Here is a 261,035-nt window from a genome sequence, read left to right as displayed (position 1 = left end):
GAAAAGCTTGTCAGAGTGCCAGGACAAAGAGATGGTGAGAGTTACCGCCTGTGGGAATTCAGAAGATGCTGTCCCAGGAAAACTATTTTGCTATCTTTAATAGAAATTAAAATAAGAATCCTGAGTTCGCATAGCAACTGTATATTTTCTTGATAAGATATATTCATGGCATCATTTCTCCACCAGGGTTGAGTATTTGACTCAGTTTTGGGAGGAAATCTTATCTGAACATCACACAGATCAAAGGTCTCTGGATATCGCACAGTGTGATGATTCAATATAACTCGGCAATTTACTTTGTCAAATTCTGACGATTAACTAATTTTGACGTTAGCAAACTATCTAGTTCAGCATATAGCAAAAATACATATAAACATATATATAACCCTAACTGAAGTAGTCTGAAGATATTAAAACACATTTTAACATATTTTTCAGACTACAATTTTTGTTTGAAGTCAGAAACCAAATTCTCCATCTGACTAATGCAGTATTACGACCACGAAATCTAAGATATTCCTAGACATATTACTTTCTCCGCATGTGTTAGTGTCTTTTATTTACCCAGCATCATGGGAATACGTAGCATATGTTCTAATTTTCTACACAGAAGTTGCCAAAAACTTAGAGTTAAATATATAAAATTGATTTCAGCTGATTTGTCTCTATCACCAGGGCCCTGGGTGTACCTGAATCACCCTTTCCAGCCTCACCTGAGTGCCCCCACCCCTCCCTCTGCTCCCCCAGCCCGTCGGCCCGTTTGAGCTTGCCCAGATGCCGGAGCCCGTAGCTTGAGCTCTGCTGCGGGCAGGCCTGCGTTCAGCCCGGGCTGTTGCTGCTCCTCAGGTGCTTGCTGGACTTTCTGGTGCTACTCATTCTCTCTGCCCTGCTTGGCTGCCGCAGGACTGTACCTTGGCTGGTAAGGTCTGTGTCCCTTCTCGGGTTGTTATTGCCCCGACCCCTCGGGAGTAGCCCCGCTTCTGCTGCTATGTTTTAGGTGCATCTAAAGTAAAAATCTAAACAAGCTACTGCAGCCTTTGCTTATTGGTACTGTGACAGCCTTCCACGAATACGGTACCTCACAAACGCAGCGTTATTCCTTATGAAATATTCAGAATGGCTTTACGCTTACCAGCCAAATATACTGTACAAGGGTTTTCGGGCTTTATTCCGTGTCAAAAGCAGCCATCGTTCATGAATTTTGTGAAGCGAGCTGTTCACTGCTGCTCTGCAACTAGAACTGGACTAGAGCAGAAAGTGACTATGCAACGGAGGCTACAAGCTCAGTGACAGACTGCCAGAACTCTTCAGGTGATGCAAATGATTATTTTTTTTTTCTCAGATAGGCAAAATACACACTTCTTCATAGTTTTACTCTCATGTCTGTCAGTTTTGTATGACATGCATTAAGATGTTTTTTATACAGTCTAATCTGCATAAGTATTTGGGTTTGGAGCGTTATTGCAGTTTTGAAGTGAATTTCCAGGCTGTCCATTTACCACATATTGATTTGGTTTAGTCTGCCGGAAGGTTTGTCACAGTTGGGCACCAAATGCCCATCACTTTCTAAAAAGTTCCGAAACAACGGCTGGTCCTTGGGCCAGCTTTGAACTATGTGTGAGCTGCTACAGGGCAACCAGCCGAAAATGACTTTTAGCTAAAACCCTTGAGCTGCATACGTGGTATTCTCAGCACTGTCTACTGATTTTATTTTATTGAACTAAAATAGTTACTAACACAGCCTTAGCATTGGTCATAGTCCGCAGTGATAAGCTTATTGACAGCACAGTCCTACTTAAGCTCCTTCAAAGTTGTCAGAGGCACGACACCGTTTCTGATTTTTGCCTAACTAGAAAACTTATGCTCATAATTGCTCAAGAGAAGATAAATTGAGCTAAGTTGATTTAACTTTCACTCTGTCCCATGTTCTAATCTAAAGCACGCAGGAATAAATTGCCAGATGCTAGGGCATTTTTCTTATTGCAGAATAAGAGTGGAAAAGGTCAGGGAACATGACTGCCACAATTCCTTGATGATAATAATAGTTTAAAAAATTGTAGCCTTAAAAGTTGTATATGGATTTTGGGGAAAGATCTTCTCCGTTTTTGACGTTGTGAAACTTTCTGTGCAAGTCCCAGAACCCTCTTTTGAATCTCTTAACTTCTTCAGCCAAGTCATGCAAGCTAAGCAGAAAGACTTCTATTACACACCAGCTAGTTTCATTTTTCTCTTCGGTTTTTAACACTTTGGGAAACGTGCACTTTAATTTCTTTTTAGAACTTCCCTTAAAAAAGCCTACTCAATATGAGGATTACTGAAGTGTTACCTGAGGATATGTGCAGAGCGGAACTAGAATAGATCTGACTGCTGCCCACCTTGGAGTGTCACGGTCTGCATGGTGCAAGGAAGGATCTCGCAGGCAATAGTTCGGGACATGAGCTTGTCTTACTGCAGGGCTTGGCTTTCAAGGGGGAATTTCGTACTGTACAGACAAAAGTGCTGGCTCTGGGGGCTCTTTCGCAGAATGTAAGTAGAGTTTGCATTTCTGATTTTTATTATCCACATGTTTCGGTTGCGCCCAAGAACTTTGGCTAATCGCATTGTATTGTTGATTATAAAAGCCAGGAAAAACAAACAAGACAATGCATTAGAGTGCTTCACAGAAACTGTGCTTTAGACTTCTGAAACAGAAAAATCAATTGGATATAGAAGAAAGAAATATTTTGGTGGAGATACAGATGGAAGTGTTTTGTGTAGAACGTAGTCTGTCCCATTTCTGGCGGCCGGTCACAAGTGGTGTCCCTCAGGGCTCGGTGTTGGGACTGTTTCTGTTTAACATCTTTATCGATGACCTTGATAAGGACATAGAGTGTGTCATCAGCAAGTTTGCAGATGACACGAAGCTATGTGGGAGTGTTGCTCTACATGAGGATAGGGAGGCTCTACAGAGAGTCTTGGCTAGATTGGACCGATGGGCCAACACTAATGGAATGAGCTTCAACAGGGCCAAGTGCTGGGTCCTGCACTTGGGCCACAACAACCCCATGGACGTACAGGCTTGGGGAAGTAGTGGCTGGAGAGGACAGAAAAGGAGACCTGGGGGTTCTAATCGACAAGCGGTTGAATATGAGCCAGCAGTGTGCCCAGGTGGCCAAGAAAGCCAATGGCATCCTGGCTTGTATTAGAAATGGTGTGACCAGCAGAAGGAGGGAGGTGATTGTCCCCCTGTACTCAGCACTGGTGAGGCCACACCTTGAGTATTGTGTCCAGTTCTGGGCACCTCAATAGGAGAGAGACATCGAGGTGCTGGAGCGAGTACAGAGGAGGGCAACGAAGCTGGTGAAGGGCCTGGAGAATAAATCTTATGAGGAGCGATTGAAGGAGTTGGGACTGTTTAGTTTGAGGAAGAGGAGGCTGAGGGGAGACTTCATCGCTCTCTACAGCTACTTGAAAGGACACTGTAGAGAGGTTGGTGCTGGTCTCTTCTCCCAGGTAATTAGCGATAGAACAAGAGGAAATGGGTTCAAGCTGCAGCAGGGGAGGTTTAGGCTGGACATTAGGAAAAAATTCTTCACAGAAAGAGTGGTCAGACACTGGAATAGGCTGCCCAGGGAGGTGGTGGAGTCACCATCCCTGGATGTGTTTCAGACTCGTTTAGATGTGGTGTTAAGGGATATGGTGTAAGGGAGAACTTTGCAGAGTGGGGTTGATGGTTGGACTCGATGATCCCAAGGGTCTTTTCCAACCTAAATGATTCCATGATTCTATGATTTCATGGTTTTCAGTTGTATAGAACTTGTAGATACTCAGACATTAGAAAAATCATACAAATTAGATCAGCAAATTATGTATGCTGTAGAGCACAACTCCATCACGTTTGCCAGCATGCGTTATCTATCTTCCAGGTGCAGAAGAGATTCTATGCCTACAATGAATGTTCTAGCTGTGGCAGCTCACAGTTGTGACTAAGCCACGTGGAAGTTCAGGAGGACACAATAGTGCCAGGGTGGCTTTTCTGGAGATCTGAGCAACGCTCGTGAATTACAAACTCATCACAGCACCACATCAGCTCTCATCAGTGTTGCAAATGGCCTCTCAAAAGCTTGCAGGTTTGGTGGGCGCTGGTCTGTAAGCTTTTTGAGGGGCTTTCCAGTTGCTTAAGACAGTCGACAGAACCAGCGTTCCTATTTCTACTTTTCTTCCCACTTTTAATGTTAGGTGTCTCAATCTGCAAGTACAAAAAAAGCTACGCTGTTATTCTGCTCTGGCAAGGCTTGCTTGTGAGCCAACATTACCCCTACAAACCAAGGCAGGTGAGAGGAGCTACTTGATTGTAGCACCACTGGAAAAGGTTTGCCACTGTAGGCAGCACTGTGAAGAACAACGGCGTTGCTGTGGTGTTGCTTCTTCACTCCTACTCTGATATTTCCTTTTTACTGTCTGCGAAGGTGAGACCTAATCGGGCTTACACCAGAGGCTCCGCCTGGAGCAGAGGCAGAGATGAGGCTGCGTTGTGGTGTCTGGGAGCTGCTGAGCAGGATTTCCCTGAACATCTGAGTGCAACTGCCAACCTGGTACGTGTGAGAACAGGAGGGCACCATAAACAGAGTTGGGAGAGGGAGAGTGGAGCCTTTCACAAGTCATCCACAGACTAAGTGATGGTAGCGTAGGCAGGGCTGCTTGTGCTCCTACTTGGAGGATAGGCTGGGTGTTGAATTCCAGTGCATGCATGGTTTTCATTAAGCTTTGTGTAACTTTTCACAGCTGATTTTTTGTGAAAGCACCATGAGTTACTTATTAAGTAGTTTAAATTCGTGGACTGTGTATTCAGGATATGGGATTTTTACTTGTGCTTTAATGTTATGACTTAAAAAAAAAAAAACAATTTGGAAACTATGCTTTTATAGAGTGTTCGTTATCAAGTGATGCAGTGTATAACTTTGTGGGTTATTTTGTGACTGTATCATGGATTACCTCACAGTAGAGCTCAAAGCTGGGAGCTATGCTGTCATCACATAGGACTTATTTCAGCCAATGTAGATCTTACTCGTGCTTTTTTAACCTTATAAAACTTCCTAAGCATGGCAAACGTATAAAACTTCTAAACGCCCTTTATAAAGGTGTGAGCAAGCAGGCTATTTAGATTTTTATAGAAAACAAAGAGAGGAAATGAAGTGAAACGAGCGGTACAAAAACTAGTGACTTCAAATCAGTGTTAAGAATGGAAGGCAGAGACTGAAGTTCTTGGTGCATAAAACTCTTTGCTGTGGCCTTTTTTTTTCTAGTCCTAGTTCCGCTTTCTTGGGGGGCAGAGGACTGAAAGCCACCCTGCTTTTCAGCTGGAGGGATCAGAAGTCAGCTGCTAGCTTTTGTTTTCAATAGCCTGTATGTAGAAGGGCTGATTAGACCCTTTAGATGTGATTTGTTGAGATAAACCACCATTCCCAATATGAAGAGGCTTTGAGGATCTTGTAACACCAGGCTTGTAATTCCTTCCCTCTTTGGTTTTGTTTTGGGTTTTGGTTTGTTGGTTTGGTTTTGGGTGGGGGGTTTTTTGTGTTTGGGTTTTTGTTTGGGTTTTTTTGGCGGGGGGCGGGGGGGGAATCTGTGCTTACGATGTTTTCTTGGTTGGTTCCTAACACGGAGATACTGCCACACCCAAGGTTCCTCAGAGCTCAGTATCTGTGCGAAGATGTTTGCCACGACTGGCGGTAGTAGATGGCTCTCTGCAAGGTTTTATGGTGTTCTGCTGTTTTGCGTGTTACCATGGCGGGCTGGCAAGCAGGGCTCGGAGGCTCATGGGGTGAAGCTAATCCATGCTTTTACGCTCTTGCAGAAATCCTGGCAGGACTTGAGGCTGTGAGGAGAGCTGGATGGAGGACAAGGGTTGGGGGGAAGTTAGAAACGGCATTTGAGACTCTGCTGGGAGTCTTAATACTGGTAATGTGTTCAGTGTGATAAAGTAAAAAAAAGTGCTTGTTTCGGAAAGCTGACGGGAGACGAGCAAGACACGTTTTGGTGCTACAGAGCAGAAGACTCCTTCCTGACACTCTACTTGGCTGGACAGGCTTAGCTTACTATTTTAGAGCAAACAACAAAGCAACTCTGCATTGTAGTGCCACAGCAGTAATAGCGCACTTCCCGTACTTAAAATTCAATTTTACATTCCCTGCAGAAATGCACATGGTTTTCAGTGAAATAAATAGAGTTTAGCATGTTTGGTATTAATATTATGGGCTCCTTGCTGTTTGTATGCATTTTTGTGCCAGAAAAATTTTATATGAGAAAAATATGTCTCGAAAGCTTTTGTACAGATGAAACGCGATACTTTTTACTTGGAAAATGCCTCCGAAAGGCCTCATGTGGTGTTCTGTGCTGTATACTAAACTACAATATGATGGAGTGATTCAAACTGACCTTCACAAAATGTTTAGCTCCTTGCTGTATACCCAGGAAACACTTTCTGGTGTAGAAGTTTCATTTGTAAATCCAGGATGCCAAAGGGGAAAGAGAAGTACTTCCAGAGCAGCAGGCTGAAGATGAACCAACATCAACAGATGGGATGGTGCCTGAGCAGAAGGTACTATTTAATCCTGAAGGCTGTAGGGATATTTTTTGTGCGAGACCTTCAGTACATTTACCACTGAGTACGTGAGTGAGTAGGTTTGAGACTAAGGAGTTAGGACAGGGAGCTCAAAAAGATAAGGTGATAGTTTGTGATAGGCTGAATGATGCTTTGGTTGGTTAGGAGCCGATGACTTGAGATATGTGGGGCAGGACTGATTCTAAAGCAGTCACCGCTTTCATGTGCCTGATTAGGGGAGGAAAAACTCACGTCTACCCAATATGCTAGTATCTGATAGGATTTTTTTTTTTTTTTTTTTACAGTGCATCGTGAGTACGTATCATGAAGCTAATGGCACACAGCAATGGCAGGTGTCATGAGTCACAAGGTAAGTGCCAACAGGGCAAGGTCTCAATTGCCGCACTAGATCTTTGGGCGTGCAGAGGAATTGAAACGCTGTGTAGCTCAGAGGCATCAATATGGAAGTTAGAACCAGCTTCTATGCCCTCAGATAACTGCTTTCTAACAGAAGCATATGGGTAATATCTTGCCAGTTTCTGTGAACCAAGATTTGCATCGTATGAATGCAGATCACTTCAATAAGTAGTAACTGAGCTCAGTAAAATTAATTTGTTCCATTCCCCTATGCGGGCACACCCTTTAACAGCAGCAGCAACTCTTGGTTTTTAAAATCAGCAGGTCTCTTTTTTTTTTACAGAGATGTAAAATCTCTGAATTTTACATGATTCTTACATGACGCTTTCAGAGTTTCTCATATGCTCTTCCTCTTGTATTTTTTCCCATGTCAGGAAACTTGGTTTAGCACACTTTCTCCTTTTCTTCTGATAATCTGATGTATCATAATACATCTTGTCTGCTTATTTCTGGAATCCTTCTTACCTGCCCAAATATCTGAATTTTTTTTTTTTTTTGCATTTTCATCTTTTGAAGCAAAACATTGTTATGCTGGTCTTTATTGCAAACCAGCATCATTATTTTTGTTCAAGATATGTCAGACTTTTTTTTTTTTTTTTTTTTTTTTTAATTCCTGTTTTAGAGAGAACATTGCTTTTGGGAGGCTGGCATTTTAGGGTGCTTTTTAGTTTTGAAAAATGTTTTAAATGTCTTTTTTCTATCATCTTTAGGTCTCATATTTCATAGCATGGCAAACTAAAAAAAAAAAAAATTGTTCTCGATTGTTTCCTGTATTCCTCTAACGGTATCTATACATAGTTGTTTGGCAATCTGATAATAGCTTGTGTGGATGTGCTGAGATAGTTTTAAATTAGTCTGCTTGGATACTAGGATAAATTTAGCTATAATAATAGCTAATAATAATAGAGGCCGCACAAACCCACTAGGGGCTCGCAGTGAACACGCAGCAGACGAATCCAGAGTTACTGTGGCTGTGCTGTTAGTATTTCAGCTGGTGTATTGGTTTCCAGTTTGGACAGAACTTTGAGCTGCAGGCAGGCTTGAGGTCGGCAGGCAGACGGATCCTGAGCCAAAGGACTGCCTCAGCAGCAGGCCAAAGCAGGCGGCCTGTAGGATCTATGACGTCACTTCCAAAATGCTGGGATCATAGAGGGTTGCGTCTGAGCACTTTGTCTACTTCAGTGGTCCTACAAGTATAATCCTCAATACAAAATTGCAGTTTGTCTTATAGTTGACAACAATTTAGTTATGCATTTTTAGGTAGAGACAAAATTGGAGAGGTTTGGAAGCAGGAAGGCTTGTTTGCGTCCACGTTAGCCTCACAGAAAATCTGCAGATACAATCACAAATGTGTGCGACTTTCTGGGTCCTTATTTGTAGATAAAAGTTCTGTGTTTAGTTTACCTTGAAGAGTTATCCTCAAGCAGTCTGCGCCTAAATTAAAAAAATCCCCTCTGGGAGGCACTATTGGTTTAAGCACAATACAGAGTAGGTGCAGTTTCGTCTGGGTTTTCCTTTGTGGTACAGGGACAAAAAAGCCTGAGGAGCTGCCAGAATGACTTTCAGCCACAGTTACAGTAAGTGTTACACAAGGTGAAGGATCTTCGATTCTATAGTTCTGGTATCAAGTAAATCTTGTTATAAAATTACAGCCAGAATTTTGACTTTCACTTAAAATAGGATCATACTAGGAATGAAGGCTTACTTAGAAATTTGTTATTTACTTGACTTACCCGTTTCACTGTTTTTCTTATTCCTTCTGCAGCTGCTATTTTTTTTTTGGTGTAAAAGCAGGGGGAAAATCAACTGTCACTATATGTGACACTGTGGATTTCCTGCTGTTACAGACAGGATACATACATTGAACAGACCCATAGTGACAGTGAAAAACGTGATACTTATGGGAAGAATTTTTGTTAATTTAAAGGAAGCTTCCTGGTTGGTGTCCGTTTCCCAAACCCATGATAACTGAACTGCAATTTATTTCTAAATCTGTATGCTATTAAGCTTTTTTCACTACCTCTTGAACAGCAGGATTTCTCTTTGTTATCACCGTTATTAAGCACTGGGATAATTATTATCTCTTCAAAGAGCAGACGTACAGATCTGATATTACGATCATAACAATGCCATCACAAAACAACCCAAGAAAAATTGGCAGTAAGGAAAGAAAATTACCTTAAAACCCCATTTTTTTTACTTTTTTTATCATTGTCTTGCTGCCAGAGCATTTAGTAGGTAAAACTGAACTATGCCTTGGACCCTGGAGTGAGAAATTCCTTCGAAGAAACAAGCCTTGTATTCTTCACAAGAGGGATTAGCAGTTCCTAAATGCCTGACTAATTTCCTACACACAGTCCATGTTGCTATAAAGGAAACTACAGTACTGCTAAGGCTTCACTGTTACGTGCTCCCACTTAACCGCACCAAGACAGAGGTGGTAAGAGAAAGAACGAACTAGACAGAGCGAAAGCTCTGAGCTCGGAGCAGAACAGTTAGGAAGTCAAGTCAATCTGAACCGTTTGCCAGAGCGTGTATCCAGGGATCAGCTATGAAATGTTAAAAAAAAGCCTCACAATCTGGAGGCGCGTCAGTCATCTTCAATGGAGCTATGGATGAATTGGGGGAAGTATCAAGGGTTCAGATGCTGGTAATTTGGGTCAGAGGTGACTCGTGTGCCATTTCCAGCATTAGTACTTGTGCTCTCTGCAACAGCTTCTGCTTTTCTGGCAGCTGCTCTCTGCGCGGCCGTGCTCCACATGCATCACCCAGGATGACAGCTTCGGCTCCAGCAGAGATCTCATCAGAGCCACAAGACCTCTTGATACTTTGAGATAATGAGTATTATTAGCGCCAACACCCCGTTTGGGTGACTGTCAGCCTAAACTACAGCACAAAATTGGCTATGCTCGTTTGTTAATTAATTTTGTTTGTAAAATACTCCTCTGAGGGAGAGGGAATAAATGTTACCATTAAGGACTTAAATAGGCTTTCAGATGAAATACCATAACCAGCTGCAGGTCAGCAACAAACCATTCTTTGTTAAGGTGTTTTCCTTTTACAGAGATACAGACTTAACAAGCTGAATAATCTCATCTTTTTAAGGTAGACTGTTAAGGTGGACTACTGCTATCATCAAAAATATCCTATAGGTCATACTAGCAGAAAGGAATTGTAAGGAATAGATTTCGAACTATTCATTATTCTAGCATAGCGATTTCTCAAAAGCCCTGTGAAAAGGGCTACAATATTCTTCTACTTACAGGTAATATTTTATACTTTGACCTGTTACTAATATTTAAAAGTAATAATCTTAAGGAAAAATAAACCCTTTCTGGCCCACACAAGAATTATCAAGCTGAAATCAAGGCCCATATACACAGAAATCGTAACTGTAATCTTACCTAGGTTATTTAAAAAAAATTAAACAAAATAATTTTAGCAGATTTTTTATTAATATAAGCATTAAAAAAATCAGTATTGTGTGAAATTGCCTCATGATAGATTAAAAAAAAAAAATCTGACATCTCGGTAGAAGCTTGAAATTACAGGGAAAAATTATTCTTTTGCCAAACCATCCTTTGACCTTTAAGCCGTCAGCACACTGTGTTATACTCTTAACTTAGATGACCTTGGAAATTTTGTTACGCAGCAGTATGTAAAAAAATCCTAAAGAGTTTCAGTATTGTATGACCACCTTAGGAAAAAAGACAGCATTTTATAGGTATGTAAAGCTAGCAAGAAAAATCCGCCCAAGGAAGGTATTTAGACACTGGAAAGGAATATACAGGAAACAGCTGCTGATATGGCTGACAGTGGTTCAGAAAAGCCTCAACAAAATGGCCAAATGTATCACTGTAGGTTTTAGCAGAAGAAAAACTAGCTGTCCCAGAAAAATACTTGAATAAAAATTTTTAAATTGGGGTAGATTTGTGTAAAAAATGGTAGGGTAAAAATATCAGAAAATAAGAGAAAAGCAAATAGCTAAGAAATTCAGATTTATTAACATGTGATAGTGGTCACTATTTTAATTGCTTCTACTTAACAGTGTTTTTCCATTTAGCATAATGGTAGCTATCACCCTGTAACTGTACACATAATAGGAACCTTGGAGTTCCTTCTCAAGATTACTTCTAATAGACTATAGAAAATAACCTAGGTATTGCTATTTTATGCCATTAGCTCATTCAGTAGATGTAACAGAAGTGAAGATGACATGAATGTGCCAGTAATTGTGCGCTACTGAAAACAGCCCTAGCGTTTACTGTGATTCACTAAACCTGCTCTGAACGAATGCATTGGAATTTTGAGGTGCCTTTACAAACCTTTATGGTTTATTTTCCAGAGGTGAACAGGCATAGGTCAGCATTCCAATTTTGTGTTCATCTCCAATTAAATTGAAATCACAATTAAAATGGTATCACCGTGAACCGAACCATCTGGACATAATGCAAACAAAGGGGTCTTACCGTTTACGGTGGCCTCTGAAGGAGGCATGAATGGCAGGCTGTTCCCAGTTTTAGATGGCTCCTGACCCACGCTCTTGCAAGAACCTTAATCAGGAATGCTATCTAGTAAGTGTAATTACCATTTTTTATTCAGCATTAGTTATTTTTTCTTGACCTTTATTTTTGTCAATTCGTTAGTTAAAATGTTTTAATTTTAGTCTTTTTAATGTAATGATTTAAAAGAATAATTTGTGTTTTCTTGCTCTACAAGCTTGTTGAAGGATTTTCCCAAAGGTAAAATTGGGATTTCTTAAAAGCTTTTAATTGTTTCACTATATTTCATAGAGGAAAAAAGCTGTTGTCAGATGTAAATAATTTGACAAATGACCGGGGTAAAATCACATGTGAAAATTAATAGATAATCTTGAGGGAGGGAGCTCAGAAGAACAGAGATTTGAACAGAAATTATTCTACTACAGTTATATTCTTAGTGCTGTGTATTTTTCATTCTTCCTGTGGGCGTAAGTGAGTCCATGTCCACAAACTGAATCTCAAACACAGAAGTGTGCTCCATCCAGTTCATTAGTTACTGACCTTGGGAAGATCCTGAACACCATCTCCAGCTGGTGAGGAATGCCTCTCTAATGAGACACGCTAACATCAAAGGTGATGCAGGGCTCTATGTGAAACGGAAGCCAATAACCTCTGCTGAGCTTATGAATATGGGTTTCATGCCAGCATTGCCCAAGCTACCAGGGTCAAGTGACATCAAGACTGCAAAAACATGGATGAAAGTAGGGAGGCAAGAGCAAGAGTCTGTGGCAAAGGATACGGAGGCAATTGCCAGTAACGTGGTGCTGTGTGAAGCAAAGCAAACTTAATGTCATAATGAAACCGAAGCAACTGGAGTTTGAAGAGGTAAGCAAGTCTCTCACAGGCAATACAAAACCTCTTTTGTTTCGTTAAGGTGAATGGCGAGGGTACGCTGTACTGAAGGAAAATGCTAGAGAAGACAATCAGCTCAACATTTCTGTATATTAGGGATCCAAGATGGCATAGTGCTGCTGATACAGTTACACTATCTTGCTTTTCTAGCCACCTATCTGCATATACACAGCTAGCTGTAATTGCTGACAATTAGCAGACGGGGCTGCACTCTGCTCTGCGTCAGAGGAAATGCATAGCGTGCCCTATACTTCATCTTTCCGACCCAGTTTGTAAGAAACACTACTCATACTGGCAGGAACTTGTTTGACAGAAGGCATGTCAGCAAGAGCTTTTGCTCCGTCTCACTCCACTGGCCACAACAGAAGTCAGTACTGAAGCTAATGTCCTAGAAAACTGCTGTTCTTGCTGTAATGTTTAAGGCTTGCTTTTATTAAAAAACAATCTATTTTCTTTGTATGCAGCAAATACCAAATGGAAGTTCAAAGACAACATTAGTAGACAGTCTTGTATACCATATGTATATCATATGTGATAGGATATTGTATATTATATATATCATAAACAGAGGTAAATGTTTTATTGGCTAAGCAGGAAAAGATCTGAATTAATTTAATACTAAGTTCAAATTAATTTCTTTGTAAGGCAGTATTTGTCTGATGTTCTCTTAGGACTCTAAGCCTATGGAAACTTTTAGGAATGGCTACTAAATTTAAAAATCAAAATAGATACTTTGCTGTTTACTTCTGATCACATCAGCTGACTTACCACAGTAACATCCTTCCTGCCAGTCCAACTGATTGAAAAGGAACAAAAAGCTGTAAGGCCTCCCTCTTCAGAAGAATAGCAGTATTAAATATAATACTTTCACCAACTGTTTCACAGTTTAAATCAAGTGTAGTTCTTCAAGCAAATTAAGACTTGTCAAGTGATATAGTAGGAGCTAAAATCTGGCTCTGCTGTTGCAGTTCTACCCCTGTCAATATACTGTATTGACTTCTCAAGTTGAATATGTATTTTAAAAGTATAGTTAAGTACTTAAAGTTAGAACTTATAATCAAGTAATTGCTTGCTTTTAATGACAAAAATTATTATTGGAAGTCACAGCTAGATTTGTGTGAATCTGCTAGCTTGGACTTTTAATTGTAATTCAATTTAAAATGGTGGATTCAATATCCACATGGCTAAAAAGGAATCAGACTGATGTGGATACGTTAGCTAGGCATGGCTAGAAACGGTTCTTGCAGTCAGCATTCTGCCTGACAGGAAATTCTGATGCATTTGCATTGATGCTGATGCAGAGAACTATTCTGCATCGCAGATATCCATACAGGATACTCCTTGTCTGCTGTCACTTATTTCTTCCTACTTGGTATAATTGGACATAAACGGTAAAATGTGTGGGGTCAGTTTAAAAAAAACCAAACAACAAAAACAAAACCACAAACCAACCAACCAAAAAAAAAAAATCCACGAAAACAAGCAAACAAACAATCTTAAATGGACAACTTCTCCCAAGCTTCTGCTGCTTTGTTCTTAATTTTTCACTCAAAATACTCTCATTCTGAGGTTACTTACAGTTCTTGCTCAGAAAGTTCCCTCAAAGTTGATAGGGAATTTTGGTCACATCAGAGCAGATGCAGTAGCAGGGAAGAAATCTTCAAGAATTGCTGTGGAATTTCCACTGCATTATTCATGTTACAGAGGGATTTCCCCTGCTCTCAACTCCTGCTAGTCTACTGTGCTGGTGGGACCTTTGGGAATTCCTAGCCGTACTCAACGATTCAACTGCTCAGTGCCCTTACTCTTCCCTTTATTGCCGCACCTATTCCTGTAGCCTTGGTTTGATAGGGAAACAGGTTTCTGGGAGCAAACACAGGACAAGGAAGATGTCTGTCCTTCTCACTAGCTTGCAGTTTTCACCAGCCACTGTCCTGTCAAGTCAGCCCATATTCAGAAAATTCTAGTTTCGACTGTGCTTTCATAACCCTGCTGTGGATCCCAGGCATCCACACTTGGTTGCTGTTTTGCCCTCTTCTGAAGTTTTATCAGTCCAGGCAAAGGCCTAGCCACCCAGCAGCGCAGATCAGTAGGCAAAAACAGCAGCAAGGGCTTTCTCTGCCACCGCTTTCCTCTGCTTGTGTAGGAGAGGAAGAGAAAACCACCGTCTCCTGCATCAGCTAAAGATGGGCAGATCGTTTATACTCTCCTCCCAAAGCAGTCCCCTCCCTTGGCTCACTGTGGGCAGGGCTGACCAGAAATCTTCTGACAAACTCTGACGAGGTAAATGGGGCCGCACTCAGCTATGCTTTCCTGCTGGCTGCAGACTTAAGGCATCGCTTTCAGTTCTAGTGATTCTTTTCCAATTTTTATTTTGCAACAACGGGCACAGGAAATTATGCTATGAGGAAAAACAAGTTGAAGTGAGATCATGAAGTAATTCTGTAATTTGCAGATCTCGGGTCTAGGCACAGATTGTTTATAACTTCTGTCTCTCCTGTATAGAATCTTTGTGGTACCAAAGGAGATGCTTTACCTGTAGAAGAACAAACGCTACACTTCAAATAACAATGTTAATCTCTAAATCTGGTCTTTCAGTAGTAGCAGGTCTTTCAGTAGTAGTAGGCCACAAACTGTATTAAATCCTGTCAGGTCTGCTCCAGAGAACGGAGATGCGAAAGAACAGGACTGTTCTCTGTGCAGTTTTCAAATTATAAAAAGGAGAGTATTTTAGTTCCAAAATAATCCTGAATATGCATTCCTAGAATAGTTAAAACTACTAAAACTTAAGTTTAGTAATAAAGTTTCCGCATTTTATTGTTTCAAAGTAAAACAAATGTTCAAACTATCTTATCAGTTCTATTATAGCTAAAATACAGTATTTTACTTTCCAAGGAGAAGATAGAGAGATAATTTCAAGCTGAATCATACCATTTAGGAGAGCTGCGTATACGCTAATGAAATCTGAAAGCTAGGAGTGTGACCTTTAGGAGGGTGTACAGTGCTGGTATTATGAGTGGAGGAGGAAAGATGGGTTCTTACCATCTCAGGTGGCCCGCTGGTTTGCTAACTGAGGACGTAGTACTGGTTGAAGTGTGCACCTCACTAGACACCTGCGAATCCAGATGCTCCACCATGGGGGCAAAGGAGGGGAGGGAGGAGGATTTCAGTCAGCTCGTGCTTTGAGCCACAAGGAACCACTTGCTATGAGCCTTTTCTACTTCTGGGTCCGTTGATTCAGTGAGCTGGTTCAGGAGAGCCACAACCGGCCAGGCCTGGCTACAGCAGGAGGTACCAACGATGTCCCTACTGGGTGTAGGTATCCTGCCGGTGCCTACAGGATGAATGCTAAAGGCAACTGCACAATCTCTAGCTTGTCCAATTTCTTCTAGCTATTACTATCTTGTAAATGGCTACCCTTTCAGCAATTTGTTCTGATTGACATCCATGTTAGCTACAAAAACTATATAGTTTCTTCACTGGTCTGGGGGTGGGAGAGGGAACCCAAGCCCAAACTCATATGACTGTTTCTGGATATCTTTTCTGAAATTTTCTCTTGTACTAATATCCAGCTCTAATAAGGAACTGTAAATCATTTGAGATAAAAACAGCTCACAATGTATTTCATAAAGGTATTATGCATCATGTATCTAAAATACAATAGCCTTTCTGCAGGAAGAGTGACCAACAGCAATGCTGTGAATGCATACATGGTGCGGGTGAAAGTAAAAACCATCTAAAAACAGTTAATCAAATCTTTATCTCAATGTTACGAAATCTCAGTATAAAATATTTGTCAGGAACTCATGAGCCAGCTGGTGTTATTAACAAGTGACTACTACATGGGCTATCAACTTCTACTAGACAGTCTCTACTTCCTAGAAATTGCTTTCTGCTACAGTCATTACTGCCTAATTAGAGCCCACAAGAAACAAACTGATGAGCCAGGGAAGTTCCATAGTACTGCATGCACAATTGCATATTATATAGTGTTGCCAGATACAGGGAGCTTAGCGGTTGGTTAGTCAGGCTTTTACAAAAATGCTTTTGTAGTTGTCTTTAAGGGCTGGTAGTTTATTGGCAGTTATTTCACCCATGGATCACCAGATTCTTACTCGTATCCACATCTCCGGATTTTTCCCTTGCTCTTTTTTATTTCTTTTGTTTCACAGGAGGACTGTGAGCTCACTCTAAAGATCTGGTTTGGGAGGGAAAGACTGTTTTTTTGCTGAAAACGTATAATTGTGAGACTCAAACCAAAGTCATTTAGCTATGCAACTTAGTTTAAAAAAAAAAAAATCACTGGAATACAAATTATATACTAATATTTCAAGGTCCATAATTTATTTTTCTAATCTTTTACTTAGATATTGTCTTCAGTTTCACATAGGGGGAAAAGGTCACGACTGGCATTTTTTTCTAATCTCGGGCCATTAGGACAAATACTATATCCAGTATGTGGGTTACAAAACCTAATCTGTTTAGCTGTTACTGTGATGTTTTTCAAAAGGACTTAATTTCAGTCACTTTTACCGTACTGTTTTGTGCATTGTTTTTTTTTCTTTTACTGTGTGTGTAAAAACTAAAGGTACTGCTCCTGCAATGCAATTTATACTACACGTAGAAGAACCTGGATTTAGTTTGAGATTTCGTAAAATGCTGTGTCAATAAACTACATAATCTATTAATCGGATACGGTCCCGTATGTTAATGCAGTATTTGAGATTTAAAACACAAGTGGCTAGAGATAGCTTAAGGACAATAGCTCAGGCGAGCAAATTGCTTGTCATCGTCTGCTGTTCTGTAACCAGGTCGCCCCCCTTCCCGCTACATCTCTCCAGAAAGCTGGATTTTGTGTCACCGTGGGTGTGTCTGGACTTCACCTCCTCAGGAGGAAAACCTCTCGTCCCCTGAAAGGCAGCAGCCTGCGGCTGGGGTGCGGATTCCGCGATTCATCCCCCATTTTTCCCTTCAAGGGCGTCACCGACTCCTCTTCCCCGCCCTTCTTTTTCCCCCTCTCTCTTTCTTCCCCCACCAGGAGATTTTTTTTTTCCCCCTCAGGGGCACCTTTTTGCCAAGGGGGAATACAAGAGCATCCTCCCCGACACCGCACCCCGGGGGCAGACCTGCCTGTGCCAGGCCCCCCGCCCCGCTCCTCCTCCTCCCGGCGCTGCGGGGCCGCGGCCCCCCGCCTGCCTCAGCCGCCCCCCTCACGCGCCGCGGCCGTTGGGGCTCGCGCGCCGCCGTCGCCGCAGCGCCCGTGCGCGCGCCCTGCAGCGGTTCCCCGCTCCGGCCCCGCCCCTTTCTAACTGCGGGGGAGGGGGGAGGAAGGGGCCCGGGCTGGCGGAGGGATCGCCGGCTTCCGCGCGCACTGAGCTGGGGCGGAGGGATCCATACGCTGGAACCGCCCGCCGGCGAGGGAAGGAGGGAGGGGGCGAGTGATGCGGAGCGGCCGGGCTGGCTGATGCGAGGTGGCCGTTATTTGGGAGCGGGGGGTAGGAAGCGGGGCTGGTGCCGCCGCAGCGGCCGGGCGAAGGGCTGAAGCCGAGCGTTAGAGCTGGGGAGGGGGTCGGGGGGGGGAGGGAGCTGAGGGGCGAGCTGAGGGGAGGGGAAGGGCGAGGTTGCGGGGCCAGGCGGCGTGTGCTGGTCCTGTCCCCGTCTCGCCTCGTAGTTCAGTGGAAAAGGGGAAGGGGTGAGAAAAGGGAACTGGTTTAAAATAACCTCTCGTCCCTGGTTCCCCCTCTGTGGGCTGCCCGGGCCGTTGCGGGGGGGGCTGAGGGACTCTTGTATGCAGAAGCAGACGGGGGGGGGGCGGCTCAGCGGTGAGGGGTGGGGGATCTCTGCCCCTGTCTGCCCCCCCTCCTCCGGGTTTGCTTTTGTGGGGAAGGGGCAGGATGAGCTTGCGGAGTTTTACTGGAATTTCTTCCTTGCCGAGGAGCTGCCGCTGCTGAAGCAGATTTTTCCTTCCTTTCTCTCTTTTTTTTTTTTTTTTTTTTTTGTCTGATGCAGAATCCCAGTAGCTAGGCAGCCTCCCTCTTTTCTCTCCTTCCTTCCTTCCACCCCTGCGGTATGTAGGAAGGGAGAGGCATCAATGGAAAGGCTGAAATACGCGTAGATGGACGTTCAAATGCATTTTTTCTTGAGAGAGGAAGATAAATCCCAGTTGCCAGTACACTGACTTTTTTGTTGCTGTTGCATTGCTTGGTAAAAATGGGGTTCACTTACTCCGACTAAATCCTTGGAGCGTTTCAGAGAGTTGCTGCAGTGAAGGACTTCTCATATTTTTTGCATCAGAGGAGCTACATTGATGTTAACCATTTTTTTGTAAAATGGAGAACGAAATATTCACACCCCTTCTGGAGCAGTTCATGTCTAGCCCTCTTGTCACCTGGGTAAGCATTCATTTTTCCTCACACATTATTCATTTATTTGCTCATTGTTTGAAGATAAATGCCTTGCTGCAGAGAATGAGGTGGAGTTAGTGTCACGACGGTGATGATTATGTTTTAGGTTAAGACATTTGGACCGTTAGCTGGAGGAAATGGGACCAACCTGGAAGAATATGTGGCGCTAGTGGACGGCGTGTTTCTGAACGAAGTCATGCTGCAAATGTAAGTGTGTGCAAGTTGTGCCTTGCGTTTATTTTTTGCTGTTGTCTCAGTTCTCTTGAACATTTGGCTTTCTTATGAAAGGTCTTTTTTCCCCCTCCACATTGACCTTGGCAAATTTCTTTCTTTTATACTTGAAGTAGTCATGTGGTCAGTTAAGAGGAGGCTTCGGAGCATAGCAGATACTCTTTACAGTTTAATGTCTGAGTGATGTATTTGCAGGATGTATAGTGTAATACAGGCTGAATCATGATATATAGAACTTACTGGAAAATGGGATGACTGTAAGTAGCTTCCTGGATTTCCACTGAGAAGCATAAGGGTTCATTCTACTGTAAGTCATGCTCATAAACAAAATTTTGAATTAATTTGCTTAGCTAATAAGATTCTAATACATATCTTAATTCATATGGCATACAATTTAAGGATCGTATTCAAGTCACATAATGTTGTTGACTGAGCAAATGGACCGTCCTTTAACTCCTTCCGCTTTATCTTTCACAGTTCCAAATCAGAGTAGGTAGCAGTTGTGCAGCAAAGCTGGTATTTCAGTTGAGACATAGAATTCTTTCTGGCTGTGAACCACAGAAGAAACACTTTTACATGGTTTTATAAATTGTTTATTGAAAACTCTGATTGTTAGAAAAATTTCTTTATAATTACAGTGTCTTTTTGTTAATCATAGTTTTGACTGGAATGTTGCCCACTGCTGTAATGCTAGAGAGTAACACTTTTGTCACTAGGGGAAAAAAATTCTTCATCCCTTTTTTTCCCGATATTCTAAGTCTTCAGGGAGAAATATGTCTTTTGTTTGTATAGGTATGAAAAAGTGTAGGCTTGTGGATGGCTGGATAGACACATCAGTGTGTGAGCAGCTTGTGATGACAGCTGTTCCTTAGGAACAGTGCTCAGTGGTGGGCATCCTTTTACTCTGTTTATAGCTTTTAGTCATATTTAGTACTTCAAAAGTTTTTAATGTTGGCATTTAAGTTGAATTCATATCCTTTTGAAACCAGTATTTTCTTTGTTGCCTACTTCTGTGAATTCCTAGTATTTACTTCTGTAATATTGAGAAACATGGAAAACTTAGTGGAACTGAATTTTTAAAAAAAAAATCTTGAGTGTATTTCTGGCATATTTTAATAAGAGTTTTAAGTGATGCATTCACCAAAGCATACTATTTTTATTTTACAATTTATTTATTTTTCACTTGGATTACATATAAATTAAGTAGCTTGTCAATTATGACCACGCATTTAAAACGTAGAGCTTCTACTTGGTAAAAATATTTGACAGCTGGAAGGCATATTTAGTACTGAACCTGGAACAAGGTGATTTTGAAGAGTATAATCTTGAAATTAAACTTTCTCAGCAAGTTTTTGGAACATTAACCATATAATTTGATATCCGATACATTATGTGGGATACATGTGTGTTGAAATGGAAAGCTGCAGGGAGGGAACATTCTCATGGTTAAGACACTGTGTGTAGAATTTGGCTTTGTCTTTGCATGTGCATCTTTGACCCCATACCGTGATTACTGCAGGAGGAGTGATTTCGAGGAGTTGTGTGTGCATGTATAAAAAATACACGTGGGAGATGTAAATTTAAAATAAAATTGGTAGTCAGAACAATTAAAAACTGCCTTAAACTAGAGGTGCGTGTAGGAGGACTGGTGTACAAATAACGTTCATATTACAAATATGTAACTACACTGGAACGTGTATCTTATTTAAAATAACATTTTTGGGGGACTGAAATGTGTTACGATTGATTATTGCTTAGAACTGACGTTTCCAGAACTGTGTTCTGATTTTGGAGCAGTTTTATTTGTTTTGGGTTTTTTGCCAGGATTGAAAGAGGAAAAAATGTTTCATGTTTTGCGGAGATTCTGTCTCTGATGAAGTCACTGTAGAAATCTGTGTTAATTTCTAGTCCTCTTCACTTTGAATATCCACCTATTAAATCTCTGTCTTCATTTGCAGAAATATTTAAAAGATGCAGCTCCAACTAATCATCAATATTACTTGTTTTCAGTAATTTCCATTTTATTAGTATTTCTCTTTTTTCCTTTCTGTCTTAACTACCATACGAAAAATTTGTATCACATGGCTTCAAAAGCAAAATTTTTTTTATTTTTTTTTTTATTTTTTTTTAAAGCTCTCAATGCCTTACTTCACTTGGGAACTGGAGATCTGTGGTTGGGAGCTAAGGCACTCTGTCACTCTTAGAAGCTATAGACAAATGTTGTTCTTGCAGAAGTCACCAGGAGTGCCATTTGTAGCACCACTAGTTGTTGGTTTGTTGTTTTTTGGTTTGTTTTTTTTTTTTTTTACATGATTTGTGTTATATGGTGCTTGCTTTTTACTCTAGTTCTGAGTTATTTGAGGCTGTTAATGCTTTAGTGTGAGAATACAGCCAGTGTGTCCATGTCAGCCGAGGACTTTGTGATGTGGTGGTATTGTAGGTTAGTTTCTATGCTTGGAAGGCCATTGCAGCATTAGATACTTTAAGGGGCGTTAAAAGCATGAACGAGTGGAGGCTGTTAGAGGTGCTGTGTTCCTGCTTTATGTATACTTTAATACTTACTTTATTGTAGCCAAATGTTGAAAAAACAAATGCCGTGACCATAAAAGTGAGTGTTAATATTGGATTAGGCATGGTTTGTAAACAGACAATCAAAAAAGTGGCTTTGTTACTTAGAGGTGTTTTGTTCAGTTAAAAAAGAGTTAATCCTGCCCTGCATCAGTGACAAGCGAGAGTTTGTTAATACATTTGTTCCTCCTTGTGCTTGTCTAGACCAAATTTATTTTCAACAATTGTCATGATTCAAACAGAGGAAATAGATGTCAGCATTGGAATAGTTGCAGGATAACGGTACCGAGATGGTTGGGTTTTATCAGCATTGAGTTTATTTGTACCTCATACGTGAGAGACGCTAATTCATTGCATTCCTTGTACGTCTTTTGCGTTTGACTTTTTTGATGTTTTAGTACATGTGAAAATTACACAGATTCCATTCAGTGTCAAGTTACATCTCTTCCTTTGCTGGAGGTGCTACAGGCCAATCCAGGCCAATCATCTTCTTTTTTTTTTTTTTTTTAAATTTTATTTTTAATTAAGGAGAGTTCCAGTGTTGTTATACTAGCTTCTAACTTGAGAGAATGTCTCTTATATCCTGTTTAAATTTAGGTCCAGTTCTTCAAAAGTATTCGGTTACCTGCCTTCTGCTGGGATCAGTCAGTATCTGATAGCTCTGGATAGAAAACCATCTGTCTTTCTAAATCTGAGCCTTTATCTTTGTGTTCTTTGATACAAGAAAGGGGTCATGCTTCTTGGAAATAAATCAGAATGCAAGAGATTGCCGCAGTAGTTCTGCTGTGGCAGGGAAGTGGAGGAACATACCAAGAATAGTTCATACCTTTGCTATACCTCTATAACGTAATACTTCTGACATTATGAAGGGCTCATATACTTGAGTAAAATATGTTGTGTATGCTACTAAAATAAATGAAACAGTATAATTCAGCAGATTAGTCACCTGTAGCACGTCTAAATGCAATTACAGTAAAATAATAAATAATACTTAGTTTTCCTAGAGGTATTTTTCCAGAACCTAACTAACAACACGTCATTCATTTTTATTTTTTTTTTTTTGTCTTAGTATTGTACTGTTTGTATACTTTTTGGATCCAGAAAGTTCAAAGTATTCTTATAGAAACACTCATTTTCTGACTGTTTTTATTTTAATTTCTGATAGGTCTTGTTCTGTGGTATTTGTTAATTGAATTCTGATAGGAATGTGTAAGAAATGCTGAAAGTCTTGTAGTACGAACTGTAGTTTCCAAACTGACAGGAGTCTTTACTAGTTCCTTTGAATAAAAATAGACAGCTGCAAGTAATTACAAGATTGGGACTTTCATTACATTTAGGCACCACCATTAATATTTGGTCAAGTAACAAAGACTTGAAACTGTATTTTAGTTTTAATTGCTTTATTTTACTGTGCTTTGTATTTGTGGAAATCGATCTGTTCAAAAGGAACTAGTGGACAAATACTGTATGCAGAATCGGTAATTTATAGAACCAAACTCTGAAGCTGAGTTCATTTATTCCACCATCTGGAGAACCTGCCTCCTTTCATCATGGTGTTGCATTCATAACTTTTGCCTTAATTGAATATATTAATCGATACTATCCATATCAGTTGTTGCATCTAGAAATGCTGAAAACTACTTCAAAGGATGAAGTATTTTATTGTTGTGCTGGATTTTCTCCCTTTTGCTGTTCTCCAACTGTTTTTGCTGATGGGATTCACATGCAGGACTTTCGTGCCAGTAGAATTTTCCAGGTGGACTGGCTGACTGTTTTCTTCCACCGCTCTGGTGGTGTGTGCCTAGAATGTGTAGACTGCTTCATTGACTCCTTTTCTGAGCTCTTAGTTGGTAGTTGTGCGCTTTTTTTCCAAACAGTGGAGCTTGCCAGCCCATACTTCTGGCTTGACTATATCTTTCCCTGAAAACTGGACTCCATCTCTAGTGCTTGAGCCAGCTGCCTGGCTCTGTGAAAGAGTGCAGGAACACACACTCCAATCCAATTTTAACTCTTTCTTGTGAAGAAGACCAAATAGCAAGAGGCAGCTTCAGCCAATTTCTGGCTGGGCAGGGAAATGGAAAAAATTTTGGGGAAAATTAAATCGGTGAGTTTGGCAGTGAAAATACGAGCACGTATTTTAGAAAAAAGGCAAATGTTATGGAGTGTGCACCTTTCTCACTTTCTTGACGTGAATGGGTTTGATTCACACTTTTCAGACATGCTCTCTCAGGCTTCTACAGATGCAAGTTAGATACTACTCTAGTAGTTTCTGAGAGTTGTTGCTCTTAAGAGTGATTCTGCAGTAGTAGGGCATAGATTTTTCATAAGGAAAGCTGAATTTATAACACCCAGTTTTTTGTAAAGAAGCAAATTCTTTAATAAATGGTCTGGCAGAATGTGCACCATGATCAAGATTGCTGGAATAAAAACCTTTTGATTACAAAAAAGGAAAAGGTAGTTCTTATAGTGTAATGATGATTAATTTTAGGCTTGAACATCTGCCTGCCATGGGCCTTGAATTGGGCAAATGAGGTGGACGTAGGCTGATACCTGTATTTCTGAGGTGCTTGGGTTTTTGATAGCTAAAGGGAAAAAAAAGCCTGGCTTGGACATGGAATGTCTAAAATGTTTGATCTTCACTCATGTCTCTGTTTTACTAGGGTTTGTTTGTGCTTTGTACCCTTTTCTACAGTTGATATCCACTTTCCTTCATCCTGTCTACTCTGATTTATTTCCATGCAGTAAACTATTCTGTGGTTCACTCTTGTTTCTTGCAGTATTTTGAAGATAGGAAGTAAATAATCTAATCTTTCTCTGCATATATACATCCACTTCTTTGCCTCCTTCTTCATGTGCTATCTGCAGTATCTTCCTTTGACTGGCTCATTATTTTGGTATCGTACTACTTACCCCACCCTTCGTCTGGGCTAGTAGCTGGGGCCAGGGACTTAAAGGCTGAGTTAGAAAACATTTCTTAATACATACAGAGGTGCTCTACTGAGTCTACCTACCTGTTCCATAGATAGCAATCCTAGTTGAAAGGTCTAAAATCAAAATAACTCGTTTCAGCATTGAAAATATTCTGGCAAGGAAACAACTGATATTCACTACAGCTTTGCAGTTTTATTTTCAGAGTATTTTGCATTTCACTCTGATTCTACATGCTGTTTCAAAGCACTCCGTGAAAATAATGAAATAGACTTACAAATAGCTTTCCTGGCATATATTCTGTGTTTCATTATCAAGAAAGGTAAGTAAGAGTGTACTGACAAACTGTCTCCTTCTATGACATATCTCAGTTAAGAGTGTTTTATATGTAGAGACACGTGTATGTGACACTGAAGACTGCAGAGCGGAGGTGCCTGAGAGAGGTAACGGAGGAGATAGAGCCACAGTGCAGCACTAGTGCATAGAGCTGCCCTTACACAAGGCAGCGTCGGCTTCAGCTGAAGTCAGAGGACTGTGTGGGGATGCCATGAGTGTCACTTTGAGCCAGAGGAAGACATATCCCGGACTTGCACTAGTGGCCATGCTGTGTGCTTCAGTGGTTCAGGGATGGTGGTCATGTAGCTCATCTAGGCATCATTTGCCCTTAGCAGCAACCAACGTTGTGCGGTTGGGTGAGCTTTCCAGTTCCAGTCATGGCTGAATGTAATATTCCCTGTGTTGTAAGGAAAGACAATACACAACTGTTTTGCTCTAATTGTTATACCAGAAAAGTCAGTTTGCCCAGGTAGCTGAGATGCATTGAGCCACCCTACAATGCTGCCATAATTGCTCATAGTATAGAGGCAGTAAATTCCAGAGATTTAGGTTAGCTACAAATATCTTACCTGGGCTGATCAGCTTGTGTCTTTCACTGGCAAAACTTTATACTTTCACTGTATTTCTTCAGATTCTATGGGTAGTTTGGGGATCTCTATACCACAAACCTTTGCAAAGTGTTGCCGTGCTCTCATCTTTCTTTCAAAAACTAATCTAGTTAATTGACAAATTGGTTGCTAAGTCAAGCACATCTTAATCCTGTGCTAAATTTGAGAGGCTTACTTCTAGATTTTCCTCATTTGTTTCTTCTCTTAAGAAGGGGCTTTTTAGCTTTGTGTTCTTTCATATGTTCCTCTTATTTTTGGTTCCTCCTCCTTTTTCTCTAAATACCAATTTGTTGCCTGCCTTGTCTTTTGTATGGTAGCACTTTTCCCTATGTAGTAATTATTTAAGGATCAAGACATTTTTTTGAAATGCTGCTTTGTTCGAGCACATTACTTCAGTGGTCAGAGATTATTTGGTAATAACTGTGTGGCAGTCTCTGTTTCTTTGTTTGCTTTGTTTTAGAGTCTGGTATTTATGTTTATGCCTTAAGATGCTCCAAAGAGAAGTGGCCTCTTAGGCAGTTGTTATTATTGAGCAGTATTTACAAAATGCTCCCCCTTTGTTTCATTGGACTAATTGGTGTTAAGGCATTGAATTGAAGCAGGGCTACTCTTGACCCAAACTCGGATGGTGTGCTTACCCATTGGCTCACTCTGAGGAAAAAAGCAAAAATTATCTTATATTGTATTTTTGGATTGGGAAATAGTAAGGGAAGAATTTGTAAGCGGCTTGCATTTATATTCCTGTCTGTTGAGTGAATCTTTGTATCTGTGTTGCAAATTTAGATATACTTAAAAACTTCCTTCCTTTTCTATAGCGATAGAGATGGAGTCCACTTAGGTTTATTACAGAATTTGATCTTATTTGAAGCTGCGGGGAAATATTTGCTCTAGTTTTGTGTGTGTGGTATCTTTGTTTTTCTTAAATAAGCCCTTGGGCAAAGATGCCTGGTGTAATTTCCTGGTAGCTTGGGATATACTTGCTGTATAGAGTATTGTGTATGCCAGACAAAAATAACATGCAGATACTAGTTGATGTGTGATAGAATGTAGACAAATGTCATACTTACAAAGTGCTGTTTTGCATCTTAGGAAGGATATTAATATTAATGTTTTGAGATGAAAAAAATGCACCTCTTTTACAGGCCCTTATGTGTATGCTTATCTTGTAGCTTTGGGTAGTTAGCAGAGGTAAGGTCCTTCATGTACTGCTCTATTTATATCTAAATCAGTAGGGGGTTGTACATGTACTGATGTGCATAAATTTGCAATACGTTTCAGTTAGTGTGCTGAAGCAATGAAGCTGCTCACGTGGATAAAATTTTTACAAGAAATGAAACTTATTTTCTTTGGCAATCCCCTTATATCCAGGAGCCTTGCATTTGAATTTGTCTCATTCCGTGAAATAATCTGTAGACAGGGCTCAGATCTGTAACTTGGAAGTCTAAAAATTGGTATGGAAAAAGATGAAGATGTATATTTTATTGTTATTAAATTACTTATAGAAGGTTTATTGTACTTCATGAGAAAGGGAAATTCTAGAGTCATAGTGTTCTAACCAAAAGTACTAAATGGAAATCTATGTGGCACTATTTTTACAACGTAAGATCTTTCTAGTCACTGAAACTGCAATGTTCAGGTAACTTTGGTGTCACCTCACTAGGCTGATCTCACATCAGTATTTCCTGCATTTTTTAATACTCAGTGTGCTGAGATGTTTACCTATGGTCAGGCTATTTTGAATCTGAAGTACTAACTAATTATTTTAAAGAATTTATAGACTCATGGAAGTTCAAAGTAAAGAATAAAATGAGTGAGTGTTTTTTCCGAGTCTTCCAAAGGAGAAATTTTTGTGGTGTTATGAGTATCAAATAAAACAAAGTACGTACTGCTGTGGTGTTGGAAGTTGGTTAGGGTAGAAGAGAAATAGTTGTATATACAAACTTAATAATCTCTTAAGAGTTGGTTTTTTTTAAAGCTTAAATAAGACTGCATAAATCTGCATTGATTTTTAAATCTTACTTAAGTTATTTTCACTTATATTAATATTTTAAATATCTTAGAAAGCATGTTAGCTCCACAAATGTCATCTGCTAAGGGCAGTAAGTGTTTATTTGCTCCTCTTCTGTACTGCATGCTGCTTCCTATCTGATAGCTTTTCTGGCCCTATTCTGCTTTTTTTATAACTGTTTCTGATGTTTCTTCCGAATGACTCTGTATGTTTGCAGAATGTTCTTTCCATGGTAGAGTATAAAAACATTTTCTCACTTTAATGTCCTCTGATGTTTGGTATCAAGTCATGCTGCATCTTGTGATCCAGATCTGTGAGTGCTTACTTACATAAAGCTAATCTTACTGTTGTCACAGGATTATTGTGCGTGTAAATGTTTGCAGTGTTTTAATGGTCAGTTACATTGAGGTGTTAATCATGAAGTCAAATAGTTTTCAGTTACTCTGTTAATTAGTATTGGACTGAATACATCTTAAAATTTAAACTCATTTGAGAAGTAAACATCGACTCTGAGAGGGAAAATAACACACAGTGCTTAAAGTAGAAAGCAAAACTTCAGTATTCATTATCCTCAGTACTTTGTTTCTGTGGTATGTCTGTCGTCTTTTCTGCATGTTGTTTGTAGACTGTATGCTCTTGCATCCTGTGCTGCCTTTTTGTTTTAGTTTAACTTGGAAAGCAGTATAGTGCAAGTACTACAGCAGTATAATTCTGCCTTTTCAAACAATATTTGCTACTGGGCCTTTTGCAATTAGAAAAACACCTCAAAACAAACCCAAGCAACCAAACACACAAAAGAAACCCAAACAAGAAGACCCTCGTAAGATATTTAGATTTGTTGAAGTAGTAAAGTATACTTGTCAGACTTCTGGTTCTCGTCTGTGTGCTCAAAAAAAGTTTTGTTTGTGAAGTTGTTTCTTCCAGGAATTCTCAATTATTTAATGCCCAGGAGTGTTTATTTTGTGTGACAGTGTTAAGTGTTCTGTGATGCTCTGAATCCTATAGGTTTTCCTTTCCATCAGTGAAACTTTTCAATTTGGTGGAAACCATCTTACGTTTCGCTAGCTGCAGAGCAGAGGCGGCTCCGTGTTCTCATTCATTGTTGCAGGGAGCTCACCCAAGTTACTCGGTGTGATGAGCAGTGATTCACTGTTTTCAGTCTCTGGTGGAAAGCTGGTTGTTTTTTTTTTTTTTTGACATAGTACCTTTTAGTATGATAGGAAAAGAGTACATCTGATAGTCAAGTTGAACGATAGTAGTAAAGCTGTTTCATACTGTGTGATGATAAAGGCAGCTGTTTCTCTGTAAGTTTGGAAGTTAGAGATTTTTTGGCGCTGTTAATTCAGTGTTGCAAGTTTGTGCTTAGTAAGTGACAGGTGAACTGTTTTATTTCCTCTTGTATTTTCTCCTATGTCTTGCTCACCTGCATGCATCTTCCTTATTACTACTGAGGGAAATGTAAGCTGGCAATATGTGCTCACAGCCCAGAAAGCCAACGCATCTAAAGCAGTGTGGCCAGCAGGGCGAGGGTCAGGATTCTGCGCCTCTGCTCCATGCTGATGAGACCCAATCTGGGGTGCCGTGTCCAGCTCTGCGGCCCTGAGCACAGGAGAGACATGGACCTGTTGGAGTGGGTCCAATGATGCTGCAGGGGCTGGAGCACCTCTCCTATGGAGACAGGGCTGAGAGAGCTGGGCTTGTTCAGCCTGGAGAAGAGAAGGCTCCAGGGAGACCTTATTGTGGCCTTCCAGTATCTAAAGGGCCCTACAGGAAAGATGGGGACGGACTCTTAATCAGGGAGTGGAGCGATAGGGTGAGGGGTAATGACTCCATGCAGAGCTACAGGCTTGGGGAAGAGTGGCTGGAAAGCTGCCTGTCAGAAAAGGACCTGGGGGTGCTGGTCGACAGCCAGCTGAATATGAGCAAGCAGTGTGCCCAGGTGGCCAAGAAGGCCAACAGCATCCTAGCCTGTGTCAGCACTAGTGTGGCCAGCAGGACCAGGGCAGTGATTGTCCCCCTCTACTGGGCACTGGTGAGGCCCCACCTTGAGTGCTGTGTCCAGTTTTGGGCCCCTCACTACAGGAGGGACATTGAGGGGCTGGAGCATGTCCAGAGAAGGGCAACAGAGCTGGTGAGGGGTCTGGAGCACAAGTCCTGTGAGGAGCGGCTGAGGGAGCTGGGGGTGTTCAGCCTGGAGAAAAGGGGGCTGAGGGGAGACCTTCTCGCTCTCTAGAACTCCCTGAAAGGAGGGGATAGCCAGGGCGGGTCGGTCTCTTCTCCCAAGGAACAGGCGATAGGACAAGAGGAAACGGCCTCAAGTTGCGCCAGTGGAGGTTTAGGATGGGTATTAGGAAAAATTTCTATACCAAAAGGGTTATCAAGCATTGGAACAGGCTGCCCAGGGAAGGAGTTGAGTTGCCATCCCTGGAGGTATTTATAAAAGACGGGTAGACGTGGTGCTGAGGGACATGGCTTAGTGGTGGTTTTGTCAGTGTTAGGTTAATGGTTGCACTCAATGACCTTACAGGTCTCTTCCCACCTAGATGATTCTATGATTCTAAAAGAGGGAAGTGCAGGGCAGCCAAGGGATCAGGGCCAGCCAGCACGGGTTTAGGAAAGGGAGGTCCTGCTTAACCAACCTGATCTCTTTCTATGACCATGTGACCCACCTTCTGGATGCGGGTAAGGCTGTGGACGTTGTCTGTCTGGACTTTGGTAAGGCCTTTGACACCGTCCCCCGCAGCATTCTCCTGGAGAAGCTGGCGAATCACGGCATAGACAAGTGTACTCTTTGCTGCGTTAAAAACTGGCTGGATGGCTGTGCCCAGAGAGTTGGGATTAATGGGGTGAAATCCTCTTGGCGGCCGGTCACCAGTGGTGTCCCTCAGGGGTCAGTTTTGGGGCTGGTTTTGTTTAATATCTTTATCAATGATCTAGATGAGGGGATTGGGTGCACCCTCAGTAAGTTTGCAGACAACACCAAACTAGGTGGGAGTGTTGATCTGCTGGAGGGTAGGAAGGCTCTACAGAGGGACCTGGACAGGCTGGATCGATGGGCCAAGGCCAACTGTACGAGGTTTAATAAGGCCAAGTGCCAGGTCCTGCATTTCAGTCACAACAACCCCAAGCAGCGCTACAGGCTTGGGGCAGAGTGGCTGGAAAGCTGCTCAGCAGAAAAGGACCTGGGCGTGCTGGTGGACGGCCAGCTTAACGTGAGCCAGCAGTGTGCCCAGGTGGCCAAGAAGGCCAACAGCATTCTGGCTTGTATCAGGAATAGCGTGGCCAGCAGGAGCAGGGAAGTGATCGTGCCTCTGTACTCGGCACTGGTGAGGCCTCACCTCGAGTGCTGTGTTCAGTTCTGGGCCCCACTGTACAAGAGGGACATTGAGGTGCTGGAGCGTGTCCAGAGGAGAGCTACCAGGCTGGTGAGGGGTCTGGAGACCAGGTCATATGAGGAGAGGCTGAGGGAGCTGGGCATGTTTAGCTTGGAGAAGAGGAGGCTGAGGGGAGACCTCATTGCCCTCTACAACTACCTGAAAGGAGGGTGGAGAGAGGTGTGTGTTGGCCTCTTCTCCCAGGTGAATAATGACAGGACCAGAGGAAACGGTCTGAAGTTGCAGCAGGGGAGGTTTAGATTAGATATTAGGAAGGATTACTTTACTGAAAGAGCGGTCAAGCACTGGAACAGCCTGCCCAGGGAGGTGGTTGAGTCACCATCCCTAGAGGTGTTTAAGAAACGTCTAGATGTGGCACTTCAGGGCATGCTCTAGTGGCAGAGATTGTAGGTTGTTTGGTTGGACTTGATGATCTCAAAGGTCCTTTCCAATCATGAAGATTCTATGATATAGATTAGGTATTAGGAAGAAATTCTTTGCTGTGAGGGTGGTGAGGCACTGACATAGGTTGCCCAGAGAAGCTGTGGCTGCCCCATCCCTGGAGGTGTTCAAGGCCAGGTTGGATGAAGCTTTGAGTAACCTGATCTGGTGGGAGGTGTCCCTGCCCATGGCAGGGGGGTTGGAACTGGATGGTCTTTGAGGTCCTTTCCAACTCTAACTGTTCTGTGATGGTCCAAAACTGATCAAACAGTACAGTGGTGAAGGCCAATAATCCTTTTGTCCCATATGCAGAGGTGCTTCTGATAACTGCATTGCCTCAATGTACTGCTTTATCTGGTGTTGCTTCAAATTTTTAAAGCAAATTTGAGATGATCAGTTATTCTCCAGTGAAGGCCCTGATTTTATTTTAACTTTCACAGTAAAAGGACACTGTATTAAATTTCTTTGTAGAACACATTTTGTATGTGTTTATTATTTTCTTGCTAATGGTAAATAATGGAAATGCTGCTTTATTATTTGAAATGTATCAAAAAATTATATTATCTGTAATTATTGAAATATTTGGCAGGGAGCAAGAGTGAGCTTCAGTATTCCGATTAAAGGGATTTTGCAAAAAATATAACTTCATTAGGCAAGCAACATTTATGTGTAAAAGTGAATACTGTAAGCTAAAACAGGCAGAATAACAGTCAATATTTATTACCCTTTGAGATGTACACTTGTGTAGAATTTTTTCCAAAGTGCTTGTTTCAGCATTTCACTGTACGTAACAAATACATTCAAAGAATGATATATTTAAAATTAGGGTACATTATAATACTAGACTTAATCATTAAGTACCATCAAGGAACAGATGGCAAGAGAGGACACAACTGGTTTGCAGTCTGCATAGATTTAAGCATGAAGCCATTAAGCTATCACATTCCCATTTCTGATAGATTTTGGTCAATGAAAAATTAAAGACACATAATCCCTGATTATATGAGGTCTCAATCTGCAATTCATGACACTGGTAGTATTTCAAAATCACTGAAGTTCTCTCTAATCAGTAGTTTTAAACTAATGCATTATTGGGATAGATGTTCTTGTCTGTTTTTATTGCTATTGAAATTAATGTATCTTGTCGTAAGTAGGTTGCTCTTAAATGTAAAATTGCTTAAGGGTATCTTTTACTGCTCTGCTTCCCATTGACTTCTAGACAGATTTGCCCTATTTTGCTAGGCTATTTGCCACTGAAGCAGTTCAGTACCTCCACCTAATAAAAGGCACAATTCAGACTTCAGAGCATGTCTTGCCTCTGAAAATGTTTATAGTGTAACTAGCACAGTAACCACTAGAATCTTGTTTTTAAAAGGCTGTTTTTTAAAGCTATCTTTTACAAAGGTCTATTTTAGAACAGTTTTATTTTCAAAATTACTTTGTTTGCATCTCGTTGTATTCCCAGCAGCATGTACTAGTTTATTCTCATGGTATTGGACCAAATGTGTTCTAATAAGCAGAATTGTTTAGTATTAATAAAAATGTAATTATTATAAAAATTTTCTTGGCCATAAAAATGAAACAATTCAACATATCGATACAAGTAGTTTATTAAAATCTGTAATAAATTAGTTGCCAAAAAAAAAGTAAGCCAATTTAAAGATGCATGCTCTTGAAAGCAATACACTTTTTGGAGATTTATTTTTAGAATTTTATTTTTCTGTATGAAGAACATTTGCACATTATATTTCAGTAGTTTTTGGTGTTAGTTATTTCAAATGCTTGATAAGAAAATTAGTTTGCCTATTCCTGACTTTGACCAGTCTGACGAAATACGCTTATACGAACAACATATAATGGAAAATGTGTAGCTAACATCGTGTTACGTTATTTCCTCTTTAAGAGGAACGAGTTAGACATCAATAGTTAAACTACCTTTCTGAGAAGATGGACTATAGTGACTAAATAAAGAGTATTTAAAACGGTGTTTTGTGGATTAAGGAGACTACTGAGCTTTAAAGTTGGTGGCTTTGAGAGAATGAGGGCTGGTTATCAGCATTGGGAATGAAGGTGGGTTTATTTTTTAAAATAACGAATCTCTTGCTGAAGGAGTAATAGTGGTAACAGTGTGTGGTGCGAGAAGGGATCTGTCAAACCTTTTCCTGGCTGTTCAGTATACTTTGCAGGTCAAATCTGACAGTTCAAACATAATCTGAAAGCTAGAAATCAGTGACTGAACATTAAGGAACACTGGTAAACACAAAGCCTCAAGGATTCTTCTACCAAGTGGCCTCCAATTTAAATGTTTAAGTTTGAACATGTGAGTCACTCTAATAGGTAGCCTATTAATATTCTGTGTTAATAAAGTATAATCATATAATGACATAATGTAGTTAGAAAGATTTAAATTACTGTAGTACAGAGATAAAGTCCCATTTGCACTGGAAGGTATTGAGAGCAGGATTTAACTCCCAGAAGAGTTACACACAATTTTTTTCCAAGTAAAAGTCATTCTAGTCATCGCTAACGTGTGTTGATTGAGAGCATCAAAGACAATTTACCTCCCTTGTTTGAAGAATAATGACCCAATACAACAGTCTTTACAAAAAAGTGACAAAATCAAAGAAATATAGCTTCCTACTAGCTGTAATGGGTTATTGAGGCTACATGTTTAATTACAGTAAAAATTATTTGTAGAGATTAGTTGCATTAATAATGAAATTTAAGTAACTTAATTTTATCAATCGTAAAGAGCAAGGAGTTAAACTTCTTGTTACTGTAATCTGTTTGAAAGTTCTGCAGAAAAATGGTAAGAGAACTTTGGGTTTTAGGTTTCTGTTGGGCCTGTGGCCATAATCTCTTAATTGTTGATAGCCTGCCCTAGCAGAGGATCATATAACTGGACTGTGAATTTTTTTCAACCGGTAAAGATACAGTTCCAGAGCACATCTGTGGCCCAAGTTTTCCCAGCAAAATTCACAATCTCAGTGAACTGTTTCCTGCAATTCATGCCAAAAAAAGTTCAATGCCTTCTGTTTTAAGATACAGGAATGAATCATTTTGACTCAAAACAGTGTAACTTTTTTTATCAAAAAAGAAGCCTGGAATTCCCAGAAAATGTAAGGAATGTGTGTCAGCCATTGAGTTGGTCTTGACAGATGAAGATATACACCACATTAGAAGTAAATAAATAAATAAATAAATATATGGGGAAGAGGGATACATGGGGTGAATTGGTGGAAATAAAGGAATGCTACTTTACTTTCAACAGTAGTGTAAGGTAACAATTAATAAAATCTTTGTTACATATCAACATTAAATTTGACGCAAGACTAATACCACAGAATTTCTGATTATCTTTGTTAATGCATAATTTGTCAGAGTGGATCCACACAGTGTTGGATTTCTAAGGATTAAGAAGGAGAAGATGGAACGTAAGAATGATTTGCTGTAGTACTGTTGACAAAATGTCTGCTAAAGTCTTCTAAAAGTGCTCAATTAGTATCTGTTAGTGCATCATTTGAGAGATGTGAATTATTTATTTTTGTACTGTGAGGAGAAATGCTGGAATTCAGGAGCAAAGTCCAGGTACCGGTATAATGACACCCTGCAGTTCCTGATCTTGTCCAGATGTTGTGACTTCTGATTTCAAAAGATTATTTTCATGTAATTTAAACAATAAAACAGGAAGCTCACGTGTTGCATCTTTGATGTATGCAGGTCCCAGCAGTAAATATTGTCCTGCAAAACATGAAGATGGCAGTGATGACAAAGGTGTGAAATTAAGAATTCGTGTCCTAAGAAATCTTGGGCTCTAATTGTTCATTCTTTTCCCTCCTCCACATGGGTATCTTGGGTCATGACTGTTTCTGCTGCTGTTCAGGAATTTTTCATTTGCGTTAGTTTCCCCTTTGTTGCATTGGGATAGTAATGATTTGTTTGTCTTTAAAAGTGTCTAAAGATTTATGTTTGCATACCTTTATGAAGGCACAGTGCCACGCAAACATTAAAGGTTTTGTTCTTACAAGATCTGTCTAAAGTGTCTAGTACAGCTTTTGAAATGAGAAAGTGTAAGCCTGAGCTTTTATGACATTTGTGTTTTGAATTCTTGTGGTTGCACACTAATTTTTGTGTTGATACTAAAATAAGAGCTATTACGACATCCAGGAAACTCTAGTGCCCTCTGTTTTGGATGCTCTAAAGGGAGATTTCATCTGAAATGTATGGCAGTAGAAATGCTGGTGAAGATGATGAAAAAGCCTGGAGATAATCCGACAGTCATTAAGATTAAAGATGAAGATTAAGGTCCCAAATCGGCCTTTTGGAGATATGGATGTAGAAATAGGAGCCTTCAGCTGTTCTCTGTATGCCATCAGGTCAGCAGGATTTATCCTGGATTTTCTCCTCTGATTTTAACAAATTTGCATGAATTCAGTTTGGAAAGGAGTTCAGTTCTGCACATCTGCAAAGCATAATAATTTTTAGCCCATTTGGTTCATTTTGCAGCTACAGGTTAACTGAATTAATAAATCCAAGGTGACATCTTAGTCACATAGTTTTGGCTAATGTATTCTAAACTGTACTTGTTTATAGTATTTTTAGAAACATTGTGATGAGCGTTTAGGAATGAGGCAGTTACCAGTGTAAGAACCAGTGTCCTCATTTTCCTACATTTATATTCATATATATGAGAAGGAAGATGCTATGCTTACTGCTTTTCTTTTAAAAATGATTGTGTTGGAGATGCATTTTATATACAATTTGACTTTCCCAGCAGCATGGATTTTTCTGCATTATTTCCATTCATGCTCACAAACCAGGAAGTTCTGGTAGCAATGAAATGAAGAAAAGACATAAATATATATTTTTAAAATTATAACACGCTAAACCCCAAGAAAGCTGTAAAAGGCAAATTGAAGTTTAAGTGACTTGTATTTATATGCACAGCCTTCAGTTTGTGAGCGTCAGTAGCATCTGGCTTTCAGGTTGCAGGTCCCGGGTGTATCTTCCTGCCAAGATAATTGATGCTGACCTGTGACTTGCTCCGTTCATTCTCCTCCTGAGGAGCTCTGTCGCAGTGCACGGCGGTGGATGTGCAGGTCCCCTTCTGCAGGGGCAGATGTACCTGTGTGTCACTGGCAGTACAGGACACCCGAGAAACTGAGGGAAGGCCTGTGACGAGCCTCTGCACGCTGCTTAGAACCCGGGTGATTCACCTGTGGAAAAAGTACCAACGCAGACCTTCCCTGAGGTGTGCCTCTGTAGTGACTGAAACATCATCTGTACCATGCATCGAATAACCACTGCTCTTTTAGATAACACTGTAACACTTGTACTAAAAAATTGAAGAATGAGGTGTTTTGGTTTTTTTTTGGCAATGGCATTTCTTCTTCCTTAGTATTTAGTTGTACTCAGGCCATTTTTGTATTATAGCAAGTTGCTCTCTTTCTGCATTTGATTCTTGAGTATAATCCTTTGCCTGTACCTGTTGTTACTGAATTCTGTTATACTGCTGTCACGCCACTCTTGTGTTTTATCAGGATCATCCTCAAATGCCATAGTGTTCTTTGTAGCTTTTTTTTTTGGTAGGTTTTTTTTTTGTTGTTTTTGTGGTTTTTTTTTTTTTTTTTCATTCCTCCCAATTTTTGCCAATGGCAGTTCTGGTAAGTGTATTCTGTATTCCCTTGTCTAAATCATTAACGACAACATTGAACAAAACCAGACCAGCAGGCACACACCCCCTTGCAGGAACCTCCAGTTTGACAGCAAGAAGTTGGTAGTTTCTTGTTTAAGTGCAGTATTCCAGCCAGCTGTGCATTTATATGACAATGACATCATTAAACAATACAATAATACAATTCAGTATCAAAAGTTGCATTGTGCAGCTGTATCAAGTATCTGTGTAAAAGTTAAGAAACTTCGCATTAGCCATCTCTTACGAATTCTCTCAGACTTTTACAGGGTGTTGTGGGGAGTTGCATTGGTCCTGCATTGTTTTCCTTGAAAAATCACAATGAATGATTGTCATACTGCCTTGTATGTGGTTAATAACTTGGTATGTTATGAGGTATTGAAAAAGGGTGACTCATCTGCATTTCCTCTGATCCTTTCTAGTTTGTGAAGGAAAAAGGGATTGATTTCCTCTCTGAAGCCAAGAAAAATCTGGTAGTATGTGAGAGTACATGACAAAAACTCCGATTAATAATCCCTTTGTTGACAGATTTCAGTTGTCTGTAAATAACTTTAAAATAATTTAGTGTGTGTTAGCATGATATATTTCATATTCTTCATTGTTCTAAAAGTTAAAACTCACATTCTGGTTTTGTCCCTCGTGATATTAAAATAGCATCGTATACTTTTTCAGTGTATAGACATTTGTTAATGTAGCCAGTCTGAATTCCGTTATTCGTAATTGTCTGCATCAGCAAGAATGATTCCCGATGTCTGCAGTGTGTGCTGGAATATTTACATTATAGCTGTGTTCTGCCTTCTGTATCTGTCAGGGATGGGGCTGCTTGTGGAGAAGTGCAGAGCCACAAAAACTTTCCTCTTGTATTCGTTCTCTGGTGGTTGTGATGGGTGCTTCTGATTGTATACTGCATTAATAGCCAAAAAGGGTGCTAATCTGACTAGCTCTATCAGAGACAGATGTTTCAAGTTACTTTTTTCTGCCTTTGGCAGTCACTTCCACAACTCCTTTATTTACTTGCGGAGGGGGGAAAAAAGGCATGGTAACCAAGACAAGAAGTTGTTACGCTAGTACATTAACTATATCATTTGCTGTATAGAGAGCTTTAAAGATTAATGTTCAGTGTGTTTAATTTATTCTTTCTTTTGTTTTGTTTTGCAGTAATCCAAAGTCTGCTAATCAGAGGATAAACAAAAAAGTAAACAACGATGCATCATTAAGGATTCAAAATTTGTCTATTTTGGTGAAACAAATAAAAACTTACTATCAGGTCAGTAATTATTTTGTGTATTATATTTTGCCTAGAATGTTTTTAAGTGTTTTTTTTATAGTTATGCCTTTAAGGGTAACAAAAATAAGATGAATATTTTGAGATACTTGTATTGATGGTCTTGTTTATAAATCTGGTCAAATTTTTTATCCCTATCAAACTTACAGCTACAGTAGTAGTCTGGAAACACTCGTATGTGAATGATGGTCTGCTTATATAATAGGTATTCTGCATGTTTGATTACTTACATAGTACATTAAGCAGCATTGGTTGGTATTTTCTGAATTGAAGCAAGTTTTCTGCCTAAGAGAAATTAATATAATAGGTATTCTGCATGTTCGATTTACTCATATAGTACATTAAGCAGCATTGGTTGGTATTTTCTGAATCGAAGCAAGTTTTCTGCCTATGAGAGAAATTATTACGTGTGCATTTAGTCTGTCAATAGAGTCTTTGTAAGGAAAATGGGATGAAATTGATTGATTTTAGAATTAATTTGATTTTCAGTAGGAAAAAAAACAGTGAGGTGATAACAATTAAATGGGATTTTGTAGTAAATGTGTTGATGGGCTAATTTAGAGCTGTGAAATAGCCGTTGAATTTGTGTGTGTTTTGTGTGGTAAGGAAGAGCTTGTCCTATGCCTTCTAGATGCAGAGCCTGGACAGAGTGGTGTCGAAGTACACATGGACACGCTACAGTAGGACACTGCAGATATCTCCCATGTCCCTAATAGTGTGTCTTCTAGTGTCCTTCCATGCTTCCCTGAACCTTTCTGCCAGGAGAGTCCCGATCTGGGAGAAAATCTCTTGATTTGCCTCTTACAGCAAGTGTGTCATGGCAGAGCCTGTGCTGTTGGATGCTTTTCCTCATGTGTACACACATAGTATACGTTCTCAAAAACTCTACAGTGCAATGAAAATTCCCAGCTGTCACTTACTGCTGTGGTCAACCACCGTACATCTTTCTAGCTAGCGCTTTGTGCGTGGGCGTACTTCACACTGTTCTTTTCTTGGCAGGTACTGTATGTGGGTATAAATGCTGCCTGCTAAGACCGGTATGCTTTTCCGTTTCCTGATGGTAGTCATTTTTGACTGGGCATTAGTGTGTCACAACTGGTGCAACAGAAGGCATAAACACTGACTTTATTTGAATTCAAGTAATTCCCTATGCTTCTCTGGCCATACAGTGTCAGCCTGTTCTAATGCAACAGTGCCAGGCAGAATCATTTGCGTTTTGGTAGTTTACCTTTAGAACCAGAGAATGGTTTGGGTTGGAAGGGACCTTTAAAGGTCATCTAGTCAGACCCCACTGCCATGAGCGGGGACATCTTCAACTAGACCAGGTTTCTCTGAGCCCCATTGAACCTGACCAGGAATGTTCCAGGGATGGGGCATCTACCACCTCTCTGGGCAACCTGTTCCAGTGTTTCACCACCCTCAGCATAAAACATTTCTTCCTTCTATCTAGTCTAAATCTACTGTCTTCTAATTTAAAGCCATCACCCTTTGTGCTATTGCAACAGGCCCTGCTAAAAAGTTTGTCCCCATCTTTCCTGTAGGCCCCCTTTAAGTACTGAAATGCTGCAGTAAGGTCTCCCTGGAGCCTTCTCTTCTCTAGGCTGAAACCCCCCAACTCTCTCAGCCTGTCCTCACCGCAGAGGGGCTCCAGCCCTCTGATCATTTTCGTGGCCTCCTCTGGACCTGCTCCAACAGGCCCATGTCTTTCCTGTGCTGAGGGCTCCAGAGCTGGACACAGTGCCCCAGGTGGGGGTCTCATCATCTTTGTTCTTCTCTAATTACAATTGTGTCTTCTTTTTCCAAGGAAGCTTCTTTACTTCTCTACAGCATCACGAACCTTTAGCTAGGTCCCAAATCAGTCTTTTGAGCCTACGCGTTTCCTGGCAAAGTAAGATTGTGGAATTGTTCTCAGCAGCTGGTCAGAACTGATAGCCCTTTACATTTTGGTGGACTTGAGAGGTTTAATACAGTGAGCTCCCATGACTCCCATGGGTGCTCTGTCAGCGTCATTTGACAGATGATGTGTGAGTCTTTAATAAAATAAATGCTAACAAACTCTAAAAGTTTTGAACACGCGAGGCAGAATTTTGTAAATAGGCTTAGTTTATTTTTGCAGGTTAAACAACAGTTAAAAGAAATAAGTGAATTTTGGGACACATGGGTTCCAGTTTCAGGTTTTTAATAGAAGCAGTAATTTCAAAAGTAAACACAAATTGAGAGCAGTGGCACTGAGCTTACTGATGAAGTTAACACTGTGTGACAGAAAAGGTGGTAGACATCTTTGAAGCAAGGTAGAGGTGTTATAAGAAAAGAGGTAATAGTGTCATTACTCCATAGAGGACACGTTTCTTGGCTACCCCTGCTTGGACTCTGCTTCACAGTAAGAAAAGCTTTATAATAGCATCATGGAATTATTTGAGCTATTACAAAAAAACGCACAATAAAAAAGCCACCAAGCCCCCACTTTTTAAAGCATGTGATTTTCTTTTGTAGTACCTATAAATACTCATTGAATTCCTTATATTTTATCTGTTCTTTATTGATTAAAACCTTCTGTGGTATACTTCATATATTTTTTTTTTTTATTTGAAAATTGTCTGTATCAAGATCTCAGAAGTACAAGAGTCGTAGTTGATTGAAATTCATGATATTTGAGTAGGTCTCTCCTTATAATTTATCTTAGGCATGTACAATGAGAGTATTAATCTAGTCTTTTGAAAATACTTCAGTCTAGTATTAATCAATGCAGATAGAATTTTTCATGTCCTATATTAACTGGTGAGAACTTTCAAGAATAGCTATAGCTAATAGTTTCCACAGGTGTTTTTCAAGTAATACTGTCATTTTTCAAATTTGACATAAAATGAATTGACTTACGTTATGTTTTTAGCTCACAATATGACACCTAGCATGTACCTTTTGGATGTAAAGTAGTGATGGTTCTGGAATACGTTGCTTTTGAGTATGAACATTTTATGTATTAATGAATGAATCTGTCCCTGTGGACAAGCAAAAAGCATGACTCCAGAGCTGCTGATAGGATGGCATCTGCTGTGAATAAACATCTGGGAACAGGAGGAAGACTACTCTGCTTCAGGAGAATTAGGCTCTGTCTAGACTGGGGATTTGACCTGATTACAGCCATTACTGGCTGACAGAAACTATCCATTGATACGATCTATAGAATAGATAGGCCAAGCTGCGGCTCGGGTGTGTGGAACTTACCAAACTAAAACTCTGCCTGATGATGCAAATAGGATTTTGTACCTTTATACTCAGGATTGTCCCAGCATAACTGCGGCAAAAAAACCTGTAATTTTCACAACCACATTTTGGTGAGGCCACTGAGACTATGGACATGAAATAGAGGAAATTGATCTTTTGTAGTATAAATGCAACTTAGAGCCAATAAAATAAACATCTATCAATAAGCTAGTCAGAGAAACATGAACACTTATAATTTAAAGGAGTTTTGCTACGTTCTGAGACACTGAGGATCTAGTTAGCTTAAAATCCATAAGCCAGCTCATTGCCATGAGAGGATTTTACTACGTTGAGATTTTACTGTGTTGGTCTTGCAAACCAATAAAACAAGGCTTTTATGGAAGTAATTCATACTTGAATGTTTTTTTTAATTGGAGTCCAAATAATTTAAGTATTGAACATGTATGTATGAAGACATGAAAAATTTTAAACTACTCATGTAATACTAATCTCTCTTTAGTGGTGGTTAGCATTTGATGTTTGCTTTCATTCAATACATATGATTTAAATAATATTTTAATTGACTTTTGTAGGAGAGTTTGCAGCAGTTGATCATGATGTCCTTGCCAAATGTATTAATAATTGGCAAAAATCCTTTTTCTGGTAAGTTTATTTTTAACTAAGATGAAAATTTGTATTGGTGTAATAATTTGTATTATTTCACTGGAAATAAAATTCATATAGGATTGAGCTTTTCAAAAGAAGACTGTGTATAAATTCTTTTAGCAAATAAGTGGTTTAATGATGATGAGTAACATTTTCTTTGTTCACACCAAAGGTCCACACTTTACAAATATGTGTGCTGTCCAAACCTCAGCACTGGCTTTCATTAGGATTTATACTGAAACGAAGTGCGTTTTCCAACAACCAATGAGCCACTGATATGACAAAGTATAAGTTTCATGTATTCCCAGCTACTATGCTTTCAACTTTCTTTACCTAAGCCACCCCGAGAAAATTGACAGTTCAATCCATCTCACTTGATCCAACTCTAATCCTTGTTTTTCCCTCCCCCAAACTCTCCTGCTTCTCTTGCATCATTACCTGAAAAATATTGCAGTTACCTTCTTGCTTTCTCCCCTGAACTGACGCTGTCTTCTCCATGCTCCCACCTTCTCTGCTTCCAGCTCTGAGAGTTGCAATTTTCAGACCGAGACAATTAGCCTGTATGGACCCAGCTGACTATCCACAGCCACTTGGGAATCTCTGCACCATGCTCTCAATTCCAGAAGCACGGAGCAGACACACCTGGCCTGCATGGAGCCACTATGGATTGGGCAGAATTTATTTACTTGGGTCTAATGTGTCCCATGTGTTCTACCTCTGATGTTCTAGCACCTCAGCAGAGAGGTTAGGAACTGCTCTAACAGGCTCTGTAGCTTCCCCTGGCTGTTTTTATTTATTTAAGATGTCTTCTATGCCATGCTTCCATGTGTGTGAGACAAGATTTTTGTCATGAGCAAGAAGAACCATCTGTGTTACCTCACTCTTCAATTCCAGGGTTCATAATGTTGATATTTTCCATGTCGCATCTGCATATATCCCATTTATGTAGGTATCTTGATTTAATTTTTTTTAATTTACTTTCTGCTTTTGAATATTGCTGCTTTTGCTTCTGAGGTCACAGCCTTTTAAGTTTTTATATGTGTAGATGCTCTAATCTATGATATGCACCAAGAAGATACTGAGAAAAAATATACCTTAGCAATATCGTCTCGTATAGGATGAAATTGTATTAAAAATGCACTACAAAACCTCACAAAGTTAATTTAGTATTGAGTTGTAAACGTGAAAACCTGTGTTTTAATTAATAAGAAAGCTTCTTCCGGTTTTGGGACCTCAGCTCAGTCTATGTAGCTTTTGTGGTTTGGCAACCGGAACCTCTGGTGGTGTACACATTGCTCTCCTGTGGGGACGTTACTGGATTTTTGAGAAAATACAGACTGTATTGTAGCATAGTTGACATATTAAAAATATTTGTTATGTATGGACAATATTCTTGAAGATGTTTCAGATTCCTGCTTCAATTCATCAGGGAGTTTGATCTGAATCAGAAGATAGATCTGTTGCTTTGGGTTCCATCCAGAACCTTTCCCCTGTGAAAGTTAAGACTGCTCTTGCTGTGTCAATTAGAAGAGGACCTCATCCCTACAGGGACTTTTATGCTTTTTCCTTTGTTGGGCAAGCATAGTGAAATTGGTGACCTTTTGAGAGACTTGCTATGTAAATCTGATTGCATCAAGGCAAGCCCCCATAGTAAAAGTTGATTCTCTGATAGCGAGTAGGATTTGTCCACTAAAGCTTAGGCTGTAGCTGTGATTTTTTTCATAAGTGTGTCCCAGTTTATTGCCTTTGCACTACTTCGCACTTAAGGAATGATTAGTAAAGGAGTAGCAGAAGATGACAAATTGCAGAAGGCAAGGGCAGATAAGATTTCAGGATGAGAAACGTGTTTGCCTGTGTCAGAGGCAGTTGGCTAATCAAGGGAAATGCAGATAGAATGCTGGATTTGAGCTTTGGTAAAAAAGAGGTCATCAGAGACTTTATCAAGAAACATTTCAGTTGAGCTAACTGGCAGGAAGCCAGTTTGAGGAGAAAACCGGAGGAGACAAGCTACAGCCTGTGACTGTAAATGTTAAATTACAGAGGAAAAGGAGAAAGGAGATAATGATGAGGTGGATGTTCTTTCACGAGGGAAGGGAGAGGACTGAAACAAGTTCATATTTCTAAGGGAGCAAGCCAGGGGAGGATGGAAGGCTACAGAGGGCATAAAAGTCAGGGATCAGAGTGAGTGCAGGGAAGATCAAAGGATAGGGTAGGGTAGGGTAGCGTAGGGACAAAGTTCATGTAGCAAGTTGGAGGGTGTAGAAAAGAATGATCTATTTCTGTATTTGTGATGGAGAAAAAGGAAGAAAAACAGGCAAGATGGTTGGTAGCAGTGGGAAGCGGAGGTTGTTCAATATTTTGCTGCATTCTCTTAGGGAATGTGAGGCAGAGATTTGGAAACAACATTCAGGTAGGCTTTTGAAAGCTAGTCAAGAGATGCTGAAGCAGTGAGCAAATAAGCGCTCAAAGAGAAGCTCAGGGATTGCTTAAAAAAACCCCCTAATTAATTTATTGGGCTTAAGTGAATGTAGGATGCAAGACACTGGGATGGATTCTTTCTTTTACAGAATTCTGGTTAACCCTTATTGAATAAGACAGGCAGCCAGGTGGAATTCCCCTTCTGTAGCTGAAGTAGTGTGCTTCTGATGAAATATGGTCATTGATGTTTTCTGTTTCTATATTAAAGACTTCACAGCTGAAGTTTTTGGGATACAAGAATGTATCAATGATTAAAGATCTCCCATTTGAGTTCATGTTCTTTTTAACATATCTACTTGACAAACCTCTTTTGAAAAATTTAAACATTACATGTTCATTGGAATTATATGTATCTGCCTCTAAAAGAAGCAGATTGAGTCAATGTTGAAAAAAGGGCTCTCCAGTTAATATAATGTACAGAGAACTCCTGAAGCTATGAGGAAGGTGGAGAAGCTTAGCATCTGCCTTTAATCTCTGCTTCATGGCAGCAGGCTTGACTCTTTACTGAAAGCTAGTCGGAAGTTACTGAGTGTTCTGTGTCCTTTTAGGTATTTTCTTGATTTCTTTTTGCTTTCCTCTTTTGATCAAGATTACCTCATGTGTAACTCTTTGAGAAGGATTTTACATTTGCTTCACTTACAAAATACTGTAGTGGATCAAATCAGAGGACAATTTTTCAAGTGCTTGTAAGTGAATGGTTACGTCTTTCATATGTGGGGGTTCATCCAAAATAGACTTAGTTGCCCAATGTAGAAGACTGCAAACTGCCACTCTGGAAAGAAGGTTCTGGTTGAGCTTTCTTTCAGATGCTGATAATCATCTCATGATCATTGGACCTCATCTGTGATTACCAACGGAGCCCTTTAAAAAAAGGGACTTCAGTAACTTGGGTCAAGTTCAAGAACGACCGTGCATACCTTAGTCCGTGCTAGACATTCACTGCCGTGTTTGCTCTTGGGACTGAGTCAGTCTGTTTGGGATGGTAGTGGTCACACCAGCTGTGGTGCAGAGCGCACTTTTGCAGAATAAAGGTCAGATTTCTAGCCAGACCCAGCATTATTACGTTTGACAGCATAGCTTTTGTCTGGTTAGCTAACAATGGAATAAGCTGTTGGCTGTAATCCAGAGTATATTGCAGAAAGGATGCTATTAGGACCCTTTCATGCCTAGATAGCCCCATGGATGGTGTTTTCTGTTTCAGTAAAGCAAAATGATATATGACCATATAGACTTTAGTTCCAACTAGCCTAAGCTGTTTTGCCATTCCTACAGCATTTGCTTTATGGTTGCTTATATTCTAGATAGAGCATATACTTAGTAGCAGGACGAGGACATTCTGAGTGTAAAAAGTAAGAAACATCCTTACTAATCTGTAAACAGAGTTCTTTAACTTAAGCTTCTTTAGGAGATTAAGATGCTTAAAGCCAGATTTGAAAATACATTTTGATTTTTTAGATGTTTAGATTAGAATATCTAATACAGCTTTATAAAATAGTTTAAAACAACTTGTCCCCTACCTCTTACAGCATAGGGGTGGCACATAATTTAAGCACGTTTGTAAGTATCTTGAGATACCTGAGATTACAGTTGAAAACTTGATTGTAGGTCTCCAAAGCACTTTTGAAAATGTCACCCCTATGTTTTGCTGCACAAAGGGCTGAAATTATGGTTTTTCCATTTGGAACTATTGTGGATGTTAAGCTGTTTGTTAACGATGAAAGTTGGCAGTTAAATGGCAAAAAGGACTAAGCTGAAAGCTGGACAGATGGGGGTTTCTTCATCTTTTTAAGATAGGTTAACATAAATTATATGAAAGTAATGAGAAAACCTGATGTTTTCTGAGGGGTAGGGGAAGAAACTCAAATTACCATTTTACACCTACCATATTTTTGTTCTTGTTTTCTACTTAGAGCCAGGTACTGAAGAAATAAAAAAACTCCTCCTGCTTTTACTTGGTTGTGCGGTTCAGGTAGGTTTGGTATAAGTTTATATCTGTATGAAATTATTTAAGTGTTACCTATCTCTTTTCCTACTATTTTAATACCTGAGGTGGTGTATAATTTTGACCTTCTTTCCTATAGCCGTACGATCACCTTCCTTGAAAATATGGATATTCTTACAGTTAAAATGGCTACAGCTGTACACTTCTTACATTTTATTGAATGAATATAGCAAACTGTGTATGTAGAATTTCTAATAGTTTATTAATTGCACTAGTGTTATTTCACCTGATACTGTAAAGAAAGGAAGAAAATTTTGATAAGTAGCTAATTTGAGAAACCTCTTTCTTCCCCCTTTTCAGTAGCTGTTTTTTCTTTATAATTTTATTAGTGTTGAAAGTTGTTATAATTACTGTAACATGGCATAAACTAAGGGTTTATCAGTCAGCAGAATTATTGGAAAATAATTTAGCAACGTGATCATTATAATTTCAGATTTATCATGTTTATCTCTTAGAAATAAACAGGAAGAATGAAAATACTTGTGAATTTTTTTTTATATATGTACCTGTATAAAACAGATACCTTTATTTTTAGTGTCAGAAAAAAGAAGAATTTATTGAAAGAATCCAAGGTCTGGATTTTGACACAAGAGCAGCTGTTGCAGCCCATATTCAAGAGGTACATTATTATTTTTGTGCTTTTAATTTTTTTGAAGGTAGAATATTGTATTGTAAGAAGAGTAATCGAGCTTTTCAAAAGCAAGTACATGAAATACGTGATTTCTGTAACTATTGTTTTTAGTAAGCAAAAAATGCCTTTCTTTTTTAGCTTGATTCACAGAAAGATTTCACGATCAAGCTCTTTTGGATTACATTGTTAAAACAGTACTAAGGGGCAAATATGTTGCTCCAATAATTTCTTAGAATTACAGGAAATTTACTTTAGTGAAATTTTCGTATACGAACTTATTTATAGCATAGAGTTCAAATCCCATGTATGTGATACGTAATGTATATTATGTCATAGTCAGCTTTGGCTTTTTATTTTGCCAGAAGTACAAGTTATTACTTTCAGGTAGATGAGAAACTATTCCATAACATACAATTTAATCTATTTTAAATAATTTTTTCATACCTTTTCTAGAGAATTTAACCCATAGAGTTTCAGCTTTATTTTTTTAGGCTTCCTTTCTACTCTTATAATTTAAAGAGGGTGTTTTTTTTCTCTTCCATTTCATTCCGTGTAGGTGACTCATAATCAGGAAAATGTGTTTGATCTGCAGTGGATGGATGTCATTGTATTGACACAAGAATATGTTGAACCTCTCCTGAAAAATATGGCGTTACATTTAAAAAGACTTATAGATGAGAGAGATGAACACTCAGAGGTACAGATGTGGTTTGTTGCACAAGAGAAATATAAGAAATATTTTGAAAATTATACAGCTTTTGTAACTATAACCATTTTTATAACTAGTAGTTTAATATATGTTCTGTTAGCATATTTAAGCAAGGATTCCTTACTGCCAGAAAGTTGTTTGAGGTAGTTATGGTGTGCATACTAGTTGTTGAATACTGTGGCAAACTAGAAAAGATAATAGCAGATGATCTTCTTCATGTGACCAGCATCCGAAACAACTTTAAATAACATTCATCTGCTGTTGAAAACAGAAAATCCAAATCTCTATCGGCTGAAGTTTCCAGGAGTCGGTAACCTGTCAGTTTGCAAGCCAGTCACTGAAAGGTGCCTGTTACATTACTGTATCGTATTGTACAGCTTTGAGTGAACTGGAGCAGAAATCGTGCTAGGAGATGAAGTCTTACAAGCTTATCGCGAGGTACAATCGTTGTACTGTGTGCGAATCAAGAAACAGAAATGTATTTAAAAAAAATTGTGAGTTATAAATCATCTTGGTGGTCTCAGATTTGCCCCTCAGTAGAGGGTGGATATGTTCATATTGCAATTATTCCAAATATTCCTTTGACAGTTAGCAACTGTCTTTCCAGTTCACTCCCTTGATGAGAGTAAAACTGAAACTTGACCGTGAGGGGAGCGGATGTGTGGTAATCCTGTTTTGCAATGCAAAGGAAAAGTAACTTTAAAAAACAAGACATCTTCATATTAGGATAACAACTCTATTTATATGATGAAACAGGAATATTGCTATAGGTCTGATGCTTTATGCAGTTGACAAGGATGCTGCTGCTCACTGAAGAACACCAGTTTCTTTAGAGATTTATATTTATGCTCATGTTCAAGGAATTCATGCCATTTCATTATCCATCCGTTTCTAAGCACTGATAATTTTGTGGCAGTGTGCCCAGGTGGCCAAGAGGGCCAACAGCATCCTAGTCTGTGTCAGCACTAGTGTGGCCAGCAGGACCAGGGCAGTGATTGTCCCCCTCTACTGGGCACTGGTGAGGCCCCACCTTGAGTGCTGTGTCCAGTTTTGGGCCCCTCACTACAGGAGGGACATTGAGGGGCTGGAGCATGTCCAGAGAAGGGCAACAGAGCTGGTGAGGGGTCTGGAGCACAAGTCTGGTGAGGAGCGGCTGAGGGAGCTGGGGGTGTTCAGCCTGGAGAAAAGGGGGCTGAGGGGAGACCTTCTCGCTCTCTAGAACTCCCTGAAAGGAGGGGATAGCCAGGGGGGGTCGGTCTCTTCTCCCAAGGAACAGGCGATAGGACAAGAGGAAACGGCCTCAAGTTGCGCCAGTGGAGGTTTAGGATGGGTATTAGGAAAAATTTCTATACCAAAAGGGTTATCAAGCATTGGAACAGGCTGCCCAGGGAAGGAGTTGAGTTGCCATCCCTGGAGGTATTTATAAAAGACGGGTAGACGTGGTGCTGAGGGACATGGCTTAGTGGTGGTTTTGTCAGTGTTAGGTTAATGGTTGCACTCAATGACCTTACAGGTAATTTTCCAGTCTAAACGATCCTATGTTTCTATGACTTGGAAGTCCAAATTTGAGTAGTTTTAAGAATAGCCAAATGGTTCTGTTAAATAGCTGTGACTATTTGCTTTAAGTATAGAGGTGAACGTAGGGCTTCTAACTTCTTTTATGGCAAAACTTTTCCATTATTCTTGCTTCATTTCAGTCTTTGATTTGTTAAGGCAGTGAATGATACTAGTTTCTGACATAAAGGGTGCTCTGAATGCAATTCTGTGCCTTTTTTCCTCTCTCTGTTTTTGTTTATTTTTTTTTATTTTTTAATAATTCCTTAGACTATCATCGAGCTCTCAGAAGAACGCGACTGTCTCCGTTTCCTACCTCATGCATCAGCAGCACAGTCACCGTGTGGGTCTCCGGGCATGAAGCGCACTGAAAGCAGGCAGCACCTGTCGGTGGAGCTGGCAGACGCCAAAGCAAAGATCAGAAGGCTGAGGCAAGAGCTGTGAGTACATGCAGATGGCAGAAGTGCGTTAAGAGTCGCAGGCTTTTAAAATTGTGTTGATTTTGCACAAAGTAGGGCAAAACCTAGACGAATTCTTCATTCTTTCAAACTGTAAATTAGTTTTCAATCCTTTTTTTAGTTATTGCACCCAGGAAACATGTTCTTAGCGTGTAAGCATATTTGTGGACCGCTGTCCAAATACAGCTTTTCATCTGGGTTTGTCTTGATCTGTATTATGAACTATATTGATGTTTTAACCTTAAGCATGCTGAAATCAGTGAACTAGTGCTATGGTAATTTTGTATCTCTTGTGCTCTGAACTTTCTGAAAAAGAAACTATGTTTGAGCGATCAGACCTTGCATTTACTGGCAGGGGTGGTTATTTGTGTTTGAGGAGTAATGTAGTTTGTAAAACGAGTAAATTGTATAGCCTGGGTCAGTTATGGTTTCATACAGTTTCCAACTTGCTACGTTCATCCAGTTAAGGGAGCGCTCTCTGCTCCCCCTGGGGCTGACCCCTTGGCTAAGGGGTATGTTCCCCTCCTTCACCTCACCCAAGTACCATGAAAAACCACTCACATGGTAACAAAGATCTTTCTGTCTTGGTTTTTCATGTTCTAATGAAAATCTTTTTTATTCCTTCTATTTTATGAAGAAAACTGATTCGGTAAGTATCAGTGGGTACTTAGTCTGTCTTCATAGTTTAGGAATAAATCTGGGCAGTAATGAAGAGTTATTTAAAGAGGAAGAATGATAGTAGGCCAGTGGAGAATCTGTTTCTCCCTATAGCAATGTGTAATGCTCTTTTAGCAGAGTGGGGTATGTGCAGTTTAAACTTAAAATGCAAATGTTGGTTCTGAAAAGATTCAATACGTATAGTAACAGCACAAATAAAGGTTTTTCATCTCGTGGAGACGGGTAAAATTAAGTTAAAAGTTGAAGGTAGCATAAAGTCACAATTATCAGCTTGCTGGTCTGCTCTTACCAGAGTCTGTTGATCAGATCATCTCTAGCTGGCTGGATTAAGTATCTGGTTGATTTACTCAGAGGATCCCCTTCCCCCACTACATCTCGGTCTTCATGAAGAGCAGAGGACAAAAAGATACGGCTCTTTTTTTCTGATGTCTGTATTATTATGTGTCTACTGAAATGAGCCCGCCCAGGATATTCTATAAACAGCTGCACCAAGAAAATTAGTGAAAAAATTGCTGTTATTAGTTTGATTGACAGTTAATAGATAGCCTAAACAGTGAACACTGGTATGTTCTGTATAATTTAGTACAATCCTCTCTAGTCGGTAGCTGAAGCATGCAATTAGGGCAACAGTGATGGCTCGGAACGTTTCACATTTTGCACTCCTATTTGAATTCAATTTGTAAATAAATTTCCTTTACACGTAGCAGTATATTTAAAATACTAGAGTTTATAAATGAACTTCTGTCTGTAGCATTTGCTATTAAATGCTGCATTTATTTGGCAAAATTAGATTTGTTCCAGAGTTGAAAATATTCAGCTTCGAATTTATTTATAATCTAGTTTTGGCAATGAACCTTCATATCTGGTTTAGCATGCACTGCAGCTAATATAATTTCGTACAAAAGATCTGTAAAGATTATTTTTCTTTGCAGCACCATATACCAACAGTTGGATGCAAAACAGCAATTTGAGGCTTATAATATAGAAACTCCAGAACTGGAAATTGCACACCTGGTTTTCTGTATGAAGTCCTGTGTGTTTCTATATAGAAAAACAGTATAGGAACATGAATGTTAATAGAAAATATGTCGTATCTAACATAATACAGAATACATTTATATTTCTGTATGATTTCTGAACACCCCTGTAGAGGGAAAGCTTTGATATTTACTGTGGACAGTGGTGTTGCAGGTGAACCCTTGTATACTTGTAGGCTGTTGATGACCTTTTTGAAACTATGTATGGTTGCAAAAAGGTCATTCATTGTGAGACTGGCTCATTTCCTAAAATAACTGTTCTAGTTTTATTTAAAACAAATTAATTTTTGTAAGTATGATTACTTTTAGATCGTATTACAGATTTCAGTCCATTAAATTATCTTATTTCCCCCTTTTTTACTTCTGTTTTGTTTCATACTTGTATTCCAAAATATTAAATTATATAGTAACATGTTTGAATATGCAATATATCTTTCAAGGGTATAACATTTTGGATATGGCAGGCTTTTTCGGCCATGAATACTGTTTGTTCTGAAGCGCAGTTGTATTTCGAACATTAGGTATTCTGTGTCTTTGAGTGAATTAAATATTTCCCCTGCACTTACTCATTGTTTAATGAACTCATTTTTTAACAAACTCATTTTTTGAGCATTGAGAAATAATTGTTAGCTGGATGTTAGGAATGAGTCTTGTAAAAATTGTAGTATTCTATGTCAAATTGTTTTTATTACAAATTTCTGAATAGACTAAAGTAGACACTGTGGTGTTTCCATAAAATTAAAATTCATGATGCGTTTCATAAAATTAAGGTTATTAAGCAGTACCTTGTTTTAATGAGCAAAGGCACTTGAAAACCTTAATTATTCTCTGTAAGAAAAAAAAAATTACAAAAATATGAAAGTGTTTTTAAAATTGGATTTACTTGATCTGTGACAGGATGCATCAATGACCATTGTCTGCTTCTCCTGGAAAATATTTGGACCTTCTCAATGTATATTTTCAAATTATTCTAAGTTTACTTTTGGATGTGAATCTCCTGGTACGCATTCATGTGTATTCTCTGGGGTATTTTTTACCAAAAAAAAATCCCTTATCACAAAAGAATCACTTATTATACCTTATACCCTAATGTTTTCTGTCCCACGTAAGTATGAAATCTTAGTGAACGACAGTTTAAAGGACTATGAAAAATCTGACCAAATTAAAAAGATTAGATATAGACTAAAACCTAAAGAATATCTAAAGCATAATGGCATACCTAAGTTTTACAGTCTGATGTCCATGAAATTCTGGGTTAAATAAGGGAAGTCTCATGAATCTCCATGTTTTGTTCTCAAATGAGATGATAATTACCAAGTTTTGTAGTCATGTTTAATTGTGTTGTGTTTTCTCTTTTAAGTGAGGAGAAGACTGAGCAGTTGCTTGACTGTAAACAAGAACTTGAACAGATGGAAGCTGAACTAAAGAGACTTCAGCAAGAGGTATGGGTTTTGTAAATTTAAAATTTAAAAAAAAGTGGGCAAAAAAAAAAAGCTGCCACCACCAGAATGATTTTTCCCCTGCTTTTTTTTGTATTAGAAAGTATATTTTCATGCATTTTAAAATTTTGCAGTCTGAGCATGATCTTATGTAAGTTATTCCTTTATTTGGTGTAGTATGCTGGAAGAATATTCTGAGTTAAGTTAGTATTTCTTCTCTAATTTTTTCCCCACATTCAAGCAATTTATCCCCAACATATCCTGTGAGTGTATGTGCGCTGAATACTTCTCAAAAACAGTGCACTCAAATTTTGTCTGGTTTTCTTTATGTTTTGAAGTCTGAGGGAAAACATATGATTCATTTACTATTAGGATATGAGTGTATAAAATTATTGGGGGTCATTTGAGAATATTATCTGTAGTAGAAAGGTGCTGTTTTGAAATTTACAAATGTGTAAATACCTCTCCTTGAAAAAGGCCAATGCAGTTTTCTTGGAAATATATCATGTGGACTGAACCTCTAAAATACATGGGTTTTTTCTTTACCTTTCTCAGAATTAACTTATGATATCCTTCTGTGGTTTATTTTGTAACCCCAATTGAAATAATGAAGCAGTTGTGTTATCCTTCAGCATGTACTGTCCAGTATTCTTGCCTTTAATTTCCTTGTTTTCATACTTTCTAGAATATGAATTTACTCTCAGATGCCCGTTCTGCCAGAGTGTATAGAGATGAATTAGATGCTCTCCGTGAGAAGGCAATTCGAGTCGACAAGCTTGAAAGTGAAGTCAGCCGGTATAAAGAGAGGCTGCATGATATTGAATTCTACAAAGCTAGAGTGGAGGTACGTTAAGGAAAAAATTACCGAATAACCATCACTTTTTGTTTGCTGTAGCTTTTTCAAAGTAATTTTGATGACTTAAACATTGGGACGCAAAAACACTGTTACAGCTTCTTGCTCTGGGATGTATGATAGTCAGTCTTTTGTGACAAATCACAGGTTTTTCGGTAAGAGTCCCTGTGTCTAATGGCATGTAGTTCCATTTAAGGTCAGCGGTATTCACCATAGCTCTGAGGTAGCAAGATCAGTAGGAGCCTCTGTTTAGGATATATGCTATGTATTGAGAAACCCAAGGAGGAATTAATTAAAAATATGCTATAAATGTAATAATTCCTTTCTCCTTATGTGGGTCTTCTAATAGAAGACAGTTTTCTAAGTCAAGTGTTGAGAGTGGCTATACACATAAATGAGAATAGGACGATGGCATTCCATGGATAAAATATACCAAGGAAAGATGCACTGATACTGACACAGGCCTGGATGGGAACTTGGGAAACTCGTTCAGTCCTTCTGCTTTAAGGAAGGTATTTTTATATATCCATACCACTCCAAATGAATGCTTGGCATTAATTGGTGCTTTAAGACCCGAGTGATGATGTGTCGGCAGTCTGTCATGGCAGCCTTTTTCTTCTCTGAAGAGCGTGGCATGTCAGGTGTCCTCTCTTCTAGCTCTTTGCGCTCTACAGCCCCACAGCATTCTTTATTACAAGGTGTGGGTTTTTTCGTTTCTCTAGGTTCTGTCTTAATTCATATCTTTCTTAAAGTTGAGTCCCTAAGACGGTTTCACCAGCTCTGAATAGAGTGGAAAGTCTACTTTTCTCTATGCTTTCTAATATAACAGCTTCTAAGCAACATCTCAACACTGATCTGTGGTGACCTACAGATTTTCTTCCCGCAGAACTGCTGCCTAGACATGATAGAATATCCCCAATATTCTAGTTATCATGTCTGAAAAGTGTCATAATACTAACGATCAGTGATATAGGATCCTCTGGAAAGAGACTTCTTTCTTTGAATGTTTAAAACTTGTAACTTTTTAATGAATGTATACTTCATATGTCACAGCATGAAATAGCTACTACTCATAAAAGCTACTGTTGATGAGAGGGGAAAAACTGCAAGGCAAAACCCAAGTCTCTTTAATGTTCAATTGTAGATCCTTCATCCAAAACTTACCAGAAATAAAGCATATCACAGTTCGGTCTGATAATAAATCATGGATTGAAAGGAACATCTACATCAGTCTCCAGTCTTTGACAGTGGCCAATAGTAGGTGTTTAGAGGGGAGTAAAGGAACAGGGCAAGCACTCGGTGGTACTTTCCTGTTGTGCTCTCGCAGCCTCCACCAGTCTCTGCTTAGGAAAATCATACTCAGAGGTGGTACCTTTGAGCTTTTTGGCCTTCCCTTGCACGAATTAGATGACTTCTCAACACATGTAAGCCTTTTCGTCTACACAATCATGTAGCAGTAAGCTCCACAATTCAATTACATGGTGTGCGAAGTACTTCTTTTTGTTTGTGTTGAGCCTGACACCTGTATTTTTTTGTTTGATGTCAGCCTTTTGCTTAGCTGTAGTTCATATATGTGCAATACATCTTTCCAGGTCACATCTCAAATCACAGAGATATTTGTTTTGATTGTAATTTTGAACACCTTATTTATTCTTAATGGTTTAAGCACTATTTAATTTCTCTTAAGTTACGTAAAATTGCTGTAAATTTGTCTTTCAAAAAGTCTGTTACAGCTTCCAAATGAATGTTTTGGCATTAGAGTAATGTTTCTAAAACTAGTTATGATGTGTATCAAAGTTTGTATGAATAAGGAAATACTTTTGTTGTGATTTTTTTTTTTGTTGCTTATTTCTTGCAGGAATTAAAGGAAGACAATCAAGTGTTGCTAGAAACAAAGACAATGTTGGAAGATCAATTAGAGGGGACCCGAGCCCGTTCTGATAAATTACATGAGTTAGAAAAAGAGAATCTACAATTAAAAGCTAAATTACATGATATGGAGATGGTAAGTATAAATGGAGAATGGCAAAGACAACTGATATACATTGAATTTTAGTTCTGTTTTTAACAAAATAAGAACTTACAGTGAAAATGGTGTGGCAGAGGGGGAAGGTAATGTCTTGATTTTGTAAAACTTTCCAGATACGGTTTCCTGCAGTAGCTTTGGTTCTGCCTAGGGAAGGAAAAATTGCAAAGGCAGTACTCTTTTTAAGGCAGTACAGTGTTTAATTGGACAGCTAAAATATGATAAGAAATAGAGACTCATTAATAAGAATGATAAGATCAATTTTTTTTTAATGTGAAGGTAGTCTGTTGTCACTAAATACTTAGATAAAAGAGGTTATTTTAACTAGTTCTTCCCCAAAACCTAAATATTCTAAAATAGAAAGTCATGATTTCCCTGGGTGCTTTGTGTTTTCTTTTAGTTTTCCTTAAGCGGTGACAGATTATTATCTTCTGATTACTTTCATTTGCTGCAAAATATCGAGAGCTGCAGCTGCAACTCATTCCTGTTAAAGTAGCATAGGTAGGGAAAAGGGTTTATAAAGAGCCGGGCAAGACACTCTTGTCACGGACCCAGTCCTGTTACAGCTTTTCGCGTCAAAGTAGTCTTATGATAGTTTAGAGAAGGTAAAATTTTGCTTCTTTGTCCATTTCTTTTTCTGTGTGTGCTACCAAGCTGTGCTTATTGTGCGTACTTTCTTTCCTGATGTTCTGAGAAGTGAACTTTGAAAAAGAATAAGTAGTCATTACCATAGGTTATGATGAGAAGAGGTTCTTCTCTGCATATTTTTCTTTACTGCTTGTTACACTTTTCTAATTTTTCCGTTATTTTGCCTGTTCTTCCCTGTGTCTCACTATGTATTAGCAAATCAGAAAAAGCGCTTGGCATTTCTCTGTGGCATACTAGATACTAAAATATTTTGCGTGTGTTGAGACATATTTTTTTTAAAAGTTACATGTGAAATAATTTTTAAGGAGCGTGATATGGACAGAAAGAAGATTGAGGAACTCATGGAGGAAAATATGACTCTAGAAATGGCTCAGAAACAAAGTATGGATGAATCATTGCATCTTGGCTGGGAACTTGAACAGATAAATAGGACTACTGAACTTTCTGAAGGTAAACATACTAATACTTGCAAACTGATAAAACAGAAAAATTGAAAGCTCAGAGGCTGGGCAGCATTAGGAAATTACAGCTCCTGACTTCTAAAGTACAGTGTCTTTTGTCCTCCGGAGAGATGCACCAGTTTGAGTGTTACATTTGTGTTTGTTTTTGTTGTGTTTGTGTTTTTCACACAGGCCTTGGAGATATATCCTACATTAAAAGTCTCATTCTTGTGATTCTTGTTCACTTAATCAGAGGTGTAAAACCTATAAATACCTTGGACTTACACCGTATTGCCATTCGAACGTCTATATCGTGTAGTCGCAGATCATGAGTCTTCTTGTTTACTGTTCTTAAGAAAGGTTTGTCAAGGCTCCTCAGAGTAATTGTTTGCAGAGACAACTACAGTAAAAACTTTGACTCTTCCAGTATAGCATACTTGGTCATTCACTGCATCCCATACAAAAGATTTGTGGAAATTTCAAGATACGTCCTCAGTTGCAGGAAACAAATCTCTGCTGTGATTGGGAAATGTAGGATGAGTAGGACATCTCTTTTTATGCATCTGCAGTGTTGTCTGTCGAGTAAGGAGGATGGGTCATTAATTCTAACTAGCTCTATTCACCCAGGAGGTATTGGAGGACTGTCAAAGGCTTCTAAATCCTCTTAAGTCTAAAAATGCAAAGTCCAAGAACTCCAGGTACGAATAACCTTTTTTTTTTTTTTTAATGGTGTTTTTCTCTTACAGTGCCACAGAAGTCACTTGGTCATGAAGTAAATGAACTGACATCAAGCAGATTACTGAAGCTGGAAATGGAAAACCAAAGTCTGCTAAAGACAGTGGAAGAACTACAGAGTGCAGTGGGTTCTGTAGAAGGCAGTAGTTCAAGGATTCTGAAAATGGAAAAAGAAAACCAAAGACTTAGCAAAAAGGTAATCATCACTGTATGTTTGCATTGTGTATGAGTTGCCTAATGTTCCTTACCATCTTCTTCCTAAAGGGCAATTTTATGAGTTGCTGTTATTTTGGGTGAAGTATTACTAGGGTCTAAATGGTGTTATGGTGTTTGTAAGTTTACGGTAAAAAAGAAAACCACCTCAGAGAGGTTTTTCTCTTGTTTAGTTATGCTTTTTTATTGATGTAAGAATGTGACCATTTTATTCAGAAAGGTCTTTTATCAGTGAGGGAAAAAAAATCAATGTGTTAATACTGGGGACATAATGAGTAATGAAAGTGTTTTTATGATACTTGAGAACGTTATTTTAATTTTTGTAATTATTCAGCAGGGGAAAGGATGTGTACATAGAGATAGCAGCTAGTCTTCACCTAAGCAGAAAACTTGGTCACGTCCTCCATAACTGAGAGAAGATGGGACGAGGAATTGATGAGCAAGTGAGGAGGAGTTTGCCAGATTTATCTGTGCTGATCTGCAATATTTTACTCCCCAAATCACGTATATCAAATACATATGAGGACTAATTACAGTGGAGTGAAATGTCTAAAGTTTCTGAAATATTTGCTGAAGTAAAAGCTATGTTAGAGAGACCATTCTTAGAGATGAGTGGGTAAGAGATAATTAAAAAAAGTAAATTGAAGAAATCCCTTCTGTATTCCATACTTCCGTACTCTTTTTGATTTCTTAACAACATGGTATTTCTTGCAGCAGCCTGTGTGCTGCTTTGAATTTCTGTACAGTACCAGAAAGGCAGCGAGGAGGGTACAACAGAAAGGAACAGGTATAAGAAGCAAGCAACAGTAGGTCCTTGTGGTTGTCTGATACTGTTCTTACCACTTTGGATGTCTGGCAACATGTCCTTTTTCTCACTTGCCCCTAAAAACGATGTTCTGAACAGTGATCACTTCAGCAAAAAGCGTGAAGTTGAAAAAAGTGAATCTGAAAAATCTGAATCCTGTATACGCAGTCTGCTGCCACCAGGACACGCTTTCTCTTAAACCGCTAGGATGAGTCTTAACAGATACAAGATACAGTGACTACAGGAGCTCCCAGTGCCCACTGGGCAGATGATGGGCAAGTTTGGTTCCCAGAGGGGGGCTGACTGCATCCCTGCCGGGGTGTCGGAGCCAGTTACTCCTCCTCTGCAAAAACCAGCGAAAGTGCCAATATCCCTGTAAAACATGCATTGGCCTGCTAAGCAAGGGTCCAGGAAAATCTGAATGTGAGAGGAAGAGGCAGAGGGAAGCAAAGGACCGCCCAAGCATTGGTATTCTCTTCCACAGAGAAGGATTTAATTCAGGTCCTGGCCTAGTTGATGCCATGCGTTTTGCATATTTCCGATCAACAAATTGCTTCACTGAGGAACAAATTTCATTCTGCTACCTTTTTGTGATTTTTATTTCTCAGTACTATTTAGCACCAACTTAACGTATAGTTCAGATAATTTGCTTCTAAACGTATTCCCCCTGCCAGGGGTCAGAGTTATGTCTGGATTCCTCTAGGACTGGGGAATGTGGACGGAGTTCACATAGTATGTAAACCTTCCAGCAGATGATTGTTTGAAAATACAGTGTGTTGCTTCCAAATAACTAATTATACCTTAGATGTGAGAGAAAAATCACACTCAGTCATTTTCACTCATAAATAGTTTTGCTGTGGGGTGACATTAAGAGAGTTGGACCCATTTGACAAAACAAACTTGTATATTTAGTTCCCAAGGAATCATCATGAGCATCTCTTGAACTAGTTAAATAAGATCAAACAATATTTGACCCTTGTAAGTTAAAAAGGGACTTGGAGGAGCGGTATAAATCTCACTGAAATGGAATTTTAAAAGAAAAAAAGATGCTTGGGAAAATATCCAGAGCCTAATAAAATCTGACCAATTTTTTTTTATGCCACAGTACTTTATGGATGTGATCTGAGCCAGGGAGAAAATTCTGGCAGAAGTAAACTTACTCCTAGAAGAGATGAATTTTTTCAGATAAAGAATAGAAAATTCCATTTTATTCTTTCCTTTAATCTTCTTTATTCATTTCTAGAAGGCAACCTTTAATTCAGCTAAAAGTAATACTATTGTCATTTTCAAGTAAGTTTTAAAAAATTTGTTTCTTTTTCCATAGCTTGAAGAGCTAGAGAATGAAATTAGCCAAGAGAAACAAAGTCTTCAGAACAGTCAAAATTTAAGTAAAGATTTGATGAAAGAAAAAGCACAGCTTGAAAAGATGCTTGAAACTCTTCGAGAAAACTCTGAGCGACAGGTGAGTAGCAGAATCAAAAGTCTTAGTGCTGCATTGTACTGTACTGTTCTCCTTTTGTACTTTTTTGCAGGCATAAAGGGATTGTAAATGTTGCAGATTTGCTAAAAGGACAATTCTGCAGCAAAATAGCTTGTCTAAGACCTGCTGCCAGGGAGAGGCGTGACTCATTTTTAGCTGAGGCTTTACTGTTAGTTTTAGAACTTTTTAGTGTTTTGTAATGTTTCCATGGCTTTCATGGGCTGTGCATTTGCTATAGCTGCTTAGAGGGCGTAGCTCAGCCAAAACAGAAAATAGGGAACTTTTGGAGGTAAGCCAGACACCTCTCAATGGAGGAAAGCAGGTTCCAGACAGCTGGGCAGTATTTGAAGTAATGTCGGAGTATTAATGAGAATTACAGCAGCCTGTCCCTGGAAGGGACCTGACGGAGACCAGAATAGCAGAGCCGCTCTGCTGCTGACTCTCTTCCTCCTGTGTCGCTCACAGTCTTTTGTATCTGCGGTAGCAGCCATCATATCCAGCTCCATAATGTTCCCTTCTACTAGAATGTTTTCTGTCTGTGACTTGTAGGTGGATAGCAGAATTTATTTTTGATTTCCAGAAACTGGCATCTGGGTCTTTATGAAAGATTTGAGCTGTGTTTGGGAGGGTACTGAACGTCACCAGTGTATCGTACCTAATGGGGGCCGACACCTTCTAAAGGGCTCTGCAGAGGACCTGTGGAAGGCAACCACTAGGAAACAAGAATTACGGAAGCTTCTGGAAATCCCATATTTAGTAATCAAGTCCTTCAGAATTAGAACTGTAGTTGTCTTTTATAAATTCCACTGATACTTGTTGGTGAGATTGACTTTTTTTTTTAAGTTTAATTTAAAAGTATGGTATTTTGGAATACAGAATATTGTATTTCAAAAATCCTGAAAATTTTTAAAGTCACAGTTTAATCTGTAAATGAAATTCCAGACTTAAAAAAGAAAGAAAGGAAAAAAAAAAAGCTTGAATTGAAACTTTACTTTCATTTAAAGAGAACATTTGGGATAATTTTAAAGAAAATATGTCAGTTTGTCTAGTTTAAAAGTGTTCATTGTTACAATAATTGATTTATATCTTGTGTTAGAAGTATACTCTAGGGAAAAAAGGAGTAAAACTTTCTGGACTAATTCATAACTCCCAGTTCAACCATCAGGGATATGTATGTTGTTTTAAATGTGTTAGAGTAGGACTCACATTTCAGTGTGACTATTTCTGCTTAAAAATAATATACTTATGCTGCTAACCCGTCACAGCTCCTCTTTCATGTTTTTTACAAATCCTGTGCTGAAACTTACCGGAGTCGACTATACAAGGTTCATTTGATTTAATCAAAAATTATGGAGGCATTGATCATGATTTTCTGTTAAGTTTGGATCGTAGAAGCAGAATTCATGGAAAGTATTTGTGCGTGTTCAGTAACATACCCGATTATGTAAAGAAGTGTTACAGAGTTGTGTTTTTAGGCACTTGTTAATTAGTTTGTCACTAATCGTTTCAGAACATTTTGTTATTGCTGGGAACCGAGCTGTAGATCTTGTAATTAATAGTTACATTCAGACTTAAATATGAAAGAACAGTCTGTAATTTTCCCAGTCTGTTTTCCTTTGGAACTAGCACTTTTGCTTTTCTCCAAAACAGTTTATTGTTGAAACATCCCTTATGCTATGTTATTAGTGTGTTCTCAAATATTGATCTAAACAGTTTTCTGGGTTTTGATGTCTACTGTTACATACCCAAATAATTTAAAATGATTTGGAGTAACTGAAAAAGTCAAGAAATACTAAAAATTAAGATGTAAATGCTGCCTTTATCCTTGAAGCAGATCTGGGAATATGTTACCTAAGAAAATAATTCAGTTCTAATAAGATTTAATTTCCCTGGAAGCTGTTTTGGAACGGCATGTCCAAGGGTTCTTTTTAACTCAAAAATAAATGTAACTTTGTGTTTCTTCCCAAAATGTTACTGACTGTGATCAGGATGCCCTCATATTCCACAGATCACCTCTATTTTTCCCAAGTGAAATAAAGAGACTTTTGCGACCCCACACCTTCCCCTGTCTCCAGTTTGGTTTAGAACTTGACTGCACTTCTGTTCTTTGTGGACACACGTCTCTGGAAATTACAGAGTTTAAGAAAAATAATCTAAATCTGGGTAGACACAAATGAAAATGAAATGAAGCTACGAAATAGAGATTTGTTCCGTTTTGTTTATGCTTCATTAGTTTTATTGTTATATTATCTACTAATACCCAAGAGGAAGATATCTGAAGATTCACTTTGACTTATTTTGTTGTCAAACTTCCACCTGTGTACGTATACAATGTTTGTAATGCTGCAACTAAATACCAGTAGAGGAAGAGAAATTTTTCTGAAACTGAAAATAGAATAGAAATGTGATGTAATCTTATTATGTTAGTAGCTTTCAGTTTATATGTGGAAGTAATTACTTGTTGGCCTGTCGCTCACCAGAGTTTACAATTTTTCCCCCCAAATTAGATTAAACTATTAGAACAAGAAAATGAACATTTGAATCAAACTGTAGCTTCTCTGAGACAACGCTCACAAATCAGTGCTGAAGCGAGAATGAAAGAAATTGAAAAAGAAAATAAAATCCTTCATGAGTCTATTAAAGAGACCAGTAGCAAGTTAAATAAGAGTGAATTTGAAAAAAAGCAAGTCAGGAAAGAACTGGAACACTATAAAGAGAAAGGGGAGAGAGCAGAAGAACTTGAGAATGAGCTGCATCGTCTGGAGAAGGAAAATGAATTATTACAGAAAAAAATTACTAACTTAAAAATTACTTGTGAGAAGATCGAGGCCTTAGAACAAGAAAACTCAGACCTGGAAATGGAAAACAGAAAACTCAAAAAAACTTTGGATAGTCTAAAAAATCTCACTTTTCAATTAGAATCCTTAGAAAAGGAGAATTCACAACTTGATGAAGAAAATTTGGAATTAAGAAGAACAATTGAATCCTTGAAGTGTACAAGCATTAAAGTGGCGCAATTACAACTAGAAAATAAGGAACTGGAGAGTGAAAAGGAGCAACTTAAAAAGAGCCTTGAACTCATGAAAGCCTCGTTTAAGAAAACTGAACGCTTGGAAGTCAGCTACCAAGGCCTAGACACGGAAAACCAGAGGCTACAGAAAGCCCTTGAAAACAGCAATAAGAAGATTCAGCAATTAGAAAGTGAATTACAGGATTTAGAGACTGAAAATCAGACTCTGCAAAAGAATTTAGAGGAGTTAAAAATCTCTAGTAAGCGCCTAGAGCAATTGGAAAAGGAGAATAAGTTGTTAGAACAAGAGACTTCTCAACTGGAAAAAGATAAGAAACAGCTAGAAAAAGAAAATAAAAGGCTTCGACAACAAGCAGAAATTAAAGATAGTACTTTAGAAGAAAACAATGTAAAAATCAGTAATCTGGAAAAGGAAAATAAATCTCTATTTAAAGAAATAGTCGTATATAAAGAGTCATGTGTACGCCTGAAAGAACTAGAAAAAGAAAATAAAGAACTTGTCAAAAGAGCTACCATTGATAAGAAAACCCTTGTCACTTTACGAGAGGTAAACAGAAATTAATTACCATTCCTGTCATAATCTGTTTGTAATGTAGAGAAATTATAGCTGTATTTTTGAAAAAAGTTTGTATTTTTTATGCTTTAAGCTGTATACTATTAGCATCTCTAATGGTTACAATAGGGAAAGTGTTAGATAATCAAACGGAATAATAGAACCATATTGCACTTAATTCGGTAAAGTTGCTTAGAGACTGTCACGGAGCCTTTGTTAAATGAACATTGTTCAGATTCTTCACGTTAGCATTTGTTCTGGCTGAAGTGTTTCCCCTTCGCCATAATGTTCTAGACGAAATTTGAAAGGGAAGCTCTACAGAAAGGAAGAGAGTAAGCAGTGAAATCCTGTTATAATTACAACATAATGTCTGATAGAGCTGAAGGCTAGCAATTGGAAGGACAGGAGGGTTGACATTGAGTTATTCAAGTCATGTAGTGATAAAGGACTCTTGCCTCAGTGCTTCTAGAATTAAGACTACATTATTTGTATGATAATACTGCCGGTAATTTTTTTCCATGTAAGGACTTGGTGAATGAAAAATTGAAGACTCAACAAATGAACAATGATCTGGAAAAACTTGCCCACGAACTTGAAAAAATAGGCTTAAACAAAGAGCGTCTCTTGCACGATGAACAGAGCAGCGATGACAGGTGAGAATGGCAAGGCCTACCTGGAAGAGTGTAGAGATTTGGGGTTTTTTAGGCATAAAGTGGTTTTACAGGCTGGTTTTGTGTGTACCCTTCGATTTTTAAGGCACACTAATAGACCCAAAATGGAACTTGCTGTTCTTTGAAATTAAAAGGTAGTTGATGTGCTTTTACGTTCGGCTGTCTGTGAAAGTGAGTCACCACTCTTCGTTACTAAGACATTTCTTGAAGTATGTCAGTAGATACAGTTAATGCAAAATGGAAGTGGTTTATGTTCTAGTTAGCAGCAGTAAAAGATAGTAGGCCCAAAGTGTGGTTTTTTTTTTTTTTCCTTTTTGACTGCTTGACTGATAGAAATGTTTTTTATGCTTTTGTCACATAGTGGTTACCTTAAACTGTCTCTATCTTTCCTTACAACTGTTTCCGTCTGATTTTTCCTACCAAAAGGAAGCTGTTTGCAGTCCCACTCGCGCTGGTGTGGAAGCATCCAGTGCTTGAGCGTCTCCAAAACTCTGCAGTGGCTCTGTTGCTCTACCACACCTGCCGTTACAAAGCAGCTGCTATCCTGACATCTGTTTCCTCTACTGTGTGTTGTGTTCTGTCTTATCCTGCAGGGATTTAGGGAAAATTTGTGACAGGAGAAAAGCAGACTCGTATGGGCTTCTAGCCAGTCTGTCTTTCACGAGGCTATTCAGTTGTGCTTTTTATAAAACAAAAAAAAAAGGAAAAAAGAAAAGAAAAGCTGCTGTCGTGATCTGTTATTACAATTGATTGTCATGAACACGTAGATTGATTTTGGGCCTTTCTGCATCAAGAGAAAACCAAACAATTTTTATTTTTTTTTTCTTCAGTTTCCCTTTCTTGCTGCCAGTGCTCTGTTACTGGGGCGGTGCCAGAATCCTGTAGGGAGAATCTGTTACCACCTCTTGTTTTCTGCTGCTGTCTTTCATCTACCTTTCTCAGCTCACAGATGAGGAGTTCTTCTGTCAAGAAAAGTCCTCAGAACATTGACTGGTGTGATTTCTTCTGATTTAAGCGTTACTGTGTAGCACAGAGTGCACAGTATGCATTTGGTTTGTCCTTAGGTGAATATACCATGCAAAGAAAAACCAGTCCTTGATCTGAGTTGAAGCTTAAACTGCTTAGATGGAGAAGTCCAGACTGAGAACCACTTTTCTAAATGATGTAGGTTCCAAGTGGTTGGGCTGAGTGCTCCTGCAAAGGGAGAGAATATTGCTCTGTAAAGATGCTTTTGCAAATTACACTACGTGAAAATATTTGAGTCTACTTCTGCTTTCCGGACAATGGCACTTGTCCTTCACAAAGATCAGAAGATCAAATGTTGTAGGTTCACTTGTCATAGGTTAGTTGGTTTGTGACATAATATGACTTATAACTTTGGAACATATAATAGTAGTGTTTCCTTCGCATTTTACTGAGTGATGTTATATGGGATCTATAAATTATAATTTGGAAGAAAATTTGGAGTTACATGTCTCTGTGGACTGTGGAGTTTAATCCAGCTTTCATTAAATTATAATCTGTAAATGAACTTTTAACATACTTCTGGCACCTATCGTGACCCGTTTCATTTCTTCCTTTGCTTCCAGGTTAGTTGTGTGTGGGAATTAAACAAATGAGTTCATTTTCTTTTCATTTTCCCCCACGTCCCCGTAGTTCTCTTCTAGTGGGTATTCTTTTTCAAGGAGTCCCTGTGCATTTTTTGCTATGTATGTATTATATATTAAGAGCACAGCCCAGGGAGCAGGCTGAAGCATTGCACACTGGTTGACCTGCACTTGGCAAATGCCTACTGCTGGCATTATATCTCTTGTAATTTGGAGCTACTCAGCTGCGCTGCCGTAAGAACAGCTCGTGCTTAATTCTTTGCAGATTGCCTTGCAGTAGGAGATAATGCCTGTCTAGAAAGGTGTTCACGGCAAACTTGACTGTCCAGCACTGACCGTGTGAAAGCAGCATAAATGCAGGTGGAATATTTGATGGTACAAGATATTTGGGTGTCACACTGGGTATGAGGTGCCTATTCAGGCTGATATAGGGGGAGGTATGCTGTAAGCATTACATCTTGAAGCTTACCCAGAAAGTTATCTAAAGCCTAGCTCAGAGCTCAGGCTGGTGGCTGAATAGTTTTAGATGTGAAGGAATTTGGGCTATGCTGCTGTTTTGAGCTTCTTCCCAAACTTCTTGTAGAACAGGAGAGGTTGTGAATGGGCAATATTTGTTTTCAAAGTGGGGAACGTTGGTTGGTTTGAAATTTTGGTCTGCCGCTATCCTGCCTTTCCGTTATTCTCAACTTTTTTATTCATCCAAAAGGTACCCGGATTTCTTTCCTTATATTGTTATGTAGGTGAGGCATTAGCAATTATTTCTTCAGGCCTGTAGAAAGCTAGGTTCATTATGGCCAAAATTGCTTCTCTCATCTTGATGACAGAAATTAAAAATGCGCAGTTTTTCTCTCCCTGGTTGGAGAGAGCTGCTTGCGTTTTCTGCTGAATGTTCTTGGTAGCACTTGAGATTCTTTCTGTTGGGGCCTAAACTGACCATGTTTGATGAGTTAACTTTGAAGTTTTTTCCGTCTCCTGTTGCCTTTCAAATGGCAGTCTTTAGACAAACAGGCTTATGGATTTTGACCCTGAGTCTGAAATACACAGATCTCAAAGATATTTGAAAATTTGTACCATCTTGCATTATTTAGGCGTTCAGAAGGAAACTGGATATTTGGTCTCTGCTATTAGTCTCTTTCCTTCATTGCTTTCTACATAATCGTATAACTTCCCAGTAATAGAAATTCCTATTTGTAGCTGAATATGTTTTTCAACTCAAGAAGATGAAACGCCATCTATTCTACTAGTCATAGACTGCCTACTGTTTCTTAAGTCCCCAAGAATTACTTGTCATACCTTAAAATCTAGGATTCTTATCCTACTACACGATGCTACTGGACAGCTTTCTACTTATTAATTCTCTTACCGTTGGTCTTCTGCTCCAGTTCCTGACTCGATCTAATGCTGTTCATTCAGGAGTCTCTTGCAATCTATTTCCGTTCCCTAAACTGATGGATTCTTCAACAGTCAAGATTAAAAACTGGGATATTAGTGGTTTGTTTTCGTTTTTCCTACTGTGTGGAGAAGTGGGATGTTTTCCAGATTCAGAGCACGTGTACAATGACTGAACTGCTTAAAAGTGATTAACGAGTGTGGTTTTCAGTATTTTCTAAAAAGGAGACACTGTTCTAAACGGATATATTCTAAATCTGACCGCTTCTCTCCCAAGTATGCGGTTTGGGTTTTTTAGGTGCCCTACAATATTGTAATTATGGTAAAAAATGGAAGGTTTACAAGTCGGGAGTGGTAACAGTCTTAAAATATCAGCAGCTGGGCTGAGTGAGCAATTTGCACATTCATACATCAAATGAGCATGCACCTGCGAAGTACTGTGTTCCATCTCCTTCCCTCGTGCCTCCTCTTTGTGAGCTGGCAGGAAGTGGAAATTGATGAAAATCTTGCTCTCCAAATACTTCACTTTCTAATTTAGTCCAGGTCCCTGCTGGATTCGCTGGAGCGGAGCCAGAAGGAAGTGCTGTCATCACACACACGCTAATGATCCAAATAAAGTCAGCGCCCTACTGCTGTGGCTGAACATGCCTTTTTGTATGTCTGATGTTTTGCAGAAATGGTTTTCACTACCATCTTCTGTTTGTTTTAGACATAGGACTTGATGCTAATACTGAGGTGTCTTTGTGCTTTTGAATAGAGTCAGCATTCAAGCATTTTTGAATGTAGCTATGAGGCTACTGTGTCAGAATGTTTTGCAATTCAAATACCTCAGATAATTTTTTGAAATACAGACTTTTTGTGTGTGATGTCATTCATCAGTAGGTACAAGCTTCTGGAGTCAAAATTAGAATCTACACTTAAGAAGTCTCTCGAAATAAAAGAAGAAAAAATTGCTGCTTTGGAAGCTCGTTTAGAAGAATCAACAAATTTAAACCAGCAACTCCGTCAGGAACTTAAAACAGTAAGGAAAATGACACTTTTTCTGTAAGATTAAATTACTCCTATACCAGCTATTGTTATTTCTACGCTTGACCTTTTGTGTAAGACAGCAAAAGATGGGCATTGTTCGGGTAATATAAAACAGGACAAACGTATGACTGCTTTTTGAGACTGCGATAATACGGGCCCAGTGTTGAAATAACATGAAAAGTTGTGGAGTTTATTCATTGGTCATTCAGAATGTCGGGTGTGTAAATAATTTGAAGTTGATTTGATTTGGAATGCCGAAAGTAGTAGTTTTCAGTTACATTTTCTGATCTACCTTGAACAGCCTGAATGGGCTGGTTAAAAAAAACCAAAACACACAATCTCCTTGGTTGTAGGACTTTATATGTTGGGGAATACAGTTAAAAGCACTGAAATAAAAGAGGAAATAAAGGTCTCTTTCTGCTAGAGATGTGTTTGCTAGGGTTGAGCTATCCATATTCATAAAGAATTTGTACATCATCTCTCCAAACATATACAAAAAGCAAATTTACAAATACAGTAACACAGCAATTTCTGTTCTTTGAAAAGCGGTACGGTCATGTAATAAATTAGGATGTAGAAAATGGAAAATTCCAAACCTAATGCGAGTTGTCCTAAATAATTTCAGGTGAAAAAGAACTACGAAGCTCTCAAGCAAAGACAAGAAGAGGAAAGGATGGTTCAGAATTCTCCTCCAAGAAGTGGAGAAGAAAATCAATCTGTCAATAAGTGGGAGAAAGAAAATCAGGAAACTACTAGAGAATTACTGAAAGTTAAAGATAGATTAATTGAAGTAGAAAGGAACGTAAGATGTGTTTTTTAATATTATTCTGATTTTAATTATTTGTTGTGCGCTGTTTCAGTAATATGAATGAGAGTATTGTTAAGAAGGTATGCAATTTATCACCTCATTTACGTACCAAGCAGAATCTGAATTAAATATAGTTTGTGACGCAGCTGGATTCTGCTCTGACAGATGCACTTGACCAGCCTTTAAAAGGAAATGTGGAAACCCAAATTTGCACTTTTGAATCCACAGATATCTCTTAAATCCCTCTTATATAATCCTTATTTACATGAGTCATGGAGATTTCTCTACTGTTTTTCCATAGGCACAATATTAGTTACCCAATTTTTTCAATCTTAACCTGTGGTGACAATATTACGGTGTGTTACTTTTATATAAGGTGATTTACAGTTTTGTTCCACCCTGTAAATCTCTGTGAAGTCATTCTGCTTTGTTTCTTTTGGAGAAATGTTTGTATGTTTGTTTTTTTTTCTTGAAGTTCAGTAAGCAGCTGTGAACTCAACTTATCTTTTTTTAATGTTCAAAGAATGCTACACTGCAGGCAGAGAAGCAAGCACTGAAGACACAATTAAAGCAACTTGAGACACAGAACAGCAATCTGCAGGCTCAGATTCTTGCACTTCAGAGACAGACTGTTTCTCTACAGGAACAAAATACAACTCTACAAACTCAAAATGCCAAGCTGCAGGTAATATTTTCCTATTTGGTCTTTGAAAAATAATATTTATTCAAAAGTTTTTTTCAAATGAAAGCTTTAAAGTGAATGGCAATAATGTATTGTAAGTCACATTTCGCTTCTGGTACAGACATGGAAAAGAAAGGAATGCAAATAAGCTGCACGAAGGGTAGCCAAATAATACTTTGTTTGCTGATGAATAATAACATTTCTAGAAGTTGGTTTAAATCCTTTGCTTGTCCAACTTAAACTCTTGACTTTATACTTAGGAGTAGAGTAGATTCTCTCATCCAGTTGTCTAAGATAATTTTTTTAAATTTCTTTACTTCCTAATTAGGTCAGGGAAATAATGTGTTCAAAGAGACTCTAATAAATTTAGTATTTTGTCTATTTTTATAAATAGAGGTTAAAAAAAAAAAAGCCATACCTAAGAGGAAAATCAAGCTGTTATTAAGTACAGAAGACTTGAGAAAAAAAAAAACACAAACCCTTGAAAACTACATAAATATGTGAAGAATGAATTCAAATAATTCAGAGGCAAAAAAAAGGTAATGTGTGACCATGGAAATTATAAAAATGGTTGCCCACAGAATCTTGCAGCTCTTATGGCCAAAATTCAGATGTCATTCTTCATACTTTAACAGAGTCATTAAATATATCTGTCTTTTTTTCTCCACTAAATTAAATATTCTTGTTAACGGATCTAATGCTTTTTGGAGATCTAAGAATCAAAACTATTTAAAGAGGGGAATACAAAGTCCACAATTCAGCAGAAATAGTAAACAATGTCAGAAATGATGGAGGGCGAATGGAAGTTGGAGTGAAGGAGCCTTTAAATGAGTAAACAAATAATGCATTTTGTGAATGCCTCAAGTCATCTCCCTGTCTCTTTCTGGAAAGCAGAACACAGTTGTACCACAGATGCACTTTCCATCGACCACATTGAAATCTAATCAGTGCACAGTACTCCCCTGTGTGGCTGGCCAGACTATCAACAAAACAGAACATTGGTGCACGCACTGTGTCTCTTCTAGTCCTTAAAAATTAGTGGATGTGGGCATGGAAATACACCATTTTAAACACATGAGGCTACTATATCTCTGGGATTCAGAACTCTCTGAGTATTTTGTAATACCATTTGTCAAAAAAACCAGGAATGTCTGTGTAGTTCCTTTTTTGCGTCGTGAATTGCACAACACACAGGCCTTTCCTTTCTGATAAACCTGTAGAACTAATTAACTGCAGATATTTGAAAGTATCGAGGCAGTAAGTTGGGAAGAGGAAGTGTTTTCTGCCTTTGACTTCTTATTTTTATTGGTGGTGAGCCTCACCAAGCAACCAAGCAATGTCATTTTTGTTGCAGGGGGTGACTGAATGATGTTGCTCATAGCTTCAGGCAAGTTGCGAGACAACTCTATATCAACTATAAATCAAAATGAAAGGTGAAATATGCTCATGAAAATGAGTTATTAACTATTAGCTAAATTTGAAGTGCCAATTAAGCTGATCTACGTGGACTATATCAAAACTTCTTAAGCAACTGTAATTCTGCTATTCCTTCTGATACCCATAAGGAACATACAGGAGAAAGTATGTCTTAAAGGATAACTGGGAATTCTGAACTAAATCAAACTGGGGGTTCAGCCTGGGAAGTTCCACAGCATACGCTTGCCATCAGACGTTACGTCATTACCAGTGAAAGGTTCAGCTTTCTCATCTGTAACAAAGAATGCTGCAGTTCCAACAGAAAGGGATTTGTTCCTTAGTAACAGCATGCACTGGAGTGATAGATTTTTTCCTTAAATAGATACCCTGTGGGTATTAGAAGCCTCAGTAATTTGTGGGTTTCATCTCTTGAACAGGAAAGAGAAGGAAGCTATCCTAAGACAGGTCAGACGACAAGCATGTTAGCTATTGTCAATTCTTCAAGATATCTCAGGATTATAGATTAGGTTGATCTTTCCAGAGGTACACAAAGTAAAGTGGTTTTGTTGTTTGTTTTTTTTCTTCTGTCTAATGTTGAAGGCATTACTGTATTAATGGACATTAATGTTGTTCTGAGGTAGTCATCGGAGAAATTGTACTCTTCTACAAGAAGAGTACTTTCCACCAGATCTCAGAACACGTACGTAAAGTGATCAGCTGACATTACTGGTGTTGGAAGAGAACCGTGAATGGCAGTTCCTCTGTAAAACAGAATATGGGTAGTTCCTTCCAGGTGCAGTTTTCTTTCCCGTTCTCTCTGTTCAATGGATGCTACTGTTTGAAGTCTCATTGTAAAGGATATATGGTACAATAAGGATTTTATGGTGACAATAGAGATTCTGTACAATAAAGATTATCATTTTTTTTTAAATCTATGCTGTTATGAAAGTTCCTTTTTTTGTAGTCATATCCTGGATTTGGCTTCTGTGATACGAGGATGACTGGCGATCCATTTCTCTAATATATTTTGATACTAGAGCTGTCAATGCTCAGAGGAAAATGTGCCTCTCATCTAGATAGCACTTTAACAGGCATTTGAAGGTAGATAATAAGTTGCTTCCCTCCATGTCAATTTAAGCATATGCTTAAGTGCTTTCTTGCAATACTGCCATGAAAATATTCTTGGAATACTTTCAGTTGTCTAAAATTGTCTAAAGGGATACAAGAACACAAGTGTTCCCATTAAAGGTTGTCAGGTAATGGAATAACAAGAAGATTGCTAAGATGCCAAGGGTTAAACTCAAGAAATCTTTTGGTAGGGGGAGATAGACAAGATAATCCGGACTATGAAATTAATTTGCAACTCTTGTCACATGTTTATGACTGCAGGTTGAAAATTCCACCCTTAATTCTCAAAGCACATCTCTTATGAATCAGAATGCACAACTGTTGATCCAGCAGTCTACTTTAGAAAATGAGAACGAATGTGTACTCAAGGAGCGTGAGGATCTGAAATCATTGTATGATTCACTTCTCAAAGATCATGAGAAATTGGAACACCTGCATGAACGCCAAGCTTCCGAGTATGAATCTCTGATTGCTAAACATGGAAGTCTTAAATCTGCACACAAAAATCTGGAGGTGGAGCATAAGGACTTAGAAGATAGGTAAATACTAATATGCATGAGTAAAATTAGAGTCTGCAATTCCTGACCAAAAGGCAAAAAATGCTTTATATGAATAAAATTAGTATTACTTAAATATAACATTAAGATCTTAAAACTTTGAAAGATCACCCATTCAAAAAATATCCATATTTTCTTGTCATTCCAAAAAAAAAGAAATATGATTTTTGTTTGCAGGTACAATCAGTTGCTGAAACAGAAAGTGCAGCTGGAAGAACTGGAGAAAGTACTCAAGACAGAACAGGAGAAAATGCTGCAGCAAAATGAAAAACATGAAAGTGTAGCAGCAGAGTGTAAAAAACTTCGTGATGAAAATGAAAGGTAAAGAAAAAGTCTGATACATGTATTAGTAGAGCTCTGAGCAATTGCCAGTACAGTCTCTCACATTTCTTAATATCTGATGCTGCAATTCAGGACACTTATGATCCATACCTTATAGCAACTCCATTCTATTGGTCTGCAATACAGTCATTTTAGAAAAACTGAACAAGACTAAAAAAAAAACCAACCCACAAAAAATAAGTATTATATCCTGAGGATACTGAATTCTACATAGTGTCTTGAGGAGTGTCCAGCCGAGCACTGTGCAGTATGGCTGTGAGCTGTAGAGGGAGCAAGCCACTCTGCATGACGTGCTGAAGAGGCGAGATAAGTGAGGTTAATGACGGTAGAAATGTAGTACTAGAAATGCGGTGGGTGGCGAAGCCCTGCATGACCCCGGCAGCAGAGGTATAGCTTGCTGTAAGTAGTCGGGTTTAATAGTAGTATTTACATAGCATGATACTTCCACCCTCCAGCAGAGGCATTAAGACTTGTTCATCTGTCAAAGAGGCTCACAATTAAATGCCTCCTACCTTTGGCATTGTGTGAGCAGGATTAGTAGGAACCGGAGGTTGTTTTTAGACAGGGACATGGCAGGGCCTGGTAGGGACAACGTGAGCCCAGGAGTCAGTATATGCAATCTCGGTGATTGCCAGTTTAGGCCGTTCCTATTTCCTTGCTATTTTATGTTGGCAAGAAATTCTAGCCGTTTTGCAAGATTCTTGTCTCTTGGAAAAGTGGCATCTTTAAACTAGTTGTGATGTCTTCATTTAGAAATCTTGCTTTATTTTTAAACATATAGAGAACCTGGAGTGTTTGGCTTAAAGGCAGAATGCATACCTAAGAAAACTAGACTAAGAGATGACTTACTTACAGTAGGAGATACTAGGAAATTTTTGTATGCATTATATGGAGTAGTATAGAGCCCTGAAAATTTCATGCTTCAGAGGGAATGTGGGTCATGAATACGTTTCCTTCCATCTGCGTGTATTCTTTTTTGGTGTCTTTTAATTCCAGGCTTACTCATGCATACAGTCAGCTCTTGAGAGAGAATGAAGTTCTCCAAACTGATCATAAGAATTTAAAAACATTATTGAACAATTCCAAACTAGAACAAACCCGATTAGAAGCTGAGTTTTCTAAACTCAAAGAACAGTACCAACAACTGGATATTACATCAACAAAACTAAATAATCAATGTGAGGTATGTGAGAATTATGCTATTTCTTCATGACTGGTATCACTGTAATATTGATATAAGTGTATTTGTAGATTCATAAAATCATATGAAGTCCTTGAGAATTAGTCATTTGGTTTATAGATAATGAAGCGGGTCTGAAGACAAATTAATTTGCCTATTGTACAGGCAATACAAAAATGTGGGCTCATTTTTTTGGTAAACTGTTTTAAATTATTTAAAGTATCAGAGGCTTTTATCAATTGAGTCATGACTTACTTAAGTTTTCTGTTTAATTTGACTATCAGAATCCTTTAAGACCTAAGTTTTCTTGATAATCTCATTATCTGTGTGTAAAATATGCTCACATATATATGCATGTACCATTTCGTATGTTTTAACAGCTGCTTAGCCAGCTTAAAGGAAATCTGGAGGAGGAAAACAGACATCTACTAGATCAAATTCAGACACTAATGCTACAGAATAGAACATTACTTGAGCAGAATATGGAAAGCAAGGATCTCTTCCATGTAGAGCAAAGGCAGTACATGTGAGTTTTTAAAACAATGGAATTACTGTGATTAGGGCAGTTACACTAATACCTTTTTATTAAAAAAAAAAACAAACAACAACCAAACAAAAAACCAAAACCAGCTTCTGTTTTATATAGAAATTAATGTGTGTGCTACTTCTGAAATGCTTAAAATAAAAATATAAATTATATGTGAAAAGCAGATAACACAAATTATGAACGTTATATTTTTGGATCTAAAGGATCACTGAACTGTGTTTATTACTGATGACGAAAATGAGGAATAGAAATGTTATTTATTCCTCATTCTTCTACAAGCAGTGTTCCTAGGTTTCTTTGTAATCTGTAAACTTTTTTTAGTGAATTCGAGAAGAGGAAATGTGATCGTCTAAATGGTTCTGTTGGAGCCTACATGTACTTTATTATTATTTAAAAAGGGGGGAAAGTCTGTTGTGTGATAAAGGCAAATGGAATTTTTTTCAATTTTATATCATAACATTAAATGTAAGACTACTTGTTTCCTGTGTCTCTTTCTTAATTTTTCAATAAGAAACAAGAATTATATAAGAATCCCTCATGAAAAGTGACAGCTTTGAGATAACAGATATCCAAAGGAACATGCTACTCGCACGCTATATATACATTTTTGAAGCATACATTATCATCAATTTCTGTTTGCAGTGACAAGCTAAATGAATTAAGGCGACAGAAGGAGAAATTGGAGGAGAAGATAATGGATCAGTATAAATTTTATGAACCATCTCCACCAAGAAGGTAATGATGAACATGATATAAAAATAAACACAAATCTAAACCATGACATACCTATTCTGTTCCAGCTGAAAATCAAGATTTTGTTAAACTTCAGGGGAGCAGAATTATGTCTGTGTTCTTGCATACTAATTAGGAAAAGTCTGAAGGCATATGTATTATGAATGCAATAAATGTATTGTATTCTTGATAACAGAAGGGGCAACTGGATTACTCTTAAAATGAGGAAGCTGATAAAATCTAAGAAGGATGTTAATCGAGAACGTTTGAAGTCCGTGACCCTCACGCCTACCCGTTCAGAATCCAGTGAAGGATTTCTTCAGCTGCCCCACCAGGACAGTCAGGATAGTTCCTCTGTGGGCTCAAACTCTCTTGAAGATGGCCAGACCTTGGGGACCAAAAAGAGTAGTAGTGAGTACTGCAGAACATTTTTTCCTTTGAATAATCCTTTGCTAAATATCTTTCTGATGTGATTACAAATTAAGACGTGCTCAGAGAAGGCTGTGTGTTTTGGAGGATTTTTAAAGATAATTTTTTAAAGTCTTTAGGAACAAAGCCTGAATTCATTTATTAATGACAGATTTATACTAACCTCTTGCAAACTCCTTGAGTGTTTGGCCAGGAACTAGTTCTTAGCATTTCTGTAGCTCTAAATGTAAATGTTAAAATACATTTACAGTGCTTGGGTAAGATGAAGCAAGCACGGCTACTGGGTCAGACGAGCAGAATTTTGGGTAGCATGTCAGATGCCACTACCAGTGCCCTATTTTGTTTCTCCCTCTTGTCCCAGCATGAATCCTTCCCCCTGTCTTGGAAGTGCTTTCCAAGCTGTGGCTGTGCTAACATCCTTTAGTTGCCAAAAAGATCTTCTCTCTGAAGGTGTTTGTCCAGCATCTCACAAAACCAACGGTGTAGTACTTTGATAATATTTAAATATGCAATAGGAAGCGTTAATGCAAAGACATAACTCGTTAGAAAGATGTGAATTGTTATTGATCCTAAAGATTAGAGTTAAGTGGCTGAGAGGGAGACTGAGGAGGGTACAGAGGTGTGAATAGATCAAATATTCCAGACACAACTTGCTAACCTTGAAGAGCCTGAGAGCCATCATTTTAGGATGCCCACAGTATGAAAGGCCAGATTCTGTGCAGTATGTACATTCAATATCTATATTTTTTTATTGTCTGCTCTTGGCATGAATCATAAAATGCCCAATTTCTCAACACTTGAGAGATAATATTACAGCCAAGTTATCAGGTTGTGATGTTTCTATTTAATAATTACGCACCAAAAGCATTTTGGCTATGCATGTAAAAGCATCAGAATACACATGTATTGACATTCACTTAACATCTTTGCAATACTTTTTTAAAATTTCGTGTCTTGGGTTTCAAAAGACAGCAGATCCATATTCTGAGTTTTGTGCCAGCTATGAATTTGCTCCGTTAGAAACTATTAAAGTCATTATGATGTATTTTTTTCTTCTGTGCTTATTGCAGAACCTTAGTCAAAGTTAAAAACATCTAAAAACACTATTTCAGGAAAACTTAAAGTCAGATTTGTGAGTAGTTTTTTTAATAACTGAAGAAAATAGTAAGTTTGAGGGTACGTTTTATCACTTTTGGTGCTAACGTGTCAGTTTGTGAAGCTTAGTGTTTTCCAGACTGAGGGTCTGTTAAGGTTCAAAACAGGTACTTTTGACTTTTTAAAAAGGCAGCTGTTGCTTTTCCATATAAACTGGGAGTCTTGTGGAATCCAGCCGTGACTGGAGCTGCAGTGGATGTGTTTGCGAGTGCGTTAGTTGGAATCACGAGTGTGCACGCTTCGGTTCAGACCATCTGCATCTGTGTCAGCGATTTCATCTTCTGGAAGGCTCTTTTATGTGACAGTTTTCTTTGCATGATACTTGGGACCTTGTAGCGTGCAGTTACCCTCCTGGTGGAGCCATGGCTGAAGTTACGGTGGCTGATCCTCAAAAGAGGTTTGAAGTTGTTCAGACCTCATTAATTTTCTACTCCATGGACCTTGTTCATGTTCCCCTTAATCCCAGTGTATTTATCCACATACTGGAAGGGCTGATCTAATTCTAGATTCTAAACTTCCTCCAGTACACACGTCGCCATGGAAACCACAGTTTTTGATAGAATTTGGATGAATTACGTGCCAGTTCAATGCTGACAATCTTACTGAGACAGTTTGCATCTCACAAAATTAAGAGAATAGCTCAATGTGAGAAGTACCAGTAATGGTGCAGGTTTTGCAGTATATTTCTTCTGCTTTTAGAATGACTGTAAATCCTAAATATCATGATATTGTGACTCCTTTCTTTTCTGTAAGAAGCGGCTTGGCAGTAGCGGCTTCCTCTGAAAGAAGCCTCAAGAATGAGAAAACCTGCAAGCTGCCGCTTGGCCGTGCAAATACTCAGGTACTGCAGCTTCCCACGCCGGCTGAAGGCAGTTCTGGGCAAGCTGTGTTCCACCCTGATCTGCTGTGTCCAGGCGTGGCGGTGGTTCTGGAGGGAGCTGCTGAGGTGAGATGTCCTGCCTGTCCTTCAGAAGGCAGGAAGAAGGCAGCTTACGTTCTCCAAACTGCGGTCACAAGCACGTATCAGGGGTGCTCTCAAAAGCTGGAGGACAGAGTATCTGACATAAAGCAATCTTTGAGATGTATAGGTTTCCTACCCCATATCCCCTGACAGAGAAAGCTGTCAGATATTGATTCCAAAAGGAATCATCCTGCTGCTACCACTACTGATAAATAGATTGGCAATGTGAAATCTGTAGATTTTCTTCTTTTGAAGGGTGTGATGGAGACTGTTTTCCTAATACAGGACGCTTTCTAACGCAAGTGTTTCCAGGAGACCTGTTCCCTTACAAAGACAGGTGATCTTGGCACAAACCTCGGGTTGCCCCGTTCTGCGGAGAAAGCAGCACCTGAGGTCTGAGAGTGCTGGAAGCACCGCTCTGGCTCTGGCGGCCCTCTGGAGAGGGGGGGTGCTGGTACGGCTGCAGCACGAGTTATCCCGCAGGCACTGCGGGTACCGCATGCTCCTCTGCCTCCAGAGCTTCCCCTTTGCTTTCCGTGTCTGTGGTCAGTGCCTGAATCAGGTGAGTCCGTAGGTCTGACGTCTGCTTTGTGCAGAGACCTTCTTCTCGGGGGATTCTGAGCGTCTGCTTGGGAGACCCAAGGCAGACAAGTGGAATTTTTTAATTTTTTTTTTTTTTTTTTCTGTGGAGAAAACCAGATTACTTTTGCTAGCTTCCACTTCAAGTCTTTGAGATTATTAACAACATCTCAAGGAATTAAGGCTATTATTAGTAAGCCGGTCATCTTTAAATAGTAGTACCAGTAGCAGACACATTCTGTCGTAGTGGAAGTGAAAGGTATATTGGGCTCCATTTTCTATTGCCAAAACATTTCGAGGATGTCTGCCTAACACGTTCTTGCGTGCGTGATCAATACGGTTTGAGGATTTTAATACTATCCATACGGAATTCCCCAGAGTGTTACTGGCAAACAGTAGGAGGATTACAAGATTGGAGATTTCCCGATCAGTGGAGGAATTCTGCAGTACTCATCATTCATTCTCAGCTCAGAAAGCAAGAATGTGTTTATAGAACACTGAAAAGAGAAAGAAAAGTTAATGAATCATAACTAGGGTTCTTTGAGTACATGATTACTGAGGCCAAAATAGTCCTCCTGCCATTCTGTTTTTAAAGTTCATTGGAATGAAGGTGTAAAGAGCTAGAGCAGCCTAAGGTAAACTTTGTGGTGTCCTGTTTGTTTCTGCTGCTGTTCAGTGTTTTTTGCGGGACATTTCTTTAGTTGTATTCTATGCAGAAAGTACTTATGTAGTCTCTCAAGGAGGTTGCGTTTTACCAAAGGACAGGCTTTGGTGTATGATTTCCAGGACGTCGGTAGTTGCAGTGAAGTCTTCTGTTTGGTACAGTTGCCGAGAGCCATGAATCAGTCCTTTTGGAGGTGATCTGTGTCAACGAACAAGAATCACAGATGACTCAAATGATTCTTGAACATCCTCTGGTTACTTTTTAATAAGATTAGGGTGGACGCTTTTAATTAAGAGGGATCAGTTATCTTGTCTATAAAGGATTATAGAAGTTACAGAAGACTCATGTTACGCCATGATGACAAAAAGTAGGAATAGAACAGAATTCCCTCTCTGGTTGGGTGGCATTTGTGCTAAAACTGATCGGTTATTTACCTGTTAGGAAACTAGTTTGATGCTCTGCCTCCTATTCCTTTGGAGGGATCTGTTCAAAGCTATGTACTTTTATATACAGACTTTTATGTACAGAGCTTACACCTTTATAGCCAGACAACACGCATGTCTCCTTTGTGAGAGGGTTAGCAGCCTCTCTGCTTTTTTTGAGCCAGACAGCATCTATGTTTATGTTGGTTTTGGCTTATTTCCTCAGGATCTACAAGACGAGGAGTGCTTTATTGATCTGAAAAAAATCAGACCAAATCCCAAAACTGGTTATTTTGAAGTACCTACAAGTGTATGTACAAAACAAAAAATATCTGTATGCCTACGTAGTGAATTATTCAAAGGTGAAATTGTACTTAGTGTACTCCGGCCTTACGTAGGTAGCATGTGCGCCTTTCTTTTCTCCCTGCTCTCCCCTGCCCCACAGCGTAAGCACCTGGCACAGGAGGGCGTTTGCTGTTCCTCTCCGGTCACGACAGAGTTATATTCTGCAACTGTGTGAACTCTTGTGTTTGTTTTTGACACTTACGGCTGTGCCGATCGTGCATTTGCTGGAAGTTGTAAAATGTATCACACTGCAAACGTCTTACTGTAAGCGCAAACACAGAATAGCACGATGGAAAGGGAGATGCGTTTCTCGGTCGAGGCAGTTCGCGTGCACTGGTGGATGCGCACGTATAGATGCGCTGCTGTTTGAAATAGAAGGCGCTGCCTAACACGCTTCTGGCTGAGCGGAAAACCAAGGCAAATGACAAAGCATGTGTCCCAAAAGCGACTTCAGAGAGAGAAAATAAGCAGATCTTGGGCTGATCAACTGGACTATGCTGCTTTCATGTCTGCATAAATAAGAACTTTTTGGTAATTTCATTATGCGTTTCTTTCTGGATCTTTACATGCCCGTTGTTTGCATGTGGCTCCTGTGCGCTTGGCAGTCACGGACACGTTTATCTGCCAGTAACGGGTTACTAATGCGGAACACTTGAATCTAAGGGCAAGATTAACTTGTGACTTCCCCCTCCCCCATCTCTTCGTACTAGCTGTAATTTTAACTCTTTTTCCTGAGATTATGTATCTCAATTTTTCTCTTAAGCCTCCCAAAACATTACAGCAACGCTCACATTTGGATTTTCTTTTGGTATTTTTTTTTTTTTTAAATCTTCGGTATTTTTCAGCTAAAAAATATGGTGTATACCATTCTAGACAATAAGTCTTGATTTTATTTTTCTTATTAGAGATTTGAAGTGGATTATTTCAGTAGAAAGTTAAAGTGACTGCACGCAAACAGTAGCTTGAACATAAGGTCCCTGTAATTTTTCTACAGGACAGTAGGTGACCAAAATCATTGAGCACAAAATGGAACAAATGAAGACTGATAATAGATAGTGTCCTACCAGAGAGGCAGGGCAAAACATTACAAAAGTTATTAATCTCAAAAAATAGTGATGTGAACATATTTTAAAGTAGAAGTTGTACTTAGAGTTGCTTTCAGTTTTAAGCTTTTTTTTGTTTTAAGCTTGACATTTTTATGTTCAAGAAATGCTATTTTTCACAGGAAGAACTACATAATCTGTAATCGTCTAATTTCTGTAATCGTCTGCAAAGAAGTTACATTTATTTTTTTCAAGAGCTCGGCAGTTAGACCTCTCAAACTGTATTACACTCTTCACCATTGTTTTCAGTGCATTTCTGAGTATATGAAAGTGTTCATAGTGTAGTTTCCATATTTCAGTGTAGTTTTCATATTTCATTATCACACAGAAACACGAGTGGTAGTTTTTAGCATAGCATACATAGCTTAAACTCAGACATTCATTTCTGTCCTTAGTTTCAACATTTAACTTCCATCTGTTCTTCTCCCTTTTTTTCTTTCATCTCCCTGTTTCCGTTTTTCCTCATGCTATGACATAAAAGTGGTTGCACTGAAAAGACTGCCCTTTTTGAGGAACAGACCGAAGGAAAAAGACAAAATGAAGGCCTTCTACCGTCGCTCCATGTGTAAGACTTTATGACAGTTCAGCTTCTTTTAAATGGCTACACTGGCTTCCATTACTAATTTTTCACTAACCTCTCCCTGGACTGCGCTGTATTTTTCCTCCTATTTTGCAATGTGCAAGTCCTGCTACAATACAAGGAGCTGGAGCTTTTTCTTTTTTCTCTTTTCTTTTTTTTTTTTTTTTTTTTTTTAAAACCTTGGCACTGAATGCTTTATATATGTGCACATGTGCGCGTGCGCACACACACCTACACGCATACCTGCACATGCACATACATATATATATATTCAGTGCATTGTAATTGCATACATTTGTATACAGTTGTCTATATACACACGTGTCTGTGTATATAAATTTACAGTGCACTGTGTTAACATAAATAGTTCTAAATTACACATTTCGTAAGCCTTTTGTTAAGAAATCACTGTAATTTTTTTGTTCAAAGAAAGTGTAGAAAAAATAGTGCGAGGCTATATGGTGGTCTGTCACTCTTCAAGTACTCATCAGTTGTTGTTGCCAACATGTTGTGTTGATTTATTTTATTTTTTTTTTAACAAGGGGTGGACAGTTTCCTCTAGTTTTGTGAAGTAAAGGTGAATATCATCAGATGTCATCTTTTTCAGATCCTTTTGTTTGTTACTATATAAAATACAGTATCCCTGCAGTAACCTGCACTGTACAAGGATCCCGTATCATTGTTGACATTATATTGTATTAGCACCTTTGCTCACTTTATCCTTATTCATTCCATTTTATCACTGCAAACCGCATATCGCAGCTTCTAACACACATATATTACATATCATTGCAGCGCAAGCATGGCGGTTACACTTGATAAAATCAGTTTTTAGAACCATACTGAGCTGAAAGAAGTCTCTGACTTATAACACTTCTCATTCATTGAGCTGATTGCATGTCGTAACATGGATGACCTCGTGTTTATATCTCCCAGTATTCAATGCGCTTTAATGCTTAGAAAACTGTCAAATGTTTTGCAATACAAAATAAGAACCAGAAGCAAATACATTGACCATGCTGATCATTTGCTTTCATTTGCATCCCAGCCATGAATGACCTGGTGCAGTCCATGGTCCTGGCAGGAGGACAATGGACAGGTAGTTCTGAGCATCTGGAGGGTCCTGATGATATATCTGCGGGTAAAAGGAGGAAGGAATTGGGAGCTATGGCCTTCTCTACTACAGCTATCAACTTTGCAACTGTCAACTCTTCGACAGGCTTCAGATCCAAGCAGTTACTAAATAATAAAGGTATAGGTAGGAGCTTTTTGCACCGCGATGTGACTATGTGTAACAGCAATTTCATGTAAATATTGGTTTTACTTACATTTTAAGTTTTTCAGCAAAAAGCAACCTCAATAATTGAGTTGCAGTGCTAAGATGCTGAGTAGGTTTATTAACTGCAGTTATAAAATGCTTCAGGATTTTTCCTACAGAATGTTACCTAAGTAAAAATGGATTGGTTTGAAAAATATTTTAGTGTATTTTACAGATTATACATATTTCAATAACCTTTTTGTTTTATTTTATTTTACATCTCGTTTTATGTCTCTGTGTATAGATACTACATCCTTTGAAGATGTAAGTCCGCAAGGTATTAGTGATGATTCTAGTACAGGATCGAGAGTTCATGGTAAGAGGTGAACTTTAATTAAATGAATTAAGGATAAATTATGTGAATGTTAACAAAGTTTGCAAAAAAAAAAAAGTGAATGGCATCGTTATAAGTGAGCATGCTTTCTGTGATTTGCATATCTCTTGAATGTATAGTATCATTTCTTCAGATTATTGTTTTCTTTCTTAACTACTACATCAGATAGATGTTCTGTATCTCTAGTAGAAAGTATCTGCGAAGTGCATCTGAACAGGATCAAAACATTTTCCCTTGTAAAAACTTCCTGAAGTTAATAGTAAAATAAAAGAAATTACAATTTCAATCCTAAAAGACATAATCTAAATCTGGCCTGATTTTTCAGTGTTTATTGTTCAGTGAAACCTAAATTTGTCTTGTACTGTATTTTATAAAATCATGACGTGTCTTCAAGCAAAACTACAAAGTGAAAGCTATCATAGATTATTTAGAAGTGAAGTTTTAACTCTTATATAAATACTTAAATTAGTATGAGCAAGAAACATTTTTGAAGGTGGTAACGGTGCATTTCCCTTGTATTGGATAGGAGTACAGGACATTATCTGTGCAGATGCTCTTGCTCCTCCTGTTCGTGGCATTTCAGCAATGTGCAAGGTTCCTTGTCAAATCTGTTGTAAGTGACCTAATCACGAGCAGCCTCCTGCATGCCCATCCTTTCGTCTGTAAAATCCTGGTTTCCCACTAACCAGTCGGTTTCAATTCTAAATGTACACTCTATTTCTCTTTTCCTCTCCCTTGTACCTCACTATTCCTGTAGTGCCCTTTTCTAAAGTGTCCTCTTGGACTGCCTGGAAATCCCTTCGCTTTCTGATCTGTAAGAAACCACTTTGTTGACAATGGGCATGCTCAGCCTGTGACATAGTGCATGATTCCTGCCTCTGAGCATTCTGTGATCAGAATGTAAAGGTACCGTGTCATCTGCTACAATTTTGTTCATCACGCTGTCTCCTAATTTTCCATTTAGCTTCCAGACCAGCCAGCCTTGATAGTGGCAGAACATCCACTAGCAATAGCAATAACAATGCTTCACTCCATGAAGTCAAAGGTATGCTGTTGGTGAATTTGCATACATGCTTCATTTCCGTTATTTGCTCTGTAAGATCATCTATATAGCTTAAAAAAACAAAACCAAAAGCAATTCTCACAACACACCACAGCATGTTTTTCTTAAGCATTTTATAGCCTTCATTCCCCACATTAGGAAAGGATGCAAGTATTAAATAGAACTTAGTTTTGTAATAAATATTAAAAGGGTGATATTAGTATGTAAGTTACAAAGTATTTTAAACCAAACCTAACCGAAGTAACGATGTTAAAAAATAAGAATTCCCTCCAAATTACTTTAAAATCACTTATTTTTCAGCAGAGAAGTTGCTCCATTTTTTTTTTCTCCTAGCATCCTACCACGTGCGCACTGCTGCTGTAACGCTGTATCGTGTACGACACAAATTGGACAAACTGGCATATGTAATACCATCCTGTAAATTTTTATATTCTGTTTTTAAAAGATTAATACCGTTTTCCTGAATTCATCAATATTCTCTAAATTTCATACATTACGAGCCTTGATCTGTTTTTGTTTATAATGGCCATTGTACGTACTCGGCTAGAACGCTGCCTGCTCAAGACTTCATTTTATATTCATGGCTATTAAACAGTATCTGTTTGTTTGGAAATTTATTGATGAATGCTAGCTTAAGATCTTTATTAGTTTTATTTTCTGTCTGTTGGATTATTCCCTTCTGTAAAAGATGCTTTTAAGTGCTCCTTGCCCCAGTTTCTATACAGTATTAGAAATTTCCGCTGTAAACAATTTATCTTTCTTCAAACTTAATTGCATTTCTGAGGAGGAACATGAAGTAGGAAATACTTGATTATTCATCAGTATTTTTTACGCAAATCACAATTATTGAAAAAAATAAAGGAACTGGTGTTGTGGAATCTATTTTGCATTTAATGCCGTGTGCTTCCTTAAGGTCACAGTTGTAATAAACTAGAAGTAACGGCAGAAACTGTTGGAGACGCAGCATTCCTAAATAGTTCTTGTTGAAGAACTATGTTGAAGAAAATATTTTCTTTCTATTCCATCCTTTGTATTTCATTTAATGTAAAACTCATTAATAGTATATTAGCGCGTGTGCCTCGCAGTGATGCTGAACAAGAGTGGAGGCGTATCTTTAGCCTCTTGGAACATACTGTTATGTAGATGGAGGCCCAGATGATAAGTGAAAGTGGCTTTTTATTCAAAAGCTATCATGTCACGTTTGAAGAGCTGTAAGAGGTAAGTCAGGGGAGCGCAATGGTAGTAATACTATATGTGGTTTGACTGAAAAAAGGACAACTGGATTTTTTTACAACTTTAAATAGAATTATTATTAACTCAATCAGATCATATTCCAGATTTGCGTAAGGTTATACTGCTTAACAGCTTTGATATTATTTTTCTTATTAAATACTTAGTACCGTTTGCCCCAAAAGCAGGTGCAGTTCACAATCAGAGCAGGCCGCAGAGTCACAGCAGCGGCGAGTTTAGTCTGGCGCACGACCACGAGGCTTGGTCCAGCAGCAGCAGCAGCCCTGTCCAGTATCTGAAAGGACAGGGGAGGTCTAGTCCCGTGCTCCAGCAAAGAACACCCGAGACACTGGACAGCCGTGGAAAACACATCAAAAGCGGCTCTCCCGGGAGCGAAGTTGTTACCCTGCAACAGTTTTTAGAAGAAAGCAACAAGAGTACCTCAAGCGAGGTTAGTTTAAGAAAAATATTTTAACCACGTATTATCTCTTCAATGGGCACAGGATTAATAGAAGACTTACAGTGAGTAGAACAGCTGTAAAACGTTGTGGAGGTACTGGTTATGCCTGCATTAAGAAGTAGCGTGGACTGTATCCTCATAAACTGTACTTGCTGTATTACACACAAAATCATTTGGAATTTTGCAGCCGGACCCTTTCTGGGTTACTGAATTAGGTAAGACAGTCAATCTGTACTGCACAAAATTGCCCGGTGCACTGATGCGCGGCACACTCATCGCAGTTGAGACGGAAGGCTGTGAACTCCCAGTAAGTTTACTCCTCCTTGCACTTACCTTCAGTAGTGGCTGTTGTCAGATGTGTCTTACATCGACAGGAAGGAAGATGCTTTACTTCATTCCCTGAGGAGAGAGTCTTGTCTGCTTCAGTTGTGTCTTTTTGACTTGACTGGGGAAAAAAACTGGCCTTGGAGCTTGTTGAAATCTGAGAGGAATAAGACAAAGAGAATGTTTCTCTAAATCGGTGACGGTTTGTTAGAAGCCCTAAATCACCTTGTCTCTGCTAGTGTTCTAATTTCTTCATCGCTGGTTCTTGAGTAGCTGTGTCCTAAGCCTAGAAGTGCTCTAGAATCATAGAACCATAGAATGTGTTGGGTTGGAAGGCACCTCTAAAGGTCATCTAGTCCAGCCCCCCTGCAGTAAGCAGGGATATCTTTAACTAGATCAGATCTCCCTAAAGAATAGCCAAGAGGAAGCCGAAAGCTTATGGGTAGGAATTAGAGACCGAGGCAACAGGGGGAATCTTGTGGTCGGTGTCTACTACAGGCTGCCCGATCAAGGCTTTATCCTCTAGGATAAAGGAAGCCAGCTACTGTGACGAGGCCCTCTCAAGAGTAAGGATCAGACTCCATCTGTTTTTAACAATACAACTGAAATTGAAAAATACGCATTCACGGCTGAATTGATCGGGGTGGTCTGGGGTAGTGACTTGAGTCTGGACTAAGTTTCTGGATTTTTTGTTAGATACTTCAAATGATCTCTCACCCGTGGTCTCTCTGACGAGGGTTTTTGGGTTTTAAGCATTAGAGAATACTCTTCTGGCAATAGAAATAAAAGAAACCACCTGAGTCATGGAGTCTAGTTCACTGCTGTTCATGAATCACAGAATCTCTTTTGTAGCATCACCGAATCATTCTAGTTGGAAGGGTATTTAAGAGATCTCTTTCCAGGCTTCTGCCAGAGCATTTCCTTAATGCTCTTAGGTTAATTCTTTCCAAATTGTCTCTCTTACCATTTTGAAAAAGACTGAAGTCTCTCTCTGCTGAGTCTGTGAATAGTATTCACCTAAACTTCTTTTCTAGCTCTGAAGTCTTTTCTCCAAAAAGAGACATTTGAGAGCTGCCCAGTCCAAATTTGGGCACCAAGGATGCCTAAAGGTTATGTGCTTTATGTTGCTTTCTGAGATCTTTTGTCTTTGAGTGTGTACAGAATTTAAGCTTTGAGCTCTGGATGATCAGTCTAAGTTAAGTAATAGTCCGTGTGAAAGTGCATAGGAAGATGAGGGATTGCATGAGTGATGGTGGAGCGCAAGGGAGTGAGAAGATGAACTGGAAGTCTTGATCATCTGATTTGCTGAGTTAATCAGTATTACAGGAACTAATTCCAGATAGTTATGGTCTGTCTGACGCCTCGTTTTCAAAGTACTTGCTTGTAAGCTGTACAGAAGACTTGTGAGTATGTGTGCCGTAGATGTTTAACACTGCTTATAGGTCTGAGAAATTAAAAAAAAAAAAAAAGGCAAACGCTTTTTAGAACTGTTTTTCATTTATGTCCACAAAGATTGCTTAAGAAAAAGGTCAAAATTACAGTTTATAAATTGGTAAGATGCTTCATGTTTCTGACAGATGAAATCTGCAAGTGAAGAGAACCTTTTAGATGAAGTAATGAAAAGCTTATCTGAATCTGCGGAGCTGACGGGAAAGGAAAAGCTAAGAAAACAGCCATCTGCCGGTTGTGGTATTGTGAGATCGTTAAGTGTGAAAAACACAATCGATTTCTCCGATGGACGAGCCATTAAAGCAGAACAACTTGTAAGGCCCAGCCTTCGTAAAACCGACGATACCTACTTCACCAGCTCTCCAATAAAATTTACATCAGGCGCTCAAGGGAGGGCCAGATCAGTTAAAGACAAGATACAAGCACCTGTATCACAGCGACAATCAAGAGATTGCAACCCATACGCTACCTTACCTCGGGCGAGCAGCGTGATTTCTACAGCTGAAGGAACTACTCGGAGGACAAGCATTCATGATTTTTTGTCTAAGGACAGTAGGCAACCTGTATCAGTTGACCCAGCACCATCTGCCCCTGACAGAAGTGTCCCATCGACCTCTAGTGAGTACTCAGCACACCAGTTATCCTCTCATTTTTTTCACTGCGTGGCTTACCGAGTAGATTGTGTCCCACAGAGCAATGCCGCTAATACAGTTAAACCACGTAACTTAGGATGTAACCCTGATGTGCCTACGACCTCGAGGATGGAAAGGTCAGATTTCCATGAGAGAACTTTGCTAAGCACAAATGTGTTTAATGATAAAGCCAGTATATCTGGTAATAATGACAGCACAGGATCGTTTACTGTGGCTCAGCCATTTTTATCCCTTAACACTGAATTAGTTAGTAATATAAGTGGATTGCCTCAAAGATCGCCAGCAAAAAAACCCGATCAGGCAAATCTGTCAGCATTTAGACCAGTACCGAAAAATCAAGACCAGCCTTCTGCTAATCAGAAATCCGATCACAGTGACCCACGGTCAGTTCCCACTAGTGAATTTGTCCCTCCCACCTGTGTAAACACTGGCAAGGCTGAACCCCTGCTGCTGGTTTCTGAAGATAATAAAACTGTGTGGTATGAGTATGGCTGTGTATGATAAGGAAGCGGTGTTGTTAAATATACATATATATATATATATATATGAAGAGAGAGAGAGAGCGCCTAATATGCCATATAGGTGTTCTCAGCGTCCACTGGATATAGAGAGAATTTCAGTACAACAAAAAAATAATTTTGTGTTAGACCTGTTGGTTGTTGGTTTCTAGGAACGATGGCATAGGGCTCAGTTGTGTACTCTGGCATGTTTGAATGTAAAAGTGTAACCTCACCAAAGTTTGCATGAAACATTAATTGCACTGTATATATTTTGCATGCCTTTAAAAGTCTTTATAATGCAAGCTATATTTTTATTTGTCATGCGTTACAAATATTCTGTTTTTTTCCTGTACGTTACTGAATGCATGTTAAACCAATCGCATGCTGCATCGCCAAAAGTGGCACAGTGAACAACATAACTTTCCGGTACAGAGACGATACTTTTCAGTTGTGCTCGCGCTTTCAGATTTATCAGTAACACGTTGATTATGTATTTTGAGTAAAAATACGTGTCCCCCCACCCTTTTTTTTCAAAACAAGATACTAACGAAAAGACACATTAGAGATATTTCAGCATCTTACTGTTTTCCTTTATGCCGTGTCCTGGCATAAATGCACTTTGCACAAGGAACAACTTATAGCCCAATAGTTCAGTGCCTCTGGTTTGCACACTAAATATGAATTACTGTTCATAGTTACTAAAATATTTGAACATTGATAAATACAAAGACCATTCATAATCCTAAACATAAATGATAATTCTTATGAAGAGGTAATAAATAGTCACATGATGCACAGCACTTGTGATATAAAAATGACCCTTTCCACCTTTTCCCTTTTGTATGCTTTGTCTTTCCACATCTGGTGTACAAGTGAAGTGTGTGCTTTTATTAGGAGTCAAGTAACAGAGTTATATGAGACTCCTTGTGATGTATGGTAATAAAAACCTGTATTGATGACGGTGGAAATTCATTTTTTCTTAATAGAAGTAACACTAATATAATATAAAACAAGATATGTAACAAAGTAACAGAAAAACTGTTAAATTAGCACAGTTAAATAAAAGAAAAAATAACAAAAAGAAATGCTTGCAAAGTTATGGGAGTATAGGAACGCTTAAGCAAGTAACTCATTAAATCCCAGATGACCAGCTAAAGAGAAATGTTGAAAACTAATTACTTAACATGCCGCCATCTCTGCAGTTGTCTGAAACTTCTCAATGGTAAATATAAACAGAGTTTAAAATTGTATCGTTCTTAAACTAGAATTACATGAGGCTTTAGACATTAGCACTTTCTTGCAAGAAGAAATAGTTACTGACAGTTATTGTAGGCCAAAATTACGTAAGCTATAAAAAACCTGAATGAAAATATATCTAGGGAAAAAATATTTAAAATTGAAAATAAATATTGAAAATAATGAATGTCATATTCTGATTTTTACAACTGAATTTATTTCGCCGGAGGTTTTGTGGCAGTCGTGTTGCTGCTCTGTGCGTTGAAGTTAGTGTGTAAGTAGTGCTGCAGATACCCAGCTCCTCAAGGGAGCGTGGCAGACATCCTATACGTTAGTCTTCACCGTCTCCATTGCGTACAGGAGAATTGTTAATGCCAGAGCTCCGGCTACATTTCGAGGTGGGGAAAATGAGCAAGGGGAGAAGATTGGATGTTTCAAAGATATTCTGTGGAGGGTAAAATTACTGTTTCCACATGTCAAGCTGCCGATGACCGTGTCTACAGGCATGTGTTATTATTGGGCTGATAAATTTCTCACTTCTCTTCGATGTTGTTCACAGCATGCTGGTAGTTATTGCAGTATTCCCTCTAGAATTGTCTTACCATTTAAAAAAAAACAACCAAACCCAAATTTGAAATATAGTCTTAATCACACGCATTTACTTTCATGCAGCAAGATCAGTGTTCTGATCTTGGGTCCTGTCATTTGACTTCATTTCCATTAATCTGTAGATGTGCTGGAATTAGCTTTGAGATGAACAGTGCTGTTAGCTGAAGTGATGTGTGCGTAATACATTTTGCAAGTCATTTAAGGAATTAGAGAACAAAATCTTACCTCTGAGAGTACTTAGTATAAATTTGTACTGTGCTACCAGTATCTGTATTTTTCTGAACTGATGGCCAGCCTGTGTCTTGCAGCGAGGGTGCTCGTTAGGATCAGAACAAGGTCTGTAGCTAGAGGTAGTATCTTCTGTTCAGATCAGCTGCTGCTGTTGGGACAAACCAGAGTGGCTTTCAGGCACGCCATGGTCTTGTTTGCCAACCTTGTCTCGCTTAGGTCCTTACACGGTCACAGCTCAACAAATACCAGTACTGTCTGCAGATATGTCTATGAGGAACTCTCCGGCATGACCGCCGAGTCCCAGTCGTAATCACGAGCAGGGCCAAGATCTAAGGACAACTTTGAAAGGTTCCCCCTGTACAGTGAAGTTAAAGCTTGCTATCAAGGCAACAAAATACATGGGTTTTTTTCTAGCCACTACCCATGGGGCACTTCAGTTTGCATAGTTTCATTTCTCTCCACAGCACTAAGCTTTCGCATCCAAACCAAAGCTGATAGTGAATACTCGTGTCTGATGTTTTAATGCCTTTTTAGCCTGTGTTTTACCTTGCTCCATTGGGGGGGCAGCATTAAAATAGCTTCTCTCTTAAGCCCAAAGGGCTTCAGAATAACCGAGTGTCTTTGAATATGAGTGTCTCAGGTCCTCTGTGGGAGTTATAGACTAACCTTGGCTGGCTCAAGCTACTGTTTTGCATTGTTTTATAAATTTGTAATGAATTACATTTCACTTCTGAGGATAATAATTTTTTGTGCCCCTATTTTTGCTCCATTGAGTTCAGCTGGAGCAGCAAAAGTATGCTACTTTTTAATGTCTCTGAAAATAAATTGTCAACATTTGTTCATTATATATGAAAGAAAAGAAATGTTTTCACGTACAGAAGGATTATTTTTTCCTCCACCTTTTTGATCTTTATGCTTTAACAATAGACATGTCATGGATGTCTCTTTTGGTCTGCGAAATTCCTTTCAGACTTGGTCACTGCTGCTCCCCCGCCATTCACGTGGCTGGGTCCTTGGACCCTGCTGCCTTTAAAAGCTATGTTAGGGTTTTGCATGGCAATTATAAACACTAAATACGTGACTGCTGACCAACAAAGGTTTTGTTGTTCAGGCTCAATAATTTGCTTGCAGTTAAAGGTTTGCTTGGTGCTTTGCTTTAAGCGGATAGTAAATTAAGATGCTGCATTTTGCATGTCCAGGCTGTTGCATGCAAAGATAATTTTCTGTTCTGCAGATCAAATTTTTGGCATTTCTGCCAATGCGTAGCAAGTAAAAAAAAAAAATAAAAAAAATAATAAAAAAATGCAAAGATGATGACGTTCTCTGCTGGGTTCAGTCAGCCTTGGTTACATCTGATTATTTTTTTCCTCTTCATACAGGCAGAAGTTTAGGGTTAGTGTATATAAAAGTTAAACATATCTGATTGTGGCTTTGAAAATAATACCTGGTTATTCTAAATGCTAAGATGAATTTTAATGAGTCTAGTTGAGTAGGCATTTCCAGTGAGTTTCTTCTATCCCTCTCCTCTGTCCTTTCCTCAAAAAAAAAAAAAAAGCGTTTATGTATTCTTTTGCTCTACTAATAAGTAGAATATATTTTAATGCATGAGGGTTTTTTTTTCGTGTCCTGATAAACACAATGAATAATGTTAAATGCTTTTCTCTGCAGATGTGGAAGCTATCCCAGAAAGCAGAAATTCAAAAAGCAGGTCTAGGGAGCAACAAAGCTCCTAATTCTATTACCCACTACATGAGATGTGGGCCAAGTGGTGAGTTTCCTGCCCAAAATGTAAATGAGATTAATTTCATTTACAACAAACTAACAGCATTACATATAAGAACAAGTGCACATTGCATTAACCAGATGTAAATACTGCTTGCTTAACTGGCTTCTATCTTGCTTATTAAGCCAGAACAGGTTGTTTTACAGCAGTTATTTTGCCTGCATAGGCAGGGAACGTCGTCCCATTTAGCGTTTTGCCTGTAAAAAATTACGTTTCCTTTAATTTTTCAAATCTCTTGAAGAAGTTCAAAGAAATCGCATTAAGAAGTAATATTGAAGTCAGTTCTTAGAAAGGGACAGATAAATCTAAAAGAATAGTTTAACAAAACACATAAAGTATTCTAAACTATAAGGAAACTGCCTTTTTATAAAGCTTGTCTTTGGCATTCTGTCCTTCTCTTGACTTCATTAAAACATCTTTGATGCATGCTATTAGTGCTGTTAGTTCTGTTAGTGACTTAACTCTGTATTTTATACTTCGCACTTTAAGCTTTTCTTATTGTTCTTTTCTCTTTCTACCTTCCAACTGATCACAGAGAGAAAAGTGTCCTTCAGTATCTCAGTATGAAGCCTTTATATCTGAAGTAACAAGACAGCGACTGTAGGAATCATTAATAAAAATTAAGGGAATTTTTTACATTCTTCGTGACTAGAGCAGGCGAGAAATAAAAACCTACCTACCTTCCTTCCTTCCTTGAATCAAGGAGCTCTACTGGAGTCTACTGCCGAAAACCTGTAGATGGTCTTAGGAATTATTGCACATTGCACTGTTAAGATCTACTGAATAAAGGACAGTTCTCATCTCCCTAAGGACCAAGAATTTTAAGGTCTCAAGAATTACTCCAGGAAAAAAAAAACTTCTTTCATCCTCTGTTTATGAAATTAGCCACTGATTTGCTTAAGCTTCTGCTAATAATTAGCCAAAAACCCCCATAACTAGCAGTTTATATTTACTTCTGTAAATCTAAAATGAATGCTGTAGAATTTTGTTGAAATTGACTGTATATACAGATACAAAAACCTCACAGCTTACTGGCACTTCACTGCCTTATTTGGCTAGCATAATCTGCATGAAATTGCTCTTTAAAAAGTTTATGCTGATTTTTGTTGCATACTGCAAGAGAAAAATCTGTTTACATATACGGAAAAGTTTGGTAACTAATGAAAGTGGGAGTCATGGGATAATCGTATTATATAGAAATTGTTTGTCATTTGTGTTTTTCACATTCCCAAGTTATTCTGCAGATATATGTTAAGATGTGTCTGACAGGAAATTGTCAGGTATGATTTTTCTATAACTTTTATTTTAATATAAGGCTGTTTCCAACAAATGACATTTCCAGGATAAGACTGTCTTAGGATGTTTGTGTATTGACTGTTTGGGTTGGTTGGTTTTTGGTTTGTTTTTTTTTTTTTTATTGTTTGTCTTTTGACATGAGCGGATTGTGGCTTAGGAGGTTTCTTGATGGCAAAAAGAAATGTAAATAGTATCATATGCATTTTACAATCAGTTCCCCTTAAAGGTTATCTTTTATTAGTAAGATACATTTTTTTCATTACTGATTTATATTAAAGTCAACAAATGTTATTGGTACATTCAGTGGTTGCATACATTTGTTGTCTTGAAAGCATTTAGAGAGCTCAAAGGAAGCGTACATGAATTTATAAGCAGAACCAAAACGAATTATCTTACTTGCATTGTATTACAGACCACCCGGCACACTTGAACCTCTGTTCCAAAGGGTTCAGTTACCTGTGTGACCTCCCAGTGTCCCACCTCCTCCTGCTTTGTTCTGCAGCCTCACGGCTTTTAAGCAGGTGTATGGCCTCGCACTGCCGGGGCAGTTGGAACAATCGTTTTTCCCTGGAGAGAGAATGCAGTTCAACAGACTCAAAAGCTTACTGGCAGGTCGTGTTTCCATTTCCTTGCCGTTGTGTCGAAAAGTGGGGGAAAAGAGGAAAGTTCAGTAAGCTTTAGAAAGGGAGACTGTGACTTCCTTCTGAAATACTTTTTAGGATAAAATGTGCTAAAAGATCTAGATCTAAGCAGAATGTTTTGGTTTTACAATATAAGCACTTCTTTTTCAGCCCGGGATTGTTTTCACAGAGAATTTAAACATTTTGGTTTTTTTTTTTTATCTTAAGTGAAAATAGGACCAATTTTGCAGCTCTCCACCATATAGAATTCCCATTCTTCCTCTGAATACATTCCTGGTATTTCATTAAAATCATTGGTTTATTTTGATGAGCAGCTCACACTAGCCTTCATTTCTGGTCCCTTAGTCTCAGTGTTGAGACTGTCACCGATTTCGGTGGAAGTGCAGAGCATCGGCATGGATTAGCAATGCCGGGAGCGATCTGAAGCCCGGTACGCTCCTGAAATCCAGCCCCGCAGTGGTTTTGTGGGCAGCCTGAGCTCAGATGCATCTGGGATCGTTTCCCACACTGTAATGGATACCGCAGTGTTTTTGAGGAGGATTTGGGGCATCCCAAGCCAAGCAGTGAGAGCTGTGAGATGGGTCTGGTTGTGACTGGGTTCTCCTGACTCTCTTGGACAACAGAGGAACTGATGCATTTTAAACTATTAAACCCTAATAGTTTAGTACCGTTACTATTTTTAGAATGTGTGTGTCTTGAATTAACAGATTTACACTGCAGTGCCAAACACGGTTTTATATTGATGGAATTGGAGCGGCTGTGTGTGCTGAGGTGGGTTCTCTGTGGCCCTGGGAATGGGGCAGGAGTAGGGTATTACTGTGATGGCGCGGGCACTTCTCTGGGCACGCGTAACCCACCCTCGCCGCATCTCCTGAATTCTTACTTATTAGCTCAGATCTCTTCTGTGTTCAGTAAATTGCCTGAGATTACACATCACAGCTTCTGCACTTGCTTTTTTCTGTATTATTACACCTTCTTGAAGCATCTCTGCAATCATAGCCGGGGTGCAGTTACAAACTTTTCAGCTGCTGTTTGACTGATAACGTGTATTAGAAATGAACCCCCTCATCCAAAACCTGAAGCAAAGTTTCTGTGTGTGAGAGAATCAGTGGGAGTTTGGGGCAGAACCCACCCTGTGGGTCAGAGCCCAGTGCGGGTCAGGTTTGTGCGCTGGAGCCCGGCTAGTGCCCCTCTGCGCCACCGTCAGCGGGATTTTACTCACTTTATCTGCATCAGCAGCAAGACCAGAGAGGAATTTTGGGTTCCACTTGCTACATTTGCCAAAAGCAGCTCCAGGGATACGTTTGCATTCCAGAGATCAGAATCTGGTTCTCCCAGCAGTTTTCTTTTGCAAAGATGTTTCAGAGCTGAAGAGCAGTCAGGAGGTTCTCTGTGCTCTGATGCTTTTTAAATCATTTTCCTTTCTTAATATTCCCAGTCTGTGCCCTTAAAATTAAAATAAAAGCATAAATTCAGTTTGGGGACTGGTTCACGTGTTCTGAAACACGCACTCCCCGGGGAAGAACACGGCAGCTGTGGAAGAGCCTGCGACGACAGCGTACACACGGCTTTTTACTGCAAGAGTTGCCAAATCTGACACTGCTAGTTCTGGGTGACAAAGAGGTTGTAGTACTATACAATGTATAATTTTTATTTACTTTTTATGATAGTCTGCTGAGGATTTAGTAACATTCCCAACACCTATTATTTCTAAACTTTTTCCAAGACATGATGCAGCCTTGACAAAGGAGCTCATGTATGATTTTTAGAGTTAGATGATAATGTATATGTAAATAACGCTTTGATATTAATAAAACTGCCTTAAAGGAATGTACCTAGGTGTGAAACAAAACTTAAAAAGCTCTTATTTAAAACTGTAATTTCCTTTACATATTGATTTTTTTAATGTTTGCCATTGTATACATTTATTAATGATGTTATTAAAATGCCAAACCAAATAATTTTCATTCTTATTTTGTGTGTACGTTTATACACACGCTTTCTGGAAGCTGCTGTTGCTGGCAGGATGTGGTGTTCCATGGTGGCACTGTGGGCAGTGGGTGATGTGTTCGGTATTTCTTCAGAAGGAAACTGATAAAACCGTAGCAGACTTCTTCTGGACAGCGTGGTGTTTGTTTTGTGTTGTTTATTTGTGTAGACCTGTACAGCTTCTACCTATACACTATTTTCATGATTTTTTTTTAAAAAGACACTAATTTCATAAGTAAATACAAAAAGAACCATTATAGGTCTGCCAAATGTAGTATTTGAAGCTTTGATTTTGCTTGGTGGTTATCTTTGCCAAGACCAGTCTCAGAATCTCTTCTGGGTACAAAGGTAGTACAGATGTTTAATATTCAGGAAGCACAGTAAGCTGCTATTGTGCACGTTTCTTTAAAACAATTTTTCAAATTTAAAGTTTTCTGGATCTAAAAACCTTGACTAGTCAAATTTAGGGGTTTCTTTAAGTGATAAATGATTTTTGGGCACCACAAAGAAGAAACCTTAAGGGGGGGGGTGGAGTGAGTGTCAGGCAGAGGGTAAGATAAGTTTTACTTGTGAAGACAGGTAAGACTGTATCTTAGTTTCTAGCTAATTTAGTAACTCATTTGTCAATCCAGAGTTCACTAATCAACCCAATATTCCTAAACACCAGATGTTCCTTTCCGTCTTTTATTTAACAACAAATACAAAGTCACATGTACCTGGACATCTTTCTAGTGACTCTTCCTATTAGTTCCACATTTTTAGGTAAATTCTTTCCTGTTTGAGACGACTGTCAGGACAGCTGGGGTTGGTTTGGCTCTTTCTAAGGCAGAAGGGAGAATTTACACTGCTGTATCAGGATGTATTCTGTCGTTAAGGTCACGTCTCAGAACAGGTGCCAAATCCTTCAGAAATGAAAGAAACCATGGTAAGGATCTTTGTGAACTCACTTGCCTTGCCCTAGAAGATGCTTTTTCTTTCTCTAGTTAATGGTAATTGTTAATTCTGTAGATGATTTTACTTTCTTAATAAGAAAAAACCCAACCCAACACAAAAATGTTGATGTTCTCATAGAACTATCTCAGCCATATAGAATGAAACTAAGTCAAATTGGCTAATTTTTGCTTTGTTTTTCTTTTGAAGTGTTTCCCTTTATCGTTGTTAGTGTTGCATCCTTTAGCGTGATGCAGTAGCAAATAGTCAGATAAGATTGCAAGTCCTTTTGTGTGTTTTTTTTCTTCACTCTTCTGTATTCTTTATTTCCATCCTGTCTCAAACTTATGTTCATGCTATTGCTTGCCTTTAGGCATAGTCTGCACATGACATTTTTGTTAGGCTATGTTCAAAAGCCCTTTTCCCCACCATCTTCAGATTTTATCCCTCACTTTCACAGCCCCCATCTCTGGGTTTTGTGTGGGCACTCGCTGGCGCAGTTCCCATACTGCACTTCATGGAGTTTCTGCTGCTCCTGTCTTCAACAGAAAATGTGTTTGAAGGGGGCTTTATTCTTGTAGGCAGCAGAGGAGAAAGAATTAGATTAGAAGTTTAATGTTGAGAATGTACTGGTCTTGTTCTTGTGATAGTACTAAATATATGTTCTCTACTGAAAGCCAAATCGGCCTCCCCTCAACCTCTTAAGCGCAGGGGTGTTTGTACCTGCAGTCCCCTTCTGCCGAAGGGAGAAGCTCCAGCACAGCTGCTCGTTGTACCCTTCTCCCCGTTCCTGTGGGTGCTGCCCAACAGCACGGGGGGGCAAAGATGTGCCTCCTCCAGGGGTTCGTGAACCTGTAGAAATTGTGCACAAAAGTTAATACAGTTCCAGGTTTATTAGCAGGTGATGCCTGGGAGGAACTTTGAGGAACATGCAGTGACACTGTTCCCTGGAGCTATTCTGCCGGGAGGGAGGCAGGTAGGTACTGGGCTCTCCCCCTGCCCTCCCTCGCATTTTGCTGGCGATGGGGAGGGGCTCCAGGGACACGGCTCCACACAGGCCTGTTACCGGAAGGGTTAATTATTTCACCAAGGGGAAGATACCGTGAAAGTGAAAATGCAACTAAAAACCTAGACAATCAAATGCGTTTTCTGTAGGGTAGCTAAGTTGGGTTTTTTTCTAGGTAAAAATAATAAAGCAATGTGTAGTAGGGGATAAATGGGTAAGGTACACGATTTAGACATCTCTGTCCTGTGTGTATTGACAAGTATTTTATAACTTTTAAGTTAATTTGTTATTTCTTAATGATGTTAAGTTTAAACCTTCAAGGCCAGTACCACACATGGAAAGTTCCGGTTTTAACCGTTTTATTAATAAACAGTATAATATTATTCAAGTAATGCTTTTTCTACTTATTGGTTACTTAATGGTAGATTGCAAACGTGTCTTGTCTTTTTAAGAATATTCTGTTAAACTTTTAATAACCTGAAGACAGTATTTTTTTTTTCTCACCAGATTATACAATATAAACTTGCACAATTGAAAAAATAAAGGAGTAAGCCTTTTTTTACCAAATTTTATTTGTAATGAGACTTTTCACCAGTTTTGCTCTAGAAAATCTATGCCTAGTACTAGAAGAGTAAATTTTGTCTACTTAATGTCTTCATCAAAATGTATGATGATGGGATCATGGCCTGTTGATCTCACGAACTTCAAGAAGTCGTCGGGGCTTAAGCCCATGGTTGCAGAATTTGTCATTGGATGAAAGTACACCTTTTCATGGCCACCTTCCAGAAAGCCAGCATCCAGCACAAACCTCACGTCTCCCTGGTCACAGAAGAGGGCCAGGGGTGTTGCACAGCCCTGGCCCACTTTTAGCTTTTCCAGCATGGCGTTTTCATCGGCAAATCGTAGGTTTCCACTTCCGACACCCAGTTTTTTAGCAAGATCATTTAAATTGACTTGCCTGTTGTGCAAAACAGTCACCAGCCAAAATCCTTTCTTCTTTTTGTCTTTAAGAAACAGGTTTTTACTGTGACCACCTTTCATATGTTGGACATGGGGCATCATTTCTTCAACAGTGAACACCTGGAAAATACAATCAGGGTAGTGTGAGACTCTATTTCCCATGAGACTTTTAGTTGTGTACTGTCAGGTATCTTTTGTTAAATACTTAGAAAACCCGGAATGTTATACTGAGTCTCAAAACTGTACCCTTTTACAAAGACATTTTAAAGGAACACGAATAAAATGTGACGTACAGCTCCTGCCTGCTTTCTCAATCATTTCTGTTGCAAGAATATCACACTTTAAAAATGCAAGAACGCAGCCCTGACAACACCTTTTTGCACATCCACCCCAGGCAGGCTGGAACAATATGGTGCGTCCACTTTTAACTGCGACTGAGAGAAAGTTCGGAAAGCAGCCTAGATGCTGGGGACTTCGTGGTGAGGAAGTATGCGGGCCATAGCTCCGGGAACTGAGGGGAAAAGGGGACTCGGGGGGACAGAGGGCCAAGAACCCATCAGCTGCGCTCAAAATGGCACAAAAACCCACAAAAACATTCTCTCAGGCCCAGCGCCTGCAGGTCCAGTTGGCGATAAATCCCATTTTTGTAGTTATGCTAAAAAAACACACGCAAGGCCTAAAACTGCCCTGTAGCCTGCTCCGCCCCGCTGGTACGTATAATTTTATTTCCGGATTTAAGAAGGACCCGGAAGATGTCGAGGCCCACCGGGTGAGGCGGCCGCCCCTACCTGGGGGTGCTCGGCGGTGACGGCGGCGATGCCCAGCTCCCGCAGCCGCTGCGCCAAGGCCTCCCGCAGCTCCGGCGCCGCCGCCATCGCCCACCCGCTCCGCCGGGGCCGGGGGCGGGCGCGGGGGCGGGAGCGCCGCCGTCACCGCCCCTTCCGCCAGGCAGCGCCTCAGCGCGGTGGCGGGACGGGCCCGCGCCGGGCGGCGGTTTGCGAGCTGTGCGTGGGGCGCCTTTGCAGTAAGTTTCGATCAGGACAAAAAGCCCCAGAGCTTCAGCCCCGGGCACTGGGGCTCCGTGTTTGTTCACGCAGCCTGGCTCTCCCCTCGTCAAACCGCCGCGTTAGAACAGCGCGTTGCTTGGACATACCCCAGGTTTTCGCATCCCGTGTGAAGTACGTTTGGTTTCAAAACAGGTATTTGTCTCAAAATAGACATGTATCAAATTTCTCTTACACGTGCTTACTGTAATTTCAGGTGCTAGCTTGTTGCCCGCGTACAGTTTAGCTAAAAATGTTGCTGCTGAGTAAGGAAGTTAATTCAAAGCCAGAAAAACCAAGGTAAACTTCTTAGTTAATGGTACACGCTAAACAATGAGAACTACATAATCAAATGTTTGGGTTTTTTTAAAGGCAACCAATAATAGTCAAGAATTGCAACTAAGGGACAACGCCAAGCATCAACAGCCGTAGAGTTAAGCAGAAAATGTTCCAACAATCCAAACCATCGTCCTGACCCAGGACATCAGAAATTACGTGTTTTCAGTTTGCCCCTCAGAAGAGCAAGCAACCTATTATAAAGCTTTAAATTAAACCGGCATGAATCTATGGTGAAGAGACGTGGATATAATACAATCCCCCACTGACTCCCAGAGCCTTGCATCAGCGCAGGGAAAGATTTCCAGGCAGCATCCAACAGAAAATCAACTCAAAACGCAGATTTGCAGTAAACGCTGCAGACTGTTTTGCACGCTACATTTATCTTCCAGGCGCCGATATTTAAGCTTTTTTACTATGATTTATTTTTGAGATTATTTTTCCCATTTTACCTGTGGAGAAACCCTCGAGGGCCCAGCGCATTTTTGGATATCAGTTAGTACCAGGCGCATTCCTCAGCCTTTGAAATACAGGACACACCTTTTTTGGCCAATACTTGGCATAAATGACCAAATACTCACCGAAGCGAGATACCGAGAGCAGCAAAAGACATAGATGCCGCCTCTCGCGAGCATGTAGAAAACCCCCTGTATGAACTACCGCAAGGCCCGCGTTATGGGCAAAGCGTGTGCGATAGCGCAGACGTATGCCGAGGAAATTACCGTTGTTACTGGTAACGCAGTTTGCGACCGTCTGATGGAGACGGGGAGCTGTCACAAGCGGGCCCCAAGGCTGAAGGATGTCACAGGATGGATGCCACTTGGGTTTCACAAACGGCATTGACGAGGGAACATTAAGGATTTTTCGAAAACCACTTGCCGAGCTTCCTCTTAGATGTTTTTTGTCCTCGCTTACTAAGTGACATTATTATAGAGATGCCAAATTAGAGAGAGCTTTAAAAAAATCGGCTGTTAAAGCCTGAGATTGGAGGCGGGTGGGAGGACGTTGCCAAGAAAAGCGACTATCGCCCGGTAGACAGAAAACGACCAAATTTAACTGCGTCTATACATTTAAAGGCCCGGAAGCCGCCGCCCCGCCCGGTGCGGGCACCTCCCGCCCCCTGTGAGGGGAGGCCCCGCCCCCGCCCCGGCCGACGACCGTTGGGACCCGCGCGCGCCACCGCCCGCCACTGCGCCTGCGCCGTGCCCCCCTCCCCTCCGCGCCTGCGCAGAGCGCGGGCGGGCCGGCGCCAGGCAGGGAGCGGGAGCGGGGCTCGTCAGGGCGGGGGGCGTCGGGGACGGGCGCGGGTGGGGGCCGCGGGTGGTTGGTGCCTGGCAGCCTGCGGCGATGCGGTGTAGTCCTGCTCGCCGCAAGGTGAGGCGGTTCCTGAGGCGGCTGGCGGCGTTGGTGCCCCCGGCGGGGAGCGCGGGTTGTTTTGCCGTAGTGGCCACAACGATGAGCGTTGTCCGGCCTCGCCTGGCCCTTACGTCAGCTCTCCCTGTGTGCAGCCTCCTGTGGCAGCTGCTGAGGCTTCCTTGCCTCTACCGATTCTGCCCCGTTACAGTTTTCTGTCGTAGAAGTTGGTTTTGGTGGGTTAGTTTGCCATCTGCTCGCTTCCTGCAGGTTTCCGGACACAGGAGGGTTTTTAAAGGGAGCGCGGGCATTCTGAGAGGAATTGATGGCATCTCAGTCGTTCGGAGCTGCTCGGGAGATCGTACAAAGCCACCTGTGAGAGAGGTCACAGAAGGTAGAGAGAATGGCATCGCTGAGCAGAAGGACAAAATGGGCAGCTCTGAACATGGAGAAAAGTTTGAATAGGAGACTTTTGTACTGGAGAGTTAGCAAAATGACTCAAAGTTAAGATGGTTAAAACAAGATGTGAGATGATCTGACAGAAGTGTCTTGGAAAGCTTAGTTGCTAAGCTGGGACTTAGCCTCAAAGGACGTCTCGGTCCATGTGTCAACACTGGTATTACTACAGTGCTGCAGTCTTTTAGTGGTGGTGTATGCTCATGTAAGTGGCATTTTGCAAATGTGTTTTACTGGCTTAGAGAGGTAGGTGGCACCTGGATAACTCTATCAGTGTAGCACGAGGAGTGCAAACGTCTTTTTTTTTTTTTTTTTTTTTTTTTTTTCCCCAGGTAGCATCAAAGAATCTGAAATGGGGACTTTAAAAATTTAGATTAAAGATCAGTGGAAATGGGTGAAAGATTTGTAAGCTGTGGCGATGTTAGTAGAGATTTGTGTGTCTGCAGTGGGACAGTGGAGAAAGGTGAAGCGCTTGAGGAAACTGAAAAAGTGGAACAGTTACTAAATAGTTCAACTTCTTCGGCATTAAAAAGCCTGTTTTGAAACAATAACATTTGTGCCTTGTGTTCCTATCCGTATTATCATATGAAAGAGTATCTTTCAGCTTTGAGACTGATTTCAATGTGTCCTTTGTGTTTTCAGTGAGGAAATGAATCGAGGGTTGATACTGAAGTTTGAAAATCTGGTCCAGTTACGTGGTGCCTGCCGGCAGCTGTGTACTCTCTCCTACAGAAAAGTTAACAGAGCACAATGGAAGCCTGTGCAGTCATCTGTGCACCCCGTGTGGTCTGTTCTTCTGTATCCACAGTTCTGGCAAAAAGACAAATTAATCAGTATTGCCTTATTGCAACACAGACATCTAGCTACAAAGGAGGTAACTAACGAAATCCAATAATCTCTGGTTTTCTGTGAAATTTCAAAATAAAAGAGCTCAGTTTGAACATTTTAATTACCGAAAAAAGAGCTTTATTAACAAATACAGAGAAGTTATAAATTTGTGAGACAAAATGTACTTTATGTATGTCTGCATTGTGACTCCCTCTCCAATACTGACTTAAAGTGCTTATACCAGCAGCACCATGAGTCTTGCAGAGGCAGGCGGAAATTATCACAAGCAAAAATGAAAATTATTTTGTTGATTTCCCCCCCCCCCCTTGTTTAGAACAATTGGAAGCGAAAAAAGATTTGTGTAGTATGCTATACATTTTAAATATCCAGTATGATGCGCCAAGTCATTCATTTATTGTAATTCCTTAGTGTTGTAGTAAAAAAGATGTGTTTACATCATATGGATTGAGACCATTGTATTTTTAATGTTGTTTTTATTGTTTCTGAGTTTATGCCAGCTCTGTGTTCCTATATCCATGCCTAATTCCATGTAGGAGATAAAAAAGAAGAAAAAGAAGGTACCACTGACAAAAGGTGAAGTGGAGATAAGGCAGAAGATGACTGTTGAGGAACTTGCACGAGCTATGGGTAAAGACATAGGTGAGAGCCTGCTCTGTTGTTTGAGACTGAATGAAACACGACAGTTAAAATCGTATCATGCCGCTTTCTTGAGTGGTAAAGGCAAAGATGTCTATGATGGCATTAGTTAGTGGTTGCTAATCCCTCCCTCAGCAAGGTAGATTGTACCCATACCAAAGAAAATGTTGGTAAACACAATGGCAGACTAAAGAGAAAAAAAAGCTGGGCCATCCGAATTGCCGGTCAGACATTTCAATAAGAAGAAGCCAGGACTCCCTTCTGTCTCCGTCAGTAGGCTGCTCTTTATGACTGAGTTCCCTAACTGCTAAATTATTCTGGAAGGAAAAAAGTTACAGCCTGGTTTGTTGAAGCTGGACCCGTGTGGCTAAAGAGAGAAGGCGTGAAAGAGCTTCAGCCCATAATCCAACCCTTAGGTACTCACCTGGGAGCAGGAGTCTTGGATTCAGGAACAATAGGTATTCCATTAAAACAGTAATTTAATTAATAGGGAGCAGGCAGGACTTGTCTGGAAGCACTCCCCTCTTTAGGCGATTGCCCTAACAACTGGGTTACAGGAGCAAGCTGTTGCCTTTAATCCCGTGAACCATTCCTGGTTGTGTAGTGGCTCAGCTTGACCAGTTTTCAGTGGTGTTTTTTAGGGGTTGTTAGCATGTTTCGACTATTGACGTGAAATAATTTCATACCTGTATAATTGTGATATCTTTTTATGTAGTTGGGTGCTTTTTCTGGCAAACCTCTCTCGGCAATGAGGAGAGAAACAGAAAAGTCTATCATGTCTTGCTGTATATTTCTGAGATAGATTTGTAATGATACTTAGGTCAACATGTGGCAATTTTTGACTGCTGCAGTATGTTCTGTATTTCTACTACCAAAAAAGGTGGCACATGAACTGATTTATCAAATTTCCCTCCTCCTCGAATTACTTCTTAGCTATTTGGTTTAGGTGAGTTTCGGTAGTTTTGTTAGTGGGAAAGTAGGCTATGAAAAACCAAGTGAAAAATAAGATTGTAGCATGTAATGAGGCAGTCGTTTTCGGTAAACCTTTCTGAATCAAGTTCTTCTCTGCAAGTATGTAGTGTAATAAGAACTTTTAGATAAATCAAACTGAAGTAAAAATGCTTGGTGAATGAACATCAGCATAATATAAACTACTAATGAAAAAGTCTTAAACTGTGTGAAGTATGGGGGTTTTGTTTTTTTTTTTTTTTTTTTTTTTGTCCTATGTGTTTTTGTGTATGTAATTGTTAAATGCCTTTGTCTTTTCTTCAGATCATATTTATGAAGCGTTGCTATACACAGACATTGACCTTGATTCCCTAGAACCAGATTCCATCTTATATGAAGACCATATCAAGCTAATTGTTAAAAAATCAGGAATGAAGTATAAATCAGCAAAACTGAAAGAAGAAAAAGAAAGAGAAAACACAGATGCTGTGAAAAGGTAAGCTGTGAACTGTTCTTTTTGGCCCTTCTTATCCTGTTCATTTCTGCAAATGTTTTTCATATGCTGTGTTTTCTTTGTTCTGATGGTATGTTGATAATATCTGATATAGTTGCAATCTGATAATATTTAAAAGGTAAAGTTTACTATTTTGGTTTCTTTAGCCATAAAACTGATACTCCGGTTTGGTTTAGGTGAGCTTTTTCTGTGCTGTTTCTGAAGAAAAGCTAATTCTTCTTTGATACATTGAATTGCTGTATTAACCGATGCGGCAGTAAGACTAAGAGGGCTAGCTGTGTGGTGTAGCTAGGATTTGCGATCGCGGTGGCGAGAAGCTCGGCTCACCTGTTCATCAGTGGGTTCTGGTAAATGGCTCTTCGTTAGCCATAATGGGCATGCATTTTTGGCGTTTCCAAAACACGTTTCGTTTTCAATTGTAGGCCCCCTGCAGACCCAGCGGTACTAACCCCACGGCCCCCAGTGGTTACAATCTTGGGCCACGTCGATCATGGGAAAACAACCTTACTCGACAGTCTACGAAAAACTCAGGTGGCGTCGATGGAAGCAGGAGGCATCACCCAGCACATCGGTGCTTTTCTGGGTATGGCCCAAGTGGATGTGCATGTCTATTAAACAGTTTACTCTCCGTCTTACATAATGGGCTGACTTGCTGCCGGTTTATTGGGGGAAAACGTTGTGATATAAACAGTTTACATGTAAGCAGTGAAGCAGGAAATGGTAACTTGTGATAACTGTCAGTAACTATGTGGATGGAACTTTGAAGTGGATTGTCTGTGCAGTTGAAATTATATTTAGACTGTTTTGGATTATAAAAGATCCCAGGACACTCTTTCCTGAGGAGTTAAAAGCACCTTTCAGTTCCATGCTAACCATTATGCGTCTGCCTAAAATATGTCATTATTATTAAAAAAGTTCTTAAAGGAGTGATGCTTGATTTATAATAGGTAAAATAAAGCTATATGAAATGTTGATTTTAAAATATACCGTATACGCTTGTTCACAGTGCACTTGCCTTCTGGGGAAAAGATAACTTTTCTCGATACTCCTGGACACGCAGCTTTTTCAGCCATGCGAGCAAGAGGTACCCATGTTACTGACATCGTTGTACTGGTTGTAGCGGCAGAAGATGGAGTGATGCAACAAACTATAGAATCCATTCAACATGCTAAAAATGCAGGAGGTATGGTGTTTAACTTGTTAATATTACATTTTGAAGTGAGTGGCAAGCTCAGTACACAGTTAATATAGAAGGTGGATGTTACTATGCCATTCAAATAACGAGAGCTTTGCAAACGTTTATTTACCTCTCAAAAGAAACTCCTCAAACTGGAATCCGCAGAAATTGGGAAGTTGTTGTTGTAGTCACGTTCCTTCTCCCCTGGGAAGGTGTTTGAAGATATACTGAATGTTGCAGTAGTACCTAAAGAAAAATAAAATACCAATATTTCGCAGGACTTGCGGGTTTGCCAGAAAAGCACTCATAGGGGTGGGTGGGGGGTTTATTGCTGGTTTTTTTTTCCCCTTCCCTACTGGGATAACTCCTCCAGCTCCTTCATGGTAGCTCGGATCTCGATGTCTGCTTGATAGGCACCAAGTGAGGTGGTTTGTTCTAAGTGATCATAACTTGCTCCAACCTTGTATTGAATTGCGCTAGTAGCGGCAAGTTGTGGTTAGGTTGGTAATGAGTTTTTTTTGTTCTCTTTGTAGTTCCTCTTATACTCGCCATTAATAAATGTGACAAACCTGAAGCAGATCCTGAAAGAGTAAAGAAGGAATTGCTGGCTTACGATGTGGTCTGTGAAGAGTTTGGAGGTGAAGTTCAAGCTGTAAATATTTCTGCACTCAAGGTAAAGCATTGGAAAAAATGATGGTGTTCGTGGGTGTCTAATATGTGCATACAGCTGCATTTTTCCAGCTGTAGCTGGAAAATAAAATGCTTATCCTCCTGGTATTCGACACCTTACCATAAGCTAAGTGCTGCTGACTCTCACCAGAGTTATTTGAAACATGCTCCTGTCATATTTTGAAGCTCAGACCTTCAGTGAGCGATAGTATCTAATTTTTCTTCTGTAAATTTAGTGTCTGTTTCATCCTAATTGCTGTTTCCTCATATATTTGCTCATTGTATGAAATCAGTGAAGAATCAAGGTTGGTGATAATGCTACGCATGAAGAGAAAAATTCAAACAAGGGTAAATAAATATTTTCCTAACATGTGGCTAGTCACAGGAACATAGGTTTGTAGTGATCTGACAAGACTTAGCATCTTGTCCTTGCTAAAAACTTAACTAAAATCTGAACTTTAGTTTTGTGGTGGCCAAAGCATCTTTGTCCGAACTGATGCAGCAGTATCTTAGCCTTATTGCTATCTTTCTAAATGCACCCCAAGTAATTTTCTAAAATTTCATGCAAGTTAAGACAGTTTGAAGGTCTTAACGCTTTGCTTTACTTACACTTTACCCTTACACTTTAAAATAGGCATACATAAAAATGGGTTCTCCATTCACCTCTGTAGCACCTGTTGTTGCCCTGATTCCCGTAGATCCGGATCTGCTGACTGACAGCAAGCTCATTGTATCTATTCTAACAATAAAATGCAATTAGAACAAAGGGGAAAAAAAAACCCAACAAAAAACCAGATCAACATTTTTGTCTCATTGATATCCTGGAGTCTTGACTGGGTGGTAGATGTCACCGGGTTTCAATTTGGCTGTTTAGGTGTTTTGTTTGGTTTTTTTTTTTTTTTTTTTTTTTTTTTTTAATTTGCATTCCTAATACACTTGTAGCAGAATATTGCAAGGTCTTTTTCTGCATACTTAATTCCGATGCTATGAATAGGGAACAAGGAAACTGTCCTTCCTAACGTTCCATGCGTTCTGGGCCGGCTGTGCAGCAGTCTTAGGAGTTCATTACTTTAGCGCCCTCTTGCCTCGAAGGCAAAGGGATCTGTGCTGTTGGACTGCGTTGTGTTGTTAGAAGTTCTGAATTAAATGAGGGAATTTGGCACTAAGATTTTAACTTCTGATCTTACTTTGATTGAGCGCTTCCTTTATTCTATATATATATTTTTTTTATGTATGTTTTTTACAGGGTGAAAACCTGATGGTTTTAGCAGAAGCGACGGTTGCTTTAGCAGAGATGTTAGAACTGAAGGCGGATCCCACAGGTCTGGTAGAGGGGACCGTGATCGAGTCTCGCAAAGACAAAGGGAAAGGGTAAGTAGTCTGCCGCCTTTACAACTTTAATGGAGCAATTTGTAACAACACGAAATAATGTTCAGGTGGTTTGTACCTCAATATTTATGTTTAAAGTGAACTTTTTTGTTGTTGTTGTTGTTAGATAAAACTGTAACAGTTTCTTTGTAGTGTTTGTAACTGAAGCATTGAAATGTTACTCTACAGCATGATAGCCAGAAAAAGAAGTATAAATTGATAGGGCAAAATTCCTCATACCACTGAAATAAAGTCCTGTGAGCACAGGGAATAGTTTAAAATGCTAAAACAGACTTTTTTTTTAAATGTCATTAAAAAGTAGGAATGATGAAGTGGACAGTCATAATACATATATAGTTTTTAGCAAATTGTGTGTGACATGACATTTTATTCTGTAAAATATTTTAATCCTTTTGCAGGTTCTCTGTAGACAAGGTGTGTTTGCCCTCTTTAAAAATGAACTGAATTCTAGAAGGTTGTTGGGGTTTGGGGTTGTTTTGGAGGGGGGAGTCACTTAATGTGTTAAATCAGTGTGTTGCTGACTTCACACATGCCAAGTTTTGTACTAATGTGCAGAAATGAAACGAGTACAGTACAGGTTTTGGGCTTTTTGCAAGTCACTTCAAAACTTTATTAGCACCCTAATAAAATGTGTCACAGGAATATTCTGTTCGTGACTGATCATAAGTACATTCTGTTTTGTGTTTGCTTACCTATGCTGACTGTGAAAACAGGGAGAAGTGTCACTTTAATTTTGTCTGTTATTTTTTTTCCTCTGCTCGTCACTAGGCCAGTTACCACAGCCATCATCCAAAGAGGAACTCTGAGAAAAGGCTGTGTTCTGGTTGCAGGGAAGACCTGGGCAAAAGTGCGTTTCATGTTTGATGAGAATGGCAAAGTTGTCAATGCAGCCTCTCCAGGCATCCCAGTGGAAATCATGGGCTGGAAGGAAGTCCCTTCGGCAGGAGATGAAATCCTTGAAGTAGAATCTGAGGTACAGAAGGAATTGTTTAATGGAAAACTTCTACTCAGTAAGGTGGCTGGGAAGGAGCTGAGTAGAAAACAAGTGATAGCTTTCATTCCAAATAACCTGGATAATCTGATGACAGACGAAGGCCGAGCATGGGTATGAAGAGACCCGAGCTAGGTGTTCTTTAAGAGGGATGAGGATTTTCATATGGCCTCTTTAATCTCCACTGCCCCCACCTCTCTCCTGCTGGACTGGCCTCTCCTCATCTCCATGCATCCAGATTAACCTGCTTTACAATCACACACCGAAAGCAGGCTGCCTCTGGAATTAAAGACGAGTCACCTTTGGTTTGTGCTTTTGCTTCTCCTGGTCATCCTGCTTTCCTCCATGCTTTGTTCACACTATTGCTTCTGATGATATTTTCTAACCTATTCCCTTTCTAAAGGCACAGGAGACTCTTTCTCTTATATGACCACACTGTCATCCTACCTGGAGAACAATCTAGTACTTGATGATATCAGTGTTTTTATTTTAGAGCGAAAGAACTAGTTTCTGACAAAATAATATGCATAAAATACAGCTTGAAATAGGTGTTGTGAGAGCTGGACAAATACCACATGAAAGAATGAGCAATAATTTACTCTTCTGCAGTGCAGAGATGCCATAAAAATCAGCCTTGAGTCTTGTTGTTGTAGCCCAGCGAGGAAGCTGTTGTGCTCATTCTCTGCCGTGCTTGCAGTGAAATCTATTGTTAAATGTGAAAGAAAATGAATGAGCCTGTAGACAAGATGAAGGATGGAACTGCGTTAACGTGGAGTTTTCTGATACAATGCTTTGAAAGGTGATGTTTCTGTCTCTCCCTGCCCAGCAAAGGGCTCATCAAGTTGTGGCTTGGAGAACCTACGTGGAGCAACAGGAGAGGATGAAAAGGGATGTGGAAGTTATTGAAGCAAAGCAGAAGGAGCACAGGATGGAATACGAGAAGAAGCAACAGAAGCTGGCCCATCTGACCTGGAGGCAGAGGAAGGCGGTGCTGTACAAGGCCAATAAGCATCTCATGTTTTCAAAGCCGAAAGAAAGAACAGAGATGGACAAAAATGTACTATCGGTAATTGTTAAAGGTGCTGTCCTGTTCTGTTCTTGTGCTTCTCAAATGCTCAGTCTGAAGCATAGCTCTAAGCTGGTAACAAAATTCCTGTTACCGGAAGTTTGGTCGATTTAAAACTGAGCAGATTATTGAACTTCTGTCAGTACGAGGAGGGGCTTCAGCAAACATCCAGTGGTCAGAAGAATGTGCTTCCAGCAGGGCCAGAGCAACAGGAAAATCTAGGAGCCCACCTCCCTTACCCAGGAACTCCTGAGTAAAACCCATACAAATGCCTCTCTCTATATATAAACTAAAACCATACATTAAAAAAAAAAATACAAGCTATATGAGCGGCAGCACTGCTTCAGCAAAATGGAGGACAAGAGCAATTATGTATTTGTTAAAGTGTGACAGGAGGAACTCGGTTTGACCTCACATTTAGTGATACATGTTAGATGTGTTTTAACATACTACTGAACATACAGTAAGAATGATAGAGATGTCAAAAGGCTTCGTGTGGCATAGTGTGGAGTTGTCATTCCCTTGGTTCTGCCTCAGTGTTTCTTTGACGTATGCAAAGTCAGCAGTAGGTCTGTTTATACGCACAGGTGATGTGGATGGATCTGTCGAAGCTATTCTGAACATTCTGGACAGCTACGATGCCGACGATGAATGTAAATTGGATATTATTCACTTTGGAATGGGAGATATCAGTGAAACTGATATAAGTCTTGCTGAAGCATTTAACGGTGAGTGTGTTTAAAAATCAGTTTACAGTTAGTGCAAACTCTTTATTGAAATGAGTAGGTCTCGTTCTAGTTTTTTCAAAATAACAATTAGCAGCGTCAATAAGGTAAATGTATATGTATCTTAAAAATGTCCCTTTAACATCAAACAGTAGTGCAGGCAGGGAGGGCTAGAAATCTCACGGAAAAGGGAGGACTCTGACAAGCCATTGCCGATAGTTGAATTGTTAAACTCTTGACTCTTGGCTCAGGTTGCTTTGTGATACTCAAACAGCAAAGCTAGAAAAGTCGATGACAAACAAATTGGAAGGACTGTGTCAGTACTTGTTCCCCTTTCGTGCCCCGCAATTCCCACCTGCTGGAGAGGGTGTGGGGTTGTTGGACCTGCCATGGTCCGCAGCTGGATGAGACTGATTTAGCGTTCACTTCCAGCCTAACTTGGACAGCCAAGCTGTTTTTCCAGCACAAAAATGGGATGTCCCTGTCCCTGCACGTAAGCTCTGGTGAGCTGTGTGTGAGCGTTAGTTTCTGCCTTGGTGTCTTCAGTCCTGTCATCAGGGCGCTTTCTCTTTCCAACCATTTGCTTTGATATGAGGTTAGTAGCAGTTGATGTGCAATTGCAGAAGTAAATGGTCCCTCCGTAAAAGGGAAGTGACAGTAAAACACTGTTTCTTGCATTGCTGGCTGCTAATTACAACCCGTGCCACAAGTTCAGTATCACGGGATAGACACAGCAGACGCTTTCACTTACTGTTTAAAGAGTGATCTCTCGCAGCCATCACCTGCCTGTTGTTTTATTTATCAGGTGTGGTATTTGGATTCAGCGTGAAAGCCAATGACAGTATTAAACAGCTGGCTGCTAAAAAGGGAATAAAAATTAAACTTCACAATATCATCTACAAACTTATTGAAGACTTGAAAGATGAGCTAAACAGCAGACTGCCCCCGACCGTGGTGGAGAATACAATTGGTGAGTTGCCATCCACTGCTAATTTTTTGCTTTGCAATGTGGCCTAAAATTTATTTGCCAATGAAGTGTTCCTATTGTATGAAATACTTGATAATCCGTAGCTGCTTTTCTGTTTCAAAGCTTGCTAAGTGGAAGAGTGTAGCTTGTTCACACTTACTGCCAGTTTGTTATTCTCGTGTACTTTGCGTTTTTCTTTTAGGGGAAGCTTCCGTTCTTGACATCTTCTCTGTAACAGTGGGAAAAAACAAAATTCCAGTAGCTGGATGCAGAGTACAGAAGGGGCTGCTAGACAAAAAAATGAAATTTAAGTTGCTCCGTAACGGGGATGTTATCTGGAAAGGTAAGTTGTAATTTCCACAAAGCATGTACTTGCATTTGGAATTAGATGCTGCTGTTTCCCCGTGAAGTTAGTGTACGCAGCCAGTCACAGGGCAATCCCATGTGGTGCTTAAGAGGGAGTTGCTACAACTAGAGAAAAGCTGCAAAATGCACCTGTACTGTTGCTGAAAAGGACTGATGTCTGACTGTCCTTAGCTGCAAGTGCTCACAATCTCTCAGTTTTCTTGCTTTCGTTTTGTAGCTCCAAGCCGAAACATTAATTCTGTAAAAAGCTCAAACCAAACCCCTTCTATGCTGTGATATTAATGGGCGCTCTTTCTTGGGCACGCTTTCCCTTTGTAGGATCTTTGTCATCACTGAAGCATCACAAAGATGATGTCCCGGTAATAAAAACGGGTATGGATTGTGGATTGAGTTTAGACAAGTATATAGAATTCAATATTGGAGATGAAATTATCTGTTATGAAGAAAAAGAGGTTCAACAGACAACTTCTTGGGATCCAGGATTTTAAAATACACTTGAATACGTGAACACTAAAGGACATGTATTGTTCCTGGCTGGCCTCCAACTTTTAACATTAAATGAATTTTCAGAGATTCACATGGCTTCTGTGTATCTGATGTTTATATAACCTTGTTCTGCTTTTAGATCTTGTTGAGCAACCAGCTTACCTCATTGGATAAACTACAACAATTAATTGCAAGCACTTGGAGGGTGTAAAACCTTCACGGTATATGTATTTTTTACAAACTAGCTGAGACATCTTTCTCCCCCCGTGCCACTATAAAATTTTTCAGTATTTAGCCTGCATTTTGTTAGCAGGACTCTTACTACCCTTTTCTCCACCATTGACCCACTGGTAGACATGACTTTGGACCTCTTCATCTCCTATTTTTCCAGAGCAGACCGGTATTGCATACTCCTCTCACACTTAAAGAGACCCCTTCTAAGGTTATCTAGAATGTTGGGGTGTTTTTCCTCTGCCATTGCTACCCATTATCTCCTTGAAAGGAGACTTAACCAAAGCCACTCTTCAAAAGAAGCAGCTGCTTCTTTTCATCCTAGTTGGCAGTCAGCATCCAAAGTTTCACAGATTTTTCTCACTTATCAGCAAAGAGGAAATACAGTGCCATAGGAAGCAGAAATAAATCCTTAAACCGTACAGAACTTCAGATTTTTATTGTCTAGTACATTTACTTGTCTTCTGGTTTATTGAAGCAGTATGTCAGACAGCACTTGCCACAATAGTGTCTGTCGAAGTGACTAGCCATGAAGACTCCAGCTCCACACTCCTCAGAGGGGCACTCCCGGCGCAGACGACTGATCTTGCCGTTCTCATCCACCTGGGAAGAGCAAAGAAGCAACATCTCATATGTATGCTCACCACCTTTTAGCAGCGATGATAATTTTGAGTATTTTTATTTGGCAAAGTGGTTTCCATTACAGTTACTACATCAAACTTCTTGAAGCAAAGTCTGGAAGTGCCCAATCGCAACAGTCAGTTCTCTTCTAACAGGTGGGATACTTGCAAATAGAAGGACTTTAAATACGCCAGGCTATGTGCAGAGTATACATGCAGAGTAGTTAACAGGCTTCGTGTCCTTCCTGGTGAGAGCTAAGTTCTCACCAAGTTTTGCCTAGAGTTACTTCTACATACCTTATAGTACTTAAGCACTGCAAGCTTAACCTTCTTTCTCTTATGCTTGTTCTTCTTGGGAGTGGTGTAAGACTTCTTCTTTCTCTTCTTGGCACCACCACGAAGTCTCAGCACAAGGTGGAGAGTTGATTCCTATTTGCAAAGCACATGAAATGGACTCAAAATGCTTTCTCAAGACAAGAGTTGCACAGTTTTTCTTTTATTTACCGAAAGTAGGTAGCAAGCTCCAGGTAACGAGCAAAGCTCTAAATGGATTTTTTGCTATTAAGCCTGCAAATGAACAGGCTCCAGAAAGCAGTGGGCTGCTGCATCCCAAACCACAAAAGGTTCAGTTGCTATAAAATCCGTTGTGACTGTATTCCTCAGTTACAGCTGCAATTGCAGAATAGTTTCACAATGTAACTAAGACAAACAGACAGGTATTTGTTGCTGGCCTCGCTGTCAGGTTAATCTGGCAGAAGCAAGCAGGATATTTTCACATTGGCCCCCTAAAGCAGCTCAGCACAGAGGGCCAGGGCTGGCAGAAGGGAAGCACTGGAAATGGAAGCTGTTAGACATGTTTTTTTCTGTCTGTAATTATAGATTGGGCTGCAGCGACGATCTGTTGTAGTCCTGGCATCAGTCAGGAGTTCTGCCCAACCCAAATCAACCGATCTTGTTGAATCTATTTGATGCGTTTCTTAGGCTCAGCAGCAAAGGTCTGTGCCAGCCATTGGGTAGCGCAACACCCCGTTCAGCTTTTCCTACTCACTTTTTGAATATTGTAGTCAGACAGCGTGCGTCCATCTTCTAGCTGCTTGCCAGCAAAAATGAGTCGCTGCTGATCAGGAGGAATACCTAATGGTGACACAAACCGAGATTAAATGAGGAGTGGGGTCTATGACATTCTATAATAAACCAAGAGGCTGCTGCAGACAGTGGCATCTGCATAAAACACACATCAGTCACAGGGAGAAGAGAACAATAAACGCATCCTGAACTTACCTTCCTTATCCTGGATCTTAGCTTTTACATTTTCGATAGTATCCGAAGGCTCAACCTAATATGAAACAAAACAACGGGAATCAAAAGGCGCTTCGCCTCGTGATTAGCCCAGAAAAGCGGCAGCAGCGCGAGGAGCTGCAGGCACACCACCGCGCCGCGCGGGCCTTGCGGGGCCCCGGGCCCGGGCGGCGGCGGCGCCTTTCCCCGCGCATCCGGACGCCTCGGTGCTCCAGAAGGCCCCGGCCCGGCGGCAGCCGCACCTCAGGACCGCACGGACGGCCCGAGGAGGGCGGGCGCGGCCCGGCCCTTCGCCGGCTGGGCGGGCAGCGCTCCCACCTCCCCGGCGCCACGAGGGGTCGGCGGCGGCTCACCTCGAGGGTGATGGTTTTCCCCGTGAGGGTCTTGACGAAGATCTGCATGGCGAAGCCGGCACCGGCGGGGGAGAGGCGGGGGGAATGCGGCGGCCAGAGCCCGGCGTGCGGCCGCGGAGCGAGGGCTCACCCCGACCTGCTGCTGGCGCAATGGCGGCGGCCCGAAAGACCGCGGCGCCCGCCCGCACGGGGTTTCACCCGCGCCGGAGGAGGGGCGGGCGGCGCGGCCGGACTACGTCTCCCAGCGCGCCCCGCCGCCGCCGCCGCACTGGGGCATGCTGGGAGCTGTAGTCCCGCCGCGGGCGGAAGGGGGCGCGGCGGCTCCCAGAGTGCAGCGCGGCGGCTCCCAGAGCGCAGCGCGGGGGGGGGAGGGCCTCGGGGCCTGTGGGCTGAGGGAGCGCGCCGCGACGGCGGCTTCGTCCCGGCCTGTCTGAACAGAGGGGTGTCGGCTGGCAGCGCTCTGGCTCGTCCATCTCTCGTAGGCTTTGAGGTTTGTGGGAGGAAGGGGGAGGGAGGTTTAGCCTCTGCGTAGAAAAGGCGCCAGCCGCTGCGCCGAACCGTCGGGCGGGAGCGGGAGGCTGGCGGTGCTCCCCCCCGGCCTGTTTGAGCGGGACAGGCGATTTACGGAGAGCCTGCGAACATCTCTGTCGACGGGGACGAGAACGTGGGTGGTGCTGAACGAGGGCCTTCTGAAGAGTCTGACAGTATATACGTTACATACGCGTGGGACAAGGTAACATATATTTGAAGTAAATGACCAACGAACAGTAATTGATGACTGGTTTGCTGCTGCTTTGTCTTCCGGGGAAGAGGGTATAAGCAGGCCGACTGTGAGCTCTTGGTGTAGTTACAGACACCGAGAGCTGGTGTATTTTCAGCTGGTTTTTGTGCCCCTGTGTACGCTGCAGTCAGACAGAAGCCACTGCGATGAATCTGCACTGCCAGGAGCTAGAGTAGGGTTCCTCCTCGATAACCAGTTTTCTTAACTTTGTGGCAGTTCTGAAGTGATAAATCGTTTTAAAGCTGTCCTAAAACAGGAGAAAGTCTACATAACTAAAAAGACCCAGGAAGTCTATCCCCTGTGCCCTGTATTAGCGTCAACGGCTCTTCAGTCTGGCCGAAAGGTTGTTGCTGAAGCTCCTGAAGGACTCGTGCCGGCCTGGTTGTGTCTGCCCTTTTCAAGTGCTGACTGAAATGGGAGATGCCAAGAATAAATAAAGATTCTTAGTTTTCCAGATGGATAAGAACAAGGGTTACAGGGTCTACATTTAAATCCTGAGGTGGACGGGTATTTTAAGACATCAAAAAGAACAGCCCCTGCTCCTTTGCTTTTCCACACCTGTAAGTGCTAAGGACATTGAATGACCCTCTAGAGAAAATGCCTTCTGTTACATGGAAATGGTTGCTACGGCCGTGCAGTGCTGGGGCTGACGGCGTTTGGGGGACTCCAGTGTCACCGGGGCAGCGATGATGCAGCGGAGGAGCAGGTGAGTGGGGGATGTGGGGGTTACGTGGGGTTCCCCCCAAAAGAGGTGGGTCACAGCCCCAAAATGTCTGAAAATTCCTGTGGGGGGACCAAAAAATAATAAAACCTGTAAATATGGGCATGAGCCGTCGAAACAGAGAAAAATCTCTCATTTTTATGTATATTGAAAAATAAAATTCATTTCTCTATATAAACGGAGCTCAAAATAAAAGCCTGAGATTTATTTGTAAAGTGCTATTCAAGTGTCGAAATATACGTCTAAACAGATAGCTAGTCTAATTAGACATTCTATATAATAAGTGTTAATATATAAGTCTAAATAGTTCTAACTTGTACCAGATATTCTATAGAAATCTAAATAGATAATATGTATTCTCTAAGTGTGTGTATGAGTATGCGTAAATAGATACAGCAGTGTAAATGTCTATGCCATAGGAGGTTTCTAAAATGCAAAGAAACGCTGTTTGCAGAAAGGATTTAGAAACTCGCCCTCCCCTCTAGTCTCTCTTGAAGCCGTCAAAGCGCTTTCTAAAGCTGCCCCTTCCCCCTTCTGCTTTTCCCATCCCGATTTGGGGCCGGTTCTCCCAAAGCAGGGACTTTCCCCCCCCCGCGGGGCTGCGCACAGCAAGCGGCAGCTGCCGCCACGGCACAGAAATACCCCGAACCCTCTGATTCTGGGTCTGTGCTGGGGGACCCACCCCCCTAATTTTGGGGGGAAAATATCCCAATTTGGGTCTCCCGGGAAAGCTAAATCCACCTGGACTTGTGCAGCTGGAAAGGAGAAAAAAACCCCACACGTTTTCATGCAGGAAAGCAAAAGTCACCGATTTTTATGTTGTGGATAAGGTGCCCTCCCGCCTCCCTCCCTGGTTCCCGGCGGACTCGCCGCTGTCACGCCCCGGCCCTTGTGCCCCGCGGGGAGCGATGCGGCGTCCCTGGGGCTCGTTCTGGGGGGAAAACCCCTGGTCCGCAGCTTTTTGGTGCGGAAGCGCTGGCCGTCGCCGCGTGGGCTGCGAGCGCGGACGGGGCAGAGGGATGGGAGCCCGGTAGGGGGTTCCGGTCCCCGGCCGGACTGAAGCGGGCTGAGGGCGGTTACCGCTCATCGCCCTGATGATCGCTGAGAGCGGGGTAACGGCGGGGGTGCTGCCGCCCGGCGGCCGGAGGCTGGTCTTGCAGGCGGGGAACCGCGCATGCGCCCTGCCACCCCTCCCTTACCGACCGCGCCCCGGCAGCTTTAGCCACGCCTCTGGCTGTCTGGCCACACCCCCTTGCCCTCCTATTGGTCGGATCGCCTCGCCTGGGGTGGGGCGCGGAGGGGATTGACGGCGGTGACGGGCCAATGGAGCGACGCCGCCCAAGACGGGGGCGGGGCCGGGCGGGAGGCGGCCAATGGCGCGCGTCATGGGCGGGCGGGCGGGGCATGGGCGCTCCGGAAGCGGAGGGGGCCGGGGGAAGATGGCGGCCGTCTCGAAACTGGAGCCGCGTGGTCCGGGCGGGCGGACGCTCGGTCGGGCCGGGCCCGCGGGGCCCCCGCGAGCACGCCGGTGAGGCGGCTGGACCGCGTGAAGGTGAGCGGGGGTCGGCGGGGGGCCCCTAAGGCTGCCACGCGGCGGCCATGAGGGGTGATGGGGGGGCGGATGGGAGGGCCCTGCGCGGGGCTGGGCGAGCGGGGGGCCTGAGCGGGGGGCGTTGTCGGGTCGGAGGCGGGTAGCTGGGCCCGGCTCCCCGCGGGGTCCCTTCGGGCTGGGGGGTTTGGGGTGCGGTGCCGGCGATGCCGGAGGAACAAAGCCCGTAACGGCGGTGGGAAAGCGGCGCGCTGGTGCCGCCCCCCGCAGTTCCCCAGTGCTCCCCACAAAGTGCCCGTGGGTCCTGGGGGTGTCGGGCTGTGGGGTGGCTGCGCTCCCTCCGCGTCGCCCAGCGGGGCTGCAGAGGGGCGAGGAAGCGGGGGGGGGGGGGGGGCTGGTTTGGGGCCCGACAGGGAGCGGGTCTCCGGCTGGCAAAGGGGCTCATGCGGCTGGTTTTGGGGCTGAGGAAGAGAGGGGGTCGTGTGGCCTTGGGCTCAGGAAGGGGGCTGGAGATGAAATCCCCGCCAGGCCCCCCCCTCTCTGCGCGGAGGGTCCGTCCTGGTCCCACTCCTGAGGGGAGGAGGTGGGCTGGGGGTCCCCGGGCTCGTCCCCCTTGGCTGGGTGTGACAAACAGGCTCATTTCTCGCCTCCTCTTTTCCCAGGGTCACCTTCTGCGGCACGGCGAGAGAATCCTGCGCGGCTGGTTCCGCTCGCGGCTCAGGTCACGGCACCCCTGGGTCTGGGGGAGTGGGGAGACACGCCTGTGAGTTCAGGGGCGCTGCAGGTACTCCTCGTCAAAGCCACAGAGAAGCTGACGAGGAGATGCAGTGAACAGAGCGTGCCTCCTGCCTGAGCAGGTCCTTTGGTAGTTAGGAATGGTTTCCTTTGGGGTCAAAGGCTGAACTTTCAGCTAGGATAAATTAAGAGCCGCCTGCTACCTTCATTAGGGTCAAGTGTTTCACTTCTGTGTGTTCCTACTGGTTCCAGGGGAAAGTGGGAAATAGCCTTTTCTTTGCCTACGCGTAACTCAATTTGGGCTAGTCTGTGGTGTCAGTCTAGTTCATGTTTGAGCACCAAGGTGCCAGTAGAAACGTACCAACTGAAACGTGACGGAAGCCGATGCGTTGCTTGATTTTTATTCTTTTTTATTATTATTATTGCTTGATTGTGGAGGGTGTGTTTTTCTGTGGCTCAGTCCACGTTGTTCCTTGGAGCCTTCAGTCTATGACTTTTAAGCAAAAAAAAGTTTGTCGTTCCAGAAGAGGACTGGTCCTTCCTAGGACTGAGGTGTAGACTCGGAGGGTCTCTTAAGTACGCGGTCAGAATGAAAGCCAAACTTCACTGGATGTTGCTGCTGTCGGTCTTCCCTTTTGCTAATGTCCCCACAGCTTCCTCATGGGTGGGAGCTCTGAATCATCCTTGATTTTTTTTTTTTTTTTTCAGTCTCTAACATGTTTTTTTGTGTCCCCAGGAAGAGGCTACGTTTAAAAGTTCATTAGTTTCCTCCTGACCGTGCCAGTGACTAAAACTGAGTTATGATTTTTTGAAACAGAAAAATGACACCGCTCTTAGAGATCCGGGCTATTTCTGAACATGTTTTCGTCACGTGCAAATGTCCTCGGGATGGAGATCGCCTGCGCTTGGTGCTCTGACGAGATGACACGCTGAGACAGGGAAGAGCTCCGGCAGCCAGAAAAGACACAAGGTCCTGGGGTTTTTGTCTGTCTGTTTTCTGGGGTGGGGGTGCGTGTGCTTTTAAAAACAGAGTGCACTGTTGACCTCAGGTGGCAGCCTGCCGAGCTCTCTTGCTGCCTGACCTCTCCTTTCCTTTGTCACTCCTCTTTCGTGGCTGCAGCTTTCGTTTGGATAATTTTAGACGAGCTATGAAGTGACTCGCCTGTGTAAAAGTGCTTGCTGGCGATACCGGGAAGGACCATAAGGTCCTTGTAGTGTGGACTTTGAAGTTAATGTGAAGGCTTTGTCGGCTCTCCTTCTACGGTTTTTGTACGAAATAGTTTAAGAAAACACTAAAAAAAGTATAAGATCCGTTCTGGAGCATGTTACACCCATGCAAGGCTTGCTTTCCTGCGTTTATTTTCTCTTCCTGAAAGCACAGTCTTCTCTTTCTGTGTGTGTACTGTTAAGTGATGCCGTGAAAAAAACTGTGTACTAAAAGGGGGAAGAAACTGTTCGTAAGAGTTCAGATGTTCGGGAGAAGCAGACTCTGTGTTCACGATAAAAGCTTTATGCTTTTTCATCAATAAGTCTTTAGGATATCTTATAGCGGGAGTCGAGAAACCTTACTGAGATACTGGCATCTGTCCTAAAGGCGATCGAGGTCAAAGGAGAGACGTGGACGAACTGGGACAAAGCGGCGTCTCGCTTCTGCACGTTTTCCAGGTGTTCCCACGAAGCGCCAGCAGCATCGTAACTAGTGACAGCGAGTCCTGATGTAGCTTTGGTGAGTTGTTGCTTCCACCATGTCCTTTGTCCATAACCTACAGTGCGTCATTTTGACGTCGGTTGGAAAGAGATTTTTGGAAACGGAAACGTTTCTCGCTCAAAGCAGTTGCCTTTTTATGAAGTTCCCGTCAGAGCGGGTCCTCGGAGATGAAGCGCTGGGCAGCAGGAGTCACGAGCACCGAGACCTTGCGCTCTCTTTGCACTTCTTTGCCGGCGTTTGTGTTCTCGGTTGTTACAGTTGAGAGCTCATAAAACCCTGTTTCTCTGCGTGTTCAGTACAGCCAAAAGCATTTGCCCATCTGCCGGCGCTTTTTGGTAGCCTGACGGATTGCGGCACTGGGGATTTGATTTTCCCCCCCACCCTTGAGAGTAAAGCCATTTCGGGGGGATCTCTTATCTTGCTGATTTTTCTATGCTAAATGAAACTTTAAAAAAAAAAAAGCTAGAGTTGTGTAACTTAGAACTGACTTGTGTTGTTTAAACTGCTGCTGCCGCCGAATAGCTGTGGCGTATGTTTTATAAGGCGTACTGAAGCAGTTAGGTATTTGTTATCCCCTGAAGTTCTGCATTTCTGTCTGGCTTTCAGTGGCGTGTTTTTTCTGGCAGCCCGGGGAGTTGCCTGAGAGCGGACAGAAAGGAAAAATTATTCCCTGTGCGGGGAGAAAAAAAAAAATCTTTTTGTGGAGGGGGTGTGTGTGTGTGAATTGCCCAGGAAAGCGTGGAGCCCCAAGGTTTTTGGGGCGATGAAAGCGCTGCCAAGGGACAGCGAGGACAAGCCACGGCTTTGCCTCCTGGCACCTTTGGTGTGGGAGCAGTCGCTGGAGGTTTGATGTTTTTGTCCCAGCCCTGGGAGAGTGAAATAAGGTGTTTTTGAGGATGAAGTTGCCAGGAAAGCGACTTAACAGCCCCAGGATACCTGGGAAAGTGGCTCTAGTGCAACTAAATCTGCCAGTGAGTCAAAAAAGTCAGGGTTGTCAAAAAAATGCAAAGGTCTAGTAACCCGTATCAACAGCTGTGCCAGAGATGGTGCCGAATACTTTTTCCTCCACTCGGCTGTAGTCTTTGCAAACCTTCGCAAAAGAAGGAAGCTTTACATTCCTACCCAGCTTTGTGCTCAAAGCTTTTTTTTTTTTTTTTTTCCTCCCCTCTCTCTCAGCAGAATGTCAACTGCCAGCGTTTCTCCATGTGGTGTTGTGCCGTGACAGTGCAGGACAGACGGAAAGGATCCGGAGTGCTCTGCGAGTATGAGGTATGTCTGCGATGTGTGTCCGCTTTTTTCTTAAGCGTGGCCTTTGAAGTTAACAGGAAGGCTTTGTCAGCTCTACTTCTATAGCTTTTGAATGAAATATTTTAAGAAAACACTAAAAATAACATAAGGTCTGTTCCGGAGCATGTCATGCGGCCAAAAGCATTTGCCCATCTGATGGTGCTTTTTGGTAGCCTGATGGATTGTGGCACCGGGGATTTGATTTCCCCCACGACCCTCAAAAGTAAAACCATTTGGGGGTTTTATGTTGCTGATTTTTCTATGCAAAATTAAACTTAAAAAACAAAAAAAGGTGATGTCGTATAATTTACCCACTGACTCGCATTGTTTAAAGCGCAACTGCCCGATAGCTATAGCATACAATTTATGGGGCGGAGTGAAGCGGTTAGGTGTCGGTTCTAAAGGTTTAAAAAGAGGTGACTGAATGTTACCGGGTTTCCCCCGCTATTATGACAGAGTGCTCTGGGGTGCTTCTATTTCTGTCTGGCTTTCAGCGGCGCGTTTCCCTGGCAGCCCGGTAGCATCCCTGTCGAGCAGTGCCGCTGGCCAGACGTCCCTCCTCCTTGTGTAACACCCAAAAAAACCTGCGGTCAAATGATAACCGTGTGTTTTGGAGAGGGGTAGTTTAATGGTATCAGTTCACAGCCGTGCAAGTTGAACTAGTGCCACAAGAAAGTCAAATACTTTTATTAGAGTATTTGTAATGAGCGTATGTAAATGTAGGCACACCTTTTCAGCACGGAGCGAATGACCAGGCTTTGTTCTTTATTGCTCCCTTGGCTCTTCAGGGTTTGACCCCTCCGTCTCGGCTGCATCGACCCTGTGAATGAGGTGACCGGCAGCAGCAGTGCCGTTACCAAAGGCAGGCCTCTGCTTTGTTTCTGAAATAGTTGTTTCTTACTAACCCTTATTGTGTGAGAAAATAGCTAATTACCGACTTTATTACTGTGTAAAAATAGTCACTGAGCTGATGTTACAGATAGTGATAGTGAGGAGACAACCAGAAGTAGTTAATCACTTCAAGGTTCTTCTATATGTCAAGTATGTACTCTTATACCAATTAGGATGGAGTTAGGGCTGCTTCAAAGAACATCCTTATTATCTTCAAGAAGTTGGCAAACTTACAGCAAACATTTAGCGTCCTGAGATGACTCAACACCTTAAAAGGATAATGTGAGGAAGGGCCTCCTTACCCAAACGACCACGGGGAAGCTCACGCTTGTGCAGAAGTGTTTTGCCGCCACAGCAAAATTTGATACACGTGTGCAAAAAGCCTATTCGGTCATCCTGATGAATAGGCAAGCCTAGGTGGAGTTATGGATTAGGTAGGTGGAATTATGAGAATATTTTGTGTATAAATAGTGGGTGAATATGCCTGGTAAGGTGTGCTAGACTGTGGTTTTTCCCCCTAGCACCCGATGTCTAATAAAGCACTGTCTCCTCTCTGAACTACCTTCGGTTTCAAGGGCTTTTATTTCAGGTCACAGCACCAGGGCCGTAGCTGCGGCGGTGGCTCCGTCAGCGTGGATTCTGGTTACGGCCCAGCCCGGTCCTGCCGCCCCGCACGCAGGGTGACGGATCTCCGGGCGGCCGCGCTGGGAGGAAGGGGCCAGGCGTTTTTCAGCGCGGGCCAGAGGGTTTGCCGTCACACTAAGAACGTGTTCCAAATGGCATCGGTTAGCCTTAATCCTGACGTCAGGAGCTGGGCTGGCGCTGGCTTTTGCAGGCTGTGCTGTGTTTGGAGCTGAGGCGTTTCCCCAGAATCCTCCTGTAGCTCCTGTCCTGTCCCTTGGCCTGAGGGAATGCCTCTGTTCTCTTCTGCGCGACTTTCCCAGCACGCTGAACTCTAACGGGGGATTTCTGTTTTCCAGGTGCCTCGTTGGCATCGCGCGCTGCTCCAGAGACGCCCCAGCCCAGGTTTGCAGCCGGTGGCGGAGACCCCCTGAGGGGAAGGGGCCAGCCCTGGGTCTGGGCGTTGTGTTCCTTTTTTGGGGGGGAATAGAAGGGTGTCTGTGTGTGTCTGGGGGTGATGACGTCATTGGGGGCACCCCCATGTCACCGGGGCAGTGACGATGCGGCGGAGGAGCAGGTGAGCAGGGGATGGGGGGGGGTTATGTGAGGGTCTCAGTCCCAAAACGTTGGAAAATTCTTGGGATGCATTAAAAAATGTGAAAACCTGTAACTACGGGCGTGAGGCATTGAACTAGAGAACGATTCTCATTTATGTACGAGAAATACGTGTATTGAGAAACAATACTAATTTATGTATGTAAAATAAGTTCACAATAAAAATCTCTGTCTCTAAGGATTCCATGGTTCTGTGTTTCTGCGTCATATAAAAGATCCCTGAACATAAAAATACTTTAAAAATGTATTTATAAGAAGATAAATGTGTAAAATAGGGGAGGGGGCGCTCCCGCCCGGCGGCTGAAGGCGGGACCTGCGGGGGGGGGGGGGGGGAGCGGCGCGTGCGCGGCTTCGCGGAGGCCAGTCCGGCGCGTGTCGCCACAAACCGGCGGCCGGAGGGCGAACCAGGACCGCCGGGACTCCGGCGAGCTCCCCGCCGCCTGGAGCGCGATCGGTGCCGCCCGCCCGGCCTCGAGAGCGGCCGTCGGCGCTCCAGTGTCGGCTCTTGCGCGTTACCGCGCCCCCGTCAGTGCCCGGCAGTTTTCCGGCTGTGCATCTCCATGGCCCCGCCGTCCTCCAGGACCCCGGAAGTGCCCCCTCAGTCCTCCGACGCGCATCTCTATGGCAGTTTAGTCCTCCAGGATCCTCTCAGTCCTCCGACGCGCGTCTCTATGGCACTTTAGTCCTCCAAGAGACGCCCTCGGTCCTCCGACACGCGTCTCTATGGCACTTTAGTCCTCCAGGACCCCGGAAGTGCCCCCTCAGTCCTCCGACGCGCGTCTCTATGGCACTTTAGTCCTCCAGGACCCCGGAAGTGCCCCCTCAGTCCTCCGACGCGCGTCTCTATGGCACTTTAGTCCTCCAGGACCCCGGAAGTGCCCCCTCAGTCCTCCGACGCGCGTCTCTATGGCACTTTAGTCCTCCAGGACCCCGGAAGTGCCCCCTCAGTCCTCCGACGCGCGTCTCTATGGCACTTTAGTCCTCCAGGACCCCGGAAGTGCCCCCTCAGTCCTCCGACGCGCGTCTCTATGGCACTTTAGTCCTCCAGGACCCCGGAAGTGCCCCCTCAGTCCTCCGACGCGCGTCTCTATGGCACTTTAGTCCTCCAGGACCCCGGAAGTGCCCCCTCAGTCCTCCGACGCGCGTCTCTATGGCACTTTAGTCCTCCAGGACACCGGAAGTGCCCCCTCAGTCCTCCGACGCGCGTCTCTATGGCACTTTAGTCCTCCAGGACACCGGAAGTGCCCCCTCAGTCCTCCGACGAGCATCTCTATGGCACTTTAGTCCTCCAGGAGCCCCTCAGTCCTCTGACGTGCGTCTCTATGGCACTTTAGTCCTCCAAGAGCCCGTCAGTCCTCCGACACGCGTCTCTATAGCGCTTTAGTCCTCCAGGAGCCCGTAAATGCTCTTCAGTCTTCTGGAAATCACATGCCTCCAGCACTCTTACAAAACCACAAAGCACGATTAACATTTAACCACAAAAATATCTGAAGATCACAAAAATAAAGCGACCGCTGCAGAACTCTCTTCTCCACAGCAACAACTCGACAGAAATCAAACAAAAGTGTGAGAGAATCACCAGAAGCGAGTTCCAAATGGAAATAAAAAGGGGTGGTGCTTTCCCTGCTGGGAATTTAAGTCAGGAGAAAAGGAACTGCTGCTCCTGTGGCTGCCTTCACGTCTCCTGGGGGTTGGCCCCGCCCTTTCCCAGGGGATTGTGGGAAGGGTGGTGGGCGGGGCCTGAAGGCAGTGGGCGGGGCCTGGGCTCAGGAGCCAGCCCCCAGCCCGGGGTCAGGAGCTCATTCTGCTGCTGGGCTCCTCTGGGGTTGGAGCTCTGTGGTCTCTTTGGTAAAGCGCGGCTTTGGAGCTTGTTGAACTGTTTAGGCAGGTCTGTTTTAACATTGAGACTAGTATGGATAAGAAATTAGAGGTAAGGCTTTTCAATGTAAGGCTTGATGCCATATATAGTAGAAATATTTTGTCTTGGACAGGTTTTGCAGTTGGGTTTGGGTGTTGATGGGGTCTGGTCTGTTCTAGTGTCTCACATTTGAGGTGAGCCAGACAGTTGCGAGGAGGAGCACGGAACTGGTGATTTCACAGAAATGCAATGGTAACGTTGTGTTTCTTGGTATCTTAGGTGCCGTGAATGGTTGTTGCTGCAGCTTTGGCCTCCAGAATCGGTGTGGAGCAGGCGAGCAGAACGCCACGGCGTTTGGGAGGCTGAGGGTGTTGTGGAGGAGGTTGGCATCTCCTCTCAAGATGCTTATTGCTTGTGCTGTGGTTGCTTTGGGGATTCATGGGGATTTTTCCTGTTGCAGAGGAAGAGGAGGAGCTTGGTGATTGCAGGAAGATATCAGATGGCTGTTTTTTGTGGATTGCATCAAGGATGGATTCCGACCCCCGGCCATCTGAAAGATAAGTTGAGAGACCGGCGCCCGAGAGGGGCCAAGGGGATGAGGTTGACAGTTGCAAAAAGGGCCCATTGAAGTTAGCGTAGCAGCGAGGGCTGTCCTGGAGCACAGTCCCCTTTGGCCAGGTCAAGGATGTGGCTTACTGATCAGTGTGAAGCTCGCGCATCCCGGGCAGGGCAGTTACAGTCTGTGTCTGTTGTCATGTCATTCGTGTGGTCTGTGTTCTGTGTCTTAGACCTTTCTCAGGTCTTGAGGTCATCTTTTAAGCTCCAGGAGCACAGCATAGTGCCTCAGGTGCCATCCCTAGGGTCTCAAATGCCTGCACCTGTGGGCATAGCACCAATCATCTGCCGCTCTTCTTGTGTCACATGCTCAAAGCGTAGATTGGTCTTGCAGGGAAGAAGTCCCAGTTGTGGAAGTGGGCCGTTTGGGAACTTCTGAGATGTTTCTCAGAACTTCTAACCCTAACTGATTTTTTTTCATAAGTGTCACTTTTCTTGCTGAGAGTTTTCCCTCATTTTGGAGGCACATTGTTTGTAGTGTTGGTCTGTGCTTGTGTGTGTTGGGCTTGGAGCTGCTCTGCCTGGTCACGTAGAGTCAGGGGTAGGGGGAAGAGCAGCAAGAGTCTATGGGTAATACATTGATCTAACGATACTGTTGAGGCAAAGGTGGTACAGTCAACTCCCATCAAGTAGCCATCAGCGGGTGGTGTGGGCAGCTCTTTAATTAAGGTTTTTTTTTTTGGGATGAGCAGAGCTTTGTGGGAGAGGCTGTTCAGCAGTAGTGAAGCAGACTGCATCTCCAAGATGTCAAGGCTGTTTTGTGTGGGGCTTGAAGTTAATGGGGTTTTTAATGTTAGGCTGTAGTTACAGCCCAGGTGGTATTTCTAAATAGGAAGAAGAATTTTGGTGTTCTGAAGGTATTGATCTGCATCCAGCTGACTGGTTTGATATAGTTTTATCAGATGCATGAGGGACAAGCTGTGCAGAGCAACCTAGGGGAGCAGAGGGGAGCATCGTAACAAAGGGGGTCAGTGGGCAGTATTAAAGTGAAGATGGGATGTGTGGATCTATGACTGCGTTATGGTAACATATTTTTTCAGTTTGGAGCTCGAAGCAATGCTGGATTTGGCCGCCAGGGCTGACTAGGGCAAGGTAAGCGATGGGCTGAAGTTGCAAGTATTTTTTCAGGTGTTGTATTGTGGGTCAAGCTTTAAGCAACCTGTTTGATGTGGATTTTACAGGTGGTGCACAAGCCTCTAGGCGGCAACGCAACCTGACAGAGGATGGGCCAGCAAGGTGTCAAGGTAAAGGGGTGGGATAAGGGAATTGGTGCACGCACCTACAGATTTGGGCAGTATCTCAGCATGTACTGTTTTGCTTGGGTTTTTGTAGGTGCTACACCTAGGCTCAGAGAGGTGATGCTACATGCCGATAAGGGATTCAAACAGGTGAGGTCGTTGTAGGTATGGTCGGTGTATAGCAGCAGAATACTACGTGGCAGCTCAGTGGAGTGCTTGTCTTTGGTTTTCAGGTACGTGCGGGCAGCCTATGGAACCGGACGAGCATTTGGGGTGAGCAGGGTAGTAGAGAGCAGGTGCACAGGGCTGGCGATTACTTTAAGTGCAATGATAACTTTCTGTGTCTCAGTCTCTTAGATGCCGCAACCAAAGATAGCCTGTGGGGGGCGGTGAAAACGGAATGTTGGTGAGGAGGGTTCTAAACACGCTCAAGTGACTTAGAGGTCACTCTAAGGGTGGGGTGTAGGAAAACGTTTGTATCTTAAGTGGTGTTCAGTCTTCTGTGTTTAACAAGTAGAACACCCGTTGACTTATAAGAGGCCTGTTGTAGACTCAGAAGCACCCTAAGGAACACGCTTGAGACCCCTGCTCTGCCGTGGGAAAGGTCGAAGCACAGTGGTAAACTCTACCTGCGTCAATCCCCGACAGACCAGTGAAAACAGGGTGCTTGGCAATCCGCTAGCATCGACTGAGCTCTGCAGCACCTACAGTGTTGCTTGTGTGCCTTTGCCCCGGTGCCGCTTTTGGAATTCCTCTGTTGGCGACGTAACAAAAGTACATTTATTCTTTGCAGTTTTTCTGTTGTTTTGCGGTTGTTAATGTGTCCTGCCTCTGCCAGCTCAGACACAGCTGCAGCATCTGATTTTGGAGTTTGCACAGTGCAAGTGAGCAGAAGGCAAGAGCCTTCAGAGGAGCGGGTTGTTGGAGGAAGGGTCTGTGTTGCCTGATGCATTGCTGACTGACTGCACTGCTGTGTGTGGACTCTTTTTGTAGACGATGAAGAACCTGACGACCGAAGGATTCATCCCGTTGGCTGATTGTGGTTTTCCTTGTTGAGGATGGAGTCAGACTCCCCGCTCTCCGAAAGATAAGTTGAGGGACCAGTGCTGGAGCGGGGTCAGGGGAGGGAGGGGACAAGGTTGGCAATTGCAGGGAGGGATTTTTAAAGTCAGCGTAGAGCAGAGGCGTTTCCAGGAGCGGTCCCCTTGGGGCAGGTAAAGGGAGCAGGTTAGTCTTCGGCATGATGCTAGGTTGTGCTGGGCAGGGCGGTTCCAGCCTGTGTCGGTTGTTGTGTCATTGGTGTGGTCTGTCTTCTGTGTCTTAGACCTTCCCAGATTCTCCATGTCCCTATTGCCCTTTGTGCTGAAGGACAACAGCATGCACCTCAGTCGCAGCCCCCAGGGTCTCAAATGTCTGTCCATATTGGCAGAGCATCAACCGGGCAATGCTTTTCTTGTTGCATTACAAGCTTAAATGGTGGATCGCTCTTGAGTCTGGGAAGTTTCCAGTCGGTCCTTTTTTGCAGAGTTGTTCCCGGTTACGTGAGCAGTTCTACTCTCTAAGCAGTCCATTTTCAGGGACTTCTGGGATTTCTGTGGTGCGTCGCTACGTTCTTAGGTCTTGGAGCCAGGCTTCCTGCGCACACATCTTCTCATTTTGGAGAGTCTCTTCTTATCACGGACTGTGACATTCTACACTTGGTTTCAGGGAGTTCCGTAGAGCCTCTTCACATCACCATCATGGGCCTGCAGGTCTTCTTGCCTGATGGTGACGTCTGTCCTGGTGTCATTCTTCTTGCGGAGAGCATTCTCACATCTCTGCGGCGCATTGTTTGTAGTATTCTGTGTAGTGTTGGTCTGTGCTTGTGTGTGTGTTTGGCTCGGAGCCGCCCTGCCCAGGGATGTAGAGTCAGGGGTAGGCTGAACAGCGGTAAGAGTCTATGGTTACTGTGTGGATCTGCCTAGACTGAGGCCAGGGCAGTACAGTTGCCTCAGCTGGAGTGGACATCAGCACATTGGATGGATGTGACTTACAGTAATGTTTTATGGGGAAGAGCAGAGCTCTGTGGGAGGGGCTGTTCAGCAGTACTGAAGGAGACCGCATTTCAAAGATGTTAAGGTTGCTTTGTGTGGGCCTTAAATTCAGTGGGTTTTTTAATGGTAGGCTGTAGTTGGAGCTGAGATTGTATCTCTAAATTGGAACAAGACTTTTGGTATTACAGAGGTATCGCTCTGCATTCAGGTTATTAGTTTGATATTGTTTTATCAGATGCACGAGGGACAAGCTATATCGGGTAATGTAGGAGAGACGAGTGGCACGCGGTAAGAAGGTGGGCCGGCACGTGATCTGAGAGGGGTGATGTGCCCGGTGGCTCTATGACTACACTACAGTACCCTATTTTTTCAATTTGAAGCAATGGGCGATATTCGATATGGGCACAGGGGAGGAGTGGGGCAAGGTGGGTAGCGGCGGGTGGGGATGAAGTCACAGTTCTCTTTCAGGTGTTGTATTGTGGGTGAAGTTCTAAAAGTCCCTTGGTTCTGCCTTACAGGGGGTGTGCCAGCCTCAAGGCGGCAGCCTCACAGTATGGAGACCAGGTGGACCAGCAGACAAGGTGAAGGAGTGGGCTATAAGAATTATTGCAGTCAGGCTGAGGTTTTTGGCAGTATCTCAGCTTGTGCCTTCTGTTTGGGTGGTTTTTTTGGTCAGGTGCGGCACGCAGGCTCAGAGGGGCACAGCCGCATGGGGATGAGCGGGCCAAAAGGTGAGGCAGATGTGGGCCATGTCAGTGTCTCATAGTGAAGTAGTATATGGCAACTTGTTTAAGAATTTACTGTTTGGTTTTGTAGGGGCTCTGCAGGCCACCTTTTGGAATCGGATGAGCATTTGAGGTGAGCCGGGGCAGTAGCAAGGAGGATCATGGGGCCAGTCATTACTCACAACCGCAACACTAATTTTGGTACCTAACGCTAATTTCTTGGTATCTCAGGTGCTAGGAGCTGCGATGGCCACAGTGTCAGACTCTGCAACGTGCTGGTGAGCAGAATGCCATTGCGCTTTTCAGGAAGGGGGAGTTGTGGAAGAGGTCGGTGTTGACCTCTGTGATACTTCTTGCTGGCACTGTTTAGCGTGGTTGGTTTTTTTGTTTTATTTATTATTTCAGATGATGAAGAGGAACCTGGTGACTGCAAGAATGTCCCAGGTAGCTGATGCATCATTCTTTTGTTGACAGCGGCTTTGGACCCCCGGCCCTCTGAAAGCTAAGTGGAGGGGCCAGGGCTAGGGCAGGCCCTGGAGGAAGCGGATGTGGTTGACAATTGCAGGGAGGGGTTTTAAAGTTAGCGTAGGGCAGAGGGATGTCCAGGTCCCCTTTGGGCAGCTAAAGGGAGCGGGTTAGTCTTTGACACGATGCTAGGTTGTGCCGGGCAGGGCGGTTCCAGCCTGTGTCTGTTGTGTAGTTTGTGTTGCGTCTTCTGTGTCTTAAACCTTTGAGTCTCGGTGTCCTCTTAACACCCAAGGAGCATGGCATGCGCCTTGGGCACCATCCGTAGAAGTCTCAAATGCCTGTGTTCAGGCGCTGATTTTCTTGAGTTACAAGCTTAAAGTGTGGATCGGTCTTCTGCGATGGAAAACTCTGAACGGTTCTCACTTGCAGTTTTGTTCCCAGCTGCACGAGCAGTTCTGCTTTCTAGCAGTCCATTTTCAGGGACTGGGTTTTCAGCCCTGCATCCTTAAGTTCTTAGGTCTTGAAGCCAGGCTTCCCGGGCCTACATCTTCTCAGTTTTGGTAGCTGTTTCTTGTCATGGACTATGATCTAGACATTTTCTGGGGCTTCCACAGAGCCCCCTCAAGTTACCGTTACAGTCCTGCAGGTCGTCTTGCCCGATAATGACTTCTGTTCAGGTGTCACCCTTCTTGCTGAGAGTTTTCTCTCATCTTTGAGGCGTGTTGTTCATAGCGTTCCATGTATCGTCAGTTTGTGCGTGTGTGTTGGCTTGGAGCTGCCCTGCCTGGGGGCGTAGCATCAGGGGTAGCTGCAGTAGCGGTGAGAATGTACTGTTAATATGTGGATCTCCCTAGACTGTTGAGGCAAAGGTGGTACAGCCGTTCCAGAAGGAGTAGCCATCAGCAGGTTGTGTGGACAGTTGTTTCATTAGTGGTTTTTGGGAAGCGCGGAGCGATATGGGAAGAGCGGCTCAGCAGTAGCGGAGGAGTTGGCATCTCAAAAGTTATTAAGTCCATTTTGTGTGGGTCCTCATGTTTGTGGGTATTCTTCTTACTGGCAGGCTGTCTTTGCACTCTAGATGGTATGAAGTAGAAACAAAACCTTTGGAATTAAGCTCTCATTCTGTATCCGGGTCATGTGTTTCATATTGTTTTTTTCAGATGCAGAGGGACCGCATCCTGCCTGCAGTCTTAGGTGGAGTTTTCGCATTTCTCAGGAAAGCAGCAGGGACGTAAGGTTCTTTCAGGATGTGGGGCACCTTGTCGCCTTCCCCCACGGTGCACAGAGTGCTGCCGTGTCCCTGGAGCCTTCACGGCTTGCGGCAGGGCCCTGGTGTAGGTCGGGTCAGGGCTTCACTGACTCTGTGGGTCTGTAGCAGAGCCTGGAGTCTGTGGGAAGACAGAATATAGGAGTTGATGGCAGAATGCAGGGAGAGGCTCGGTAGAGTTGCTCCTGAGGAGCGTCTGACGCCGGGGGTTCAGGCTGGCAAATGGAGAGCGGGAGCTGTGGGGAAGAAGTGGGGCTCCTTCCCTGATGGCTCAGGGAGAAGAGAAGGGGTTTCTAAAGTTTTGGCACCGGGGCATGGCTAGGAAAGCATGGCACGTTCACGAGTCTTTCTCAGACAGGTTTTGCAGTTGGGTTTGGGTGTTGACAGAGCCTGGTGTGTTCTAGGCTCTGGCATTTGAGGCGAGCTGGATAGTATCGAGGAGGAGCACAGGAGTGGTGATTTGGTGGAAGCGCAATGGTGATGTTGTGTTTCTTGGTATCTTCAGTGCCGTGAATAACTGTTGCTGCAGCGTCAGACTGGAATTGGCGCTGAGCGGGCGAGCAGAATGCCTTGGCGTTCATGAGGCTGAGGGTGGTGTGGAAGAGGTGGTATATCCTCTCAGGATGCTTATGGCTGGTGCTGTGGCTGCTTTTGGGATAACTTTTTTCTCTTTTCCTTTTGCAGAGGAAGAGGAGGAACCTGGTGACCACAGGAACGTATTGGATGACTGTTTTCTGTGGACTGCCTCAAGGATGGATTTGGACTCCTGTCTCTCCACAAGGTAAGTTGAGAGACTGGTGCCCGAGAGGGGACAAGGCTGAGAATTGCAAAAAGGTGTCTTTGAAGTTGGCATAGGGGAGAGGTTTGTCCTGGAGCACAGTCTCCTTTAGGCAGGTCAAGGATGCGGCTTACTGTTTGGCATTCCCGGGCAGGGCGGTTCCAGCCTGTGTCTGTTGTCGTGTTATTGGTGTGGTCCATGTTCTGTGTCTTAGACCTTTCTTGGGTCTCGAGGTTGTCTTTAAGCTCTAGGGGCACGGTGTGGAGCCTTGGGCACCCTCCCTAGGGTCTGGGACGCCCACACCCCTGGGCACAGCACCATTTGGCTGCCACTCTTCTTGCGTTAGAAGCTTAAAGCTTGCATTGTTCTTGCATCTTGGAAGTTTCTGGACGGCCCACTTCTGTCACTGGGGCTTCTTCCCTATGTCATTACGTTCTTAGGTCTTGAGGCCAGGCTTCCTGCGCATACATCTCATTAGTCTTGACAGTCCCTTATCACAGAGGATGATGTTCTGCACTCTGTTTCAGGGGCTTCCTTAGAGCCTCTTCAGATCACCACCATGGTCCTGCAGGTCTTCTTGTCCGACCGTGTCTTCGGTGCAGGTGTCATCCTTGCTGAGAGTTTTCTCTCATCCTTGAGGCGCGTTGTTTTTAGTGTTCTGTGTAGTGTCAGTCTGTCATTGTGTGTGTGTGTGTGTGTGTGTGTGTGTGTGTGTCTGGCTCAGAGCCCCCCTGCTGAGGTGTGTAGAGTCCAGGGCAGGCAGAATAGTGATAAGAGTCTATAGTTAATGTGTGGATCTGTCGAGACTGAGGTAAAGGTTGGGTAGTCACCTGGAATTGATTAGCTCTCAGTAGGTTGGGTGTGTGGGTGTTTCATTAGTGGGTGTTGGCATAAGCAAAGCCAAGTCAGAGAGGCTGTTCATGGTTAGCGAAGGAGATAATATCTCAAAGGTGTTCAGGCTGTTTTGTGTGGGGTGTAATTTTGTGGGCTTATTTTTTTTTTTTTGATGGCAGGCTGTAGTTGGATCCAGTTCAACAGTGTTCCGAAGTAGAAACAAGACCTTTGGAATTAAGCTATCGCTCTGCATCAGGGCAATGTTTGACTTTTTTTTTTTTTTCTCTTTTTACATGCAGAGAGATGAGATGTGCAGGTTGACGCAGGGGAGCCGAGAGTAGTGCTGTACAGAGGTGGCATGGCATGTGGTATTAAAGGGAAGATGTGACTGGTGCCTCTATGAATACAATTGGGTACTTTTTTTTTTTCATGTGAGGTTGCGTAGCCATGTGCGAATGTGCTGGTCTGAGGTACGACAGAACCAGTTTTCCTTTCAGTAATTTTACTTTTCAGGTAAATCTTTTCCAACTAACTGAACTGTCTGAAGATAATGATGTATTTTTCAGGTAGTATCTACTTCCAGAGCGCCAAGATATTATATTTACACTTAATGCCAAGGGATACCATGCAGAGAGGCTGTTGCTTGTACTTACTGCTATAACAGTGCAGCTCAGCTGACTTTTATGTATGCCCCATCGGAAGCGGAAAAGCGTAGAGGGGTCGGACACACGGTGAAGAGCGGACAGGACCGGTGACCCAAATCCGACTGATGGAGTATTTCGTCCCATCCTCATCATGCTCAGTATAAAAGCTTCAGGGATCGAAGGGGTTGGTACCTTTCCTTCAACAGCCAGCGTCCAAGGACTCCTCTGTCTGTTTGTCATGCTTTCATCCCGATCCATGCGTTTGTGCCACGGGATCCGGACTCCAGTTTCCATCCATTGCTGACTCTAGTCTCAGACTTTGCTTGTGCCTGCCAGTAAAGCGATGGCCATCCTGGGAGCTTGATACCGCATTGTATGTATATATTTTATCTGTTTTACTGTTTTCTTGTTACCATTGTCTTTCCTCAGTATTACTTCTCTGTTTATATTTAATTAGAGTTCAGTTTCTTTTTCAGTCCCTAAGTCTCCCTCAGATTCTCTTCTTCCTTGGGAGAGAAATTAAAACAGAGCGTATGTCACTGCTCAGCCTAAGCCACCCCAGAAAAGATGGATAGGACCCTGGAGTGGACTCGGATGAGGAGAGCGGCAAACCCAAGCCTTGGTTCTTTCTCAGCTGCTGCATTACAGGCAGCGCACAAGCCTTTGCTTGCACTCTGTCCGTCGGTCCTATCTGCCTAGTTCTGGCAGAAGTCGGGTAATACGTGGGGTCTCGACAGAAGTGACATATGACCCCCCCCACCATTGTGGGGTTTCTTTTAGAAGGAAACTAAAGGACATGGTGATTTGAATAAAAAAAAATGGTTATCGGGCTTAATGATCGACTCTTTTGTGCAGACTCAGAGGACATCTCTGTGTTTCTGTCTGTGCCCTGCAGAAGTTTAATTAAGTTTACTTACCTACTGTGCCCCGTTGCTGACACAATTGACATAGTTGTAATAAAAGAGGACGTATTGTCATTTCCTCTAAGGGTTGCTTTCTCCATTTTGGTGTTTTGCATGCTGTACTTTTCAGGCCTGTGAGGAAAGGAGCAGCTGCTCCTCTGGCAGACTCTATGCCTTCTGGTGGTCAGCCTGGCCCCTTTCCCAGGTGCTGGTGGGAAAGGTGGTGGGAGGGGCCCGTGGCATATAACCCACAGCCTCTGCTGGGGCAGCTCATTCCGCCGCCAGGCGTCTCCAGGGTCGGAGCTCCGCCGGTCCTTCAGTCAATTGCAGCTTTGGAGCTGGCTCAGCTCCTGGGGCGGAGATGTTATCCTGCTTAGAGAATAGCAGGTAAGAAGCTGGAGGTGGTAAGACCTTGAGGACCAGGTGAGGTTTGGCAGCACATACAGTAGAGAGTGGTCTTGTATGCTGCTTCTCTTCCTTGTGTTTTTTCAGGTCAGTCATGTTGTAATGAGCGTTTTGGGGGCAGTGAGTTGGTTTAAGGATATGTTTTTTTCTTTTTCAGGCATGGCGCACTTTCCTGGAATCCCTGACTGTATTGAAATGGAACTTTACTTGTGTTTGTTTTTTTTTTTTTTTTTCCACTGGCTTTGCTGTATCCCGGGTAAGATGCCCATAGCATTTGTCTCAATGAGGGAGATGATGAGATCACTTCGCAGGGACTGGGTGAGCATCCTGTCTGCAGCCGTAGATAGAGTTTTTGGATTTCTCAGGAAAGGAAGAGGGATGTAAGGTATAATGTCTTTCAGGGTGTGGGGCGCCTTGTTGCCTTCCCCCATGGTGCGCAGGGCACCACCGTGTCCCTGGAGCCTTCACAGCTTGCGACAGGCCTCTAGTGTAGGTCAGGTCAGGGCTTTGCTGACTCGGTGGGTCTGTAGCAGAGCCCAGAGTCTGTGGGAACACAGAAGATAGGAGTTGATGGTGTGGTGGTTTGGCAGAAGTGCAGTGCTAATGTTGTGCTTCTTGGTCCCTTAGGTACCATAAATAACTATCACTGCTGCCTCGGACTCCAGAATCGGCGTGGAGCGGGCAAGCAGAATGCCACGGCGTTCAGGAGGCTGAGGGTGTTGTGGAAGAGGCTGGCATCTCCTCTGAGGATGCTTATGGCTGGTGCTGTGACTCCCTCTGGGATTACTTTTTTCTTTTCCTTTTGCAGAGGAAGAGGAGGGACCTGGTGACAGCAGGAATGTATTGGATGGCTGGTTTCTGTGGACTGCATTGAGGAAGGATTCAGATGCCCGGCCCTCCGAAAGCTAAGTTGAGAGTCAGGCACTGGAGAGGGGCGGAGGTGGACAATTGCCAAATGGGGTCTTTGATGTTAGCATAGTCGGGGGGGGGGTGGGGGGTGGGCTGTGCTGGGGCACAGTCTCCTTTAGGCAGGTAAAAGATGTTGCTTACTGTTCGGCATGATGCTAGTACATCCTGTGCGGGGCAGTTCCAGCCTGTGCGTGTTGTCGTGTCATTCACATGGTCCGTGTTTTGCATCTGAGCCCTTTCCTGGCTCTCGAGATCATCTTTAAGGTCCAGGAGCATGACATGGGGCGCCAGGCATCATCCTTACGGTCTTGAATGCTCGGACCCCTGGGTGTAGCACCATTCGGCTGCCACGCTTCTTGCATTAGAAACTTAATGCGTGCATTGGTCTTGCGTCTCGGAAGTTTCCGCACGGCCCGCTTCCAGGACTAGGACTTCTTCCCTGCGTTGCTACGTTCTTAGGTCTTGAAGGCAGGCTTCCTGCATGTCCGTCTTGTTGGGCTCGACAGTCCCTTCTTATTATGGACCGCCACGTTCTACACTTTGTTTCGGGGGCTTCCGTAGAGCGTGTTCACGTCGACATCATCACGATCCCCGAGATTTTCTTGCACGATGGTGACTTTGGTCCCGTTGTCATCTTTCTTGCTGAGAGTTTTCTCTCGTCTTTGAGCTGCATCGTTCATAGCATTCTGTGTAACGTCTGTCTGCAACCGTGAGTGTTTGGCTCAGGGCTGCCCTGCCCGGGTGTGTAGCGTCCAGGGTGGGCGGAATCGTGTGGAGAGTCTCTATGTATTATATGAATCTCTGTAGATCGGGGCAAAGGTGTTACAGTCATCTCAGGGTAGCCATCAGGAGGTGGTGTGGACAGCTCTTGCATTGTTGTTGTTTGGGAAAAGCAGAGGCATGTTGGAAAGGCAATACAGCAGTAGTGAAGAAGAGTTCATGTGGAAGAGAATATGGCTGCTTTTTGTGCAGATTTAATTTTTTTTGTCATTTTCTTCGTGTAAGGTTGTATTTGGACCTTAGATGGTATTTGTAAAAAGGTGCAAGACTTTGTTATTATGACCCTATTGCTCTGCCTCAAGGTAATTGCTCTGCTGCTGTTCTTGCAGATGCAGCGGGACAAGCTGAGTAGTCCCAGCAAGTGAGGCGCTTGTGGACCTGTTGGTGTCTAATAGCAAAGTACTACGTTGCAGCTCAGTGGAGTGTTTGTCTTTGGTTTTGCAGGTGCTGCGCGCCTCTGGAGCCGGACGAGCGTTGGAGGTGTGCTGGGTAATAGAGAGGTAGCGAGTGGGGGTGGTGGTTTCCCGTAAGCTCAACAATAATATTGTGTGTCTAGGTGTCTTATGTGCCAGAACCGGAGAGCGCTGCAAAGTCTGAATCTGGAATCTGCGTGGAGCAGGTGAGCGGAAAGGTACGGTGCATCTGCTGTGGGGGATATTGCAGTACAAGTTAGAGTTGACGGATGCGATGGTGCCCGATGGCACCGTTTTGTGGAAATTGGGGTTCCCTTGTTTGTTTTTGCGGATGGTGAAGAGGAAACTCAGCGACGCCGGGATGAATCGATTTGATACATGGTAATTTTTTTTTCTTGTTGAGCAGGGCTTCAGAGTCCCGGCCCTCAGAAAGGGAAGTTGAGGTACCGGCAGTGGAGCTTCCTGGGGCAGGGGAGGGGACAGGGTTGGAAATAGCAGCGAGGCATTTAAAAGTGTGCGCAGCGCTCCAGGCTGTCTAGGAGCGGTGCCCTTTGGGCACGCAAGCGGCGCGGTAATTGTCCTGACCGTATGTGACACTATCTTGCGTGGTACTGCCTTGTATTGTGCTTTGTCTGGAATTGGATCGCTCTGTAGTTTTCTCGTCTGCAGTGTCGGGTGGTGTAGCACAGTAACGCCTGTGTTCTGTTACGTCTTGCGCTGTATTGCTCGGTCATTGTCTTGACTGCAATCTGAGTCTGTCACGTTGTACCGTTCCCTACATTGTTACTTTGATGGATTGTTCTGCATCTGACTGTATTGCGTTGCTGGGCTCTGCGTTGTTTTTGAATTGCATTGCTCTGTAACTGTCTTGACTGCTGTCTGAGACTGTCTCACGTTGTCTGGTTATGTATTTTTTGTTTTGTGTTGTATTGCGTATTTGAAATGGTATTGCATTGCCCGGCTCCGTATCGGTTTTGCATCGTAGCGCCCCATAATTATCTTGACTGCCAGGTCGGACTGCGTTGCGTCATATAGTTCTGTATTTTGTTTGGCGTTGCATCAGTCTGTACTTTAAATTGTATCACTTTGCTTGCCCGTATCTTGGTTTTGCGTCATATCGCTTTGTCATTGTCTTGACTGCCGTCTGAGACGATCAGGCACGGTAGCCTTCCATATTTTGTTGTGAATCGCGTCGTTGTGTATTTGAAATTCTATTGCCTTGCCTGGCCATGTTTTGGTTTTGCAGCGTATTGCTCTGTCATTGTCTTGACAGCCATTCGATATATTCTGTCGTTGTACCGCATGGTATTGTGGATTTTTTTATCGGGTCGGTCTTCCTTTGACCGTGTATTCTCTTGTTCTGCCCTTGTTCTGTGGTACGTCTTGAATCGTTTCGGTCTGTCACTGTTTTGACTGTCACGTGAGACACTCTGGCATTGTATCCTTAAGTATTTTGTTTTGTATTTGAAGGTTGTGTATTTGAAACTGTATTGCATTGCTTGCCGCTATTTAGGTTTTGCATCGCATCACTCTGTAGTTCCCTTAAGCGCCATCGGAAACCATCTCCCACGGTATTGTTCCATATGTTGTTTCTTTAACGGATTGTTTTCTATGTGCCTGTATATTGCATTGTCGGGCAGGGTGTTGTTTTTGCATTATATCACTCTGTAATTTTCCTGATGGCCATCTGGGATGGCTTTGCAGGGTACCGCCCCGTATCGTGTTTCATCTTGCATTGTATTGCCCTGTAATCATCTTGACCACCATCTGAGGCCGTGTGCCGTTGTAATCATTCTATTGCAGGTTTTTTGATTCGTTGTTCTTAAGTTACCCTATGTATTTTATCGTATTGCCCTGTATTGTGTTAGGTCTTGCGTGGTATTGCTCCATATGTGTCTTGACTGCCATCTGAGACCGTGGAGTTGTACCGTTCGATACGTTGTTTCCGGAACGGATTGTTCTGTATCTGACCATATATTGCATTGCCGGGCAGCGTGTTGTTTTTGCATTATGTCGCTCAGTAATGTCCTCGACTGCCATTTGAGACGGTCTTGTGTCGTACGCCTAAGAACTTGGTTCCATATTATATTCTTGTGTATTTGAGACAGTATTGCTCTGCCTGGCCCAGTATCGGTTTTTCATTGTGTTGCCCCGTCACGCTCTTGACTGCTATGTGATCTATTCTGGCATCGTACCGCTCTGTATTGTGGGTTTTTTAAGCGGTTGTTTTTTGACTGTGTAATGCCTTGTACAACCCTGTGTTGTGTTACGTCTTGCATTATATTGCCCCATTTTAGTCTTGACTGCCTTCTGATCTCTTCTGGTATTATGCTTCAAGGTATTCTGGGTTTTTTAATCGGTTGTTCTTGATTTGGCTGCATATTGCCTTGTTACCACCTCATATTGTGTTGCGTCTTGCATTGAATTTCTCTGTCACTGTCTTGACGGTCACGTTACACATTCTGTCCTAGGACTGCACTGTATTGTGACTTCTTTAATAGGTTGTTGTTTCTTTGACTGTGTATTGCCTGGTAGTGCCCCGTATCGAGTTACGTCTTGCCTTCTATTGCTCTGTCATTGTGTTGACTGACCTCTGATATATTCTAGCGTTGTATGGCACTGTACTGTCAACTCTTTCATTGGTTGTTCTTTATTTGATTGCATGTTGCCTTGTTACTGCCCTGTGTAATGTTAGGTCTTGCATTGTATTGCCCTGTCATTGTCTTGCCAGTTATGTTAGAGTCTCCAGCACTGTATTGTGCAATTTCTAACTGGTTGTCTGTTATTTGACCGCTGTTGCGAGGTGACCCCCCTTTTTCCCCCTTTTTTGCCCAGGCTGCTGCTCAAGCTATACCAACGAGCGCGAGGCGCTACGAGTGGCACTTGAACTTTGTGGGATGGCTGGCAACAGAGTCAAAACACTCTAAGTCAGGTAGCTTGCTATATAACTAGCGGACAGACCAAGAGCCCTTCGAGCTCTCTTGCAAGGCAGCAGCCTGTTCGCCAGCATCTCCCCTGGAGCGGGGACACTCCCTTAAGGTTCTGCTCTTGGAGGCTGAGAGATGCCTTGCCGTAACAGATTCTGGGTAAGTGACTAATGGCATGCCAAACTTCACAATATATTCAATATATTCGGCGATGTAATGGATGGATGGCGCAGATACAATCCTTTAGAGGGAAAGGGTTGCCCAAGGCTGGGGCAAGGATGGGATCCAGCTGGACCTAGACTCCTCTCAGAGAAGGAGTTTAGAAAGCAAGGGGGTCCTTTCCGAGCTTCGTGACTCAAGGGGAGGGTCTCCTTGACAGCTCGTCTGACCCTGGCCCCTAGGCAGTACATAACGCGGGGTACATGGCCGTGGAATCTGGTGAAGCGCTGTCACGTGCACTGCTACCTTTGTTGAATCCCTGCGTGTGTGTGTTTCTAAATGTTTCTCCCCTTCTGTCTTAGGAGTGAAGTGAATCGCTCTGCCCGCCACAACTGCATATTGCCTTGTCCGGCCCCGTGTGGTGTTACGTCTTGCGTTGTATGGCTCTGTTGTTGTCTTGACTGTCATCTGATCTATTCTGCCATTGTATGCCACTGTCTTGTCACTTCCTTCATCAGCTGTTTTTTATTTGACGGTGTATTGCATTGTACTGCCATGCACGCTGTTACGCTGTCGTACATTGTATTGTCCCGTCGTTGTCGGGTTTGTGACTTCAGACTTTGTGTTTAAAACTTCCACAGTCCACTGCAGTCCGACCATTGGCTGTTGTTTATTGAACTGTGTATTTGTTAAACAATTCCCAATCCCGTGCAGTCCTAGAACGGTTTGCTGTTTATTTGAGCGGGTATTGGCTTGTGCTGACCCGTATAGTGCTATGTCTGGTGTTGGATTACCCTGTCATTGTTTGGATTGTCATTTCAGCCATTGTGTTAAAAAATTCTCAAGACCGTTCACTTCTAGCCACGTTTTCTTTTTATTTCACCGTGTATCGGATTGTAGTGCCCAGTATACTGTTAGGTCTTGCATTGATTACTCTGGACCGATCTTGATTGATATCTGATATGTTCTCTCATTGTAGTGTGCTGTCTAATCAGTTTGTAATGGATTGTTGTCTGTTTGACTGTTTTATCTGATATGTCCTCTCATTGAAGCGCGCTGTCTTGTCAGTTTTGTATGCAGTTCTAGAATCGTTTTCTTTGTATTTCACCGTGTGTCGGATTGTAGTGCCCGGTATACTGTTAGGTCTTGCATTTTATATTGCGCTGGACCCGTCTTGATTGATATCTGATATGGTCTCTCATTGTAGCGTGCTGTCTCATCAATTTTGTAATGCGTTCTTCCCTGTTTGACTGCAGATTGCATTCTACCGTCCCCTATAATGGTATGTCTTGGATTCTGTTGCTCAGTCATTTTATCAAGTGCCATCTATGACCGGGATTGCAGCGCGCTCGTCTGTGGGTTTTTGATCGGCGGTTCATTATTTGACTACCTCTTGCCTCGTCCTGCCCCGTGTTGTGTTTTGTCTTGCATTGTATTGCGCCCTGACGACTGTCTGATCCGTTCCGGTATGTGCCGCTCTGTCTTGCGGGTTTTTTAAATGTTTGTTCTTTATTTGTCTGCGTATTGCCTTGTAGTGCCCTGTATGGTGTTCTGTCTTGCGTTGCATTGCCCCGTCGTTCTCTTCACTGTCATCGTGGACGCTCTGGGATAGTAGCCGTCTGTATCGTGGGGGTTTTACCGGGTGCTCTTGCTTTGACCACCGTGTATTGCCGTGTTACCCCCTTTGTGTTGGGTCTCGAATTGTGTTGCCGCGTCATTGCTTTGATTGCCATCTGATGCGTCTTAGCATTAGACCATCCTCTATTGTCCTTTCCGAGCCTCCTGACTCAAGGGGAGGGTCTCCCTGACAGCTCGTCTGACCCTTGGCCCTAGGCAGTAAATAACCCGGGGTACATGGCCGTGGAGTCTGGTGAGGTGCCATCCTGTGCGCTCTTGCTACCTTTGTTGAATCACTTTGTTTGTGTTTCTAAAGGCGCTCAGTTCTCTAGGCATCCATTTTCAGTGACTGGGACTTCTTCCCTGCATTCTTAAGATCTTAGGTCTTGAGGCCAGACTTCCTGCGCATACATCTTCTCAGGTTGAGAATCATCTTTTGTGGCGTGCCGTGTTTGTGGTTTCGCGTGGGTGTTTTTTTTTTTTTTTTTTTTTTTTTTTTAACGGCAGGTTGTAGTGTTACTGTGCACGGTATTTCTAAGTCAAAAGCAGACCTTGTTGTGGGGCGGGCGGTGCGTGTCACATGGGGTTCCCCCTAAAAGTGGAGGGAGAGCATCTAGGAAGAAGATGCAGAGCTGGTGGTTGGGGAGAGGCTCAGGGGAGGGGGTGATGTGCCGTGGGGCTTTGGCAATGGCCCCTGTTTCCAGTGGGCTCCAGCTGGGGCTGAGGCAGCCCAGGTGGGACCCATGAGGTGAGCATGGGCTGGGCCAAGGGCTTAAAAAGAAAGGCTGCCCTGGGGATGGGTCTGCTTTTCCAAGGGCCTCTAGCTTCCAAGGGGGCTGCCTGGGCACAGCTGCCTGCCAGTGCTGGCTGAGGAGTCAAACGAAAGGGGTTCCGACAGGCAGGTGCCTCCAGCCAGGAACGGATGGTCCCCACAGCGAGGAAGGATCCCTCCCAGCCACTCCTGACGGAGGGCACCACCAGCACAAAGCGCTGGGAGCTCGCTGCCTTCGTCGGCTGCGTGTGTGAGCCTCATGGGACAAGAGCGTCGAGGCATCCCCTGCCCGCTCCTAGGTGGGCAAGGGTCAGGCCGCCTGCACCACGGAGGATGAAGGGGCAGAGAGAGAAGCATGTGAGCAGCAAAGGTCTCCCACACGTGCCAGGAGCTGCGGTGAGTCATGTGCCCTCTTGTGCATGTCCAGGCCTTTCCCTGCCATGCCTCTGCTGATCTCTGCCTGCCGCCTTGCTTGTCCCGGCTTCTGGCTCCCCAAAAGCTTTTTGCTCTTCTGCTTAGTGCCAGCATGTTCTTTCTCCCCTTCTCCGTTTCCTTTCTGTGCCTCTGCCTTCCCAGCTCCCCATGCTCTATTATTTTATTCTTCCCCCACTGCCTTCTTCGCTGTTGCTTGTGAAAATTGCATTTGTAGGTCTCCCCCTACCCAGCAACCTGTCTCTATTTCTAGTGACTCCCTCTGCTCCACCCCGCATCCCTCTTCCAGTGTCCTTTCTCTGTGGCTGTCGGTCCGACTCCACCTCCTGCTATTTAAATGGCTGCCTGCCTGTATGGCCAGTACCCCCTTGCTTTCCAAATCTTCTTTCTGTGTCTCCATTTACCCAGATCCCTGTCTGTGTTTTTTAATGCTTCTTGCCTGTCCTCTACTTAGTTACTTTTCCAATTTTGTTTCATTGTCTGTCTTTATTCAGTTTGTTGACCCTTTTGTTTTTTTGCTCCCTGTTTTCTTAATCTGTTTGTTTTTTAAATTTTCTTTCTCTCAACTTTTATCCAGTTTGCCATCCTCGCCTTGTTATTTTTCTTGTCTTTCTCTTACCCCCTCGCTTTAAAAATTCTGTGTCTACTTTTATGAAGCTGCCAGTACCAATTTTGGTTTCTTCTGTATTGGTCTGGTACTCCGTTCCGTTTACACTCTTTTATTTATTTTGCTCTTGCTATGTTTTTAATATTTTTCCTTTCTTTCTGTCATCAGTCTTGCTTTTAAAAGGTTCTTTTTGTCCATTTTTATCTGGTGCAGTGGGTATATTTTTAAATGTTTTCTCATTTCTTTAATGCAGAGTCTTTTTAAAATTTTCTTTCTACATCTCCGTTGCAGTTTGCCGTCCGTGTTTCCTAATTATTTTGTTTTGTTTCCCCAATCCCCATCACTTCTTAAGTTTTGGGGTTTTTTGGTCTAGTTTGTTGTCTTTATGGCTTATCTTTTCATTGAATCATTTCCTGTCTTTCCTTCCTGCTGTTGCATTTAAAATTGTCTTTCTACATCTGTCTTTGTTCGCCGTCCCTAATTTGTAATATTTCTCTTTATTTACTCTACTGGCTACCGCTTTTGCAGTGTTGTTGCCATGTATACTTTTGTTCTCTTTGGTGTCATTTTAAAATTATTTGTTGTCTTTCCTTAACGCTGTTGCTTTTTAATTTTTGTTTCTACGTCTCCGATTTAGTTTGCCATTGTTATTCTGTAATTCGTTTCCTTGCTCCTTTAATCACGGACGCTTTTAAGATTTTCCGTTTACACTTACCACCTTTGCTGTCTTTCTTTTTAATTGTTTCTTGTCTTTCCTCCGTGCCCTCTGTTTTTTGATTTTCTTTCTAAGTGTTTTGAGTTCGCCATTTCTATTCTTTAATTTTTTTTTCTTATTTTCTTAATTCCTGTGACTTATAAAATTTTACATCTGAGCTCTTTCTCTCAGAAACCCGTCCTCAGCTGTGTTTGTGCCTCGGAGCCCTGTTATCACCCTCTGTGCCGTCTAGGATGCTTCCATTTGGTCCCCGGCCTCCTGAGGACATCTGCACTCTGTTCCACCGCCCCCCTCCACTTTCCTCCTCATGTCCCTGTACCTTCTTCTGTCCCTGTGGCCCATTCAGGACCCTTCTCATCACGTCACAACAGCTATAGATGCCTCCGAGGTTACCCTTAGCACATATTCAGCTTTGTCGCGGACTTCGCGCACCCCTCTCCCACCCCCTCGGAAGACTTCCCAAGTCCGTGTATGTGACACAGTGTCACACCCCGAAGTTTTGCTTAGACCTGCGGAGCCTTGGGCTGCAAGATGTAACCTAGCAGCATAGCAGACTTTGGCTGAGCTCCTCCTTAGTCCAAGAAGGGTGGATAGTAGTTGCGTTTGAATTTGATATATTGGAACTTAACTAGCACAACGAAATTGTATAAGTAATATTGATGAAGAGCGTATGCTTAACGTTACAAATTTGAGTGACCGTTACGATCAAAGGAAAGGGAACTCTAATTCTTGGAAATGAAGAAAGGGACCTTTCTCTCCTGCGTCAGCAGAAGGCTGAGATACAGCTGTGAGATGGGACAGAGAGATCAGAAAACCGAATGAGAAGGTCAAAGCACTTGCATCAAAACTCCAGTCATCGAAGAGGACGTGTAAGGGCTGAACAATTCAATCGGAGAAGAGACACGCGCTTGTCACATGAACACGGGCAGGAATAGCTTATGTCATAGATGGTGAGGCTTCATAAAGCACAGGAAAAGCATCGAGGGGGTCCCTCAGCTCGAGCCGTATTAAAGCAAGTCTGTGACAGAATTTGTTGCCGAACCGTTCTTTACAGTCGGAGGCTAAGACTGGATCCAGCCGCACCTAGACTCCTCCCTGAGAAGGAGTTTAGGAAGCAAGGGCTTCCGGTCTGAATGTCACTGCTCGGCAGGAGGGTCTTCTCGGCTCTTCTTCAACACCCCCCAACGCTCTTCTTCAACACCCCCCAACGCTCTTCTTCAACACCCCCCAACGCTCTTCTTCAACACCCCCCAACGCTCTTCTTCAACACCCCCCAACGCTCTTCTTCAACACCCCCCAACGCTGCTGTTCTGTCCTCTCCTTATAGCCGTGCAGCTATTAGTTCCCTGGCCTCCGAGGCAACGTTTACTCAGTCTGGATCCCCTCCAGATTTAATCATCACGTTCCCTGTCGCTTTTCTGTCTCTCCGGCTCCGTCGGGACTTTTCTTCTCCCGGTCACGATGCCCCTCGGGAGTTTCCTGGCGACCGGCATGCATCTCGTAGCATTTTAGGTGGGTCCGTCTTTGAGATGTAATGCACTCATTTGTTTCTCTGTGCTACCTAGGATTCCCGTATTTCGTCTCCAGCCACCCGGGAACATGCGTACTCCCCTCAGACGATCATCCGAGTTCCTCCTAGTCCTCCGCCCAGCCTTCTTTTGTCTATCGGCACCCCTCGATGCCCCTTTTTTTCACCCTCACCAAGCCTCCCGAGACCTTTCTGGAACTCCACAGCTCCTCATAGCATTTTATCTCCCTTTCTGTCTCTCTTGTTCCATCAGAGCCTCCCGTGCTTCTTTGCTACGTGGCGCCCCTTCATCTTTCTCTCTACCATCGAGGGCGTCTCCATGGAGTTCCGCTCTCACTCCTTCGTCTGTAGTTTGTCCGTACCTCTTCCTGAGGCTCCTAAAGCCTTGCTGCGTGTCCGAGCCTTTTTTTCCTACCCTACCCCCTCAGAACGCCTGCGCTTTTTAAAGCCTTGTCTTCCGAGTCCTTTCTTATACTCCACAGCACTTCAGCTCCCTTTCGATTTTGTTCTTTTTGTGCTCTCCAGAGCGCCCTTAACTTCTTCTTTGATGCTTAGGATGCCTTTATTCTGTCCCCTGACGTCATCTGTACTTTGTCAAAATTCCCTTCAGAGTTCTGTCTTGTTATCTGTGAGGCTTATTCGGTCTCTCAGGCGGGGACTCGTCCGCTACCATCGCCGAGCTCTCGCAAGATATCCCTTAAGCGCCAGAACCTCATTTTAGCTCTGGAGCGCACTTTGCACCCCTTCTTTCCCTTCAGAACCTTTCCCAAGTTTGCAACGGTTAATGCCATCAGTCTTCCTGTTCTTTCTTGCTTTTGGTGCGCCTGAAGTCGGTCCCCTGAGGACAATCGTACTTTGCTCGATGCCCTGTTGATCTCATCGCATCCCAAGATATGTTTAGTTTCTCTGGCTCCTTCAGGACCTCTCTAATCTATGCGATAACGCGTCTTGTTCTGCAAGAACCTTTTCCAAAGTCATCTATGTGCTCTAGAGCCTTGTGTTTGGTTTCTGTGGTATAATATTTTTCTACTTTGTATTGGGTTTCCTAAAGATGTCTACCATAGTCTCAGATCTCCTCTTAGCCTTCATCTACTTCTATCCATATGTCCACTATGATGATTTTTGCTGCCTTTTGCAATTTGTTTTTCTTCTAGCTACTTAGATGTTAATTAGGGTGCTTTATGGAGGTTCGGGAAATACGTGACTTGTATTTCCATGCTTTTTTGTTGCTTTCTGTATTTTGGGACTCAAGTAGCGCTGTTGAGTAAAAAGTCAAAGAGAGATTATCAACATGACTTTAAATTGCCAGCAATTTACAGTAAATACCGTATTTCACAGAGGAATATGTTTTGGAGAAAGTTTTCTTACAGAATCTGATTCTGTTTTGTTACTCACTCCCATCCACAAAGGGCTTCTGGCAGAAGTTCAGTAGTGCACGCGGTCTCGCTAGAAATAAGGAATGACCCCATAATAATATATCGTGTTTGGGTTTGTATTTTTTCCTTTTTGAAGGACACTTAAGTACCTAAATTGAAATGATAATGTTATCATTGCATTGAATGAACTACTTTGCTATAGAGATTAGTCTGACGTTTATTTTTTTCCTATCTACATCCCGTAAAAAAATAATTTAATTGCTTACCTGGACACATCATTGATGCAATAGATGTAGCTGCAAGCGCTGTCACGTGCACTGCTACCTTTGTTGAATCCCTGCGTGTGTGTGTTTCTAAATGTTTCTCCCCTTCTCTCTTAGGAGTGAAGTGAATCGCTCTGCCCGCCACAACTGCATATTGCCTTGTCCGGCCCCGTGTGGTGTCACGTCTTGCGTTGTATGGCTCTGTTGTTGTCTTGACTGTCATCTGATCTATTCTGCCGTTGTAGGCCACCGTCTTGTCACTTCCTTCATCAGCTGTTTTTTATTTGACGGTGTATTGCATTGTACTGCCATGCACGCCGTTACGCTGTCCCGCATTGTATTGTCCTGTCATTGTCGGGTTTGTGACTTCAGACTTTGTGTTGAAAACTTTCACAGTCCGACAATTGGCTGTTGTTCATTGAACTGTGTATTCGTTAAACAATTCCCAATCCCGTGCAGTCCTAGAACGGTTTGCTGTTTATTTGAGCGGGTATTGGGTTGTGGTGACCCGTATAGTGCTATGTCTGGTGTTGGATTACCCTGTCATTGTTTGGATTGTCACTTCAGCCATTGTGTTACAAAATTCTCGAGACCGTGCAGTTCTGGAAACGTTTCCTTTGTATTTCACCGTGTATGGGATTGTAGTGGCCCGTATACTGTTAGGTCTTGCGTTGTATTGCTCTGGACGCGTCTTGATTGATATCTGATATGTTCTCTCATTGTAGTGCACTGTCTCGTCAGTTTGGTAATGGGTTGTTCTCTGACTGCATATTGCATTCTACCGCCGCTATAATCACAGAATCACAGAATCTTAGTGGTTGGAAGGGACCTCTGAGATCATTGAGTTCAACCACAAAAAAAACCAAAACAACAACAACAAAAAAACCCACACCAACACCCACCTACTAAACTCCACACCCACAACCCCACACCCAACACCCCACAACAAACCAATAATCTTGGGCACTAGATCATGCCCTGAAGAGCCATGTCTACACGTTTCTTAAATACCTCCAGGGATGGTGACTCCACCACCTCCCCGGGTAGGCCGTTCCAGCGCCTGACCACTCTTTCAGTAAAGTAATTCTTCCTAATATCTAATCTAAATCTCCCTTGCTGCAGCTTCATACCCTTTCCTCTGGTCCTGTCGTTATTCCCTTGGGAGAAGAGGCCAACCCCTGCCTCTCTACAGTTTCCTTTCAGGTAGTTGTAGAGGGCAATGACGTCTCCCCTCAGCCTCCTCTTCTCCAAACTAAACATGCCCAGCTCCCTCAGCCTCTCCTCATAGGACTTGTTCTCCAGACCCCTCACCAGCTTGGTGGCTCTCCTCTGGACACGCTCCAGCACTTCAATGTCTTTCCTGTAGTGAGGGGCCCAAAACTGAACACAGTACTCGAGGTGAGGCCTCACCAGCGCCGAGTACAGAGGCACGATGACTTCCCTACTCCTGCTGGCCACGCTATTCCTGATACAAGCCAGGATGCCATTGGCTCTCTTGGCCACCTGGGCACACTGCTGGCTCATGTTAAGCTGGCCGTTCACCAGCACCCCCAGGTCCTTTTCTGCCGGGCAGCTTTCGAGCCACTCTTCCCCAAGCCTGGAGCGTTGCCCGGGGTTGTTGTGACGAAAATGAAGGACCCGGCACTTGGCCTTATTAAACCTCATCCCATTGGCCTTGGCCCATTGATCCAGCCTGTCCAGGTCCCTCTGTAGAGCCTTCCTACCCTCAAGCAGATCAACACTCCCACCTAGTTTGGTGTCATCCGCAAACTTACTGAGGGTGCATTCACTCCCCTTGTCTAGATCATCAGTAAAGATATTGAACAAGAGTGGCCCCAAAACTGACCCCTGGGGGACACCACTGGTGACCGGCCGCCAACCAGATTTTGCTCCATTAATCACAACTCGCTGGGCACGGCCATCCAGCCAGTTTTTTATCCAGCGGAGGGTACACTTGTCTATGCCATGATTCTCCAGTTTCTCCAGGAGAATGCCGTGGGGGACGGTGTCGAAGGCCTTACCAAAGTCCAGGTAGACAACGTCCACAGCCTTCCCCTCATCGAGAAAGCGGGTCACATGGTCATAGAAAGAGATCAAGTTGGTCAGGCAGGACCTCCCTTTCATAAACCCATGCTGGCTGGCCCTGATCCCTTGGCTGCCCCGCACTTGCCTTGAGAGCTCACTCAGGATGATCCTCTCCATGATCTTTCCCGGTACCGAGGTCAGGCTGACAGGCCTGTAGTTTCCGGGATCCTCCTTCCGGCCCTTCTTGTAGATGGGCGTCACATTGGCCACCCTCCAGTCATCCGGCACCTCTCCTGTTGACCAGGATTGTTGATAGATAATGGAGAGAGGCTTGGTGAGCTCTCTTGCCAGCTCCCTGAGAACCTTTGGGTGAATCCCGTCCGGCCCCATAGACTTATGCGTGTCCAGGTGCATAAGCAAATCATTAACTACTTCCTCCTGGATTACAGGGGGGTTGTCCTGTTCTCCATTCTTATCTTCCAGACCAAGAAGCTGACCACCCTGGGGGTAGCTGGTCTGACTATTAAAGACAGAGGCAAAGGCGGCATTAAGTATCTCAGCCTTCTCCTCGTCCTTGGTTGCAAGGTTTCCCCCCACATCCAGTAAGGGATGGACATTCTCTGTCACTCTCTTTTTGTTGATGTATTTATAGAAACTTTTTTTGTTGTCCCTTATGTTACTTGCCAGGTTGAGTTCCAGCTGGGCTTTTGCCTTCCTGATTTTTTCTCTGTATGACCTAACACGGTCTCTGTACTCCTCCTGAGTTGCCTGTCCCCTCTTCCAAAGGTGGTAAACCTTCCTTTTTTCCTTAAGCCCCATCAAGAGCTCTTTGTTCATCCAGGCCGGCCATTTTCCCCGCCCTTTAATTTTGCGCCTCATGGGGACAGCCTGCTCCTGGGCCTTTAGGATTTCCCTCTTGAAGAGCGTCCAGCCTTCCTGGGCTCCTTTGTCTCTCAGGACTACCTCCCACGGGACTCTCCCAACCAGGGTTCTGAACAGGCAAAAGTCTGCCCACCGGAAGTCCAAGATGGAGGTTTTGTTAACCCCCTTCCTTACCTCACTATGGATGGAAAACTTAACCATTTCATGGTCACTAAGCCCAAGACGGCCTCCGACCTCCACATCCCCCACTAGCCCTTCTTTGTTTGTGAACAGTAGGTCTAGCAAGGCAACTCCCCTGGTAGGCTCACCTACCATTTGTGTCAGGAAGTTATCCTCCATACACTCGAGGAACCTCCTAGCCTGCCTGCTCTCTGCTGTGTTATATTTCCAGCAGATGTCTGGTAAGTTGAAGTCCCCAACTAGAACAAGGGCTGGCGTTTGCGAGACTGCAGTCAGCTGCTTATAGAATACCTCATCAACCTGCGCATCCTGGTTGGGTGGTCTATAGCAAACTCCCAGCAAAAAGTCACCTTTGTTAGCCTTCCCTTTCACCCTTACCCATAAACGCTCAACTTCTTCATCGACGGCTCGAGCCGTATTAATTATTAATTAATTAAATAATTTAATACAGCTCGAGCCGTATTAAAGCAAGTCTGTGACAGAATTTGTTGCCGAACCGTTCTTTACAGTCGGAGGCTAAGACTGGATCCAGCCGCACCTAGACTCCTCCCTGAGAAGGAGTTTAGGAAGCAAGGGCTTCCGGTCTGAATGTCACTGCTCGGCAGGAGGGTCTTCTCGGCTCTTCTTCAACACCCCCCAACGCTCTTCTTCAACACCCAACGCTGCTGTTCTGTCCTCTCCTCCTTATAGCCGTGCAGCTATTAGTTCCCTGGCCTCCGAGGCAACGTTTACTCAGTCTGGATCCCCTCCAGATTTAATCATCACGTTCCCTGTCGCTTTTCTGTCTCTCCGGCTCCGTCGGGACTTTTCTTCTCCCAGTCACGATGCCCCTCGGGAGTTTCCTGGCGACCGGCATGCATCTCGTAGCATTTTAGGTGGGTCCGTCTTTGAGATGTAGTGCACTCATTTGTTTCTCTGTGCTACCTAGGATTCCCGTATTTCGTCTCCAGCCACCCGGGAACATGCGTACTCCCCTCAGACGATCATCCGAGTTCCTCCTAGTCCTCCGCCCAGCCTTCTTTTGTCTATCGGCACCCCTCGATGCCCCTTTTTTTCACCCTCACCAAGCCTCCCGAGACCTTTCTGGAACTCCACAGCTCCTCATAGCATTTTATCTCCCTTTCTGTCTCTCTTGTTCCATCAGAGCCTCCTGTGCTTCTTTGCTACGTGGCGCCCCTTCATCTTTCTCTCTACCATCGAGGGTGTCTCCATGGAGTTCCGCTCTCACTCCTTCGTCTGTAGTTTGTCCGTACCTCTTCCTGAGGCTCCTAAAGCCTTGCTGCGTGTCCGAGCCTTTTTTTCCTACCCTACCCCCTCAGAACGCCTGCGCTTTTTAAAGCCTTGTCTTCCGAGTCCTTTCTTATACTCCACAGCACTGACTTCAGATTTTGTGTTGAAAACTTTCACAGTCCGACCATTGCCTGTTGCTTATTGAACTGTGTATTCGTTAAACAATTCCCAATCCCGTGCAGTCCTAGAACGGTTTGCTGTTTATTTGAGCGGGTATTGGCTTTTTCTTTGTATTTCACTGTGTATCGGATTGTAGTGGCCGGTATAGTGTTAGGTCTTGCGTTGTATTGCTCTGGACGCGTCTTGATTGATATCTGATATGTCCTCTCATTGCAGTGCGCTGTCTCGTCAGTTTTGTATGCAGTTCTAGAATCGTTTTCTTTGTATTTCACCGTGTATCGGATTGTAGTGCCCGGTATACTGTTAGGTCTTGCATTTTATATTGCGCTGGACCCGCCTTGATTGATATCTGATATGGTCTCTCATTATAGCGCGCTGTCTCGTCAGTTTTGTAATGGGTTGTTCTCTGTTTGACTGCAGATTGCATTCTACCGGCCCCTATAATGGTATGTCTTGGATTCTGTTGCTCATTCACTTTATCGAGTGCCATCTGCGACCGGGATTGCAGCGCGCTCGTCTGTGGGTTTTTGATCGGCGGTTCATTATTTGACTACCTCTTGCCTCATCCTGCCCCGTGTTGTGTTTTGTCTGGCATTGTATTGCCCTGTAATCGCCCTGACGACCGTCTGATCCGTTCCGGTATGTGCCGCTCTGTCTTGCGGGTGTTTTAAACGTTTGTTCTTTATTTGTCTGCGTATTGCCTTGTAGTGCCCTGTATGGTGTTCTGTCTTGCGTTGCATTGCCCCGTCGTTCTCTTCACTGTCATTGTGGACGCTCTGGGATAGTAGCCATCTGTATCGTGGGGGTTTTACCGGGTGCTCTTGCTTTGACCACCGTGTATTGCCGTGCTACCGCCTTTGTGTTGGGTCTCGAATTGTGTTGCCGCATCATTGTTTTGACTGCCATCTGATGCGTCTGAGCATTAGACCGTCCTCTGTTGTCTTACGTTGTGCGTTGCATTGCTCTGTCGGTATCTTGCCTGCTGTCTGACCTCTGTTGGCGTTGGAAGGCACAGTATTGTGGGTCCCTTTGTGGGTTATTTATTTGACTGACTATATCACTGTACTGCGCTGTGTAGTGTTACGTCTCGGATTCTGTTGTCCTGTAACTGTCTCGACCGCCACCTGACGCCCTGTGGGATGGTACTGCCCTGTGTGTTGGGGTTTTGCCAGGTTGTTCTTTCTTTCGTTCTGTTTTGCATTGTACTGCCCTGTGCTGTGTTACGTTTGGCATTGTATTGCCATGGAATTGTCCTGAGTGCCACGTGATATATTGTGGCAGGGTGCTGCACTGTTTTGTGGTATTTTTTTATGGGGTGGTTGTTGATGTGAGTGTGTTTTGCCTTGTAGTGCCCTGTATCGTGTTTTGTCTTGCGTCGTAGTGCCCTGTCATTGTCTAGACGGTCATTTTATAGACGTTCTGTCCTAGGACTGCACTGTATTGTGACTTCTTTAATAGGTTGTTGTTTCTTTGACCGTGCAGTGTCTTGTAGTGCCCCGTATCGTGTTACACCTTGCGATGCGTTGCTCTGTCGTTGTCTCGACTGCCATCTGAGAGAGAGTCTGGCATTGTATGGCACTGCACTGTGAATTCTTTCCTTGGCTGTTCTTTATTTGATGGTGTATGGCGTTGTACTGCCCTGTGTAACTTTGTCTTGCCTTGTATTGCCCTGACGTTGTTGCCTTGCTTGTTATTTGAGCTTGTCTGGGATTGGACTGCACTGTATTGTGAGTTTCTGAATGAGTTCTTGGGTTGTGTGTTCCATCGTTGCGTCCTGTATTGTTAGGCATCGCATTGCATTGCCCCATCGTTGTTTTGACGATCACTTGAAACATTCTGTCGGAGGACTGCGCTGTATCGTGGGTGTGTTGATGGGTTGTTCTTAATTTGGCTGCGTATTGCCTCGTGCTGCCCCGTGTTGTGTTATGTCTTGCATTGTATTGGTCTGTCATTGTTTCGACTGTTGTTTTAGACTGTCTGGGATTGTCCTGCTCTGTGTTGTGAATTCTTGAATTGGTTGTTCTTTGTTTGACCGGTGTGGTGGTGCGGTGCCCTCCTCCCCGCCGTTTCCCACCCCCTCACCCCCCCAACCCCCTTTTCTCTCCTCCCCGCAGTCAACAGAGTCAACACACCGTCTGGACTGGGGACTGAGTTATTTTTTTCCCAGGCTGATATGACTACAAGTCAATTAGCTTCCTCTACAAATAGTGGACAGGACAAGAGCCCTTGGAGCCTTCCTGCCCGGCAGCGGCCTGTTCGCCACCTCCGGCGCTTGAGCGGGGACGCTCACGTAAGGTTCTGCTCCTCGAGGTTGAGAGACGCCTTGCCGCAGCAGAACCTGGGTAAGTGACTAATAGCATGCAGAGCTTTGCAATCTTAGCTGAGTGATAGAACGGGTTGATGGCGCAGATACAATCCTTTAGAGGGAAAGGGTTGCCCAAGGCCGGGGCAAGGATGGGATCCAGCCGCACCTAGACTCCTCTCGGAGAAGGAGTTTAGAAAGCAAGGGGGTCCTTTCCGAGCCTCGTGACTCAAGGGGAGGGTCTCCCTGACAGCTCGTCTGACCCTGGCCCCTAGGCAGTAAATAACCCGGGGTACGTGGCCGTGCAATCTGCTGAAGCGCTGTCACGTGCACTGCTACCTTTGTTGAATCCCTGCGTGTGTGTTTCTAAATGTTTCCTTCTCTCTTAGGAGTGAAGTGAATCGCTCTGCCCGCCACAACTGCATATTGCCTTGTCCGGCCCCGTGTGGTGTTACGTCTTGCGTTGTATGGCTCTGTTGTTGTCTTGACTGTCATCTGATCTATTCTGCCGTTGTATGCCACCGTCTTGTCACTTCCTTCATCAGCTGTTTTTTATTTGACGGTGTATTGCATTGTACTGCCATGCACGCTGTCTCGCTGTCTCGAATTGTATTGTCCTGTCATTGTCGGGTTTGTGACTTTAGACTTTGTGTTTAAAACTTTCACAGTCCACTGCAGTCCAAAAATTGGTTGTTGTTCATTGAACTGTGTATTTGTTAAACAATTCCCAATCCCGTGCAGTCCTAGAACGGTTTGCTGTTTATTTGAGCGGGTATTGGCTTGTGCTGACCCGTATAGTGCTATGTCTGGTGTTGGATTACCCTGTCATTGTTTGGATTGTCATTTCAGCCATTGTGTTACAAAATTCTCGAGACCGTGCAGTTCTGGACTCGTTTTCTTTTTATTTCACCGTGTATCGGATTGTAGTGGCCGGTATAGTGTTAGGTCTTGCGTTGTATTGCTCTGGACGCGTCTTGATTGATATCTGATATGTCCTCTCATTGTAGTGCGCTGTCTCGTCAGTTTTGTATGCAGTTCTAGAATCGTTTTCTTTGTATTTCACCGTGTATCGGATTGTAGTGCCCGGTATACTGTTAGGGCTTGCATTGTAGTGTTCTGGACGCGTCTGGATTGATATCTGATATGTCCTCTCATTGCAGTGCGCTGTCTCGTCAGTTTTGTATGCAGTTCTAGCATCGTTTTCTTTGTATTTCACCGAGTATCAGATTGTAGTGCCCGGTATACTGTTAGGTCTTGCATTTTATATTGCGCTGGACCCGTCTTGATTGATATCTGATATGGTCTCTCATTATAGCACGCTGTCTCGTCAGTTTTGTAATGGGTTGTTCTCTGTTTGACTGCAGATTGCATTCTACCGCCCCCTATAATGTTATGTCTTGGATTCTGTTGCTCAGTCATTTTATCGATTGCCATCTGCGACCGGGATTGCAGCGCGCTCGTCTGTGGGTTTTTGATCGGCGGTTCGTTATTTGACTACCTCTTGCCTCGTCCTGCCCCGTGTTGTGTTTTGTCTTGCATTGTATTGCCCTGTAATCGCCCTGACGACCGTCTGATCCGTTCCGGTATGTGCCGCTCTGTCTTGCGGGTGTTTTAAACATTTGTTCTTTATTTGTCTGCGTATTGCCTTGTAGTGCCCTGTATGGTGTTCTGTCTTGTGTTGCATTGCCCCGTCGTTCTCTTCACTGTCATTGTGGACGCTCTGGGATAGTAGCCATCTGTATCGTGGGGGTTTTATCGGGTGCTCTTGCTTTGACCACCGTGTATTGCCGTGCTACCGCCTTTGTGTTGGGTCTCGAATTGTGTTGCCGCATCATTGTTTTGACTGCCATCTGATGCGTCTGAGCATTAGACCGTCCTCTGTTGTCTTACGTTGTGCGTTGCATTGCTCTGTCGGTATCTTGCCTGCTGTCTGACCTCTGTTGGCGTTGGAAGGCACAGTATTGTGGGTCCCTTTGTGGGTTATTTATTTGACTGACTATATCACTGTACTGCGCTGTGTAGTGTTACGTCTCGGATTCTGTTGTCCTGTAACTGTCTCGACCGCCACCTGACGCCCTGTGGGATGGTACTGCCCTGTGTGTTGGGGTTTTGCCAGGTTGTTCTTTCTTTCGTTCTGTTTTGCATTGTACTGCCCTGTGCTGTGTTACGTTTGGCATTGTACTGCCATGGAATTGTCCTGAGTGCCACGTGATATATTGTGGCAGGGTGCTGCACTGTTTTGTGGTATTTTTTTATGGGGTGGTTGTTGATGTGAGTGTGTTTTGCCTTGTAGTGCCCTGTATCGTGTTTTGTCTTGCGTCGTAGTGCCCTGTCATTGTCTAGACGGTCATTTTATAGACGTTCTGTCCTAGGACTGCACTGTATTGTGACTTCTTTAATAGGTTGTTGTTTCTTTGACCGTGCAGTGTCTTGTAGTGCCCCGTATCGTGTTACACCTTGCGATGCGTTGCTCTGTCGTTGTCTCGACTGCCATCTGAGAGAGAGTCTGGCATTGTATGGCACTGCACTGTGAATTCTTTCCTTGGCTGTTCTTTATTTGATGGTGTATGGCGTTGTACTGCCCTGTGTAACATTGTCTTGCCTTGTATTGCCCTGACGTTGTTGCCTTGCTTGTTATTTGAGCTTGTCTGGGATTGGACTGCACTGTATTGTGAGTTTCTGAATGAGTTCTTGGGTTGTGTGTTCCATCGTTGCGTCCTGTATTGTTAGGCATCGCATTGCATTGCCCCATCGTTGTTTTGACGATCACTTGAAACATTCTGTCGGAGGACTGCGCTGTATCGTGGGTGTGTTGATGGGTTGTTCTTAATTTGGCTGCGTATTGCCTCGTGCTGCCCCGTGTTGTGTTATGTCTTGCATTGTATTGGTCTGTCATTGTTTCGACTGTTGTTTTAGACTGTCTGGGATTGTACTGCTCTGTGTTGTGAATTCTTGAATTGGTTGTTCTTTGTTTGACCGGTGTGGTGGTGCGGTGCCCTCCTCCCCGCCGTTTCCCACCCCCTCACCCCCCCAACCCCCTTTTCTCTCCTCCCCGCAGTCAACAGAGTCAACACACCGTCTGGACTGGGGACTGAGTTATTTTTTTCCCAGGCTGATATGACTACAAGTCAATTAGCTTCCTCTACAAATAGTGGACAGGACAAGAGCCCTTGGAGCCTTCCTGCCCGGCAGCGGCCTGTTCGCCACCTCCGGCGCTTGAGCGGGGACGCTCACGTAAGGTTCTGCTCCTCGAGGTTGAGAGACGCCTTGCCGCAGCAGAACCTGGGTAAGTGACTAATAGCATGCAGAGCTTTGCAATCTTAGCTGAGTGATAGAACGGGTTGATGGCGCAGATACAATCCTTTAGAGGGAAAGGGTTGCCCGAGGCCGGGGCAAGGATGGGATCCAGCCGCACCTAGACTCCTCTCGGAGAAGGAGTTTAGAAAGCAAGGGGGTCCTTTCCGAGCCTCGTGACTCAAGGGGAGGGTCTCCCTGACAGCTCGTCTGACCCTGGCCCCTAGGCAGTAAATAACCCGGGGTACGTGGCCGTGCAATCTGCTGAAGCGCTGTCACGTGCACTGCTACCTTTGTTGAATCCCTGCGTGTGTGTTTCTAAATGTTTCCTTCTCTCTTAGGAGTGAAGTGAATCGCTCTGCCCGCCACAACTGCATATTGCCTTGTCCGGCCCCGTGTGGTGTTACGTCTTGCGTTGTATGGCTCTGTTGTTGTCTTGACTGTCATCTGATCTATTCTGCCGTTGTCTGCCACCGTCTTGTCACTTCCTTCATCAGCTGTTTTTTATTTGACGGTGTATTGCATTGTACTGCCATGCACGCTGTCTCGCTGTCTCGAATTGTATTGTCCTGTCATTGTCGGGTTTGTGACTTTAGACTTTGTGTTTAAAACTTTCACAGTCCACTGCAGTCCAAAAATTGGTTGTTGTTCATTGAACTGTGTATTTGTTAAACAATTCCCAATCCCGTGCAGTCCTAGAACGGTTTGCTGTTTATTTGAGCGGGTATTGGCTTGTGCTGACCCGTATAGTGCTATGTCTGGTGTTGGATTACCCTGTCATTGTTTGGATTGTCATTTCAGCCATTGTGTTACAAAATTCTCGAGACCGTGCAGTTCTGGACTCGTTTTCTTTTTATTTCACCGTGTATCGGATTGTAGTGGACGGTATAGTGTTAGGTCTTGCGTTGTATTGCTCTGGACGCGTCTTGATTGATATCTGATATGTCCTCTCATTGTAGTGCGCTGTCTCGTCAGTTTTGTATGCAGTTCTAGAATCGTTTTCTTTGTATTTCACCGTGTATCGGATTGTAGTGCCCGGTATACTGTTAGGGCTTGCATTGTAGTGTTCTGGACGCGTCTGGATTGATATCTGATATGTCCTCTCATTGCAGTGCGCTGTCTCGTCAGTTTTGTATGCAGTTCTAGCATCGTTTTCTTTGTATTTCACCGAGTATCAGATTGTAGTGCCCGGTATACTGTTAGGTCTTGCATTTTATATTGCGCTGGACCCGTCTTGATTGATATCTGATATGGTCTCTCATTATAGCACGCTGTCTCGTCAGTTTTGTAATGGGTTGTTCTCTGTTTGACTGCAGATTGCATTCTACCGCCCCCTATAATGTTATGTCTTGGATTCTGTTGCTCAGTCATTTTATCGATTGCCATCTGCGACCGGGATTGCAGCGCGCTCGTCTGTGGGTTTTTGATCGGCGGTTCGTTATTTGACTACCTCTTGCCTCGTCCTGCCCCGTGTTGTGTTTTGTCTTGCATTGTATTGCCCTGTAATCGCCCTGACGACCGTCTGATCCGTTCCGGTATGTGCCGCTCTGTCTTGCGGGTGTTTTAAACATTTGTTCTTTATTTGTCTGCGTATTGCCTTGTAGTGCCCTGTATGGTGTTCTGTCTTGTGTTGCATTGCCCCGTCGTTCTCTTCACTGTCATTGTGGACGCTCTGGGATAGTAGCCATCTGTATCGTGGGGGTTTTATCGGGTGCTCTTGCTTTGACCACCGTGTATTGCCGTGCTACCGCCTTTGTGTTGGGTCTCGAATTGTGTTGCCGCATCATTGTTTTGACTGCCATCTGATGCGTCTGAGCATTAGACCGTCCTCTGTTGTCTTACGTTGTGCGTTGCATTGCTCTGTCGGTATCTTGCCTGCTGTCTGACCTCTGTTGGCGTTGGAAGGCACAGTATTGTGGGTCCCTTTGTGGGTTATTTATTTGACTGACTATATCACTGTACTGCGCTGTGTAGTGTTACGTCTCGGATTCTGTTGTCCTGTAACTGTCTCGACCGCCACCTGACGCCCTGTGGGATGGTACTGCCCTGTGTGTTGGGGTTTTGCCAGGTTGTTCTTTCTTTCGTTCTGTTTTGCATTGTACTGCCCTGTGCTGTGTTACGTTTGGCATTGTACTGCCATGGAATTGTCCTGAGTGCCACGTGATATATTGTGGCAGGGTGCTGCACTGTTTTGTGGTATTTTTTTATGGGGTGGTTGTTGATGTGAGTGTGTTTTGCCTTGTAGTGCCCTGTATCGTGTTTTGTCTTGCGTCGTAGTGCCCTGTCATTGTCTAGACGGTCATTTTATAGACGTTCTGTCCTAGGACTGCACTGTATTGTGACTTCTTTAATAGGTTGTTGTTTCTTTGACCGTGCAGTGTCTTGTAGTGCCCCGTATCGTGTTACACCTTGCGATGCGTTGCTCTGTCGTTGTCTCGACTGCCACCTGAGAGAGAGTCTGGCATTGTATGGCACTGCACTGTGAATTCTTTCCTTGGCTGTTCTTTATTTGATGGTGTATGGCGTTGTACTGCCCTGTGTAACATTGTCTTGCCTTGTATTGCCCTGACGTTGTTGCCTTGCTTGTTATTTGAGCTTGTCTGGGATTGGACTGCACTGTATTGTGAGTTTCTGAATGAGTTCTTGGGTTGTGTGTTCCATCGTTGCGTCCTGTATTGTTAGGCATCGCATTGCATTGCCCCATCGTTGTTTTGACGATCACTTGAAACATTCTGTCGGAGGACTGCGCTGTATCGTGGGTGTGTTGATGGGTTGTTCTTAATTTGGCTGCGTATTGCCTCGTGCTGCCCCGTGTTGTGTTATGTCTTGCATTGTATTGGTCTGTCATTGTTTCGACTGTTGTTTTAGACTGTCTGGGATTGTACTGCTCTGTGTTGTGAATTCTTGAATTGGTTGTTCTTTGTTTGACCGGTGTGGTGGTGCGGTGCCCTCCTCCCCGCCGTTTCCCACCCCCTCACCCCCCCAACCCCCTTTTCTCTCCTCCCCGCAGTCAACAGAGTCAACACACCGTCTGGACTGGGGACTGAGTTATTTTTTTCCCAGGCTGATATGACTACAAGTCAACTAGCTTCCTCTACAAATAGTGGACAGGACAAGAGCCCTTGGAGCCTTCCTGCCCGGCAGCGGCCTGTTCGCCACCTCCGGCGCTTGAGCGGGGACGCTCACGTAAGGTTCTGCTCCTCGAGGTTGAGAGACGCCTTGCCGCAGCAGAACCTGGGTAAGTGACTAATAGCATGCAGAGCTTTGCAATCTTAGCTGAGTGATAGAACGGGTTGATGGCGCAGATACAATCCTTTAGAGGGAAAGGGTTGCCCAAGGCCGGGGCAAGGATGGGATCCAGCCGCACCTAGACTCCTCTCGGAGAAGGAGTTTAGAAAGCAAGGGGGTCCTTTCCGAGCCTCGTGACTCAAGGGGAGGGTCTCCCTGACAGCTCGTCTGACCCTGGCCCCTAGGCAGTAAATAACCCGGGGTACGTGGCCGTGCAATCTGCTGAAGCGCTGTCACGTGCACTGCTACCTTTGTTGAATCCCTGCGTGTGTGTTTCTAAATGTTTCCTTCTCTCTTAGGAGTGAAGTGAATCGCTCTGCCCGCCACAACTGCATATTGCCTTGTCCGGCCCCGTGTGGTGTTACGTCTTGCGTTGTACGGCTCTGTTGTTGTCTTGACTGTCATCTGATCTATTCTGCCGTTGTATGCCACCGTCTTGTCACTTCCTTCATCAGCTGTTTTTTATTTGACGGTGTATTGCATTGTACTGCCATGCACGCTGTCTCGCTGTCTCGCATTGTATTGTCCTGCCATTGTCGGGTTTGTGACTTTAGACTTTGTGTTTAAAACTTTCACAGTCCACTGCAGTCCAAAAATTGGTTGTTGTTCATTGAACTGTGTATTTGTTAAACAATTCCCAATCCCGTGCAGTCCTAGAACGGTTTGCTGTTTATTTGAGCGGGTATTGGCTTGTGCTGACCCGTATAGTGCTATGTCTGGTGTTGGATTACCCTGTCATTGTTTGGATTGTCATTTCAGCCATTGTGTTACAAAATTCTCGAGACCGTGCAGTTCTGGACTCGTTTTCTTTTTATTTCACCGTGTATCGGATTGTAGTGGCCGGTATAGTGTTAGGTCTTGCGTTGTATTGCTCTGGACGAGTCTTGATTGATATCTGATATGTCCTCTCATTGCAGTGCGCTGTCTCGTCAGTTTTGTATGCAGTTCTAGAATCGTTTTCTTTGTATTTCACCGTGTATCGGATTGTAGTGCCCGGTATACTGTTAGGTCTTGCATTGTACTGTTCTGGACGCGTCTGGATTGATATCTGATATGTCCTCTCATTGCAGTGCGCTGTCTCGTCAGTTTTGTATGCAGTTCTAGAATCGTTTTCTTTGTATTTCACCGAGTATCAGATTGTAGTGCCCGGTATACTGTTAGGTCTTGCATTTTGTATTGCGCTGGACCCGTCTTGATTGATATCTGATATGGTCTCTCATTATAGCACGCTGTCTCGTCAGTTTTGTAATGGGTTGTTCTCTGTTTGACTGCAGATTGCATTCTACCGCCCCCTATAATGTTATGTCTTGGATTCTGTTGCTCAGTCATTTTATCGATTGCCATCTGCGACCGGGATTGCAGCGCGCTCGTCTGTGGGTTTTTGATCGGCGGTTCGTTATTTGACTACCTCTTGCCTCGTCCTGCCCCGTGTTGTGTTTTGTCTTGCATTGTATTGCCCTGTAATCGCCCTGACGACCGTCTGATCCGTTCCGGTATGTGCCGCTCTGTCTTGCGGGTGTTTTAAACGTTTGTTCTTTATTTGTCTGCGTATTGCCTTGTAGTGCCCTGTATGGTGTTCTGTCTTGTGTTGCATTGCCCCGTCGTTCTCTTCACTGTCATTGTGGACGCTCTGGGATAGTAGCCATCTGTATCGTGGGGGTTTTACCGGGTGCTCTTGCTTTGACCACCATGTATTGCCGTGCTACCGCCTTTGTGTTGGATCTCGAATTGTGTTGCCGCGTCATTGTTTTGACTGCCATCTGATGCGTCTGAGCATTAGACCGTCCTCTGTTGTCTTACGTTGTGCGTTGCATTGCTCTGTCGGTATCTTGCCTGCTGTCTGACCTCTGTTGGCGTTGGAAGGCACAGTATTGTGGGTCCCTTTGTGGGTTATTTATTTGACTGACTATATCACTGTACTGCGCTGTGTAGTGTTACGTCTCGGATTCTGTTGTCCTGTAACTGTCTCGACCGCCACCTGACGCCCTGTGGGATGGTACTGCCCTGTGTGTTGGGGTTTTGCCAGGTTGTTCTTTCTTTCGTTCTGTTTTGCATTGTACTGCCCTGTGCTGTGTTACGTTTGGCATTGTATTGCCATGGAATTGTCCTGAGTGCCACGTGATATATTGTGGCAGGGTGCTGCACTGTTTTGTGGTATTTTTTTATGGGGTGGTTGTTGATGTGAGTGTGTTTTGCCTTGTAGTGCCCTGTATCGTGTTTTGTCTTGCGTCGTAGTGCCCTGTCATTGTCTAGACGGTCATTTTATAGACGTTCTGTCCTAGGACTGCACTGTATTGTGACTTCTTTAATAGGTTGTTGTTTCTTTGACCGTGCAGTGTCTTGTAGTGCCCCGTATCGCGTTACACCTTGCGATGCGTTGCTCTGTCGTTGTCTCGACTGCCATCTGAGAGAGAGTCTGGCATTGTATGGCACTGCACTGTGAATTCTTTCCTTGGCTGTTCTTTATTTGATGGTGTATGGCATTGTACTGCCCTGTGTAACATTGTCTTGCCTTGTATTGCCCTGACGTTGTTGCCTTGCTTGTTATTTGAGCTTGTCTGGGATTGGACTGCACTGTATTGTGAGTTTCTGAATGAGTTCTTGGGTTGTGTGTTCCATCGTTGCGTCCTGTATTGTTAGGCATCGCATTGCATTGCCCCATCGTTGTTTTGACGATCACTTGAAACATTCTGTCGGAGGACTGCGCTGTATCGTGGGTGTGTTGATGGGTTGTTCTTAATTTGGCTGCGTATTGCCTCGTGCTGCCCCGTGTTGTGTTATGTCTTGCATTGTATTGGTCTGTCATTGTTTCGACTGTTGTTTTAGACTGTCTGGGATTGTACTGCTCTGTGTTGTGAATTCTTGAATTGGTTGTTCTTTGTTTGACCGGTGTGGTGGTGCGGTGCCCTCCTCCCCGCCGTTTCCCACCCCCTCACCCCCCCAACCCCCTTTTCTCTCCTCCCCGCAGTCAACAGAGTCAACACACCGTCTGGACTGGGGACTGAGTTATTTTTTTCCCAGGCTGATATGACTACAAGTCAATTAGCTTCCTCTACAAATAGTGGACAGGACAAGAGCCCTTGGAGCCTTCCTGCCCGGCAGCGGCCTGTTCGCCACCTCCGGCGCTTGAGCGGGGACGCTCACGTAAGGTTCTGCTCCTCGAGGTTGAGAGACGCCTTGCCGCAGCAGAACCTGGGTAAGTGACTAATAGCATGCAGAGCTTTGCAATCTTAGCTGAGTGATAGAACGGGTTGATGGCGCAGATACAATCCTTTAGAGGGAAAGGGTTGCCCAAGGCCGGGGCAAGGATGGGATCCAGCCGCACCTAGACTCCTCTCGGAGAAGGAGTTTAGAAAGCAAGGGGGTCCTTTCCGAGCCTCGTGACTCAAGGGGAGGGTCTCCCTGACAGCTCGTCTGACCCTGGCCCCTGGGCAGTAAATAACCCGGGGTACGTGGCCGTGCAATCTGCTGAAGCGCTGTCACGTGCACTGCTACCTTTGTTGAATCCCTGCGTGTGTGTTTCTAAATGTTTCCTTCTCTCTTAGGAGTGAAGTGAATCGCTCTGCCCGCCACAACTGCATATTGCCTTGTCCGGCCCCGTGTGGTGTTACGTCTTGCGTTGTACGGCTCTGTTGTTGTCTTGACTGTCATCTGATCTATTCTGCCGTTGTATGCCACCGTCTTGTCACTTCCTTCATCAGCTGTTTTTTATTTGACGGTGTATTGCATTGTACTGCCATGCACGCTGTCTCGCTGTCTCGCATTGTATTGTCCTGCCATTGTCGGGTTTGTGACTTTAGACTTTGTGTTTAAAACTTTCACAGTCCACTGCAGTCCAAAAATTGGTTGTTGTTCATTGAACTGTGTATTTGTTAAACAATTCCCAATCCCGTGCAGTCCTAGAACGGTTTGCTGTTTATTTGAGCGGGTATTGGCTTGTGCTGACCCGTATAGTGCTATGTCTGGTGTTGGATTACCCTGTCATTGTTTGGATTGTCATTTCAGCCATTGTGTTACAAAATTCTCGAGACCGTGCAGTTCTGGACTCGTTTTCTTTTTATTTCACCGTGTATCGGATTGTAGTGGCCGGTATAGTGTTAGGTCTTGCGTTGTATTGCTCTGGACGAGTCTTGATTGATATCTGATATGTCCTCTCATTGTAGTGCGCTGTCTCGTCAGTTTTGTATGCAGTTCTAGAATCGTTTTCTTTGTATTTCACCGTGTATCGGATTGTAGTGCCCGGTATACTGTTAGGTCTTGCATTGTACTGTTCTGGACGCGTCTGGATTGATATCTGATATGTCCTCTCATTGCAGTGCGCTGTCTCGTCAGTTTTGTATGCAGTTCTAGAATCGTTTTCTTTGTATTTCACCGAGTATCAGATTGTAGTGCCCGGTATACTGTTAGGTCTTGCATTTTGTATTGCGCTGGACCCGTCTTGATTGATATCTGATATGGTCTCTCATTATAGCACGCTGTCTCGTCAGTTTTGTAATGGGTTGTTCTCTGTTTGACTGCAGATTGCATTCTACCGCCCCCTATAATGTTATGTCTTGGATTCTGTTGCTCAGTCATTTTATCGATTGCCATCTGCGACCGGGATTGCAGCGCGCTCGTCTGTGGGTTTTTGATCGGCGGTTCGTTATTTGACTACCTCTTGCCTCGTCCTGCCCCGTGTTGTGTTTTGTCTTGCATTGTATTGCCCTGTAATCGCCCTGACGACCGTCTGATCCGTTCCGGTATGTGCCGCTCTGTCTTGCGGGTGTTTTAAACGTTTGTTCTTTATTTGTCTGCGTATTGCCTTGTAGTGCCCTGTATGGTGTTCTGTCTTGTGTTGCATTGCCCCGTCGTTCTCTTCACTGTCATTGTGGACGCTCTGGGATAGTAGCCATCTGTATCGTGGGGGTTTTACCGGGTGCTCTTGCTTTGACCACCATGTATTGCCGTGCTACCGCCTTTGTGTTGGATCTCGAATTGTGTTGCCGCGTCATTGTTTTGACTGCCATCTGATGCGTCTGAGCATTAGACCGTCCTCTGTTGTCTTACGTTGTGCGTTGCATTGCTCTGTCGGTATCTTGCCTGCTGTCTGACCTCTGTTGGCGTTGGAAGGCACAGTATTGTGGGTCCCTTTGTGGGTTATTTATTTGACTGACTATATCACTGTACTGCGCTGTGTAGTGTTACGTCTCGGATTCTGTTGTCCTGTAACTGTCTCGACCGCCACCTGACGCCCTGTGGGATGGTACTGCCCTGTGTGTTGGGGTTTTGCCAGGTTGTTCTTTCTTTCGTTCTGTTTTGCATTGTACTGCCCTGTGCTGTGTTACGTTTGGCATTGTATTGCCATGGAATTGTCCTGAGTGCCACGTGATATATTGTGGCAGGGTGCTGCACTGTTTTGTGGTATTTTTTTATGGGGTGGTTGTTGATGTGAGTGTGTTTTGCCTTGTAGTGCCCTGTATCGTGTTTTGTCTTGCGTCGTAGTGCCCTGTCATTGTCTAGACGGTCATTTTATAGACGTTCTGTCCTAGGACTGCACTGTATTGTGACTTCTTTAATAGGTTGTTGTTTCTTTGACCGTGCAGTGTCTTGTAGTGCCCCGTATCGTGTTACACCTTGCGATGCGTTGCTCTGTCGTTGTCTCGACTGCCATCTGAGAGAGAGTCTGGCATTGTATGGCACTGCACTGTGAATTCTTTCCTTGGCTGTTCTTTATTTGATGGTGTATGGCGTTGTACTGCCCTGTGTAACATTGTCTTGCCTTGTATTGCCCTGACGTTGTTGCCTTGCTTGTTATTTGAGCTTGTCTGGGATTGGACTGCACTGTATTGTGAGTTTCTGAATGAGTTCTTGGGTTGTGTGTTCCATCGTTGCGTCCTGTATTGTTAGGCATCGCATTGCATTGCCCCATCGTTGTTTTGACGATCACTTGAAACATTCTGTCGGAGGACTGCGCTGTATCGTGGGTGTGTTGATGGGTTGTTCTTAATTTGGCTGCGTATTGCCTCGTGCTGCCCCGTGTTGTGTTATGTCTTGCATTGTATTGGTCTGTCATTGTTTCGACTGTTGTTTTAGACTGTCTGGGATTGTACTGCTCTGTGTTGTGAATTCTTGAATTGGTTGTTCTTTGTTTGACCGGTGTGGTGGTGCGGTGCCCTCCTCCCCGCCGTTTCCCACCCCCTCACCCCCCCAACCCCCTTTTCTCTCCTCCCCGCAGTCAACAGAGTCAACACACCGTCTGGACTGGGGACTGAGTTATTTTTTTCCCAGGCTGATATGACTACAAGTCAATTAGCTTCCTCTACAAATAGTGGACAGGACAAGAGCCCTTGGAGCCTTCCTGCCCGGCAGCGGCCTGTTCGCCACCTCCGGCGCTTGAGCGGGGACGCTCACGTAAGGTTCTGCTCCTCGAGGTTGAGAGACGCCTTGCCGCAGCAGAACCTGGGTAAGTGACTAATAGCATGCAGAGCTTTGCAATCTTAGCTGAGTGATAGAACGGGTTGATGGCGCAGATACAATCCTTTAGAGGGAAAGGGTTGCCCAAGGCCGGGGCAAGGATGGGATCCAGCCGCACCTAGACTCCTCTCGGAGAAGGAGTTTAGAAAGCAAGGGGGTCCTTTCCGAGCCTCGTGACTCAAGGGGAGGGTCTCCCTGACAGCTCGTCTGACCCTGGCCCCTAGGCAGTAAGTAACCCGGGGTACGTGGCCGTGCAATCTGCTGAAGCGCTGTCACGTGCACTGCTACCTTTGTTGAATCCCTGCGTGTGTGTTTCTAAATGTTTCCTTCTCTCTTAGGAGTGAAGTGAATCGCTCTGCCCGCCACAACTGCATATTGCCTTGTCCGGCCCCGTGTGGTGTTACGTCTTGCGTTGTACGGCTCTGTTGTTGTCTTGACTGTCATCTGATCTATTCTGCCATTGTCTGCCACCGTCTTGTCACTTCCTTCATCAGCTGTTTTTTATTTGACGGTGTATTGCATTGTACTGCCATGCACGCTGTCTCGCTGTCTCGCTGTCTCGCTGTCTCGCTGTCTCGCTGTCTCGCTGTCTCGCATTGTATTGTCCTGTCATTGTCGGGTTTGTGACTTTAGACTTTGTGTTTAAAACTTTCACAGTCCACTGCGGTCCAAAAATTGGTTGTTGTTCATTGAACTGTGTATTTGTTAAACAATTCCCAATCCCGTGCAGTCCTAGAATTGTTTGCTGTTTATTTGAGCGGGTATTGGCTTGTGCTGACCCGTATAGTGCTACGTCTGGTGTTGGATTACCCTGTCATTGTTTGGATTGTCATTTCAGCCATTGTGTTACAATATTCTCGAGACCGTGCAGTTCTGGACTCCTTTTCTTTTTATTTCACCGTGTATCGGATTGTAGTGGCCGGTATAGTGTTAGGTCTTGCGTTGTATTGCTCTGGACGCGTCTTGATTGATATCTGATATGTCCTCTCATTGTAGTGCGCTGTCTCGTCAGTTTTGTATGCAGTTCTAGAATCGTTTTCTTTGTATTTCACCGTGTATCGGATTGTAGTGCCCGGTATACTGTTAGGTCTTGCATTGTATTGTTCTGGACGCGTCTGGATTGATATCTGATATGTCCTCTCATTGCAGTGCGCTGTCTCGTCAGTTTTGTATGCAGTTCTAGAATCGTTTTCTTTGTATTTCACCGAGTATCGGATTGTAGTGCCCGGTATACTGTTAGGTCTTGCATTTTATATTGCGCTGGACCCGTCTTGATTGATATCTGATATGGTCTCTCATTATAGCACGCTGTCTCGTCAGTTTTGGAATGGGTTGTTCTCTGTTTGACTGCAGATTGCATTCTACCGCCCCCTATAATGTTATGTCTTGGATTCTGTTGCTCATTCACTTTATCGAGTGCCATCTGCGACCGGGATTGCAGCGCGCTCGTCTGTGGGTTTTTGATCGGCGGTTCATTATTTGACTACCTCTTGCCTCGTCCTGCCCCGTGTTGTGTTTTGTCTGTCATTGTATTGCCCTGTAATCGCCCTGACGACTGTCTGATCCGTTCCGGTATGTGCCGCTCTGTCTTGCGGGTGTTTTAAACGTTTGTTCTTTATTTGTCTGCGTATTGCCTTGTAGTGCCCTGTATGGTGTTCTGTCTTGCGTTGCATTGCCCCGTCGTTCTCTTCACTGTCATTGTGGACGCTCTGGGATAGTAGCCATCTGTATCGTGGGGGTTTTACCGGGTGCTCTTGCTTTGACCACCGTGTATTGCCGTGCTACCGCCTTTGTGTTGGGTCTCGAATTGTGTTGCCGCGTCGTTGTTTTGACTGCCATCTGATGCGTCTGAGCATTAGACCGTCCTCTGTTGTCTTACGTTGTGCGTTGCATTGCTCTGTCGGTATCTTGCCTGCTGTCTGACCTCTGTTGGCGTTGGAAGGCACAGTATTGTGGGTCCCTTTGTGGGTTATTTATTTGACTGACTATATCACTGTACTGCGCTGTGTAATGTTACGTCTCGGATTCTGTTGTCCTGTAACTGTCTCGACCGCCACCTGACGCCCTGTGGGATGGTACTGCCCTGTGTGTTGGGGTTTTGCCAGGTTGTTCTTTCTTTCATTCTGTTTTGCATTGTACTGCCCTGTGCTGTGTTACGTTTGGCATTGTATTGCCATGGAATTGTCCTGAGTGCCACGTGATATATTGTGGCAGGGTGCTGCACTGTTTTGTGGTATTTTTTTATGGGGTGGTTGTTGATGTGAGTGTGTTTTGCCTTGTAGTGCCCTGTATCGTGTTTTGTCTTGCGTCGTAGTGCCCTGTCATTGTCTAGACGGTCATTTTATAGACGTTCTGTCCTAGGACTGCACTGTATTGTGACTTCTTTAATAGGTTGTTGTTTCTTTGACCGTGCAGTGTCTTGTAGTGCCCCGTATCGTGTTACACCTTGCGATGCGTTGCTCTGTCGTTGTCTCGACTGCCATCTGAGAGAGAGTCTGGCATTGTATGGCACTGCACTGTGAATTCTTTCCTTGGCTGTTCTTTATTTGATGGTGTATGGCGTTGTACTGCCCTGTGTAACTTTGTCTTGCCTTGTATTGCCCTGACGTTGTTGCCTTGCTTGTTATTTGAGCTTGTCTGGGATTGGACTGCACTGTATTGTGAGTTTCTGAATGAGTTCTTGGGTTGTGTGTTCCATCGTTGCGTCCTGTATTGTTAGGCATTGCATTGCATTGCCCCATCGTTGTTTTGACGATCACTTGAAACATTCTGTCGGAGGACTGCGCTGTATCGTGGGTGTGTTGATGGGTTGTTCTTAATTTGGCTGCGTATTGCCTCGTGCTGCCCCGTGTTGTGTTATGTCTTGCATTGTATTGGTCTGTCATTGTTTCGACTGTTGTTTTAGACTGTCTGGGATTGTACCGCTCTGTGTTGTGAATTCTTGAATTGGTTGTTCTTTGTTTGACCGGTGTGGTGGTGCGGTGCCCTCCTCCCCGCCGTTTCCCACCCCCTCACCCCCCCAACCCCCTTTTCTCTCCTCCCCGCAGTCAACAGAGTCAACACACCGTCTGGACTGGGGACTGAGTTATTTTTTTCCCAGGCTGATATGACTACAAGTCAATTAGCTTCCTCTACAAATAGTGGACAGGACAAGAGCCCTTGGAGCCTTCCTGCCCGGCAGCGGCCTGTTCGCCACCTCCGGCGCTTGAGCGGGGACGCTCACGTAAGGTTCTGCTCCTCGAGGTTGAGAGACGCCTTGCCGCAGCAGAACCTGGGTAAGTGACTAATAGCATGCAGAGCTTTGCAATCTTAGCTGAGTGATAGAACGGGTTGATGGCGCAGATACAATCCTTTAGAGGGAAAGGGTTGCCCAAGGCCGGGGCAAGGATGGGATCCAGCCGCACCTAGACTCCTCTCGGAGAAGGAGTTTAGAAAGCAAGGGGGTCCTTTCCGAGCCTCGTGACTCAAGGGGAGGGTCTCCCTGACAGCTCGTCTGACCCTGGCCCCTAGGCAGTAAATAACCCGGGGTACGTGGCCGTGCAATCTGCTGAAGCGCTGTCACGTGCACTGCTACCTTTGTTGAATCCCTGCGTGTGTGTTTCTAAATGTTTCCTTCTCTCTTAGGAGTGAAGTGAATCGCTCTGCCCGCCACAACTGCATATTGCCTTGTCCGGCCCCGTGTGGTGTTACATCTTGCGTTGTACGGCTCTGTTGTTGTCTTGACTGTCATCTGATCTATTCTGCTGTTGTCTGCCACCGTCTTGTCACTTCCTTCATCAGCTGTTTTTTATTTGACGGTGTATTGCATTGTACTGCCATGCACGCTGTCTCGCTGTCTCGCTGTCTCGCTGTCTCGCATTGTATTGTCCTGCCATTGTCGGGTTTGTGACTTTAGACTTTGTGTTTAAAACTTTCACAGTCCACTGCAGTCCAAAAATTGGTTGTTGTTCATTGAACTGTGTATTTGTTAAACAATTCCCAATCCCGTGCAGTCCTAGAATTGTTTGCTGTTTATTTGAGCGGGTATTGGCTTGTGCTGACCCGTATAGTGCTATGTCTGGTGTTGGATTACCCTGTCATTGTTTGGATTGTCATTTCAGCCATTGTGTTACAAAATTCTCGAGACCGTGCAGTTCTGGACTCGTTTTCTTTTTATTTCACCGTGTATCGGATTGTAGTGGCCGGTATAGTGTTAGGTCTTGCGTTGTATTGCTCTGGACGAGTCTTGATTGATATCTGATATGTCCTCTCATTGTAGTGCGCTGTCTCGTCAGTTTTGTATGCAGTTCTAGAATCGTTTTCTTTGTATTTCACCGTGTATCGGATTGTAGTGCCCGGTATACTGTTAGGTCTTGCATTGTATTTTTCTGGACGCGTCTGGATTGATATCTGATATGTCCTCTCATTGCAGTGCGCTGTCTCGTCAGTTTTGTATGCAGTTCTAGAATCGTTTTCTTTGTATTTCACCGTGTATCGGATTGTAGTGCCCGGTATACTGTTAGGTCTTGCATTTTATATTGCGCTGGACCCGTCTTGATTGATATCTGATATGGTCTCTCATTATAGCGCGCTGTCTCGTCAGTTTTGTAATGGGTTGTTCTCTGTTTGACTGTAGATTGCATTCTACCGCCCCCTATAATGGTATGTCTTGGATTCTGTTGCTCAGTCATTTTATCGAGTGCCATCTGCGACCGGGATTGCAGCGCGCTCGTCTGTGGGTTTTTGATCGGCGGTTCGTTATTTGACTACCTCTTGCCTCGTCCTGCCCCGTGTTGTGTTTTGTCTTGCATTGTATTGCCCTGTAATCGCCCTGACGACCGTCTGATCCGTTCCGGTATGTGCCGCTCTGTCTTGCGGGTTTTTTAAACGTTTGTTCTTTATTTGTCTGCGTATTGCCTTGTAGTGCCCTGTATGGTGTTCTGTCTTGCGTTGCATTGCCCCGTCGTTCTCTTCACTGTCATTGTGGACGCTCTGGGATAGTAGCCATCTGTATCGTGGGGGTTTTACCGGGTGCTCTTGCTTTGACCACCGTGTATTGCCGTGCTACCGCCTTTGTGTTGGGTCTCGAATTGTGTTGCCGCGTCATTGTTTTGACTGCCATCTGATGCGTCTGAGCATTAGACCGTCCTCTGTTGTCTTACGTTGTGCGTTGCATTGCTCTGTCGGTATCTTGCCTGCTGTCTGACCTCTGTTGGCGTTGGAAGGCACAGTATTGTGGGTCCCTTTGTGGGTTATTTATTTGTCTGACTATATCACTGTACTGCGCTGTGTAATGTTACGTCTCGGATTCTGTTGTCCTGTAACTGTCTCGACCGCCACCTGACGCCCTGTGGGATGGTACTGCCCTGTGTGTTGGGGTTTTGCCAGGTTGTTCTTTCTTTCGTTCTGTTTTGCATTGTACTGCCCTGTGCTGTGTTACGTTTGGCATTGTATTGCCATGGAATTGTCCTGAGTGCCACGTGATATATTGTGGCAGGGTGCTGCACTGTTTTGTGGTATTTTTTTATGGGGTGGTTGTTGATGTGAGTGTGTTTTGCCTTGTAGTGCCCTGTATCGTGTTTTGTCTTGCGTCGTAGTGCCCTGTCATTGTCTAGACGGTCATTTTATAGACGTTCTGTCCTAGGACTGCACTGTATTGTGACTTCTTTAATAGGTTGTTGTTTCTTTGACCGTGCAGTGTCTTGTAGTGCCCCGTATCGTGTTACACCTTGCGATGCGTTGCTCTGTCGTTGTCTCGACTGCCATCTGAGAGAGAGTCTGGCATTGTATGGCACTGCACTGTGAATTCTTTCCTTGGCTGTTCTTTATTTGATGGTGTATGGCGTTGTACTGCCCTGTGTAACTTTGTCTTGCCTTGTATTGCCCTGACGTTGTTGCCTTGCTTGTTATTTGAGCTTGTCTGGGATTGGACTGCACTGTATTGTGAGTTTCTGAATGAGTTCTTGGGTTGTGTGTTCCATCGTTGCGTCCTGTATTGTTAGGCATTGCATTGCATTGCCCCATCGTTGTTTTGACGATCACTTGAAACATTCTGTCGGAGGACTGCGCTGTATCGTGGGTGTGTTGATGGGTTGTTCTTAATTTGGCTGCGTATTGCCTCGTGCTGCCCCGTGTTGTGTTATGTCTTGCATTGTATTGGTCTGTCATTGTTTCGACTGTTGTTTTAGACTGTCTGGGATTGTACTGCTCTGTGTTGTGAATTCTTGAATTGGTTGTTCTTTGTTTGACCGGTGTGGTGGTGCGGTGCCCTCCTCCCCGCCGTTTCCCACCCCCTCACCCCCCCAACCCCCTTTTCTCTCCTCCCCGCAGTCAACAGAGTCAACACACCGACTGGACTGGGGACTGAGTTATTTTTTTCCCAGGCTGATATGACTACAAGTCAATTAGCTTCCTCTACAAATAGTGGACAGGACAAGAGCCCTTGGAGCCTTCCTGCCCGGCAGCGGCCTGTTCGCCACCTCCGGCGCTTGAGCGGGGACGCTCACGTAAGGTTCTGCTCCTCGAGGTTGAGAGACGCCTTGCCGCAGCAGAACCTGGGTAAGTGACTAATAGCATGCAGAGCTTTGCAATCTTAGCTGAGTGATAGAACGGGTTGATGGCGCAGATACAATCCTTTAGAGGGAAAGGGTTGCCCAAGGCCGGGGCAAGGATGGGATCCAGCCGCACCTAGACTCCTCTCGGAGAAGGAGTTTAGAAAGCAAGGGGGTCCTTTCCGAGCCTCGTGACTCAAGGGGAGGGTCTCCCTGACAGCTCGTCTGACCCTGGCCCCTAGGCAGTAAATAACCCGGGGTACGTGGCCGTGCAATCTGCTGAAGCGCTGTCACGTGCACTGCTACCTTTGTTGAATCCCTGCGTGTGTGTTTCTAAATGTTTCCTTCTCTCTTAGGAGTGAAGTGAATCGCTCTGCCCGCCACAACTGCATATTGCCTTGTCCGGCCCCGTGTGGTGTTACGTCTTGCGTTGTATGGCTCTGTTGTTGTCTTGACTGTCATCTGATCTATTCTGCCGTTGTATGCCACCGCCTTGTCACTTCCTTCATCAGCTGTTTTTTATTTGACGGTGTATTGCATTGTACTGCCATGCACGCTGTCTCGCTGTCTCGCATTGTATTGTCCTGCCATTGTCGGGTTTGTGACTTTAGACTTTGTGTTTAAAACTTTCACAGTCCACTGCAGTCCAAAAATTGGTTGTTGTTCATTGAACTGTGTATTTGTTAAACAATTCCCAATCCCGTGCAGTCCTAGAATTGTTTGCTGTTTATTTGAGCGGGTATTGGCTTGTGCTGACCCGTATAGTGCTATGTCTGGTGTTGGATTACCCTGTCATTGTTTGGATTGTCATTTCAGCCATTGTGTTACAAAATTCTCGAGACCGTGCAGTTCTGGACTCCTTTTCTTTTTATTTCACCGTGTATCGGATTGTAGTGGCCGGTATAGTGTTAGGTCTTGCGTTGTATTGCTCTGGACGCGTCTTGATTGATATCTGATATGTCCTCTCATTGCAGTGCGCTGTCTCGTCAGTTTTGTATGCAGTTCTAGAATCGTTTTCTTTGTATTTCACCGTGTATCGGATTGTAGTGCCCGGTATACTGTTAGGTCTTGCATTGTATTTTTCTGGACGCGTCTGGATTGATATCTGATATGTCCTCTCATTGCAGTGCGCTGTCTCGTCAGTTTTGTATGCAGTTCTAGAATCGTTTTCTTTGTATTTCACCGTGTATCGGATTGTAGTGCCCGGTATACTGTTAGGTCTTGCATTTTATATTGCGCTGGACCCGTCTTGATTGATATCTGATATGGTCTCTCATTATAGCGCGCTGTCTCGTCAGTTTTGTAATGGGTTGTTCTCTGTTTGACTGTAGATTGCATTCTACCGCCCCCTATAATGTTATGTCTTGGATTCTGTTGCTCAGTCATTTTATCGATTGCCATCTGCGACCGGGATTGCAGCGCGCTCGTCTGTGGGTTTTTGATCGGCGGTTCATTATTTGACTACCTCTTGCCTCGTCCTGCCCCGTGTTGTGTTTTGTCTTGCATTGTATTGCCCTGTAATCGCCCTGACGACCGTCTGATCCGTTCCGGTATGTGCCGCTCTGTCTTGCGGGTTTTTTAAACGTTTGTTCTTTATTTGTCTGCGTATTGCCTTGTAGTGCCCTGTATGGTGTTCTGTCTTGCGTTGCATTGCCCCGTCGTTCTCTTCACTGTCATTGTGGACGCTCTGGGATAGTAGCCATCTGTATCGTGGGGGTTTTACCGGGTGCTCTTGCTTTGACCACCGTGTATTGCCGTGCTACCGCCTTTGTGTTGGGTCTCGAATTGTGTTGCCGCGTCATTGTTTTGACTGCCATCTGATGCGTCTGAGCATTAGACCGTCCTCTGTTGTCTTACGTTGTGCGTTGCATTGCTCTGTCAGTATCTTGCCTGCTGTCTGACCTCTGTTGGCGTTGGAAGGCACAGTATTGTGGGTCCCTTTGTGGGTTATTTATTTGTCTGACTATATCACTGTACTGCGCTGTGTAATGTTACGTCTCGGATTCTGTTGTCCTGTAACTGTCTCGACCGCCACCTGACGCCCTGTGGGATGGTACTGCCCTGTGTGTTGGGGTTTTGCCAGGTTGTTCTTTCTTTCGTTCTGTTTTGCATTGTACTGCCCTGTGCTGTGTTACGTTTGGCATTGTATTGCCATGGAATTGTCCTGAGTGCCACGTGATATATTGTGGCAGGGTGCTGCACTGTTTTGTGGTATTTTTTTATGGGGTGGTTGTTGATGTGAGTGTGTTTTGCCTTGTAGTGCCCTGTATCGTGTTTTCTCTTGCGTCGTAGTGCCCTGTCATTGTCTAGACGGTCATTTTATAGACGTTCTGTCCTAGGACTGCACTGTATTGTGACTTCTTTAATAGGTTGTTGTTTCTTTGACCGTGCAGTGTCTTGTAGTGCCCCGTATCGTGTTACACCTTGCGATGCGTTGCTCTGTCGTTGTCTCGACTGCCATCTGAGAGAGAGTCTGGCATTGTATGGCACTGCACTGTGAATTCTTTCCTTGGCTGTTCTTTATTTGATGGTGTATGGCGTTGTACTGCCCTGTGTAACTTTGTCTTGCCTTGTATTGCCCTGACATTGTTGCCTTGCTTGTTATTTGAGCTTGTCTGGGATTGGACTGCACTGTATTGTGAGTTTCTGAATGAGTTCTTGGGTTGTGTGTTCCATCGTTGCGTCCTGTATTGTTAGGCATTGCATTGCATTGCCCCATCGTTGTTTTGACGATCACTTGAAACATTCTGTCGGAGGACTGCGCTGTATCGTGGGTGTGTTGATGGGTTGTTCTTAATTTGGCTGCGTATTGCCTCGTGCTGCCCCGTGTTGTGTTATGTCTTGCATTGTATTGGTCTGTCATTGTTTCGACTGTTGTTTTAGACTGTCTGGGATTGTACTGCTCTGTGTTGTGAATTCTTGAATTGGTTGTTCTTTGTTTGACCGGTGTGGTGGTGCGGTGCCCTCCTCCCCGCCGTTTCCCACCCCCTCACCCCCCCAACCCCCTTTTCTCTCCTCCCCGCAGTCAACAGAGTCAACACACCGTCTGGACTGGGGACTGAGTTATTTTTTTCCCAGGCTGATATGACTACAAGTCAATTAGCTTCCTCTACAAATAGTGGACAGGACAAGAGCCCTTGGAGCCTTCCTGCCCGGCAGCGGCCTGTTCGCCACCTCCGGCGCTTGAGCGGGGACGCTCACGTAAGGTTCTGCTCCTCGAGGTTGAGAGACGCCTTGCCGCAGCAGAACCTGGGTAAGTGACTAATAGCATGCAGAGCTTTGCAATCTTAGCTGAGTGATAGAACGGGTTGATGGCGCAGATACAATCCTTTAGAGGGAAAGGGTTGCCCAAGGCCGGGGCAAGGATGGGATCCAGCCGCACCTAGACTCCTCTCGGAGAAGGAGTTTAGAAAGCAAGGGGGTCCTTTCCGAGCCTCGTGACTCAAGGGGAGGGTCTCCCTGACAGCTCGTCTGACCCTGGCCCCTAGGCAGTAAATAACCCGGGGTACGTGGCCGTGCAATCTGCTGAAGCGCTGTCACGTGCACTGCTACCTTTGTTGAATCCCTGCGTGTGTGTTTCTAAATGTTTCCTTCTCTCTTAGGAGTGAAGTGAATCGCTCTGCCCGCCACAACTGCATATTGCCTTGTCCGGCCCCGTGTGGTGTTACGTCTTGCGTTGTATGGCTCTGTTGTTGTCTTGACTGTCATCTGATCTATTCTGCCGTTGTATGCCACCGCCTTGTCACTTCCTTCATCAGCTGTTTTTTATTTGACGGTGTATTGCATTGTACTGCCATGCACGCTGTCTCGCTGTCTCGCATTGTATTGTCCTGCCATTGTCGGGTTTGTGACTTTAGACTTTGTGTTTAAAACTTTCACAGTCCACTGCAGTCCAAAAATTGGTTGTTGTTCATTGAACTGTGTATTTGTTAAACAATTCCCAATCCCGTGCAGTCCTAGAATTGTTTGCTGTTTATTTGAGCGGGTATTGGCTTGTGCTGACCCGTATAGTGCTATGTCTGGTGTTGGATTACCCTGTCATTGTTTGGATTGTCATTTCAGCCATTGTGTTACAAAATTCTCGAGACCGTGCAGTTCTGGACTCCTTTTCTTTTTATTTCACCGTGTATCGGATTGTAGTGGCCGGTATAGTGTTAGGTCTTGCGTTGTATTGCTCTGGACGCGTCTTGATTGATATCTGATATGTCCTCTCATTGCAGTGCGCTGTCTCGTCAGTTTTGTATGCAGTTCTAGAATCGTTTTCTTTGTATTTCACCGTGTATCGGATTGTAGTGCCCGGTATACTGTTAGGTCTTGCATTGTATTTTTCTGGACGCGTCTGGATTGATATCTGATATGTCCTCTCATTGCAGTGCGCTGTCTCGTCAGTTTTGTATGCAGTTCTAGAATCGTTTTCTTTGTATTTCACCGTGTATCGGATTGTAGTGCCCGGTATACTGTTAGGTCTTGCATTTTATATTGCGCTGGACCCGTCTTGATTGATATCTGATATGGTCTCTCATTATAGCGCGCTGTCTCGTCAGTTTTGTAATGGGTTGTTCTCTGTTTGACTGTAGATTGCATTCTACCGCCCCCTATAATGTTATGTCTTGGATTCTGTTGCTCAGTCATTTTATCGATTGCCATCTGCGACCGGGATTGCAGCGCGCTCGTCTGTGGGTTTTTGATCGGCGGTTCGTTATTTGACTACCTCTTGCCTCGTCCTGCCCCGTGTTGTGTTTTGTCTTGCATTGTATTGCCCTGTAATCGCCCTGACGACCGTCTGATCCGTTCCGGTATGTGCCGCTCTGTCTTGCGGGTTTTTTAAACGTTTGTTCTTTATTTGTCTGCGTATTGCCTTGTAGTGCCCTGTATGGTGTTCTGTCTTGCGTTGCATTGCCCCGTCGTTCTCTTCACTGTCATTGTGGACGCTCTGGGATAGTAGCCATCTGTATCGTGGGGGTTTTACCGGGTGCTCTTGCTTTGACCACCGTGTATTGCCGTGCTACCGCCTTTGTGTTGGGTCTCGAATTGTGTTGCCGCGTCATTGTTTTGACTGCCATCTGATGCGTCTGAGCATTAGACCGTCCTCTGTTGTCTTACGTTGTGCGTTGCATTGCTCTGTCAGTATCTTGCCTGCTGTCTGACCTCTGTTGGCGTTGGAAGGCACAGTATTGTGGGTCCCTTTGTGGGTTATTTATTTGACTGACTATATCACTGTACTGCGCTGTGTAATGTTACGTCTCGGATTCTGTTGTCCTGTAACTGTCTCGACCGCCACCTGACGCCCTGTGGGATGGTACTGCCCTGTGTGTTGGGGTTTTGCCAGGTTGTTCTTTCTTTCGTTCTGTTTTGCATTGTACTGCCCTGTGCTGTGTTACGTTTGGCATTGTATTGCCATGGAATTGTCCTGAGTGCCACGTGATATATTGTGGCAGGGTGCTGCACTGTTTTGTGGTATTTTTTTATGGGGTGGTTGTTGATGTGAGTGTGTTTTGCCTTGTAGTGCCCTGTATCGTGTTTTCTCTTGCGTCGTAGTGCCCTGTCATTGTCTAGACGGTCATTTTATAGACGTTCTGTCCTAGGACTGCACTGTATTGTGACTTCTTTAATAGGTTGTTGTTTCTTTGACCGTGCAGTGTCTTGTAGTGCCCCGTATCGTGTTACACCTTGCGATGCGTTGCTCTGTCGTTGTCTCGACTGCCATCTGAGAGAGAGTCTGGCATTGTATGGCACTGCACTGTGAATTCTTTCCTTGGCTGTTCTTTATTTGATGGTGTATGGCGTTGTACTGCCCTGTGTAACTTTGTCTTGCCTTGTATTGCCCTGACGTTGTTGCCTTGCTTGTTATTTGAGCTTGTCTGGGATTGGACTGCACTGTATTGTGAGTTTCTGAATGAGTTCTTGGGTTGTGTGTTCCATCGTTGCGTCCTGTATTGTTAGGCATTGCATTGCATTGCCCCATCGTTGTTTTGACGATCACTTGAAACATTCTGTCGGAGGACTGCGCTGTATCGTGGGTGTGTTGATGGGTTGTTCTTAATTTGGCTGCGTATTGCCTCGTGCTGCCCCGTGTTGTGTTATGTCTTGCATTGTATTGGTCTGTCATTGTTTCGACTGTTGTTTTAGACTGTCTGGGATTGTACCGCTCTGTGTTGTGAATTCTTGAATTGGTTGTTCTTTGTTTGACCGGTGTGGTGGTGCGGTGCCCTCCTCCCCGCCGTTTCCCACCCCCTCACCCCCCCAACCCCCTTTTCTCTCCTCCCCGCAGTCAACAGAGTCAACACACCGTCTGGACTGGGGACTGAGTTATTTTTTTCCCAGGCTGATATGACTACAAGTCAATTAGCTTCCTCTACAAATAGTGGACAGGACAAGAGCCCTTGGAGCCTTCCTGCCCGGCAGCGGCCTGTTCGCCACCTCCGGCGCTTGAGCGGGGACGCTCACGTAAGGTTCTGCTCCTCGAGGTTGAGAGACGCCTTGCCGCAGCAGAACCTGGGTAAGTGACTAATAGCATGCAGAGCTTTGCAATCTTAGCTGAGTGATAGAACGGGTTGATGGCGCAGATACAATCCTTTAGAGGGAAAGGGTTGCCCAAGGCCGGGGCAAGGATGGGATCCAGCCGCACCTAGACTCCTCTCGGAGAAGGAGTTTAGAAAGCAAGGGGGTCCTTTCCGAGCCTCGTGACTCAAGGGGAGGGTCTCCCTGACAGCTCGTCTGACCCTGGCCCCTGGGCAGTAAATAACCCGGGGTACGTGGCCGTGCAATCTGCTGAAGCGCTGGCACGTGCACTGCTACCTTTGTTGAATCCCTGCGTGTGTGTTTCTAAATGTTTCCTTCTCTCTTAGGAGTGAAGTGAATCGCTCTGCCCGCCACAACTGCATATTGCCTTGTCCGGCCCCGTGTGGTGTTACGTCTTGCGTTGTACGGCTCTGTTGTTGTCTTGACTGTCATCTGATCTATTCTGCCGTTGTATGCCACCGTCTTGTCACTTCCTTCATCAGCTGTTTTTTATTTGACGGTGTATTGCATTGTACTGCCATGCACGCTGTCTCGCTGTCTCGCATTGTATTGTCCTGCCATTGTCGGGTTTGTGACTTTAGACTTTGTGTTTAAAACTTTCACAGTCCACTGCAGTCCAAAAATTGGTTGTTGTTCATTGAACTGTGTATTTGTTAAACAATTCCCAATCCCGTGCAGTCCTAGAATTGTTTGCTGTTTATTTGAGCGGGTATTGGCTTGTGCTGACCCGTATAGTGCTATGTCTGGTGTTGGATTACCCTGTCATTGTTTGGATTGTCATTTCAGCCATTGTGTTACAAAATTCTCGAGACCGTGCAGTTCTGGACTCCTTTTCTTTTTATTTCACCGTGTATCGGATTGTAGTGGCCGGTATAGTGTTAGGTCTTGCGTTGTATTGCTCTGGACCCGTCTTGATTGATATCTGATATGTCCTCTCATTGTAGTGCGCTGTCTCGTCAGTTTTGTATGCAGTTCTAGAATCGTTTTCTTTGTATTTCACCGTGTATCGGATTGTAGTGCCCGGTATACTGTTAGGTCTTGCGTTGTATTGTTCTGGACGCGTCTGGATTGATATCTGATATGTCCTCTCATTGCAGTGCGCTGTCTCGTCAGTTTTGTATGCAGTTCTAGAATCGTTTTCTTTGTATTTCACCGTGTATCGGATTGTAGTGCCCGGTATACTGTTAGGTCTTGCATTTTATATTGCGCTGGACCCGTCTTGATTGATATCTGATATGGTCTCTCATTATAGCGCGCTGTCTCGTCAGTTTTGTAATGGGTTGTTCTCTGTTTGACTGTAGATTGCATTCTACCGCCCCCTATAATGGTATGTCTTGGATTCTGTTGCTCAGTCATTTTATCGAGTGCCATCTGCGACCGGGATTGCAGCGCGCTCGTCTGTGGGTTTTTGATCGGCGGTTCGTTATTTGACTACCTCTTGCCTCGTCCTGCCCCGTGTTGTGTTTTGTCTGGCATTGTATTGCCCTGTAATCGCCCTGACGACTGTCTGATCCGTTCCGGTATGTGCCGCTCTGTCTTGCGGGTTTTTTAAACGTTTGTTCTTTATTTGTCTGCGTATTGCCTTGTAGTGCCCTGTATGGTGTTCTGTCTTGCGTTGCATTGCCCCGTCGTTCTCTTCACTGTCATTGTGGACGCTCTGGGATAGTAGCCATCTGTATCGTGGGGGTTTTACCGGGTGCTCTTGCTTTGACCACCGTGTATTGCCGTGCTACCGCCTTTGTGTTGGGTCTCGAATTGTGTTGCCGCGTCATTGTTTTGACTGCCATCTGATGCGTCTGAGCATTAGACCGTCCTCTGTTGTCTTACGTTGTGCGTTGCATTGCTCTGTCGGTATCTTGCCTGCTGTCTGACCTCTGTTGGCGTTGGAAGGCACAGTATTGTGGGTCCCTTTGTGGGTTATTTATTTGTCTGACTATATCACTGTACTGCGCTGTGTAATGTTACGTCTCGGATTCTGTTGTCCTGTAACTGTCTCGACCGCCACCTGACGCCCTGTGGGATGGTACTGCCCTGTGTGTTGGGGTTTTGCCAGGTTGTTCTTTCTTTCGTTCTGTTTTGCATTGTACTGCCCTGTGCTGTGTTACGTTTGGCATTGTATTGCCATGGAATTGTCCTGAGTGCCACGTGATATATTGTGGCAGGGTGCTGCACTGTTTTGTGGTATTTTTTTATGGGGTGGTTGTTGATGTGAGTGTGTTTTGCCTTGTAGTGCCCTGTATCGTGTTTTGTCTTGCGTTGTAGTGCCCTGTCATTGTCTAGACGGTCATTTTATAGACGTTCTGTCCTAGGACTGCACTGTATTGTGACTTCTTTAATAGGTTGTTGTTTCTTTGACCATGCAGTGTCTTGTAGTGCCCCGTATCGTGTTACACCTTGCGATGCGTTGCTCTGTCGTTGTCTCGACTGCCATCTGAGAGAGAGTCTGGCATTGTATGGCACTGCACTGTGAATTCTTTCCTTGGCTGTTCTTTATTTGATGGTGTATGGCGTTGTACTGCCCTGTGTAACTTTGTCTTGCCTTGTATTGCCCTGACGTTGTTGCCTTGCTTGTTATTTGAGCTTGTCTGGGATTGGACTGCACTGTATTGTGAGTTTCTGAATGAGTTCTTGGGTTGTGTGTTCCATCGTTGCGTCCTGTATTGTTAGGCATTGCATTGCATTGCCCCATCGTTGTTTTGACGATCACTTGAAACATTCTGTCGGAGGACTGCGCTGTATCGTGGGTGTGTTGATGGGTTGTTCTTAATTTGGCTGCGTATTGCCTCGTGCTGCCCCGTGTTGTGTTATGTCTTGCATTGTATTGGTCTGTCATTGTTTCGACTGTTGTTTTAGACTGTCTGGGATTGTCCTGCTCTGTGTTGTGAATTCTTGAATTGGTTGTTCTTTGTTTGACCGGTGTGGTGGTGCGGTGCCCTCCTCCCCGCCGTTTCCCACCCCCTCACCCCCCCAACCCCCTTTTCTCTCCTCCCCGCAGTCAACAGAGTCAACACACCGTCTGGACTGGGGACTGAGTTATTTTTTTCCCAGGCTGATATGACTACAAGTCAATTAGCTTCCTCTACAAATAGTGGACAGGACAAGAGCCCTTGGAGCCTTCCTGCCCGGCAGCGGCCTGTTCGCCACCTCCGGCGCTTGAGCGGGGACGCTCACGTAAGGTTCTGCTCCTCGAGGTTGAGAGACGCCTTGCCGCAGCAGAACCTGGGTAAGTGACTAATAGCATGCAGAGCTTTGCAATCTTAGCTGAGTGATAGAACGGGTTGATGGCGCAGATACAATCCTTTAGAGGGAAAGGGTTGCCCAAGGCCGGGGCAAGGATGGGATCCAGCCGCACCTAGACTCCTCTCGGAGAAGGAGTTTAGAAAGCAAGGGGGTCCTTTCCGAGCCTCGTGACTCAAGGGGAGGGTCTCCCTGACAGCTCGTCTGACCCTGGCCCCTAGGCAGTAAACAACCCAGGGTACGTGGCCGTGCAATCTGCTGAAGCGCTGTCACGTGCACTGCTACCTTTGTTGAATCCCTGCGTGTGTGTTTCTAAATGTTTCCTTCTCTCTTAGGAGTGAAGTGAATCTCTCTGCCCGCCACAACTGCATATTGCCTTGTCCGGCCCCGTGTGGTGTTACGTCTTGCGTTGTACGGCTCTGTTGTTGTCTTGACTGTCATCTGATCTATTCTGCCGTTGTATGCCACCGCCTTGTCACTTCCTTCATCAGCTGTTTTTTATTTGACGGTGTATTGCATTGTACTGCCATGCACGCTGTCTCGCTGTCTCGCTGTCTCGCATTGTATTGTCCTGCCATTGTCGGGTTTGTGACTTTAGACTTTGTGTTTAAAACTTTCACAGTCCACTGCAGTCCAAAAATTGGTTGTTGTTCATTGAACTGTGTATTTGTTAAACAATTCCCAATCCCGTGCAGTCCTAGAACGGTTTGCTGTTTATTTGAGCGGGTATTGGCTTGTGCTGACCCGTATAGTGCTATGTCTGGTGTTGGATTACCCTGTCATTGTTTGGATTGTCATTTCAGCCATTGTGTTACAAAATTCTCGAGACCGTGCAGTTCTGGACTCCTTTTCTTTTTATTTCACCGTGTATCGGATTGTAGTGGCCGGTATAGTGTTAGGTCTTGCGTTGTATTGTTCTGGACGGGTCTGGATTGATATCTGATATGTCCTCTCATTGTAGTGCGCTGTCTCGTCAGTTTTGTATGCAGTTCTAGAATCGTTTTCTTTGTATTTCACCGTGTATCGGATTGTAGTGCCCGGTATACTGTTAGGTCTTGCATTGTATTGTTCTGGACGCGTCTGGATTGATATCTGATATGTCCTCTCATTGCAGTGCGCTGTCTCGTCAGTTTTGTATGCAGTTCTAGAATCGTTTTCTTTGTATTTCACCGAGTATCGGATTGTAGTGCCCGGTATACTGTTAGGTCTTGCATTTTATATTGCGCTGGACCCGTCTTGATTGATATCTGATATGGTCTCTCATTATAGCGCGCTGTCTCGTCAGTTTTGTAATGGGTTGTTCTCTGTTTGACTGTAGATTGCATTCTACCGCCCCCTATAATGTTATGTCTTGGATTCTGTTGCTCAGTCATTTTATCGATTGCCATCTGCGACCGGGATTGCAGCGCGCTCGTCTGTGGGTTTTTGATCGGCGGTTCATTATTTGACTACCTCTTGCCTCGTCCTGCCCCGTGTTGTGTTTTGTCTGGCATTGTATTGCCCTGTAATCGCCCTGACGACTGTCTGATCCGTTCCGGTATGTGCTGCTCTGTCTTGCGGGTTTTTTAAACGTTTGTTCTTTATTTGTCTGCGTATTGCCTTGTAGTGCCCTGTATGGTGTTCTGTCTTGCGTTGCATTGCCCCGTCGTTCTCTTCACTGTCATTGTGGACGCTCTGGGATAGTAGCCATCTGTATCGTGGGGGTTTTACCGGGTGCTCTTGCTTTGACCACCGTGTATTGCCGTGCTACCGCCTTTGTGTTGGGTCTCGAATTGTGTTGCCGCGTCATTGTTTTGACTGCCATCTGATGCGTCTGAGCATTAGACCGTCCTCTGTTGTCTTACGTTGTGCGTTGCATTGCTCTGTCGGTATCTTGCCTGCTGTCTGACCTCTGTTGGCGTTGGAAGGCACAGTATTGTGGGTCCCTTTGTGGGTTATTTATTTGTCTGACTATATCACTGTACTGCGCTGTGTAATGTTACGTCTCGGATTCTGTTGTCCTGTAACTGTCTCGACCGCCACCTGACGCCCTGTGGGATGGTACTGCCCTGTGTGTTGGGCTTTTGCCAGGTTGTTCTTTCTTTCATTCTGTTTTGCATTGTACTGCCCTGTGCTGTGTTACGTTTGGCATTGTATTGCCATGGAATTGTCCTGAGTGCCACGTGATATATTGTGGCAGGGTGCTGCACTGTTTTGTGGTATTTTTTTATGGGGTGGTTGTTGATGTGAGTGTGTTTTGCCTTGTAGTGCCCTGTATCGTGTTTTGTCTTGCGTCGTAGTGCCCTGTCATTGTCTAGACGGTCATTTTATAGACGTTCTGTCCTAGGACTGCACTGTATTGTGACTTCTTTAATAGGTTGTTGTTTCTTTGACCGTGCAGTGTCTTGTAGTGCCCCGTATCGTGTTACACCTTGCGATGCGTTGCTCTGTCGTTGTCTCGACTGCCATCTGAGAGAGAGTCTGGCATTGTATGGCACTGCACTGTGAATTCTTTCCTTGGCTGTTCTTTATTTGATGGTGTATGGCGTTGTACTGCCCTGTGTAACTTTGTCTTGCCTTGTATTGCCCTGACGTTGTTGCCTTGCTTGTTATTTGAGCTTGTCTGGGATTGGACTGCACTGTATTGTGAGTTTCTGAATGAGTTCTTGGGTTGTGTGTTCCATCGTTGCGTCCTGTATTGTTAGGCATTGCATTGCATTGCCCCATCGTTGTTTTGACGATCACTTGAAACATTCTGTCGGAGGACTGCGCTGTATCGTGGGTGTGTTGATGGGTTGTTCTTAATTTGGCTGCGTATTGCCTCGTGCTGCCCCGTGTTGTGTTATGTCTTGCATTGTATTGGTCTGTCATTGTTTCGACTGTTGTTTTAGACTGTCTGGGATTGTACTGCTCTGTGTTGTGAATTCTTGAATTGGTTGTTCTTTGTTTGACCGGTGTGGTGGTGCGGTGCCCTCCTCCCCGCCGTTTCCCACCCCCTCACCCCCCCAACCCCCTTTTCTCTCCTCCCCGCAGTCAACAGAGTCAACACACCGTCTGGACTGGGGACTGAGTTATTTTTTTCCCAGGCTGATATGACTACAAGTCAATTAGCTTCCTCTACAAATAGTGGACAGGACAAGAGCCCTTGGAGCCTTCCTGCCCGGCAGCGGCCTGTTCGCCACCTCCGGCGCTTGAGCGGGGACGCTCACGTAAGGTTCTGCTCCTCGAGGTTGAGAGACGCCTTGCCGCAGCAGAACCTGGGTAAGTGACTAATAGCATGCAGAGCTTTGCAATCTTAGCTGAGTGATAGAACGGGTTGATGGCGCAGATACAATCCTTTAGAGGGAAAGGGTTGCCCAAGGCCGGGGCAAGGATGGGATCCAGCCGCACCTAGACTCCTCTCGGAGAAGGAGTTTAGAAAGCAAGGGGGTCCTTTCCGAGCCTCGTGACTCAAGGGGAGGGTCTCCCTGACAGCTCGTCTGACCCTGGCCCCTAGGCAGTAAATAACCCGGGGTACGTGGCCGTGCAATCTGCTGAAGCGCTGTCACGTGCACTGCTACCTTTGTTGAATCCCTGCGTGTGTGTGTTTCTAAATGTTTCCTTCTCTCTTAGGAGTGAAGTGAATCGCTCTGCCCGCCACAACTGCATATTGCCTTGTCCGGCCCCGTGTGGTGTTACGTCTTGCGTTGTACGGCTCTGTTGTTGTCTTGACTGTCATCTGATCTATTCTGCCGTTGTATGCCACCGTCTTGTCACTTCCTTCATCAGCTGTTTTTTATTTGACGGTGTATTGCATTGTACTGCCATGCACGCTGTCTCGCTGTCTCGCATTGTATTGTCCTGCCATTGTCGGGTTTGTGACTTTAGACTTTGTGTTTAAAACTTTCACAGTCCACTGCAGTCCAAAAATTGGTTGTTGTTCATTGAACTGTGTATTTGTTAAACAATTCCCAATCCCGTGCAGTCCTAGAACGGTTTGCTGTTTATTTGAGCGGGTATTGGCTTGTGCTGACCCGTATAGTGCTATGTCTGGTGTTGGATTACCCTGTCATTGTTTGGATTGTCATTTCAGCCATTGTGTTACAAAATTCTCGAGACCGTGCAGTTCTGGACTCCTTTTCTTTTTATTTCACCGTGTATCGGATTGTAGTGGCCGGTATAGTGTTAGGTCTTGCGTTGTATTGCTCTGGACCCGTCTTGATTGATATCTGATATGTCCTCTCATTGTAGTGCGCTGTCTCGTCAGTTTTGTATGCAGTTCTAGAATCGTTTTCTTTGTATTTCACCGTGTATCGGATTGTAGTGCCCGGTATACTGTTAGGTCTTGCATTGTATTTTTCTGGACGCGTCTGGATTGATATCTGATATGTCCTCTCATTGCAGTGCGCTGTCTCGTCAGTTTTGTATGCAGTTCTAGAATCGTTTTCTTTGTATTTCACCGTGTATCGGATTGTAGTGCCCGGTATACTGTTAGGTCTTGCATTTTATATTGCGCTGGACCCGTCTTGATTGATATCTGATATGGTCTCTCATTATAGCGCGCTGTCTCGTCAGTTTTGTAATGGGTTGTTCTCTGTTTGACTGTAGATTGCATTCTACCGCCCCCTATAATGGTATGTCTTGGATTCTGTTGCTCAGTCATTTTATCGAGTGCCATCTGCGACCGGGATTGCAGCGCGCTCGTCTGTGGGTTTTTGATCGGCGGTTCGTTATTTGACTACCTCTTGCCTCGTCCTGCCCCATGTTGTGTTTTGTCTTGCATTGTATTGCCCTGTAATCGCCCTGACGACCGTCTGATCCGTTCCGGTATGTGCCGCTCTGTCTTGCGGGTTTTTTAAACGTTTGTTCTTTATTTGTCTGCGTATTGCCTTGTAGTGCCCTGTATGGTGTTCTGTCTTGCGTTGCATTGCCCCGTCGTTCTCTTCACTGTCATTGTGGACGCTCTGGGATAGTAGCCATCTGTATCGTGGGGGTTTTACCGGGTGCTCTTGCTTTGACCACCGTGTATTGCCGTGCTACCGCCTTTGTGTTGGGTCTCGAATTGTGTTGCCGCGTCATTGTTTTGACTGCCATCTGATGCGTCTGAGCATTAGACCGTCCTCTGTTGTCTTACGTTGTGCGTTGCATTGCTCTGTCGGTATCTTGCCTGCTGTCTGACCTCTGTTGGCGTTGGAAGGCACAGTATTGTGGGTCCCTTTGTGGGTTATTTATTTGTCTGACTATATCACTGTACTGCGCTGTGTAATGTTACGTCTCGGATTCTGTTGTCCTGTAACTGTCTCGACCGCCACCTGACGCCCTGTGGGATGGTACTGCCCTGTGTGTTGGGGTTTTGCCAGGTTGTTCTTTCTTTCGTTCTGTTTTGCATTGTACTGCCCTGTGCTGTGTTACGTTTGGCATTGTATTGCCATGGAATTGTCCTGAGTGCCACGTGATATATTGTGGCAGGGTGCTGCACTGTTTTGTGGTATTTTTTTATGGGGTGGTTGTTGATGTGAGTGTGTTTTGCCTTGTAGTGCCCTGTATCGTGTTTTGTCTTGCGTTGTAGTGCCCTGTCATTGTCTAGACGGTCATTTTATAGACGTTCTGTCCTAGGACTGCACTGTATTGTGACTTCTTTAATAGGTTGTTGTTTCTTTGACCGTGCAGTGTCTTGTAGTGCCCCGTATCGTGTTACACCTTGCGATGCGTTGCTCTGTCGTTGTCTCGACTGCCATCTGAGAGAGAGTCTGGCATTGTATGGCACTGCACTGTGAATTCTTTCCTTGGCTGTTCTTTATTTGATGGTGTATGGCGTTGTACTGCCCTGTGTAACTTTGTCTTGCCTTGTATTGCCCTGACGTTGTTGCCTTGCTTGTTATTTGAGCTTGTCTGGGATTGGACTGCACTGTATTGTGAGTTTCTGAATGAGTTCTTGGGTTGTGTGTTCCATCGTTGCGTCCTGTATTGTTAGGCATTGCATTGCATTGCCCCATCGTTGTTTTGACGATCACTTGAAACATTCTGTCGGAGGACTGCGCTGTATCGTGGGTGTGTTGATGGGTTGTTCTTAATTTGGCTGCGTATTGCCTCGTGCTGCCCCGTGTTGTGTTATGTCTTGCATTGTATTGGTCTGTCATTGTTTCGACTGTTGTTTTAGACTGTCTGGGATTGTACTGCTCTGTGTTGTGAATTCTTGAATTGGTTGTTCTTTGTTTGACCGGTGTGGTGGTGCGGTGCCCTCCTCCCCGCCGTTTCCCACCCCCTCACCCCCCCAACCCCCTTTTCTCTCCTCCCCGCAGTCAACAGAGTCAACACACCGTCTGGACTGGGGACTGAGTTATTTTTTTCCCAGGCTGATATGACTACAAGTCAATTAGCTTCCTCTACAAATAGTGGACAGGACAAGAGCCCTTGGAGCCTTCCTGCCCGGCAGCGGCCTGTTCGCCACCTCCGGCGCTTGAGCGGGGACGCTCACGTAAGGTTCTGCTCCTCGAGGTTGAGAGACGCCTTGCCGCAGCAGAACCTGGGTAAGTGACTAATAGCATGCAGAGCTTTGCAATCTTAGCTGAGTGATAGAACGGGTTGATGGCGCAGATACAATCCTTTAGAGGGAAAGGGTTGCCCAAGGCCGGGGCAAGGATGGGATCCAGCCGCACCTAGACTCCTCTCGGAGAAGGAGTTTAGAAAGCAAGGGGGTCCTTTCCGAGCCTCGTGACTCAAGGGGAGGGTCTCCCTGACAGCTCGTCTGACCCTGGCCCCTAGGCAGTAAATAACCCGGGGTACGTGGCCGTGCAATCTGCTGAAGCGCTGGCACGTGCACTGCTACCTTTGTTGAATCCCTGCGTGTGTGTTTCTAAATGTTTCCTTCTCTCTTAGGAGTGAAGTGAATCGCTCTGCCCGCCACAACTGCATATTGCCTTGTCCGGCCCCGTGTGGTGTTACGTCTTGCGTTGTACGGCTCTGTTGTTGTCTTGACTGTCATCTGATCTATTCTGCCGTTGTATGCCACCGTCTTGTCACTTCCTTCATCAGCTGTTTTTTATTTGACGGTGTATTGCATTGTACTGCCATGCACGCTGTCTCGCTGTCTCGCATTGTATTGTCCTGCCATTGTCGGGTTTGTGACTTTAGACTTTGTGTTTAAAACTTTCACAGTCCACTGCAGTCCAAAAATTGGTTGTTGTTCATTGAACTGTGTATTTGTTAAACAATTCCCAATCCCGTGCAGTCCTAGAACGGTTTGCTGTTTATTTGAGCGGGTATTGGCTTGTGCTGACCCGTATAGTGCTATGTCTGGTGTTGGATTACCCTGTCATTGTTTGGATTGTCATTTCAGCCATTGTGTTACAAAATTCTCGAGACCGTGCAGTTCTGGACTCCTTTTCTTTTTATTTCACCGTGTATCGGATTGTAGTGGCCGGTATAGTGTTAGGTCTTGCGTTGTATTGCTCTGGACCCGTCTTGATTGATATCTGATATGTCCTCTCATTGTAGTGCGCTGTCTCGTCAGTTTTGTATGCAGTTCTAGAATCGTTTTCTTTGTATTTCACCGTGTATCGGATTGTAGTGCCCGGTATACTGTTAGGTCTTGCATTGTATTTTTCTGGACGCGTCTGGATTGATATCTGATATGTCCTCTCATTGCAGTGCGCTGTCTCGTCAGTTTTGTATGCAGTTCTAGAATCGTTTTCTTTGTATTTCACCGAGTATCGGATTGTAGTGCCCGGTATACTGTTAGGTCTTGCATTTTATATTGCGCTGGACCCGTCTTGATTGATATCTGATATGGTCTCTCATTATAGCGCGCTGTCTCGTCAGTTTTGTAATGGGTTGTTCTCTGTTTGACTGTAGATTGCATTCTACCGCCCCCTATAATGGTATGTCTTGGATTCTGTTGCTCAGTCATTTTATCGAGTGCCATCTGCGACCGGGATTGCAGCGCGCTCGTCTGTGGGTTTTTGATCGGCGGTTCGTTATTTGACTACCTCTTGCCTCGTCCTGCCCCATGTTGTGTTTTGTCTTGCATTGTATTGCCCTGTAATCGCCCTGACGACCGTCTGATCCGTTCTGGTATGTGCCGCTCTGTCTTGCGGGTTTTTTAAACGTTTGTTCTTTATTTGTCTGCGTATTGCCTTGTAGTGCCCTGTATGGTGTTCTGTCTTGCGTTGCATTGCCCCGTCGTTCTCTTCACTGTCATTGTGGACGCTCTGGGATAGTAGCCATCTGTATCGTGGGGGTTTTACCGGGTGCTCTTGCTTTGACCACCGTGTATTGCCGTGCTACCGCCTTTGTGTTGGGTCTCGAATTGTGTTGCCGCGTCATTGTATTGACTGCCATCTGATGCGTCTGAGCATTAGACCGTCCTCTGTTGTCTTACGTTGTGCGTTGCATTGCTCTGTCGGTATCTTGCCTGCTGTCTGACCTCTGTTGGCGTTGGAAGGCACAGTATTGTGGGTCCCTTTGTGGGTTATTTATTTGTCTGACTATATCACTGTACTGCGCTGTGTAATGTTACGTCTCGGATTCTGTTGTCCTGTAACTGTCTCGACCGCCACCTGACGCCCTGTGGGATGGTACTGCCCTGTGTGTTGGGGTTTTGCCAGGTTGTTCTTTCTTTCGTTCTGTTTTGCATTGTACTGCCCTGTGCTGTGTTACGTTTGGCATTGTATTGCCATGGAATTGTCCTGAGTGCCACGTGATATATTGTGGCAGGGTGCTGCACTGTTTTGTGGTATTTTTTTATGGGGTGGTTGTTGATGTGAGTGTGTTTTGCCTTGTAGTGCCCTGTATCGTGTTTTGTCTTGCGTTGTAGTGCCCTGTCATTGTCTAGACGGTCATTTTATAGACGTTCTGTCCTAGGACTGCACTGTATTGTGACTTCTTTAATAGGTTGTTGTTTCTTTGACCGTGCAGTGTCTTGTAGTGCCCCGTATCGTGTTACACCTTGCGATGCGTTGCTCTGTCGTTGTCTCGACTGCCATCTGAGAGAGAGTCTGGCATTGTATGGCACTGCACTGTGAATTCTTTCCTTGGCTGTTCTTTATTTGATGGTGTATGGCGTTGTACTGCCCTGTGTAACTTTGTCTTGCCTTGTATTGCCCTGACGTTGTTGCCTTGCTTGTTATTTGAGCTTGTCTGGGATTGGACTGCACTGTATTGTGAGTTTCTGAATGAGTTCTTGGGTTGTGTGTTCCATCGTTGCGTCCTGTATTGTTAGGCATTGCATTGCATTGCCCCATCGTTGTTTTGACGATCACTTGAAACATTCTGTCGGAGGACTGCGCTGTATCGTGGGTGTGTTGATGGGTTGTTCTTAATTTGGCTGCGTATTGCCTCGTGCTGCCCCGTGTTGTGTTATGTCTTGCATTGTATTGGTCTGTCATTGTTTCGACTGTTGTTTTAGACTGTCTGGGATTGTCCTGCTCTGTGTTGTGAATTCTTGAATTGGTTGTTCTTTGTTTGACCGGTGTGGTGGTGCGGTGCCCTCCTCCCCGCCGTTTCCCACCCCCTCACCCCCCCAACCCCCTTTTCTCTCCTCCCCGCAGTCAACAGAGTCAACACACCGTCTGGACTGGGGACTGAGTTATTTTTTTCCCAGGCTGATATGACTACAAGTCAATTAGCTTCCTCTACAAATAGTGGACAGGACAAGAGCCCTTGGAGCCTTCCTGCCCGGCAGCGGCCTGTTCGCCACCTCCGGCGCTTGAGCGGGGACGCTCACGTAAGGTTCTGCTCCTCGAGGTTGAGAGACGCCTTGCCGCAGCAGAACCTGGGTAAGTGACTAATAGCATGCAGAGCTTTGCAATCTTAGCTGAGTGATAGAACGGGTTGATGGCGCAGATACAATCCTTTAGAGGGAAAGGGTTGCCCAAGGCCGGGGCAAGGATGGGATCCAGCCGCACCTAGACTCCTCTCGGAGAAGGAGTTTAGAAAGCAAGGGGGTCCTTTCCGAGCCTCGTGACTCAAGGGGAGGGTCTCCCTGACAGCTCGTCTGACCCTGGCCCCTAGGCAGTAAACAACCCAGGGTACGTGGCCGTGCAATCTGCTGAAGCGCTGTCACGTGCACTGCTACCTTTGTTGAATCCCTGCGTGTGTGTTTCTAAATGTTTCCTTCTCTCTTAGGAGTGAAGTGAATCTCTCTGCCCGCCACAACTGCATATTGCCTTGTCCGGCCCCGTGTGGTGTTACGTCTTGCGTTGTACGGCTCTGTTGTTGTCTTGACTGTCATCTGATCTATTCTGCCGTTGTATGCCACCGCCTTGTCACTTCCTTCATCAGCTGTTTTTTATTTGACGGTGTATTGCATTGTACTGCCATGCACGCTGTCTCGCTGTCTCGCTGTCTCGCATTGTATTGTCCTGCCATTGTCGGGTTTGTGACTTTAGACTTTGTGTTTAAAACTTTCACAGTCCACTGCAGTCCAAAAATTGGTTGTTGTTCATTGAACTGTGTATTTGTTAAACAATTCCCAATCCCGTGCAGTCCTAGAACGGTTTGCTGTTTATTTGAGCGGGTATTGGCTTGTGCTGACCCGTATAGTGCTATGTCTGGTGTTGGATTACCCTGTCATTGTTTGGATTGTCATTTCAGCCATTGTGTTACAAAATTCTCGAGACCGTGCAGTTCTGGACTCCTTTTCTTTTTATTTCACCGTGTATCGGATTGTAGTGGCCGGTATAGTGTTAGGTCTTGCGTTGTATTGTTCTGGACGGGTCTGGATTGATATCTGATATGTCCTCTCATTGTAGTGCGCTGTCTCGTCAGTTTTGTATGCAGTTCTAGAATCTTTTTCTTTGTATTTCACCGTGTATCGGATTGTAGTGCCCGGTATACTGTTAGGTCTTGCATTGTATTGTTCTGGACGCGTCTGGATTGATATCTGATATGTCCTCTCATTGCAGTGCGCTGTCTCGTCAGTTTTGTATGCAGTTCTAGAATCGTTTTCTTTGTATTTCACCGAGTATCGGATTGTAGTGCCCGGTATACTGTTAGGTCTTGCATTTTATATTGCGCTGGACCCGTCTTGATTGATATCTGATATGGTCTCTCATTATAGCGCGCTGTCTCGTCAGTTTTGTAATGGGTTGTTCTCTGTTTGACTGTAGATTGCATTCTACCGCCCCCTATAATGTTATGTCTTGGATTCTGTTGCTCAGTCATTTTATCGATTGCCATCTGCGACCGGGATTGCAGCGCGCTCGTCTGTGGGTTTTTGATCGGCGGTTCATTATTTGACTACCTCTTGCCTCGTCCTGCCCCGTGTTGTGTTTTGTCTGGCATTGTATTGCCCTGTAATCGCCCTGACGACTGTCTGATCCGTTCCGGTATGTGCCGCTCTGTCTTGCGGGTTTTTTAAACGTTTGTTCTTTATTTGTCTGCGTATTGCCTTGTAGTGCCCTGTATGGTGTTCTGTCTTGCGTTGCATTGCCCCGTCGTTCTCTTCACTGTCATTGTGGACGCTCTGGGATAGTAGCCATCTGTATCGTGGGGGTTTTACCGGGTGCTCTTGCTTTGACCACCGTGTATTGCCGTGCTACCGCCTTTGTGTTGGGTCTCGAATTGTGTTGCCGCGTCATTGTTTTGACTGCCATCTGATGCGTCTGAGCATTAGACCGTCCTCTGTTGTCTTACGTTGTGCGTTGCATTGCTCTGTCGGTATCTTGCCTGCTGTCTGACCTCTGTTGGCGTTGGAAGGCACAGTATTGTGGGTCCCTTTGTGGGTTATTTATTTGTCTGACTATATCACTGTACTGCGCTGTGTAATGTTACGTCTCGGATTCTGTTGTCCTGTAACTGTCTCGACCGCCACCTGACGCCCTGTGGGATGGTACTGCCCTGTGTGTTGGGGTTTTGCCAGGTTGTTCTTTCTTTCGTTCTGTTTTGCATTGTACTGCCCTGTGCTGTGTTACGTTTGGCATTGTATTGCCATGGAATTGTCCTGAGTGCCACGTGATATATTGTGGCAGGGTGCTGCACTGTTTTGTGGTATTTTTTTATGGGGTGGTTGTTGATGTGAGTGTGTTTTGCCTTGTAGTGCCCTGTATCGTGTTTTGTCTTGCGTCGTAGTGCCCTGTCATTGTCTAGACGGTCATTTTATAGACGTTCTGTCCTAGGACTGCACTGTATTGTGACTTCTTTAATAGGTTGTTGTTTCTTTGACCGTGCAGTGTCTTGTAGTGCCCCGTATCGTGTTACACCTTGCGATGCGTTGCTCTGTCGTTGTCTCGACTGCCATCTGAGAGAGAGTCTGGCATTGTATGGCACTGCACTGTGAATTCTTTCCTTGGCTGTTCTTTATTTGATGGTGTATGGCGTTGTACTGCCCTGTGTAACTTTGTCTTGCCTTGTATTGCCCTGACGTTGTTGCCTTGCTTGTTATTTGAGCTTGTCTGGGATTGGACTGCACTGTATTGTGAGTTTCTGAATGAGTTCTTGGGTTGTGTGTTCCATCGTTGCGTCCTGTATTGTTAGGCATTGCATTGCATTGCCCCATCGTTGTTTTGACGATCACTTGAAACATTCTGTCGGAGGACTGCGCTGTATCGTGGGTGTGTTGATGGGTTGTTCTTAATTTGGCTGCGTATTGCCTCGTGCTGCCCCGTGTTGTGTTATGTCTTGCATTGTATTGGTCTGTCATTGTTTCGACTGTTGTTTTAGACTGTCTGGGATTGTCCTGCTCTGTGTTGTGAATTCTTGAATTGGTTGTTCTTTGTTTGACCGGTGTGGTGGTGCGGTGCCCTCCTCCCCGCCGTTTCCCACCCCCTCACCCCCCCAACCCCCTTTTCTCTCCTCCCCGCAGTCAACAGAGTCAACACACCGTCTGGACTGGGGACTGAGTTATTTTTTTCCCAGGCTGATATGACTACAAGTCAATTAGCTTCCTCTACAAATAGTGGACAGGACAAGAGCCCTTGGAGCCTTCCTGCCCGGCAGCGGCCTGTTCGCCACCTCCGGCGCTTGAGCGGGGACGCTCACGTAAGGTTCTGCTCCTCGAGGTTGAGAGACGCCTTGCCGCAGCAGAACCTGGGTAAGTGACTAATAGCATGCAGAGCTTTGCAATCTTAGCTGAGTGATAGAACGGGTTGATGGCGCAGATACAATCCTTTAGAGGGAAAGGGTTGCCCAAGGCCGGGGCAAGGATGGGATCCAGCCGCACCTAGACTCCTCTCGGAGAAGGAGTTTAGAAAGCAAGGGGGTCCTTTCCGAGCCTCGTGACTCAAGGGGAGGGTCTCCCTGACAGCTCGTCTGACCCTGGCCCCTAGGCAGTAAATAACCCGGGGTACGTGGCCGTGCAATCTGCTGAAGCGCTGGCACGTGCACTGCTACCTTTGTTGAATCCCTGCGTGTGTGTGTTTCTAAATGTTTCCTTCTCTCTTAGGAGTGAAGTGAATCGCTCTGCCCGCCACAACTGCATATTGCCTTGTCCGGCCCCGTGTGGTGTTACGTCTTGCGTTGTACGGCTCTGTTGTTGTCTTGACTGTCATCTGATCTATTCTGCCGTTGTATGCCACCGTCTTGTCACTTCCTTCATCAGCTGTTTTTTATTTGACGGTGTATTGCATTGTACTGCCATGCACGCTGTCTCGCTGTCTCGCATTGTATTGTCCTGCCATTGTCGGGTTTGTGACTTTAGACTTTGTGTTTAAAACTTTCACAGTCCACTGCAGTCCAAAAATTGGTTGTTGTTCATTGAACTGTGTATTTGTTAAACAATTCCCAATCCCGTGCAGTCCTAGAACGGTTTGCTGTTTATTTGAGCGGGTATTGGCTTGTGCTGACCCGTATAGTGCTATGTCTGGTGTTGGATTACCCTGTCATTGTTTGGATTGTCATTTCAGCCATTGTGTTACAAAATTCTCGAGACCGTGCAGTTCTGGACTCCTTTTCTTTTTATTTCACCGTGTATCGGATTGTAGTGGCCGGTATAGTGTTAGGTCTTGCGTTGTATTGCTCTGGACCCGTCTTGATTGATATCTGATATGTCCTCTCATTGTAGTGCGCTGTCTCGTCAGTTTTGTATGCAGTTCTAGAATCGTTTTCTTTGTATTTCACCGTGTATCGGATTGTAGTGCCCGGTATACTGTTAGGTCTTGCATTGTATTTTTCTGGACGCGTCTGGATTGATATCTGATATGTCCTCTCATTGCAGTGCGCTGTCTCGTCAGTTTTGTATGCAGTTCTAGAATCGTTTTCTTTGTATTTCACCGAGTATCGGATTGTAGTGCCCGGTATACTGTTAGGTCTTGCATTTTATATTGCGCTGGACCCGTCTTGATTGATATCTGATATGGTCTCTCATTATAGCGCGCTGTCTCGTCAGTTTTGTAATGGGTTGTTCTCTGTTTGACTGTAGATTGCATTCTACCGCCCCCTATAATGGTATGTCTTGGATTCTGTTGCTCAGTCATTTTATCGAGTGCCATCTGCGACCGGGATTGCAGCGCGCTCGTCTGTGGGTTTTTGATCGGCGGTTCATTATTTGACTACCTCTTGCCTCGTCCTGCCCCGTGTTGTGTTTTGTCTTGCATTGTATTGCCCTGTAATCGCCCTGACGACTGTCTGATCCGTTCCGGTATGTGCCGCTCTGTCTTGCGGGTTTTTTAAACGTTTGTTCTTTATTTGTCTGCGTATTGCCTTGTAGTGCCCTGTATGGTGTTCTGTCTTGCGTTGCATTGCCCCGTCGTTCTCTTCACTGTCATTGTGGACGCTCTGGGATAGTAGCCATCTGTATCGTGGGGGTTTTACCGGGTGCTCTTGCTTTGACCACCGTGTATTGCCGTGCTACCGCCTTTGTGTTGGATCTCGAATTGTGTTGCCGCGTCATTGTTTTGACTGCCATCTGATGCGTCTGAGCATTAGACCGTCCTCTGTTGTCTTACGTTGTGCGTTGCATTGCTCTGTCGGTATCTTGCCTGCTGTCTGACCTCTGTTGGCGTTGGAAGGCACAGTATTGTGGGTCCCTTTGTGGGTTATTTATTTGTCTGACTATATCACTGTACTGCGCTGTGTAATGTTACGTCTCGGATTCTGTTGTCCTGTAACTGTCTCGACCGCCACCTGACGCCCTGTGGGATGGTACTGCCCTGTGTGTTGGGGTTTTGCCAGGTTGTTCTTTCTTTCATTCTGTTTTGCATTGTACTGCCCTGTGCTGTGTTACGTTTGGCATTGTATTGCCATGGAATTGTCCTGAGTGCCACGTGATATATTGTGGCAGGGTGCTGCACTGTTTTGTGGTATTTTTTTATGGGGTGGTTGTTGATGTGAGCGTGTTTTGCCTTGTAGTGCCCTGTATCGTGTTTTGTCTTGCGTCGTAGTGCCCTGTCATTGTCTAGACGGTCATTTTATAGACGTTCTGTCCTAGGACTGCACTGTATTGTGACTTCTTTAATAGGTTGTTGTTTCTTTGACCGTGCAGTGTCTTGTAGTGCCCCGTATCGTGTTACACCTTGCGATGCATTGCTCTGTCGTTGTCTCGACTGCCATCTGAGAGAGAGTCTGGCATTGTATGGCACTGCACTGTGAATTCTTTCCTTGGCTGTTCTTTATTTGATGGTGTATGGCGTTGTACTGCCCTGTGTAACTTTGTCTTGCCTTGTATTGCCCTGACGTTGTTGCCTTGCTTGTTATTTGAGCTTGTCTGGGATTGGACTGCACTGTATTGTGAGTTTCTGAATGAGTTCTTGGGTTGTGTGTTCCATCGTTGCGTCCTGTATTGTTAGGCATTGCATTGCATTGCCCCATCGTTGTTTTGACGATCACTTGAAACATTCTGTCGGAGGACTGCGCTGTATCGTGGGTGTGTTGATGGGTTGTTCTTAATTTGGCTGCGTATTGCCTCGTGCTGCCCCGTGTTGTGTTATGTCTTGCATTGTATTGGTCTGTCATTGTTTCGACTGTTATTTTAGACTGTCTGGGATTGTACTGCTCTGTGTTGTGAATTCTTGAATTGGTTGTTCTTTGTTTGACCGGTGTGGTGGTGCGGTGCCCTCCTCCCCGCCGTTTCCCACCCCCTCACCCCCCCAACCCCCTTTTCTCTCCTCCCCGCAGTCAACAGAGTCAACACACCGTCTGGACTGGGGACTGAGTTATTTTTTTCCCAGGCTGATATGACTACAAGTCAATTAGCTTCCTCTACAAATAGTGGACAGGACAAGAGCCCTTGGAGCCTTCCTGCCCGGCAGCGGCCTGTTCGCCACCTCCGGCGCTTGAGCGGGGACGCTCACGTAAGGTTCTGCTCCTCGAGGTTGAGAGACGCCTTGCCGCAGCAGAACCTGGGTAAGTGACTAATAGCATGCAGAGCTTTGCAATCTTAGCTGAGTGATAGAACGGGTTGATGGCGCAGATACAATCCTTTAGAGGGAAAGGGTTGCCCAAGGCCGGGGCAAGGATGGGATCCAGCCGCACCTAGACTCCTCTCGGAGAAGGAGTTTAGAAAGCAAGGGGGTCCTTTCCGAGCCTCGTGACTCAAGGGGAGGGTCTCCCTGACAGCTCGTCTGACCCTGGCCCCTAGGCAGTAAGTAACCCGGGGTACGTGGCCGTGCAATCTGCTGAAGCGCTGTCACGTGCACTGCTACCTTTGTTGAATCCCTGCGTGTGTGTTTCTAAATGTTTCCTTCTCTCTTAGGAGTGAAGTGAATCGCTCTGCCCGCCACAACTGCATATTGCCTTGTCCGGCCCCGTGTGGTGTTACGTCTTGCGTTGTACGGCTCTGTTGTTGTCTTGACTGTCATCTGATCTATTCTGCCGTTGTATGCCACCGTCTTGTCACTTCCTTCATCAGCTGTTTTTTATTTGACGGTGTATTGCATTGTACTGCCATGCACGCTGTCTCGCTGTCTCGCATTGTATTGTCCTGCCATTGTCGGGTTTGTGACTTTAGACTTTGTGTTTAAAACTTTCACAGTCCACTGCAGTCCAAAAATTGGTTGTTGTTCATTGAACTGTGTATTTGTTAAACAATTCCCAATCCCGTGCAGTCCTAGAATTGTTTGCTGTTTATTTGAGCGGGTATTGGCTTGTGCTGACCCGTATAGTGCTATGTCTGGTGTTGGATTACCCTGTCATTGTTTGGATTGTCATTTCAGCCATTGTGTTACAAAATTCTCGAGACCGTGCAGTTCTGGACTCCTTTTCTTTTTATTTCACCGTGTATCGGATTGTAGTGGCCGGTATAGTGTTAGGTCTTGCGTTGTATTGCTCTGGACCCGTCTTGATTGATATCTGATATGTCCTCTCATTGTAGTGCGCTGTCTCGTCAGTTTTGTATGCAGTTCTAGAATCGTTTTCTTTGTATTTCACCGTGTATCGGATTGTAGTGCCCGGTATACTGTTAGGTCTTGCATTGTATTGTTCTGGACGCGTCTGGATTGATATCTGATATGTCCTCTCATTGCAGTGCGCTGTCTCGTCAGTTTTGTATGCAGTTCTAGAATCGTTTTCTTTGTATTTCACCGTGTATCGGATTGTAGTGCCCGGTATACTGTTAGGTCTTGCATTTTATATTGCGCTGGACCCGTCTTGATTGATATCTGATATGGTCTCTAATTATAGCGCGCTGTCTCGTCAGTTTTGTAATGGGTTGTTCTCTGTTTGACTGTAGATTGCATTCTACCGCCCCCTATAATGGTATGTCTTGGATTCTGTTGCTCAGTCATTTTATCGAGTGCCATCTGCGACCGGGATTGCAGCGCGCTCGTCTGTGGGTTTTTGATCGGCGGTTCGTTATTTGACTACCTCTTGCCTCGTCCTGCCCCATGTTGTGTTTTGTCTTGCATTGTATTGCCCTGTAATCGCCCTGACGACCGTCTGATCCGTTCCGGTATGTGCCGCTCTGTCTTGCGGGTTTTTTAAACGTTTGTTCTTTATTTGTCTGCGTATTGCCTTGTAGTGCCCTGTATGGTGTTCTGTCTTGCGTTGCATTGCCCCGTCGTTCTCTTCACTGTCATTGTGGACGCTCTGGGATAGTAGCCATCTGTATCGTGGGGGTTTTACCGGGTGCTCTTGCTTTGACCACCGTGTATTGCCGTGCTACCGCCTTTGTGTTGGGTCTCGAATTGTGTTGCCGCGTCATTGTTTTGACTGCCATCTGATGCGTCTGAGCATTAGACCGTCCTCTGTTGTCTTACGTTGTGCGTTGCATTGCTCTGTCGGTATCTTGCCTGCTGTCTGACCTCTGTTGGCGTTGGAAGGCACAGTATTGTGGGTCCCTTTGTGGGTTATTTATTTGTCTGACTATATCACTGTACTGCGCTGTGTAATGTTACGTCTCGGATTCTGTTGTCCTGTAACTGTCTCGACCGCCACCTGACGCCCTGTGGGATGGTACTGCCCTGTGTGTTGGGGTTTTGCCAGGTTGTTCTTTCTTTCGTTCTGTTTTGCATTGTACTGCCCTGTGCTGTGTTACGTTTGGCATTGTATTGCCATGGAATTGTCCTGAGTGCCACGTGATATATTGTGGCAGGGTGCTGCACTGTTTTGTGGTATTTTTTTATGGGGTGGTTGTTGATGTGAGTGTGTTTTGCCTTGTAGTGCCCTGTATCGTGTTTTGTCTTGCGTCGTAGTGCCCTGTCATTGTCTAGACGGTCATTTTATAGACGTTCTGTCCTAGGACTGCACTGTATTGTGACTTCTTTAATAGGTTGTTGTTTCTTTGACCGTGCAGTGTCTTGTAGTGCCCCGTATCGTGTTACACCTTGCGATGCGTTGCTCTGTCGTTGTCTCGACTGCCATCTGAGAGAGAGTCTGGCATTGTATGGCACTGCACTGTGAATTCTTTCCTTGGCTGTTCTTTATTTGATGGTGTATGGCGTTGTACTGCCCTGTGTAACTTTGTCTTGCCTTGTATTGCCCTGACGTTGTTGCCTTGCTTGTTATTTGAGCTTGTCTGGGATTGGACTGCACTGTATTGTGAGTTTCTGAATGAGTTCTTGGGTTGTGTGTTCCATTGTTGCGTCCTGTATTGTTAGGCATTGCATTGCATTGCCCCATCGTTGTTTTGACGATCACTTGAAACATTCTGTCGGAGGACTGCGCTGTGTCGTGGGTGTGTTGATGGGTTGTTCTTAATTTGGCTGCGTTTTGCCTCGTGCTGCCCCGTGTTGTGTTATGTCTTGCATTGTATTGGTCTGTCATTGTTTCGACTGTTGTTTTAGACTGTCTGGGATTGTACTGCTCTGTGTTGTGAATTCTTGAATTGGTTGTTCTTTGTTTGACCGGTGTGGTGGTGCGGTGCCCTCCTCCCCGCCGTTTCCCACCCCCTCACCCCCCCAACCCCCTTTTCTCTCCTCCCCGCAGTCAACAGAGTCAACACACCGTCTGGACTGGGGACTGAGTTATTTTTTTCCCAGGCTGATATGAATACAAGTCAATTAGCTTCCTCTACAAATAGTGGACAGGACAAGAGCCCTTGGAGCCTTCCTGCCCGGCAGCGGCCTGTTCGCCACCTCCGGCGCTTGAGCGGGGACGCTCACGTAAGGTTCTGCTCCTCAAGGTTGAGAGACGCCTTGCCGCAGCAGAACCTGGGTAAGTGACTAATAGCATGCAGAGCTTTGCAATCTTAGCTGAGTGATAGAACGGGTTGATGGCGCAGATACAATCCTTTAGAGGGAAAGGGTTGCCCAAGGCCGGGGCAAGGATGGGATCCAGCCGCACCTAGACTCCTCTCGGAGAAGGAGTTTAGAAAGCAAGGGGGTCCTTTCCGAGCCTCGTGACTCAAGGGGAGGGTCTCCCTGACAGCTCGTCTGACCCTGGCCCCTAGGCAGTAAGTAACCCGGGGTACGTGGCCGTGCAATCTGCTGAAGCGCTGTCACGTGCACTGCTACCTTTGTTGAATCCCTGCGTGTGTGTTTCTAAATGTTTCCTTCTCTCTTAGGAGTGAAGTGAATCGCTCTGCCCGCCACAACTGCATATTGCCTTGTCCGGCCCCGTGTGGTGTTACGTCTTGCGTTGTACGGCTCTGTTGTTGTCTTGACTGTCATCTGATCTATTCTGCCGTTGTATGCCACCGTCTTGTCACTTCCTTCATCAGCTGTTTTTTATTTGACGGTGTATTGCATTGTACATCCATGCACGCTGTTACGCTGTCTCGCTGTCTCGCATTGTATTGTCCTGCCATTGTCGGGTTTGTGACTTTAGACTTTGTGTTTAAAACTTTCACAGTCCACTGCAGTCCAAAAATTGGTTGTTGTTCATTGAACTGTGTATTTGTTAAACAATTCCCAATCCCGTGCAGTCCTAGAATTGTTTGCTGTTTATTTGAGCGGGTATTGGCTTGTGCTGACCCGTATAGTGCTACGTCTGGTGTTGGATTACCCTGTCATTGTTTGGATTGTCATTTCAGCCATTGTGTTACAAAATTCTCGAGACCGTGCAGTTCTGGACTCCTTTTCTTTTTATTTCACCGTGTATCGGATTGTAGTGGCCGGTATAGTGTTAGGTCTTGCGTTGTATTGCTCTGGACGCGTCTTGATTGATATCTGATATGTCCTCTCATTGCAGTGCGCTGTCTCGTCAGTTTTGTATGCAGTTCTAGAATCGTTTTCTTTGTATTTCACCGTGTATCGGATTGTAGTGCCCGGTATACTGTTAGGTCTTGCATTGTATTGTTCTGGACGCGTCTGGATTGATATCTGATATGTCCTCTCATTGCAGTGCGCTGTCTCGTCAGTTTTGTATGCAGTTCTAGAATCATTTTCTTTGTATTTCACCGAGTATCGGATTGTAGTGCCCGGTATACTGTTAGGTCTTGCATTTTATATTGCGCTGGACCCGTCTTGATTGATATCTGATATGGTCTCTCATTATAGTGCGCTGTCTCGTCAGTTTTGTAATGGGTTGTTCTCTGTTTGACTGCAGATTGCATTCTACCGCCCCCTATAATGTTATGTCTTGGATTCTGTTGCTCATTCACTTTATCGAGTGCCATCTGCGACCGGGATTGCAGCGCGCTCGTCTGTGGGTTTTTGATCGGCGGTTCATTATTTGACTACCTCTTGCCTCGTCCTGCCCCGTGTTGTGTTTTGTCTTGCATTGTATTGCCCTGTAATCGCCCTGACGACTGTCTGATCCGTTCCGGTATGTGCCGCTCTGTCTTGCGGGTGTTTTAAACGTTTGTTCTTTATTTGTCTGCGTATTGCCTTGTAGTGCCCTGTATGGTGTTCTGTCTTGCGTTGCATTGCCCCGTCGTTCTCTTCACTGTCATTGTGGACGCTCTGGGATAGTAGCCATCTGTATCGTGGGGGTTTTACCGGGTGCTCTTTCTTTGACCACCGTGTATTGCCGTGCTACCGCCTTTGTGTTGGGTCTCGAATTGTGTTGCTGCGTCATTGTTTTGACTGCCATCTGATGCGTCTGAGCATTAGACCGTCCTCTGTTGTCTTACGTTGTGCGTTGCATTGCTCTGTCGGTATCTTGCCTGCTGTCTGACCTCTGTTGGCGTTGGAAGGCACAGTATTGTGGGTCCCTTTGTGGGTTATTTATTTGACTGACTATATCACTGTACTGCGCTGTGTAATGTTACGTCTCGGATTCTGTTGTCCTGTAACTGTCTCGACCGCCACCTGACGCCCTGTGGGATGGTACTGCCCTGTGTGTTGGGGTTTTGCCAGGTTGTTCTTTCTTTCATTCTGTTTTGCATTGTACTGCCCTGTGCTGTGTTACGTTTGGCATTGTATTGCCATGGAATTGTCCTGAGTGCCACGTGATATATTGTGGCAGGGTGCTGCACTGTTTTGTGGTATTTTTTTATGGGGTGGTTGTTGATGTGAGTGTGTTTTGCCTTGTAGTGCCCTGTATCGTGTTTTGTCTTGCGTCGTAGTGCCCTGTCATTGTCTAGACGGTCATTTTATAGACGTTCTGTCCTAGGACTGCACTGTATTGTGACTTCTTTAATAGGTTGTTGTTTCTTTGACCGTGCAGTGTCTTGTAGTGCCCCGTATCGTGTTACACCTTGCGATGCGTTGCTCTGTCGTTGTCTCGACTGCCATCTGAGAGAGAGTCTGGCATTGTATGGCACTGCACTGTGAATTCTTTCCTTGGCTGTTCTTTATTTGATGGTGTATGGCGTTGTACTGCCCTGTGTAACTTTGTCTTGCCTTGTATTGCCCTGACGTTGTTGCCTTGCTTGTTATTTGAGCTTGTCTGGGATTGGACTGCACTGTATTGTGAGTTTCTGAATGAGTTCTTGGGTTGTGTGTTCCATCGTTGCGTCCTGTATTGTTAGGCATTGCATTGCATTGCCCCATCGTTGTTTTGACGATCACTTGAAACATTCTGTCGGAGGACTGCGCTGTATCGTGGGTGTGTTGATGGGTTGTTCTTAATTTGGCTGCGTATTGCCTTGTGCTGCCCCGTGTTGTGTTATGTCTTGCATTGTATTGGTCTGTCATTGTTTCGACTGTTGTTTTAGACTGTCTGGGATTGTACTGCTCTGTGTTGTGAATTCTTGAATTGGTTGTTCTTTGTTTGACCGGTGTGGTGGTGCGGTGCCCTCCTCCCCGCCGTTTCCCACCCCCTCACCCCCCCAACCCCCTTTTCTCTCCTCCCCGCAGTCAACAGAGTCAACACACCGTCTGGACTGGGGACTGAGTTATTTTTTTCCAGGCTGATATGACTACAAGTCAATTAGCTTCCTCTACAAATAGTGGACAGGACAAGAGCCCTTGGAGCCTTCCTGCCCGGCAGCGGCCTGTTCGCCACCTCCGGCGCTTGAGCGGGGACGCTCACGTAAGGTTCTGCTCCTCGAGGTTGAGAGACGCCTTGCCGCAGCAGAACCTGGGTAAGTGACTAATAGCATGCAGAGCTTTGCAATCTTAGCTGAGTGATAGAACGGGTTGATGGCGCAGATACAATCCTTTAGAGGGAAAGGGTTGCCCAAGGCCGGGGCAAGGATGGGATCCAGCCGCACCTAGACTCCTCTCGGAGAAGGAGTTTAGAAAGCAAGGGGGTCCTTTCCGAGCCTCGTGACTCAAGGGGAGGGTCTCCCTGACAGCTCGTCTGACCCTGGCCCCTAGGCAGTAAGTAACCCGGGGTACGTGGCCGTGCAATCTGCTGAAGCGCTGTCACGTGCACTGCTACCTTTGTTGAATCCCTGCGTGTGTGTTTCTAAATGTTTCCTTCTCTCTTAGGAGTGAAGTGAATCGCTCTGCCCGCCACAACTGCATATTGCCTTGTCCGGCCCCGTGTGGTGTTACATCTTGCGTTGTACGGCTCTGTTGTTGTCTTGACTGTCATCTGATCTATTCTGCCGTTGTATGCCACCGTCTTGTCACTTCCTTCATCAGCTGTTTTTTATTTGACGGTGTATTGCATTGTACATCCATGCACGCTGTTACGCTGTCTCGCTGTCTCGCATTGTATTGTCCTGCCATTGTCGGGTTTGTGACTTTAGACTTTGTGTTTAAAACTTTCACAGTCCACTGCAGTCCAAAAATTGGTTGTTGTTCATTGAACTGTGTATTTGTTAAACAATTCCCAATCCCGTGCAGTCCTAGAATTGTTTGCTGTTTATTTGAGCGGGTATTGGGTTGTACTGACCCGTATAGTGCTATGTCTGGTGTTGGATTACCCTGTCATTGTTTGGATTGTCATTTCAGCCATTGTGTTACAAAATTCTCGAGACCGTGCAGTTCTGGACTCCTTTTCTTTTTATTTCACCGTGTATCGGATTGTAGTGGCCGGTATAGTGTTAGGTCTTGCGTTGTATTGCTCTGGACGCGTCTTGATTGATATCTGATATGTCCTCTCATTGCAGTGCGCTGTCTCGTCAGTTTTGTATGCAGTTCTAGAATCGTTTTCTTTGTATTTCACCGTGTATCGGATTGTAGTGCCCGGTATACTGTTAGGTCTTGCATTGTATTGTTCTGGACGCGTCTGGATTGATATCTGATATGTCCTCTCATTGCAGTGCGCTGTCTCGTCAGTTTTGTATGCAGTTCTAGAATCGTTTTCTTTGTATTTCACCGAGTATCGGATTGTAGTGCCCGGTATACTCTTAGGTCTTGCATTTTATATTGCGCTGGACCCGTCTTGATTGATATCTGATATGGTCTCTCATTATAGTGCGCTGTCTCGTCAGTTTTGTAATGGGTTGTTCTCTGTTTGACTGTAGATTGCATTCTACCGCCCCCTATAATGTTATGTCTTGGATTCTGTTGCTCATTCACTTTATCGAGTGCCATCTGCGACCGGGATTGCAGCGCGCTCGTCTGTGGGTTTTTGATCGGCGGTTCATTATTTGACTACCTCTTGCCTCGTCCTGCCCCGTGTTGTGTTTTGTCTTGCATTGTATTGCCCTGTAATCGCCCTGACGACTGTCTGATCCGTTCCGGTATGTGCCGCTCTGTCTTGCGGGTTTTTTAAACGTTTGTTCTTTATTTGTCTGCGTATTGCCTTGTAGTGCCCTGTATGGTGTTCTGTCTTGCGTTGCATTGCCCCGTCGTTCTCTTCACTGTCATTGTGGACGCTCTGGGATAGTAGCCATCTGTATCGTGGGGGTTTTACCGGGTGCTCTTGCTTTGACCACCGTGTATTGCCGTGCTACCGCCTTTGTGTTGGGTCTCGAATTGTGTTGCCGCGTCGTTGTTTTGACTGCCATCTGATGCGTCTGAGCATTAGACCGTCCTCTGTTGTCTTACGTTGTGCGTTGCATTGCTCTGTCGGTATCTTGCCTGCTGTCTGACCTCTGTTGGCGTTGGAAGGCACAGTATTGTGGGTCCCTTTGTGGGTTATTTATTTGACTGACTATATCACTGTACTGCGCTGTGTAATGTTACGTCTCGGATTCTGTTGTCCTGTAACTGTCTCGACCGCCACCTGACGCCCTGTGGGATGGTACTGCCCTGTGTGTTGGGGTTTTGCCGGGTTGTTCTTTCTTTCATTCTGTTTTGCATTGTACTGCCCTGTGCTGTGTTACGTTTGGCATTGTATTGCCATGGAATTGTCCTGAGTGCCACGTGATATATTGTGGCAGGGTGCTGCACTGTTTTGTGGTATTTTTTTATGGGGTGGTTGTTGATGTGAGCGTGTTTTGCCTTGTAGTGCCCTGTATCGTGTTTTGTCTTGCGTCGTAGTGCCCTGTCATTGTCTAGACGGTCATTTTATAGACGTTCTGTCCTAGGACTGCACTGTATTGTGACTTCTTTAATAGGTTGTTGTTTCTTTGACCGTGCAGTGTCTTGTAGTGCCCCGTATCGTGTTACACCTTGCGATGCATTGCTCTGTTGTTGTCTTGACTGCCATCTGAGAGAGAGTCTGGCATTGTATGGCACTGCACTGTGAATTCTTTCCTTGGCTGTTCTTTATTTGATGGTGTATGGCGTTGTACTGCCCTGTGTAACTTTGTCTTGCCTTGTATTGCCCTGACGTTGTTGCCTTGCTTGTTATTTGAGCTTGTCTGGGATTGGACTGCACTGTATTGTGAGTTTCTGAATGAGTTCTTGGGTTGTGTGTTCCATCGTTGCGTCCTGTATTGTTAGGCATTGCATTGCATTGCCCCATCGTTGTTTTGACGATCACTTGAAACATTCTGTCGGAGGACTGCGCTGTATCGTGGGTGTGTTGATGGGTTGTTCTTAATTTGGCTGCGTATTGCCTCGTGCTGCCCCGTGTTGTGTTATGTCTTGCATTGCATTGGTCTGTCATTGTTTTGACTGTTGTTTTAGACTGTCTGGGATTGTACTGCTCTGTGTTGTGAATTCTTGAATTGGTTGTTCTTTGTTTGACCGGTGTGGTGGTGCGGTGCCGTCCTCCCCGCCGTTTCCCACCCCCTCACCCCCCCAACCCCCTTTTCTCTCCTCCCCGCAGTCAACAGAGTCAACACACCGTCTGGACTGGGGACTGAGTTATTTTTTTCCCAGGCTGATATGACTACAAGTCAATTAGCTTCCTCTACAAATAGTGGACAGGACAAGAGCCCTTGGAGCCTTCCTGCCCGGCAGCGGCCTGTTCGCCACCTCCGGCGCTTGAGCGGGGACGCTCACGTAAGGTTCTGCTCCTCGAGGTTGAGAGACGCCTTGCCGCAGCAGAACCTGGGTAAGTGACTAATAGCATGCAGAGCTTTGCAATCTTAGCTGAGTGATAGAACGGGTTGATGGCGCAGATACAATCCTTTAGAGGGAAAGGGTTGCCCAAGGCCGGGGCAAGGATGGGATCCAGCCGCACCTAGACTCCTCTCGGAGAAGGAGTTTAGAAAGCAAGGGGGTCCTTTCCGAGCCTCGTGACTCAAGGGGAGGGTCTCCCTGACAGCTCGTCTGACCCTGGCCCCTAGGCAGTAAGTAACCCGGGGTACGTGGCCGTGCAATCTGCTGAAGCGCTGTCATGTGCACTGCTACCTTTGTTGAATCCCTGCGTGTGTGTTTCTAAATGTTTCCTTCTCTCTTAGGAGTGAAGTGAATCGCTCTGCCCGCCACAACTGCATATTGCCTTGTCCGGCCCCGTGTGGTGTTACATCTTGCGTTGTATGGCTCTGTTGTTGTCTTGACTGTCATCTGATCTATTCTGCCGTTGTCTGCCACCGTCTTGTCACTTCCTTCATCAGCTGTTTTTTATTTGACGGTGTATTGCATTGTACTGCCATGCACGCTGTCTCGCTGTCTCGCTGTCTCGCTGTCTCGCATTGTATTGTCCTGCCATTGTCGGGTTTGTGACTTTAGACTTTGTGTTTAAAACTTTCACAGTCCACTGCAGTCCAAAAATTGGTTGTTGTTCATTGAACTGTGTATTTGTTAAACAATTCCCAATCCCGTGCAGTCCTAGAACGGTTTGCTGTTTATTTGAGCGGGTATTGGCTTGTGCTGACCCGTATAGTGCTATGTCTGGTGTTGGATTACCCTGTCATTGTTTGGATTGTCATTTCAGCCATTGTGTTACAAAATTCTCGAGACCGTGCAGTTCTGGACTCGTTTTCTTTTTATTTCACCGTGTATCGGATTGTAGTGGCCGGTATAGTGTTAGGTCTTGCGTTGTATTGCTCTGGACGCGTCTTGATTGATATCTGATATGTCCTCTCATTGCAGTGCGCTGTCTCGTCAGTTTTGTATGCAGTTCTAGAATCGTTTTCTTTGTATTTCACCGAGTATCGGATTGTAGTGCCCGGTATACTCTTAGGTCTTGCATTTTATATTGCGCTGGACCCGTCTTGATTGATATCTGATATGGTCTCTCATTATAGCGCGCTGTCTCGTCAGTTTTGTAATGGGTTGTTCTCTGTTTGACTGCAGATTGCATTCTACCGCCCCCTATAATGTTATGTCTTGAATTCTGTTGCTCATTCACTTTATCGAGTGCCATCTGCGACCGGGATTGCAGCGCGCTCGTCTGTGGGTTTTTGATCGGCGGTTCATTATTTGACTACCTCTTGCCTCGTCCTGCCCCGTGTTGTGTTTTGTCTTGCATTGTATTGCCCTGTAATCGCCCTGACAACTGTCTGATCCGTTCCGGTATGTGCCGCTCTGTCTTGCGGGTGTTTTAAACGTTTGTTCTTTATTTGTCTGCGTATTGCCTTGTAGTGCCCTGTATGGTGTTCTGTCTTGCGTTGCATTGCCCCGTCGTTCTCTTCACTGTCATTGTGGACGCTCTGGGATAGTAGCCATCTGTATCGTGGGGGTTTTACCGGGTGCTCTTGCTTTGACCACCGTGTATTGCCGTGCTACCGCCTTTGTGTTGGGTCTCGAATTGTGTTGCCGCGTCATTGTTTTGACTGCCATCTGATGCGTCTGAGCATTAGACCGTCCTCTGTTGTCTTACGTTGTGCGTTGCATTGCTCTGTCGGTATCTTGCCTGCTGTCTGACCTCTGTTGGCGTTGGAAGGCACAGTATTGTGGGTCCCTTTGTGGGTTATTTATTTGACTGACTATATCACTGTACTGCGCTGTGTAATGTTACGTCTCAGATTCTGTTGTCCTGTAACTGTCTCGACCGCCACCTGACGCCCTGTGGGATGGTACTGCCCTGTGTGTTGGGGTTTTGCCGGGTTGTTCTTTCTTTCATTCTGTTTTGCATTGTACTGCCCTGTGCTGTGTTACGTTTGGCATTGTATTGCCATGGAATTGTCCTGAGTGCCACGTGATATATTGTGGCAGGGTGCTGCACTGTTTTGTGGTATTTTTTTATGGGGTGGTTGTTGATGTGAGTGTGTTTTGCCTTGTAGTGCCCTGTATCGTGTTTTGTCTTGCGTCGTAGTGCCCTGTCATTGTCTAGACGGTCATTTTATAGACGTTCTGTCCTAGGACTGCACTGTATTGTGACTTCTTTAATAGGTTGTTGTTTCTTTGACCGTGCAGTGTCTTGTAGTGCCCCGTATCGTGTTACACCTTGCGATGCGTTGCTCTGTCGTTGTCTCGACTGCCATCTGAGAGAGAGTCTGGCATTGTATGGCACTGCACTGTGAATTCTTTCCTTGGCTGTTCTTTATTTGATGGTGTATGGCGTTGTACTGCCCTGTGTAACTTTGTCTTGCCTTGTATTGCCCTGACGTTGTTGCCTTGCTTGTTATTTGAGCTTGTCTGGGATTGGACTGCACTGTATTGTGAGTTTCTGAATGAGTTCTTGGGTTGTGTGTTCCATCGTTGCGTCCTGTATTGTTAGGCATTGCATTGCATTGCCCCATCGTTGTTTTGACGATCACTTGAAACATTCTGTCGGAGGACTGCGCTGTGTCGTGGGTGTGTTGATGGGTTGTTCTTAATTTGGCTGCGTATTGCCTCGTGCTGCCCCGTGTTGTGTTATGTCTTGCATTGTATTGGTCTGTCATTGTTTCGACTGTTGTTTTAGACTGTCTGGGATTGTCCTGCTCTGTGTTGTGAATTCTTGAATTGGTTGTTCTTTGTTTGACCGGTGTGGTGGTGCGGTGCCCTCCTCCCCGCCGTTTCCCACCCCCTCACCCCCCCAACCCCCTTTTCTCTCCTCCCCGCAGTCAACAGAGTCAACACACCATCTGGACTGGGGACTGAGTTATTTTTTTCCCAGGCTGATATGACTACAAGTCAATTAGCTTCCTCTACAAATAGTGGACAGGACAAGAGCCCTTGGAGCCTTCCTGCCCGGCAGCGGCCTGTTCGCCACCTCCGGCGCTTGAGCGGGGACGCTCACGTAAGGTTCTGCTCCTCGAGGTTGAGAGACGCCTTGCCGCAGCAGAACCTGGGTAAGTGACTAATAGCATGCAGAGCTTTGCAATCTTAGCTGAGTGATAGAACGGGTTGATGGCGCAGATACAATCCTTTAGAGGGAAAGGGTTGCCCAAGGCCGGGGCAAGGATGGGATCCAGCCGCACCTAGACTCCTCTCGGAGAAGGAGTTTAGAAAGCAAGGGGGTCCTTTCCGAGCCTCGTGACTCAAGGGGAGGGTCTCCCTGACAGCTCGTCTGACCCTGGCCCCTAGGCAGTAAGTAACCTGGGGTACGTGGCCGTGCAATCTGCTGAAGCGCTGTCACGTGCACTGCTACCTTTGTTGAATCCCTGCGTGTGTGTTTCTAAATGTTTCCTTCTCTCTTAGGAGTGAAGTGAATCGCTCTGCCCGCCACAACTGCATATTGCCTTGTCCGGCCCCGTGTGGTGTTACGTCTTGCGTTGTACGGCTCTGTTGTTGTCTTGACTGTCATCTGATCTATTCTGCCATTGTATGCCACCGTCTTGTCACTTCCTTCATCAGCTGTTTTTTATTTGACGGTGTATTGCATTGTACTGCCATGCACGCTGTCTCGCTGTCTCGCATTGTATTGTCCTGTCATTGTCGGGTTTGTGACTTTAGACTTTGTGTTTAAAACTTTCACAGTCCACTGCAGTCCAAAAATTGGTTGTTGTTCATTGAACTGTGTATTTGTTAAACAATTCCCAATCCCGTGCAGTCCTAGAACGGTTTGCTGTTTATTTGAGCGGGTATTGGCTTGTGCTGAGCCGTATAGTGCTATGTCTGGTGTTGGATTACCCTGTCATTGTTTGGATTGTCATTTCAGCCATTGTGTTACAAAATTCTCGAGACCGTGCAGTTCTGGACTCGTTTTCTTTTTATTTCACCATGTATCGGATTGTAGTGGCCGGTATAGTGTTAGGTCTTGCGTTGTATTGCTCTGGACGCGTCTTGATTGATATCTGATATGTCCTCTCATTGTAGTGCGCTGTCTCGTCAGTTTTGTATGCAGTTCTAGAATCGTTTTCTTTGTATTTCACCGTGTATCGGATTGTAGTGCCCGGTATACTGTTAGGTCTTGCATTGTATTGTTCTGGACGCGTCTGGATTGATATCTGATATGTCCTCTCATTGCAGTGCGCTGTCTCGTCAGTTTTGTATGCAGTTCTAGAATCGTTTTCTTTGTATTTCACCGTGTATCGGATTGTAGTGCCCGGTATACTGTTAGGTCTTGCATTTTATATTGCGCTGGACCCGTCTTGATTGATATCTGATATGGTCTCTCATTATAGCGCGCTGTCTCGTCAGTTTTGTAATGGGTTGTTCTCTGTTTGACTGTAGATTGCATTCTACCGCCCCCTATAATGGTATGTCTTGGATTCTGTTGCTCATTCACTTTATCGAGTGCCATCTGCGACCGGGATTGCAGCGCGCTCGTCTGTGGGTTTTTGATCGGCGGTTCATTATTTGACTACCTCTTGCCTCGTCCTGCCCCGTGTTGTGTTTTGTCTTGCATTGTATTGCGCCCTGACGACTGTCTGATCCGTTCCGGTATGTGCCGCTCTGTCTTGCGGGTTTTTTAAACATTTGTTCTTTATTTGTCTGCGTATTGCCTTGTAGTGCCCTGTATGGTGTTCTGTCTTGCGTTGCATTGCCCCGTCGTTCTCTTCACTGTCATTGTGGACGCTCTGGGATAGTAGCCATCTGTATCGTGGGGGTTTTACCGGGTGCTCTTTCTTCGACCACCGTGTATTGCCGTGCTACCGCCTTTGTGTTGGGTCTCGAATTGTGTTGCCGCGTCGTTGTTTTGACTGCCATCTGATGCGTCTGAGCATTAGACCGTCCTCTGTTGTCTTACGTTGTGCGTTGCATTGCTCTGTCGGTATCTTGCCTGCTGTCTGACCTCTGTTGGCGTTGGAAGGCACAGTATTGTGGGTCCCTTTGTGGGTTATTTATTTGACTGACTATATCACTGTACTGCGCTGTGTAATGTTACGTCTCGGATTCTGTTGTCCTGTAACTGTCTCGACCGCCACCTGACGCCCTGTGGGATGGTACTGCCCTGTGTGTTGGGGTTTTGCCGGGTTGTTCTTTCTTTCATTCTGTTTTGCATTGTACTGCCCTGTGCTGTGTTACGTTTGGCATTGTATTGCCATGGAATTGTCCTGAGTGCCACGCGATATATTGTGGCAGGGTGCTGCACTGTTTTGTGGTATTTTTTTATGGGGTGGTTGTTGATGTGAGTGTGTTTTGCCTTGTAGTGCCCTGTATCGTGTTTTGTCTTGCGTCGTAGTGCCCTGTCATTGTCTAGACGGTCATTTTATAGACGTTCTGTCCTAGGACTGCACTGTATTGTGACTTCTTTAATAGGTTGTTGTTTCTTTGACCGTGCAGTGTCTTGTAGTGCCCCGTATCGTGTTACACCTTGCGATGCGTTGCTCTGTCGTTGTCTCGACTGCCATCTGAGAGAGAGTCTGGCATTGTATGGCACTGCACTGTGAATTCTTTCCTTGGCTGTTCTTTATTTGATGGTGTATGGCGTTGTACTGCCCTGTGTAACTTTGTCTTGCCTTGTATTGCCCTGACGTTGTTGCCTTGCTTGTTATTTGAGCTTGTCTGGGATTGGACTGCACTGTATTGTGAGTTTCTGAATGAGTTCTTGGGTTGTGTGTTCCATCGTTGCGTCCTGTATTGTTAGGCATTGCATTGCATTGCCCCATCGTTGTTTTGACGATCACTTGAAACATTCTGTCGGAGGACTGCGCTGTATCGTGGGTGTGTTGATGGGTTGTTCTTAATTTGGCTGCGTATTGCCTCGTGCTGCCCCGTGTTGTGTTATGTCTTGCATTGTATTGGTCTGTCATTGTTTCGACTGTTGTTTTAGACTGTCTGGGATTGTCCTGCTCTGTGTTGTGAATTCTTGAATTGGTTGTTCTTTGTTTGACCGGTGTGGTGGTGCGGTGCCCTCCTCCCCGCCGTTTCCCACCCCCTCACCCCCCCAACCCCCTTTTCTCTCCTCCCCGCAGTCAACAGAGTCAACACACCGTCTGGACTGGGGACTGAGTTATTTTTTTCCCAGGCTGATATGACTACAAGTCAATTAGCTTCCTCTACAAATAGTGGACAGGACAAGAGCCCTTGGAGCCTTCCTGCCCGGCAGCGGCCTGTTCGCCACCTCCGGCGCTTGAGCGGGGACGCTCACGTAAGGTTCTGCTCCTCGAGGTTGAGAGACGCCTTGCCGCAGCAGAACCTGGGTAAGTGACTAATAGCATGCAGAGCTTTGCAATCTTAGCTGAGTGATAGAACGGGTTGATGGCGCAGATACAATCCTTTAGAGGGAAAGGGTTGCCCAAGGCCGGGGCAAGGATGGGATCCAGCCGCACCTAGACTCCTCTCGGAGAAGGAGTTTAGAAAGCAAGGGGGTCCTTTCCGAGCCTCGTGACTCAAGGGGAGGGTCTCCCTGACAGCTCGTCTGACCCTGGCCCCTAGGCAGTAAATAACCCGGGGTACGTGGCCGTGCAATCTGCTGAAGCGCTGTCACGTGCACTGCTACCTTTGTTGAATCCCTGCGTGTGTGTTTCTAAATGTTTCCTTCTCTCTTAGGAGTGAAGTGAATCGCTCTGCCCGCCACAACTGCATATTGCCTTGTCCGGCCCCGTGTGGTGTTACGTCTTGCGTTGTATGGCTCTGTTGTTGTCTTGACTGTCATCTGATCTATTCTGCCATTGTCTGCCACCGTCTTGTCACTTCCTTCATCAGCTGTTTTTTATTTGACGGTGTATTGCATTGTACATCCATGCACGCTGTTACGCTGTCTCGCTGTCTCGCATTGTATTGTCCTGCCATTGTCGGGTTTGTGACTTTAGACTTTGTGTTTAAAACTTTCACAGTCCACTGCAGTCCAAAAATTGGTTGTTGTTCATTGAACTGTGTATTTGTTAAACAATTCCCAATCCCGTGCAGTCCTAGAACGGTTTGCTGTTTATTTGAGCGGGTATTGGCTTGTGGTGACCCGTATAGTGCTATGTCTGGTGTTGGATTACCCTGTCATTGTTTGGATTGTCATTTCAGCCATTGTGTTACAAAATTCTCGAGACCGTGCAGTTCTGGACTCCTTTTCTTTTTATTTCACCGTGTATCGGATTGTAGTGGCCGGTATAGTGTTAGGTCTTGCATTGTATTGTTCTGGACGCGTCTTGATTGATATCTGATATGTCCTCTTATTGCAGTGCGCTGTCTCGTCAGTTTTGTATGCAGTTCTAGAATCGTTTTCTTTGTATTTCACCGTGTATCGGATTGTAGTGCCCGGTATACTGTTAGGTCTTGCATTTTATATTGCGCTGGACCCGTCTTGATTGATATCTGATATGGTCTCTCATTATAGCGCGCTGTCTCGTCAGTTTTGTAATGGGTTGTTCTCTGTTTGACTGTAGATTGCATTCTACCGCCCCCTATAATGGTATGTCTTGGATTCTGTTGCTCATTCACTTTATCGAGTGCCATCTGCGACCGGGATTGCAGCGCGCTCGTCTGTGGGTTTTTGATCGGCGGTTCATTATTTGACTACCTCTTGCCTCGTCCTGTCCCGTGTTGTGTTTTGTCTTGCATTGTATTGCGCCCTGACGACTGTCTGATCCGTTCCGGTATGTGCCGCTCTGTCTTGCGGGTTTTTTAAACGTTTGTTCTTTATTTGTCTGCGTATTGCCTTGTAGTGCCCTGTATGGTGTTCTGTCTTGCGTTGCATTGCCCCGTCGTTCTCTTCACTGTCATTGTGGACGCTCTGGGATAGTAGCCATCTGTATCGTGGGGGTTTTACCGGGTGCTCTTGCTTTGACCACCGTGTATTGCCGTGCTACTGCCTTTGTGTTGGGTCTCGAATTGTGTTGCCGCGTCGTTGTTTTGACTGCCATCTGATGCGTCTGAGCATTAGACCGTCCTCTGTTGTCTTACGTTGTGCGTTGCATTGCTCTGTCGGTATCTTGCCTGCTGTCTGACCTCTGTTGGCGTTGGAAGGCACAGTATTGTGGGTCCCTTTGTGGGTTATTTATTTGACTGACTATATCACTGTACTGCGCTGTGTAATGTTACGTCTCGGATTCTGTTGTCCTGTAACTGTCTCGACCGCCACCTGACGCCCTGTGGGATGGTACTGCCCTGTGTGTTGGGGTTTTGCCAGGTTGTTCTTTCTTTCATTCTGTTTTGCATTGTACTGCCCTGTGCTGTGTTACGTTTGGCATTGTATTGCCATGGAATTGTCCTGAGTGCCACGAGATATATTGTGGCAGGGTGCTGCACTGTTTTGTGGTATTTTTTTATGGGGTGGTTGTTGATGTGAGCGTGTTTTGCCTTGTAGTGCCCTGTATCGTGTTTTGTCTTGCGTTGTAGTGCCCTGTCATTGTCTAGACGGTCATTTTATAGACGTTCTGTCCTAGGACTGCACTGTATTGTGACTTCTTTAATAGGTTGTTGTTTCTTTGACCGTGCAGTGTCTTGTAGTGCCCCGTATCGTGTTACACCTTGCGATGCGTTGCTCTGTCGTTGTCTCGACTGCCATCTGAGAGAGAGTCTGGCATTGTATGGCACTGCACTGTGAATTCTTTCCTTGGCTGTTCTTTATTTGATGGTGTATGGCGTTGTACTGCCCTGTGTAACTTTGTCTTGCCTTGTATTGCCCTGACGTTGTTGTCTTGCTTGTTATTTGAGCTTGTCTGGGATTGGACTGCACTGTATTGTGAGTTTCTGAATGAGTTCTTGGGTTGTGTGTTCCATCGTTGCGTCCTGTATTGTTAGGCATTGCATTGCATTGCCCCATCGTTGTTTTGACGATCACTTGAAACATTCTGTCGGAGGACTGCGCTGTATCGTGGGTGTGTTGATGGGTTGTTCTTAATTTGGCTGCGTATTGCCTCGTGCTGCCCCGTGTTGTGTTATGTCTTGCATTGTATTGGTCTGTCATTGTTTCGACTGTTGTTTTAGACTGTCTGGGATTGTCCTGCTCTGTGTTGTGAATTCTTGAATTGGTTGTTCTTTGTTTGACCGGTGTGGTGGTGCGGTGCCCTCCTCCCCGCCGTTTCCCACCCCCTCACCCCCCCAACCCCCTTTTCTCTCCTCCCCGCAGTCAACAGAGTCAACACACCGTCTGGACTGGGGACTGAGTTATTTTTTTCCCAGGCTGATATGACTACAAGTCAATTAGCTTCCTCTACAAATAGTGGACAGGACAAGAGCCCTTGGAGCCTTCCTGCCCGGCAGCGGCCTGTTCGCCACCTCCGGCGCTTGAGCGGGGACGCTCACGTAAGGTTCTGCTCCTCGAGGTTGAGAGACGCCTTGCCGCAGCAGAACCTGGGTAAGTGACTAATAGCATGCAGAGCTTTGCAATCTTAGCTGAGTGATAGAACGGGTTGATGGCGCAGATACAATCCTTTAGCGGGAAAGGGTTGCCCAAGGCCGGGGCAAGGATGGGATCCAGCCGCACCTAGACTCCTCTCGGAGAAGGAGTTTAGAAAGCAAGGGGGTCCTTTCCGAGCCTCGTGACTCAAGGGGAGGGTCTCCCTGACAGCTCGTCTGACCCTGGCCCCTAGGCAGTAAGTAACCCGGGGTACGTGGCCGTGCAATCTGCTGAAGCGCTGTCACGTGCACTGCTACCTTTGTTGAATCCCTGCGTGTGTGTTTCTAAATGTTTCCTTCTCTCTTAGGAGTGAAGTGAATCGCTCTGCCCGCCACAACTGCATATTGCCTTGTCCGGCCCCGTGTGGTGTTACGTCTTGCGTTGTACGGCTCTGTTGTTGTCTTGACTGTCATCTGATCTATTCTGCCGTTGTCTGCCACCGTCTTGTCACTTCCTTCATCAGCTGTTTTTTATTTGACGGTGTATTGCATTGTACTGCCATGCACGCTGTCTCGCTGTCTCGCATTGTATTGTCCTGTCATTGTCGGGTTTGTGACTTTAGACTTTGTGTTTAAAACTTTCACAGTCCACTGCAGTCCAAAAATTGGTTGTTGTTCATTGAACTGTGTATTTGTTAAACAATTCCCAATCCCGTGCAGTCCTAGAACGGTTTGCTGTTTATTTGAGCGGGTATTGGCTTGTGCTGAGCCGTATAGTGCTATGTCTGGTGTTGGATTACCCTGTCATTGTTTGGATTGTCATTTCAGCCATTGTGTTACAAAATTCTCGAGACCGTGCAGTTCTGGACTCGTTTTCTTTTTATTTCACCGTGTATCGGATTGTAGTGGCCGGTATAGTGTTAGGTCTTGCGTTGTATTGCTCTGGACGCGTCTTGATTGATATCTGATATGTCCTCTCATTGCAGTGCGCTGTCTCGTCAGTTTTGTATGCAGTTCTAGAATCGTTTTCTTTGTATTTCACCGTGTATCGGATTGTAGTGCCCGGTATACTGTTAGGTCTTGCATTTTATATTGCGCTGGACCCGTCTTGATTGATATCTGATATGGTCTCTCATTATAGCGCGCTGTCTCGTCAGTTTTGTAATGGGTTGTTCTCTGTTTGACTGCAGATTGCATTCTACCGCCCCCTATAATGGTATGTCTTGGATTCTGTTGCTCATTCACTTTATCGAGTGCCATCTGCGACCGGGATTGCAGCGCGCTCGTCTGTGGGTTTTTGATCGGCGGTTCATTATTTGACTACCTCTTGCCTCGTCCTGCCCCGTGTTGTGTTTTGTCTTGCATTGTATTGCGCCCTGACGACTGTCTGATCCGTTCCGGTATGTGCCGCTCTGTCTTGCGGGTTTTTTAAACATTTGTTCTTTATTTGTCTGCGTATTGCCTTGTAGTGCCCTGTATGGTGTTCTGTCTTGCGTTGCATTGCCCCGTCGTTCTCTTCACTGTCATTGTGGACGCTCTGGGATAGTAGCCATCTGTATCGTGGGGGTTTTACCGGGTGCTCTTTCTTCGACCACCGTGTATTGCCGTGCTACCGCCTTTGTGTTGGGTCTCGAATTGTGTTGCCGCGTTGTTGTTTTGACTGCCATCTGATGCGTCTGAGCATTAGACCGTCCTCTGTTGTCTTACGTTGTGCGTTGCATTGCTCTGTCGGTATCTTGCCTGCTGTCTGACCTCTGTTGGCGTTGGAAGGCACAGTATTGTGGGTCCCTTTGTGGGTTATTTATTTGACTGACTATATCACTGTACTGCGCTGTGTAGTGTTACGTCTCGGATTCTGTTGTCCTGTAACTGTCTCGACCGCCACCTGACGCCCTGTGGGATGGTACTGCCCTGTGTGTTGGGGTTTTGCCAGGTTGTTCTTTCTTTCGTTCTGTTTTGCATTGTACTGCCCTGTGCTGTGTTACGTTTGGCATTGTATTGCCATGGAATTGTCCTGAGTGCCACGTGATATATTGTGGCAGGGTGCTGCACTGTTTTGTGGTATTTTTTTATGGGGTGGTTGTTGATGTGAGTGTGTTTTGCCTTGTTGTGCCCTGTATCGTGTTTTGTCTTGCGTTGTAGTGCCCTGTCATTGTCTAGACGGTCATTTTATAGACGTTCTGTCCTAGGACTGCACTGTATTGTGACTTCTTTAATAGGTTGTTGTTTCTTTGACCGTGCAGTGTCTTGTAGTGCCCCGTATCGTGTTACACCTTGCGATGCGTTGCTGTGTCGTTGTCTCGACTGCCATCTGAGAGAGAGTCTGGCATTGTATGGCACTGCACTGTGAATTCTTTCCTTGGCTGTTCTTTATTTGATGGTGTATGGCGTTGTACTGCCCTGTGTAACTTTGTCTTGCCTTGTATTGCCCTGACGTTGTTGTCTTGCTTGTTATTTGAGCTTGTCTGGGATTGGACTGCACTGTATTGTGAGTTTCTGAATGAGTTCTTGGGTTGTGTGTTCCATCGTTGCGTCCTGTATTGTTAGGCATTGCATTGCATTGCCCCATCGTTGTTTTGACGATCACTTGAAACATTCTGTCGGAGGACTGCGCTGTATCGTGGGTGTGTTGATGGGTTGTTCTTAATTTGGCTGCGTATTGCCTCGTGCTGCCCCGTGTTGTGTTATGTCTTGCATTGCATTGGTCTGTCATTGTTTCGACTGTTGTTTTAGACTGTCTGGGATTGTCCTGCTCTGTGTTGTGAATTCTTGAATTGGTTGTTCTTTGTTTGACCGGTGTGGTGGTGCGGTGCCCTCCTCCCCGCCGTTTCCCACCCCCTCACCCCCCCAACCCCCTTTTCTCTCCTCCCCGCAGTCAACAGAGTCAACACACCGTCTGGACTGGGGACTGAGTTATTTTTTTCCCAGGCTGATATGACTACAAGTCAATTAGCTTCCTCTACAAATAGTGGACAGGACAAGAGCCCTTGGAGCCTTCCTGCCCGGCAGCGGCCTGTTCGCCACCTCCGGCGCTTGAGCGGGGACGCTCACGTAAGGTTCTGCTCCTCGAGGTTGAGAGACGCCTTGCCGCAGCAGAACCTGGGTAAGTGACTAATAGCATGCAGAGCTTTGCAATCTTAGCTGAGTGATAGAACGGGTTGATGGCGCAGATACAATCCTTTAGAGGGAAAGGGTTGCCCAAGGCCGGGGCAAGGATGGGATCCAGCCGCACCTAGACTCCTCTCGGAGAAGGAGTTTAGAAAGCAAGGGGGTCCTTTCCGAGCCTCGTGACTCAAGGGGAGGGTCTCCCTGACAGCTCGTCTGACCCTGGCCCCTAGGCAGTAAGTAACCCGGGGTACGTGGCCGTGCAATCTGCTGAAGCGCTGTCACGTGCACTGCTACCTTTGTTGAATCCCTGCGTGTGTGTTTCTAAATGTTTCCTTCTCTCTTAGGAGTGAAGTGAATCGCTCTGCCCGCCACAACTGCATATTGCCTTGTCCGGCCCCGTGTGGTGTTACGTCTTGCGTTGTATGGCTCTGTTGTTGTCTTGACTGTCATCTGATCTATTCTGCCGTTGTATGCCACCGTCTTGTCACTTCCTTCATCAGCTGTTTTTTATTTGACGGTGTATTGCATTGTACTGCCATGCACGCTGTCTCGCTGTCTCGCATTGTATTGTCCTGTCATTGTCGGGTTTGTGACTTTAGACTTTGTGTTTAAAACTTTCACAGTCCACTGCAGTCCAAAAATTGGTTGTTGTTCATTGAACTGTGTATTTGTTAAACAATTCCCAATCCCGTGCAGTCCTAGAACGGTTTGCTGTTTATTTGAGCGGGTATTGGCTTGTGCTGAGCCGTATAGTGCTATGTCTGGTGTTGGATTACCCTGTCATTGTTTGGATTGTCATTTCAGCCATTGTGTTACAAAATTCTCGAGACCGTGCAGTTCTGGACTCGTTTTCTTTTTATTTCACCGTGTATCGGATTGTAGTGGCCGGTATAGTGTTAGGTCTTGCGTTGTATTGCTCTGGACGCGTCTTGATTGATATCTGATATGTCCTCTCATTGCAGTGCGCTGTCTCGTCAGTTTTGTATGCAGTTCTAGAATCGTTTTCTTTGTATTTCACTGTGTATCGGATTGTAGTGCCCGGTATACTGTTAGGTCTTGCATTGTATTGTTCTGGACGCGTCTGGATTGATATCTGATATGTCCTCTCATTGCAGTGCGCTGTCTCGTCAGTTTTGTATGCAGTTCTAGAATCGTTTTCTTTGTATTTCACCGTGTATCGGATTGTAGTGCCCGGTATACTGTTAGGTCTTGCATTTTATATTGCGCTGGACCCGTCTTGATTGATATCTGATATGGTCTCTCATTATAGCGCGCTGTCTCGTCAGTTTTGTAATGGGTTGTTCTCTGTTTGACTGCAGATTGCATTCTACCGCCCCCTATAATGGTATGTCTTGGATTCTGTTGCTCATTCACTTTATCGAGTGCCATCTGCAACCGGGATTGCAGCGCGCTCGTCTGTGGGTTTTTGATCGGCGGTTCATTATTTGACTACCTCTTGCCTCGTCCTGCCCCGTGTTGTGTTTTGTCTTGCATTGTATTGTGCCCTGACGACTGTCTGATCCGTTCCGGTATGTGCCGCTCTGTCTTGCGGGTGTTTTAAACGTTTGTTCTTTATTTGTCTGCGTATTGCCTTGTAGTGCCCTGTATGGTGTTCTGTCTTGCGTTGCATTGCCCCGTTGTTCTCTTCACTGTCATTGTGGACGCTCTGGGATAGTAGCCATCTGTATCGTGGGGGTTTTACCGGGTGCTCTTTCTTTGACCACCGTGTATTGCCGTGCTACCGCCTTTGTGTTGGGTCTCGAATTGTGTTGCCGCGTCATTGTTTTGACTGCCATCTGATGCGTCTGAGCATTAGACCGTCCTCTGTTGTCTTACGTTGTGCGTTGCATTGCTCTGTCGGTATCTTGCCTGCTGTCTGACCTCTGTTGGCGTTGGAAGGCACAGTATTGTGGGTCCCTTTGTGGGTTATTTATTTGACTGACTATATCACTGTACTGCGCTGTGTAATGTTATGTCTCGGATTCTGTTGTCCTGTAACTGTCTCGACCGCCACCTGACGCCCTGTGGGATGGTACTGCCCTGTGTGTTGGGGTTTTGCCAGGTTGTTCTTTCTTTCATTCTGTTTTGCATTGTACTGCCCTGTGCTGTGTTACGTTTGGCATTGTATTGCCATGGAATTGTCCTGAGTGCCACGTGATATATTGTGGCAGGGTGCTGCACTGTTTTGTGGTATTTTTTTATGGGGTGGTTGTTGATGTGAGTGTGTTTTGCCTTGTAGTGCCCTGTATCGTGTTTTGTCTTGCGTTGTAGTGCCCTGTCATTGTCTAGACGGTCATTTTATAGACGTTCTGTCCTAGGACTGCACTGTATTGTGACTTCTTTAATAGGTTGTTGTTTCTTTGACCGTGCAGTGTCTTGTAGTGCCCCGTATCGTGTTACACCTTGCGATGCGTTGCTCTGTCGTTGTCTCGACTGCCATCTGAGAGAGAGTCTGGCATTGTATGGCACTGCACTGTGAATTCTTTCCTTGGCTGTTCTTTATTTGATGGTGTATGGCGATGTACTGCCCTGTGTAACTTTGTCTTGCCTTGTATTGCCCTGACGTTGTTGTCTTGCTTGTTATTTGAGCTTGTCTGGGATTGGACTGCACTGTATTGTGAGTTTCTGAATGAGTTCTTGGGTTGTGTGTTCCATCGTTGCGTCCTGTATTGTTAGGCATTGCATTGCATTGCCCCATCGTTGTTTTGACGATCACTTGAAACATTCTGTCGGAGGACTGCGCTGTATCGTGGGTGTGTTGATGGGTTGTTCTTAATTTGGCTGCGTATTGCCTCGTGCTGCCCCGTGTTGTGTTATGTCTTGCATTGTATTGGTCTGTCATTGTTTCGACTGTTGTTTTAGACTGTCTGGGATTGTACTGCTCTGTGTTGTGAATTCTTGAATTGGTTGTTCTTTGTTTGACCGGTGTGGTGGTGCGGTGCCCTCCTCCCCGCCGTTTCCCACCCCCTCACCCCCCCAACCCCCTTTTCTCTCCTCCCCGCAGTCAACAGAGTCAACACACCGTCTGGACTGGGGACTGAGTTATTTTTTTCCCAGGCTGATATGACTACAAGTCAATTAGCTTCCTCTACAAATAGTGGACAGGACAAGAGCCCTTGGAGCCTTCCTGCCCGGCAGCGGCCTGTTCGCCACCTCCGGCGCTTGAGCGGGGACGCTCACGTAAGGTTCTGCTCCTCGAGGTTGAGAGACGCCTTGCCGCAGCAGAACCTGGGTAAGTGACTAATAGCATGCAGAGCTTTGCAATCTTAGCTGAGTGATAGAACGGGTTGATGGCGCAGATACAATCCTTTAGAGGGAAAGGGTTGCCCAAGGCCGGGGCAAGGATGGGATCCAGCCGCACCTAGACTCCTCTCGGAGAAGGAGTTTAGAAAGCAAGGGGGTCCTTTCCGAGCCTCGTGACTCAAGGGGAGGGTCTCCCTGACAGCTCGTCTGACCCTGGCCCCTAGGCAGTAAATAACCCGGGGTACGTGGCCGTGGAATCTGCTGAAGCGCTGTCACGTGCACTGCTACCTTTGTTGAATCCCTGCGTGTGTGTGTTTCTAAATGTTTCCTTCTCTCTTAGGAGTGAAGTGAATCGCTCTGCCCGCCACAACTGCATATTGCCTTGTCCGGCCCCGTGTGGTGTCACGTCTTGCGTTGTATGGCTCTGTTGTTGTCTTGACTGTCATCTGATCTATTCTGCCATTGTCTGCCACCGTCTTGTCACTTCCTTCATCAGCTGTTTTTTATTTGACGGTGTATTGCATTGTACTGCCATGCACGCTGTTACGCTGTCGTACATTGTATTGTCCTGTCGTTGTCGGGTTTGTGACTTCAGACTTTGTGTTTAAAACTTTCATAGTCCACTGCAGTCCGACCATTGGCTGTTGTTCATTGAAATGTGTATTCGTTAAACAATTCCCAATCCCGTGCAGTCCTAGAATTGTTTGCTGTATATTTGAGTGGGTATTGGCTTGTGCTGACCCGTATAGTGCTATGTCTGGTGTTGGATTACCCTGTCATTGTTTGGATTGTCATTTCAGCCATTGTGTTACAAAATTCTCAAGACCGTGCAGTTCTGGACACGTTTTCATTTTATTTCACCGTGTATCAGATTGTAGTGCCCAGTATACTGTTAGGTCTTGCATTGTATTGCTCTGGACCCGTCTTGATTGATATCTGATATGGTCTCTCATTGTAGCGCGCTGTCTCGTCCGTTTTGTAATGGGTTGTTCTCTGTTTGACTGCGTATTGCATTCTACCGTCCCCTATAATGGTATGTCTTGGATTCTGTTGCTCAGTCATTTTATCAAGTGCCATCTGCGACCGGGATTGCAGCGCACTCCTCTGTGGGTTTTTGATCGGCGTTTCATTATTTGACTACCTCTTGCCTCGTCCTGCCCCGTGTTGTGTTTTGTCTTGCATTCTATTGCCCTTTTGTCGCCCTGACGACCGTCTGATCCGTTCCGATACGTGCCGCTCTGTCTTGCGGTTTTTTTAAACGTATGTTCTTTATTTGTCTGCGTATTGCCTTGTAGTGCCCTGTATGGTGTTCTGTCTTGCGTTGCATTGCCCTGTCGTTCTCTTCACTGTCATTGTGGACGCTCTGGGATAGTAGCCATCTGTATCGTGGGGGTTTGTTGCGTGAAACGGGGCCAAGCGGTTTTGGCAGAAGATAAACCCCCTTGCGTTCTAACACTCCTCACCGAGGTGGGAGGCTAGGTGCGGCTAGGTTTAAATTCTGAGTGATGCCCAATTCAGCACTATCAGTCCAATCGCGTTTAATATCTATTAAACTATTACGATTTGGATACACTAATAGTGGACTGCACCTTCAGTCTAGTCGTGCTCCTGAACTAGCACGGCCTCCCTGTAGTTTTGGTCGCGTTCAGTGAGAAAGCGAAACGACTAGCTACTTAAACAGTGCAGTTTATTTAAACAACAGATATACAGGTTCTTTAGGATTGCCGGTGATAAATACACTGTCTGCAAAGCACGTGCAAATAAAGATATTGCTAAGTATACAAACGCGCGACAAAATTATAAACGATACAGCCTGGCTATAAATGTAGGGTAGAGATTCTCTAGAGAAATTTCTAAGTCCCCGAGAAAGCGCTCGGTGTAATCGAAGTCTTACCCAAAGGCGTCCCTATGGCGGGGAGGAAAGGCTCAGCCCGTCGACTGATCCCGGAAATCAGCGGTGGAATTCTTCGCGATGGTGTCTTCCCTGACATCCCCTCTCTCTTGGGCTATTTTTATATTATTTTTTTATCTTCAAAGTGGAGTTTGAGTGACTTTAGTCATGCGTACTTTTATTATGATCAATGTATTCAAGGAGGAGTGTTCACACCTCGGGGGCGGATAGCCTCCGGGATGGAGGTGTGTTTTGGTACATTGTGGTGAGCAAAGTTCGCACAAAAGGACAGCATTTCATCAACATTTGACGAAATGTTGGCTCGGGTAGCGTGTAGGCCGCTTATCAGTTCCGTAGTACCATATCGTCCCCATATCTGCTATTCGTCACAAGGGAAGGCCACGGAACAAGCGTGTTCTGTTCCATCCCTCGTGTAGTTTCGCAAACAACCTTGTACAGGGAATCACAGATGTTGCATTCTTCGTGTGCTCTTTCTTTGACCACCGTGTATTGCCGTGTTACCCCCTTTGTGTTGGGTCTCGAATTGTTTTGCCCCGTCATTGCTTTGACTGCCATCTGATGTGTCTTAGCATTAGACCATCCTCTATTGTCCTTTCCGAGCCTCCTGACTCAAGGGGAGGGTCTCTCTGACAGCTCGTCTGACCCTTGGCCCTAGGCAGTAAATAACCCAGGGTACGTGGCCGTGGAGTCTGGTGAGGTGCCATCCTGTGCGCTCCTGCTACCTTTGTTGAATCACTTTGTTTGTGTTTCTAAAGGCGCTCTGTTCTCTAGGCATCCATTTTCAGTGACTGGGACTTCTTCCCTGCATCCTTCAGATCTTAGGTCTTGAGGCCAGACTTCGTAGCGCATACATCTTCTCAGGTTGAGGGTCATTTTTTGTGGCGTGCCGTGTTTGTGGTTTCGCGTGGGTGTTTTTTTTTTTTTTTTTTTTTTTTTTTTAACGGCAGGTTGTAGTGTTACTGTGCACGGTATTTCTAAGTCAAAAGCAGACCTTGTTGTGGGGCGGGCGGTGCGTGTCACATGGGGTTCCCCCTAAAAGTGGAGGGAGAGCATCTAGGAAGAAGATGCAGAGCTGGTGGTTGGGGAGAGGCTCAGGGGAGGGGGTGATGTGCCGTGGGGCTTTGGCAATGGCCCCTGTTTCCAGTGGGCTCCAGCTGGGGCTGAGGCAGCCCAGGTGGGACTCATGAGGTGAGCATGGGCTGGGCCAAGGGCTTAAAAAGAAAGGCTGCCCTGGGGATGGGTCTGCTTTTCCAAGGGCCTCTAGCTTCCAAGGGGGCTGCCTGGGCACAGCTGCCTGCCAGCGCTGGCTGAGGAGTCAAACGAAAGGGGTTCCGACAGGCAGGTGCCTCCAGCCAGGAACGGACGGTCCCCGCAGCGAGGAAGGATCCCTCCCAGCCATCCCTGACGGAGGGCACCACCAGCACAGAGCGCCGGGAGCTTGCTGCCTTCGTCGGCTGCGTGTGTGAGCCTCATGGGACAAGAGCGTTGAGGCATCCCCTGCCCGCTCCTAGGTGGGCAAGGGTCAGGCCGCCTGCACCACGGAGGACGAAGGGGCAGAGAGAGAAGCCTGTGAGCAGCAAAGGTCTCCCACACGTGCCAGGAGCTGCGGTGAGTCATGTGCCCTCTTGTGCATGTCCAGGCCTTTCCCTGCCATGCCTCTGCTGATCTCTGCCTGCCGCCTTGCTTGTCCCGGCTTCTGGCTCCCCAAAAGCTTTTTGCTCTTCTGCTTAGTGCCAGCATGTTCTTTCTCCCCTTCTCCGTTTCCTTTCTGTGCCTCTGCCTTCCCAGCTCCCCATGCTCTATTATTTTATTCTTCCCCCACTGCCTTCTTCGCTGTTGCTTGTGAAAATTGCATTTGTAGGTCTCCCCCTACCCAGCAACCTGTCTCTATTTCTAGTGACTCCCTCTGCTCCACCCCGCATCCCTCTTCCAGTGTCCTTTCTCTGTGGCTGTCGGTCCGACTCCACCTCCTGCTATTTAAATGGCTGCCTGCCTGTATGGCCAGTACCCCCTTGCTTTCCAAATCTTCTTTCTGTGTCTCCATTTACCCAGATCCCTGTCTGTGTTTTTTAATGCTTCTTGCCTGTCCTCTACTTAGTTACTTTTCCAATTTTGTTTCATTGTCTGTCTTTATTCAGTTTGTTGACCCTTTTGTTTTTTTGCTCCCTGTTTTCTTAATCTGTTTGTTTTTTAAATTTTCTTTCTCTCAACTTTTATCCAGTTTGCCATCCTCGCCTTGTTATTTTTCTTGTCTTTCTCTTACCCCCTCGCTTTAAAAATTCTGTGTCTACTTTTATGAAGCTGCCAGTACCAATTTTGGTTTCTTCTGTATTGGTCTGGTACTCCGTTCCGTTTACACTCTTTTATTTATTTTGCTCTTGCTATGTTTTTAATATTTTTCCTTTCTTTCTGTCATCAGTCTTGCTTTTAAAAGGTTCTTTTTGTCCATTTTTATCTGGTGCACTGGGTATATTTTTAATGTTTTCTCATTTCTTTAATGCAGAGTCTTTTTAAAATTTTCTTTCTACATCTCCGTTGCAGTTTGCCGTCCGTGTTTCCTAATTATTTTGTTTTGTTTCCCCAATCCCCATCACTTCTTAAGTTTTGGGGTTTTTTGGTCTAGTTTGTTGTCTTTATGGCTTATCTTTTCATTGAATCATTTCCTGTCTTTCCTTCCTGCTGTTGCATTTAAAATTGTCTTTCTACATCTGTCTTTGTTCGCCGTCCCTAATTTGTAATATTTCTCTTTATTTACTCTACCGGCTACCGCTTTTGCAGTGTTGTTGCCATGTATACTTTTGTTCTCTTTGGTGTCATTTTAAAATTATTTGTTGTCTTTCCTTAACGCTGTTGCTTTTTAATTTTTGTTTCTACGTCTCCGATTTAGTTTGCCATTGTTATTCTGTAATTCGTTTCCTTGCTCCTTTAATCACGGACGCTTTTAAGATTTTCCGTTTACACTTACCACCTTTGCTGTCTTTCTTTTTAATTGTTTCTTGTCTTTCCTCCGTGCCCTCTGTTTTTTGATTTTCTTTCTAAGTGTTTTGAGTTCGCCATTTCTATTCTTTAATTTTTTTTTCTTATTTTCTTAATTCCTGTGACTTATAAAATTTTACATCTGAGCTCTTTCTCTCAGAAACCCGTCCTCAGCTGTGTTTGTGCCTCGGAGCCCTGTTATCACCCTCTGTGCCGTCTAGGATGCTTCCATTTGGTCCCCGGCCTCCTGAGGACATCTGCACTCTGTTCCACCGCCCCCCTCCACTTTCCTCCTCATGTCCCTGTACCTTCTTCTGTCCCTGTGGCCCATTCAGGACCCTTCTCATCACGTCACAACAGCTATAGATGCCTCCGAGGTTACCCTTAGCACATATTCAGCTTTGTCGCGGACTTCGCGCACCCCTCTCCCACCCCCTCGGAAGACTTCCCAAGTCCGTGTATGTGACACAGTGTCACACCCCGAAGTTTTGCTTAGACCTGCGGAGCCTTGGGCTGCAAGATGTAACCTAGCAGCATAGCAGACTTTGGCTGAGCTCCTCCTTAGTCCAAGAAGGGTGGATAGTAGTTGCGTTTGAATTTGATATATTGGAACTTAACTAGCACAACGAAATTGTATAAGTAATATTGATGAAGAGCGTATGCTTAACGTTACAAATTTGAGTGACCGTTACGATCAAAGGAAAGGGAACTCTTATTCTTGGAAATGAAGAAAGGGACCTTTCTCTCCTGCATCAGCAGAAGGCTGAGATACAGCTGTGAGATGGGACAGAGAGATCAGAAAACCGAATGAGAAGGTCAAAGCACTTGCATCAAAACTCCAGTCATCGAAGAGGACGTGTAAGGGCTGAACAATTCAATCGGAGAAGAGACACGCGCTTGTCACATGAACACGGGCAGGAATAGCTTATGTCATAGATGGTGAGGCTTCATAAAGCACAGGAAAAGCATCGAGGGGGTCCCTCAGCTCGAGCCGTATTAAAGCAAGTCTGTGACAGAATTTGTTGCCGAACCGTTCTTTACAGTCGGAGGCTAAGACTGGATCCAGCCGCACCTAGACTCCTCCCTGAGAAGGAGTTTAGGAAGCAAGGGCTTCCGGTCTGAATGTCACTGCTCGGCAGGAGGGTCTTCTCGGCTCTTCTTCAACACCCCCCAACGCTCTTCTTCAACACCCCCCAACGCTCTTCTTCAACACCCCCCAACGCTCTTCTTCAACACCCCCCAACGCTCTTCTTCAACACCCCCCAACGCTGCTGTTCTGTCCTCTCCTTATAGCCGTGCAGCTATTAGTTCCCTGGCCTCCGAGGCAACGTTTACTCAGTCTGGATCCCCTCCAGATTTAATCATCACGTTCCCTGTCGCTTTTCTGTCTCTCCGGCTCCGTCGGGACTTTTCTTCTCCCGGTCACGATGCCCCTCGGGAGTTTCCTGGCGACCGGCATGCATCTCGTAGCATTTTAGGTGGGTCCGTCTTTGAGATGTAGTGCACTCATTTGTTTCTCTGTGCTACCTAGGATTCCCGTATTTCGTCTCCAGCCACCCGGGAACATGCGTACTCCCCTCAGACGATCATCCGAGTTCCTCCTAGTCCTCCGCCCAGCCTTCTTTTGTCTATCGGCACCCCTCGATGCCCCTTTTTTTCACCCTCACCAAGCCTCCCGAGACCTTTCTGGAACTCCACAGCTCCTCATAGCATTTTATCTCCCTTTCTGTCTCTCTTGTTCCATCAGAGCCTCCCGTGCTTCTTTGCTACGTGGCGCCCCTTCATCTTTCTCTCTACCATCGAGGGCGTCTCCATGGAGTTCCGCTCTCACTCCTTCGTCTGTAGTTTGTCCGTACCTCTTCCTGAGGCTCCTAAAGCCTTGCTGCGTGTCCGAGCCTTTTTTTCCTACCCTACCCCCTCAGAACGCCTGCGCTTTTTAAAGCCTTGTCTTCCGAGTCCTTTCTTATACTCCACAGCAGTCTTCAGCTCCCTTTCGATTTTGTTCTTTTTGTGCTCTCCAGAGCGCCCTTAACTTCTTCTTTGATGCTTAGGATGCCTTTATTCTGTCCCCTGACGTCATCTGTACTTTGTCAAAATTCCCTTCAGAGTTCTGTCTTGTTATCTGTGAGGCTTATTCGGTCTCTCAGGCGGGGACTCGTCCGCTACCATCGCCGAGCTCTCGCAAGATATCCCTTAAGCGCCAGAACCTCATTTTAGCTCTGGAGCGCACTTTGCACCCCTTCTTTCCCTTCAGAACCTTTCCCAAGTTTGCAACGGTTAATGCCATCAGTCTTCCTGTTCTTTCTTGCTTTTGGTGCGCCTGAAGTCGGTCCCCTGAGGACAATCGTACTTTGCTCGATGCCCTGTTGATCTCATCGCATCCCAAGATATGTTTAGTTTCTCTGGCTCCTTCAGGACCTCTCTAATCTATGCGATAACGCGTCTTGTTCTGCGAGAACCTTTTCCAAAGTCATCTATGTGCTCTAGAGCCTTGTGTTTGGTTTCTGTGGTATAATATTTTTCTACTTTGTATTGGGTTTCCTAAAGATGTCTACCATAGTCTCAGATCTCCTCTTAGCCTTCATCTACTTCTATCCATATGTCCACTATGATGATTTTTGCTGCCTTTTGCAATTTGTTTTTCTTCTAGCTACTTAGATGTTAATTAGGGTGCTTTATGGAGGTTCGGGAAATACGTGACTTGTATTTCCATGCTTTTTTGTTGCTTTCTGTATTTTGGGACTCAAGTAGCGCTGTTGAGTAAAAAGTCAAAGAGAGATTATCAACATGACTTTAAATTGCCAGCAATTTACAGTAAATACCGTATTTCACAGAGGAATATGTTTTGGAGAAAGTTTTCTTACAGAATCTGATTCTGTTTTGTTACTCACTCCCATCCACAAAGGGCTTCTGGCAGAAGTTCAGTAGTGCACGCGGTCTCGCTAGAAATAAGGAATGACCCCATAATAATATATCGTGTTTGGGTTTGTATTTTTTCCTTTTTGAAGGACACTTAAGTACCTAAATTGAAATGATAATGTTATCATTGCATTGAATGAACTACTTTGCTATAGAGATTAGTCTGACGTTTATTTTTTTCCTATCTACATCCCGTAAAAAAATAATTTAATTGCTTACCTGGACACATCATTGATGCAATAGATGTAGCTGCAAGCGCTGTCACGTGCACTGCTACCTTTGTTGAATCCCTGCGTGTGTGTGTTTCTAAATGTTTCTCCCCTTCTCTCTTAGGAGTGAAGTGAATCGCTCTGCCCGCCACAACTGCATATTGCCTTGTCCGGCCCCGTGTGGTGTCACGTCTTGCGTTGTATGGCTCTGTTGTTGTCTTGACTGTCATCTGATCTATTCTGCCGTTGTAGGCCACCGTCTTGTCACTTCCTTCATCAGCTGTTTTTTATTTGACGGTGTATTGCATTGTACTGCCATGCACGCCGTTACGCTGTCCCGCATTGTATTGTCCTGTCATTGTCGGGTTTGTGACTTCAGACTTTGTGTTGAAAACTTTCACAGTCCGACAATTGGCTGTTGCTTATTGAACTGTGTATTCGTTAAACAATTCCCAATCCCGTGCAGTCCTAGAACGGTTTGCTGTTTATTTGAGCGGGTATTGGGTTGTGCTGACCCGTATAGTGCTATGTCTGGTGTTGGATTACCCTGTCATTGTTTGGATTGTCACTTCAGCCATTGTGTTACGAAATTCTCGAGACCGTGCAGTTCTGGAAACGTTTTCTTTGTATTTCACCGTGTATCGGATTGTAGTGGCCGGTATAGTGTTAGGTCTTGCGTTGTATTGCTCTGGACGCGTCTTGATTGATATCTGATATGTTCTCTCATTGTAGTGCACTGTCTCGTCAGTTTGGTAATGGGTTGTTCTCTGACTGCATATTGCATTCTACCACCGCTATAATCACAGAATCACAGAATCTTAGTGGTTGGAAGGGACCTCTGAGATCATCGAGTTCAACCACAAAAAAAACCAAAACAACAACAACAAAAACCCACACCAACACCCACCTACTAAACTCCACACCCACAACCCCACACCCAACACCCCACAACAAACCAATAATCTTGGGCACTAGATCATGCCCTGAAGAGCCATGTCTACACGTTTCTTAAATACCTCCAGGGATGGTGACTCCACCACCTCCCCGGGTAGGCCGTTCCAGCGCCTGACCACTCTTTCAGTAAAGTAATTCTTCCTAATATCTAATCTAAATCTCCCTTGCTGCAGCTTCATACCCTTTCCTCTGGTCCTGTCGTTATTCCCTTGGGAGAAGAGGCCAACCCCTGCCTCTCTACAGTTTCCTTTCAGGTAGTTGTAGAGGGCAATGACGTCTCCCCTCAGCCTCCTCTTCTCCAAACTAAACATGCCCAGCTCCCTCAGCCTCTCCTCATAGGACTTGTTCTCCAGACCCCTCACCAGCTTGGTGGCTCTCCTCTGGACACGCTCCAGCACTTCAATGTCTTTCCTGTAGTGAGGGGCCCAAAACTGAACACAGTACTCGAGGTGAGGCCTCACCAGCGCCGAGTACAGAGGCACGATGACTTCCCTACTCCTGCTGGCCACGCTATTCCTGATACAAGCCAGGATGCCATTGGCTCTCTTGGCCACCTGGGCACACTGCTGGCTCATGTTAAGCTGGCCGTTCACCAGCACCCCCAGGTCCTTTTCTGCCGGGCAGCTTTCGAGCCACTCTTCCCCAAGCCTGGAGCGTTGCCCGGGGTTGTTGTGACGAAAATGAAGGACCCGGCACTTGGCCTTATTAAACCTCATCCCATTGGCCTTGGCCCATTGATCCAGCCTGTCCAGGTCCCTCTGTAGAGCCTTCCTACCCTCAAGCAGATCAACACTCCCACCTAGTTTGGTGTCATCCGCAAACTTACTGAGGGTGCATTCACTCCCCTTGTCTAGATCATCAGTAAAGATATTGAACAAGAGTGGCCCCAAAACTGACCCCTGGGGGACACCACTGGTGACCGGCCGCCAACCAGATTTTGCTCCATTAATCACAACTCGCTGGGCACGGCCATCCAGCCAGTTTTTTATCCAGCGGAGGGTACACTTGTCTATGCCATGATTCTCCAGTTTCTCCAGGAGAATGCCGTGGGGGACGGTGTCGAAGGCCTTACCAAAGTCCAGGTAGACAACGTCCACAGCCTTCCCCTCATCGAGAAAGCGGGTCACATGGTCATAGAAAGAGATCAAGTTGGTCAGGCAGGACCTCCCTTTCATAAACCCATGCTGGCTGGCCCTGATCCCTTGGCTGCCCCGCACTTGCCTTGAGAGCTCACTCAGGATGATCCTCTCCATGATCTTTCCCGGTACCGAGGTCAGGCTGACAGGCCTGTAGTTTCCGGGATCCTCCTTCCGGCCCTTCTTGTAGATGGGCGTCACATTGGCCACCCTCCAGTCATCCGGCACCTCTCCTGTTGACCAGGATTGTTGATAGATAATGGAGAGAGGCTTGGTGAGCTCTCTTGCCAGCTCCCTGAGAACCTTTGGGTGAATCCCGTCCGGCCCCATAGACTTATGCGTGTCCAGGTGCATAAGCAAATCATTAACTACTTCCTCCTGGATTACAGGGGGGTTGTCCTGTTCTCCATTCTTATCTTCCAGACCAAGAAGCTGACCACCCTGGGGGTAGCTGGTCTGACTATTAAAGACAGAGGCAAAGGCGGCATTAAGTATCTCAGCCTTCTCCTCGTCCTTGGTTGCAAGGTTTCCCCCCACATCCAGTAAGGGATGGACATTCTCTGTCACTCTCTTTTTGTTGATGTATTTATAGAAACTTTTTTTGTTGTCCCTTATGTTACTTGCCAGGTTGAGTTCCAGCTGGGCTTTTGCCTTCCTGATTTTTTCTCTGTATGACCTAACACGGTCTCTGTACTCCTCCTGAGTTGCCTGTCCCCTCTTCCAAAGGTGGTAAACCTTCCTTTTTTCCTTAAGCCCCATCAAGAGCTCTTTGTTCATCCAGGCCGGCCATTTTCCCCGCCCTTTAATTTTGCGCCTCATGGGGACAGCCTGCTCCTGGGCCTTTAGGATTTCCCTCTTGAAGAGCGTCCAGCCTTCCTGGGCTCCTTTGTCTCTCAGGACTACCTCCCACGGGACTCTCCCAACCAGGGTTCTGAACAGGCTAAAGTCTGCCCACCGGAAGTCCAAGATGGAGGTTTTGTTAACCCCCTTCCTTACCTCACTATGGATGGAAAACTTAACCATTTCATGGTCACTAAGCCCAAGACGGCCTCCGACCTCCACATCCCCCACTAGCCCTTCTTTGTTTGTGAACAGTAGGTCTAGCAAGGCAACTCCCCTGGTAGGCTCACCTACCATTTGTGTCAGGAAGTTATCCTCCATACACTCGAGGAACCTCCTAGCCTGCCTGCTCTCTGCTGTGTTATATTTCCAGCAGATGTCTGGTAAGTTGAAGTCCCCAACTAGAACAAGGGCTGGCGTTTGCGAGACTGCAGTCAGCTGCTTATAGAATACCTCATCAACCTGCTCATCCTGGTTGGGTGGTCTATAGCAAACTCCCAGCAAAAAGTCACCTTTGTTAGCCTTCCCTTTCACCCTTACCCATAAACACTCAACTTCTTCATCGACGGCTCGAGCCGTATTACTTATTAATTAATTAAATAATTTAATACAGCTCGAGCCGTATTAAAGCAAGTCTGTGACAGAATTTGTTGCCGAACCGTTCTTTACAGTCGGAGGCTAAGACTGGATCCAGCCGCACCTAGACTCCTCCCTGAGAAGGAGTTTAGGAAGCAAGGGCTTCCGGTCTGAATGTCACTGCTCGGCAGGAGGGTCTCCTCGGCTGTTCTTCAACACCCAACGCTGTTCTTCAACACCCAACGCTGCTGTTCTGTCCTCTCCTCCTTATAGCCGTGCAGCTATTAGTTCCCTGGCCTCCGAGGCAACGTTTACTCAGTCTGGATCCCCTCCAGATTTAATCATCACATTCCCTGTCGCTTTTCTGTCTCTCCGGCTCCGTCGGGACTTTTCTTCTCCCGGTCACGATGCCCCTCGGGAGTTTCCTGGCGACCGGCATGCATCTCGTAGCATTTTAGGTGGGTCCGTCTTTGAGATGTAGTGCACTCATTTGTTTCTCTGTGCTACCTAGGATTCCCGTATTTCGTCTCCAGCCACCCGGGAACATGCGTACTCCCCTCAGACGATCATCCGAGATCCTCCTAGTCCTCCGCCCAGCCTTCTTTTGTCTATCAGCACCCCTCGATGCCCCTTTTTTCACCCTCACCAAGCCTCCCGAGACCTTTCTGGAACTCCACAGCTCCTCATAGCATTTTATCTCCCTTTCTGTCTCTCTTGTTCCATCAGAGCCTCCAGTGCTTCTTTGCTACATGGCGCCCCTTCATCTTTCTCTCTACCATCGAAGGCGTCTCCATGGAGTTCCGCTCTCACTCCTTCGTCTGTAGTTTGTCCGTACCTCTTCCTGAGGCTCCTAAAGCCTTGCTGCGTGTCCGAGCCTTTTTTTCCTACCCTACCCCCTCAGAACGCCTGCGCTTTTTAAAGCCTTGTCTTCCGAGTCCTTTCTTATACTCCACAGCACTGACTTCAGATTTTGTGTTGAAAACTTTCACAGTCCGACCATTGCCTGTTGCTTATTGAACTGTGTATTCGTTAAACAATTCCCAATCCCGTGCAGTCCTAGAACGGTTTGCTGTTTATTTGAGCGGGTATTGGCTTTTTCTTTGTATTTCACCGTGTATCGGATTGTAGTGGCCGGTATAGTGTTAGGTCTTGCGTTGTATTGCTCTGGACGCGTCTTGATTGATATCTGATATGTCCTCTCATTGCAGTGCGCTGTCTCGTCAGTTTTGTATGCAGTTCTAGAATCGTTTTCTTTGTATTTCACCGTGTATCGGATTGTAGTGCCCGGTATACTGTTAGGTCTTGCATTGTATTGTTCTGGACGCGTCTGGATTGATATCTGATATGTCCTCTCATTGCAGTGCGCTGTCTCGTCAGTTTTGTATGCAGTTCTAGAATCGTTTTCTTTGTATTTCACCGTGTATCGGATTGTAGTGCCCGGTATACTGTTAGGTCTTGCATTTTATATTGCGATGGACCCGCCTTGATTGATATCTGATATGGTCTCTCATTATAGCGCGCTGTCTCGTCAGTTTTGTAATGGGTTGTTCTCTGTTTGACTGCAGATTGCATTCTACCGCCCCCTATAATGGTATGTCTTGGATTCTGTTGCTCATCCACTTTATCGAGTGCCATCTGCGACCGGGATTGCAGCGCGCTCGTCTGTGGGTTTTTGATCGGCGGTTCATTATTTGACTACCTCTTGCCTCGTCCTGCCCCGTGTTGTGTTTTGTCTTGCATTGTATTGCGCTGTAATCGCCCTGACGACTGTCTGATCCGTTCCGGTATGTGCCGCTGTGTCTTGCGGGTTTTTTAAACGTTTGTTCTTTATTTGTCTGCGTATTGCCTTGTAGTGCCCTGTATGGTGTTCTGTCTTGCGTTGCATTGCCCCGTCGTTCTCTTCACTGTCATTGTGGACGCTCTGGGATAGTAGCCATCTGTATCGTGGGGGTTTTACCGGGTGCTCTTTCTTTGACCACCGTGTATTGCCGTGCTACCGCCTTTGTGTTGGGTCTCGAATTGTGTTGCCGCGTCATTGTTTTGACTGCCATCTGATGCGTCTGAGCATTAGACCGTCCTCTGTTGTCTTACGTTGTGCGTTGCATTGCTCTGTCGGTATCTTGCCTGCTGTCTGACCTCTGTTGGCGTTGGAAGGCACAGTATTGTGGGTCCCTTTGTGGGTTATTTATTTGACTGACTATATCACTGTACTGCGCTGTGTAATGTTACGTCTCGGATTCTGTTGTCCTGTAACTGTCTCGACCGCCACCTGACGCCCTGTGGGATGGTACTGCCCTGTGTGTTGGGGTTTTGCCAGGTTGTTCTTTCTTTCGTTCTGTTTTGCATTGTACTGCCCTGTGCTGTGTTACGTTTGGCATTGTATTGCCATGGAATTGTCCTGAGTGCCACGTGATATATTGTGGCAGGGTGCTGCACTGTTTTGTGGTATTTTTTTATGGGGTGGTTGTTGATGTGAGTGTGTTTTGCCTTGTAGTGCCCTGTATCGTGTTTTGTCTTGCGTCGTAGTGCCCTGTCATTGTCTAGACGGTCATTTTATAGACGTTCTGTCCTAGGACTGCACTGTATTGTGACTTCTTTAATAGGTTGTTGTTTCTTTGACCGTGCAGTGTCTTGTAGTGCCCCGTATCGTGTTACACCTTGCGGTGCGTTGCTCTGTCGTTGTCTCGACTGCCATCTGAGAGAGAGTCTGGCATTGTATGGCACTGCACTGTGAATTCTTTCCTTGGCTGTTCTTTATTTGATGGTGTATGGTGTTGTACTGCCCTGTGTAACTTTGTCTTGCCTTGTATTGCCCTGACGTTGTTGTCTTGCTTGTTATTTGAGCTTGTCTGGGATTGGACTGCACTGTATTGTGAGTTTCTGAATGAGTTCTTGGGTTGTGTGTTCCATCGTTGCGTCCTGTATTGTTAGGCATTGCATTGCATTGCCCCATCGTTGTTTTGACGATCACTTGAAACATTCTGTCGGAGGACTGCGCTGTATCGTGGGTGTGTTGATGGGTTGTTCTTAATTTGGCTGCGTATTGCCTCGTGCTGCCCCGTGTTGTGTTATGTCTTGCATTGTATTGGTCTGTCATTGTTTCGACTGTTGTTTTAGACTGTCTGGGATTGTACTGCTCTGTGTTGTGAATTCTTGAATTGGTTGTTCTTTGTTTGACCGGTGTGGTGGTGCGGTGCCCTCCTCCCCGCCGTTTCCCACCCCCTCACCCCCCCAACCCCCTTTTCTCTCCTCCCCGCAGTCAACAGAGTCAACACACCGTCTGGACTGGGGACTGAGTTATTTTTTTCCCAGGCTGATATGACTACAAGTCAATTAGCTTCCTCTACAAATAGTGGACAGGACAAGAGCCCTTGGAGCCTTCCTGCCCGGCAGCGGCCTGTTCGCCACCTCCGGCGCTTGAGCGGGGACGCTCACGTAAGGTTCTGCTCCTCGAGGTTGAGAGACGCCTTGCCGCAGCAGAACCTGGGTAAGTGACTAATAGCATGCAGAGCTTTGCAATCTTAGCTGAGTGATAGAACGGGTTGATGGCGCAGATACAATCCTTTAGAGGGAAAGGGTTGCCCAAGGCCGGGGCAAGGATGGGATCCAGCCGCACCTAGACTCCTCTCGGAGAAGGAGTTTAGAAAGCAAGGGGGTCCTTTCCGAGCCTCGTGACTCAAGGGGAGGGTCTCCCTGACAGCTTGTCTGACCCTGGCCCCTAGGCAGTAAGTAACCCGGGGTACGTGGCCGTGCAATCTGCTGAAGCGCTGTCACGTGCACTGCTACCTTTGTTGAATCCCTGCGTGTGTGTTTCTAAATGTTTCCTTCTCTCTTAGGAGTGAAGTGAATCGCTCTGCCCGCCACAACTGCATATTGCCTTGTCCGGCCCCGTGTGGTGTTACGTCTTGCGTTGTACGGCTCTGTTGTTGTCTTGACTGTCATCTGATCTATTCTGCCATTGTCTGCCACCGTCTTGTCACTTCCTTCATCAGCTGTTTTTTATTTGACGGTGTATTGCATTGTACTGCCATGCACGCTGTCTCGCATTGTATTGTCCTGCCATTGTCGGGTTTGTGACTTTAGACTTTGTGTTTAAAACTTTCACAGTCCACTGCAGTCCAAAAATTGGTTGTTGTTCATTGAACTGTGTATTTGTTAAACAATTCCCAATCCCGTGCAGTCCTAGAACGGTTTGCTGTTTATTTGAGCGGGTATTGGCTTGTGCTGACCCGTATAGTGCTATGTCTGGTGTTGGATTACCCTGTCATTGTTTGGATTGTCATTTCAGCCATTGTGTTACAAAATTCTCGAGACCGTGCAGTTCTGGACTCGTTTTCTTTTTATTTCACCGTGTATCGGATTGTAGTGGCCGGTATAGTGTTAGGTCTTGCGTTGTAGTGCTCTGGACCCGTCTTGATTGATATCTGATATGTCCTCTCATTGTAGTGCGCTGTCTCGTCAGTTTTGTATGCAGTTCTAGAATCGTTTTCTTTGTATTTCACCGTGTATCGGATTGTAGTGCCCGGTATACTGTTAGGTCTTGCATTGTATTGTTCTGGACGCGTCTGGATTGATATCTGATATGTCCTCTCATTGCAGTGCGCTGTCTCGTCAGTTTTGTATGCAGTTCTAGAATCGTTTTCTTTGTATTTCACCGTGTATCGGATTGTAGTGCCCGGTATACTGTTAGGTCTTGCATTTTATATTGCGCTGGACCCGTCTTGATTGATATCTGATATGGTCTCTCATTATAGCGCGCTGTCTCGTCAGTTTTGTAATGGGTTGTTCTCTGTTTGACTGTAGATTGCATTCTACCGCCCCCTATAATGTTATGTCTTGGATTCTGTTGCTCATTCACTTTATCGAGTGCCATCTGCGACCGGGATTGCAGCGCGCTCGTCTGTGGGTTTTTGATCGGCGGTTCATTATTTGACTACCTCTTGCCTCGTCCTGCCCCGTGTTGTGTTTTGTCTGGCATTGTATTGCGCTGTAATCGCCCTGACGACTGTCTGATCCGTTCCGGTATGTGCCGCTCTGTCTTGCGGGTTTTTTAAACGTTTGTTCTTTATTTGTCTGCGTATTGCCTTGTAGTGCCCTGTATGGTGTTCTGTCTTGCGTTGCATTGCCCCGTCGTTCTCTTCACTGTCATTGTGGACGCTCTGGGATAGTAGCCATCTGTATGGTGGGGGTTTTACCGGGTGCTCTTTCTTTGACCACCGTGTATTGCCGTGCTACCGCCTTTGTGTTGGGTCTCGAATTGTGTTGCCGCGTTGTTGTTTTGACTGCCATCTGATGCGTCTGAGCATTAGACCGTCCTCTGTTGTCTTACGTTGTGCGTTGCATTGCTCTGTCGGTATCTTGCCTGCTGTCTGACCTCTGTTGGCGTTGGAAGGCACAGTATTGTGGGTCCCTTTGTGGGTTATTTATTTGACTGACTATATCACTGTACTGCGCTGTGTAATGTTACGTCTCGGATTCTGTTGTCCTGTAACTGTCTCGACCGCCACCTGACGCCCTGTGGGATGGTACTGCCCTGTGTGTTGGGGTTTTGCCAGGTTGTTCTTTCTTTCGTTCTGTTTTGCATTGTACTGCCCTGTGCTGTGTTACGTTTGGCATTGTATTGCCATGGAATTGTCCTGAGTGCCACGTGATATATTGTGGCAGGGTGCTGCACTGTTTTGTGGTATTTTTTTATGGGGTAGTTGTTGATGTGAGTGTGTTTTGCCTTGTAGTGCCCTGTATCGTGTTTTGTCTTGCGTCGTAGTGCCCTGTCATTGTCTAGACGGTCATTTTATAGATGTTCTGTCCTAGGACTGCACTGTATTGTGACTTCTTTAATAGGTTGTTGTTTCTTTGACCGTGCAGTGTCTTGTAGTGCCCCGTATCGTCTTACACCTTGCGATGCGTTGCTCTGTCGTTGTCTCGACTGCCATCTGAGAGAGAGTCTGGCATTGTATGGCACTGCACTGTGAATTCTTTCCTTGGCTGTTCTTTATTTGATGGTGTATGGCGTTGTACTGCCCTGTGTAACTTTGTCTTGCCTTGTATTGCCCTGACGTTGTTGTCTTGCTTGTTATTTGAGCTTGTCTGGGATTGGACTGCACTGTATTGTGAGTTTCTGAATGAGTTCTTGGGTTGTGTGTTCCATCGTTGCGTCCTGTATTGTTAGGCATTGCATTGCATTGCCCCATCGTTGTTTTGACGATCACTTGAAACGTTCTGTCGGCGGACTGCGCTGTATCGTGGGTGTGTTGATGGGTTGTTCTTAATTTGGCTGCGTATTGCCTCGTGCTGCCCCGTGTTGTGTTATGTCTTGCATTGTATTGGTCTGTCATTGTTTCGACTGTTGTTTTAGACTGTCTGGGATTGTACTGCTCTGTGTTGTGAATTCTTGAATTGGTTGTTCTTTGTTTGACCGGTGTGGTGGTGCGGTGCCCTCCTCCCCGCCGTTTCCCACCCCCTCACCCCCCCAACCCCCTTTTCTCTCCTCCCCGCAGTCAACAGAGTCAACACACCGTCTGGACTGGGGACTGAGTTATTTTTTTCCCAGGCTGATATGACTACAAGTCAATTAGCTTCCTCTACAAATAGTGGACAGGACAAGAGCCCTTGGAGCCTTCCTGCCCGGCAGCAGCCTGTTCGCCACCTCCGGCGCTTGAGCGGGGACGCTCACGTAAGGTTCTGCTCCTCGAGGTTGAGAGACGCCTTGCCGCAGCAGAACCTGGGTAAGTGACTAATAGCATGCAGAGCTTTGCAATCTTAGCTGAGTGATAGAACGGGTTGATGGCGCAGATACAATCCTTTAGAGGGAAAGGGTTGCCCAAGGCCGGGGCAAGGATGGGATCCAGCCGCACCTAGACTCCTCTCGGAGAAGGAGTTTAGAAAGCAAGGGGGTCCTTTCCGAGCCTCGTGACTCAAGGGGAGGGTCTCCCTGACAGCTCGTCTGACCCTGGCCCCTAGGCAGTAAATAACCCGGGGTACGTGGCCGTGCAATCTGCTGAAGCGCTGTCACGTGCACTGCTACCTTTGTTGAATCCCTGCGTGTGTGTTTCTAAATGTTTCCTTCTCTCTTAGGAGTGAAGTGAATCGCTCTGCCCGCCACAACTGCATATTGCCTTGTCCGGCCCCGTGTGGTGTTACGTCTTGCGTTGTACGGCTCTGTTGTTGTCTTGACTGTCATCTGATCTATTCTGCCATTGTATGCCACCGTCTTGTCACTTCCTTCATCAGCGGTTTTTTATTTGACGGTGTATTGCATTGTACTGCCATGCACGCTGTCTCGCTGTCTCGCTTTGTATTGTCCTGCCATTGTCGGGTTTGTGACTTTAGACTTTGTGTTTAAAACTTTCACAGTCCACTGCAGTCCAAAAATTGGTTGTTGTTCATTGAACTGTGTATTTGTTAAACAATTCCCAATCCCGTGCAGTCCTAGAATTGTTTGCTGATTATTTGAGCGGGTATTGGCTTGTGGTGACCCGTATAGTGCTATGTCTGGTGTTGGATTACCCTGTCATTGTTTGGATTGTCATTTCAGCCATTGTGTTACAAAATTCTCGAGACCGTGCAGTTCTGGACTCGTTTTCTTTTTATTTCACCGTGTATCGGATTGTAGTGGCCGGTATAGTGTTAGGTCTTGCGTTGTATTGCTCTGGACCCGTCTTGATTGATATCTGATATGTCCTCTCATTGTAGTGCGCTGTCTCGTCAGTTTTGTATGCAGTTCTAGAATCGTTTTCTTTGTATTTCACCGTGTATCGGATTGTAGTGCCCGGTATACTGTTAGGTCTTGCATTTTATATTGCGCTGGACCCGTCTTGATTGATATCTGATATGGTCTCTCATTATAGTGCGCTGTCTCGTCAGTTTTGTAATGGGTTGTTCTCTGTTTGACTGTAGATTGCATTCTACCGCCCCCTATAATGTTATGTCTTGGATTCTGTTGCTCATTCACTTTATCGAGTGCCATCTGCGACCGGGATTGCAGCGCGCTCGTCTGTGGGTTTTTGATCGGCGGTTCATTATTTGACTACCTCTTGCCTCGTCCTGCCCCGTGTTGTGTTTTGTCTTGCATTGTATTGCGCTGTAATCGCCCTGACGACTGTCTGATCCGTTCCGGTATGTGCCGCTCTGTCTTGCGGGTTTTTTAAACGTTTGTTCTTTATTTGTCTGCGTATTGCCTTGTAGTGCCCTGTATGGTGTTCTGTCTTGCGTTGCATTGCCCCGTCGTTCTCTTCACTGTCATTGTGGACGCTCTGGGATAGTAGCCATCTGTATGGTGGGGGTTTTACCGGGTGCTCTTTCTTTGACCACCGTGTATTGCCGTGCTACCGCCTTTGTGTTGGGTCTCGAATTGTGTTGCCGCGTCATTGTTTTGACTGCCATCTGATGCGTCTGAGCATTAGACCGTCCTCTGTTGTCTTACGTTGTGCGTTGCATTGCTCTGTCGGTATCTTGCCTGCTGTCTGACCTCTGTTGGCGTTGGAAGGCACAGTATTGTGGGTCCCTTTGTGGGTTATTTATTTGACTGACTATATCACTGTACTGCGCTGTGTAATGTTACGTCTCGGATTCTGTTGTCCTGTAACTGTCTCGACCGCCACCTGACGCCCTGTGGGATGGTACTGCCCTGTGTGTTGGGGTTTTGCCAGGTTGTTCTTTCTTTCATTCTGTTTTGCATTGTACTGCCCTGTGCTGTGTTACGTTTGGCATTGTATTGCCATGGAATTGTCCTGAGTGCCACGTGATATATTGTGGCAGGGTGCTGCACTGTTTTGTGGTATTTTTTTATGGGGTGGTTGTTGATGTGAGTGTGTTTTGCCTTGTAGTGCCCTGTATCGTGTTTTGTCTTGCGTCGTAGTGCCCTGTCATTGTCTAGACGGTCATTTTATAGACGTTCTGTCCTAGGACTGCACTGTATTGTGACTTCTTTAATAGGTTGTTGTTTCTTTGACCGTGCAGTGTCTTGTAGTGCCCCGTGTCGTGTTACACCTTGCGATGCGTTGCTCTGTCGTTGTCTCGACTGCCATCTGAGAGAGAGTCTGGCATTGTATGGCACTGCACTGTGAATTCTTTCCTTGGCTGTTCTTTATTTGATGGTGTATGGCGTTGTACTGCCCTGTGTAACTTTGTCTTGCCTTGTATTGCCCTGACGTTGTTGTCTTGCTTGTTATTTGAGCTTGTCTGGGATTGGACTGCACTGTATTGTGAGTTTCTGAATGAGTTCTTGGGTTGTGTGTTCCATCGTTGCGTCCTGTATTGTTAGGCATTGCATTGCATTGCCCCATCGTTGTTTTGACGATCACTCGAAACATTCTGTCGGAGGACTGCGCTGTATCGTGGGTGTGTTGATGGGTTGTTCTTAATTTGGCTGCGTATTGCCTCGTGCTGCCCCGTGTTGTGTTATGTCTTGCATTGTATTGGTCTGTCATTGTTTCGACTGTTGTTTTAGACTGTCTGGGATTGTACTGCTCTGTGTTGTGAATTCTTGAATTGGTTGTTCTTTGTTTGACCGGTGTGGTGGTGCGGTGCCCTCCTCCCCGCCGTTTCCCACCCCCTCACCCCCCCAACCCCCTTTTCTCTCCTCCCCGCAGTCAACAGAGTCAACACACCGTCTGGACTGGGGACTGAGTTATTTTTTTCCCAGGCTGATATGACTACAAGTCAATTAGCTTCCTCTACAAATAGTGGACAGGACAAGAGCCCTTGGAGCCTTCCTGCCCGGCAGCGGCCTGTTCGCCACCTCCGGCGCTTGAGCGGGGACGCTCACGTAAGGTTCTGCTCCTCGAGGTTGAGAGACGCCTTGCCGCAGCAGAACCTGGGTAAGTGACTAATAGCATGCAGAGCTTTGCAATCTTAGCTGAGTGATAGAACGGGTTGATGGCGCAGATACAATCCTTTAGAGGGAAAGGGTTGCCCAAGGCCGGGGCAAGGATGGGATCCAGCCGCACCTAGACTCCTCTCGGAGAAGGAGTTTAGAAAGCAAGGGGGTCCTTTCCGAGCCTCGTGACTCAAGGGGAGGGTCTCCCTGACAGCTCGTCTGACCCTGGCCCCTAGGCAGTAAATAACCCGGGGTACGTGGCCGTGCAATCTGCTGAAGCGCTGTCACGTGCACTGCTACCTTTGTTGAATCCCTGCGTGTGTGTTTCTAAATGTTTCCTTCTCTCTTAGGAGTGAAGTGAATCGCTCTGCCCGCCACAACTGCATATTGCCTTGTCCGGCCCCGTGTGGTGTTACGTCTTGCGTTGTACGGCTCTGTTGTTGTCTTGACTGTCATCTGATCTATTCTGCCATTGTATGCCACCGTCTTGTCACTTCCTTCATCAGCGGTTTTTTATTTGACGGTGTATTGCATTGTACTGCCATGCACGCTGTCTCGCTGTCTCGCTTTGTATTGTCCTGCCATTGTCGGGTTTGTGACTTTAGACTTTGTGTTTAAAACTTTCACAGTCCACTGCAGTCCAAAAATTGGTTGTTGTTCATTGAACTGTGTATTTGTTAAACAATTCCCAATCCCGTGCAGTCCTAGAATTGTTTGCTGATTATTTGAGCGGGTATTGGCTTGTGGTGACCCGTATAGTGCTATGTCTGGTGTTGGATTACCCTGTCATTGTTTGGATTGTCATTTCAGCCATTGTGTTACAAAATTCTCGAGACCGTGCAGTTCTGGACTCGTTTTCTTTTTATTTCACCGTGTATCGGATTGTAGTGGCCGGTATAGTGTTAGGTCTTGCGTTGTATTGCTCTGGACCCGTCTTGATTGATATCTGATATGTCCTCTCATTGTAGTGCGCTGTCTCGTCAGTTTTGTATGCAGTTCTAGAATCGTTTTCTTTGTATTTCACCGTGTATCGGATTGTAGTGCCCGGTATACTGTTAGGTCTTGCATTTTATATTGCGCTGGACCCGTCTTGATTGATATCTGATATGGTCTCTCATTATAGTGCGCTGTCTCGTCAGTTTTGTAATGGGTTGTTCTCTGTTTGACTGTAGATTGCATTCTACCGCCCCCTATAATGTTATGTCTTGGATTCTGTTGCTCATTCACTTTATCGAGTGCCATCTGCGACCGGGATTGCAGCGCGCTCGTCTGTGGGTTTTTGATCGGCGGTTCATTATTTGACTACCTCTTGCCTCGTCCTGCCCCGTGTTGTGTTTTGTCTTGCATTGTATTGCGCTGTAATCGCCCTGACGACTGTCTGATCCGTTCCGGTATGTGCCGCTCTGTCTTGCGGGTTTTTTAAACGTTTGTTCTTTATTTGTCTGCGTATTGCCTTGTAGTGCCCTGTATGGTGTTCTGTCTTGCGTTGCATTGCCCCGTCGTTCTCTTCACTGTCATTGTGGACGCTCTGGGATAGTAGCCATCTGTATGGTGGGGGTTTTACCGGGTGCTCTTTCTTTGACCACCGTGTATTGCCGTGCTACCGCCTTTGTGTTGGGTCTCGAATTGTGTTGCCGCGTCATTGTTTTGACTGCCATCTGATGCGTCTGAGCATTAGACCGTCCTCTGTTGTCTTACGTTGTGCGTTGCATTGCTCTGTCGGTATCTTGCCTGCTGTCTGACCTCTGTTGGCGTTGGAAGGCACAGTATTGTGGGTCCCTTTGTGGGTTATTTATTTGACTGACTATATCACTGTACTGCGCTGTGTAATGTTACGTCTCGGATTCTGTTGTCCTGTAACTGTCTCGACCGCCACCTGACGCCCTGTGGGATGGTACTGCCCTGTGTGTTGGGGTTTTGCCAGGTTGTTCTTTCTTTCATTCTGTTTTGCATTGTACTGCCCTGTGCTGTGTTACGTTTGGCATTGTATTGCCATGGAATTGTCCTGAGTGCCACGTGATATATTGTGGCAGGGTGCTGCACTGTTTTGTGGTATTTTTTATGGGGTGGTTGTTGATGTGAGTGTGTTTTGCCTTGTAGTGCCCTGTATCGTGTTTTGTCTTGCGTCGTAGTGCCCTGTCATTGTCTAGACGGTCATTTTATAGACGTTCTGTCCTAGGACTGCACTGTATTGTGACTTCTTTAATAGGTTGTTGTTTCTTTGACCGTGCAGTGTCTTGTAGTGCCCCGTGTCGTGTTACACCTTGCGATGCGTTGCTCTGTCGTTGTCTCGACTGCCATCTGAGAGAGAGTCTGGCATTGTATGGCACTGCACTGTGAATTCTTTCCTTGGCTGTTCTTTATTTGATGGTGTATGGCGTTGTACTGCCCTGTGTAACTTTGTCTTGCCTTGTATTGCCCTGACGTTGTTGTCTTGCTTGTTATTTGAGCTTGTCTGGGATTGGACTGCACTGTATTGTGAGTTTCTGAATGAGTTCTTGGGTTGTGTGTTCCATCGTTGCGTCCTGTATTGTTAGGCATTGCATTGCATTGCCCCATCGTTGTTTTGACGATCACTCGAAACATTCTGTCGGAGGACTGCGCTGTATCGTGGGTGTGTTGATGGGTTGTTCTTAATTTGGCTGCGTATTGCCTCGTGCTGCCCCGTGTTGTGTTATGTCTTGCATTGTATTGGTCTGTCATTGTTTCGACTGTTGTTTTAGACTGTCTGGGATTGTACTGCTCTGTGTTGTGAATTCTTGAATTGGTTGTTCTTTGTTTGACCGGTGTGGTGGTGCGGTGCCCTCCTCCCCGCCGTTTCCCACCCCCTCACCCCCCCAACCCCCTTTTCTCTCCTCCCCGCAGTCAACAGAGTCAACACACCGTCTGGACTGGGGACTGAGTTATTTTTTTCCCAGGCTGATATGACTACAAGTCAATTAGCTTCCTCTACAAATAGTGGACAGGACAAGAGCCCTTGGAGCCTTCCTGCCCGGCAGCGGCCTGTTCGCCACCTCCGGCGCTTGAGCGGGGACGCTCACGTAAGGTTCTGCTCCTCGAGGTTGAGAGACGCCTTGCCGCAGCAGAACCTGGGTAAGTGACTAATAGCATGCAGAGCTTTGCAATCTTAGCTGAGTGATAGAACGGGTTGATGGCGCAGATACAATCCTTTAGAGGGAAAGGGTTGCCCAAGGCCGGGGCAAGGATGGGATCCAGCCGCACCTAGACTCCTCTCGGAGAAGGAGTTTAGAAAGCAAGGGGGTCCTTTCCGAGCCTCGTGACTCAAGGGGAGGGTCTCCCTGACAGCTCGTCTGACCCTGGCCCCTAGGCAGTAAATAACCCGGGGTACGTGGCCGTGCAATCTGCTGAAGCGCTGTCACGTGCACTGCTACCTTTGTTGAATCCCTGCGTGTGTGTTTCTAAATGTTTCCTTCTCTCTTAGGAGTGAAGTGAATCGCTCTGCCCGCCACAACTGCATATTGCCTTGTCCGGCCCCGTGTGGTGTTACGTCTTGCGTTGTACGGCTCTGTTGTTGTCTTGACTGTCATCTGATCTATTCTGCCATTGTATGCCACCGTCTTGTCACTTCCTTCATCAGCTGTTTTTTATTTGACGGTGTATTGCATTGTACTGCCATGCACGCTGTCTCGCTGTCTCGCATTGTATTGTCCTGTCATTGTCGGGTTTGTGACTTTAGACTTTGTGTTTAAAACTTTCACAGTCCACTGCAGTCCAAAAATTGGTTGTTGTTCATTGAACTGTGTATTTGTTAAACAATTCCCAATCCCGTGCAGTCCTAGAACGGTTTGCTGTTTATTTGAGCGGGTATTGGCTTGTGCTGACCCGTATAGTGCTATGTCTGGTGTTGGATTACCCTGTCATTGTTTGGATTGTCATTTCAGCCATTGTGTTACAAAATTCTCGAGACCGTGCAGTTCTGGACTCGTTTTCTTTTTATTTCACCGTGTATCGGATTGTAGTGGCCGGTATAGTGTTAGGTCTTGCGTTGTAGTGCTCTGGACGCGTCTTGATTGATATCTGATATGTCCTCTCATTGTAGTGCGCTGTCTCGTCAGTTTTGTATGCAGTTCTAGAATCGTTTTCTTTGTATTTCACCGTGTATCGGATTGTAGTGCCCGGTATACTGTTAGGTCTTGCATTGTATTGTTCTGGACGCGTCTGGATTGATATCTGATATGTCCTCTCATTGCAGTGCGCTGTCTCGTCAGTTTTGTATGCAGTTCTAGAATCGTTTTCTTTGTATTTCACCGTGTATCGGATTGTAGTGCCCGGTATACTGTTAGGTCTTGCATTTTATATTGCGCTGGACCCGTCTTGATTGATATCTGATATGGTCTCTCATTATAGTGCGCTGTCTCGTCAGTTTTGTAATGGGTTGTTCTCTGTTTGACTGTAGATTGCATTCTACCGCCCCCTATAATGTTATGTCTTGGATTCTGTTGCTCATTCACTTTATCGAGTGCCATCTGCGACCGGGATTGCAGCGCGCTTGTCTGTGGGTTTTTGATCGGCGGTTCATTATTTGACTACCTCTTGCCTCGTCCTGCCCCGTGTTGTGTTTTGTCTTGCATTGTATTGCGCTGTAATCGCCCTGACGACTGTCTGATCCGTTCCGGTATGTGCCGCTGTGTCTTGCGGGTTTTTTAAACATTTGTTCTTTATTTGTCTGCGTATTGCCTTGTAGTGCCCTGTATGGTGTTCTGTCTTGCGTTGCATTGCCCCGTCGTTCTCTTCACTGTCATTGTGGACGCTCTGGGATAGTAGCCATCTGTATCGTGGGGGTTTTACCGGGTGCTCTTTCTTTGACCACCGTGTATTGCCGTGCTACCGCCTTTGTGTTGGGTCTCGAATTGTGTTGCCGCGTCATTGTTTTGACTGCCATCTGATGCGTCTGAGCATTAGACCGTCCTCTGTTGTCTTACGTTGTGCGTTGCATTGCTCTGTCGGTATCTTGCCTGCTGTCTGACCTCTGTTGGCGTTGGAAGGCACAGTATTGTGGGTCCCTTTGTGGGTTATTTATTTGACTGACTATATCACTGTACTGCGCTGTGTAATGTTACGTCTCGGATTCTGTTGTCCTGTAACTGTCTCGACCGCCACCTGACGCCCTGTGGGATGGTACTGCCCTGTGTGTTGGGGTTTTGCCAGGTTGTTCTTTCTTTCATTCTGTTTTGCATTGTACTGCCCTGTGCTGTGTTACGTTTGGCATTGTATTGCCATGGAATTGTCCTGAGTGCCACGTGATATATTGTGGCAGGGTGCTGCACTGTTTTGTGGTATTTTTTTATGGGGTGGTTGTTGATGTGAGTGTGTTTTGCCTTGTAGTGCCCTGTATCGTGTTTTGTCTTGCGTCGTAGTGCCCTGTCATTGTCTAGACGGTCATTTTATAGACGTTCTGTCCTAGGACTGCACTGTATTGTGACTTCTTTAATAGGTTGTTGTTTCTTTGACCGTGCAGTGTCTTGTAGTGCCCCGTATCGTGTTACACCTTGCGATGCGTTGCTCTGTCGTTGTCTCGACTGCCATCTGAGAGAGAGTCTGGCATTGTATGGCACTGCACTGTGAATTCTTTCCTTGGCTGTTCTTTATTTGATGGTGTATGGCGTTGTACTGCCCTGTGTAACTTTGTCTTGCCTTGTATTGCCCTGACGTTGTTGCCTTGCTTGTTATTTGAGCTTGTCTGGGATTGGACTGCACTGTATTGTGAGTTTCTGAATGAGTTCTTGGGTTGTGTGTTCCATCGTTGGGTCCTGTATTGTTAGGCATTGCATTGCATTGCCCCATCGTTGTTTTGACGATCACTTGAAACGTTCTGTCGGAGGACTGCGCTGTATCGTGGGTGTGTTGATGGGTTGTTCTTAATTTGGCTGCGTATTGCCTCGTGCTGCCCCGTGTTGTGTTATGTCTTGCATTGTATTGGTCTGTCATTGTTTCGACTGTTGTTTTAGACTGTCTGGGATTGCACTGCTCTGTGTTGTGAATTCTTGAATTGGTTGTTCTTTGTTTGACCGGTGTGGTGGTGCGGTGCCCTCCTCCCCGCCGTTTCCCACCCCCTCACCCCCCCAACCCCCTTTTCTCTCCTCCCCGCAGTCAACAGAGTCAACACACCGTCTGGACTGGGGACTGAGTTATTTTTTTCCCAGGCTGATATGACTACAAGTCAATTAGCTTCCTCTACAAATAGTGGACAGGACAAGAGCCCTTGGAGCCTTCCTGCCCGGCAGCGGCCTGTTCGCCACCTCCGGCGCTTGAGCGGGGACGCTCACGTAAGGTTCTGCTCCTCGAGGTTGAGAGACGCCTTGCCGCAGCAGAACCTGGGTAAGTGACTAATAGCATGCAGAGCTTTGCAATCTTAGCTGAGTGATAGAACGGGTTGATGGCGCAGATACAATCCTTTAGAGGGAAAGGGTTGCCCAAGGCCGGGGCAAGGATGGGATCCAGCCGCACCTAGACTCCTCTCGGAGAAGGAGTTTAGAAAGCAAGGGGGTCCTTTCCGAGCCTCGTGACTCAAGGGGAGGGTCTCCCTGACAGCTCGTCTGACCCTGGCCCCTAGGCAGTAAGTAACCCGGGGTACGTGGCCGTGCAATCTGCTGAAGCGCTGTCACGTGCACTGCTACCTTTGTTGAATCCCTGCGTGTGTGTTTCTAAATGTTTCCTTCTCTCTTAGGAGTGAAGTGAATCGCTCTGCCCGCCACAACTGCATATTGCCTTGTCCGGCCCCGTGTGGTGTTACGTCTTGCGTTGTACGGCTCTGTTGTTGTCTTGACTGTCATCTGATCTATTCTGCCATTGTATGCCACCGTCTTGTCACTTCCTTCATCAGCTGTTTTTTATTTGACGGTGTATTGCATTGTACTGCCATGCACGCTGTCTCGCTGTCTCGCATTGTATTGTCCTGTCATTGTCGGGTTTGTGACTTTAGACTTTGTGTTTAAAACTTTCACAGTCCACTGCAGTCCAAAAATTGGTTGTTGTTCATTGAACTGTGTATTTGTTAAACAATTCCCAATCCCGTGCAGTCCTAGAACGGTTTGCTGTTTATTTGAGCGGGTATTGGCTTGTGGTGACACGTATAGTGCTATGTCTGGTGTGGGATTACCCTGTCATTGTTTGGATTGTCATTTCAGCCATTGTGTTACAAAATTCTCGAGACCGTGCAGTTCTGGACTCGTTTTCATTTTATTTCACCGTGTATCGGATTGTAGTGGTCTTGCATTGGATTGCTCTGGACCCGTCTTGATTGATATCTGATATGTCCTCTCATTGTAGTGCGCTGTCTCGTCAGTTTTGTATGCATTTCTAGAATCGTTTTCTTTGTATTTCACCGTGTATCGGATTGTAGTGGCCGATATACTGTTAGGTCTTGCATTGTATTGTTCTGGACGCGTCTGGATTGATATCTGATATGTCCTCTCATTGTAGTGCGCTGTCTCGTCAGTTTTGTATGCAGTTCTAGAATCGTTTTCTTTGTATTTCACCGTGTATCGGATTGTAGTGGCCGATATACTGTTAGGTCTTGCATTGTATTGTTCTGGACGCGTCTGGATTGATATCTGATATGTCCTCTCATTGCAGTGCGCTGTCTCGTCAGTTTTGTATGCAGTTCTAGAATCGTTTTCTTTGTATTTCACCGTGTATCAGATTGTAGTGCCCGGTATACTGTTAGGTCTTGCATTTTATATTGCGCTGGACCCGCCTTGATTGATATCTGATATGGTCTCTCATTATAGCGCGCTGTCTCGTCAGTTTTGTAATGGGTTGTTCTCTGTTTGACTGCAGATTGCATTCTACCGCCCCCTATAATGTTATGTCTTGGATTCTGTTGCTCATTCACTTTATCGAGTGCCATCTGCGACCGGGATTGCAGCGCGCTCGTCTGTGGGTTTTTGATCGGCGGTTCATTATTTGACTACCTCTTGCCTCGTCCTGTCCCGTGTTGTGTTTTGTCTTGCATTGTATTGCCCTGTAATCGCCCTGACGACTGTCTGATCCGTTCCGGTATGTGCCGCTCTGTCTTGCGGGTGTTTTAAACGTTTGTTCTTTATTTGTCTGCGTATTGCCTTGTAGTGCCCTGTATGGTGTTCTGTCTTGCGTTGCATTGCCCCGTCGTTCTCTTCACTGTCATTGTGGACGCTCTGGGATAGTAGCCATCTGTATCGTGGGGGTTTTACCGGGTGCTCTTTCTTTGACCACCGTGTATTGCTGTGCTACCGCCTTTGTGTTGGGTCTCGAATTGTGTTGCCGCGTCATTGTTTTGACCGCCATCTGATGCGTCTGAGCATTAGACCGTCCTCTGTTGTCTTACGTTGTGCGTTGCATTGCTCTGTCGGTATCTTGCCTGCTGTCTGACCTCTGTTGGCGTTGGAAGGCACAGTATTGTGGGTCCCTTTGTGGGTTATTTATTTGACTGACTATATCACTGTACTGCGCTGTGTAATGTTACGTCTCGGATTCTGTTGTCCTGTAACTGTCTCGACCGCCACCTGACGCCCTGTGGGATGGTACTGCCCTGTGTGTTGGGGTTTTGCCAGGTTGTTCTTTCTTTCATTCTGTTTTGCATTGTACTGCCCTGTGCTGTGTTACGTTTGGCATTGTATTGCCATGAAATTGTCCTGAGTGCCACGCGATATATTGTGGCAGGGTGCTGCACTGTTTTGTGGTATTTTTTTATGGGGTGGTTGTTGATGTGAGTGTGTTTTGCCTTGCAGTGCCCTGTATCGTGTTTTGTCTTGCGTCGTAGTGCCCTGTCATTGTCTAGACGGTCATTTTATAGACGTTCTGTCCTAGGACTGCACTGTATTGTAAACTTCTTTAATAGGTTGTTGTTTCTTTGACCGTGCAGTGTCTTGTAGTGCCCCGTATCGTGTTACACCTTGCGATGCGTTGCTCTGTCGTTGTCTCGACTGCCATCTGAGAGAGAGTCTGGCATTGTATGGCACTGCACTGTGAATTCTTTCCTTGGCTGTTCTTTATTTGATGGTGTATGGCGTTGTACTGCCCTGTGTAACTTTGTCTTGCCTTGTATTGCCCTGACGTTGTTGCCTTGCTTGTTATTTGAGCTTGTCTGGGATTGGACTGCACTGTATTGTGAGTTTCTGAATGAGTTCTTGGGTTGTGTGTTCCATCGTTGCGTCCTGTATTGTTAGGCATTGCATTGCATTGCCCCATCGTTGTTTTGACGATCACTTGAAACATTCTGTCGGAGGACTGCGCTGTATCGTGGGTGTGTTGATGGGTTGTTCTTAATTTGGCTGCGTATTGCCTCGTGCTGCCCCGTGTTGTGTTATGTCTTGCATTGTATTGGTCTGTCATTGTTTCGACTGTTGTTTTAGACTGTCTGGGATTGTACTGCTCTGTGTTGTGAATTCTTGAATTGGTTGTTCTTTGTTTGACCGGTGTGGTGGTGCGGTGCCCTCCTCCCCGCCGTTTCCCACCCCCTCACCCCCCCAACCCCCTTTTCTCTCCTCCCCGCAGTCAACAGAGTCAACACACCGTCTGGACTGGGGACTGAGTTATTTTTTTCCCAGGCTGATATGACTACAAGTCAATTAGCTTCCTCTACAAATAGTGGACAGGACAAGAGCCCTTGGAGCCTTCCTGCCCGGCAGCGGCCTGTTCGCCACCTCCGGCGCTTGAGCGGGGACGCTCACGTAAGGTTCTGCTCCTCGAGGTTGAGAGACGCCTTGCCGCAGCAGAACCTGGGTAAGTGACTAATAGCATGCAGAGCTTTGCAATCTTAGCTGAGTGATAGAACGGGTTGATGGCGCAGATACAATCCTTTAGAGGGAAAGGGTTGCCCAAGGCCGGGGCAAGGATGGGATCCAGCCGCACCTAGACTCCTCTCGGAGAAGGAGTTTAGAAAGCAAGGGGGTCCTTTCCGAGCCTCGTGACTCAAGGGGAGGGTCTCCCTGACAGCTCGTCTGACCCTGGCCCCTAGGCAGTAAGTAACCCGGGGTACGTGGCCGTGCAATCTGCTGAAGCGCTGTCACGTGCACTGCTACCTTTGTTGAATCCCTGCGTGTGTGTTTCTAAATGTTTCCTTCTCTCTTAGGAGTGAAGTGAATCGCTCTGCCCGCCACAACTGCATATTGCCTTGTCCGGCCCCGTGTGGTGTTACGTCTTGCGTTGTACGGCTCTGTTGTTGTCTTGACTGTCATCTGATCTATTCTGCCATTGTATGCCACCGTCTTGTCACTTCCTTCATCAGCTGTTTTTTATTTGACGGTGTATTGCATTGTACTGCCATGCACGCTGTCTCGCTGTCTCGCTGTCTCGCATTGTATTGTCCTGTCATTGTCGGGTTTGTGACTTTAGACTTTGTGTTTAAAACTTTCACAGTCCACTGCAGTCCAAAAATTGGTTGTTGTTCATTGAACTGTGTATTTGTTAAACAATTCCCAATCCCGTGCAGTCCTAGAATTGTTTGCTGTTTATTTGAGCGGGTATTGGCTTGTGCTGACCCGTATAGTGCTATGTCTGGTGTTGGATTACCCTGTCATTGTTTGGATTGTCATTTCAGCCATTGTGTTACAAAATTCTGGAGACCGTGCAGTTCTGGACTCGTTTTCATTTTATTTCACCGTGTATCGGATTGTAGTGGTCTTGCATTGGATTGCTCTGGACGCGTCTTGATTGATATCTGATATGTCCTCTCATTGTAGTGCGCTGTCTCGTCAGTTTTGTATGCAGTTCTAGAATCGTTTTCTTTGTATTTCACCGTGTATCGGATTGTAGTGGCCGATACACTGTTAGGTCTTGCATTGTATTGTTCTGGACGCGTCTGGATTGATATCTGATATGTCCTCTCATTGCAGTGCGCTGTCTCGTCAGTTTTGTATGCAGTTCTAGAATCGTTTTCTTTGTATTTCACCGTGTATCGGATTGTAGTGCCCGGTATACTGTTAGGTCTTGCATTTTCTATTGCGCTGGACCCGCCTTGATTGATATCTGATATGGTCTCTCATTATAGCGCGCTGTCTCGTCAGTTTTGTAATGGGTTGTTCTCTGTTTGACTGTAGATTGCATTCTACCGCCCCCTATAATGTTATGTCTTGGATTCTGTTGCTCATTCACTTTATCGAGTGCCATCTGCGACCGGGATTGCAGCGCGCTCGTCTGTGGGTTTTTGATCGGCGGTTCATTATTTGACTACCTCTTGCCTCGTCCTGCCCCGTGTTGTGTTTTGTCTTGCATTGTATTGCCCTGTAATCGCCCTGACGACTGTCTGATCCGTTCCGGTATGTGCCGCTCTGTCTTGCGGGTGTTTTAAACGTTTGTTCTTTATTTGTCTGCGTATTGCCTTGTAGTGCCCTGTATGGTGTTCTGTCTTGCGTTGCATTGCCCCGTCGTTCTCTTCACTGTCATTGTGGACGCTCTGGGATAGTAGCCATCTGTATCGTGGGGGTTTTACCGGGTGCTCTTTCTTTGACCACCGTGTATTGCCGTGCTACCGCCTTTGTGTTGGGTCTCGAATTGTGTTGCCGCGTCATTGTTTTGACTGCCATCTGATGCGTCTGAGCATTAGACCGTCCTCTGTTGTCTTACGTTGTGCGTTGCATTGCTCTGTCGGTATCTTGCCTGCTGTCTGACCTCTGTTGGCGTTGGAAGGCACAGTATTGTGGGTCCCTTTGTGGGTTATTTATTTGACTGACTATATCACTGTACTGCGCTGTGTAATGTTACGTCTCGGATTCTGTTGTCCTGTAACTGTCTCGACCGCCACCTGACGCCCTGTGGGATGGTACTGCCCTGTGTGTTGGGGTTTTGCCAGGTTGTTCTTTCTTTCATTCTGTTTTGCATTGTACTGCCCTGTGCTGTGTTACGTTTGGCATTGTATTGCCATGGAATTGTCCTGAGTGCCACGTGATATATTGTGGCAGGGTGCTGCACTGTTTTGTGGT

At 44.7% G+C, this 261,035-nt stretch overlaps 4 protein-coding genes and 2 long non-coding RNA genes across 24 annotated transcripts; 3 read left to right on the top strand and 3 right to left on the bottom strand.

Annotated features, from left to right (window-relative positions):
- Positions 1-17,738: 17,738 nt before the first annotated feature.
- Positions 17,739-94,747, top strand: CCDC88A (coiled-coil domain containing 88A). Of its 10 annotated transcripts, XM_063331155.1 has the most exons (36): positions 17,800-17,888; positions 18,403-18,785; positions 18,904-19,004; positions 38,142-38,250; positions 42,066-42,135; positions 46,527-46,585; positions 47,154-47,237; positions 47,806-47,946; positions 49,783-49,952; positions 53,046-53,127; positions 53,810-53,968; positions 55,836-55,982; positions 56,957-57,101; positions 57,838-58,022; positions 60,169-60,306; positions 62,832-63,902; positions 64,434-64,561; positions 68,455-68,596; positions 69,230-69,406; positions 69,936-70,097; positions 72,900-73,177; positions 73,373-73,516; positions 74,534-74,720; positions 75,098-75,243; positions 75,907-75,999; positions 76,193-76,407; positions 82,136-82,219; positions 83,283-83,492; positions 83,797-83,868; positions 84,413-84,499; positions 84,644-84,700; positions 84,851-84,931; positions 86,365-86,630; positions 88,541-89,030; positions 93,310-93,409; positions 93,960-94,747. In XM_063331155.1, exons 2-35 carry the CDS (start codon positions 18,723-18,725, stop codon positions 93,372-93,374), a joined length of 5,808 nt encoding a protein of 1,935 aa, XP_063187225.1. In that variant the 5' UTR covers positions 17,800-17,888; positions 18,403-18,722; the 3' UTR covers positions 93,375-93,409; positions 93,960-94,747. The 10 variants fall into 10 exon arrangements, with proteins under 10 accessions (XP_063187217.1, XP_063187218.1, XP_063187222.1 ...); XM_063331147.1 differs by lacking the exons at positions 93,310-93,409; positions 93,960-94,747 and having other exon boundaries at positions 17,739-17,864; positions 88,541-91,636; XM_063331148.1 differs by lacking the exons at positions 93,310-93,409; positions 93,960-94,747 and having other exon boundaries at positions 17,798-17,888; positions 83,283-83,486; positions 88,541-91,636.
- LOC134513945 (uncharacterized) lies at positions 86,469-99,132 on the bottom strand. Its single transcript, XR_010070556.1, has 7 exons — positions 99,004-99,132; positions 98,067-98,252; positions 96,584-96,807; positions 95,177-95,287; positions 91,636-91,789; positions 86,973-87,120; positions 86,469-86,585 (listed from the first exon to the last, which is right to left on the bottom strand). It is a non-coding gene; the product is annotated as an uncharacterized LOC134513945 (long non-coding RNA).
- An 11-nt stretch (positions 99,133-99,143) lies between these two features.
- On the bottom strand, positions 99,144-102,341 carry LOC134513944 (prolyl-tRNA synthetase associated domain-containing protein 1-like). 2 transcript variants are annotated; one of them, XM_063331159.1, is made up of 2 exons: positions 102,207-102,341; positions 99,144-100,366 (listed from the first exon to the last, which is right to left on the bottom strand). In XM_063331159.1, exons 1-2 carry the CDS (start codon positions 102,258-102,260, stop codon positions 99,929-99,931), a joined length of 492 nt encoding a protein of 163 aa, XP_063187229.1. In that variant the 5' UTR covers positions 102,261-102,341; the 3' UTR covers positions 99,144-99,928. The 2 variants fall into 2 exon arrangements, with proteins under 2 accessions (XP_063187229.1, XP_063187228.1); XM_063331158.1 differs by lacking the exon at positions 102,207-102,341 and adding an exon at positions 101,035-101,421 and having other exon boundaries at positions 99,150-100,366.
- A 514-nt stretch (positions 102,342-102,855) lies between these two features.
- On the top strand, positions 102,856-114,308 carry MTIF2 (mitochondrial translational initiation factor 2). 7 transcript variants are annotated; one of them, XM_063331139.1, is made up of 15 exons: positions 102,930-102,999; positions 103,249-103,639; positions 104,077-104,308; positions 104,817-104,922; positions 106,192-106,363; positions 106,804-106,964; positions 107,388-107,564; positions 108,092-108,231; positions 109,474-109,598; positions 110,385-110,589; positions 111,434-111,686; positions 112,261-112,401; positions 113,204-113,368; positions 113,568-113,708; positions 114,050-114,308. In XM_063331139.1, the coding sequence occupies exons 2-15, from the start codon at positions 103,632-103,634 to the stop codon at positions 114,217-114,219; spliced, it is 2,196 nt and encodes a 731-aa protein (XP_063187209.1). In that variant the 5' UTR covers positions 102,930-102,999; positions 103,249-103,631; the 3' UTR covers positions 114,220-114,308. The 7 variants fall into 7 exon arrangements, with proteins under 7 accessions (XP_063187211.1, XP_063187209.1, XP_063187212.1 ...); XM_063331141.1 differs by lacking the exons at positions 102,930-102,999; positions 103,249-103,639 and adding an exon at positions 102,856-102,878; XM_063331142.1 differs by lacking the exon at positions 103,249-103,639 and having other exon boundaries at positions 102,932-102,999.
- Positions 114,309-114,868: 560 nt separating this feature from the next.
- On the bottom strand, positions 114,869-116,930 carry RPS27A (ribosomal protein S27a). The gene is made up of 5 exons (XM_063331146.1): positions 116,721-116,930; positions 116,350-116,404; positions 116,117-116,202; positions 115,366-115,497; positions 114,869-115,051 (listed from the first exon to the last, which is right to left on the bottom strand). The coding sequence occupies exons 1-5, from the start codon at positions 116,766-116,768 to the stop codon at positions 114,902-114,904; spliced, it is 471 nt and encodes a 156-aa protein (XP_063187216.1). The 5' UTR covers positions 116,769-116,930; the 3' UTR covers positions 114,869-114,901.
- Positions 116,931-119,635: 2,705 nt separating this feature from the next.
- Positions 119,636-125,792, top strand: LOC134513938 (uncharacterized). 3 transcript variants are annotated; one of them, XR_010070553.1, is made up of 5 exons: positions 119,636-119,774; positions 120,434-121,476; positions 122,101-122,232; positions 123,394-123,483; positions 125,373-125,792. It is a non-coding gene; the product is annotated as an uncharacterized LOC134513938 (long non-coding RNA). The 3 variants fall into 3 exon arrangements; XR_010070555.1 differs by having other exon boundaries at positions 124,290-125,792; XR_010070554.1 differs by having other exon boundaries at positions 123,391-123,483.
- The last annotated feature ends 135,243 nt before the right edge of the window (positions 125,793-261,035 follow it).

The sequence above is a fragment of the Chroicocephalus ridibundus genome, chromosome 3 (genome assembly GCF_963924245.1).
Source record: "Chroicocephalus ridibundus chromosome 3, bChrRid1.1, whole genome shotgun sequence".
NCBI lineage: Eukaryota > Metazoa > Chordata > Aves > Charadriiformes > Laridae > Chroicocephalus > Chroicocephalus ridibundus.
The sequence above is the reverse complement of the archived record's forward strand: the minus strand, read 5'-3'. Positions and strand labels throughout refer to the sequence as shown.

What these genes read in the sequence shown, in the direction of transcription:
- LOC134513944 (XM_063331158.1), bottom strand. Translation starts at nt 101,121, where the DNA reads ATGGCGGCGGCGCCGGAGCTGCGGGAGGCCTTGGCGCAGCGGCTGCGG. An exon ending in TCACCGCCGAGCACCCCCAG is followed by an intron (nt 100,367 to 101,034) that starts GTAGGGGCGGCC and finishes TGTATTTTCCAG; the next exon opens with GTGTTCACTGTTGAAGAAAT.
- RPS27A (XM_063331146.1), bottom strand. Translation starts at nt 116,768, where the DNA reads ATGCAGATCTTCGTCAAGACCCTCACGGGGAAAACCATCACCCTCGAG. An exon ending in TAAGATCCAGGATAAGGAAG is followed by an intron (nt 116,203 to 116,349) that starts GTAAGTTCAGGA and finishes TGTCACCATTAG; the next exon opens with GTATTCCTCCTGATCAGCAG. An exon ending in CTGACTACAATATTCAAAAA is followed by an intron (nt 115,498 to 116,116) that starts GTGAGTAGGAAA and finishes CTTTGCAAATAG; the next exon opens with GAATCAACTCTCCACCTTGT.
- MTIF2 (XM_063331139.1), top strand. An exon ending in ACTATCGGTAATTGTTAAAG is followed by an intron (nt 111,687 to 112,260) that starts GTGCTGTCCTGT and finishes TTATACGCACAG; the next exon opens with GTGATGTGGATGGATCTGTC. An exon ending in TCTTGCTGAAGCATTTAACG is followed by an intron (nt 112,402 to 113,203) that starts GTGAGTGTGTTT and finishes TTTATTTATCAG; the next exon opens with GTGTGGTATTTGGATTCAGC.
- CCDC88A (XM_063331147.1), top strand. Translation starts at nt 18,723, where the DNA reads ATGGAGAACGAAATATTCACACCCCTTCTGGAGCAGTTCATGTCTAGC. An exon ending in ACCAAAGACTTAGCAAAAAG is followed by an intron (nt 58,023 to 60,168) that starts GTAATCATCACT and finishes CTTTTTCCATAG; the next exon opens with CTTGAAGAGCTAGAGAATGA. An exon ending in GTAGAGCAAAGGCAGTACAT is followed by an intron (nt 75,244 to 75,906) that starts GTGAGTTTTTAA and finishes TTCTGTTTGCAG; the next exon opens with TGACAAGCTAAATGAATTAA.